Source organism: Typopeltis vanoorti, chromosome 20 (genome assembly GCF_054136105.1).
Source record: "Typopeltis vanoorti isolate ZY-2024b chromosome 20, IOZ_Tvanoo_1.0, whole genome shotgun sequence".
In the NCBI taxonomy this organism is placed as follows: domain Eukaryota; kingdom Metazoa; phylum Arthropoda; class Arachnida; order Uropygi; family Thelyphonidae; genus Typopeltis; species Typopeltis vanoorti.
This window is the reverse complement of record NC_143568.1, coordinates 97,801,076-98,087,258: the sequence shown is the minus strand read 5'-3', so window position 1 is coordinate 98,087,258 and position 286,183 is coordinate 97,801,076. Positions and strand designations below refer to the sequence as shown.

Sequence of the window (286,183 nt, the reverse complement as noted above, 5' to 3'; positions counted from 1 at the left end):
TATTTGTATTTGATTATTTTCATATATACTTGTGATAGCTTTTAGGATATTATTTGGTATTTGTCTTTCTTTTAATATGTTAAATAATATGTATCTTTTAACTTTGTCAAATGCTTTTTCAAAGTCAATAAATGCAATATGTGTTTCTAATTTATATTCTCTTCTTTTCTCTATTATTAATTTTAGACAAAAGGCTGGGTCTATACATGATCGCCCTTTTCTAAATCCATTCTGTACTTCTAGAATAAAGTTTTCGGAATATTTCATTAGTTTGTTATTTAAGATTCTGCTATATATTTTGTAACAGGAATTTAGTATACTGATACCTCTATAGTTTTTAGGGTCATCTCTATTACCTTTATTAAAGACAGGAATCACAATTGCTTTTTTTCCATTCTATTGGGGGGATACCAGTTGAGTAAATTTTATTTAAAAATAATAAGAGTCTTTCTTTGAATCTTGTTCCTGCTTATTTATATAGTTCTGAACCTAGCTTATCTTCTCCAGGTGATTTTCTTTCGCCTAGAAAGTCATGAAGAAATACTTTTTCAGCAGCAATTATTTCAAATAAATAGTAACGAACTATTAGAAGATATTCAGAATGTGACAGCAAAATATAAGGAGGGCATTGCCGTCGAAGCACGCGTTGATAATGAAGCGAGTTATATGATTCCCTAAGCAAAGTTTGCTACGAGGCCATTGGTGTGCATTTTTTGAGGTTAAAGGCGGGCGGAGATTATGCAGCACACGCTGGCGCATGCGCACTAACGGGAATTTGCCTGAAATATAAAGGCGTGGGAGCTCTCAACAGCAAACATCAATTTCCAGATGAAAGTAAAAACCCAATTCATTGGTTTTCATTGGTATTAACTTGTGTACATGTGCACGTGAGGTATCTGAATTCTTGTTCTGTGATTCCTTAAATTGTACATCTTTAGATGTAATGGAAACACTACGACCTCTCCTTGTATACCTATTCAATGCTTATTCTCCTTTGTGCTCTGTGGCTGTCACTTAGGATCACATGTGTGAATTAGATTAACAAGGGGATTGCCTTTGGCTAGAGCCAATTCCCTTATTACAAATATCTGGAGTTACCTCCTCTTTCGGTTCTGGAAAATTTATTTGTTATTGCTGTGCCATCCAGAACCCTTAGATTAGAAAAGCTTCTTAATCAAGGAGTTAACTCTCAGACAGACACACGGTTAATCTTTCTATTAAAATACTTAACAGCTCAAATTAGCTAAATTTCCTGTACCAATTCTAGTTTGCAGTCATGGTCTCCGTTAAACAATTAAATTCCGCTCAGGTTCTAATTAATAAGTGGTGCATTGGATTCATTTATCAGGCAACAATTAGGTAAAAAAGGACAAAGGTTCATTTATTAAAACTTTTTTCACCAAATATACACTTAGCTAAGATAATCACTTTCTTAAGTTACAGAACTTAATATAACAAACTATAATTTATATAGTTGAATCTTGTCATAAGACACTACTCAAATCAATCAATTCTCCCTTTGTCTACAATTCCTTCCAGGCTTTAATTTAATTAATTTCGCGTACGATTATACTGTAACATACTACACATGCTCGACTTTCACAATATTAAACTATGCTCCTGGAGCTGTAACACTTTGCTATTAGACTAAATACTAAAGTCCTGCCTCTTACATAATATGAGCTCTACTAATGAATGGTGCTGTTCACTATTATACAATAATTCTTTCTTCCACAACAAAAGACACTAAGGTTTGTACATTACCGGATCTTTAGGACTTCTTCTGGTCTGTCCCTCAATCTTCAATTCCCTTTACAGCTTACTTATTCTTTATCCTGGCAGTCGTCTCACCTGGACCTGGTTTGGAGTTCGCTATCTTGACTTATCCTCTCCGATGAGGACGAGAAACAGCTCTGCTTAAGTTGGTCCGCGTGGTCTAGCATGACGGTCAGCTTGCGTAGATTTTTTCTGTACGCTGACGAAATGCCCACACCTGGCTTGCTACTTTGCCGCTTATCCCCGTCGAGACATCATTCCGTTGGCTGGGTTCACCCACACGTCTCAGGGAACAATTCGAGCTGGGACCCTAGAGTGACTGCCGCCAATGCTGAACAGGAAAGCACGAGGAAGAACTCGAATCCAAGTGAAAAAGTATTTGAACTTGGGGAGCCAAGTATTTTTATATTGTACCTTTAGCGGCACACCTTTTCACCCGTCACCATTCTTCTGCACGCTGTTCCATTCTCTCGTAGCGTCTTCCGGGAAGCTCGCGCGCGCACCGTGCTCCGTCCATACGTGACTGCCGTAGGCTCAGCTGCTAATCCGAGTGTGTCGCTCGCGTACCTTGAACCCATAATTTTACACGCTAACATTTATTTCACAAATTATTCTTCCTTTGTTAAACATACAAAGATAGGTAATATCCCTTTACATGGAATCATTCAATGTCAAGATACAATATCTTTAAAGCTTTCCAATAATTTACAATTCTGCTTATATACAAGTATATCCTTGTTGGTGTGTTAAAGCTTGTTAAATCCCGAATGAAATATTTCTCAGTGAAATCTCCTCATTTAAGATTTAACACAGCGTATCCCAAACTACACCAATGCAGATCTAAACTTCACCAAGTACACACCTGGCTACATTGTACACTTAAACGCACAGAGTACATAGACCCCCATCCAACTGACATCACCTACTGAGTAGGCTGACCATGTTTCCATGAGTCAAAAACGGGACAGGAGTTATGTAATATTCTGTATTCATGAAAAAGTAAGACGATAAAAATTTTAATTTGGCCAATATGCATGGTGATAAAACGTTGGTTGCTTCTGATTTGGTAGGTGCTGAAGAAAATTTTGGTTCATAAATTTTATTGATCAATGTCGACAAGCTGTCATTTGCGCGAAAACTTTACCAGTATGAAAAGCAACAAGAGCTTCACTTGCTGCAATTTTATCACTTTCTCTGTTACCATCACGTCTCACCATAAACGAGCTAATATTAAAAAAAAAAAAAAAAAAAAAAAAAAACTGAAGTCAGAGTATTTTCAGCATCCTTATGTTTCTGGCTATGTAGATGTTGATGTCGCTTCTGCCTTCATGAGCAACGGAAAAATGGACATTACAATTGGCATCACTAAACGACTTGTCCAGTTTAATAAATTTGAATTCTTTCTGGTGATCGCCATTAAAACTGCAGTTTTGCCTCTTTGACATTGCAAGGATATACAAAGCTTTAAAAAATACGAAATTTAAACCACCGGCATTGAATAATAAAGCCACCGGTTAGCATGCAGACAAAACAAAAACTAACGCTACAGCAGAACGGACGCCGCGTCTGAGACGCGCAATTGTTGCCAACATGTATTTATTATTTTCTCTGAATAAATCATTGCAGATATCGATATTTAGTATCGATACAAATGGTGTCCTTGACATCGATATACGATTATAGTTTATGAATAATAATTTATGATTGACCACTATTAAAAGTATATTTATAGGTATTGTTAAATACGGGACAAAACTGACATTTTTATTAAAACGACGGGGACGGCCGAGAAATATGGGAAAAAAAAAAAAAAAAAACGGTACTGTCCGGTTCAGAACGGTACGTATGGTCAGCCTACTACTGAGGTACGCAAAATCATCCCCAAACTTAAGAATAGGAAACCACTAGGCCCAGATTGGATTTCTAACAAAATCATCAAATGCTTACCACATAAGGCGTAATGCACATTGTTGTTTTATTAATGCAATATTGAGATATCACTGCTTCCCTGCACGATGGAAAGTAGCAGATGTAATCCTAATTCCAAAAGCAGGAAAGCAACATACCTTCTCCAAAACTATCGCCTAATCAGCCTCGCAGAGACTCCGCTTAAAGAATCATGAACAACAAATTCTCAGAATCGTGGAAAATAGCGTAGGTTCAACTGAAAGCAGCGAACAGGGGCGATCTTTCTGGACATTGTCAAAGGATTCGACAACATATGGCATGATGGGCTTCTTTTCAAATCCCTATAGTCTTAAATTTCCACTAGGACTGGTCAAACTTGCCAAATCGTACCTCTGCGATCGCAAACTTCAAATGAAGCTACAGGGAATTAGATCGTCTGTATGTAGCGTCACTGTAGGCTTTTCCCAGGGCTCCCTGCTATCGCTTCTGTTCTTTGCTATCTATGTGGCTGACATTCCACGCATAGTTGCCACCACAGTGGCCCTATACGCAGATGATAGTGCATTAATGGTCCGCTCCTTGTAACTTAGATTGGCAACCGAGAAACTGTAAAATGCAGTCTCAGTACTAGAACAATGGTTCAAAAAATCGCGAAATGATGTTAATGAAGACAAGAACACTGTAGTGCTATTCACAAGAAGACGAGTATCACCGGAGAGCGAAGTTGTCATGGTTTGCACCACTACCATTCCATGGCAACCAGTGGCCAAATACTTAGGGGTTCAACTAGATAATGGGCTCCGCTTTACAACTCATATCGATTATGTCTGCTCACAAGCAAATATGCAATGGGACAACTATATTCGTTACCGACCGTCAGTGACGAAACGAGGGTATGAAGCGCCTGTGGCAAGTGTCTAACGTGCACCCCCAACCCCAAAATGACAAAAATGTTGTACATTTTGCGCCCCAAATCTAGTTGCGCCTGTGGCGGGCGCCTCTTTCACCACGCCCTCGTTACGGCACTATCGATCGTAGCCGGCTAAGCACGGAACTTCAACTCTGTTATACAAGATGCTGATCAGGTCAGTCCCGATATACGGCACATCCGCGTAGAGTCACACAGCGGATTCAAATGTCGTTAGAAAACGACAGATAATCCAGAACAAATGTTTACGTTTAACGCACCATGGTTCGTAAGAAACATAGCTTCACTGAGAAACCGATGTCATTGAGATCAAAACATTCCTACGTAAAAATACTTCAAAATTCTTTGCAAATGCTGCTGTCCACCCTAACTCAATAATCGGCCAAGCGGTAGACTACAGTTAGCATGACCTTGAAAAAGACAGACCTCCGAAAATCATACTGTACAGGTAAGTTAAAAAAAAAAAAAAAACCTCTGTCGAAGCCCAAAATTTTAAAGACGGAAAACCACATCTGCCTCTTCTAGATTTACGTAGTATTTCTATCTCAGAAACAGACTGAACTGATCTAAATAGAACAGTTTTTTTATTTAAATTAAGGGGATATTAATCTCACATTGTTTCAAAACCGAATAAGAAACTCAAAGATCGGAATCAAAGAGTTTCATGCCGAATAGAGTAACTATAAAAGTATCGGCGACTGCTAGCGTAAGCTAAAGTACGTAGTTCAAGTACGTAGTACAAACTAGGGCAACTCGTAGCAAAGGTGGGGAAAGTTCTGATCGCTATTCTTAGTATTTTCAATAACGTAAAACCCATCTCTTAGGAAATGTATGATGTTATACATTATGGTGGGAGGTCACTACCCAGACTGGGTTCGATCTTTATTGAGATTTCATCAGTGAGTAGCTAGACCAAAATAATACTAAGAGTATAGCGAAAAGAACTTATATACTCTGCTATACGAGTTGTCAAAAAGGTGCACCCATAAATTATTTAAAATAAAGAGTCAATAGGCTTCATTTCGGCGATGTAAAACATTATTTAAATTAAGAGGATATTAATCCCACATTGTTTTAAAACCGAATAAGAAACTTAAAGATCGAAATCAAAGAGTTTCATGCGGAATATAGTAATTATAAAATTATCGGCGACTAATGTTTACATCGCCGAAATGAAGCCTATTGGCTTTTTATTTTAAATAAAACAGTTTTTTTATTTTAATAAAGTATGTTTTTTTATACAAATGTAATGTTTTTTTAATAGTGTTGTTACCTTATCAAGGTACACTTGGAATACCCACCATACGCCACTGTCCCAAACAGTCAAACCTGGCGGAGAATATACATAATCAGTCAACAGATATATTGGACTCATAGCCTTAGTTGTTGTTTCTGCAATAATTACAACCAAAACCCAGCTGGAAGGCTTTGGAGATGGAAGAGAAGAACGTACAGCTTATTGAGCCTAACGAGAAACTCTGGGGGGGGGGGGGTAGAATTGTGTTTTTAAGGGAGCACATCGAAAGGATCATCAGGATTTAAAAAACTACTTTCGCTGCTGCCTCCTATCTACTCATTGGTAAAATGTTGTCCACGAGGTAATATTTTATTAATACATGGTAAAATACTAAACAAACTTAGTATATACGAAGAAAATGCATTTTTATCTTTTATCCTACAAACACAATTAAATATTCGTAATCTCGAAACCAACTTTAAAATATCTATGTAGGACTAAAAGAGTTCCAGCTACTCCTTTAAGGGACTGAAAAGGCATTGGGGTTGATTTTTTATTTATGTGTGACACAGTATCATATATAAAAATAAATATTTGACTGTCTCCTACTTCTTCCTTTTACGTATTAGGCCTAGTAGCCTGTTACAGAGCTATCCTTATCCCTTCCAAACCGAACCGGTCCCGTGGATAAGGTGGTACTGTGTAACCCTATGCCTTCTGGCGTGTCGTATATCTGTGTGTGTGTTCACGGGACCGGTTTGCCTGTTCTGAGATCGGCTAACTCATCTTTCGTTGAAAGAGGTCTTTCCGACCAAAGGGCTTCGTCTATACTGGCTGAGCTACGGAAGCTCTTCGCTTATGAGCATCAAATACTGAATAGCTCATCTTTGATTATGGAAAGACTCCATATGTTTGCACCAAAATTATGCTCCCATGGGACACTTTTTTAACAACATAAATTATAAAAGTTAGCAATCGTATTATTTAATAATGCTTTCTTTTTCCAAATGGCCTCAGTGAGTTAGTGTGAAGAATCACTTTTGATAAATCTTATATTTTTCCCCTGTAATAATCGCTTCTCCAACTTGCACTGGTGTTTTGACGTTAATCACTCTTTTAGGTGAATTTCATATATGAAGATCATGAAAATACTATGTAGTCTGTTTATGTTTGACATATAAGAGGAGAACCGAGATACCTGTTTTTTTTCCTTCCATCCTTTCTTTATTTGTTCATTTCATTGAATAATACACCCGCTGTCCAAAAAGAAAGCGAACTTTTCGAAAATAGAAGAAACTAGTGGCGTCACCTGTTGTATCTTTTTGTTGTCGAAAGCGGCAACCTTCATTAGTGTTGTGTCAACTGTTTATGACATTTGTTTCATTAGAAGCCGAGTTAGAGTGCCAAGAGTGACAGTGTGTTTTGACGAACGGTCGGAAAATTAGTTTCAAACAGAGAGCTGCGATTGACTTTCGTGTTAAACTTGGTAAAAGTTTTACCGAAACTCATCAAATGCGTCAAAAAGCATACTGTGATGAATGCTTATCCCGTACTCAAGTTTACGAGTGGTTTAAGCGATTTCAAAGTGGTCGTGAGACGCTTGAGGACGACGAAAAGCCGGACTGTCCAAAAACTGGACTGAGCTAAGTTAACATCCAAAAAGTGCGTGATTTCATCAAAGAAACCCGAAATCGTCGGTGAGATTAATTGAAGATGAATTGGGGATTTGAAAAGCACCTGTGCACAACATTTTAACCGAGAGTTTGGACCTTCGTAAATTGAAATCGCGATTTGTTGCCCATAAGTTGACCGACGACCAAAAAATGTATCGAATTGAATACTGCAAGTATCTCATTAAAACCAACCGCTGGTAAGGACTCAAACTTCCTTGAAACGATCGTTACTGGTGACGGAACGTCATGTTTTGAGTATGAGCCCGAAACAAAGCGCCAGAGTGCTGAGTGGAGACGACCAAAAGAGGGGCATCCGTAAAAGAGTCTCTTGGAGAAGTCAAAAGTAAAGATAATGCTGATTTGTTTCTACGATTCCAAGGGAGTCGTAGATTCCCTTGGAATCGTAAAAGATAAAACTCACCAAACGGTCAATGGTGAGTTTTATCTCGAAGTTTTGAAGCGATTGATAGCGAGAATTCGTCGCGTACGTCATGAATATCGTGACGGCTGACCGTTCGTCAAAACACACTGTCACTCTTGGCACTATAACTCGGCTTCTAATGAAACAAATGTCATAAAAAGTTGTCACAACACTAAGGAAGGTTGCCGCTCTCGACACCAAAAAGATGCAACAAGTGGCGCAATTAGTTTCTTTTATTTTCGAAAAATTCGGTTTCTTTTTGGACAGAGATTGTAGATATCAAGGTGAAAAAAAAAATTTCGATAACTGTAGCCAATATTTTTTTCTCAATGCTGTCCTCAAGATTTACCACGACCAGGAACCTGAACTCAAATCTCCTAGCTATATCCTAGTGGGGTGAGGGCCACCTTGTAAACTTCAATGCCACCAAAACTCAGGTCTGTCTGATCTCTCGCAAGAAAGCTGGCATGTTTTCCTCTTCCTTCAGTAATGCTGAGATATCCAAACACGATCAGATTTCTCTTCTTTAACTGACGAACCTCCGATCTTTCCTGGCATAACCATATTTCAACTATAGCTTCTGCAGCCGCCACAAAAACTTGGTGTACTTTTTCGCACAAGACACGACTTCACACCTTCACAGCTGCTAACTCTATACAAAGCCTAATTCCGCCCATCAATCGAATATTGGTCTCATATTTGGGGTGATGTACCAAAATCCTCTCTAAGATTACTAAAGTCTATTCAAAAGAGGGCATTTCGGCTAATTAATAATCCCTCTCTCACAGATCCACTTCAATCCCTCTCTTCATAGAAACTCCTCTTTTATCCCATCTACTGCTATCCTTTGTAAAAGCCTCCCCTAATCAGACTTCATTCTGACTCCAAACCTGACCTATTCCGACTTCAAAGATTATAATCCCCAGCTCTTCAAGCAAAATGTGAACATATTCCTCTTGTTTACACACGGCACTAGTGTGTGGTCTTGTGGCCTTCCTTGTCTGGACCAGATATATAAAAAAAAATTAAAATAAAGTTAGCATTTTTAGCAAAAATTGTAAATTTATAAGAAAAGAATAATTTTCTTAATAATATAACAGTACTGGAAAATTATAATAAATTTAATCGAAAATTCAGATTGGATTTTTCAAGGAAAATTTTTGGTTGAGATGTTTGAATTTTGGAAATGAAAAATGAGATAAGAAGTAAAATACAACGCACATCATATTAGCGCCACCTGAACAAAAATACTTGTTTCTAATACTACTTTAGAAACAGTAACAATTCAAATGTTAGATTATAACTAAAAGTACCGGGTTTCCCCACTAAAAAGAGCACTACTTTTCTTAGCTGCAGATTAGCACAGGTGCTCTGTTGCTTCCCTGCAAGCTATAAAACCTGTGACTATCGTGTAGAAGTATATATCGTGTAATATATAAAATTCCGAAAAGATGCATTATTTCACTACTTCGAAGAATGCTTTATAACCCGAAAGTATTCAAAGCCATTGCTTCATTGAATGTACGTGGGCTGTTCAATAAGTAATAAGACTAATTTTACTGTGGCGAAACCATTCATCACAATATTAATTTCTGTGGAATAAAGAAATATTGCTGTATGTTTGACATATAAGAGGAGAACCGAGATACCTGTTTTTTTTCCTTCCATCCTTTCTTTATTTGTTCATTTCATTGAATAATACACCCGCTGTCCAAAAAGAAAGCGAACTTTTCGAAAATAGAAGAAACTAGTGGCGTCACCTGTTGTATCTTTTTGTTGTCGAAAGCGGCAACCTTCATTAGTGTTGTGTCAACTGTTTATGACATTTGTTTCATTAGAAGCCGAGTTAGAGTGCCAAGAGTGACAGTGTGTTTTGACGAACGGTCGGAAAATTAGTTTCAAACAGAGAGCTGCGATTGACTTTCGTGTTAAACTTGGTAAAAGTTTTACCGAAACTCATCAAATGCGTCAAAATGCATCAGATGGCGTATACGGGCTGATGTGCCAGAGTGTGACGTGACTAAACGCTCATCGTGGCGCCTACGAGGCGCGACCAGTCTTCGAAATGGAAGCGTCCTTGGAACAGCGTTATGCGATTAAATTTTGTGTGCGTTTGCAAAAATCGGCATCGGACACTTTTAACATGATACGCGAAGCTTTCCACGATGAAGCAATGTCGAGGGCAAGTGCTTTTCGCTGGCATAAAACTTTTAAGGAAGGAAGGCAAAATGTCGAAGATCTTGAACGTGAGGGAAGACCTTCAACGTCCATCACAGAGACAATGATCGACACAGCAGCGATTATCATCAAGCACGTCAAAAGGAAGCGTCCATTGCTGAAGAATGGCTTCTTATTGCACCACGATAATGCAAGGCCACATATTGCTGGTTGTGTAGTGGACGTTTTGCAGAAGAACAACACAGATATCCTACCACACTCTCCATACAGTCCTGATCTCGCACCGTGCGATTTCTGGCTGTTTCCTCAGCTCAAGAAACCACTAAGAGGCCGCCATTTCGAAAGCAACAAAGCATGTGTAAAAGCTGCGGAGGCGGTTTTGAAAGAACTCTCAAAAAACGGACTTTCACATGTGTTTAAGAAGTGGACGCAACGTTGGGACAAATGCATCGCGTCTCACGGTAGTTACTTCGAAAAAGACCATGTAAATAATGACGATTAAAGGAAATCTGTTTTCTTTATAAATATAGTCTTATTACTTATTGAACAGCCTACGTAGATATGCAACCTTGGGCCCTAGAAGGAGGATGAATGCGCACTGGGTATTTTCCATGCTGATATAAGTGAACATACGAAGTCCATATAAACTGCAACACTTGGAATAAAATTGTGGCAATTATCCCTACCGAATGGTGTCCCGCAAATAGTCTGAGCGATGCAAGCATTTAAAAACGCTTTAAAATAAAATATATATATATATATATATTTTTTTTTTTTTAAATTATTTTTTAATTTTTAAAAAATTCCATTCGTCGACTGGAATCGACTCGGGACTTTTTCCATCAATAGATTAAATTGATTTTCGTTCAAGCAATTTCAAACTTGGGTTTCACACTCCGCAATTTAGAAATTAATAATAAAACAATAGTAATATGAAGGGCCTGAGACGAACATTATCAGTTGGAACAAAGGAAATGCTGCTGTAAGAGGGAAAAATGGTGAACTGATAAAAAATAGAGATGCAATAATCAAAAGAATTCAGAAATTTTATACTGAACTCTATGAAGACAAAGACTGGGACATCCAAGAATCATCTATGGATTACTCGCGTGAGGAAGTACATGATCCCCTGAGATCTTACAAGGTGAAGTGGAAATGGCACTGCAGGAAATGAAGAATGGAAAAGCCCCAGGAAAAGATGGAATTATGGTAGACTTCTTAAAACTGGGAGGAAGCCCTGTCATCAAACAGTTGAGTAAACTCTTCAATAAATGCCTAAAACAGAAAAATTCCGAAAAATTGGAACAATTCACTTCTAATATTAATTTTTAAAAAGGGCATTGAGGAAGAAATTAAAAACTACAGACCTATAAGCCTACTCCCCACGATATATAAAGTTTTCACAAAAATTATAAATAATAGAAGAAAATCTAAACTAGAGGGAATGCAATCCTGTGAACAAGCTGGATTTAGGAAGAATTACAATACTTTGGACCATATTCACACATTAAGATAGCTCATTGAAAAATCAATTGAATACGTCTGGCCTATATAAACTATGAAAAAGCATTTGATTCTATTAAAACATCTGCAACACTAAAATCACTTGAAACACAGGAAACTGAGAAACCATATATTGAAACACTGAAACATATTTACAATAATGCAACAACTAAATTATATAAAAACAATGAAAAGTTCCCAATACAAAAAGGCATCCAGCAAGGCGACACCATATCTCCCAAATTATTTACAGCTGCACTAGAAGTCTTTAGTCTTTAGAAGCCTTGATTGGGGAAACAAAAGGAATAAACATAAATGGAGAAAGGCTGTATCATCTGAAATTTGCAGATGACATTGTCCTAATAGCAGATAATCTTGAAGATCTGGAAGAAAGGCTAAATCAGCTAAATGAAGCCTCCAGAGAAATTGGATTAAAAATAAATAGAGAAAAAACAAAACTAATTATGAATAAATACATAAACCATAGAACTATCAAAGTTGAAAACCATGAAATAGAACAAGTGACTTCATATGTATATTTGGGCCAATTATTATCCTTTGAGGAGTGCCAAAGAAAAGAGATTGAACGACTATTTCACCTTGGATGGATGGCTTATGGGAAAATGAGAGAAATAGTCAGAATTGACATCCCCATGAGTCTAAAAAGGAAAGCTTTCGACCAGTGCATACTTCCTGTCCTAACATATGGAGGAGAAACATGGACTTTAACAGAAGCCCTAAACAAAAAGCTGAGAACAACACAACATCGCATGGAAAGAAGTATGCTAAAAACAACATTAAGAAATAGGAAGACAAATATCTGGATAAGATCTCAAACAGGTGTCATGGATATTGTAAAATACATTAAACAGGCTAAGTGGAGATGGGCTGGCCATAATGCCAGATGCAGTGATGGGAGATGGACTAGAAAAACAACAGAGTGGAGACCAGTGGATGGAGCAAGACAAAGAGGAAGACCGAGAAGAAGGTAGAGAGATGAACTGGAACAAATTGCAGAAGTGAGATGGATGGGAGAAGCAGAAAACCGAGTGATCTGGAAAATCATGGGGGAGACCTTCGTCCAGCAGTGGACAGAACCAAAAGGTTGAAGAAGAAGAAGAAGAATTTAGAAATATTGATCGTAGCACCCCCATTTTTTCGCATAATAACAATACCAGTTATGGTATTATTATCACATGACAAAAGCCAGTTTCCAAAATTTCAGATCGAAAGATCTGAAATTTTGAAATTATTTATTTAATTTCAAAATTAGTTATTTATATATTTATATTTCATAAAGGGAGCAAATCGCTCTTTAAGAATAAATACAACACTGGAAAATAAAAACAAATAAAAATGAACCAAATAATTCCTCTACTCCTTTAGTTCCCCAGAGGGCGTAAGTGGCTAAATAAGAACAGTATATAAACAAATAGTAAAAATCTAATAAAATAAAATTTCTGTACTACTTGTATAAGAAACTATAGAAATCGGTGAAACTAGTAGATATAATAAATATTACCCACTGGATTAACATTCCTAAAATGTGTTATAGTTTCTTAAAATTTCTGTACGTTTTCATTCGGAAACGGGAGTAGACAGCACTCATGAAATTGTATCATTTTTTTTTTGTTTTTTTTGACATTGCCAGAAGATGAGTGCATTTTTTTTTTTAAAAAAATTCCCGGTCAGCATAGATTCCTATTATTTCAGTTAGTGTGCATTTAATGACAGACTGCTGCCATCTTTTGTTCGTAATTTTAACTAGTATTATTGGAACAATTACATGTGAATTCTAGGATCGATTTTTCTAGATTGAGGAAATAGTTTTTTTTGGGGGGGGGGTAGAGGGAGGTGTCACTGAAAAGCTTCTGCTATACAGTAGATTTAGTGAATGGGAATACTGTAGACAACTGCCATCATCTCGTATTCCTAATTCTAACTAGTACACTGTATGTTATATGTTGCGTGCATTGAGCCATGTCGTGGAATTAAAACCTCAAAGTTTCATTATATATATATATATATATATAATATATATTTTTGGGGGGGGGGTAGAGGGAGGTGTCACTGAAAAAAAAAAAACTATCAGGCCCAGAATTTCGCAAACGAAAATCAGAAAATGAACGCGATATTCAGAAACAAAAGCATAAATATCTAAAAAATGAAACAGCTAATGTAGTACAAGAGAAAATAAGCGAATGGACCGAAACCAAGAATTCTGAGCTCATGGCAAGTACTTCTAATTGCGATCCCAGTAATGTCGATATTAGAACAATGAGGGCGAAAACGGAACTGATTTAAAATCCTCCTCTTCAAAAAAAAATTAAGTAATGAACTTCAAATGAACATTGATCCAGCAAAATGGAATCCCTCTTTAAGTGATGCCGAAGGACTGATAATCGTAAAGGTCCGCCAGCGAGACCAAAAAGTGATTTCGTTTTTCCGCGCAGTACCGGTAACATTTGCAAGCGGCGAGTGTAGTCTTTCAAAACTGAAGCTTATTTACCTTCTACAATGACCGAAACTCGATTGGAAGGTGTTGCCATGATTTTATGTTCACTTGAACATGAAATCATGGTCATAAATCCCGCTGTAGGCATGGATGTTTGTGAAAGTACTAGTGGTGTTAGTTGGCGGCGGTAGATGGCGTTGGTGTTCGATGATGAAGATTGGTGGAGTAGTGAGACGAAGAGTTGTAGAGTAGATGCCCTCCCTCGATGAGTCTTTGGACTCCCTGGAGGTGTGATGTAATAATAATAATAATAATAATAATAAATTAGACTACACTGGCCTTATTTGTGTTTTTGCGAATATGAAAGCAAGAAAAGTTTTGTTTTAAAAAATAGGTTTACATTTTAAGTGAAAAATATAAATTATTTTATGTTAAGACATGACACGTGTTCTAAAATCTAAAAGAAATTATATTTACCGGGGGGGGGGGGGCTCGTGCATATGCACTGCGGAACTGCAGCACTCCCAATTTTTCTCGATACATAAATATATTTATTCATTTATTTATATTTGCTTGTAATATTTAATTTCATCATCAACAATCCTATATAATTCTCTTATTTTGTATAAAAAATAATAAAAATCCATCTTGTAGCACTTAGGAGGCCGAAGGACGCCAGCAGCACTGTGTTTACTACAGTGTCATATTGCTACGCGCGCAAACATGTGCACGTCATAGTGAGATGCGAGCTATTAGCGTAATGCGGCACTGCCCGTCGCGCAGTTTTACTGTTGTTTATATGCAGTTTGCGCCAGTAGTAGAGTGTTCGTAGTGCTTATCATGTTTACTCCATCTCTTTAAATATTTGGACATTACAATTAAAGACATAACATTTGTTATATTTTACCTTGGGTAAAATAAATGTTAAAGATACCAAGCTATTTTAAAACTGGTTTTACTCCATTCTATAACACAAAAACTATAACATTTGTTATAGTTTTTATTTTAGAATATTATTGGGATTATGATAATGATTTTATTTTTAAGCAATTTTGAAATATACTAAACTGTATAATTTTATCGATAATACACAATATTTTTTTCATGAAACAAAACAAGAAGAATATATATTTTTTTAAAGTAATTTTGAATTATATCAAACTATATAATTTTATCGATAAAAAACAATATTTTTTTCATGTTTAATTTTTTTAAATTAATTTTTACCATAATTGTGATATTTTATCCAAACATACTTATACACTATACTTACAGTATGTATATTTCGAAAGTTGCAGCACCCCCCACGATTTCAAGACACCAGCCGCCACTGATATTTACCATAGCTACGTGTTTGTGATTTAGCAGTTCTTCATTCTACATTACGTGATGAGCATTACTTATATGTAAGTTAATAGTAATGCATTATAAAAACAATATTTTTAGGTTGTGTTGATAGTATTGGTGATATTAATGAATTCTGGAGCAATACAATTATTGATTTTTCAAATAAACTAACTTTTAATAATTGCCACTTTGTTATAATTTAATTAAAATTTACAGTAGGTGTATTCACTCTGCGTTTGACGAGTATACTCGTCTTCGCTTTATTTTTAATTACCCATGCAGAGCACATTTTCAGAACAAAATTCCACCGTTAAAGAGTTCTCTCTCTCTCTCTTTCTTTAAAAAATATAGTGTATGGTCATTTTTCATTAACTAATGAATTTTCATTAGCTAATGTTACTCTTCAGAATTTATGATCAGTCATGTTAAAAATATAAATTGAAGATTTTTTTCATTATTATTTTAAATATACAAAGTTTACGCCCACCTTTTTATTTTTTGTGTGTGAATTTTAAAACGCCAATTTATTTGAATTTGTGAATTTCATTTATTCCTATCATTTCAAACGTTGTTTTGAGATAAAGCTTGTAGGATTTTTAAAACCTTTAGTGTTTTTGTTGTTGTTGTTTTGTTTGTAAAATTATGTATTTCTTTGTCGTACAGCTAAAGCGTAACACATGGAAATATATTATGCTATCTTATTTTGAAAACAACTAGCGCTTAGTCATTCACAGATAGCTGTACCAAATGAATTGTCCAAGATCAGTAATAAGGATACATGAAATTTATGCTCTGAAATTGGTTTTTGATTTCTCAAATTTATGAAGCCCAGCTGTAGAGGGCTATTTATGTGTATTATTATTATTATTTTAATTATTATTATTACAGAATCTCCATGTGATCAAAAGATATCTCCGGAGGATCAAATCAGTGGCATTACTTGGTTAGATATAACCATTAAAATTTCTGTGATAAATAATAATAATAATAATAATAATAATAATAATAATGTCTTAGTAACTTTTGCTTCCATAGCTCCATGCGTTAGGCTGCTGGAAGAAAAGACCATTAAAAGTTCGACTTTAGGCGGCGTTGACTGTCCACCTGTCTTCAAAAGTTAATTAGGGCTAAACTGTGTTGCGTACTTCCTTTGAGAAAAGGCGTTAGCATATTTATTATAATAATAATAAAATAAAATATTATTTCTCACTCTGTGTGTGTGTCTATGCAACTGTGTGGAAATAGAGTTTATTTCTATAGAGCAAAATCGCCTGAAGACAGATATATTACTGTAGTTGCTAAAATAGGGTTGCCAGAATTTGGAAAACCAAATACGGGACATGAGTGACCGATGTCTCGTATTTGGTTTTCCGAATACGGGACAATTGTGGTGAGTTGGTTTTGCAAAATAAATCTGGTAATTGATTTTACACAATAAGTATCAATACTTTTGGAAATGGGACTCGCTATGCGCAATTTGTGTTTCTGAGTGTTAATTGTTGTGTAATATCCGATCCGATTTTACATTCAACTTCCTCGTTATGTTTTCCTTTTGCAATAAAATTTCGTTCTTTCGAATAATCATCGTTAAAAACGCACTTTCGTTCTGGCATTGTTAAGGGCTTAAGGAAGGAAACAAAATTTAATTTATCTTTGTATAATTAATAAAGAAAATTAATTTACATTTAATTATGTATTTTATGTATTAACCAAATATCGCACATTAGAAATATTATTTTTTAATAATTATTAAAATAACATCCACGTACTGTACTAATACCGCACCCACAATGTCAAATAAAAACTGTTTGAAAATAAGTAAATGCAATATACCTGTACAAAATTATAAATAAAATGCTTATATTAAATAAAAAGCGACCAACGAAAGGAGCCGTCACCGCCGTAAAGTAAACAATTAATTTAGTTTCAATTGTCAATTTTTATGGCTTACAAATCAATTTAAGTTGGATTATTCAATATTCGAAAAGAATATTGAAAATTATAATTGCTTAACATAATATTTAGAATTTTATCTTTTCAGTAAAATACGGGACATTAGGCTGTCCCTACAAGTACAATACGAGACAGCAAAATTTGATATAAAATGCGGGACAGTCCGGTACATACTCGACGTCTGGCAAGCCTATACTAAAATAAAGAGCCAAAAGGCTTTTACAATCTTCTAGGATTTGTAAAAACGAAGTTGAAAAGACTAGGAAGTTGACGCTGTCGTACAGAGGCAGAGATTGTTTGCTCACAGCAACTACAGTTTTTCTTTTCTAAAAAAAGAAAAAGAAAATACATGTAAAATAAAAAGAGCGAAACAAACAGGCTCGAAAACGGATGCAATAAAGCTTCGTACCCTTAATTGCTTCAGACGTTAATTCCCAACCCGAACTCGTATTTTGGTGAACATAAAATTAAAAATGAAAGATTAAAAATATAGAAATTGTTTCTTTTCATTTATTTAAACCATGCGCTGTATTTCATTCTTTTATTTATTTAGCCAGAAGAGCACATTCTGATGCCTTTCCATACAGCACACAATGTTTGTGTAGAAGGATGGTGCACTACGAAGTAGGTGTGTTCGTAAAAGTAGAAGCGATTGGCTATTGCTGCTACCCACGCTAAGACACACCTAAATGTGAACTCTAATATCGGCATCGCGGTAGTTTCAATGCGCCATCTATTATAAAGGGGACAGTAGTCGCTTCGTTTAAAAAGCATTACATGCAATGGCTGCTGCTGTTGGTATCTTTTTATCAGTAAGGAAGTGCAGTAGATATGTTGTAAAGTGTAATACCACATACAGATTATCATTAAAAGCGCCACTTACAAATCAGATATTTATTTCAAGATGGAAGTCAACTCCTGCCAGTGTTGTGGCAACAACATCATCAACGGAACCACGAAAAGATGAGGAGGAGCCTTCTCAACGCGACCCTTTAGATTTGACCTTTGAAAATACTAAAGATGCGTATAAAAGTAAAACCACGTGGGAAATAATTCGTGCGTTATGTGTGCTAAAATTAAGTACGTACGATTATCTTGTTGAAAATCATCAGAAGGTAGGTTTCGATAATTAACACAAAAACATTCTTCACTCATGGTTTGATTAAGTTGTGTTTAAATTAAAATTTAATTAAGTTTATTTCATGAATTGGTTTAAATTACTAAGCCATACACTATTTTATAGAACAGTGGTGTACTACGTTTGCTCAACAAAAATTCTTTCATGGCTAATTCATTTTAAAAGGCTATATAAATAACCATCTCACAGTAGCTATTTATTAACATTAAGTCGCTACACATAGGTGTATAGCCGAAGTTTACGGAGGCTTTTCTAGTTAGAGGAAGTATAATACCAAGGTTAGTAGGATAATGTCAATATATGTGATGCTTGGCCCCATGGGCAGGTATTAATGATTCAGTAACTTCTACTCCTTTTATGGTTGTTCTTAGTCAAGAATAAATTTAATCATCTTAAAAATTATTAAACTTGTTTAATCATTATGTAGGTTTGTGATATGAACAGGAGAGGTAAACAAGAGGTTTTAATTGCAAGTTGCATAAACTGTGTTTACTTTTACTTCCAGTATGGTCAGCTTGCCATAAGATAGATGAACCAATCCACCAATCTACCTTATGACAAGATATTGATGTTGTTGAGAGTTTTTCCACTTGGTTATACCATAATTAAAGATACTGTGAAATTATATACTTGGTTTAATCCTTTATCCAAGTGTAAGCAAACAAAGTTTGCACCTGAAGTATTTTCAGGACTGGGACAACTCATGGCAAAGGCAGTATTGACTTCACATCACTTGCCTTAGTATTCCATAATGCAAAGCACATCTCCTTTTGGACATGTATATTGCTATGCATTGTGGGAAGAGTCACTGCCCAGATCGGTTTCAACCTTTATCGAGATCTCATCAGTGGGAGCCAGACCCAGAGGTGATACCAAGGTTGAAGTAATGCAGAAGCCATATTTTTATATGAGTTGTCAAAAGGTGTCACACCTTTATTATTAAAATACTCTGGATTAGAGATAGTTAGTTGTTGAAAGTTTTTACACTTGGTTATACCATAAATTAAAGATACCAAGAAATTATATACCTCGTTTGCTTATACCAAGTGTAAGCAAACGAAGGATTGAAAACAGATAAGGATAAAGGATTAAACTGAGAATATAATTTCTTGGTATCTTTAATTTATGATATAACCAAGTGGAAAAACCTTCAACAACTATCTCTAATCCAGAGTATTTTAATAATAAGATGTGATACCTTTTTGGCAACTCGTGTATAAAAATATAACTTCTGTATTATTTCAACCTTGATATCACCTCTGGGTCTTGCTCCCACTGGTGAGACCTCAATAAAGGTTGAAATTGGTGGGTAGTGACCCTTCACATAATGCATGGCAATATACATGTCCGCAAGGAGATGTGCTTTGCATTATGGGATACCAAGGCAAGTGATGTGAAATCATACCACCTTTACCATGAGTTGTCCCAGTCCACTAATTAACCTAATTGCTCTCTTCCATAATGTATGTTTGCATTCATATAGCAGAGTCAAACTATAGTTCAGTATCCAATGTTGAAAGCCACTCTAGAGCCTCCTATGGCTAACTAATCAGACAACCTATCAACTACAGACAACCTATCAACCATTTGTTGATAGGTTGTCTGTAGCCTTCTAGGAATGATGAAGCCAGGCTGGTGACTGCAAGGGTCTTTCACAAGAGAGCCATTTGTTGGCAAGTTCATAGCCCATTGTTGGTTCCACGTGTCATGATTTCAAATTGCTGGACCAGAAAAGGCTCTGGTTATGTCCCAAAATGGGTACCTTGACTTCACCCAGGTTCTAGGGGAATTTATAAGGGTTGAGTGGAGAGGCAGTAGGAAGTTATTTGTGATTTTCTCCAGTTCTTTTAGTGAAGCCTGCCTGCCTGCCTTTGTATATTTGGTTGGGCTATGTTGAAAAGCACTGTTAGCCATGACAGAGGGGTGAATTTCAGGGTCCTGCTGATCGTGTGCATGGTTATGTTCATTTGGGGCACTTCTTTCGAGCACTTCTTTCCCAGGCTGGTGCACAGTGCGCTGGAGCAGAGTAAACAAAGCCCAGGCCTGATATCCTAAGTAACTCGGCTCTGCAACTCCAGCTAGTTTCACTTAGTCTTGAGATGATGATGTTTCTCATTTTTATTTTGTTTTTTACTTTAGGAATATGATTTTTGTAGGTTAGACTTCTATAATTCATACATTTCAGTGAGCTTTCTAGGATGCTATTCCAAATAAGAGAAAGTATCAGGTAGTTGAATGGATATGTATAGCCAGTAACTATTCAGAAGTGAAATAATGTCTTAACAATAATGAGACCTTCATTTCTTAGATGCTTGAGGATGCAGTATTAGTATTACATTTATGAGAAAGACTGAAGGTTAGAGAAATCTTATCTTTGTTCATAGATCTGGTGTTGTCAGAAGGAAGCTGGGGGAAAAAAAAGTTTTGTTAGAAATAATAGGATTGGGTTTTACTAGTATTGAAATTTAATAAAGTTATCAGAACCCTATTGAATTTGAAGATAAGAATTTAGGATTAATGGTTGCTTAAAGGTCAAAGAAACCACATAACTTTTATTGAACACTGAGGCTTCTTACACAGTGTCTGATCCTTGTGTCAGGGTATGTCCCATTGCAAGGTTTACACTGAATGAATAAGGATGGGCTCAGAAATTGGGATGTGGCTAAAATTTCATTTGATACTGGCTTAAACCACAAACAAAATGATGTGCTGACTTATGTATCACCTAGTTAAAAAAGCATTTACTCCTTTCATCAGGAAACAGTATAAATTCAATTACTAGCAAATATTGACAAGCTTGAAGATGGACTCAACATCATCAATATCAATGGAAAAGAATTTGAAATGACAGAAGCACAAAGCCAATCTAATCGGTGTTACCAAGGTGATAAAGAATAAAACGCTGGTTGTCATAGATTCCACAGCATACACGGCATCTACAGCATACCAATTGTTTACTAGACAGTCCTTTAACTGGCTTAGATTTGACAGAAGAGGACTTTGCTCCTAGTGAGCATCTGCTAAATAAGGTGCTATGCTTGAAAGGAAAGAATAGCTGTAGCATTGAACACTAAACACAAAGATAACATTTTGGAGCAGGCATTGATTCAAACTTATCTCTCTGGATGTGGTTCCCACTGATGAAACCTCAATGAAGAAGAACCAGTCTGGGTAGTGACTCCTCCCATAATGCATAGAAATACATACATCCAAAATGCTATGTATTATGGGATACTGAGGCAAAAAACAGTGTGTTTTTTAAAAACTTTTGTACATATTTTTTTTTCAATATGAAATTATTTTTATTCTGCCGAAAACTAAATGATGATCACTTCCTATGTCAAATTTTTTGTATACTCTTTTATCCTGAACCAGTGTGAAGATATGACTATCCATGATAATGTGAATGTCTTCTCTACAGGCACCACACTCTCAGGCAAGGCATTCCAATCATTTACAACTCTGCATACAAAAAAACCTGCTTCTCGCTCCCTTGTTCAGACCCTGCTTTTACAGCTTCCAGGGATGACCTTGTTGGCCAGCAAAGGTTGGTCAATTGGTAGAGCCTTTGCTGCTGATGGCTCATACAAAAAGTTAAGCAAGTTTGAGCACGGTTAGTAGTTGGAAGGGGTTAATCATTCGATGCTGTTGGCACACTCTCCCTCGATGAGTCTTTGGACTCCCTGGAGGTGTCACATAATAATAATTTCACTGTAGGTTCCTCAATTATCTAACCTTTAACCATATATGCTACTGTGTACTAGAGATTCTCAACTTTTCATTCATGGGATTCACATAAAAAAATAAAATAAAATAAATAATAATAATAATAAAACTCTGCTCACAATGTTACTTTCTTACCAAAAAGAATATATACATTGTCTTTCTAATTTCCTCTTTACTCCATGAAACTGATTATTGCTTCCCAGTTTTGTTTATGGTAATCCCACAAAGTTCAACCTGTACTGTGAATGGCCAGAAAGATGAAGATCAAAAGCAGCCACTAGATATGAAATCTGCAGATTATGCTCTTTGGAAAATTCAATAGAAGGGTGACTGTTCCAAAGTACAGCAGTAGAAGAAATGAACAAAGAGGGAGAAAACTTTTGTGAGGAACTGGAAGAGTGAGTATTCACTCACTCAACAGAATTAGAGAGCTGCCCGGATAAATTGATGCCAGTTCTGATGAATACTTACCATGGAAGTATCCAAAAAATGTAAGCAATAAAAATATCTGTCTGAAATAAGTGTAGTGGTATTCTGTTAGGATGTCTGAAATAACAGATGGTGATAGCATATGTCTCAGCATCCCTACCTGCTGGATCACTACAGTTGGAAATGGAAAGCCAGTTGGAGTTATAAAATGTATGAAAAGATAACTTCACTATTAGTAAGGTTGGATGGAAAAAAATCATTTTACAGAAAATAAATTTAAAAAAAATCTTCAGATTAGAAGAGTGGTAGATATATAAACAGATTTGATATAATGAAGCAAAGAGATTTTTAAACAAAAATAAGATTAGAAAGAGTGGATTCTTAAAAGGGAATGGAGATATTTTAAAGAATTAAAAATAAAATTGATAGAAGAAAAACTAAACAAAATTGGATAGAACATGTAAACCAAATGGCCAATACTCAATATCCTAAACAATTAATAAAATAAACCACATGGTAAGAGAAACCAGGTTGTAAACTTCAGAAGAGGCTATTAGATTAAAAATGAAACTGCAACAGATCATAAAGTTTATATCTGTATTTTGTGTTATGATGATGACCTATGTTCAAATGTTACTTCAAAAAGAAAGTCAATGTGTGATTTGGATGAATAAAGTAGCTGAAAGTTGAGTTTCTCTTATGAAAATAGGTGCAGATTTGGAGATGGTAATGAGCATTTGTTGAAACATGCAGTGTCTGTTTGTGAGTCGATCACAAATGTTGTAGAAGTTTGCTTTGACTTTTGCAGTTATTGTTTAGGATAAGTTAAAATTGAGAAGGAAATAAATGTAATTTCCTTGTTAATTGAAGAATAGCTATTGATGCTTTGAATTAGGGCCAAAGCTGAAATGAGATCAGTCTATTATTGCTGTAAATTGTGTGCATTATTCCAGCCTATATTTTACTGTTTTGCATGATGGAAAAACCCTCCCACCTCCACACAAGATCAGCTAACTATCTTACATTTCAATTAAAAAATCCTTATAAAAATTCTTCCTCCTCTAGACAGGATTCAAATCCAGGTCTTTTCATCCAAGAGCATTGTTGACTAATTGAACTATAGCTCCTGAGTGATAACTAAATACTTAAGGAATTGACAGCATACACTAGAAATATAAATTAAATCAACTTTAATATATACTTTCCGATATTTTGGCAATGTCACGTTGCCATCTTCATGGGAACTTAAAGACACATGCACGCAAATACTACATAACAGCAAATGAGAAACGAAGCGAGGAAGCTACCATTTTCCTAACGTCCTGATGGTGCCCCCTGGTGGGCTATATTAGGTGTTCATGGCCTTTGGGCTGAAGTTCTTCTGATATATGTTTCCCAAATTTGGGGAAGTCTCATGCATCCAAATTTGTTGAGGTTTGGCATGTTCCTAAGGGCTGAGGCTGATTCCATGAATAATCTTTCATATTTGAACTTGCTGTGGTGTATTACTATGGCTTTCTTCCACCTTATTCTGTGGCGAGTATCCAGAGCATGGTCTGCAAGTCCAGAGTGGCTGTTCTGGTGAAATTGGATGTAGTCCTTGTGTTCTGAGAGTCTGATATTTGCTGACCTGCCTGTTTAGCCAAAATAGGACAATTTACAGCTTCAAGGGTCCTGGTATACACCAGGTAGGTCTAGGGGAAGTGGTTGGTCTTTAGTGGAGCGGATAAGGGATGCCAATTTTCTATGTGGTCTGTAACAACAGGTCAAGTCATGTTTTTTTAGGATTTTGTTGATTTTTTCCGAGGTACCTCGGAAGGAAAAAAGCCCCTGAGTGAAATAGTACTTCTGCTCTCCAGCCAGTAGGCCATAAATTCAAATCAACTGCTGGAATGGATGTTTGTGAATATCTTTAAGTGGCACACATACTGGCCACTAAATTATAAACTTTTATTTAATACCATGTTGGATATTTAGCTTGAACTTTTTCAAATTCAAGCTAAATATCAGCACGTCTACCAGTTGTCATAGATTTCACAAGGTGTTGGATGGCATCTACAGCATACCAATTGTTCACCAGACAGTCCTTTAACTGGCTCAGATTTGACAGAAGAGGACTTTGCTCCTGGATCTGTTTTTCTAATCCCATACATTCTCTATGGGGTTCAGATCCTAGCTTTGTGATGGCCAGGGAGGATGGTGGAAGTCACTGTCATGCTTGCTGAATGACTGCTGAACAATTTTTGTGCAGCATACAGTAGCATTGTTGTCCATGAAACAACCATCACCTGCTGGATAAAAAGTCAACATTGCAAAATGGACATGATTGGCAACAATGTTCGGATATTCCTTGGAGGACAACCAATCTTTCAGCAATACCAGGGGACCGGTTCCATACCAACTGAACATGCCCCACACCATGACACCACGTCCAGAACCTTGAGTTGTGTTTACAAGGCAAGCTGGGTTCATTACTTCATGGGCTCCTGCCAAACTCTCTGCCTACCATCAGACCACATAACTTTTTTCCAGTCCTCCACTATCTAGTCATGGTGTTCCTATAAATGAACTTTCCTGTTCTTTGCAGAAATCGATGGTTTCCATATAAGCATCATCTGCCAGTACCTATCCTCTTCAATTCCCTGTGCATAGGTTGGTGAGATATAGGTTGGGAACAACCTTCATTAAATGCTTCGGTCAATTGCTGCACACAGGAAGTTCTGTTTATCTGTACAAGCTTTCTGACACATTCCTGACACATCTTAGGACCATAGTTACACCTCTTAGACAAGTAGTGTGTGTGTTATTTTTCCACTGATTGAACACCCTGGATATCTCACCTTTTGAGAAACCAGTCAGCTCTGCTGTTTTCAAAATTGTGGCTCCAGCCAGACAGGCACACAATAAGTCCTTTATCAAACTCTGAAAGATCCATTGCTTTTTCCATTGTGATCAACACTGTTGACAATTACTGACCAGCAGCATTTTAAATAGCTGCATACAACACATGGTGACATATGACCAAGTATTTTGCATATGCATTGTATGAGTGACTTTTATGTACAACTACATAAAGATTTCTAATTCATGGCCGGTATGCATAGGTAAATTTCTTCATTGGGTGAGACCTCCACCCTGTTTATTGGCAGGCATGAAGTGGCTTGAAATACGCTGTTGCCAAAAGTGTCTGGACAGGAACTGTTTCCTGTCTGGACACTTGAGGTTGGGCCTCTTTTCACTGCTATTACAGCCATTACCTTTGGAATAGGCTCCATTAAGTTCTGGTAATGAATTCAAACTGCTGCTTGAATTCATTTCCATTCCTCCTGTAGTATGGGGAACAGCTGACGACTGTTAGTTGGATGAGTAGGTCTGACATGCAATCTTCACTCCAGCTCATTCCAAAGATGTTCAGTAGGGTTGAAGTTAGGACTTTGGGCTGGCCAGTTTAGTTCTTCCATCGCAGTGTCTTCAAACTATGGAGATTGGGCCCTTGCTTTGTGAGCAGTTGCATTATTGTGATGATAGAAAACAGCCTGTTTCTATTCCCACAGTGTGGGAAGAATGGAGTTGTCCAAAATGTCATGGTAGGCATCTGTACTTAAAGATCCAGACACAGAACCCAATGGGCTCAGTTGAAACCAGGAAAAACAGCCTCCCCCCCCCCAAGACCATTATATTACCTCCTCCAAATTTCACAGTCAATACAAGACATTCCTATAAGCATCGGTCACCAGGTATCTGTCAGGTCCAGACACATCCATTGGATTGCCAGGTCCTGTACTGCAATTCATTGCTCCACAGTCCAATGATGGTGTTGTTTGCACTATTCTAGATGATGCCAAGCATTGGCATGTGTAATCAAGGGGTTGCAAGTCGCAGCATGACCATGAAACCCATGGGCAAACACCTCCCAGCTAATAGTTCTGTCACTGGCTTCCATTCCATGGCTCGTGAAAATCATTTGCAATGGTTGCTAAGGTGGCCGATGATTTACTGTGACAACACGCTTGAGAGTTTGCCAGTCTCAATTTGTCAGTTTCTTGGCACTACCAGTTCAGGGAAGAGGTTTGTTGTTTCCACCATATGATAACCTCACTCACAGTGGACCCCAGTCCACTGTGAGTGAGGTTATCGTCCAGTCATCCTAATGGCAAGGAATATCTACACTGCTAATGCCCACATGCCTATACATAGCAATTCAGGTGTGTGTATGCATCATATAGGCAAGGCAGTGTTGACACTTTTTGGCATAATGTAGTTCTATGTTTGGCCTTTAGAGCAGGTTTTCCAGATCATGTAACCCTTACAGGATGTCCTATAAGTCAAAAGGGATTTAAAATATGAATACTATTTTTGATTATTAATTTTTTCACTTTATTATTTTTTTTTTTCAGGTATTCTAAGGAACATTTGGGAAATTAATCATGGAAAAGTTCACAACCCAACAATGAACAAAAATCATGCAAATTTATTTTGAAAATTAGCATTCAATTATTCTAAATGCAAAGAACATATTGCCACCATATTCCCTCGGAAACAATTATTCATTGCTTGATTGAATATTTCTAGCAAGAGGGTTCTGTAAGTGACTTGCAACGATCTGGGAGATTTCATTCAGCGAGGACAGAAGAAAATATTCATTGTGTGCAAGTATTGAAGAACTAGGAATGTCAACCCAAAGGCATTCGGGCCAGCTGGGTGTGTGTCTTGTACATCACTGCTGCACATTTTAAGTCATTTATGTCTCTTCCCATATGAGATCCACCGGTAAAGTAATTAAAACTGATAGATTATCCGCAATGTCTAAATTTTGAAGTTTGCTTTCAATAATTGGCTAGAGAAGAAAATGACTATCTACCATCTGATTATGTACAATGATGTTCACTTTCACCTTACTGGTTTCATAAGCAAACAAAACTGCAGGATTTGAGGTTTGGAGAATTCAAGGGTTGTTCACCAGCATGAATTGCACCTCCTCAAATGTATGGGTTGGTGCTGTGTGACATCGCAGGGAATCGTCGGGTCCTCCTTTTTAAAAAATGACAGTAATGCAGTGACATTTTTGGCAAGCGAATAATTTCGCAAAAACTGCAATTGATTGGCCGTCACATTCTACAGATCTGTCGGCTCTCAACTTCTTCCTATGGGGTTACTTGAGGGAAAAGGCACGTGTGAACAAGTCTCAGACAATCCAATAGCGAACATTCATGCAGAAATCAGGATGCTGCAGCTAGAAACGTTAACAGCTGTCATGGAACATGCCATAGAAATGGCCCATCTTTGTGAAGCTGAAAACAGAAGGCATTTATATGATGAGCTTTTTCATAACTATATAAAGAAAAATTTCCAGGTTCTGTATTTCATTATAACAAAAAAAAAAAAAAAAAAGGAAACTTACAACTTGTAGATAAAAAGAAAAATGGGTTCTTTGCTAAGGCTATAAACATGAAGCATTTCTTCCCAACTTCTGTACAAATCATTTTTCTATAGTCACATCAAGATTATTTGCTAGCTGATCTAGAATCCTCCTAAAGCATTATTCTTAGGTTTGGTCCTATATTATCTAATGACTCATATGTGTAAAAACTACTCTAAAGCTGCATAATGCTAAAAAAAGAGTGTATCATGTTCAGCTTAACTCTGAAAACTTCATTCACTTTGTATGCTGAAGAAGTGAATAGAAAGAAAATTGGGACTTTGCTCTAAAGTCCAGACCTGGTTTTTAATTACTTAGCTTGCAGTAAGCAGAGTTGTAGAATGAAATGAGCTACTTGTAGTGGTGCCTAGTACCACAGAAGTTTGGCTTCTCCTCTGAAGGTTGTGACCACCACACCTTGACACCCACCTATAATAGTTTACTTCTTGTGCCTTCATGTTCCACTAACTGCTTTCCACAATTTTTGTTGGTAACTTATAAATTTGTATAAAAAAGTATGAATAAATTTTATTCTATTATATCACATAAATAATATTAGTCTCTATAGCTCAGTCAGTATCAACAATACCCTCAAGTTGGAAATACCTGGATTTAAATCCTGCCCAGAGCATGGCGAACCTTTATCAGGATTTTCAGGTAAAGACGTGTTAGCCAGTCCCAGAGATGGCATTGTTTGTTTCTCCTAGAAATTGCACAATATGTCATGAGCTTCTTTCAGGGAGAAGAGCTGGTAACAATATTTAAATTCTGAATATTTATTTATTTATTGTATGGCATGTACACAGGTTAAAAGACAATAAGATAAAATACACATGAATATGGATAAGATACACATATATGATAATATAAATAAAAAGTAAACTCCTACATTCAGCCAAAATACAAACACGAAATTTATGACAAGCATCAGGCAGAAGATTAATCATATTTTAACATTTAGATTTTTAATCCAATTGATTGCCTCTGGGGATAGGCCAAAGATATCCTTAGTCACCTGGATATGCTGTCAGCTCACATTCCTGTACTACATGGCAAATGGTTTGGGTCTCGGCTCCACAGGGACAGTGGGGATTTGGTATCTTACCCCACTTTGAAAGTCTCCACATACACCATGGCCTGTATGAATCCTGTTAGCTGTCATCCATATATCCCTGGGCAGGTCAAATCCAGATAGTTTTTGGAAGATGTTTATGTAATTACGAACTCCAGGTGATACTGCTTGGGACTACAGTACATCCCACCTGCTCACCATACTGTCATTCTGGCTAAGAAGATTACGGGCGGTTTTTATGGCAGATCTTCTGGATTTTAGTCTATTAGATAAAGCATCTAATTCTGAATATAAGAATGATTCATATAGTGTGCATATAATATCATGTGTCTCAGTCGCAACTCTACAGTAGGAGGAAATACTATTAGAGTTCAGAGATGTGAGAATAGATATTAATTAATTAATTAAAAAAGTTATTAACAAGGCTGATTAAAATTAGGATGATGGCATAGGGCTTCACATGATTAAAAAAATAGACTATCAAATTTGAACCTTCTTGTAACATCTTAGTAAAGTTCCAGTGAAATCTGTTTAGTGTCGCTGGCATGAGAAGCAAGGCCTGAACCTTCAGATTCCAAAAATCATATGTGTAATCTTGATGTTCTTCAATTTAACGGTATTAGAACAGCCAGTCTTTTCGAAGTAGCAAACATAGAGGTGACAGTATATCTTTGATAGGTAGTAAGAAAAATGACAACTTCCAGGCTGGTTTGAAGGTGGTATACAAATTATATTTGTGAAGGGTCCTTGCTATTTCTACAGATATTCCTTTAAGGTAGCATATGCTGATCCTTTTAGCATCAGATTGCAATCTGGAAGAGGGATGATAATTATCAAATCTTTTCTGTATCAAGATCTCGCTGCATCTATTAAGTAATAGATAAGTTTTATTATATTTAATTCTTCTAAATAGAAGAGACTCAGAAGAACAAATTGTGCATGCTTGGCGTACAAGGCCTTTGATAATACTTGTTTTTTGTGTAGGTTCTGTATTCTGTCTGTAAAGGATGACTTCCTGTAAATGGAAAATTCAATATTTCCAGCAGAGTTATGGCATATTAAAGTGTCCATAAAGGGGAAATTGTTGTTCGATTCGTGTTCAATAGTTTACTTGATGCTAGTATATAAAGAGTTAATTTTATCCAGAAACTGAAGTAGTTTGGTTTCAGAGAGACCAGATTGCAAAGATATCATCCACTCAACCTGGCTACATTTTGTGGATGATATAGCATAAAAATTTTTCTCAAGTAAGGAAAAGATCTTTACACCATTTAATTGTTTACTTGGGCATTTAAGAATGCAAATATACATTTCAGATTTCTTTAGGCTTGAAGAACATACAGGGTGTTCGGGATAAATTTGACAGTTTCGTAAGGAAAAAGAAAATCTTCTTTGTATCTATTAAATTTAATGAATTGACAAAAAAACATTACAGGCAGAGTTAATTACAATACTATCAACAAGATTTACTCAAAATAACCACCATTAGCATCGATCACAGCTTCAATTCTGCTTCGGAACCTCGAACAAGCTGATGCTACAGTCTCCCTGGGAAGGGCTGCAAAAACTGTTTTAATTTTATCCATTAACTGGGCTTTTGTATTACTGGAAGTGCGATTGGTGTCTTTTTCAACTGCGCCCCATACAAAATAATCCATGGGGTTAAGGTCTGGGGAGTTTGGAGGCCAAACATCTGGACTGGTGAAGTCGTAGAAATTTTCAGACAACCATTTTTGACTTTTCCCAGAGGTGTGGCAAGGGGCCGAATCCTGCTGCCATACATACGGCCTACCATTGGCTACCCTTGTTATCCAGGGCTTGACTACAGTTAGCAACTCCACGAACAAAGCCCGAATTCCAATGCCAGGGTTCTTCAACACCTGTTCCTGCAGATTTGCGAGGAATTCTGCTGTACGAACGCAATCAGATCGTCTGCTAGGGATCTTTCTTCTTGCTACATCCTCATAGTCACCATTGCAAGTCTCTAGTTCATGCCTGATTGTTTTTACTGTATTCAGGGAGCATTGGGCAGCAGTCGTAATATCCTTATTTTGATGGCGGGCACGAATCATCATGATACAAGTTATTCTCTTCCATGATTCAGGTGGGTTCCAGCTATCCATCCTTTCTGACATCTTGTATATGAATGAAGAAGGGTCCAAACTTTTAAATGAAGAGAAGTGTGTGTTAATACATGTAACTTACGGAAAAATATAATTAATTATAAATATGTCAAATTTATCCCGAACACCCTGTATTTGTTTTGGGTTAAATCATTTCAAGAATATTCAATTCCTTATCCTTAGTCAAATATGAAAGGGAAGAAAAAGAAAAACAGAAGGCATAGAATTAATTAATAGTTATTTTCACATGACTGGTGAATTAATTTTTCAGTAATTATCATATTTATAATTAAAATTAGTATTGTTATAAATGAGGATTTTCATTGTAAAAATTTATACATCCATAGGTGTCACTGATATTAAATTTAAGTATCACATACATAGACCCTCCATAGCTCAGTCAGTATAGACCAGTGGATCTTAACCTTTTTAGTGATCAGCACTCCTTTGAATCTAAAAATAAGTTCTTGCATCCCCTTGAAAAATGTGTTTCTATTTCTTTATTTAGGAAATTACATCTATTGCAAGATAATATATTTATTGAAAAATAAACACATACATTTACATATACATACAAAACAATATCTCGGTGTTTAATGGCTATGTTGTTTATTCATAATAATACTTTTGAAGTGAGGCTCCTTTATTGAAAGAGCCATGCGTAAGTTATCACTTGCATTTAAGCGATTTCTGGCTTTTGTTTTTATGTGCAAAAGTGATGAAAATCTCATTTCACACAGGTAGGGTGGCAAATGGTAAAAGTGCCTACAATGCTGCTTTTGCCAGCTGTGGATAAGGTTCTAACTGTGTACACCAGAATTGTTCTAAGTCCAGTTTTTCAAATTCCATTTGAATACGTGCATTGGCTCGTATTTCAATAAGATCGTCTTTTATTAAATAGCTGTCGTCCATCGAATCTGGGTCAAAATTTAGAAACTTCTTTCGCAACCCTGGAAATGCTTTCTCGCACCCCCAGGGGTGCGAGAAAGCATTTCCAGGGTTTTCTCGCACCCCCAGGGGTGCACACACCCCAGGTTAAGAACCACTGGGATAGACGAAGCCCTTTGGTCGGAAAGACCAGGGCTTGATTCCCTGTCAGTGATGTGAGGAACCTTTATCTGGTTTCTTTTGACTAAAGATGTTATTCGGTCTCATACGAAGGTAGGAGTTTTTTTCATCTGGAAACTCGGGTTTTTGTCCCCAAGAACAGGCAAACCGAATCTGTGAACACATGCTTCTACAGACATAGGACACTTCCAGGAATAAGGAGTAACCAACCTATTCTGTAGGACTTCAGTTCTGAATGCCTACACCATAAAAAAAGTGTAGGTCTGCCAATGAGAATAAATTAGGATAAGATAGAATCACATGCATAATGCCACTGTCTTTTGGGTCATTAGAATTTTTAGTAGATACAGAATACTTTTTTCAAATCATTGTGTTGATAATCTTGGCAAATATTCTCTATTCCAGACTTGCAATATTTAATGCATGCTTTTAATTTTGTCATTAAGTGATTTGGACAAAATTCAAAGAATCTTATGCAAATTGAATACAAAAAAAAAGTCTCCTAATCCCATTTCTCTAATTGATCTTGAAGGTTCATGCATCAAACAGTAGCATAAATGTAAAGAGAAGGATTAATAATGCAGATTAGGAATCAGTGAGTTAAAGTAAAGTACCATCTAATTATAACTAAAGGCCTAGCAAGGTTTAGTAGAAGGTTAAAATAAAATCGAGCAATGTTAAGTGATATTACTTCCACAGCATGACCAGCACATATATATATATTCATTTTTCTAAATTAACTGACTTAAACCCGAGATATATATATATATATACAGGGTGTTCGGGATAAATTTGACAGTTTCGTAAGGAAAAAGAAAATCTTCTTTGTATCTATTAAATTTAATGAATTGACAAAAAACATTACAGGCAGCGTTAATTACAATACTATCAACAAGATTTACTCAAAATAACCACCATTAGCATCGATCACAGCTTCAATCCTGCTTCGGAACCTCGAACAAGCTGATGCTACAGTCTCCCTGGGAAGGGCCGCAAAAACTGTTTTAATTTTATCCATTAACTGGGCTTTTGTATTACTGGAAGTGCGATTGGTGTCTTTTTCAACTGCGCCCCATACAAAATAATCCATGGGGTTAAGGTCTGGGGAGTTTGGAGGCCAAACATTTGGACTGGTGAAGTCGTAGAAATTTTCAGACAACCATTTTTGACTTTTCCCAGAGGTGTGGCAAGGGGCCGAATCCTGCTGCCATACATACGGCCTACCATTGGCTACCCTTGTTATCCAGGGCTTGACTACAGTGTTTAGCAACTCCACGTAGCCATCTGAAGTCAACCTGAGGCCCTCTTGGAAAAAATGCGGAGGCATCACATTGCCTTCAGAGGATACACATCCGAAAACCATCACAGTTTGGGGAAATTTAGTCTGCATTACACGAGGAATGTCCTTTGTACTGTATGCAAGCCATCTGTTATTCTGCGTGTTGTGTTTTTGATCCTGGCAAAAGTTTTTCTCATCGGAAAAGAACCAGATTGTTTGTGGTTCCGCAGGATGTTTCACTTTGCTTAGAAGTTTCTTCGCGTTTATCAAACGTTTTTCACGGGCCTTTTCTGTAAGCAGCTGACCTTTGCGGCGCTTGTATGAGTAGTAGCAGAGGTCTTCATTGAGTGCAAGCTTCATAGTAGAGGCTGCAACATTCATTTCACGTGACAAAGCCCGAATTCCAATGCCAGGGATCTTCAACACTTGTTCCTGCAGATTTGCGAGGAATTCTGCTGTACGAACGCAATCAGATCGTCTGCTAGGGATCTTTCTTCTTGCTACATCCTCGTAGTCACCATTGCAAGTCTCTAGTTCATGCCTGATTGTTTTTACTGTATTCAGGGAGCATTGGGCAGCAGTCGAAATATCCTTATTTTGATGGCCGGCACGAATCATCATGATACAAGTTATTCTCTTCCATGATTCAGGTGGGTTCCAGCTATCCATCCTTTCTGACATCTTGTATATGAATGAAGAAGGGTCCAACCTTTTAAATGAAGAGAAGTGTGTGTTAATACATGTAACTTACGGAAAAATATAATTAATTATAAATATGTCAAATTTATCCCGAACACCCTGTATATATATATATATATATATATATATATATATATATATATATATATATATATACACAAATTGTTTTTTTACCTTGAGTATAATATATGTTAAAGATACCAAGCTATTTTAAACCTGACTTGCACTACTTTGTGGGTCACCCAGACCTGCACTACTTGCAGGTGCAAACTTGACTTACTTGTCTGTTTGCTTGCTTGGGAAATGGATTAAAACCAGGTTTAAAATAGCTTGGTATCTTTAACATATATTATACCCAAGGTAAAAAACTTTCTACATCTATCTCTCATCCTGAGATTTTTATTTAATAAGGTCAAAGCACCTTATGGTAACTTGTTTTGGTAAAATACTTATAAGCTCTGTATTACTTAACCTTGGTATTTCTAAGCCTGGCTCCCACTGATGAGACCTCAATAAAGGTCGAAACCGGTCTGGGTAGTGGCCCCCCTTGCCTTTAATGCGTAGCATCATACATCTCCTCAAAGAGATGCGCTTTGCATTAAGGGTAAATATTAAGAATAGTGATCAGAGCTTATTCCACCTTTACCACGAGTTGCCTAAGACTTGCACTACTTTGCGGGTCACCCAGACTTGCACTACTTGCAGGTGCAAATTTGACTTACTTGGAAAATGGATTAAAACCAGGTTTAAAATAGCTTGGTATCTTTAACATATATATATATATTATGGATTTTTCCAGTATGTTTCCAAGAGGTTAATTTCACTTGATTGACCAATGTAAGTTTAAACCATAAGTGCAGGGGGAGCTGATAAACACTAAGAAACACCAACATAGAGGCTTATCCTTCACAGGACAGAATGCAAACTAAAAGTCAAGAATTCCAAGTATCTTGGTGGAGCACTCAGAAATTCCTCATGAGATGGCCACATGGTTAACTTCTCTTTGAGTAGTTAGAGTGACTGTATATATTATTTATGGCTTTGTTGTTGTTAGTTTCAAATCATTAGACAGAAAAATAATATATTGTATTTCTTTTTGTAAGAAAGTGTTCATGGCACAGAGACAAGTCCAATGAACAAAAATCCTTATAATAGTGGCAGACTTCAGACATGGATGATTGTAGGATAGAGGATCAATATGTCGTATGCATCTATTTTCAAAAAAAAAAAGGGGGGGGGGGGAACCCGAGAATTGAAAGTTTCATCTAGTTTGTGAAGAATAAGGTATGAGGTCCAAAAAAGAGATGCTGGTTTTTTCAGTTGCAAGTGTAACCTGTATCTTAGTGTGAATGTTTTTTCCGAATTCTCAGAGGTGTTAATGAACATTATCAAACTGGAGAAATGTCATCCGTGAATCTGTACCACCAATTTAAGGAATGAGGACTACTTGTCACTTCCTTTTCAGTTTATTCATATAGGCTCTTCTGATAACTGAAATAACTATAATTAATTTCAGAATAAGAGTTTATTGATATGAATGGGAAATCTCGTTTTAATTAAATTCAGAGTTTCTTCCCAAGTTATGCCAGTGAAGTTTAGTTTTCAAAATCCAAGGTATTTTTGTTGTATGATTTATTAATAAAACAGTAATCTGGACTAGATGTTATATTAACTCCATTATAATAAATTTAATTTAATCCTTTACCCAAGTGTAGGCAAACAAAGTTTGCACCTTGTTGAGAGGCTTATACGCTGGTTAAACATGATAACTAATATTTAAGGAATTGACAGTGTATACTAGAAATATAAATTAAATAAACTTAAATATATACTTTCCGATATTTCGGCAAACGTTGCCATCTTCTTGGGAACTTACTACAAAGACACGTGCACGCAAGTACTAATAACAGCAAATGAGACTGAAGCTAGGAAGCTAACGTTTTCCTAAAGTCCTGATGGTGCCCCCTGGCGGGCTATATTGGTAGTTCTTGGCCTTTGGGCTGAAGTTCTTCTGATAAAAGTTTCAGACCACTAAAGACCAACCACTTCCCCTAGACCTACTTGGTGTATACCAAGTCCCTTGCAGCTGTAAATTGTCCTACTTTGGCCAAACAGGCAGGACAGCAAATATCAGAATCTCAGAACACAAGGATTACATCTGATTTCACCAGTACAGCCACTCTGGGCTTGCAGACCACGCTCTGGATACTCACCACAGAATAAGATGGAAGAAAGCCACAGTAATACACCGTAGCAAGTTCAAGTATGAAAGACTATTCATGGAATCAGCTTTGGCCCTTAGGAACATGCCAAACCTCAACAAATTTGGATGCATGAGACTGCCCCAAATTTGGGAAACTTTTATCAGAAGAACTTCAGCCCAAAGGCCAAGAACTACCAATATAGCCCGCCAGGGGGCACCATCAGGACTTTAGGAAAACATTAGCTTCCTAGCTTCAGTCTCATTTGCTGTTATTAGTACTTGTGTGCACGTGTCTTTGTAGTAAGTTCCCAAGAAGATGGCAACGTGACGTTTGCCGAAATATCGGAAAGTATATATTAAAATTTATTTAATTTATATTTCTAGTATACGCTGTCAATTCCTTAAATATTAGTTATCAAAGTTTGCACCTGAAGTAGTTCAGGACTGAGGCAACTCATAGTAAAGGTGGACCAAGCTCTCATCACTCCTTGTCTCAGTATCTCCCATAATGCAAAGCAAAGCACATCTCCTTGCGGATATGTATAAAGTTATGCATTAAGGGAAGGGCCACTAGGTTACACTTGCAACTGAAAAAAACAGCATCTCTCATTTGGACCTCATACCTTATTCTTCACAAACTAGATGAAAACTTCAATTCTCAGGGTTCTCCTTCTCTTTTTTTTTTTTTTTTTTTTTTTTTTTTGAAGATGGATGCATACAACATATTCATGCTCTATCCTACAATCATCCATGTCTGAAGTCTGCCACTTCCTGAACTACTTCAGGTGCAAACTTTGTTTGCCTACACTTGGGTAAAGGATTAAACTAAATTTATTATAGTCTACCCAAGTGGAAAATGAACTTCTAACTCCATTATATTTCATCCTATGTTACAAGAACATCAGGGAGATAGGAGAAATTCAGTTAACAACATTCAAAACATCATGTAGCATGTGCTTATTTGCTTATGTAGCAGTCAGTTGAGTAAACAGGAGAATACACTAAGAGTTCAAAGGGAAACAATGATTATCTTTTGTAATTCAAATACAAGGTTATATCACTAATTCATTTTTACAAAAAAGTTAATTGCAATTACAAGGAACAGCCAATTTAGTGTTCACATATAAGATATTCCATCTAAATGGAATATAACACTTCCTTGCTAGCTTCATGTAGTATTAGTTTTGTATTCTGAAATCTAGTTGTTTATGTGAATTCCACATACAAAAGGTTGGAAATTGTATGTTGGTCAAATTGGTAGATTAAAGATTAGATATACCTAACTTGTTCTAGAGATCATCACTTTTTCAACTCCAGTGGGATTTGAATCTACAGCCTATTGGTTGGAGAGCAGTGAACAGTTCACTCAGCAACCAATGTCAGTGTGTTATTTTGAGTTATTAGAATTAAAAACTATGAGAAATATCCATGGAGTAGACTTGGAAGGAGACAACGTGGCAGCCATTATACGTAACTTCTCACTTGCCATTTACATGGAGTGTGCATGCTCGCCGAGGAAATTGATGGGTGATTGGCAGCTGACAAAGGGTGGTATTGGAGCAATGAGGAAAACAAGTGCAGAGAGAGCTAATGGAAGTTTAAGAACGCAGACCCGAGAAATTTTGTTCTTGGGAAGTTTTACGTAATAGTTGGGAGAATTACGAGGTATTATCAAAAAGTTTCGAGACTAGCTCTGTTTATGAGAAATTATTTTATTTATCTATGTTTACACACTATCAATACAGCGCTCCCAGAATTCTTGCCACTTCTGGAATGTGTCCTGGAAGTCTTCTTTTTGAAGTATGTCAAGCTCCTTCTGCGATTCGCGCTGGATCTCTGCAATGGTGTCAAAACGGTGACCTTTGAGCTGGATCTTCATCTTCAGGAAGAAGGCGAAGTCTGCAGGAGCCAAATCTGGTGAGTAGGGTGGGTGCGGAAGTAAGATCACGTTGTTTCTGGTGAGAAACTCGCATGTGAGGAGAGCTCGGTGATGGTGCATTGTCGTTGTGGAGCATCCAGTTTTTTGCGTGCCACAGATCAGGTCACTTTCACCGAATGTCCTCCCTCAGATGCCTTAAAACCTGCAGTAGAACTCGCTATTGATGGTCTGGCCCCTGAGGACAAATTCTCGATGCACAATGCTGCGAATGTCGAAAAAGACGATGAGCATGCACTTGGTTGAGCTGCGGACCTACCTCGCCTTTTTCGGTCATGGAGATGATGGGCTCTTCCACTGTGAAGACTGTTGTTTCGTCTCAGGGTTGTACCCATATACCCAAGTTTTGTCACCAGTAATGATCCTCGACATGAAGGATGGGTCATCCACGGCATGCTGATGGAGTTCTTGGCAGACTTTGACGCGGTGTTCCTTCTGCTTCTGGATCAGCAGCCCGGGGACAAACCTGGCAGCAACACGGTGCATGTTTAAATCACACGTGTGGATTGCCTGGACTGTTCCGTATGACGCACTGACAATGGCAGCAATGTTGTGGCATGTTCTCCGACAATCCTCATGCACAAGTTGCCAAATGGTTTAGACATTTTTGGGGGTTGAGCTTGTTGAAGATCTTCCTGATCTCTCATCGTCTTCCAGTGATTTTCTTCCATTCTTGAAGCATGCGTGCCACTCAAAACACCTTGAACGACTCATTGCAGCATCACCATAAACTTGCCAAATTATGTCAAATGTCTCTCTGTGGCAGATTTGCCCAGTTTTTCATGCATAATTTCACATTTGCTCTTTGTTCCAACTTGCTGTCCATGATGAAATCTCAGATGTGGTAACGCAGGTGGTCCAGAATAGAATCAGTTGCACAGCTCCTGATGTTCATAGGACGATGTCTTTTGGCACACTGACTTATGAAGGTAGGTGCTCCCTGTGACTGTGCGTGCAGCCTTGTGCTACCATCTGTTGACGTGTTACAAACCTAGCCTCGAAACTTTTTGATACCACCTCATATGATAGAAGGTTCCGAAAAGGAATTGTAGAACTGTGAGCCTTTAAACTGGAGGAGTTGAGACTGTCAAGTATTTAGTAAATAAAAGAAGATAATGCAGTCGACCTTCTAATTGAATGTTCGAGGAAACGCTGAATGGAAAGTTTCATCTTCTATCTTAAAGAACACTGGATTACTATGGAAAAGTAATTGTGAAATTTGAAACTGTAAAATGGCTTGACACAAAGAGCTCTACTTAGATCTGTTGTTTATGAAGTAGTAGAAGAAACTTTTTTCCAGTACAAAAATGAGTAAATTGTGCGTCAAATTGGAGATAAGAGTATTTATACTTCAGTGAGACATGAGGAATAATGTATGCTATATAAGGATGATAAGAAAGGATCCCATGGAAAACAAGAAGAAAATTTTTATATTTTCGGAAAGAGCCTAACAAGGAAACTGACTCTGAACGTTTTTGCTGTGAAAACAAGATGTTTAGTCTGGTAAACATGATTAAGTATATATCAAACAATCCAATAATAGGATGAGTCAAAGAACGAATGATTTTTGTATTTTTGGATAAGAAAATCTCTATAGTGTAGATTTATTTTAGAAGGCCTTGGATCCAGTTAATTTTGTAGTTATTTATGTAATTTTATTTAAAGTGTATATGTTATTTTAGTTTCATTAAATGTGTGTGTGTATATGTATATATAATTGGTCTTGAGTCAGTGATTTTCCAGAATTTAAAAGAAATAGTTAAAGGTCATTATGGTCAGCCAATTTGAATTGAATCCTTATGTAAATACTAGAGATGAAATAAAATAAACAATATCTAAACACCTAGACATCATGCTGATGTGTAACTCTCCTAGTACTTGGTTCAGCAGTGTTTACTATTATTATTATTACAGGTATCTCCATGGAGTCAGTAGACTCATTGCGAGAGACCCAAACTAGCAAAACAATATCTATCATATCTCTTCTTGAATTCATTTACAGATGAAGAACTCGCAACTGAGTCTGGCAATGAATTTCACTCATTCACCACCCTCCAGGCGAAAAACCTTGTTCTCACACTCTTATTAACCACACTTTTCTTTAATTTCCAGGGATGACCTCTTGTTCCTCTATCACTATCACACAGCTGAAACGTTGCCCCTGCATCAATCTTATAGAAACCTTTTAGTAATTTAAATGTCTCTATCATATCCCCTCTTCTCTGCCTAGCAATCCACAGGCTCTCAATCTATTAATGTAGGGAGCATTTTTTACATCACTCACCAACCCAGTCACCTTTCCTCTGAACCCTCTCCACAACCTCCTCATCTCCAAGGAATTCAGGCGACCAGTTTATTACTATAAACCCATTTTTGCCAATAGATAGACCCAACAAAATTCTGCTTATCATTCCACTTAGATTGGTTATTAAGACTTAGTCTGTATCATTTGTTCCTCTTCTACAATTTACAACCTGAACATTTCTCAGTCAAATTTGTGATGCAGTTAAATGGTAATAACCTTGACAAATCTGGTATATTTTAAATTCTTAGCCCTACTCCACAGGTTATCACAGAAGGACTCTAAAATTTCTTGATGCTGTTCAGAAGAGAGCAGTTTGGTTCATAGATGATCTTTTTCTCACAGTCTCACTTAATCATGTATCTCACAGGTGCATCATTTCAGCTCTTTTCTACAAGTACTTCCATGGTTGCTGCTCCACTGAACTGGCAACTATCATTTCTCTGCTTTCTATTGGTTTGTTAAAACAAGAACAGCAGCAGCTGCCCAACATCTATTTTTAGTACAACTGCAAGTAAATGGCAACCAGCAGGCTGCGAGTTTGAATCCCACACTGGGCACAAATGTTTTTGATTATCTTTAGGTGGGAAATGAACTTCATTGCCCCACTTATTGGATGCCTGAAGTGGCTTGAAAAAGTTACATGTTGGGTTTTCAGACTGTGTAAAAACATGAATGAATAAAGTAGAAAAAAATTGATAAAAATAGTGGGGAAAAAATCCTTAACCTACCCATGGTACAAATCTATTATAGGTTTATAGAAGCCTTTTGTGAGTGGGAGCCACATAAAAAGTTTGGGAGATACTGATCCTTCATAAACATATTTAATTATGATGATTCAGGAGGAATTTTTTGAGTCATTAGAATAAGCAGCTGACAAAGAAAATGGAAAAAGTGGTCCTTGTTGGAGAACTGAACACTAGTAATTACTACCCCATGTTTCAACATAAAGATCTTCACGTGGAGAGAAGATATAAGAAAAGCCTCATTGACTGTCATTGTTGATAGTGATATTATCATACTAGTTCAGATGCAAGAGTGTACAGAGGATTTGAAATGAGACGTTACCATTTCTTAGTATTAAGTAGGATAAAAATGGATATCGCATTATTATTATTTGACACCTTCAGGGAGTCCAAAGACTCATTGAGAGAAGACACCTGCTCTACAACTCTGTCTCCACCACTCAATCCACCGACTGACCGCAACTACACCAACACCATCTACTGTCGACCACCACTAGTATTTCCAAAGAAATATCACAAACATCTATGCCCAATGCAGGATTCGAACCCACAGCCTTTTGGCTGGAGAGCGGATACGCTGACCACTCAGCCAGCCTGACTGGCAAAAAAACAAAAACTGTTTTACCATAATGGAGGTATTTAAATACCTCCATTATGGTAAAACGGTTTTTGTTAAAACCGCTATCATGTATATAAACAAAATGTTTTACTTTATAATAATATCAGTAGAATGCTTTGCATTTATAGTATCAATATTTTATTATGTGAAGAGCATTGCACCAAAACTTTATTTCAAATAAAATTCATCTATTCATTCTACATTAGATTACTAATATGCAACTTTCTTTTTGCTTGTGATATATAGCTTATGAAAGCAGGTCGTAGGATCTTAGGACCAAGGTTATTTAAATTTCTTATGCGACATACATTTTATGGCCATTTTGTAGCAGGAGAGGATTCTGAAAAAATCAGACCGTCTGTAGAAAGACTACAATCATTTGGTGTGAAGAGTATTCTTGACTATAGTGCAGAAGAAGATCTTAGTGAGGAGCAAGCCAAAGATGCAGAAATGAGGTGTTTGAGATTTTTATTTATTTATTTTACTGGCAAATATTTAAACTGTAAGTTAAATTTTTTAAAGACTGGAATTTCTCAAAAACTGGAAATTTTAAAGAATTCAGTGTTCCTTTTAAAAAAAACATCTGTTGAGTATTAACACCACCATCATGCAGTTTTTTGAAAAGACCAAGCAACTTTTGCTTATGTTGACACATTGTAAAAACAGAGATCAGAGAGCCCACAGAAAGTTGGAGAAAGCAAGACCAATAACCTTGGTAGCATGATCATGCCACCTTCTTGCCACTGATAAATTGTGGCAAGTGGTATCCTCAAACTGAAAATGTCCTTGATACTTGGGCGAAAATCTTATAATAATCAGTTTCATCTTGCAAGTAATGTTTTTAATCTTTTCATAAAATGTCCGCTTATTTCTGTTTATTATGAAATGTAAATTTCTTATCAAAAATAAGTCTGAGAAACTTGGTTTTTGTTAGGGGATAAAAGTTTGTTCAGTGCTGGGCCTGATCATAAGTGTACAGACATTTTTTATTATTATTATCTCTGCTGAAAACGTTCACCCATTACTGAGCATATCTGAAGTTAGATGATCAGTTGCTTGTTACAGTTACCTTTCGATGATCCTCATGTTACAGGAATGATAGAAAATTGTTAAGTCATCAACATAAAGAGCATTGGTCACTTCCTGTGGAATGAAGTTATTTTGTTATCGAGTTAACTTTAACGGCAGTAAGTGTTTACACATAAGCATTTACTGCTGTTAATGAACCTTGGAACACCCTTCTCTTTTGATGATAATGATTATAGTCCACATCCTAGTGTGGTTCCTATATGGACTGGAAAAGCTGGCTAGAGAGAATTTTTAATAAAAAGATCTTTTTTAGTATACTGCATCCAGACTGGATCCCTAAGCTGTTTTCCAAATCAAAACCAGCATCAAAATGCACCTGATAGATGTTTCTAAACAGAAGAAAGTCTGATTACTGATTGATGCTTGTGAAATCCATTGATTAATATAAGACCATTGTTCTTTCTGGATAAAACAGGAAATGGGCATTGGCCATTTTCTACAAGATCTAAGGAACAACCAGTCAAAGCATGTTGATGGAAATTGTTTTCCAATTTTGAATCTTGTCCTGGCTTGGGAAGACACTGACAGTTGCCTTTTGCTGTGAGACTAGAAATTGCTTTGGTAGGAGTTTTCTAGGTGAGAATAGTAGATCTGTGGGACATGTTTTATTGACTCATAATGGATATCATGGATAATCATAATGGATAATCTTTTCCTGGCTTTGGGAAGACACTGGCAGTTGCCTTTTGCTGTGAGACTAGAAATTGCTTTGGTAGGAGTTTTCTAAGTGAGAATAGTAGATGATCTGTGGGAAATGTTTTATTGACTCATAACGGATATCATGAAGTCCTAAGGCACTGCTGTTAGAGAAAGTAAGAGTGCTCATTTCAGTTCCTCTGTAATGAATGGCTGAGTGCACAGCTCTAGCTCATTTGAAGAAAATTATTGAATAAAAATGATCTCTGAATTGAATTGATTGAATAAAAAAAAAAATCTTTACACAGATATTCTTACAATGCTATCACCAAGGGTGTATACAGCTGTTTTGGATTAAATTCCAAATTGAACAACAAGAACAGAAACAATAAACTGCAAGTGAAATTCCAAATTAACAAGCTCTACATGATGAACTTGTTAATTTGGAAGTCAATACTGTAGATGACCTTGATATTAGGGTAAAAATTTTATCATTCTCTTGGCATATGCCAAGGAGAATGTGGTTGCTGTGATGATATACTGGAAATCACAAAGAAGTGATTTCCAGTATATTGCTTCCACATGTTCTTCATCTTGTATAAAAAAAACAAGGATGAGGGATGCAGATTATGAGCTGGTAGACGCATGCTAATCCTTATTTGTTTTCTTTTTTTCTCCACATCCTTGATGTACTCTGACATATCTGTCTCTTCTGACTGACCCGTCTACTCCACATAGCAAATTCCACATGAACAGTGATTGTATGTACTCTTGGATTTTTGAGTGGTGAGTGGGGATTTTGGAGGTCAAAGGAGACTTGAGGTCTTGTTTAATGGGATGAAAGTAGCTTTCATTCCTTGTTGATGTAATACCCTTTGACCTATTAGCTAGTCTGAACATCATCAATCTATTCACTAATGTACCTTGAATAGAACCCATAGGGCTACTACAAGAACTGTTTCTACTGGTCACTGCAAGGTTATTTTAACACTGCATCAACTACATGTTCTTTCATTTCTGGGAAATGAAAGAACACGTAGTTGATGTAAATGATGAGCCATTACTAGGCCTTTCTGAGCAGAAAGGCCTAGCAATGGCTCATCATTTTCTCCACTTTTAGCTAACTGTTTGTGGAATTGTTTGAAAAACAAGTCCTGTGGTATTTTGAATTTGAACACCTAAACTTTGGCTATGATATATGGAAGATGTGTTCATCATGTAGTTTGGCTCTGCAAAACAACTACAACATTCATCTCTGCATTAAGTTTACTATAAAATTAGAAAACTCCTTCTTTTACATACACTCCTGAGGATCTCTAAATAAAATACTTGGCTAGATAAAAAATATATAACTCCATACAAAGTCCTATCACCATCTTCAGCAACTGCAAAAAAAAAAAAAAAAAGAAAGAAAAAACACTATAATAAACCCTTTGAGATAAGACATTTCCAGCAATATGAAGAAGAGAAGCCATGAACTTGAATACTTCTGTCTTATCCTTCCAAAAAGGTTATAATGGAGGGAGGGGGATATTTGAGTACATTCTGCAGAAACCTTCTGGATAAACAAATGGACACAAAAATAATATATGTCCCTCCCTTACATATGGTTTGTCACAGACAAGATAGCAAGCATATTGAACCAGAAAGAAAAGTTGCTTTCTTCTCATTAAACAAGATCTCAGGTCTCTTTCAGTCTCCAAAACCTTTCCATTCACCTCTCAAAAAACCGGATTATGTGGAATGTAGGAGAAAAATAGGTGGGCCAATCGAGAGAGAGAGAGAGAGAGGGATGCATATCAGAGCATATGAAATATGTGGTGGGGGGAAAAACAAATCAGGAGTAGCAGCACATACAACAGGAAGAGAACATGGAATATCAGCAGTGTACAAAAATGGCCTACTTGACTATAATTTCTTTGTCAGAGCATTGAAAGAGTCATTGGAAATGTTTAAAAAAACATCAGTGTAACAAGAAACAAAGTACTATCCTATGTCATGTTTGGTCCTCTTTCATTAAAAACCTGATCCATGTCAATCTTGGACAATCTAATCACAGTGTTAGGCATCATAAAGACACAATGAATTGTGCACACTCACCATTTAGTCTTTATTTCAAATGTTCTGTGTTACTAATTCAGTAAATTTGCTTGATGTTTAACTTAACATGTTCCCCCATCTGCAGAAGTGAAATTCATCCTAAAGATGTTGGTTGAAGAGTGGATGCATTATTCAGTCTTCCAACAAGGCCAGTGATCATCTACCAGGATAGGATAGCAACTCCTCAATGGGTTCACTCATCCAAAGTTCTGCCTTTATGAATAACACTAAAATGCCTTGATGGTGTCCTCCTTGAGTTTTAGATATGTCTCCTGTAGAAAAACCTTCATCAATATTTTGGCAGAATCCAACAGTTCCATTACAAGAATTTATCTGTTCTTTTGGCTTTATAGACTTATCTGATTTTTTAGAGGTTGAGGACTTACCTTTGCTTGGTTTTTGTTTGTCATTTGATTGTGGAAAGCATGGACGGTTCAGAAATGCTTATAACAATTCTATATGTAAAATGAAAAAGAAATGTTAGCAATTTATTTGATACTCTCATTTATTGAACCTCAGTTAATTTCACTTCACTATGATACTTTAAGAATGGGCAGATATCAATAAATATACTATCACCTTCATATGAAAATCTATTCTAACTTTAGATTCATTGTGCACTATACTACATTTGCGATGTTTAATAGTTCATTATTGCAAATAGTTTGCAGCAATCAGTAATGAAACAATTTTTTTCACTACCATATTTTTTTTTTCTTGTTAGCTATTTTGACAATTTGCACACAAATGGCTAACATACTACTGCCATTGGTTAGTCAGAATGTTGAATAAACCTGAAATCCTGCTCAAGAATAAACATTAGTAATTTTCATGCTCCTTTGGATTTCATTAAGTCTTACACAAATGGTAGAAATCAAAAGAAATAGAAACCACCTAAAGACTTTTATTGTAAAAAATTGCGATGTAAATAACTTATGTGAAAAACGTTTTAATGATATAAAATTTTCACCTTAGTATCAAGTACATCTTGAGTACAATGAGTAATGGAACACAGTTAAAATACAAATAACAGAAAAATTTTAAAAAGTCCCATTATAGCTTAAGTAAAACAACCAGTCAGTAAAATTCCCAAATTAATTGTGTGTGCATGCATATATAATAAGAAATTAGGAACTAATACCAACTTCTACAAACTATTTTGGTAGGAAGAATTGATGGCAAAGGAACTAGAGGAAGAAAAAGAATATCATGGTTTGACAACATCAAGACGTGGACAGGAAGGAGCAGTGCACAACTGCTCAGATTAGCACAAGAGCGCAGTTTGTTTGCCAAGATGGTCGCTGACCTTCGATAGAAGATAGCACAATAATAAGAAGAAGGAACTAATAGAGGGTTTGATACAGTAATATTTTTCAAAGAGCAGATAATTGAAGGCCATCACATCTGTTTCTATTCAAACAGTGCAAAAAGGTCTTACCTCTCTATATATAAATCTACACTTGTGTAAGAGTGAGGTTGTCTTTCAAAGAACTCTGCTTAGTAGAGATGGTGTGTTTAGATATGCTAGATTGCTCTGGTTTATTGTACTGGATGTAATTTGTTCTTCATAGCAGACAGTAGTAGACCTATGTGATTGTCTGAAGCAAGACAAGTCACACAAGCAAGACATCTAGTATACACCTAGTGAGTTAAGTGAGGGAAGCTTGTCTTTAGGTGAAGAGAGAAAGGTTGAAATCTTTCTGATATGACAAAAGGAAACGACAGTATTGAGAGGCCTTAAAACTTTAGCATTCCTTATGTGTATTCAAGAATATGTTCAGATATTCCTTTACCACAAGGAAGAGGAATATGAGAAATTTCCTGAGAGTACTGGAGCCTAAAACTGGTAAATGCTTTGGTGATAAGGCTGATTTAATGTAATTCAATTACTAGAGTAATAGGTAGAACATAAAATATGAGCACAATGCAACAAAGTCTTCATAGTTCTGATTTTTGACTTGGATGATAGTGTGGTGCATTGTGCTCATATTTTATTATAAATGCATGCTGATCTAACAATCAGCATGCATTTATCAGTATTTTTTTTGAAATAATGAGAAATGTATACTACCATCATACTGATGGAGAATCAATAAATCTGGAATGGCCACTTGGTTATTTTTCTCTTCCTTCTCTAAAGGGAACTGAATTCTCAAATGAATTGCATTTATTTTTGAGACAGTTTTAAATCTGACAGAGAACCATCTATATAGCAAATCTATCAACATATCTAATGACGCAGGTCTGGTAGAAATCTTCCTAGTGCTCCATAAAGTAGTTGACAGGTATAGGAGAATGAGTATTTCTCATATCTGTACCTTCAATCTGCTAATATAATTTATCTTGAACACGAAAATAGCCAGAATGGATAACAAAGCCAAAGTTCAGGAGGAAATTTTAAGTAAATTAATAGTATCTGTCAAAAGAATGATAGTGAAAAGAGATATTATATCTAAGCTAATCAAAAATATCTGAAGGGCCTGAATGAAGATTACAATTTTGAAGTCCAAAGAGTTCTTAATATGTGAAACAGATTTACAAACTTTAAAAGCTGATGCTTTCTACAAGACAACAGATCTTAAATGAATGTCATGTTTATTGATCTTTGGAAGATCATATAATCTGGGAGGATGAGCATAAAAGATCTTGAGTTTTTTCTTTAATTCTTCACTCCAACTGGAGAGTCTGCTTTTAGTCTGTTCTGATTCTCTTCAAAGCAGAATTATCTCCTTCAAACTTATTATAGTAAAACCAATTTTTCACAATAAAATGTGCTTTAAACAATGCCAGAAACAAACAAAAAATATTCTGATGTGAAAACATGTTATTTACCTCTTTCCTCCTCTGTTTCTAGCTAGTTCATTTAATGTTCACTTGACCTGCTTTATCATTAAAATAACTTAATTATGAAAATAAAAATTTAAGAAATGAAAATAAATCGACTCATTTACACAGCTGCATTACTTTTCAGAGCATGTCTTTCATCAGCTTCAGAAAATGGAAAACAAGGTGAGTATTTAATGGTTTTTGTTTAATGCAGAAGCTATGACATACAAACTTCACTTTTTTTGGATAAAACTAATTTCAAATTTTATATTATATTATAGTACCTTAAACTTCAGAATTTGTCTCAAGTCAACAAGATTGCGGTTGCCAATTGTTAAAAAAAAAAAAAAAAAAAAAAAAAAAAAAAAAATTATATATATATATAAATTGTTAGTATGCAAATTTCATTTGATTTCCTTTTGGCTAATAAGGGATTTAATGCTTTGTTAAATACAGGGTGATCAAAGTATCCCTGTTTAAGGCCTTGTGAAGTGCCACCCAGTGATCCAAACACTAAAACTTTTCTGGACTATGTTGTGTGTCATGCGATAGCAAATATCTGAGAGAAAAGTTCCAAAATTCACCGGGGGGGGGGTGCTATATGGTGCACCGAATGTACATGTAGTAATTTTTCTGTGTGTGGGTGTAAGAAGGAGAAAAGTGTCCCCAGCATAAATAACACTTCCATTATGCATTCATGGGCTGTACTGTGCAGCCCTTCATGATATGTCACAAATTGCATCCTCTGCACAGTGTGTTTAATGGCAGAACATAGCTGGTCAGGACTAATGTTTCACACATCCTGCTTATGCTATCTTTCAGCACTGGAAAGTTTGTGATAAACCCTGTTTGAGAAATCCCCAGAGGATCAGATTAGGTGAATGAAGTGCAGTGGGAAACACATGACTGATCATTCTGGCTTCCATGAAATGTTCTTGAAGAACCTCCTGTATGGATTGATCAATATGGGGAGGGCCCCATCCTGCATGAAAATGACTCAATCCATGCACAAGCACTGCTGTAGCTGTGGCACAACAAAATTGTTTATGACATTGCAGTGCCTCTCAGCAGTAACTGGGCAGATCACAGGACCCAACTGGTGAATGTCCTCAAAGAAGAATAGTCCAGTGATAAGCAAAGCTGTAAACCTGCACCAGACATTAACTTTGGGTCAATGTGAAGGGAATTTTTTGGACTGCATGTGAGTTTTGCATAGCCCATTCCTGGCAATAGTGGCTAGTCACAGCTCCGTTCAGCTGAAAGTGAGCCATATCTCCCTACAAAGTTATCCACGGCCATGCAGTGTCCAACTTCACTCAAGCAAGGAATCTCACTTGACTTTCAAAGTCCTGTGGATGCAACTCCTGTGTCAGAATTATCTTGAATGGATAGAAATGCAAAATCTTCTGTAGAATTTTTCAGACAGTTGTGTAAGTCACATCCACGACAGTAAATGCATTCAAGTCATGGTATGATCTATATGTATGTGTGTGTGGTGGAGGAGGACCTCCTGCTATGAATCATTGACTCCATGGATGTCTGATAATAATAATAATTGGATAACTCATCACATCAAAGTGCATGACTTTACATTTACTAATATTGAACTGATAGCCATTTTCATATGCCCACAGTTCCAGCCTGTTCAAATCATTCTGCAAGTACTAGATGTCAGCTGCATTCCTGATTACTCTGCCTATCTTTGCATCATCAAATAACTGTATGTTACCTGTTAACTCCTTCCCAATATCATTAATATAAAGATTCAATGACAGTGGACTGAAGACTGATCCTTGTGTTACACCACTGGTTACCTTAAATCTTGCAGACTCACATCCCCTATACACCACTTCTTGATGTGTCAGTCAGCCAGCCTGTTATCCACACCAATATTTTATAATCTGATTCTATTCCTCAATTTACTCAACAAGTTTCCATGTTGTATTCTGTCAAAAGCCTTAGCAAAATCTAAAATTATCATGATGTATCCATCCTCTTGTCTAACCCAAGTCATATCTTAATATTTTACTCTTTCTCTGTCTCATTAGGAATATTTGGTCTCTCTCTGTTTTATATGATCATTAAAATAGGAGAAAAACTCTAGTCAAATATGTTCAAGCTGATTACAAGAATATCTTCTAGTTATTGTCATACATTTAATATTAAAAATTCTGAGTTAAAAAGGAAGATTGGTTAAACTTTAATATTCACTTATTACTGGATGAAATCTTTTTTCTGTTAACATGTTGGACGACTGAGTCTTTCGAATGGTTTCAGATACAGTGGGCATGGACTCCATGAGTGTTCTGGAAGCACTTCACAGATCTCCCTTCAAGAACAGCTTGTTTCACTACATCCCAATGGGATTAAGACCTAATGATTGAGGAGAAGCTGATCATTAAGGTAAATTCACTATTCACATTGTAGTAACCATTCCTGGATTATAGTGCAATCATCCTGTTGAGTGTTGATCATATGTTGTAAGTGATGGTTTGTGTGAATTGGTTTACTTAATTTACAGTGAATTCAAGGTAAGACATCACAGTCATTAGGTGCTTGTTTTTGATAAGCACTCTCAATTGTCAGAAAAGTGTCTAGTGTAAGTCTGGAATGACCATGTAAAAATTTCTCACAATCATGAATTATGTTCACTTTGGTATCAGTTTAGAACAGATCATTCACTCTAATAGATATCAGTCAATGCATTATCTCTGGACTATGAAAGAATCACTAAAAGTTTTTGCCTCTTGGCATTTTGTATATAAATGCTGAGTGTATTTTATATATAAATATAGTTAACTCACTCTCCATGACTGATTCCAACATAAAAGGGTGGATATAGAGAAAATGTGTGTGTGTGGGGGGGGAGTTAACAACTGCTGTTTTTTTTTTTTTTTGTTTTTTGAAATGCATGTTTTTATATATAAATTGTGCTATTCTACCTTTACTTACTTATAATTTTGTCTTTATTCATAATTGAATTGTTTTCTTTTAGGAGAATATAAGCAATATAAGCAGTATTCAGAATTTGCAGATAGAAGGAAATATTATGCAAAAGCTAGAACATATTTCTATCTGAGTGAAGCACAGTGTGAACGAAATATGGAAACTTTTTTGAAATGCATTGATGCTGTGGCTGGTAGGTACACTAATCACTAGTTAGTTTGTTTCTAACTTTTCTTTAATTCTTGCTATCTCATCATTTGACATAAGTTACAATTTACAGTTTGTTCTATGTCCATATTGTACTGTCACAAATTTATATATATTTGGTCCTCCCCCTCATTTTTTTTTTGTTTTGTTTCATGCTTGATAAAATAAGTTCACTCTGCCATCAGAAAACCAAGACATTAAATGAACTTTCACTATTTTCTTGAAATTTTATTATAGAAGCAAAAAAAAAATTGTACATTCACTTTTAGGGATTTTAATTAGGGATTTTAATGAAATAATTTTCATAATAAAGAAGTTTGTTGATTATAGTATGCATATATGATTGTGTTATAATAAATAATTATGTTTAATAGGATTTGTGTAAATGCTATGTACCTGAATAAAACTGCCATTGCTACTGCTCTACAATGCCATAGTAAAATAAAACACTTAGTGAAACACTGAGTCAGTGATAATTCCTCAGTAGTGTTAAAAATTACAATTCTTGAACATTTACTTGCAGAATTTTCCTCTCAATGGTCATTTTGTTGGCTTTGTTCTATTTTGAATTGGACCATTATTGGCTCTGCACTTTAGTAGTCTGAGTGTTACATATATGTATATCTATGTATATTTTTTTAACCTTCCTACCGGCTAGGACGTCTATAGACGTCCAAATAAATCTGGATAAGATTCAGCTCACCTGTTTAAAGAACCTGGATAAGAAGTGCAATTTGACTGTCATGTCCATTAGAAGGTGTGATAAACCCTCACGCTGAAGAGAAAGGTTAATCGGATTATCTCCCGTCCGTAGCTGCCTCTCAGTTGCCTATAACAAGAAACGGACTTTCTTGTTCCATGCTGGTGAACTGGATTTTAGTTATATATGATAGACTAAAAATAGAGAAATTATTTATATTTTTGTTTTCTCTTTTTATTGTACAATACAATTTTAATTTCTGGACAAAATAAAGGTCTTGCATAATTTCTTCACTTAACCAATTTAATTTTTTATTTTTTTGCGCTAATTTTTTTCTAATCGCTACTAGACAAAAGATTTTTCTTTGTTCTCGAAGAAATTAATTCACGATAATTATTTGGAATATTCTTTTAAAAAAAGAAAAGAAAACCGGCTCCAGGTTATATTAATTTTATTTTTGTACAAAACCATCGAAATCGAATAATACTTAACAGATTTCCTTTGTGACACGCTTGAGCAACTTTGCTTTATAGAGAATAACATGAAATTCTTTAATCATATTACTAAATTTTTTCTTCATGTTGTATAGTAATCTGTACTTTCACTTTCTTGGTTTCCTTGTATAATTGGTCATTACAAAATGAAATTAACAGTTATGATTTAAATTTATATTTTCTGCATAATTCAGATATTTTATTCTCCAATTTTTAAAGTAAGCGATACATTTGCTTACTTTTATCATTCAAAATATGTATATCAAACATGAAAGTTTATTTCCATATTTTTACAATAGAATTGAACTTTATTTCGCCTCTGATAGTTTAACCCCCCCCCCCCCCCGTTGCATTACTATCACACACCCGAAAACTGTTATGAAACATAGGTACAGTTTTTATTTAATTCGTTATTTTTCTCTAGTAATTGTTCCACATAACTTTAATTTTTCGATACTGAAACTATGTGGTGATTATTATAAATTAGCAAATTATAAATCAGACAATATACATATTTCGTGATTATTATAAATCAGGAAATTATGTGATATTCGGATACAGGTGAAATTAATATTTAAAATCACTGTCATCCTTCAAATGCAATATCAGAATAAAGAAAGTGAAAAACCCGAAGTTTCGAAATACATTTCGAAAGCCCGCTCTCGAAATGCATTGGTCTACAGACTGGATTCTGAACACGCCAATGTTTCGTGATGTTATGACTGAAAAACAATTCAGTCTCATCATGAAGTATTTGCATTTTCAGAATAATGAAGAATACGATCAGGCAACACATCCTTGCCCAGTCCTCAACAAAATTTATGATTTTCTGATGAAAATCCGTCAAAAATGTAGATCACTCTACATTCCTGAGGGAGACTTGAGTATCGATGAAAGCCTTATGCCATTCAAAGGTGGACTGAAATGTAAGCAGTATATTCCCAAAAAGAAAGCGAAGTATGGAGTAAAATTTTTTATGCTTTGCGAATCGAAAAGTGGATATCCTTGGGATTTCAAACCTTATACGGGAAAGCAAACTGTAATCGAGCACGATAAATATTCGGATCTCCCCTTGTCGATGCGTGCAGTAATGCAGTTACTAGACCCTTTACTGGGGTCTAGTAACTACATTACTAGACCCTTTACTGCATTATAATGGATAATTACTATATATGTGTCCTGAACTCGCTGATTTGCTTTTACAGCATCTTACAGATAGTTATGGTACTGTAAATGCAAAAAGGCGAGATATGCCTCCAGATCTGGCTTCAGGAAAGCTATCGAAGGGGGAAATCCGAACTTATCAGCGAGGGAAAGTCTTTGCACTAGGTTGGAAAGACAAAAAAGATGTTTTTCTGCTATCTTCCCTGCACAATCCATCAGCGGAATCCGTGGAGAAGCATGGTTTGAAAAAAGAAAAACCCATTGCTGTGTGTGTGCATACAACGACACTATGGGTTGAGTCGACAGGTGCGATCAGCAGCTATCATTCTACTCTGTAATGAGGAAACAGCATAAAAAATATTACAAAAAAGTGTTTGGACATGTTATTTGAATTTTGAAGTGTTTGGATTTTGTTATTTGGAACAGTTTCCTCCTGTATAAGAAAAAATGTTTGTCTACCATAACATATCTAGAATACAGAATAGAAATTGCGAAAGCATTGCTGCATGCACATGCACCTTCTTCAGCAAGCAGAAAAACAGGAAATCCTGTCAGACATCTGAGGTTGAACGCTGCTAACTCCAACCATTATCCCGAAAATCTACCACCAACGGCTAATAAAAAAAAACCTCCACACAAATATTATGTATGTAATAAAAAAATATCAGAAAGGAAACAAAAATCTGGTGCCCTGAGTGTAAAATTGTTTTGTGTGTTTACCCTTGCTTCAAGGTGTTCCACGCTGTTCAAGAATTTTAAATTCTGAACAGTATGAAATAAAAAATGTTTGTTTTCAAGGCCATCAAAACAGTCCTTTTCAGGACTACAAATATTGATAGAGGGATACCCGAATGCACTGTTTCTTTTTCATCTTGAAGGCTAATTTTTCAGTTCTTTTTTGACACAGAGAAACTGGAAAGAGTATTCCAGGTAAAGTATTTCATCAAAAAAATAATGAAATAAAATCTACCCTATATATATATAAAATGATAAGCTTTTTTATGTCATGTTTATCGAAACGTTTTGAAACTCAGGGGCTACCCTGAGTGTCGAGTCTTCAAAATTCGAGTCATCAGAATTCAGTGGCTGAACCCCCTTTCGAGTTATCACAATTGAAGGAGAACTGGTCTACCATACCGGAACACGGGGGGTTGGGCATAGCCCCCTAGTTAATAAATGAAATATATAAATAATAACGGGAACATTTTCACCTTGCCAACACTCAACATTGATGTGATATGGGTTCCAAATTTCTTGTTTCGGAGATATATATATATTACAAAGTTTTGTAATAAAAATTTCTGCTACAATGAAGTTTGGCAGAATCAACACTATTATTACCACCTTATTTCTGTTTCTCGTGTGGGAGAAAAACGGTAAAATGTCACTCTTATAATTATATGAGATGTTATAATGGCAAAAATAGTAAGAAAAAAGTCATTTGCAGTTTCTCTTCAAAACACAAAGAAAGAACATTGTAAATTCAGCCAGTGGAAAAGAAAATACTGCATATTTTTCTCCTGTTATCTGATTTTTTTTTCTTATAGTTCAAAGAAGAAATCACTGCATATAACATGAAGTCTGCAGGAGGGAAAAAAATCTGGAAATTGGTTACATTATTACGAATAGAGAAATCATGTCAGAAAAATTATTCACGTATGATTCTAATCTCAGCAGACATAACATTTTCTTCTAGATTAGATATCTAAAGTAACTGAACCTTTGCTACTATTTTACACTAAAATGAATGGGTATGTTCCCCAAGTGATTTACGTTTGTAACAGCTGTCTTGCGAACGATTTATGAAATAAATTATCTGAAATATCCGCAGATTGCTTAGGTCTAAATCCCCTCCCCCCAAAAAAAAGAAGATTATGAAACGCATATGCACCTTTTCTTTGAAAATAATTCAAATCCTCTTTTTCAAGATAATTGTATGATTTAATTTCTAATTTTTGATAATAAAAGTGAAACTGATCATTATAAATTAAGCAATTATTTTGGCATAAATAATGTATAAGCATGTAAACGAAATATCAGTATTTCTGTTAGAATATAGGTAATCAACAATCGAAAAGGAAACAAGACATTCTTGACATATTCTGCACTACAGCCTGGGGCACTTTAGTGTTCTCCCCTTTCTTCTCAATAGCACTGAGAGTAATAAGCCTTCAACGTTTCCTCCAGCTAAGAGGATATTACCAAGTACTTAGAAGACGTAGATTATTTCAGAAATAGCTTCCAGCTGCAGAAGTAATATTTAGATTTTTTTAAAGAAAAATAAACAAAAATAATACTACTGAACTTTCTTTTGTGTGGTATGCATATAAACAATTTTGCATGGTGAAAATATAGCATATTATTTCTAAAATTTCACATAATTTCAGCGGGCAGTAGAACAGCTGGTTTTCGATTGCAAATAAATAGAACAGAATTAGAAGTTTCACAATACAATCTGATTGCCGTATATCTTTTGTAAAAATGGTAAAATGAAGTAATTGATTTTGAATGCTGTCTAGAAAAGCTTTCAAACCTGTGAGTTCTAGGAGAGGATAAGGAGTGGGGGAAGCATTAGAAAATCTTCAAAATGAAAAAGAATTTTGAATCATTCCATATATGATATTTTTCCCATTATATTTTCAACATATCTATGAGGATGTGCACTAGATATTATCGTAATATGCATAATACAAATAAATAAATGACAAAGGCGAAGAATCACTGCTAAAATATCATTGGATATAAATTTTTGATACCAAAAAGACACAATCGGAAACACAGTAATGCAATGTAGCATTTTAACATTTTTTTTTATTTTGTCTTTATGAATAACAAAAAATCGTTTCTAAAACTGAAATGTGATGATCCATATAATGCTATTTCGCTAGAAACGAAAGAAAAAGGACATATTTATTTCAATAAATATTGTTTAAAAATATAAATATTTGACATAATATTTTCAAAGCAAACATTTGAAAATTCTGAAATTCAAAAAAAAATTATTCAATTATTATACGTAAAGTGAAAGATCAATCAGTGCAACTCTTCCGGTGCACTGATTTGTAGAATTACCAGTATTTATAAGACGTAGATTATTTCAGAAATAGCTTCCAGCAGCAGAAGAAGTAATATTTAGATTTTTTTAAAAGAAAAACAAACACAAATAATATTAACAGAACTTTGAACTTTCTTTTGTGTGGTATGCATATAAACAATTTTGCATGGTGAAAATATAGCATATTATTTCTAAAATTTCACATAATTTCAGCGGGCAGTAGAACAGCTGGTTTTAGATTGCAAATAAATAGAACAGATTCAGAAGCTTCACGATACAATCTGATTGCCGTATATCTTTTGTCAAAATGGTAAAATTAAGTAATTGATTTTGAATGCTGCCTAGAAAAGCTTTCAAACCTGTATAGAAATTTAGAGTAGTTATGCAATTCAGTTCCAGGAGAGAATAAGGAAGGGGGGGAAGCATTAGAAAATCTTCAAAATGAGCAAAAATGTTGAATCATTCCGTATATGATATTTTTCACATTATATTTTCAACATATCTATGAGGTTATGCACTAGATATTATCGTAATATGCATAATACAAATAAATAAATAAATGACGAAGGGGAAGAATCACTGCTAAAATATCATTGGATATAAATTTTTGATACCAAAAAGACACAATCGGAAACCGAGTAAGGCAATTTAGCATTTTAACATTTTTTTTAATTTTGTCTTATGAATAACAAAAAATCGTTTCTAAATCTGAAATGTGATGATCCATATAATGCTATTTTGCTAGAAACGAAAGAAAAAGGACATATTTATTTCAATAAATATTATTTAAAAATATAAATATTTGACATAATATTTTCAAAGCAAACATTTGAAAATTTTAAAATTCGAAAAAAAATTATTCAATTATTATACGTAAAGTGAAAGAACAATCAGTGCATCTCTTCCGGTGCACTGATTTGTAGAATAAAATACACCAAATTCACTATCACTAAATAGATTCATTGCAAAAGCTGATCAGTGGGCATTTCAGGATTGATTTTTTTTTCGCATATGTGAAATTGGTTTCAGTTTTTGGGAAGAGAGACAATAAATCATTTTAGAGGCAAGAAAGGTCAAATAACTTAGGACAGTAAATGAAATTCTAAGCAACACAATAGACGTAAAGACAGGAGGAGGGGACACAAAGGTCACTCAGCAACAGTTAATCCACTAATGCTATAGAATAGCCGTAACGAGATTAACGGCGGAGGAAGGTAATGGCATGATAAAAGGTAGAATGCCGACGAAGTTTTGATCCATGAAAAAAGCTACGGAGTGTTGGATATTTCATCCACACTGGCCGGTTGGGAGGTTAATAATATGAAGAAAGATTGCATTTTCAACATAATTTTTTTTTCATAATCACTTGATAACTTAGTAATCATATTCACCAACTCTCACTATAGGAAACCTTAGGGATACAGGAATTGTTGCTGGAAGGTTTACTGTAATGAATTTCCTGGATAGCAGCATTATCCTATGAAGTTTTGGTTGTGATATCTTGGTAGTTGTTATTGTTATAGCAACCATACAGAACTTGTTATAATATTGTTTGCTATAGTGAAAGCAGACTGTTATAACCTGAGAAATGGTCACCCTTGACTTCATTATTTACTACTACTGATAGATTATGAACAGTGAAAATTTGGATAGTTGAACAGTGAATGGGTGGTAGCCAATATTGAGGTGAGGGAAATTCGGACTTTCTACTTGGTTGGTATTTGGAGAAAATTTTGAATATACTGATATCATGATATCAGTATATTCAAAAATTTTATAGTTTTTAGATGTTATCTAAAAACTATAAAATGTTTTAGACATTTGAATGAATATCTACAACATTTTATTGGTATGCACAAAACCTTTGAGATAAGAACAGAAATGTACTTAACCTTTGTTTTTCATTATATCTGGGAATAAAATATTTTTTCATGCTAGCTGTATTTTACATGGCATTTTTTAAATATTTTGTACCATTTCAGGTCCTTAAATCATAATTTTAGTTACTTTCCCTTTTGAAGCATGAATATACTTTAGATTACATTATTTTCTGTTTTTAATGAGTATTTTATTTGCATAACAAAACTATGCTAAGTTCTTTAAAATTTTGAACTATTTTCATCTGTACACTGGCTTAAGAAACAATATCTTTAATTATTAACTGATCTTATGTATTTTCAGCAAAAGTTTCATATATGAAACTTTTCTGGTGCTGATATTCAAAATGGCCATCCATTCAAAAATACTTATTCATTACTGTTATACATTAATAAATTATCTACATTAAAGTGTCCTCTTTAAAGCTATTTCAAATATTCTGAAACATTTTATTTCAAGCCCTATGAAATGAGATTTGACATTTTAGCTCACAGTGATGATTCCTAGTTTTTCTTTCCTCCCCTTTATTTAAAGGAGCTACTAAATCAACAGGGTTTGCTGCTATTAAAATGACTGCATTAGGAAGACCACAGCTTCTTGTAGGTATAACTGCTTTATATTTTCTTATAATGAGCAATTTTGCATTGATTTAATTTGCATATGAGAAGTCATTTAATTATTTAAATTTGTATTATTTATTTAAAAGAAGTGCATCAATGTTGAGATTCAAAACTTTAAAATGTTTTTTTGAAATTTATACTGCATTTATAATGAATATCTTGCTCTTGCTATTCTGATTACTAATAGAAAAAATACATTTTTCTCAGCAAATTGAGATACTTTTAACAAAGTCATAACATGTTACAAAACATTTAATTTTCTTGACCAAAAAGCTCTGGAATGACTTTTAATGGGATTATATTGATCAAGTGCATATAATAAACAACTATGTTATACCAACTGTTTCACCAACTAATGCTGTTGGCATCTTCAGGGTACATAACTGATGTAAGGCACTAAAAAAATAAAAAACTATAATCAAATTACAATTTTTCGGTTGATTACAAACTATAATCAACCGATTCCAATTATATTAAACAAAGAACAGAGTGCATACAATACATGCATAGGGTGTGCATGATATCACTTGTTGTTATTTAGGAATGTTCTATAGTTGGCACTATAATTCAGTTCTGGTGAGTTGAGGGATCTAATAAGGGTCTTCCAGATCATGGGCAAGATTAGTCCTTGGTTCCTGTTAAGGTTTTGTATACAGCGGGCAACTGTTGTGGCCTCCTTAAAAATTCAGGAGCGGAAGTCCTCCATGTAAGGAATTGTGCTTCTATCCCATTTTATGGTATGGTTCGTTCTTGAGAAATGAAAAGCTAACCCAGATTTTTCTTCTCTGTTATTATTGACGTCACCTATGTGTTCTTTTTGCCTAATTTCAAGTCTCCTTGAAGTTTGGCCGATGTAATTCAAGCTGCACGGGCAGGGTATGTTATAAACTCCAGCATATTTGGAGAAAGGATGGCTATCTTTTGGAGATCTTAAGAATTGTCTAATTGTTTCTGTAGGTTTAAAGGCCACTCTTATTTTATGTGGTCTAAGGAGTCTAGCAATCTTATTGGAAACTGTCCCTAAGTATGGAATGACAATGGTAAAAATATAACGTATATATCATCTTGTTGTCTTTGTCGGGGTTCAGAGAAAAGTATCTTGTGGACGAGTCTTCAAAGAAATCCATTAATGGTAAGGTTGGTGGATGCCAGGGATAGTTCTTCCTGGAGGTCTTGTTGATCTGTTGTAAGGAGAGGTTCTTCAACATGTGTACAATACTAAGTTTCTGAGAAATGTGGTTGCAGGAAGTGAAATGGAAATAATGTCCTGTATTGGTAGGTTTGCAGTAAACTGAGAGGTTGATACCACCATTCGGAAGCTTCTTAAGTCCAGAAATGATAATTGGTTATCTTTTTACATTGATGGGATTAATATAATCCCATTAAAAGTCATTCCAAGTCATGACATTATTACCATGTCAAAATTTTTCTTTGCTATTTTTTTATTTACTATGTTCAATGCTCTCTTTACTATTTCATTAAACTATCAAGGCTATAAATACTGTTTTAATATGTTTGTTATAACAGATGAACATTAATGATTGCAATAGGCAAACTTTTTCCCTTAGAATTTTATAACATTCAGTTTTGGAGTGATGTTTATTCCTTAGTGAAATCTTATGTTTCAATTTGTTATTATTGGATATGTGATACCAGAAATTTATAATAGAAATAATATTAAGTATAGACTCTGGGGAAAAAACTCCATATGACTCCTCTTAAAACTATTATTATAAATTCGGCTATTATAGCCTGTTTTTGTTTAGGAGTGACGCTTATTTAAATACATTGGCTATCAGTACTCAAGGGGTATATATATATTTAGGGCATTATTGGTAAGTATAGAAGGCAATTAAGGTAGAATAGAAGAGGTGGAAAAAATTTTTGGTACATACCTTTATTGATTCTATGATGTCTTCCACTTCCATGATCTTGCTGGAGGTTGTTTACAAGCAGTGGGGGGGAGGAACGTGGGGGTGTGTTTAGACGTGGGAAAATAAGTTCCTGAGTTAGTCGATCCCTGGCACGGACAAGTAGGTTTTTTCCTCCCAGAAACTTTGGTTTTTGTCCTGTAAACTCAAGAATTGACCGTAAAACCCACGTTATTTCAGACATTAAATACGAGTGTTTGGGTTAGGTCCCACGAGATGGCAGCACTTGTTGAGCTGTCTCTCTTCACCGTGTGCCGCTTAATTAGTGATAGCCTTGGGTCAGCTATCTCTGATTGGATACCAGTGGAGATTAAACTGCCCACTCAGTCTCCAAAAGTTAGATAGGGCTAAACGGCCTTGCCTACTCCCTATATACGGGAATAAAAAAGACGTTAGCTAATTTTTTTTTTTTTTCCAAAAATAAACAGTGTTTTAATTTATTTCCCTATACATAGTTTTGATTTTTGTAGTATTTTTGGCATGCATTGAGAGGGGGCGGAAAACCTCAGGGACTGCTCTGGGCGGCAACAGCTCTAGCTACGCCACTGCGGGGGACAGTCTGTACTTTGAAATTTAAAAGGCAAAATGTAAAGGTAATCCATTTGATATTCCTAGAATCTCTTAATCCATTGTCATAGAAGCAGACATTTATATCCTAAAAGAAAATAGGATGAAAGTTCTTTCATTCTTCTCTTACTGAAATTTTGTAGAAATTGGGCTTAATAGTTTTTGTGGTTGCAGCAATGTTTATAATTGCACCTAGTAAATGTGTTGCATCCTTTTCTTGTTATAAATGATTCTAACTTGGTGATGGCCAAATAATTTGTATTTTAGTTCCACTTTTCTTTCATTTAAATGATGAGGGATTCTTATATAAGATTATAGATATACTAAATAGCAAAGTGAGACATCATACTTGGGAAGGGGGTAATTTAAAAGTAAATGTTGCATTCGAAGCATGTCTTTTCATAAGGAAACTGTTTAAAGCACAACATTTTGAATACAAAAAACATAGAAAATGACCTTTTTGAAAAGATATCGATTTGATTTTTTATGGACTAGATTCAGCCTATTGGCCAGTATCGGGCCATTGTTATTTATAGTTTGCTCTGCATTCTGTATAGATTTTAAGAAAATTCTATAACGGATATGTCATTATTATTGAAGATTAATCTCATGAAGATTGTAAACCTGGGAATTTTTCCTATGTTAACAGGTAGCCTTACCTCAGTACGACATTTTTAAACATATTATTAAAAAAACAAATTGTTACCTTGAACTACATTAATAATTAATATAGTATTACTTATTTATCATCAGTAATGAAATTGACATTTGTTTGTTAGTTAGTGAATAATAAAGGATATATACTATACATTTGTTATGTATTTGCAATTTATAGCACGGAATTAGAATAATTATTATATAAAGAACAGTATGTGTGTGCTTATATACATGAGATGCCATTGGATTGAAATTTGCTTTTGTATATTGTATACCAAGAATTTCAACTTTGGTTTATTGTTGGAAATAAAATATTTTCCATGGGATAATACTGAACCAATTTTATAATTATGCAATTAATAATTGAGTGTATTTGCTACTACTGACTTGCAAATAGAAGTTAAGATTACTCTGTTTTTCTTGTGAATTTATTTTCTTCTCCTCCCCTTATCATTAATATCATATTTTTATTTTGTGAGTAGACTAAGAAAGTAATATTTACATATCCTCATCTAAATTTGAGTTGCCCTATTATAAGGGCTCAAGCGATTCTTCAAAGACTTCATAAACACAAATCAAAAATTAGAGCATCTTTAGTATTATATTGCTTCAGATGCTCTAATTTCTGAAAGTTTCATTTTAGCAATTTTTAACTTTGATCCTATTTATGGCTTTCTCTTGGATACTTTATAGTCTACCATTGTGTTCATCACCCCAGCTGAAATTTTCTAAGCTAATTGCAATCATTCCAAAATACTATTGCATTATTGCTTGTCAAACATGTTTAGCTTGGTCTTCAATCCAATAAATAGTCATATTCTTGCAGTAATCATTCATTTTCATATGTATATAATTATTGTTATTTCACATAATTTTGTTTGATGTATAAGGAATTCTTAACATTCTTAATCAAATGTTTAAATTTAATGGGATAGCATTTGTTAAGAGAGTATCCACCACATTGAGATCATATAAGCTTATTATAATCTGATTGATGTAATTCTTTATGATAAAGGCATGGATGAAAAAAGAGAATTGATTAATTATTAATTTTAAAATGAAATTGATTTTTCATAAATGCATTGAATAATACAGGATAATTGAAAAGCAAATAAACTTGGTATGTACTTAAGAGAACAAGTCTTATAAAACCAATAAGCTTGTCTAGAGTAGGTTTTTGCAAACATCCAGCCTTACCCTATACAAAAAAAAAAAAAAAAAAAAAAAAGCAGTTTTTATTATCTGAGCTACTGAGGAAGGCCTTTGGTTAGCAGGTACAGTTGCCTCTTGCTGTAACAAATTAGCAAAAACGTCCTAACCAAATCCCATAAGTGTCAACATAGAAAATTTTTTCTACTATAATTACATGCATGTAGTAAATCATGTTGTAAAAAGATATGAATACAGTAATTCTTTGTGTGTGTGTGCATGTGTATATATATGTATATATATATTGCTTTTAACTGTAATAAAGCAGCATTTGACTAATCCATCAAACACTGCTGCTTGTGTGCAAAAAAAAAAAAAAAGAAAGAAAAATTACTTCTCAGTGAAAGACTTCAAGAAAGTGACTATAGTCCTAGACCTGTTATGGCTGTACTTCAATATGTATTCAGAAAACTTGAGACAAAGAGGGGTATCTCTTTCATAGCATAGAAGCTAACCAGAGTTGGCACTTTGCTAATTACATCATTCTTCTCAGAAAATTTCACTAAAGCAGGATTTGCTTGCTTACTCAGAGGGGAAAAAAAAAGCTGATGGATTGTCTTGATTTTCCATGTAATATACCACCCTGGATGACGACAACAACAACAAAAAAAAACAGTAAATAGATTACAAAAATTGTTGTTATATACAGAACCATATAGTGGGGAATAAAAACAGAAAAAGGTGTAGAAACAAGATCAGAATAGTAGGAAATGCCTGAAAGAAAATTGAGGAGAGAAAACTCAAGAGGTCTTTACCCAGCAATGGGATGAAACAGGCTGATAACCACATGCACACACTTTTTTATGATAATCTCTATCTTAAAATAGATAGAACTTATAGCATATTTATAGTAGCAGGATGGAATGGCTAAAGGTTAGATAATATAAGAAACCATGCTCTGGAGACAAAATAAAAATTAACCATTTCCAAGTCATTTCAGATCTGCACTAAGTAGAGTGATGATCTACATTGGGAAATAAATTGTCTACCACTTAGACATTTTTACATCCATTCTACAGTAGGAACCTAACTTGTGGCTTGTTGGTTGGAGAACAAATATACTATGCACTCAGCAATTAAGTTAGCAAATATATGCATAATATACATAAGTGCAATAAGAATGCTCAAAATAAGAGACTAGATAAGAACAGAGATCTGCAAGCTTTCCAACTGTCACACAAACTACAGACAAGATTATGCAAAAAACATGCAGGCAGATTATTATGTATGTAGAAATGTTAGAAGTATCAGGAACAGAGTGGTAGAGTTTGTTGCTTTGGTCAGTACGTTGGTACTTCAGATTATATGCACTAGTAAGACTGGCTATCAAAAGCAGACATACCATTGGTATCGAGCGTGATACTATGACTGTAACATTAGTGAGTTTGAAGCCATCTAATGTGAGTTAGAGGTTAACAAGATCAAATACATCGTGGGGTGTTCTTACAGACCTATTGAATCAGTTGCTAGTGATTAAGAAATGCATCACTAAATAAAGACTATGGCTGCGAAAAAAGTAATCATAATAGGGGACTTTAATTATCTGAACATGGATTACCAGCAGTAAAATCTCATGAGAAGAATGAAACTGAATTTATTGAGCTGTTGCGAGACAAATTCCTCATTCACATGTGACAGGAGGAACTCAAGGTCAAAAAGTATTACATTTGATTATAGTGTCAGAGGGAATTTCATTTAAAGCCAAGGCTATTTTGCCTCCATGACAGTGACCATGCAGTGCTCACTTGGGAAGTGGCTAAGTTTATGAATATTCCATTAGGAAAAGGGTACACGATGAACTACAAAACCAGAAATTATGACCAAGTGAGGTGTATGCTGGAATTCTGTGCTATCCTATCAGTTGTTGGATGGGAAGGATATCGACAGTGCATGAACAGCGTTTAAAGAATATTTAAATGATTTAATATCAGAATATATTCCTAGAGTTCAAAGAATAGAGTAGGAGTGAAATGGATGTATAATCTTATCAAGCAAGAGATTCATAAGAAAAGGAAGATGTGGAGGGAATACTGTATGCATAAAGATGATGTCCATTATGAAAATTATAAGCAGCAGGTCAGAACAGTAGAAAGATTTCGCAGGAGTAGAAAGAATGTTCTCCTGTGAAATCTTTCTACTCTTTCCCATATGTTGTACAGAAATCTAAGTCTGAGTATGAAAAACTGGCTCTGCAGGCTAAAGACAATCCCAAAGAATTCTGTCATTATGCTGCAAGTAAAAGAAAGAATGAATTTGAAAGAACAACTCTGGTGAATGCAGATGGTGCGAGGGTGACAGAGGGAGAAGAGGTTATTCAACAAATGAATGCCCATTTTGCTAAAAGCTATCCACCTAGTATATAACGTTGCGCTCACTGCTACCTCTTCACTGAATGAAGAAACTCAGGCGTATCAAGAGACGTATTAGAGCTGTTGCACAAACTGAATAAGAATTCAGCAATAGGGACTTATGGGATATCAGCATAGATGCTAGAAGAGTGTTCATTCTTCAAAAGAATGAACACTTTGAACTGGCTATTTGAATAGCTATTTGAACTGGCTATTCTTTTGATTAGGCTATATAATTTGAGTTTTAGAACAGAGGAAAATTCCACAGGAGTAGAAAGAATGTACAGTAATCCAATTACACAAATTGGTGCAAAGAATGATGTATCGAATTGTCAACCTGTTAGTATCTTTGGAGTGTGGTGAAGATTTTGGAAAAGTTGGTTAGGGTTCGCATTCAGAAACATTGACAGAGAATCTGTACTTTGCAATGAACAGCACAGGCTTACTAAGGGAAGGTCATGTTTTTCTTGCTCACATTCTATAATAATATTACAGTTTAGTTAGACAAGGGGAATGGATAAACCATGATACTTTTGGATTTTGCTAAAGTTTTTGATAGAATACAGTATGGAAGACTATTGCATAAATTGGAGAATATAAGTTTGGATTATAAAATATTAGCGTGGATAAGAGGATGACTGACTGATATCAAAAAGTGGTATATGGGGGATGAGAGTCTTCAATATTCTCGTAACCTCTACAAAGATAGGCTTGCAGGAACTCCTTGGAACCACATTATAGGACCTCCGTGGGTTTGCGTATGCCAGACTTAGTGATTAAAAGAGATGGTGACGTTTGGGTAGTTGATGCCCAGGTGGTGGGAACAGGGCACCCACTAGCCTATAGCCATAATAATAAAGTAAATTATTATAAAAATAACTCGGATCTATTTTTATAATAATTTACTTTATTATTAGTAAGATATGGGTTAGTAAGATACGGGAGGAGCATGGGGCAACTCAGAGGTTTACCAGCGCCCCCATCTCTTTACATGGCGTATGGAGTGCAGATAGTTATAAGGACTTAAAACAGCTTGGGCTTATGCAAAAGGATATAAAAGTTCTTTCCTTGAGGGCCCTACAGGGCACACTGGTGGCATGGCGTTGCCACCAGAGAATGACTACAATGATAACTCGAACAGGCATAGGGTAAAACACTTGTAAAGGCTTAGGCCTATATCAAGTCTGGACGAAATGTTTGGACGTGATGTAAGGGCAGTACTGCCCATAACCAGTACAAAGATTAATAAAAAAAAAAATAATAATAATAATAATAAAAAAAACAGTGTCGGTCCACTGTTATTCAGTCTCTACATTAATGACATTGGGAGGGATTTGACAGGTGATATATAGCTATTTGCTGATGATGCAAAGATAAGCAAGGTAATCCAGAATGCAGCTTATATGCAACACTTGCAGAATAAATAAATGAATAAATTCCGTGTGATGATACAGCATTCCCCCTTTTTATGGGAGTTCACGGTACCATCTAGTCTCCCCAAATTTTATCCGGGCTCCGGAACCGGCATAGGCTGACGAATCAGACCTATGGTTGGGTCAGTATTCCTGACTGTAATCCGTGTGTGTCCTCGGACTGGTTTGCCTGCTTGCAGGATGAAAAGCACCAGATAAACTGGCAGAAAAAAACCTACTGTCCATGCCCAAGACCATCTAACTTGGCTGTGGTTGAGGAAGATCCTTGAGCTCTTCATGTTGTTGATGGAAATCGAACCTAGGACACTCCTTCCCCAGGCATATGGTTGTGAAGCGCAGAGCCACTAGGCTAACAGCACGGACACTTGGAATGATTTGAATAGGCTGGAATTGTGGGCATTAGATAATCGCTGTCAGTTCAATATTAGTAAATGTAAAGTCATGCATTTCGGTCAGATTAGATATTCGATTCACATTATATTGGTGGGATTATATTAGAAGAAACTGATCAGACTAGGGATTTCGAGTTTTGGTAGATAAGAAGTTCGAAGTTCAAGTTGGTATAAGTTTACCAAAACTTATACCAAGGGCCATATAACAAAGATTGCAAATACAACTCAGAGGATAATTGCAATGCTGTAGCAAACTTTGATATATAAAGATAAGGATGTCATTTGCCTCTATATAGGACCACGATAAGACCTTGCTTGAACTCTTGGATGCAGGTTTGGTCTCCTTGTTTCCATGGTGATTCTGATATAGTGAAGAGGGTACAAAATTGTGAAAAATGATATCAGGATTGTGTCATACTGATTATGAATACAGATTAAGAATTTGTAGACTGCAGACACTAACAAACAGGAGAAAGAGGGGTGATATGATTGAGACTTACACAATTCTGAAAGTGTCATATAGGATTTCAGTTGATGGAAGGACTAGAGGACATTCTTGGTAGCTGAGAATGGATGCCATCAAGAAATGGGTGAGATCTATATTTTTCTGCTACAGAGTTGTGTGTGTGTGTGATTGGATTGCCTTACTTTTGAATGTTGTGTGTACAAGTAGCTTGAATGAATTCAAGAACGAATCTGACAGATGGTGTGTGTAGTATGTGGCTTCCTTTGATTATTAATGTATATTGTTGTGTCCCAATTTATGATTTCTACTCTAATCTTACAAATTCCTTTTATCTATATTCTTCTAACTTCTATGCCTGAGATTTTACCAAAACTTATACCAATATCTAAGTTATTGCTCCCTGTAGTACCCCTAATATTTGTATTTATACTGCGCCTTTTGGGATATTTAGTTCAGGATATTACATACATAAACAAGGAGAAAGAACTCGAATATATCTGAAAGTGTAACTATTGCAGTCGTGACACTTAACTCGATTCTCAACTTAAATTTTCTGTGTGACTAAGTACAATATTTTCAAGTGGTTATCAACTGCACCATTTATGTTGTCATAAATAGGAAGAAAGTCAATCTCGAATATATCTTTTAGTATTTAAATATTATTGCAGTCGTGACTCTTAATCTCTTTCCTCAACATTAAATTTTCCCGCGTGATTAGGTACGATGATTTTAAGCGGTGCATTGGATTAGCAACATCAGACAACTCTTTTATCACTGAACAAAAGGTTTATTAAGTTTCTAAACATGTTACAATTCAAATACTAAACTAAAATATTATAGACTAACATTAAATTATTACAAGCAACATGGCTATTTGTGATTATGCCACCATGCACATTAATTCATAAATTCACCTGATGTGAACAAATTAGATCAATTCACACTATCTGATTATTCATACTGAAGTAGATTAACAAATTATTCACTGCTAACACATACTTGTGACATTTCAATTATTTTATACATTACATTAGGCATTCAATTCTTAGGATACATAATTACTTAATTCACACTATTCCGTTATACCATTATTTGCACTAACACACAATTATGTCATTTAAATATCTTGTGCAATATAATAAGACATGCAAAAATACCATAGGACTCTTAATCATTCACAAACCTTTAACACTAGTCAATCTACACATAACACATTCTATCATATACTAAAGTCCTAGTATGACTTCAACAGTTCTGTATTGGAATCACGATACTTTTCACAGACAAATTTCTAGCTAACATAGGTTATGATTTACAGTACCTTTCTTGAGCTTTTCCTACGGGCCTTTATCCCTTTCCAAACAAACCTCTGGTATAACTTCTCGTAACTCTGGAATACTTTAACACTCGTATATTTGCTCTACTATTAGCAACGAGGACATCGATCTCTTTACAGCTTTCTGCTTTGCGTAGTTATCACTAGCGTCGAAACGAAGAAGATCCCTCCTTCTCTAGGACTCTATGGCAATTTTTCCTTTGCTTCCTACTCGGGAAAACAGGATTCGAAATCCCGCTCACTTTCGTTTCCGTGTTGTGACGAGGAGATATCACCCCCTGTTGCCACTCAGGAAAACCCCGTGAACTCCACCGGAACCAAAACCAAACTCCAAGGCCAAAAGCGACTATCCAAAAGGTTTTTTTCTCTTTTCTGTGGGGTTACCAACCCTTTTATAGCTGCTTCCCTAACGGCACCTTTTCTTACTTCCTTTCTCCTCCTCCTACTTGTTTTTTAATCATCGACCAATTAGGGTGGCGTTTTCTCGCCAAACGTCATTTGATCGGCAAGCCCGTTCTCAATGTTTCAATCCGGGGATCGGCCCTAAGCGATAGCTTTGCTTTTCTTGTGCTAGCCTGACTTAATCCCCTTTCAAACTTTTTCTATGAATTCTACTTAATAACTTAATCTCTCACATAACGTATTTTATGACTCGCCCCTTTCTACTTATTTACTTAACTCTCATTTTTAATCGTATTACAATATTAATCTATACTTTCCTTTGTTAGCTACTTATTTAGTTAGAATTCCTTATTTTAAGTCATATTACAATACTAATACATTCCTTCCTTTATCAGCTACTTTAACAACAACCCTTACGTTTTATACATTTTACTGAATGCAAGAAATTTTCCATTAAACAATTCATTTTTTGGTTTTATTTAATGATATTTATTCTTCATGTTACACCATGATAGCTGAGAATACTATATTCCTAAGATATCAGGTGTAACAATATTACATGTATATGTGTAATTATATAGCTTTCCAAATTGTATAGAAATTCCATCTTGGATAAGATTAGTTAGTGTTAGTAGTATACTTCCAAACTCTACTTAAACAGATGTTCAAATTTGAATATACAGCAATACCTTTCATAGGATGGGTTTCTCTGTAGTTTTTAACATCAGGATTGTGACAGTAGTATAGTTCTGTAACAGAAGTATAGTTTATAACAGTAGTATAGTTCTCTACTGCATTACGAACATTCCAAATATACTAAAGATCAGTACCGCTGTAAAAATAATCATGATTTAAAATTATGAATCTTTTTACACTTGTTTCTCAGTTAGTACATTATTAGTGTTTTTCATAACGCATATGATCACCACTTCCAATTTGTCTGTTATTGATATTATTAGTGTCAAAATGAAATGTAAAGCATTTGAAAATTGATGTACTTACTAGATTCTAATAGTTTGTAATAATTTTAGTCTTCTTTATTGTAATTTAAAATTGTTAAGTGTTGAGATATTTGTTGTGTTTGTAAAGACATTCCCTTTACACTAACGAAGACAATGTATCAGCCATAACCATGTAACTTCTTGCCATTTACATGAAGTGTGCATACTCGCTGAGGAGATTGATGGGTGATTGGCAGCTGACAGAGAGAGCATTCAGCACAACAGTAACAAGGAAAACAAGTGAGAGAGAGAGAGAATGTAAATTTGAGAACAGCAACCAGAGAATTTTATTCTTAGGAAGTTTTTTAAGAAAACATGACAGTTGGGAGAATATTAATGGATGATTCCGAAAAGGAATCGTAGCACCTGTGAGTCTTTAAACTTGAAGTTGAGACTGTCAACAAGTGTTTAGTAAATAAAAGAAAATATTGGAGTTGACATTCTAATTCAATGTTCGAGAAAATGCTGAATGAAAAGTTTCGTCTTCTGTCTTAAGGTTCCAGATATTTGTTATTCTACTGGAAAAAGCGATGGAATTAGCACAATCTGAAACTGTCAAGTGACTTAACACGATGAGCTCTACTTAAATATGTTGTTTATGTGAAGTAGTAGAAGAAACGTCTTTCTCTGGTACAAAAATTGGCAATTTATTTGTTAAACTGAACTGCAAGAGGTAAGAATATTTATACTTCAGTGAGACAGGAGGAATAATATTGTACGCTTCATAAGGAAGATAAAAAAAAAAAAAAAAAAAAAAAAAAGAATTCCATGGAAAAAAGGAAGTAAATTTTATATTTTCAGAAAGGGCCTAACAAAGAAACTGACTCTGAACATTTTGTTGTTGTTGTGAAAACAAGGTGTTTAGTATGGTAGATGTGATTAAGTATATGTTAAACAGTCCAGTAATAAAATGAAATAGAATTAGAGAATGAATAATTTTAAATTTTTTGGATAAGAAAATCTGTGAATTGTAGACTTATTTTGAAAGCCTTGGATCAAATTAATCTTGTACTTATTTATATAATTAAATATATATAAACAAACGTGTGGAAAGCCTTGTGTTCGCCATACGTGTTAATTTATTTTTAACGGTATTGATGAGAACACACAGACTTATAAGAAAATAATACTATTTATTAACTTATTTGCTGATATTTCGCTGGTATTATATCTAGCATCTTCAGAGCACAAAATATATGCAAAGCAACGACAATCTTATATAACAGTGGGACTAGTTTAAACAACTGCAATGGACAACACAAAGACTCAAGTCCTAATTAGATGCCATCTATGTTGGGGGGGGGGGGAAGACAGAGAGAAAAAGTAGGTATTAATTAGGCCTTAAGATGATTGTCTCCCTAATTTTTTGGTAAATTTATATAGCCATACTTGTTAAGGTTTGGAGTATGTTTCAAGGCTTCTGTTGGCTCCAAAAACAAGATAAGTCGGAGAGATTGTTTTGGGAATCAACAGAAGCTTTGAAACATACTCCTAACCTCAACAGGTATGGCTGTATAAATTTTACCAAAATTTGGGAGTTAGTCATCTTAAGACCTAATTAATACCTGCTTTCTCTCTCTGTTTTTTTAACAATTGTTTAAACTAGTTCCATTGTTATACCAGATTGTTGTTGTTTTGCATACTGTGACAAACTGTTTTTGTGCTCTGAAGATGCTGGATATAATACCAGCAAAATATCAGAAAATAAGTTAATAAATAGTATTATTTTCTTATCAGTCTGTGTTCTCATCAATACTGTTAAAAATAAATTAACTTAAATGTATATAATGTTTTAGTTTCATTAAATGTATATATTTTTAATTGGTACTCGAGTCAATAATTTTCCAGATTCTAAAAGAAATAGTTGTCATTGTATCAGTTGGAATGAAGAAATTACTTAACACTCAGTATAAAACAATCTCTTTACAGAGAATGGTGCAGCTGACAGATTTTTTTTTTTTTAAATAACTGGAACAGCTGATTGCAGAGATGAATAAAAATAAACACTATAGTGATTTAGCATACTGCAATAACAGCTGTATTGTTGTACACTTTAGTGCAGCAAAGTCATGGTTGCTCTACAATTTTTTTCAAATTACCTAATAAGAAAGCTTTAGAACTTGCAGTGATAAGTAACTAAAACTGACTCTTGAATCTGGAATGTTGAATATCAGGCTAGTTTAAGGGATTGTGGTCTGCAGAGCTTGGTTACCTGCTAAAGAGGAAGAGATATGAGATAATTGAGACATAAGTTAGTGACAGGATCTTATCAGATAGAATACAGGAGAATTATTGCACTAGATAGTATGGTGCCAAAAAAAACAGTACTAAACTTTGACACCCCCTTCAGTATATGCACTACAAGATATGCTGTTCAACTACATGCATGTTAATAGAAAAACACGTGTAGAGGCTATGCCATTACATTTAACTGTAGCAATAGTGTTGACGTTTTATTGTTGAGCATTATTTTTGTTCATATGGAGTTGGTAGGCCAAATAGTCCAAGCTTACAACATGTTTGTGAGCAATTTGTTCATAGTTTCCATAAGTGTGCCTCAAGCAGTAGTGTCATCATTGCCTTAATTGAGAGGTTCCGACATACTGGGAGTGTCTTGCTGCAATGTAAAGAGTGTTCAGGAAGACCATGAACTGGTAACACAAATAAGAATCACAGGTGTGTGTGTTGGGGCAAGTGTTCTCAGTGCCAAACAGCGGTAAAACTTGTGATACGAAGCAGTCACTACACAGAATCCTTAAGGAGCTAGGTGCTTTTCTTACATCATTCAGGCAGGTCAGTGTTTAACAGCAATGAATTACACTGAATGGCAGGAATACTGTGCACATGCTGGCCAGTCTACGAAAATGTGTCCTTCCTCCATAATGTCTGGGTCTTGAACGAAGTGCATTCCCATCTAAGCCGTCATGTAAACAGATGAACCTACAAGATTCTTGGTTTCTCAAGACCTAAATTTGTCCAAGAGAAACCTCTTCACTGTGAGAAGGTCACCACATGGTATGCGGCTTCCAGCCATGATGTAATTGGGTTCTGCTTCATTGAAGAGGGTGATGTAATCATGACTTTGAATAGTGAATGCTACATCAAGATTGTGTTGGTTCCATTCACCCAGGATTTGCATAGAACGAAGTGCATTCCCATCTAAGCCGTCATGTAAACAGATGAACCTACAAGATTCTTGGTTTCTCAAGAATCTTGTAGGTATGGAGGAAGGACACATTTGTCTACGAAAATGTGTCCTTCCTCCATAATGTCTGGGTCTTGAACGAAGTGCATTCCCATCTAAGCCGTCATGTAAACAGATGAACCTACAAGATTCTTGGTTTCTCAAGACCTAAATTTGTCCAAGAGAAACCTCTTCACTGTGAGAAGGTCACCATATGGCATGCGGCTTCCAGCCATGATGTAATTGGGTTCTGCTTCATTGAAGAGGGTGATGTAATCATGACTTTGAATAGTGAATGCTACATCAAGATTGTGTTGGTTCCATTCACCCAGGATTTGCATAGAATGTGTCATGCAAAAAACATTCCATTTCTTGCAGAGGTATTCCAACAGGACAGAACAGCCTGTCATGCATTACGTGGTTCTAGAGTCTATATATCAGAACACTTCCCCGTGAGGCTCATTTTGGAAGGTTTACAGAATTCCCATACCCTTTGCATTCTCCTAATCTCATATCACATGATGCCTTTGTTTGAGATATGTTGAATGGGTATTCCACCATGATCCACCTTCAAACCCTGATGAACTAAGGGATAAAAAATATATGATATGTCTTAACCCTTGTTCCCCAAGATGATTGAGAACCTTCGCATATATGTTTAAGAACATATTGTAAATTTATAACAAACACTTTATCAGTTGAAAACTTTATGGCCATTTATTTTTAAAAATTCAAAATAACAGCTTAATAATAAGATTCATCTACGATAAATTCCTAAAGTTATTGTATATTTCTCCTGCCTCATCTTCTGTACTTTTTGAATATAGAGATAAATATACATAATTAGTGGGTAATGAAATTGATCTCCCACCTAAAAAGTGGAAGATCAATACCCTAAAAAGTGTAAAATTGATCTCCCACCTAAAAAAAAAAAAAAAAAAAAAGCAGTCGCAAACATCCATGCCCATGGTGGGATTTGAACCAGCAGCCTGTTGGTTGTTAACCATTTGTCACTAATCAGGCCAACATTTACTGTTAAAATTCATTTATTCAAATTGAAAAAAAAAGAGACAAAATCCTTTAGTTGACATTGAACATCATAAAAAAAAAATTAAAAAAGAAGTAATATATATTATTTTATAGTCAAGTAGGAAAACATTGTTTGCCTATAACTTTTCAGAAGTTTCTATAATTGTAATGTTGAAGATCTTTATGAAACTTACATCGCGTGGCTAGTAATAAAAAAAAAAAATAAATAAACACTCTTATTCCAGTCATTTTATGTATGTTGTCAGATGAATGCAAAAATTGTTGGGCAAAATAGGCTTGCCTCTTTAGTTTGCAGCAAGAACTTTTTTACATTCTAAGGAGTTTTAACATATGATCAGTATGAAATTTTATTTTGATGGAGACTCAATTTCTTTTTTATTTATTTTTATTTTTATTGTTGCTTTTAGTAGTATATAAAATTAAATGTATTGCATTTTAATTCAACAGTTGCAGCTATCTGAAGTGATTGCTCGTACTAGAAAGTATTTCAAAGAAGTGACTGGTGCCACTGAACACATGGCTGTAGAAAATGTAACACCATCTGCTATAGTAAACAAATTAGAGTACTATAACATAAAAACAGACAGTGAAGAAGTGAGGAAATGGCTTGATAACATGGACTATGACAGAAAGGGGTATGTGAATTAATATTCTGGAAGTTATAAGATATTTAGTACTAGTAATTCTTATTTTATCAATGAAATACTGCTGTATTAAATTGTAAGGTTTATTTTACTCTTTAAAGGTACCTGTGGCATTACTATAAACAATAAATTACACAATAACCACAGTAATTAACTTTAATTGAAAGTACAGATATTTCTTTAAAGTTAATTACTGTAGTTATCGTGTAATTTATTGTTTAAGATTTGTTTTGTTGTCAGCTTGTAGAATCCCACTGCTGGGCAAAGACCTCCCCCATGTTATTCCATTCGGCTTTATTTTGGGCTGTTCTCGACCAGGTTGGTCCTACTGTTAAAGTAAGTTCATCTCTCTATCTGGTGTTCTGTGTACCTCTACTTCTCTTTCCCTCTAGGTATCTAGTAAGTGATGAGTTTATCCCATGTATCATCTTGTTTTCTTATCAAGGGTTCTGCCCATTTCCATTTTAGGGATTTTACTGTTCTTATGACATTATTATTATTATTATTATTATTCAGGCCTCCATGAAGTCATATGACTCATCGTGGGAGGTCCTTCCTAAGAAACACAAAGTCTATCAAGACTCATCGAGGGTAGGTCTCCCCCCCCTGAGAAACACAGTCCATCATACCACTCCTTAAACTCATTGACCATTCTCACTCTCACCACTCCATCAGGCAATTCATTCCATGGTTCAACCACTCTCCATGGAAAGAAACCACTCCTCACCCTCTTGCAAACAATTTCCTTTCGTAACTTCCAGGATGGCCTCTTGTCATCACTCCTTGTTCAACCAAGCAAAAGAACTCCCCATTGTCAACCCTGTAACCACTTCTCAACAGTTTAAAAGTCTCAATCATATCACCTCTCCTTCTTCTATCCACCAAACTCTGCAGTCCACAATCCTTCAGCCGATCCTCATAACTATCATTGTACAGTCCTGAAACCATCTTTGTTATCTGCCTTTGTACCCTTTCCACAGTTAATTTAACCCCTTCAAATCCTGGGGACCAAATCTGAGAACAATAGTCCAAGTGTGGTCTGATCAGAGACTTATACAATGGAATGATAACCCTCTTATCTCTGCAGGTCAGTGTCCTTCTCATAATTGCAGCAATCCTCTGTTTTACCTTTACCACCTTTGCAATATGTCCCCTAAACTTCAGGTTTCTATCAATCATCAACCCCAGATCTCCTGTCTCCCCTATTTCCTCCAGTATAGCTCCTCCTGTAGCGTATGCAGTGTCCCATCGATGTTTCCCAAACTTCAAGACCTTATATTTTGCTGCATTAAACTGACACCCCCCATTCATTTGCCCATCTATCTAGCTTATTCAAAATGTGGCTTGTTTTCTGTCTTATTTCTAGGGCTGATATTTTTTCTATTCTTTTGATGTTTAACATACTTCTTTCCATTGCTCTTTGCCATGTTCTTAGCTTGGTCACTTGTTTAGTTGTTAGTGACCATGTTTGCGATCCATAGGTTAGAACGGGTAGTTTGATCACATTATGAAGTTTGCATTTTAGGCTGATTAGTAGGTCTCCCTTCATCTACTCTTTTAAACTCCAATAGCTCCTTAGCCCAAGCATTGGTGATTCTGCCATCTGTTTCTTTTTCCATCCTGTTTTTAAGTGATGTTATCTGTCCGAAATCTTTAAAATCTTCGTAACTTATTATTCTATTTTCAACAGTTATTGGAATTTCTGTGTGGTTAGTCATTAGTTTAGATTGGCTACAGTTTATGTTTAATCCATATGCTTTACTTTTATTACTTAGATCTGTAATCATTGTTTCCAGTTCTGAGCTGTTTTTGGAGAAGAGTGCTGTGTCATCAGCAAATCTAAGTTTGCTTAAATTTTTGCCCAAGATGTTTAATTCATAATTATCCCAGCTCAGTTCTCTAAATAACATTTTCAACAATGAAGTGAATAGCTTGGGCTATTGGGTCTCCCTGTTTAACTCCTCTTCCTAGGTTGAAGGATGGTCCTGTTATCTCAAGTTAGATTTGTAATTAGTATAAATAAGAGAGCAGCTGTATGATATCATAATAAAAAATTTTGTTTTATGTAATGTATTTCTATTTACTATTTAATAAAGCAGTAAATAAATAAAAAATGAAGCTGTAGGATTTTTTTACCACCCATGAACAGTTATAAATCTATACTATATTAGTACCACGGGTGGACTAAGGATTTTTTTTTTTCATTTTTATGAATTTTTTTTTTTCCCCATAAGCCATAAACTCAGTTCTAGTGACTGAATATGGAACTTTTTTCACTCCAGTTTAGGCTTCCAATATGCAGTGCGTTTTCTCTCACTGTGCTACAATATTCAACTACTACCTAAAGACAGTTATAAACATCCATGCCATGGCAGAATTTGAACCTGCAGTCTGTTGGTTGAAGAGCAGATGCACTAACCAATTGGCCAACCAGGCCAGCAATTTATCTCCAGTTCATTATATCCAGTTTAAAACAAAGGAAAAATCTATTTTTTAAATTTTAATAATTAAAATAGGTCATTGCTGCGCGAGAGGGCTAATCTTAGCCTGCAGGTTGGAAAAAAGTTACTTTCTTTTAGTTATTGAAAGCTACAGCATGTTATGCCTTTTTCTAACTGGTATGTCAGACTATAAAAAAAAAGTAAATTTTTCCAACCTGCAGGCTAAGATTAGCTCTCTCTCACAGCACAACTCCCATCTCTTAAAAAAACACACTTTCTTTTTTCTTTGATCAATTCAAGTTTTTGATTAAAGAAAATTGCTTATCATATATTTTGAGATGTCAATTCGAGATTTTGTTATTGAAAGCTACATGATACACCATTCATGAAAACAAACAGTTTCTCTAAATTCGGAGAATTTCAACTGTTTAAAAAAAAATAAGTAGCATGTTAGGCATTACTGTTCTAGAGAACTTTCTCTTTGAATATGTGTTATTTGTCTGTCATTTTGTTGAAGGACATCACCTACAAAACTTTGTTTATCCATTGTTGAATATTAATAATGTCAGGTTCATTATTAATATCTTTGTATGATTTTACTATTAATGGCATCACAATTTTCCTAATTCTCCTTAAAATCATATCATTGATTTCTGTTCTTAAACGATCTGACCCGCTCTTCAATCATTAAGAAGTAGCGACTTTATAGTGCAGTTATGAGGATTTGCAACATTTGCTCATTTGTTAAAAAAGATGGGTTTGAATTCTGTCAGAGATGCAGTGGACCGTTATAAGATCTTATCTGTTTAAGTTGTTATTCTGTCTCATACAGAGGCTGGAGGGCTTTTCATCCTGCCAGCTAATGGGAGAAACATGAAATTAATAGACTTAATGTACTTTGCATAGTCTTAATTGCTTTGCCCATAATTCTGACTACTTTGATTGGGAAACAAAAAAAAAGGTGTACAGCTACTAATTGCTAATGTTGGATAACATTGTGTTCTTTATTTTATTCATCTTTTTGCAATTATTTACTTTTCTTTTCCTAAGAATGATAAAACTCAACTAGCTAAATAAAACCATTGTAGCTATACATACTCAGACATGAAATTCATGCTAATAGATATTACTCATGTTACTGCTGGTTTAAAAGCTAATAAAAGCATCTATCCAATGAAAGTAGGAGACATTTTATTGTTTCAAGACTATGATGCTGTAGATGATTTTGCATTTATTTTGTACAAATCATAATTTTAGAAATGAAGGCTTGGCTTCAACAGCCATGACTCTTCTAAAGTGGTGAATGATCCTTCCACCATAAAAAAGGAATATGTCCTCAGTTTGAAAATCTTTAATCTGTAATGATCTGTTATCTAGTGAATTACACTTATTATACCATGTGTAATGAGTTTATTTTGTTCTCTTATCTAGTTCTTATATAATATTAAAATGTATAATTGTCTTTAAATGTTTTGAATATATTTAATTTTTTTTTTTTTTATCTAACATTATCTAGTTCTTATATAATATTAAAATGTATAATTGTCTTTAAATGTTTTGAATATATTTAATTTTTTTTTTTAGTTTAATGAACATGTTTTCTTGGTGTGGATTAGTAGATATGAATTATGTAATGTCAGATCTCTTCAAAGTGCCTAATATTCAGGTAAGCTTTTAAATTTTGTAACCAGAATATTTATTTAGATAGTATATACTTGACAAGTAGCGAAATCTTACAACCTGCTGCTTCATTTAGTTATTCTCGTGGAAAGGCTTAGACATTGGTTATACATGTTTACTAAATAGCTTCAGGAAATTACAATGTACAATAGAATATACATTAAAATAAATTTTGATACACTTCCAATATTTCTGCAACGTCACCTTGCCATTTTCACAGGAACTTAGAAACAAGACACGCGCACGCAAGCACAATAAATACACAGTAAATGAGGACGAAGCAAAAAGCTATTCTTTCTCCTAAAAGTCCTGATGGTGCCCCCTAGCGGGCAATGTGTGTATTCTTGGCCATTTGGGCTGAAGGTCTTCTGATGTAGGTTTCCCAAATTTGGGGCAGTCTCATGCAACCAAATTTTTTGAGGTTTGGATTGTTTCTTTGGGCTGGATGCAGGATATCTTTGCTACTTCCATCCTTTCTTTCAGCAGGATGGAAGTAGCAGAGATGAGAATACTTAGGTGGATGTGCAGTGTGACCAGAAAGGATTGTCTGAGAAATGACTGTGAGGGGAACAGTGAAAGTTACAAACTTAGGAGTGAAGATACAGGAGGCAAGGTTGAGATGGTTTGGTCATGTGATGAGGAGGGAGGACAAATATGTGGGAAGAAGGGTCATGCAGATGGATGTGCAAGGAAGGAGGAAGCGTGGGCGGCCAAAGAAGAGATGGAGGGAGCTGGTAGAAGAGGACATGAGGATGAAGAACTTGGATGTGGTGACAGCCCAAGACAGGAGGATGTGGAGGAGACTCATCATCAACAGTGACCCCACTTAAGTGGAAGGGGCTGAGGCTGATTCCATGAATAGCTTTTCATATTTGAATTTACTATGGTGTATGATCGTGGCTTTCTTCCACCGTATTCTATGGTGGGTATCCAGAGCATGGTCTGCAAGACCAGAGCGACTATATTGGTGAAACTGGATGTAGTCCTGTTGTTCTGAAATTCTGATATTAGCTGTCCTGCCTGTTTGGCCAAAGTAGGACAGCTTACAGCTGCAAGGGACCTGGTATATATCAGGTAGGTCTAGGGGAGGAGGTTAGTAGAGCGGATAAGGGATGCCAATTTTCTGTATGGTCTGTAACAAGAAGTCAAGTCATGTTTTTTAGGATTTTCGTAATTTTTTCCGAGGTGCCTTGTTTTTAGGGAATGGTGATGGATTTAGAGTAATCCTTATTGTAAAGGGGGGGGGGGAGTTGTGGTTTATTGGTTTCAATATTTTTTTTTGGGGGGGGTGAGAGCCATTGGCTGAGAAAGTGTTGAGAATGTGGTTTATTATGTTGGAGGTTTAATGGATTTTTTTACAACACTCAAAAAGAATTAAAATAGAATTTAATACTTCCTATATTTCGTCCTAGTCACTAGGACATCTACGGGGATTACAAAAACAATTAATGTAACATGCACACAAAAACTTACAATACTAAGCCCAACCACGTGGGTGACACTAAAGTCCTATCTAGGTAGAGCGCCCTCTAAGGGCAGTAGTAGGTAGCCTGGAATGTAAGGTGGGACCTCTGGTGATGAGTGTTTCCCAAATCTTCGGAAGCTTAATGCAACCGTATTTGTTAAGATTTGGTTGGTTTCTGAGAGCTGCTGCTGCTGCTTCTAAGAAAAGTCTCTCTTTCTTGAATTTGCTGTGGTGGAGCATGGTGGTTTTCTTCCATGATACTCTGTGGGTGGTGTCCAAAACGTGGTCAGCCAAGCCTGAATGGCCATAGTTGTGTTTAACGATGTATGACTTGTGTTCCTCCAGGCTGATGGATGCTGATCTGCCTGTCTGTCCAAAGTACGCATGCTTACAGGAACAGGGTACTTTGTAAACTCCAGGCAGAGAGAGAGGAGGGAGCTGATCTTTCGTAGAACGGATAAGGGTAGCAAGTTTGCAGTAGGGCTTATATGCTGTGTGTAGGTTATACTTTTTTTAGTATCTTGGCTATTTTTTCCGAAGTGCCTCGGATGTAGGGTATGGTGATGGCATTTTTAAAATCTTGTTGACAAGAGGGACGGGGAATGGGGGAGGAATTGATTATTTTTTTGATACTGTGTTCGCTGTAGCCATTGGAGAGGAAAGTTCTGTGTATGTGGTTAAGCTCAGTAGTGAGGGTGGTTCCACTGGAACAAAGATTGTGGACTCTCTTGGTAAGGGTTTTTATGATACCATATTGTTGTGAGGGGTGGTGGTGGGAGAGTTTGTGAATGTATCTGCCTGTGTGTGTGGGTTTTCTGTATACAGTGAAGGCAAGTGTATCATTAGGCAGGCGCGTGACTAAGGTGTCTAGGAAGGGTAAACAATTGTTCTTTTCCTTTTCCATAGTAAACTGGATTCTTGGATGTAGGCTATTGAGATGACCGAGGAAGGAGTCTAACGTGTCTGGGCCATGAGGCCAAATAGAGAACACATCATCTACATATCTTAGCCAGATAGAAGGTTTGAGTGGGGCTGAGTCTATGGCTCATTTTTCAAAATCTTCCATATAGAAATTAGCAAGGGGGGGGGTGAGAGGGGGCAGAACCCATGGCGGTTCCCTCTATCTGCTTGTAGATTTTGTTATTCCAAGAGAAATACCCAGAGTTGATGGCAAAGGAAAAGAGATCTAAGATGTCAGAGGGGAAAACGTTTTCTAAGAGAGATAAAGTGTCAGTTAAGGGAATATTGGTAAACAAAGAGGAAATATCAAAGCTTACTAATATGTCTGTATTATTCAAGGTTAAATTTTCTGTGAGGGCTTTAAAGTGGGTCGAGTTTTTTTATATAGGAAGCTGAATTTCCGGTGAGGGGTTAGTGGCATCTACTATAGGTCTGAGTGGGGAATTGGGTTTGTGGATTTTTGGTAAACCGTATATTCGGGGGGGACGGGAGGGGAAAGGTTTAAGTTTTTTCGTGACGTCAGGGGGCCAGGAGGTTACATTAATTGTTTTTGTAATCCCCGTAGATGTCCTAGTTCCTAGGACGAAATATAGGAAGTATTAAATTCTATTTTAATTCTTTTTGAGTGTTGTAAAAAAATCTATTAAACCTCCAACATAATGTCCTCACAGCACTTAAGCCTCTACACAAGAAGAATGTGGTTTAGTTCTGTGGTTAGGACATTGTCATTTGAACAGATAAGTTTAGCCATGTTGTGTAGTGTCTTAATGACTCCATATTGTTGTGAGGGGGGGTTGTTGTTGATGGATGTATCTGCCTTTGCGGGTGGGTTTTCTATAAACTGAGAAAACCAAGGTTCCATCAGGCTGGCGAGTGACTAGTGTGTCTAAGAAGGGAAGGCAATTGTTTTTTTTCTTCTTCCAGGGTGAACTTGATTCTGGGGTGTTGGTTGTTTAAGTGTGTTAGGAAGGAGAGGAGTGCATCAGAGCCATGTGGCCAAATAGCGAACACATCATCAACATAGCGAAGCCATATGGTTGGTTTTTGTAGGGCAAAGTTTAAGGCTCCAAATGTCTCCATAAAAACATTTGGCCAAGGGTGGGGAGAGTGGTGAACGCATGACTGTCCCCTCTATTTGTTTGTAGAATTTTCCTTGCCAAACAAAATAGCCTGAGTTCATTGTGAATTGAAATAGGGCTGTGATATCGGGAGGAAATTTAGCTTGGATAAGCTCTAAGGATTCTTTGAGTGAGATATTTGTTAATAAGGAGGAGACATCAACACTTTCTCAGCCAATGGCTACCCCCCCCCCCCAAAAAAAAAATCCAAAAAATATTGAAACCAATAAACTACAACCCCTTTCCCATCACAACAAGGATTACTCCAAATCCATCACCATTCCCTATATCTGAGGCACCTCGGAAAAAATTACAAAAATCCTAAAAAAACATGACTTCTTGTTATAGACCATATAGAAAATTTGCATTCCTTATCCGTTCCACTAAAGACCAACCTCCTCCCCTAGACCTACCTAGTGTATACCAGGTCCCTTGCAGCTGTAAGCTGTCCTACTTTGGCCAAACAGGCAGGACAGCTAATATCAGAATTTCAGAACACAAGAACTACATCCTGTTTCACCAATATAGCCGCTCTGGTCTTGCAGACCATGCTCTGGATACCTGCCATAGAATACGGTGGAAGAAAGCCACGATAATACAATGTGGTAAATTCAAATACAAAAGGCTATTCATGGAATCAGCCTCAGCCCTAGGAAACAATCCAAACCTCAATAAATTTGGTTGCATGAGACTGCCCCAAATTTGGGAAACCTACATCAGAAGACCTTCAGCCCAAACGGCCAATAATACCCACATTGCCCGCTAGGGGGCATCATCAGGACTTTTAGGAGAAAGAATAGCTTCCTGCTTCGTCCTCATTTACTGTGCATTGTGCTTGCGTGCACATGTCTTGTTTCTAAGTTCCTGTGAAAATGGCAACATGACGTTGACGAAATATTGGAAGTGTGTTAAAATTTATTTTAATGTATATTCTATTGTACATTGTAATTTCCTTAAGCTATTTAGTAAGCATTCATTTAGTTAGTCTTCCCAACATGCATGTACTCCGTTTATCAAAGCTGAGATATTTACTTTTCCTCTTTCACTCACTCTTTTAGGATGCTTTGTTTCTTACTTCACTGTTAACAGCGTAATGGATGTAGGTCAGCATTTCTTTTGTTATATGAATCTAAACTCCACCAAAAGTTATAAACCCTTTCATACCTTAGTGATTCATACCTTTGATACCAGGTGATGAAATTTATCTGCCACCTAAAAACATTCAGCCTGAAAGATGCCGAGTTACAGGTGTCATGTTTCTACCTTCCATATTATTCATCTTGGTCACAAGGCATCTTCACAGGCCTAAAATTATGCCTATTCATTCACAGATATAAAATCAAGATAACAAATACTGATTAATATACTGTAAGATGATCTGTTGGACTGAGTCATAATAATGTCTCCCAAATGTTTGCCCTTTTTAGACAGTTGTATTTGTTAAGGTTGAAGAAATGTTGGACTATGACAGATTCCAAACACAGTCTCAGGCTCAATCTACGACTATATAATAAAGAAGCCTTGAAAATATTTGTAATTTTATTCATGTGTGCAGATGTTAAGAGTTCTTCCAGTTTGGCCAAACTAGGCCAAACTGGAAGAACTTTTAACAAAAAACAGGAATCACAAAATGTCTTATCAGAAGAGCCAAAACTAATTGTGCTACTTCTAATTTTCTACAGAAGAACTTTCTACTATCCAACGACACATGAAACTCGATGGCTTTTCTGAAAAGAGTACTCAACATCTTCTCAATTCTTATAATCCACCACAAAACAATGAAGATTCAATATGTCGAGTTCCAATTCCTTACATCTCCGGGATTTCAGAATCTATCGCAAGAATTCTGAAGAAATATGAGTTAACAGCTACGTATTCACCTATTAACAAATTATCTTCCCATTTTCCTTCTCCTAAAGACAAATGCTCAACTATATCTCTTCCTGGAGTTTATCAAATTCCTTGCAACTGTGATCTTTCCTATTTTGGACAAACTGGACGTTCTCTTGAAAAAAGAATCCAAGAACATCAATCCTCCATCACAACAAACCTGAAAATTTTGGATTGGCTCAGCACGGGATTGAAACTAACCACAACAGCCTTTGGTCAAAAACGCGCCTCTTACATAGATCCCATTATAAATTTGAACGTTTATTCAAAGAAAGTGTAGAGGCCTTACTCCATCGTCCTAACCTGAATTGGAATGACTGTATATCTATATCAAAAATCTGGGAAAGTCTAATCGGGATAACTCATTAATTCATGTTAATTTTATGTTATTTAATATTATTAATTAATATCTTTATTTCAATCATGTCTGTGCTTAAAAATATTCCCTTTAATACTTAGTGATATAACATCACGTGGCTTGTTCTATTTTTAAATGATCTATTGTTAGTATTCCATCTTGTATTTTTTTTTTTTTTTTTTAAACTGTTCTTGTAGTGCCACTGAAGATGGTCTGCTATTTCCAGACCGAAATATTTGGTTAATTAAATATCTTTCTTGTGTTTACATGCATATATATTATTCAGTCTTTATGTCACAAGTATCCTTAAAACATCAGATTTTAGTCTGAGCTTATTTTGTGGGTGTAGCCTACCCACAGCACATTTGTCTGTAAATGGCTAATGGTTATAATCTAGAATATCTACTTTCCAACCTTGCTTCAGGACTCAAATAAATTCCCACATACAGTACCGTAATGTACTGTAGGTTGACCAACCAACCTCTCGTGTATGAACCCAACCTTAAAAAAAATAAAATAAAAAATTTAGACAGTAGTCTAATTTTAGGCAATAGAAATCAGTTGCTTTAATGGCATTCACAAACAGTAACAAAACAAAAAGAACCACTTTTTGTTTTGAATCTACGGCCTCTCAGTTGGAGAGCAGAGCTACTATCCACTCAGTCAATCATGCTGGCTTTGCCTTTCTTTCTATGTGATCAGTATACACTTAATAATGCTATATATTAATTTTTGGTGTGGATCGCATTTTATGTGATTGTTCTACAATGTCTTCAAATCTTTCCATTATTTCTGATGATTAATTAGTACTTAATTATGTAGTGATTTTCAGGAAATCAGCTTACGTATAAATTAGGAAATGCTTGTATATTTGGCATTGCATTTACAAATGTTTTCTTTACTTTGTCATCAGTAGGATTTCATTTGGTGATGTCATTAGGAGTGATTGTTTATAATGTTCGAAATAACATATAAATTGAATACTCCTGTTTGTGGCAACTTAATCAACCAAGATGTATTCTGTATTGTCTGAAACTAAAACATAAAACATGCATAATGATGATACAACATAATCAATAAAGGCCAGTGGGGGGGGCATCATATCATTAAAGGCCAATTTCAGTGTTTGCCTTGGTTCCCTAGCAAAAGTGCTGTTTCTGTTAACTAGGGAAAACAGTAAATCCCACACAGATGATATGGTTTATACATAAGTTGCAAACTGAAAGAATTAAAGGATGTATAGGAAGAGGTTCAATGCTGAATCAGACTTATTGTAGGGTTATATGTTCTTCAGGTGAGACACTGTTTTCTTAAATCTGTGATATGGTTTCAAGAGTCTTTGGCCATGTTAAATACAATTGATATTTGCTATAGCAAACATACCATAACAAACTTGAAAAGTTCAACCAAGCCCCTCGAGGAGCATAGTGCTCTGTTTATTCACTATCCCCCTATAACTAGCCAATCATGTGGTCCTACAAGTTTACTCTAGTGAGAGTGATCTGTAATAACCTGCTGCAACTAATTTAGATACAAATCAGCAATTAAAAAAAAAAGAAGACAAACTCTCAAAATGGACAGGAGAAGTAGAAAATATAAACTTTATTCTCAATAGCCTATAAAACGTTTTAGCCATTTAGGTACAATTTTTAGTGCACGGCAAATTTGGAAATAGATTATAGCATAACCAAGTCTAGTATGGTAGGAAGACCACTGGATAAATTTAAATGGTACAACAGAGAAATTACTCAAGGTCATGTTAGCAGTATAACATAACAATGTTTAAATCAGTTTTAATATATGAATGAAGTATTAGAAATAATTTATTTGACCACAGACTGGAAATTGAAATTAAAAATGTAGAAAATAATTTGCCATTGTAATATTCAATATAGTGTTAGCAGAGCTAATCTAAGATGCTATTATCACTTAACAGAATGAGAGATAAGATTACCAAACCAAGTATTTGAAGCCAAAATATCAGAATGGATGGGTGTAGTTTGAATTCTTTAAATGATTAAACTCTAATAGAATTTGTCAGTCTTGGCAAATAATAGATTAGTTTGGAAGAAAGTTGATCAGAAAGTAGTCGTTACATATTATATTACTGTCATATTTACTACATACCTCAGTAAACATGCTAGAAAATGATGAATATGAGTTCAGTGTACAGGAACGTGACCATAATGTGTTTGAAACATTGGTTTTTCTCTTCTGCATGTTTTTCTTAGAAATTGCAATATGTTCATATTCGACTGAGGATGGTGAAATAGTTCTATATCTAATATATGCATTCAAGGGTCAAAGCTGTATAACTGAGAGGAGACCTCCACATAGCCTTCAAAGGAATGCAGAGAACCGACCAGGGCTTCTGACTTAATGTCCAATCCTCACCTTCTCGTGGTGCACCCTGTTGGGTATCTACTTTGATACTGAACGAACGAGGATGGGCTGGCAATTTGGGATTTAGCCGACCAAATTGTATTCTTATTGGTTAAACCAAAATAAAAAATGATGGTACAACATGACAAAATTTCATGCCGGCTGGGGCGTCGCCCGGTTAAACAAGGCCCCCTTTGTTTTCGCCAGGGAACCAGGGCGAACAGCGAAAAGTCAGCTACTGGAACAGATCTGAACACAAACCCCAACTCAACATCACCAGAGTTAAAGATCGGTACTATCAACGTAAGAAGCCTGAATGGCAAAGAAATGGAGCTAGCTGAGGAATTAGATAAGTACCAGATCGACATAATAGGGGGTGACTGAAACAAAAAAGACCAAAACTGGTGAGATCTTTCTGAGTAATAAATACAAAATGTTATATTCAGACAATGACAATCAAGGAAAAGAAGGAGTAGCCATGGTATTCAACACAAAATACGAGGCTAATCTTCTTGAATGGCAGTCAGTCTCAAGTAGAGTAATGTGGGCAAATATGAGAATGGGGAACTGGACAATGAGACTTATTTGTGCCTATGGTCCCACAGAAGATTCTACTAAGGTAGAAGTGGAGGAATTTTTTGATGCTTTAGAAAAAGCAACTGACACAATGAAAAAGGAAAAGTTGGCCCTTGTTGGGGATCTAAATAGCAGAGTAGGAAATGATTGTGAGACATACAAAAATATTTTGGGAAAATTTGGTGAAAAGAGCAAAGCTAATGATAATGGCAAATATCTGTTGGATTTCTGCTCAGGACATGGACTGGTTATTACTAACACCGTGTTCCAACATAAAAATGTGCGCAAATTCACATGGAGAGAAGAGGCTAGGAATAAGAAAAGTCTCGTTGACTATGTTATTGTTGATAGTGATGTTTACTCCCTGGTGCAGGACACCAGAGTGTACAGAGGATTTGAAATTGGAAGTGATCACTATTTAGTCTTGAGCAGGATAAAATTGAATTTCATATTGAAAAGAATAACATGTAAGAAAGTTTTAAAGCGAATAAAAGTTGAGCAGCTCTCAGATGTGAACTGTAGACTAAAATACAGAAAGATTATTGAAAAGAAAATGAAAGAGTTTCAGAACAGGAATCAAGCCTTGGAGATTCAGTGGCAAACTCTGAAGAAAACATTGATTGATTCTGCCAGAGAGGCATGTGGTGAGGTTGTGTGTTAAACAGGCAGTGAAGGAAAAGAAGAAAGCATATCAAAAGTTCCTGGCAAATAAATCAGCTTTTACTCTTGCAGAATACAGAGACAAATGTAAGAAAGCTAAACAGTGTGTAAAACTAGCTAAACAAAAGTCATGGGAGGATTTTGGCAAGAATATAGAAAATAAATATCAAGAAGGTGGCAAAATATTCTGGAGGTTGTTGAAGAAGCTCAGGAATGGAGGATAGAGTGCTGTAAAAGGAGTTAGAGATGATAAAGGTGACATAAAAACAGGAGAAAAAGATATCCTTGAAGTATGGAGTAATTACTTTGAAAAACTGCTAAATGAAACAAGCAGTGATGACAGCACAGTGATAAAAAAACACTGACCAGGCATGCAGTCAGGAATACATATCCATACTTGAAGTAGAAAAAGCCATCGAAGGCTTGAAATGTGGAAAGGCAGCAGGAGTAGATGATATTCGACCAGAAATGCTGAAGTATGGTGGTATAAAAGTCTTACAGTGGCTGCACTGCATAGTTCAGAAAGCCTGGACAGAGGGATGAATTCCTGATGATTGGAGTAGAGCTCTCATAGTACCCATATATAAAAAAGGAAATGAAACTGAAATTACAGAGGTATTTCCCTACTGAGTGTTCCTGGCAAGATCTATGCAAGTATACTTGAGAAACGGTTGAGAAGAATTGTGGAAGAAAAGCTTGGTGAAGAACAAGCTGGATTCAGGCCAAATAGAGGCTGTCAGGATCAGATCTTCACTTTACGACAAATAGTCAAGAAAGCCTGGGAATATAACAAAGATCTGTATTTAAGTTTTATCGATTTGGAAAAGGCATATGACAAGGTGCCAAGAGAGAAGCTATTCAATACGCTGCAGTTATATGGTGTCAATGGGGCATTATATCAAGCAATACTTAGTCTTTATTTGAGTTGTAAGTCAGCAGTTAGAAATGAAGGAAGTACAGGAAGATAGTTTAATCTTAAATCTGGTGTGAGACAAGGATGTACATTATCCCCTCTGTTATTCATTATCTATATGGATCACATTATGAAGGAAAGTGGTATTAAACCTGATATCAAAATTGGAGTTGTTAATGTCAGCTCTTTGCTTTATGCGGATGATGTTATATTTCTAAATAAATCCGCTACAAGTCTGCAAAATTCTCTGACTAAATTGAATAGCTGTTGTAATAGATATGGTATGAAGGTCAGCAATAAAAAGACAAAGACAATGAAAATAGGCAGAATCATTGAAAATGTCAACTGTGTTGTGAATGGAGAACCTGTGGAACAAGTAAAACATTTCAGCTACTTAGGCACGATTTTTACTGAAGATGGTAAATTAAATATAGAAATAGACAACAGAATCAGCAAAGCTGGTATGGTGGGAAGTCAATTGAATAAATTCATATGGAGTAAGAGAGAAATTAGTCGGAACACTAAATTAGCTGTATACAAGACAGTGTTCAAACCAGTTTTAACTTTTGGATCTGAGAGCTGGGTCAGAAGTAAAACACTTGACAGATGTCATCAATGGCAATATCATATTAAAAACAAGAATATTAGGAAAGAACTTGACATTGTCAGCATCCAGAAATGCATTAGCAGAGCTAATCTCAGGTGGTATGGTCACTTAAACAGAATGGGCAAGGAAAGATTAACAAAACAAGTGTTCTCTGCCAGGTTGGCAGCAAAACGACCCAGAGGAAGACCAAGATATAGGTGGATTGATACGGTACAAAGTGCCTTAGACGATAGAAATATAAGATCTGTTAATGTTGGAGTCTTGATAAGTAACAGACTGATTTGGAGGAAAATTGTAGATAGGAAGTTAGTAATGATGTAATTTTTTCATGTAGTACTGTCATATCCTGTACACCCCTTGAGGGTACATGGCAGGAATTTGATGATGATGATCTATTTTGATTAGATCTATTTTCTCTTCATATGCCTCAAATTTTAATATCATTTTTTGGCTTCTTTCATCCTCTCAATTCCATTAATTCCTTCCAATACATGAAACATCCAAAAACTTTAACACATTTACTAGTAAAGATATTTATCCCATCATTTTCAAATTTTAAATCATTATAAATTTTATATTTGTCACTTTAGTGTTGGGTTTAAGATTGTCTATTAAAATTTTAAGAATTCTTTAATTTTTTTTTTTCTGCTAGACGAGAACAGTTGAACCTATAATAAAAGCTTTAACATCCGAAGAGGAAGAAATGTTCAAGAACATGATGAGAAGACTTCATAATATTGCTAGGGTGAATTATCAATTTTCATGATTAATATGCTTAATGAGGCAAATGACTATAATCTTTTATCATTTTTTATACCTTTGTATGATAATATCTCTCACTGATTATAAAAATTTTATCTAATATTAAGCTTACAGTAATGCACAGATTTTGATGCCAAATAAGTAGTTTTCTTCCCCCCCCCCCAAAAAAAAAACCTTCTCTCATAAATTTCAATAGTATAACTTGCATAACACAGCAGTACTAATTAAAATTACAGCATAAGATGTCAGCAGTTGTTCACCATATTCTTGTGTTGGCTTCATCAGTTTCACTCAGGCTGGCTGTTAGCAGATTTCTAAAAAGTTAGTGCTAGAAAGTATTGATTGCTTCCTTCAGGGAATGAAAAGATATAAAGAATTTATATATTTTTAAAATTTTTTTTTAATTTTGTAAAATCAAAGATTTCTGTGACTGAAACTATATTCACCAGTTTTAAATGTAAATAACTTCCATATTTTTGTATGAATTTAATGAATTATTAACTGTTCTAAGCCTTGAATTTTTTATATTATTTACATATTAATTGCTACCATCTAGGAAGAAGGCAAAACAATATTAGTCCTGAAGAGCAAACAATACTTCTTCAAGCCATTTGAGGTCTCCCATAGATAGTATGGTAATCTCATGCCAGTGACTGAAATTTATCTACTGCCTAAAGATACTCATAATCATCCATGCCCATGGAATTCAAACCCATACTGTTGGTTGGAGAGTGGGTATGCTATCCACTCAGTAACTTAGAGATACAATGTCTAGCAAAGTAACATCAATGATCTGAGGACCGTCTTTACTTGCCTTTCTTTTTTTCATTAAAATGGCACTGTGAGCTCTAGCTCTTAAGCTACAATTTGGATTTCATCAATGATATTTGAGCCTCATCTTCTTGTTATTCCTTTTCTGACATTTTATGAAAGACCTGTCTGGCTAGGTATAAGGGATATAACATTGGCACCATAGCTCAGTGACTTGCCACAAGTCTTTTGTGGTCTTTATAACAGTAACATACTGATGAAATATTAAATCTGAAAAACTCTTCTAGTATGCTGAACCAACATGATAGCCGTGAATGAATACTATGTTAGTATAAAGGTCAGTGAATGCGAGGCCTTCATTCCCTGCCCCCCCCCCCAAGAGCATATACACTATCTACATAATTTTCCAGACACTTTAGCAATTTACAATTGATACCAGCAGTCAAACCCTAGTATCGAGTATGTCCACCTTTGGCTTTGATAACCTCCTGCACCCTTTGAGGGGAGGCTTTCCATCACTGTGCAGCAGACATCAGGTGGAATTTGTCTCCATTCCTCCATCAAAGCAGCACTGAGTTCAATGACAGATCCAGGACATGCTGCTCTGGACCTCAATCGGCACTCCAATTCGTCCCGCAGTGTTTGATGAGGTTGAGGTCATGACTTTGCGCAGGTGAGAGCAGTTGTTTAACACCTGTCTCCTCATAACAGCTGCAGCTTTGCGGCATGGGGCATTGTCGTCTTGATAGTAACATGGGCCCATTCCATAAAAATTCCACAGTGTAGACAGCACCTGATTATCCAGAATATCAAGGTATACTGAGCTGCCTTCATGGAACCATGGGCAATGACCAGTGAACTCACTCCAAATCAGCTGAATGTACCCCAACTTTACTGTGGGTACAATGCACTGTAGTAACAAGCGTTCACCACACCTACACCCTGCCATCAGACTGGAAACAGGTGAACCTTGATTCATTGCTCCAGAGTACCGTTTTTCACTGGTGAGTTGTCCAGTTCACACGCTTTTTGCACCAGGGCAGACAAGCCGCCTTGTTTGTTTTTGGGATGTTTGGCTTGTGTGCAGCTGCTCTTCAATGGAAACTCAGTAAATGGAGTTCTTTTCACACCATGGTGAGCATTAACAGTGTTAATGCTCACCATGGTGTTACTGGCACTCTGGAACTCATCACGAATGATCTGTGCTAATTGTAGTCGGTTTTTGCATGCCACCCATTTTAACACCCTCCTGTCCTTGTCAGTCATTTTTGGCAGCTGTCCTGAGTGTTTTCTTGCACTAGCAATGCCAGAATGTCTCCATTTGTTGATCACATCGCCAGCTGTTGATTTTGGATGCTCCAGTTGAGCGGCAATGGCACGTATGGACATGCCACCAATGTGACAGCCCACGATGACACCTCTCTCTAAGTCGTTGAGTTCACATCATGTTGCCATACCACCTGTATTCAACTTCTATAATGAAATACCGCTTCCTACTATCTGTACACCATTTTTTTTTATGCTGTTAACAAACCTGGAATGTTCCATAACTTCAAATAACAGGGGTGTCCAGACAATTATTGGTGGATAGTGTAGTTCTAATTCAATCAACTCTCACTATAACAAACTTGTAGGGACCACATCAGTTTCTTTTAGCATAAGATTATATCTTGAGGGTTTGGTTAGGACTTTACAGTAGTTAGTTATAGTGAGCAAGTTTGTTATAGTGTTGCTTGCTGTAGTAAATAAACTGTATCAAACTCATGTTAGAGGTTTAATGGAGAAAATAGCTGAGAAAGGATTAAAAATAATATTTAATTCTTCCAATATTTCATCTCAGTCACTGAGACATTGTCAGGGAGTACAATGTGAGACGTAACACCCGTAAAGGCAACATAAAACTAAGTGAAAGACATGGATAAAAGACTAGAGTCCTAACTAGGCAGGTTGCCCTCTGTGGGTACCTGTTAGCAGCCTAGGATGTAAACTGGGATCTCCAAATATTAGTGTTGCCCATATTTTAAGAAGTTTAATGCAATCATATTTATTCAAATTGAGCTGATTTCTGAGAGCATGTGCAGATTCCAAAAATAGTTTTTCTCTTCTAAATTTACTGTGATGGTGGTCTTTTTCCAATTGATTCTATGGGCCATATCCAAAGCATGGTCTGCAAGGCCTGACAGATGTTGGTTGATCTTTCTGTCTGTCCATAGTAGGTCAACTTGCAGGAACAGTACTCTGTACACTCCAGGAACTGAGAGAGGAAGGATTTGATATTTAATAGAGCAGATGAAGGTAGCTAGTTTCAATTGGGGCTTGAAAGCCATGCAGAGGTTGTCCTTCTTTAAAGATTCTGGCTATTTTTTCTGAAGTGCCTTAGACACCGGGGATGATGATAGCATTACTAAAATCTTTCTGAAGAGAATGTTAAAGATTAGGGGATGGATTGATTATTTTTGATCATGTGGGAAATGTAGCCATTAGATAAGATGCAGTATATATGATTCATTTCTGCTGTGAGAGAGGACTAACTGGACTGTTTTTGCAATCTGCAGCTGTTCTCAGAACTAAGCCTAATTTGAATAAGTATGGTTGCATTAAACTTTCCAAAATATGGGAAATGCTAATACTTTGAGATCCCAGTTTTCATCGTAGACTGCCAACAGATGCCCATAGAGGGCACCTGTTGGCACACACAAAAGCAATGCAAAACTAAGTGAAACACATAGGTGAAAGACTAGTTTTGCATTGCTTTTGTGTGTGTTACATCTCATATTGTACTTCCTGACAATGTCTCGGTGACTAAAACAAAATATCAGTGGTTGCCAACCTCCTATAGGAGATGGCACTCAAAGAAGAAGAAGAATACTTTCTCAGTGCTGTTTCACTTCTTTTAACCTTTAACATAATTTTTCCTAGCACTTAAGCCTTAACACACAGATTGTGTATCATACTCACTCACTGTAATAAACTATGAGAAGTTGGACAAGCCCATAAGCACAGTGCTGTTCTAAAGGAATCCATCAAGCATCTAACAACTCCCATGCTGTGATATGGCAGTTCTGTATAATCAACATACATCGGTCTGGTTCTTGTCATTACTATTCATTAAGTAGTTGGCCTACTCTTGCAGGCTGGTGTTAGCACCATTGTTTTGTGCTAACATCAACAGTACACTTACTATACACAGTGTTCATTTGCTTATAAATTTCTTTGGGACTAACTCTTTGACAATAAGACAATCATCATGCTCTGCTTTGTATGTAAATTAGTTGCAATTTTGAACTAGTTTTGTACTGTTGTCTAATCCTGCTATCATTGCTTTCAGAGCAGCTTCAAAGAATCAGTCAATCAATAAACATTGATTATTTGGTTCAGAAAGGTCAGGGAGGAAAGAGTGGAGGCATTATTTTCATGACTTATGTAGGCTTTTCTGTGGAATTTTTCTTAGTGATTTGTCGTTATACATGCTGACAATAAATTTAATGTAAGTGGTTAATGGTTGGGCGGATTAGTATCGGTTGATGAAGTATATAATTTGGCTAGAAAGCTCTAAACTGTTTAATTCCTGAACATTTACTGTAGTGAGTCAACCATATAAACTTGTCAGGACCACAGGAATAGTCTGCTCTAGTTGGATAGTTTGCTATAGTGAAGTTTCTTAATAGCAGTATTATCTATAGAGATTTGGCCATGATTGTATTAAATTATGTTTACTAAAGTGAGAGTCTACTGTGGCTACAAAATTGCAGAATTTGGTTGCTTTACTTTAGGAAAGGAAAAAAAACAAAAAAATTTAGTTTTGGCATCGGTGCTATTTGAATCAAGTTTTCAGCTGTGAATGTGAAGAGTACCATTCACCATGTGAATGGTACTCTTCTCTAGAATTAAAAGTTCCCTAGGGAAATTTCCTGTCAACTCTTTTATTTTATTCTTTCAAGTAATCCTTTGTCTTTTTCTGGTTCTTTTCCATTTTCTTTCTCCTTGTTGTGGATGTGATGCCTTGAAGAAAGATGATGAAAGAAATTTTGAACCAGGTCTCTGGTCCCAAATTCTGTTACAGAGAATGTTTTTCTTATTTCCAACTGTAAGTTAGACTTGAGGAAATATTAATTTAGTAAAAAGTAATCAGTATCATAATAAACTTCCATTCTTCAAAGAAATTCAAGAAGGTCCCAATACTTAAGTACAATAAGTATTGGGACCTTGATGGTTGTACAAAACCATCAAGGACATTAACAACAACATATTGTACTTAATCTGATGTTAGTATTGCATAAGTTTTGTTTCTTTACATCACATTTCTATCTTTATATTTACATTTTTTCACTTGGTTAGACTATAAATTAAAGATGCCAAGAAATTATATTCGTGGTTTAATCCTTTATCCAAATTTAAGGAAACAAAGTTTGTACGTGAAGTATCTTAATGACTGGGCCACTTGTATGTAGAGGTTAATGACTTCACATCAGTTGCCTTAGTATGAGACACTCGGTTTCGACCTTTACTAAGAAACCTCAGTAAAGGTCGAAACTGGTTTCGGAGTGGCCCTTCCCATAATGCATAGCATTATTATTATTACCACCCAAAACCCTATGTAGTCAGACTCATCTAGGAGGTCCTTTTATCATACACACAGCTCATCATACTGTGCTTTAAACACACTCAAATTCTCTGCAGACACCACACTCTCAGGCAAGGCATTCCAATCATTCACAACTCTACATGAAAAAAAAACCTGCTTCTCACACCCTCTTTATACAGGTTCCAGGGATGACTTCTGGTTCTCCCCTGATCTCCCACTATATCTGTAGAACCTCTCCAGCATTGATCCTATAACAACCCCTTAATAACTTGTAGGTCTCTATCATATCTCTCCTCTTCCTCCTGTCTGCCAGACTTTGCAAGTTGCATCTTCTCAATCTTTCCTCATACTCGACATTTCAGAGGTTCAGTTGCCTCTGAACCCTTTCCAACATCTCTTCATCCTTCTGAAAACCAGGAGACCAAATCTGGGCACAATAGTCCATGTGTGGCCTAATCAAAGCCTTATACAATGGAACAAGAATCTCCCTACTTCTACAAGTCAGTGTCCTCTGCATCATTCCCAGAAGCCTTTGTGTTGTCTTCACAATTTTGGCTATGTGTCCCCTAAATTTCAGATCCTTATCCACTATCACCCTCAGATCTCTTATTTCCTCTACCTCCGACAATATATCCTCACCAAGCATAAATTCTGCCTCCCATTTTTTGTTTTCCAAATTTTAAAACCTTACATTTTGCAACATTGAACTCGCATCCCCATTCCCATGCCCAATCACTCAATTTATTCAAGTCTGCTTGTAAGGCCACAACATCTTCTCTACTCTTCATGGTTCTTATGAAAAAAAAAATAATAATAATAATGAAATAAAAATAAAATTTAAAAAATATTTAAAAATAAAATATAAACGGAATTACATTAAACATTTCTATAAAGTCCTCTCGTATTGAAATTTTCTTTTGTTTGAGCTCATTCTTGTTGCTATACGGATTGCAGATGGGTCCTCCACATTCTTGGAATGATTAACCCATCATTGGATAATGTTTCAACATTTCACAAGCTTCTTTGAATTTTCTTTCAAACCAGGTTTTGGTGCCTTTCCAATGAATTCTGTGGCATGTTTGGAGTGCGTGGTCTTATAGGCCTGTTTTACCATAGTGGAGGTATTTAATGTGCCATTTGTGTTTGTCTTTTCTGATCGGGATGGTGCATTCTGTTTCCCCTATGTAAGGCAGGTTAGAGGTACATTGAATTTTGTAAACTCTTGGATGGGCCAGGTATGGAAGAGGATCTTTGGAAAAGCTAAGTAAATTTCTTAATTTTGTCGGGGTTTGAAGGTAGTCTTAATGTTGTATTTAAGTAGTGTTCTATCTATTTTTTCTGAAATGTCCCTAAGGTATGGCTATTGCATTCATGTAATCCTTTTTGTTTGTAGTGGCATTTTTATGGAGGATCTTGCGAACCGTTTTTTTGTAGTCATTTTTTCCAAATATTTGGTTAATGATTTCAAATTCTTGGTTCAGAGCTTGTTAGTTGGAGCAAATTGTTAATGCTCTGTGTTTGAGGATGCTGATGACTCCTAGTTTTTGTGTTAGATGGTGGTATGAATTTTTATACCTACATAGACCTGTATGTGTAGGTTTGTGGTAGACCATGAAGGAGAGACAACCTGAGGGAAGATGTGTCACAAGTGTGTCTAGAAAAGGAAGAGAGTTGTTGCTTTTGATTTCGATGGTAAAGTGGATACATTTGGGTTGTTTGTTCAGGTGGCTTAGGAATGTATTTAATGTTTCTTGGCTGTGGGGCCAAATGGCAAAAATATCATCAACATATCTGAGTCAGACTTTGGGCTGGCCGAATCTAGAGCTCGTTGCTCAGTCTTCTCTAATGGCCGTACCTTCTTCTTGTAGGTAAAATTATTTTGCCACGTGAAATACCCAGAGCAGAATACGTGGGCAAAGAGGACTGTGATGTCAGGTGGAAATAATCGTGGATTGGGACATTAGTGAAAATGGCAGTTATGTCAAAATTGACTAATAAATCTTTGTCGTTGAGTGTAATGTTTCTGATTTTGTTTATGAAGTGCAGTGCTGTGTATTTTTTAAGTTTGAGGGGTGAGTGACCTACCAACTCCTTGAGTGTGGCCACTAATTTCTTGGCTAAGTGATAATTAGGGCTGTCAATTCCTTCAACTATTAGTCATAGTGGTGTATTTTTGGAAGGTCATAAATTCTGGGAGCACAGGCATAATGCAGTACTGTATTAGTTTTTTGGTTGTTTCTTCTGGCCATGTGATCACCGATTTGACTAATTCTGCTGTTTTCTTTTTTATGCAGTTTGTAGGGTTATAGTTCATCATTTGGTATGTGTTGAGGTCAGATATCAAATGGTTCATTTTTTTCTAAGTACGTTATCCAATTAAGGACAATGGTAGCATTACCTTTATCTAATGCTACCATTGTCCTTGATCAGACAACACACCTAGAAAAAATTAACCATAAATTCAGAATGAATATTTCCTTCTGAAATTCTCTTGTTCTTTCCATAATCCTCCTCATGTTTGCTATGTGGTCTCTCCTTAAGTTGCCTATTCTTGTGGCAATTCTCTATTCACACATGGTTTCAGACTTTTTTGGATCATTTTCAGCATAACTTTTACTTGCATGTGAAATTAAAGCAATGGTTTTATAATTCTCACAATCTCTGGAATTTGATTTTTTTGAAATTGGGATGAATACTGATGTTTTTCAATCTCTAGGCCACTATTTTCTTCCAAATTTCAAAAATTTCACTGTTGACAAATTTCAATCAATATAATCACTACTTCATCTCCAACTGATCTCAATAATTCCACTGATGCTCTAGAAGTTTTTCCTTTTGGTAGCTGTTCCATTGGTGATATCACTTATCATGGGTTCCTCAACAAATTCTTTCCTTTCAAATTCTCCTTCAATATTATTATCTTTCTTGTACAATTCCTCTACATACTCTTTTCATCTTCTTTTTTTCACTGTTTCTTCTTCCGTCAAACATTTTACCAAATTACTTTTTACAACTCTAAACATATCTTGTTCTACCCATAATATTATTTTTTTTTCAGTTTCCCTGCACCTTTTGTTTAGATGTTTTTCCTTATCTTTCTTTGCCTGTCTCTGGAAATCTGCACTTAGTTATCTAACCATTTCTTTGCTTCTCTGAAGTTTTATTTTTCTTCTTTACTCTGCTATTTGAATAGCTTCTTCTGACAGCCATTACAATCTTTCTTGTTTCGTTTTTTGTTTGTTTGTTTCTTTCTTCTCGCAGTTCTTCGAATTCTCTTCCTGTCTTCTCCAAACCTTTTAATTTCTTCTTTAAATGTTTCATTTATATGATTTTAATCAAATCTGATACTGTCCTTTTGTTTCTTCTTAGCCCTTAATTTCAATTTAACTTCAGCTATCAATAATTCATTATCTATTCATTATCCAAAGTTTGTACCAGATAGTGCTTTTGCTGCTTGGATAGTACTTCTGCACCTTCTTCTGGTAACAATATAATCTATCTAATTTCTGTATTCTCCATTAGGCGAAGTCCATGTGTACAATCTTCTTTTATGTTGTTGAAAGGAAGTATATGAAATGAATCAGCTGTTCTCAACACAACTCCAACATCCTTTTTCATTTTTGCTATCTAGTCTCTTGTTCCTCTGTCTCTCCTAAAGCTTGCCTGTTCTTGTGGCATTTCTCTATTCACATATAGCTTCAAACTTTGATGGATCATTTGGAGCATAACTTTACTTTCATGTGAAATTAAAGCAATGGTTCTATAATTCTCACAATCTCCAGGATTCGATTTTTTTTTTTTTTTTTAAATTGGGATGAATGCTGATGTTTTTCAATCCTAGGCCACTATGTTTTCTTCCAAACCTATTGACAAATTTCAGTTAATATATTCACTACTTCATCTCCAGTTACTTTCAATAAGTCCGCTGATACTTCATCAGCTCCATGAGCTTTTCCTTTCGGCAATTGTACAAATCTTCTACATACTTTTTCCATCTTTTTTTTTTTTTTTTTTTTTGCTTCTTCTTCTATCAAACATCTTCCCAAGTTACTTTTTACAACTTCTAATCTAGGGATAAACTTCCCTGTAACTTCATTTATCTTTCTAATCAGGTCTCTTGTTCTACCTGTAATGTTGATTTCTTCAATTTTCTTGCACATTTTGGTTAGATGTGTTTCCTTATCATTCCTAGCTCGTCTCTGGAACTCTGCACTCAGTTGTCTAACCCTTTTTTTTGCTTCTCTAAAGTTTCATTTTCTTCTGTTATTTGAAGTTTCTTTTGATAGTCATTAACAATCTTTCTTTCTTGTTGCTTTACTTAGTCTTCTTTGCTTCATCTATTGCTGTACATTTGTAAATTAAAGATGCCAAGAAATTATATTCTCGGTGTCATCCTTTATCCAGTATAGCTACATTGAACTGTAGCTATACTGAAAAGGACTCCTTTTTAGTCCATAATACTAGTGTCACCTACTTCATCTAGTGGTTGGCTTCTGAGACTACTTTACTGCTTCATTCTAGAATTGAATAAAGCAGCAAAGGAAGTATTCTGTTCTCGGAAGTAAAGAAAGAAATCTGTTCTCGGTTTTCCTCTAGGATACATTCAGCATGTCCTTAAAGGTATCACCTGATTGCATGTAGGAAAAGAGATAAAAAATGATAGAAATGAACAGATCTTAGGACCAAGCATGTCATCAGTCACTGAAATGAAAATTACTGACAGACAAAATTAGTCTGATTTGCTTAGAATGCACAGTGTTAAATTTAGAATAAAGCAGACTAATTTGATCTGTTTTTCAGTCATTTACTGATGATTAGTTCATCTATTATATAAAGTATTTATTTATTTTTGAATGAAAATGAATGCCAAATAAAAAAACTGTATTATATCATGAAATTTTTAGAATGATGTTCAGGGGCAAATGAAAAGCATTTAATTTTTTTTTTTTTTTTTTTTTTTTTTTTTTTTTTTTTACAGATAGCTCGGGAGAAAGATGTCAGAGTGATGATCGATGCTGAACAAACTTATTTTCAACCTGCTATTAGTAGAATTACTATGGAATTAATGCGCAAATACAATAAAAAGAAGGCCATTATTTTCAATACTTACCAGTGTTATTTAAAGGTAGGATTAGTTTTTCTACAGTCTACTTTGACTTGGTTAAATTAAGGCTAGAGAATTTAGTTTTGTATGTTCAGCCTATACATGAGAGGTTGGTTAATCAACCTATAGCACGTTAGTACCACATATGTGTAATTTTGCTTCATGGAGTATTTATCATCATCATCAAATTCATGATATATATATATCTTCCAGAGGTGTACAGGATATGATAATACTACATGAAAAATTACATTATTACTAACTTCCTATCTAGATGTTGAAAGTTTATTTTTCACTTGGTTAGACTATAATAAATTTAGTTTAATCCTTTATCCAAGTGTGAGCAAACGAAGTTTGCGCCTGAAAGTATCTTCAGGACTGGGGTAAGGTGGTACAACACCGGGCACCTCGTTGCAAAGGTGGAGCAAGCTAACATCACTCCTATCTCAGTATCTCCCATAAGGCAAAACACATCTCCTTGCAGATATGTCTAATGTTATGCATTAAGGGAAGGGCCACTACCCAGACTAGTTTCGACCGGGTTTTGCATTATGGGAGATACTGAGATAGGAGTGATGTTAGCTTACTCCACCTTTGCAACGAGTTTCCCGGTGTTGTACCACCTTACCCTAGTCCTGAAGATACTTTCAGGTGCAAACTTTGTTTGCTCACACTTGGATAAAGGATTAAACTAAATTTATTATATTCTAACCAAGTGAAAAATAAACTTTCAGTATCTTTCTCTAAATCCAGAGTAATTTAATAAAAAGGTGGTACACCTTTTGGCAACTCCTATAGGTAGAGATGACCTTGCTAATGCTTCTGCCTAGTATCTCCACTTGGGCCTGGCTCCCACTGAAGAGACCTCAATAAAGATCGAAACTAGTCTGGGTAGTTGCCCTTCCCTTAATGCATAACATTAGACATATCCGCAAGGAGACGTGTTTTGCATTATGGGAGATACTGAGATAGGAGTGATCCGGTGTTGTACCACCTTACCCCAGTCCTGAAGATACTTTCAAGCACAAACTTTGTTTGCTCACAGTTGGATAAAGGATTAAACTAAATTTATTATAGTCTAACCAAGTGAAAAATAAACTTTCAACATCTTTCTCTAAATCCAGAGTAATTTAATAAAAAGGTGGCACACCGTTTGGCAACTCCTATATTCTGCCTGGTATCTCCACTTGGGCCTGGCTCCCACTGAAGATACCTCAATAAAGATCAAAACTAGTCTAGGTAGTTGCCCTTCCCTTAATGCATAACATTAGACATATCCGCAAGGAGATGTGTTTTGCATTATGGGAGATACTGAGATAGGAGTGATGTTAGCTTGCTCCACCTTTGCAACGAGTTGCCCAGTGTTGTACCACCTTACCCCAGTCCTGAAGATACTTTCAGGCACAAACTTTGTTTGCTCACACTTGGATAAAGGATTAAACTAAATTTATTATATTCCTATCTACAATTTTCCTTCAAATCAGTCTGTTACCTGTCAAGACTCCAACATTATCAGATCTTATATTTTTATCATCTAAGGCGTGTTTTACTGTATCAATCCACCTATATCCTTTCTTTTAGGCTTGCACGGTGATCCGAACTCATTTTTGAAAATTATGGAGACAACTACCGTGTTTGAATAAAAACTTTAGTTTAATATAACTAAAATCTACAATTTGATGTTTTGACCTTTATGTCAAGGTCATCTTCTGGAGCATACAAATATACACAAGAAACAAGCTATACTACAATCAAACTGGTTTGTTAAAGACACTGACCAACCGCTACCACAGGCCAACAATTGTGGTAGCGGTTGGTCAGTGTCTTTAACGAACCAGTTTGATTGTAGTATAGCTTGTTTCTTGTGTATATTTGTATGCTCCAGAAGATGACCTTGACATAAAGGTCGAATTGTAGATTTTAGTTATATTAAACTAAAGTTTTTATTCAAACACAGTAGTTGTCCCCATAATTTTCAAAAATGAATCCACCTATATCTTGGTCTTCCTCTGGGTCTTTTTCCTACTAACCTGGTAGAGAACACTCGTTTTGCTTAGTGAAGATGGTTTCTGAGCTTGCAGACCATGCTCTGGATACTTGCCACAGAATACGTTGGAAGAAAGCCACAGTAATACACTGCAGCAAGCTTAAATTTGAAAGACTATTTCCATATTTAATTCATAGAATTAAATATGGAAATAGACAACAGAATCAACAAAGCTGCTATCGTAGGAAATCAACTGAATCAATTTATATGACATAAGAGAGAAATTAGCCAAAACACTAAATTAACTGTATACAAGGCAGTATTCAAGCCTATTTTAATCTGTGGATCTGAGAGTTGGGTCAGAAGTAAAACACTTGTTTCAGGTGACCATACCACCTGAGATTACCTTTGCTAATGCATTCCTGGATGCTGACAATGTCAAGATCTTTCCTAATATCCTCGTTTTTAATATGATATTGCCATTGATGCCATCTCTTCATGCCCCTAATCTTCCTCTCTCATATCTGTGGTCTCTAGTCTTTGGTCAAGTGTTTTACTTCTGACCCAACTCTCAGATCCATAAATTGGCTTGAATATTATCATGTATACAGCTAATTTAATGTTTTTCTTGTAGAAAGGCTTATACGTTGGCTGTACATGATTATTAAATTACTTAAGGAATTCACAGTGTAAACTGGAATATAAATTAAAATAAACTTTAATATATACTTCCTATATTTTGGCAACGTCATGTTGCCATCTTCATGGGAACTTAAGATTAAGACGTGCACACAGGCACTATAACAGCACATGAGGTCGAAGAAAGGAGACTACTGTTTTTCCTAAAGTCCTGATGGTGCCCCCCAGCGGGCTATATTAGTTATTCTTGGCTGATGTTCTCAAGATGTACGTCTCCCAAATTTGGGGCAATCACATGCATCCAAATTTGTTGAGGTTTGGCATGTTTTTTAGGCTGGGGCTGATTCTATGAATAGTCTTTCAAATTTAAACTTGCTGCAGTGTATTACTGTGGCTTTCTTCCAACATATTCTGCGGCGAGTATCCAGACCATGGTCTGCAAGCCCAGAGCGGCTGTACTGGTGAAACTGGATGTAGTCTTTGTGTTCCGAAATTCTGATATTTGCTGTCCTGCATGTTTGGCCAAAATAGGACAGCTTACAGCTGCAAGGGACCTGGTAAACACTAGGTAGGTCTAGGGAAAGTGGTTGGTCTTTTGTGGACCTGGTAAATGCCTACCTGGTGTTTATCAGGTCCCTTACAGCTGTAAGCTGTCCTATTTTGACCAAACAGGCAAGACAGCAAATATCAGAATTTTGGAACACAAGGACTACATCCAGTTTCACCAGTACAGCCACTCTGAGCTTGCAGACCATGCTCTGGATACTTGCCACAGAATACTTTGGAAGAAAGCCACAGTAATACACCACAGCAAGTTTAAATTTGAAAGACTATTCATAGAATCAGCCTCAGCTCTAAAAAAAAACGTGCCAAACCTCAACAAATTTGGATGCATGAGACTGCCCCAAATTTTGGGAGATATACATCTTGAGAACATCAGTCCAACGGCCAAGAATAACTAATATAGCCCACTAGGTAGGAAAAACAGTAGTCTCCTTTCTTCGACCTCATTTGCTGTTATAGTGCCTGCGTGCAACTGTCTTAATCTGAAGTTCCCATGAAGATGGCAACGTGACGTTGCCGAAATATAAGTATATATTAAAGTTTATTTTAATTTATATTCCAGTTTACATTGTGAATTCTTTAAGTAATTTAATAATTTAGTATTTTGCCAAATTTCTCTCTTATTCCATATAAATTTATTCAGTTGATTTCCTACAATACCAGCTTTGTTGATTCTGTTGTCTATTTCCAAATTTAATTCACCATCTTCATTAAAAATCATGCCTAAGTAGCTGAAATGTTTTACTTGTTCTATATGTTCTCCATTCACAATGCAGTTGATATTTTCATTGTTTTTGCCTATTTTCATTGTCTTTGTCTTTTTAATGCTGACCTTCATACCATATCTATTACAACAGTTATTCACTTTAGTCAGAGAATCTTGCAGACTTGTAGCAGATTTATTTAGAAGTATAACATCGTCCGCATAAAGCAAAGAGCTGACATTAACATCTCCAATTTTGATATCAGGTTTAATACCACTTTCCTTCATAATGTGATCCATATAGATAATGAATAACAGAGGGGATAATGCACATCCTTGTCTGACACCAAATTTAACTCCTTCAATTCTAACTGCTGACTTACAACTCAAATAAAGACTAAGTATTGCTTGATATAATGCCCCCATTGACACCATATAACTGTAGTGTTTTGAATAGCTTCTCTCTTGGCACCTTCTTTTCCAGATCTACTAAACTTAAATACAGATCTTTGTTATATTCCCATGATTTCTCAACTGTCTGTCATGAAGTATTTATATTGACTTAATTACCAAAGGGAAAGCACGTTTTGGAGAATTTTAATTATTATTATGAGACCTTCAGGGGGTCAAGGACACATTGAGGGAGACCACATCAACTGTCATATGTTCTCTTAAACTCATTCACACTAGATGGGAGGAGGTGTCATGTAATAATAATATCTTTTACACTCCTTGAGAATACACATCAAGAATTTGATGATGAGGAGGCATTAGTGACTGTTCCAATCCACTTAGATCTTAGTCTTTCACTGGATCTTTTTCCTTTTAATTCTGGCATCAATCAATCAAAGCACCTATTGTGTTAACTTTTCCTTTCCTATTTCTGTTCAAATTGCCATACTCTCTTTTAGATTAGCTGGCCTCACATGTGCTAATGTTATATTTCTTCTTTACTATGATTTTGCCATTGATGGCATTTCACTATGAATTTCTTGAGAGAATTTTGGCCATATTTGAAACAGCTGTATTCTAAGTTTGTTTGAAATCGTTTTATAATTGTAACTTGTGGACTTATTGGCATACATCTAACCCTTTACAACTTCTTTTACTTTAGTCAAGTTGGGGTGAAGATCCTCTGAAAGTTTAAGTCACCTTACCAAATTTGAAATGTACTGTTTTCTAAGTTAATTTTAACAATTTAACTTGTAGAAGCATCTGTGAAAGTTATTAACCTCCCTTTCCATATTTGCTTGATTGGGCCGAAATTCTCATGGTACTTTAGCTAAATAAAAAATAATCATATTCAAAATTTAGTCAAAATTGGTTGAATACAACCTTCAAAGGAAGGCATATTCCCCCTCCCCTTTTTTCTTTTTCATTTTAGTCTAGTTAAGCTGGTTTCATAAGAGACATTGGTTATTTGATCATTTTGTTATGAATGAAGCAACTCTGGCTGTGAGGCCAGGGTGTTATTTCTGTACATTGTTTCTTTTGTTGATTTATCTGTTTTGCAGGACAAAAAAAGCTGAATTTCCAGGAGGCAAAACCCTCTGACCTCTTTATGAGACTGGCCAACATCTTCAGTTGAAAAACCCTTAAAGGTTTTTTGCATCCTAGATGGGATTTTAGCCCAGGTCTTTCTAACCAAGGGATATATTCAATATCAGCTTGAGCTACAAGAGACATTGAGCAATGTAAGAGACAGCCAAATATGGTCTATCAGTAATGAAGCAACTTGGATTTCTGGAGGAGAAAGAGAAGAAACAAATGCTTATTTTGGACGTTTTTCTCTAACTTGAAAGTGCTGGATTTTTTTTCTCCCCCCCCCCCATTCATTGGGTTTAATGATTTAAATTTGACAGGCTGTGTCATTATTTAATATCACTGTGAAGCAAGCATGATGGATAAATAAAATTCAGTTTAAAATCAGAGTTCATCTTGGTCCTAATGATTCTGTAAACAAGAATAGTCATTTAACTAATCACAGTACTTGACCTAGAAGCATTTTCATAACTCTTGTTGTTTTCTTTTACAAGAAATATACATTCAGTATGGTTCAGATATCTTTCTAAACCGTACTGAATTCTGAACTTATGGTTCAGATATCCATTCAGATATCTTTCTAAAAGTATCTTGAAGAAAGATACTTTTAGAAAGATATCTTTACAGCCTTCACCTGAAAGTATACTGATGGTTTAAAAACTGAGTTGATTATAGCTGTGTGATCTGCTTGTTGTTAAAAAGAACAGAAATCATTTGTCATGTGTATGTTCTTGCTAATGAAGTCCAATAATGTGCTTATGCAAGATATGTAAATATTGAATTTGTTTTCTATAAGCAGTGGCAAAGAAATTTTTTTGGCCAAATATAAACTGTTATCACTTATGTTATGTGTGCTCTTGCGATTTTCTGTTGTGTGATTATTTAGTCGCTAAAATAGAACTCGGTTTTTAATATGAATGTGAGCATATATGACTAAATAATTGCAGTGATTAAAAAGATGCAATCATCCTTATTTTTCTAACAATGTGGTCACAAATTAACATGTCATATGAACATGCATGAACCTGAACACACTTGTGATTGTTCAGTCACAGTTCTTGTCATAGTGTCAAACCATTGATTTCTTTAACTATGTCTGAAAATGAATCTAGTATATGACACATCATCAAATCTTGTTTTGAATACAGAAAATTCAATATTAGAATTAGAAAAACGGCCTGCACATTATGATAAAAACTTGAAAGAATACAGTGATCAGAATCTATTTTTCAGTCATTCAGAATATTGTAAAATTCAGCAAATAACAATGACTGTAGTGCGAGTTGCTGTACACACCACCTTATTCATCAGAAACTCGATATTTTCAAGTAATTAAAAATGTTTACAATTTCCTTGCAGGCATTAAAGTGTTTCTGTGTACACCATGTGAAAAATTATCAAAAATAATTTTCAGAGAAATTATCTTTTTCTGTCAGTAAATATATGCCAGTATTCATATTTGCTTTATTATAAAACTATAGCCAAAACACAATAAGATTTTTTTTTTACAGACTGCTTCAAAGTGACATTAAAAACTATGCTGATAGCTTTTCTGTTAATGACCGCTGTTATTTTTTCATGAAATGCAAGAGACTTTATAACCTATAAAATTTAATTTCTAAAAAGAAATCAAGAGTAGATGAAACCTAGGTTTATGACATATGATAGCAAAATAAGTGCAGAAGTTCTCAGTGGAAAAGTCTGCCATAGTGTCCAAAGAAAGGAAGACAGGTATGATTTAAATGCGAAAAATAGGTTGATAACATTCTTTGATTATGAAAGATTACTGTACCATGAATTTGCATGGAGTGGTTATTCAACCTGAGTATCTTGCAACAATTATAAAGTACAGTCTATATAAATTGTTTAGACAAGTAGAAGGCTTGTATTGATGCTGCAAAACTTATGTTTACTGTGGTTAAGTTAAAAGTTAGGAAGAAATAATAATGAACTTAAAGTTGCAAAAGAAGAAACATTAATAGTTGGATTTAAATAACTTTAATGTGGAAATTAACATATGATAAATAAAATTGACTTCAATAAGTACTGGGAGTTTGACAATCTGGAAACCCTGCATTAGAGACCAAACATGGAACACTTTCCAGTCATTTCAAACCCCCTCCCCCCCAATCGTTGTCCGAGTCTTGTAGTATTTACCTAAATGAACTATCATATGTAGCATGACCATTTTATTATATTTGTATGATTAAACAGTTCCATTAGCACATTTGTCATACCCAAAGGGGTAAGGATAATATGAAACAGAAAACTGCATACATTCAACACATTAATTAGTAAAGTGGGTCCTTAGATAAGCTGTTAGATGTTATACAGGACTAAACCAGACCCATTGCAAGTGATTCAGACAGCTTTGTAGTTGGCTTATACATAATCTTGCTGCTGTTGCTAAGACAGACTTAAAGGGAGTTGGAATTGTGGTATGTGCATTCACATTATGCTATTTCACCTGTTTTCGAGAATTCCATTTATTAAGGCCACACAGTAGTCAGATAAGGTGTTGTGACTGGTGTGCTCTCTTTTACGGGATTTGTTTATATACGAGTGAGTTTATTTCATGCTTCCCCATTCCATCCAAACAACTGTTCCTTTAGTACTTTGAAACTCAATATAAGCAGTAATGGAATTGTAGATAGGGGATAGCCCCTGATGAAAGAAAAAAAATTCAATTTTACAGCCATATTGGTATTAATATTTGTGCAGCCATTTACAATGAACTGAGTTCAAACTCCTATCTGTAATGGAAATTTATCCAGTAGTCACCATAGTGATTTCTCAAACTAGTTTATGTATATTATCTTCTGCCACAAAGATACAAAGGTACCAAGTACCAACACATCTGTACCCTAAACATCCCATATCAGAGAATGAAAAACCTGCAAGCTCTTTTTTAATATTTTCTGGATCAAAATTTTTATTTACTGTCATTACCACTCTCTAAACTCTGCTAATCACCCCAAATTTGGACACTCTTATCCCTTCCTAATTGAAACATAATTGGTCATTTCAAACAAAAGTAAAAAATGGATTGCTGATTATTTTAATGAAAAAATGTTATAGAGTTTCCCTATTTAGCATGAATAATTGGAACAAAAGTGCAAACATATAATAGAAAGGTCAGCAATGCAGATGTGAAATCATGAGCTGAGTATTTTTTTTTTTTTTACATATTTGATGTATGTAGACGCTGTATGGTCACTCCCGTACTTCACTAGATTTTGGGAGTGAAGTCTTCTGTTAGAAATAAGTAGTAGGGTTGCAGATTCCCTTTCCACATAGTTTGTAGGACAATCACAAACATCCATGCTCATGGTGGGATTCAAACCTACAACGTTTTGGCCGGCTGGAGAGCGGACATGCTAATCACTCAGCTAACAGGTAGAATTTACAGGAAGATGATTTAATGTTAAATCTGGTGTCAGTCAAGGATGTACATCATCCCTTCTGTTATTCATTATCTATATAGATCACATTATGAAGGAAAGTGGTATTAAACCTGATATCAAAATTGAAGACGTTAATCTCAGCTCTTTGCTTTATGCAGATGATGTTATACTTCTAAATAAATCTGCTACAAGTCTGCAAGATTCCCTGACTAAAATGAATAACTGTTGTAATAGATATGGTATGAAGGTCAACATTAAAAAGACAAAGACAATGAAAATAAGCAGAAACATTGAAAATATCAACTTCATTGTGAATGGAGAACCTATAAAACAAGTAAAACATTTCAGCTACTTAGGCATAATTTTTAGTGAAGATGGTAAATTAAATATGGAAATAGACAACAGAAACAACAAAGCTTGTATTGTAGGAAATCAACTGAATAAATTTATATGGAATAAGAGAGAAATTAGCAAAACACTAAATTAGCTTACAAGACAGTATTCAAGCCAATTTTAATTTATGGATCTGAGAGCTGGGTCAGAAGTAAAACACTTGACCAAAGACTAGAGACCACAGATATGAGAGTCCTGAGAAAGATTAGGGGCATGAACAGATGACATCAGTGCAATATCATATTAAAAATGAGGATATTTGGAAAGAACCTGACATTGTCAGCTTCCAGGAATGCATTAGCAGAAATAATCTCAGGTGGTATGATCTAATATTGGAGTCTTGACAGGTAACAGACTGATTTGGAGGAAAGATTAGCAAAACAAGTGTTCCTACTAGGTTGGTAGGAAAAAGACCCACAGGAAGAGGAAGACCAAGATATAGGTGGATTGATACAGTACAAAGTGCCTTAGAAGACAGAAATATAAGATCTGATATTGTAGTCTTGACAGGTAACAGACTGATTTGGAGGAAAATTGTAGATAGGAAGTTAGTAATTATGTAAATTTTTCATGTAGTACTATCATATCCTGTACACCCCTTGAGGGTACATGGCAGGAATTTGATGATAATGATTATGTTGCACTTACGGTTAAGTAATGTTTTTGATACATATTAATCATAATATTAATATGAAACACAGAATACGTAAAATTTTCCTGAAGAAAAGTTTATGCAGTGAAACTTGGACAAATATTTCAACGATTCAGAGTTGGGGATCCTCCATTGGGTCCAAAGAATTGTCATCTGTGAAAGTGGTGTCATCTGACTATTTTATCACATCTAGTTTTTGTTCCAGTATCATCAATTCTTCTGGCACATTTTGTCTGCACTGCTGATATCACTTGTATACTTAGAGAGCCATTATTAATTCATTAAATTCACTTTATATGAATAAAAATTTATTACAGTATTCTGCTTTCTCATTTATCAGATAAAGATTGAATCCATTATGAAAAAATCTTAGCTTTCTAAGATTTAGCTTGATAATTGTGACCTTTGTTTCAGACGCTGTAACCAAGTTCTTTTTGGTCTGCCTCTTGATCGTCTTCCTTCATTAATTCCATTCAAGGCTATTTTTGGTAATCTCTCAGAGAACATTCTCTGTAGGTGTCCAAAGCATCTTAATTTTTGTCTAAGAATTATGTCTGTGATATCTTCTCCATAGTTTAATTCTTGTTTGACTTGCTCACTTTTTTTTTGTATTCTGACCAGTGAGTTATTTTTCTTTATGCATTTCATTTTGAATTCTGATTTTCTGTATTTCTTTCTGGTTGAGTCTCCATGTCTTGGTTCCATATGCTGCTGCTGGCATGCTAATAATTTTATAGAGTTTTAGTTTGAGGCATTTTTGAAATGCTATTATTTTTTCCTAATTTTGTGTAATTTATTCACATTACAACCATCCTGTGTTAAGTCTGTATTTACCTATATTTACTTTATTATTGTTTCGTCAAGGTTATGAGTAACGAGACTGTCAAGATATGTAAATTGCTTTAGCTGTCCAAGTATACGATTGTCTAAATTTATTGAAAATTTTTCCTCATTTGTTCCTATTTTCATTGTTTTGTTTTGCTTAGATTGATTTTCATTGCAAAAATTTTGCATTCTTCATTTTAAAATTTATTGTCTTATTCCAGTTGTGCTCTAGATTCTTCGAGAATAATAATATTGTCTGTATATTTAATGTGTTTAATATCCATTCCCAATGACTGGAAGGCATCATAATACCAATTCTCAAAAAGGGAAATAAACGAAGGTGTGAAAATTATAGATCCATAATTTAAGGTCTAAATTATAGACCCTAAGTAATAGCTATAAAATCTTCACATGCATTATTCAAAATAGAATCCAGATTTTAATGAATGAGACAATAGAAGATCAAGTAAGATTCAGACATGGAAGGTCTACTATAGACCATATTTTTACAGTTAATAGTCTGTCTGAAAAGTACTGGGCATACAATTTACCTATATACTGCGGTTTTATTGACTTCAAACGAGGTTTATTTCCATTGACAGGAACAAAATGATAAACATCTTAAAATCTATGACATTAGATTCAGAACTATAAACCTTTATTATGAATTATTATAAATATTCCAAAGCAACTGACAAAGTAGGAAAAGGAGTCATGCAGGGTTACAAAATTTATTTATTATATATCTTGAAGAATTAGGCAAATCTATAACCAAAGAACCAGGTCTACAAATAAATGGCATGAATAACAACCACATTATATATGCAGACATTATTATTCTTGCAGAATCTAAAGCACAGTTGGAAAAAACAATTTTAAATGAAAATTAGAATGAAAATCAATTTAAGCAAAACTAAAATAGTGAAAATAGGAAGAGATGAGGAAAAAATTTCAATAAACTTAGAAAATCACATACTTGAACAAGTAAAGCAGTTATCTTGGCAGTCTCATTACTCACAACCTCGACAATACAGAAACAGTAAAATATGGACTTAAAAAAGGATAGGCTAATATGAATAAATTAAACAAAATATGGAAAAATAACTGCATTGCAAAAATGATGTAGGTATAATAAAACCATCAATTATACCTACATCAACATATGGAGCTGAGACTTAGACACTCAATCAGAAAAAAATACAGAAAATCAGAGCATTCGAAATGAAATGTTTAAAAATAAATAAGACTTGCTGATCAGAACACAAAACAAATGAGCAAGCCAAATACGAATTAAACTATAGTGAAGATATCATAGCTATAATTCTTAAACAGCAATTAAGATGGTTTGGACACCACCAGAGAATGTCGTTTCAGAGATTACCAAATATTGTCTTGAATGGAATCATTGGAGGAAGACAATCAAGAGGTAGACCAAAAAGAACTTGGATACGATCTTTGAAGGAAAGGTAACAATTATCAAGCTTCAGAGAGAGATGACAGAAATGTCCAGAGATGGAACCAGATGGCAAAGATTTGCACATAGAGGACTCAACCCATCATCTGATGGATGAGAAAGAAGAAGAATATTCATGCCATTTGTTTGTAGACCCGATTCTTCAGCTATGATTTTGCATATTTCTTAGAGATAGATAGTAAATAAATTTGGTGAGAGTGGGCAACTCTACATGACTCCTTTCTCTACTTCTATTTTTCTATTACAGTATTATCAGTTTAATTAAGCACTAATGACTGAAACTCTTTTGATCACTGTTACAATTAGCAGCACATAGCATGAATTAACTAATATTAATTCACAATTAAATATGCACAATTCATATGAAATACTGTACTAACAAATCAAAGTCCCAGCTGACACACCAATATTAAGTTCATCAATTTAACATGTGCGAATAACAACAAAGGGGCTGATATGTTGGGCAGATCACATAGCCATCTTGAGAAAGATGTCATAACCCTGACTTGCTCAGTTTGTCTGTTACCAGATTTTTCTCAAATGATTGTAATTGTGTATCTTCAAATTGGATGTGCAAATAAAATCAAAATGTCTAATTATTTGGTCATATAACTTCATATAAATTGAACACATAAAGAGTACTTAGTGTACTTTGAAACATTAATGCATTAATAAGTGCAAATCACTTGCTCACTCAGTCTCTTTGGATCCTCCAGTAAGGTCACAACTTTGCTTTACTCCTGTTTGTCTAGCCTCTGATACAATCATCAGTTCAAAACTGCTGTCAGACTAGTGAAACCTTAATCAGAAGCACTAACAAAAGTTATATATATAGACTCCAGTTAGTTTTGCATCTTTTAGTAGTGCAGTACCTACCTAGATTTACATTGAAAGTTACACTTTGATAAGCTTTGTCACTATTATAAAGCAGTTTTTTTTTCTTTTGTGCGTGCTATGTCTGTTTCAGTGTGATATTACATTTTTTTTTTGTTGTCAGTACAATTATACGAATGGATTTAGAATGATGAAATTTAATGAAGTTTTAATTATATTAATTTGATATGGTCTTAAACTGGGAGTATTTGCTTAAATTTTTGATTTAAGCAAGCATTCCCCCACTCATATATTTATTGATACTAAAAAAATGTTGTTCACCAGTTGAATAATTACTTTATAAAATACAGTTCTTCCAATATTCATGTTTTAGGAAGAATAATATGAAAATATACAGCACTATATTTAGATTCACCTTAGCATGTTATTCATTAATATTTATTATTTAAATAATAGCATGCACTACAATGTTAGTATTAAATTATTAATGCTAACTTTGGAGTGCACACTAGTATAAACTTTGTTTAGGTGAAATGAAAATTAACGTTGTACGAGGGTGGTCTGAAATGTTCTCAGCCTCGACCATAGATGGCAACACTATTGACATGATTTTTTTTTTTTCTAAGTTTGTTTTATACAGCTGTATGAAGCAAAAGTGTTGTCTATATCCCTTGAAATGGATAAAATTGAGTATCGTGTGGTTATAAAATTCTTTATAAAAGAAGGTTTAACGCCAAAAGAAATTCATTCAAAATTCATAAAATTTTATGGGCACTCTTCTTCTTCGATTTCGACAATTAAGAAATGGGCTGCCGAGTTTAAACGTGGCCGTACCAGCCTTGAAGATGATCCACATGAAGGACTTCCAAAAAGTGTTGCATATTGTAACACCAGAAATCTTTGATCAAGTGCACGATATGCTACTGGATGACCGGCGAGTCAAAGTGCGTGAAATTGCTGAGACTATAGGCATTTCAAAAGAACGTGTAGGGTATATTTTGCATGAAGAATTGCAAATGAAAAAGCTTTGCATAAGATGGGTGCCCTGCTTGCTCATAGCAGATCAAAAATGCACTCACATGAAAATCTCTGAAGTGCTTGGAATGTTTTAACAATAAAACTGATTTTGTGTGTCGATTTATTACTATGGATGAGACTTGGATTCACCATTATACAACAGAATCCAAACAGCACTCAAAACAGTGGACAGAAGCCGGTTGTTCAGCGCCAAAGAAGACAAAGTCAGTTCCATCAGCAGGAAAGGTCATGGCATCGGTGTTTTGGGATGCTTAAAGGCATTTTTGTTTATCATCTTGAAAAGGGTAAAACAATAACCGGGGAATATTATTCCGATCTTTTCACCAGACTAGATGAAAAAATACATGAGAAAAAACCTGGTTTTCAGAAGAAATAATCATCTTTCATCAGGACAGTGCACCTGCCCACAAAGGTGTTTTGCCAATGTGAAAATTAAGGGATCTGCACTATGAATTGTTGGAACATTCACCCTATTCCCCAGATTTGGCTCCTTCTGACTTCTGTCTCTTCCCAAAACTAAAACTGTTCCTCGCTGGTCAGCGTTTTTCTTCGAATCAAGAGGTGACTGCGGCTGTAGAGGGATATTTTTCAGATCTTACTGAGAACTATTACAGGGATGGGATAATGCTGCCAGAGCATCACTGGAATAAATGTATTAATTAGTCTTAGGGAGATTATGTTGAAAAATAAAAATAATTTTGAAATTATAACTTCGTTTTTTCATTGTTAGGCCGAGAACTTTTTAAACCACCTTCGTATGTAAATTGTCTTATTAATCTTAAAAAATCATAACTTAAGATGCAGATAGCAGCCTTAATGTACTTAGGTTAAACTGAAAGTTAAACATTGATTTATACATCTATATACGTGTGTGTGTGTGTGTGTGTGTGTGTGTGTGTGTGTGTGTGTGTGTGTGTGTGTGTGTGTGTGTTTTATTTATTTATTTTTTTCATTATAATATTTAGGAAGCTTATAACAATGTTACCTTAGATCTTGAGTTAGCAAGGAGGCAAGGCTTTTATTTTGGAGCAAAATTGGTTCGAGGAGCTTATATGGAACAGGTAAAATAATTCTCTGTTTATTTAAAAAGTTTAAAGAAATGTTAGTGCACACTAACCAAATTATAACAAGAGATTTTTAGTCTAATTACTGGTTTCATGTCAGTAGGCTCTTGTGCCATCTCAAATCTTATTTAAATCCTTCCTCTTTTCTTAGAAAGTATTTATTTTCACGTTGATTTTTACATTTCCTTTTGTAGCCTCATGTATTTCATTATCTTGTACAACATTCTTTCCTTATGATCTTTCTGAAATTAGCATTCTTTTCCAGTAAGACTTATTTTCATTCTTTGTTAATTCATGCTCTTTTTTTATATATATCTGACATATTGTTATATGTCATATTGACATATATATCTGACTTATAGTAACAGCATGATTACTAAAAAGGGAAGTTCGTGTCTAAGCAATTTGCTCATATTTTATAATAATGTTATGCCTGAGTTGGATAAAGGGAATGAATATGCTATGATGCTACTAGATTTTGCAAAGGAATTTGTTTAGGATACCACTTGCAAGACTTTGCATAAACTTGGATTGGAATATAAACTATTGGCTAGTGATATATTAGGGGTGTGAATCTGCCAGATTGAAGGTGACCAGTAGTGTGTTTCAGGAATCATTCCTTAGGCCAGTGTTTCCCAGATTTTTCCTACGACGGAACACTTCATAAATCCTGAAATTTTCACAGAACACCTTGGTTATTTTGTAATGTATTAATAATTAATTATGGCATAATCATAAAAAGTATTAGTACACTTTTGTATACAGTGTGACATGTTGACAAATATAAAATTACATTTAAATCACTTATCAATCTCTGGACTAATGAAATCTTGCAGCATATTGTAGTTTCCTCAGGCCAACATTATTAAATTAATTTGTGCTGATTTTCATTGACATATCCCATTCTGATCACTGAAAATTTATAATATTATTTTAAGTACTTACGAATGAATGAATGAATGCAGACTTTTTCTCCTGTGTGCTGGTAGTTTTCCCTTCCTTTTGTACATCCTGGAGATCACTTTGTAGGCTGGAGGTGGATGAATCACTATCTGTTGCATCACACACCTTCAATAAGAGATTTCTTAACACCAAAATTAAACAAAGTCCCTTGTCTCTTATTCATATTAAAATTTAAATCTGTAGGCCTATTACTTTTAAAAAATCATGGCACTACAGTTTCAAAACAAACACTTTCACCATACAATACAAACTTGCAAAGAAAGTATTCAGTAATTCTAGATTTGAAAACCAGAGATACAGACTACCTTGATCTTCAATTTCAGTGGAAAAATTTTCTTTATACTTCCTTGCTGATTGGTCACTAACATTTGTAACACAGATGTTATTTCATTCAGTTTTTAGAACAGAGGATAAGCTGCCCATTGTTGTAATCGGCTTGCAGGCAATTTTTATGACCGGTCATAAATAGTGGTATTCCCTTTCCCGAATTACTTCCATGTTTAAAAATACATGGCTTGGTCACTGACATCATGGAACACTTATTCACTTTCCGCAGAACACTGGTGTTTCGCGGAACACAATTTGGGAAACCCTGTCTTAGGCCATGGTTGTTTAACCTTTATACTAGTAATATTTGGAAGAATCTGACAGGTGATTTTCAGTTGTATGCTGATGATGTAAAGATAAGCAGGGCAATCAGAGATGCTACTGATATACAGGAATTACAGGATGGTTTTGAATATGATGGAAGAGTGGGAAAATGATAATGGCTATCAATTCAATGTTAGTAAAATTATGCACTTCATCATAATGAGATATACAAGATGTTATATTGGTGGGATAATGCTTGGAGTAACTGATAAGGTTAGAGATCTTGGAGTTATGGTGAATAGAATTTTGCCGACCAACCAGGCCGGCAAAGAGATTTGCCTGCCTGATTGGCCGAGTTGTTAGTGTGTCTGCTCTCCAGCCAAATGGCTGCAGGTTCGAATCCCTCCGTGGGCATGGATGTTTGTGATTGTCTGTGAAAATACTGGTGGTGGTAGTGGTGGTTGGCGGTAGATGCTGTTGGTGTAGATGATGAAAGTAGTGGAGATGGAGAGTAGTGGAATAGGTGCCCTCCCAGGAGGTGTCATGTAATAATATGGTGAATAGAAAATTGAAGTTCAAGGGTCATATAGCAAAAATTACAAATACAACTCAGAGGATAATTGTGATGGTGAAATGAACATTGGCATGTAAGGATATGAAAGTCATTTTGCCTCTTTACAAGGCATTGATATTACCATACCTGGGATATAAAGCAGTTGGTGAAAGGTTGCAAAGAAGAGTGACAAAGATGATATTGAAGTTATGGAATGTAGATTATGAGGATCAATTAAGTGTATGTGAACTTCAGACTCTAGTAGACAGGAGAAAGAGGGATGACATGATAGAGGTCTGTAAATGATTGAGAGGACATTATAGGAGATCAGTTGATAAAATTTTTTGTTATATGGAAGTTTGGAAAAGGACAGGGGGGGGGGGGGATTCATGGAAGTTAAGTTTATATGTGGTTGAGAAACAAGTGAAGCTAAATTTTTCTCTCTCACAGAATCGTGAGTGAATGGAATTTGTTGAAGTAGTGAATGCATCTAATGTGAATGAGTTTAAGATAATGTGTGACAGCTGGTGCAGGTAATGTATGGTCTCCCTCACTGAGTCCCTGATTCCCTGGCAGTTTAATAATAATAAATTTTATATCTACCCTACCTCTTGCTCATTTTTTACATAGAACTACATAAGTTAAGTATGATTTACAAGTCTTGTAGTGTTTCTGAAGTGTGCGTGTGGGTCTTCTCCCCATGTATGTATCACACAGGAACATCATATCATACAAATTTTTGTTTTCAAATACTCCACACATATCTAATAGATGAATTCTTTACTAAAGGACTGATCCCATTAAATTTATTCAGTCTACACTATCTGTTCATGGACTCATTTGTATGCTTTTGCAAAAAAGGAAGGGGGGAAAAAATGTGAGGTGAAAAGACCCTAAAATCTGAGATCTAACTTAGCCTTACCTTAAAACAGCCTTTTAAAGTTTTTTTGTATGAGAGATGGCATTTGACTCAAAATAAAGTGTACACAAGTGTCTTTGGTGGTTTTTCCAGGGAGTTATTTTTGCACATTTTACTGTTATCTTTCTAAATCTGTTTCTGTCTTGGTAGACTATTTTCTGGATATTTAAATGCTCTTACTATGAGTTTCATGCTGAAACATCATAGAACAATTACTGTTGTATTAAGGAATTATAAACAGATTCTCTTTCATTACAGAAAATAAATTGTGTCAGCAATATATGCATCATTTTCTCAGATCACTTTGCAGTGGTAGGTGCCATTAATATTTTCTCAAAAACAAGTAGTAATCTTTCAAAGATTTGCACTCACTATTGATGGCATTCATTCTGTTCTGTACTCATAAGTGAGTTTGATCAGTGGTCTGCTTGCTCAGCAGTCCTACAGTATTTTCAACAGATCCCCCCACCCCCAAAAAAATTGTCTGTTTCATGTTATTGCAGACAGTGAATTTCACTTTTGTTATTCTTTTTTTTCTAAATTGAAATAGTTGATAAATATGTAATACTAGTATACTGAATATAGCATGCCAAAATCATCATTAAACATCATGCACCATCACACTTGGCCCCCAGAGGAGCTGACCTCCATGTCTTAGTTTATAATATTAACCTCATTCCCTAGTTTAGAATATTAACCACATTCCCTTTCAGTCTAACCTTGGGACCAGCTCATCTTTCTCACAATATCCTGCTTCAGAATGGATTTCTCCTTTCCCTTAAGACTGACTGACCCATATTCAACTGCTATTCATATGGAACCCTCTTCCACTTCAGTCTTGTCCATGCCAGAAATCAACTAACTCGGGAAGTGGTCGAAGAAAGGCTTAGAAAAAGTTCCTCCATTCAGCAACTAGACTTGAACTCGAGTCTATCTGTGGGCAGCATAGAGCAGAGGGTGCAAACATCACTTTCACTGAGCTACACAAGTCTCTCATGTACATATACAACAGCTCCAAAAAAAAAATCAGCATGAGTAGCTTTCTGAAGTGAACTGTATACTCAAATATATAAATATTATATATTGATTACCTGATTAATACTTGAAAAATTGATTACTTCCCTCAGAGAAGCATGTAGTGAAGTTATCTGCAGGGATAGAAAAATTAGAATTTCGTGGTTTTAAGCAAGTTAGAGGGAGTCATAGAAAAGAAGAAAAATTAGTGAAATTTAGTGCAAATAAGTCAGCATATGTTCTGAGAGAATACAGAGAACAATGTAAAAGTGAAGCAGTTTGTAAAAGTAACTAAACAAGTCATGGAAAGACTGATTATTGTTATTGTTTGGAATTATGGCTGAAAATTGCAAGGTTTTTCCTCCAAGTTTCTAGGTGGAAAAATCCTGCCCCCTCCATGTGAGATGGAAGATATTGGTAAGAATATAGGAAGGTAAATATAAGTAGTGTGACAAAATGTTCTGGAGGCTATTGAAAAACTTAAATGCAAAGGAAAGAGTATTGCAAAAGGAATCTGAAATGATAAACGGCAACATAAAATTGATATTCTAGATGTCTGGAATAATTATCTTGAAATGCTGCTAAATGAAACAAGAAGTGATAGATTCACTTGAATATTTTCAAGTGACTTAAAATAGTCACTTGAAATGACTTAAAATATTCAATAAGATTTTGCAAGTGTACTTAAGAAGAGGCTGTAGCTTAGAAGAAAAAGGCTGAGTATTTCAGGATCAGATTTTCACAAATAGTTGAAAAATGGGAATATAACAAGGATCTATATTTAAGTCTTGTGGATCCAGAAAAGGCATATGACCAGGTGCCCTAGGGAAAGTAGTTGAAAACCCTATAGTCATATGGTGTAAATGGGACATTATATCAAGTATGTATAGTCTATTATTTGCATTTTAAGTCAGCAGTTAGAATTGAAGGAGATAAAGGAAGATAGGTAGATATAAAATCAGGTGTAAGATGAGTGCACACTACCTCCACAGTTATTCATAATCTGTATGGCTCATATGATGGAGAGTGGCATTAAACCAAACCTAATATCATAGTTGGACTTCTTTATTTTCTGCAGATGTTATACTCTTAAATATATCAAGTACAAGTTTGCATAACTGAATTGAATAATTGCTGTAACAAAGTCAGTAATAAAAGCAAGACTGTGAAAATAGGCAGAAACATTGAAAACATCATTGTATCCTGAATGGAAAACCTATAGAAGTAAAATATTTCAACTATTTAGGTACAGTTTTTTTTTTTTTTTTTGTAAAGATGATAAATTAAAAATGGAAATAGCAGAATAAGCAGAGCTAGTATAATATAGTATGGTAGAGAATTAGCTGAATAAATTGATATGGTATAAGAGAGAACTAGCAACATACAAGACAGTATTCAAACCAATTTTAACTTAGGGATTTGAGAGCTAAGTTGTTATTATACAAGTATCTCCATGGAGGTCAGAAGACTTGCACAGAAGATCCATTATTCACATGATACCTCTCCTTGAAACGCATACCCTGACAATGCACTTACAACTATCTGTCAACCTATTCCAGCCATTCACAACCTTCCAACCAGATAATCCTCTGCTTCTTTCCCTTCCTACCATGCACTGAAAGGAGTCTTCAGTGTCAATCCTATAAAATCCCTTTAGTAACTTATATGCTTCTATCATGATCTCTGTTTTTATATCTCAGCTAGTTTTTGAAGCTCACACACATGCACACCTCTACCTTCAATCAGTTCTCATTGGGAAAATTCTGTAGACCTTCTACAATCTTTGTCAATCATCCTTTGATTCTCTCCACTACTACATTTTTAAGCTAAGAATTGATGTCCATACCATCACACAATATCCTTCTGTACTGTAATTTGTTTTTTCCCTTGTTCATCCAAATTTCTCTTCAATTAGACTTCAAGGAGTCATCTGTTTTATAGTATTTAAGTTTCCTTATAAACAGAGACATCCCTCTCCTACCCTAGTCACATTTTATGATTATAATCTCCTTCTTGTATTTATACATCTAGATCAGCAGTTTTCAACTTGTGTTCCTCAGAACCCTAGGGTTCTGCCGATAAAATTTGGAGTTCCGCAATAAAATGAGTTCTTGAGATCTAATTAATAATTTAAAATATGTATGAAAAATTTATTTAAATAAAGTTTCAAAAATTTCAATGAAATGCATTGAGTCAAGTGGTGGATGAATGAATCGAATACTGGCATTTGATTTTCCTACCACTAGTGTAGTCATATCCCCTGATGAAATCATTCCAACTTTAAACAACTTTTTTACAGGAATTGAACTGTGAAATTGAAGAGAAAATTTGTAAAGAAATCATTTGTCATCTAAAATCAGTAAATGTGGCATTAAATGAATCCTTTCCTCTGCTAAAAGATTGGGTTTTCAATCCTTTCAATGTTAAAGAAAAACCAGAGTAATTATCGACTTCAGAATATGAAAATCTCGACCTGACATCAAACAGCCAAATAAAAGTTAAATTTAATGAAGTTTCATTAAACGAGTTTTGGTATTACTTAAAAGAAGAATATCCAAATATATTCAAAAAGGCAATTTTTTTTTATTGCCGTTTAGTACTACAATATTTGTTTGGAGGCAGATTTTTGCTTTACACTGTGAGAAAAACAAAATACAAAATAAGTTGAATGCCACTCCTGATATTGGAATTCAGCTCTCCACAGTTAAACCAAAATTTAAAAGAATATTGAAAGAAAAGAAGTTTAATCCTTCACATTAATTACCAGTTTGAATTAACCTTAATCCATTATTAATCCAGTTTTCTGTTATTAGTCTTTTTTTTTTGTGTATTTTTAATAATTTTTTTTATTTGTTTTATTTATGATCAGTAAAAATTGTCAGAATTCCAAAATTTTTTATCAAGGTGAAAAGAGTTCTGTGATTAAAATAAGTTGGGAACCACTGATCTAGGTCATCATTAAATTAAAATTCAAAATTGGCTCAGTATCTCCAGTTCCCTCTGTATAAAATAGAATTGGGGAAAAAAAGTTTGTTGAAGTGTAATACTGTATTTTATTCCAGGAACGAGTGAGAGCTGAAGAAATTGGCTATGAAGATCCCATTAATCCCACTTATGAAGCCACAAGTGAAATGTATCATAGGACTCTGACTGAAGTTCTCCGTCAGATTGTAGAAAGTGGTACAGATCGAAAAATAGGCATTATGGTTGCTTCTCACAATGAGGATACAGTCCGTTTCACTGTAAAAAGGTTGTTTTTTTTTTCCCCTTCCTCATTATATATGCATGTATGAAAATTATCAGTAAAATAGTAAATAAGTAAATAGGAAAATGAGAACAATAGATTATGAATAAACTAGGAAAATTTATCCATATTTTTTTAACCAGGCAAATTGTAACAACAAACCGTAGTTTTTGAAGTGATAACATTATGACATTGTTGTGACTTGTATAGTAGTCATGAGATCGTTTGTTAAAATAAGTAAAGTGATCATCTGGTATAATGTTAAAAGATAACATGTATTATGTTCTAATTTAGAAGAAATATAATTACTACAGCTGATATGTTGAGATGGGAAATGAAGTATAGCTTAAGCTTAATTCATTTCTGAAATCAGATAAAATGTAAAAAGTGTTAAAAAAAAAGAGGAAATAGAAAAAATGACAGAAAGGCATAATGTTTACAGTAACATGAATAAGAAATTAAATTAAAGAATAATTACTGTGTAATTATTCTTTAATTACACAGTAATTATTTAGCTGTCCTTCCTGAACTGAAAAGTACTTTAAAACAACCTAGTTAAGTGAAAAACTGAAGCATTATCAAATCATTTGGGTATTCTGTTCTTCTAGAAAAAAGTGTGTGTGTTATGGATTCTGTCCCTGCAGGATTGAATTACAACATGTTTAATACCATGGGTGAGCCAAGTGTTAGATAATCTAGGAAACTTGCCTTAAAGACCAGACATTTCTTTTTTCAGGTTACTTCAGTTCTCTAGTACTTAAGATGGTTGTGGTCTTGCTTTAGGCAATGAAAGTCAGCCTCCATTCAGTGACTTTTGCAAACTTTCATGCCCATACTGAATTTGAACAATCAACATCCCTGTTAGTTACAAAGCAGATATGCTATCCATTTGATTACCTAAGCCAGCCAGAATGCGTTCTAATGTCTCAAAGTCAAAAGCATGTGTTTTGCAATTGGTAACTTGACCTGTACAAGCTGTGTACAGAAATAAACTTTGGAAAAATAAGTAATGTTCAAAGGCTTCTTGCATGGAGAGAGGCATAGTGAGATCACTTTGTTAAATTCTGTTTCAGTAGAAGATAGTTAAGTGAATAACAAAATTCCTAAGTACTCTTAGGTGATGCTGCATGGTAGATTTATGTTATTACTAACTTCCTATTGACAATTTTCCTCCAAATGAGTCTTATCTCTCAGAGCTCCAGTGTTATCAGATCTTATGTTTTGTTCATCTAAGACCCTTCTTACATCAGCCCACCTAGATTTTCAGGACTTATGGACTTTTTTCTCTCCCATTCAGTTTAAATGACCACACTACCTTAAATAAGATTTGCTCACACATTCCTGAATGCTAGTTATCTCAAGATTCTTCCTATTATCCTCTTTTTTTATATATGTAATTCTGCCATTGTTGTCATCTGTTTGCTCCTCTCTCATAACTCTCATATCTGTAGTCTAGTTTTTGACAACTATTTTATTTCCAACTCAAAGTTTGAACACTGTCTTGTATATACAGCTAGTCCAGTGTTTTGCATAATTTTTTTCTTATGCATATAAATGTATTCAGTTGATTCCTGATCTTACTAGTTTGCTTATTTTCATGTTTAATTTCACCTCTTCATTAAAAATTGTGCCTAAATATCTGCTGTATTTTATTTATTTTGTAGGTTTTCTGTTCGGGATGCATTTAATAGTTCCCATATCTCTGCCTATTTTCATGGTTTTTCCCACTGATTTTCATGCCAGATTTGTTACAGCAGGCTATTCAGTTTAGTTGAGGAATCCAGAGTCTTGTACTAGATTTATTAAGACTATAAACATTATTTGCATAAAATAAAGTGCTAAGTTTGATATCAGGTTTAATGCCACTTTCCTTCACAATGCAATCCATATAGAATGATAAATGACAGTGGAGATAGTTTGCACCCTTGTCTTACACCTGATTTTACATCAAATCTTCCTGTATCTCCAATTCTAACTGCTGACTTACAACTTAAATATAGACCAGGATGATATGAATATTTCATTTGAAAAATTCATTAAGAATTCTCATTAAATTCTTTGGATTAGGAGTAAGAAATTTAGCTTTCAGCTGCTCTTGGTTAATTGTGAGAAATTTAGTCGGCAGTCATACTGACATATTTTTTTAGTTGACTTAGTATTTTAACTAAGTTCTGAATAAAACTCCTTGCTCATTTCTGCAATATATTTGATCCTGAGTGACAGTGCACAAGACAGTGATCTTCACACCTTTATATTACATGCACTCTTTAGTATATTTGTGAAGAAAATGAGATTTTGGATGATTCTAGTTTCTCCAGAATCAGAACAGCAGTATTAAGCATTTGATTGCAATCTTACACACAGCAGTATTTACTTAGAACAGCAGTATTAAGCATTTGATGGCAATCTCACACACAAGAAGTCGCAGAACTTAAAGTGCACTATGCTGTGTGTAGATGAGAGTTAATGGAAAAGGAATCTACTGATATTCTTCATGAAAAGCTGGAAGTTGTTGGAGAATGCTTTGCAAGAAGATAATTAGGTTGCTCAATTAATAAGTGCTCACTTTGCTAAGATATATCAACCAGGTGTATGTAACATGGTGCATAGTGCTACATTAGATGAAGAGTTAGAGATTCATGAAAATGAGGTTGAAGAGCTGTTGCATAACCTGGATAAGAATTCGTCTATAGGGATAGATAGAGTATCAGCCCGTTTGCTAAAGGAATGTTCAGCCGAATTGGCTATGCCTTTCACATGTTTGTATACCTTAAGTCTCAGCTCAGGAATGATAGTTCCATTGTACAAGGATGGTGTAAAAACTGATGTGTCTAACTACTGACCTATCAGTATCACTGGTGTTGGTAGTGAAGATTTTAGAGAAGTTGGTAAGAACTTGCATACAAAAATGGGTAGATAAAGATGCTATACTCGGTAAGGAACAGCATGGGTTTACTAAGAGGTCATGTTTTAGCAATTTGCTCATATTTTATAACAATATTACAGCCGAGTTGGATAAAGGGAATGGATACACTATGATAATGTTGGATTTTTTCCTAAGACATTTAATAGGTTAGCACACAAAAGGCTGTTGCATAAACTGGGGAATATGGGATTGGAATATAAACTCTTGACTTGGATTAGGGGATGGTTGACAGACAGATATATAGAAATACAGATATATATAATATAGACAGATAGATAGAAAGTAGTATACAGTGGGTGTGAATCTGCCAGATTTAAGGTGACCAGTGGTGTACCTCAGGGTTCAGTCCTTGGGCCATTATTGTTCAGTCTATATATTAATGACATCAGGAAGGATCTAACATCAGATGTGTAGTTGTTTACCGATGATGCAAAGATAGCCAGGGCAATCAGGTGTGCTACTGATATTCATCAATTACAAAATGATTTCAATAGACTGGAAATTTGGGCAAACGAAAATGTCAGTTTAATGTTGGTAAGTGTAAAGTTATGCACTTTGGCATGATTAGAGTTCCAGTGGCATATTATATTAGCAGGGTTGTGCTACAGGAAACTGAAGAGCGAAGAGATCTTGATATATTGGTGGATAGGAATTTAAAGTTCAAAGGTCACATAGCAAAAACTGCAAATACAACTCAGAAGATTTTGAGTGTTGAAGCAAACCTTGACATGTAAGGATAAGGAAGTCATTTTGCCTCTTTATAAGGCTTTTATAAGACCACACTTGCACACAATAATCCAGGTGTGGGCTTTGATAAGACCACACCTGGATTATTGTGTGCAGATTTGGTCTTCCGGGTTCCAAGGGGCTGTGGAAAGGGTGCAAAGAAGAGTTACAAAGATTATATCTGGATTATGGGATTTAGATTATCAGGTCAGATTGTGAGTATGTGGATTGCATAGTCTGGTTAACAGGAGAAAGGTGTGTGATATGATAGAGGTCTATAAACCTTTGAATGGATGTTATAGGATATCAACTGATGAAATTTTTCGTTATATGGAAGGTGGGTAGAGAACACAGGGACATCCATGGAAGTTAAATTTATTTGCAGTCAAGAACGGGGTAAGAGCTAGATTTTTCTCATAGAGCAGTAAGTGAGTGGAATAATATGCCCTTGGGGTAGTGAATGCATCTAGTGTGAATGAATTTAAGGGAAGGTATGATAGCTGGTTTGAGTGATTTATAGCCTCTCTCAATGAGTCCTTGACTCCCTGGAGGTTTCAGATAATAATAATAAAGATCATCCCAAAGGACTAAGATAGTTGGAATGAAAGAGAAGTAAGCTTTGTTTGGGGAATTTGGAACTGTACTTTAAAAGGATGTTAGTCAACTGTTGCTTGTGTTTTTAATACTCTTAATAGAAGGTGGAGAAATGATAGATGTCAATTCAGTGAAGCAGCTCTCGTAGAAATACCGAGAAGGGACATGAGGATGAAATTGACTGAATCAGAAGATAGGTAGATTTAAGATCTTCTCAGTCAGTAGCTAGGTGGTTGAAAAAGTTGCATCTCAAGGAAAAAAAAAGTATAATCTTTTTTTAAAGGCTGAGGCAGTTGATATGTTTGTGAACCTAGAACTCTTATCCTATCTGGTAATTTATGTATTATGAATTATGATTTTGCATGAAGGGGGGAAAAAACATGCATTTTAGTAATATTGAAGGTGACAAGGTTATCCTTGCTCCATCAGAAAATATCACAAAAGTCTGTAAGGTACTGATATAGAAGTTCTTGAAATTTGGGATGTCTAGATACTTATGAGGTTTGTCACATGGAGTAGAAGGAATGGAGTATGCTACCATCAGCAAAACTTTGGATAGGTTATTGGTCAGGGAGAGATCATATATATATATATATATATATATATATATGATGTTAAGAATACCAAGCAATTTCTAAACCTGGTTTTACTCCATTTCCCAAGTAAGCAAACAGACAAATAAGTCAAGTTTGCGCCTGCAAGTGATGCAAGTCTAGCTGATCCTACAGGTAGTGCAAGACCAAGGCAACTCGTGGTAAAGGTGGCATGAGCTCTGATCACTAATCTTTATATTTACCCTTAATGCCAGAACACATCTCCAAGAAGGAGATGCATGATGTTTTGTATTAAAGGTAAGAGGCCACTACCCAGACCGGTTTCGACCTTTATTGAGGTCTCATCAGTGGGAGCTAGGCTAGAAATACCAAGATTTAGTAATACAGAGCTCATAAGTATTTTACCAGAACAAGTTGCCATGAGGTGTTTTAACCTTATTAAATAAAAAAAAATCTCTGGAGGAGATATAAATGTAGAAAGTATTTTACCTTGGGTATAATAAATGTTAAGAATACCAAGCAATTTTTAAACCTGGTTTTACTCCATTTCCCAAGTAAGCAAACAGACAAATAAGTCAAGTTTGCGCCTGCAAGTGATGCAAGTCTAGCTGATCCTACAGGTAGTGCAAGACCAAGGCAACTCGTGGTAAAGGTGGCATGAGCTCTGATCACTAATCTTTATATTTACCCTTAATGCCAGAACATTACTAAATCTTGGTATTTCTAGCCTAGCTCCCACTGATGAGACCTCAATAAAGGTCGAAACCGGTCTGGGTAGTGGCCTCTTGCCTTTAATACAAAACATCATGCATCTCCTTCTTGGAGATGTGTTCTGTCATTAAGGGTAAATATAAAGATTAGTGATCAGAGCTCATGCCACCTTTACCACGAGTTGCCTTGGTCTTGCACTACCTGTAGGATCAGCTAGACTTGCATCACTTGCAGGCGCAAACTGACTTATTTGTCTGTTTGCTTACTTGGGAAATGGAGTAAAACCAGGTTTAAAAATTGCTTGGTATTCTTAACATTTATTATACCCAAGGTAAAATACTTTCTACATATATATATATATATATATTTGATGCAATGGATTTACTGATTAATTGTTACGCTGCCAAAATCCATTATCATGGATTTTGGCAGCGTAACAATTCTCTTACGGTGACTGCTAGGTAGCATACTTTTGATTAAAACAGGTGTGTTAATTTTTTAGTAAAAAGTGTAACAAACAATGTAGCAATTTAATTTTTTTTTGTTGTTTGCTTTTATAAGGCCCCTGTCAAGATGCCAAGGAAAGATCTAATGTTAGCAGATAAAATCGCCTTACTTTACTTGACAAAATAAAAAGCCAACCATCTAACACCTATCATCGTTAGACAGAGATAACCGGCGTTCCAAAATCTACAGTTGCACATTTGTTAGGCCAGCAGGACAAATTATGAGAAGAATGGGCATTATGCGATGGACAACAGGGAAAATCCCAAAAATGGAAGCAAGAAGGCAAGGATCCAGATGTTGAGGCTCTCAATCAGTGGTTCTCTATTGTAACTGCACAAGGCATGCATGTTAATTGTCAAATGTTAAAAACCAAATTAGAAGAATTAGCTAGAAAGCTGGGCCTTGTTAGCTTTAAAGCTACAGATGGTTATCGTGTTGGGAAATCTGACACGAAATTTAAGAAGGCACATAGTGAGAAGGAAAGTGCTGATACTGTGAGCACTGAACAGTGGAAATCAACTAAACTACCTGAATTGCAGCAAAAATTTAGTCCTGATGAAGTTTATGATGCTGACGAAACAGGTCTGTTTTACCATGCCATGCTAGATAGTTTGCTGATCTATAAACTTGCAGCACTGTCAGGTTCAAAAAAAAAAAAACAGTGGATTGCATTACTGTGTTTTGTTGTTGTAACACATCAGGAAGTAACAAATGGAAGCTGTTGGTTATTGGGAAAAACTCCAAGCCTCGATGCTTTGAAGGGTTAGAATGGAACAGTTTGCCAGTTCTGTATTATGCCAACAAGAATGCATGGATGATTTCTGTTATTTTTCAGGAGTGGCTAATGAGTTGGGATGCAGAATTGCAATGGAATTCCAGAAACATTCTTCTGCTTTTGGACAACTGTGTGGCTCGCCCACATAATTCAACTTGAATTTCTTCCTGCTAATGCCACGTCACTGGTTACCATTTTACAGGCAGTACAATTTGTTGCAGATAGTTGGTGAGAAATAAGCAGCAAAACAATTCAAAACTGTTTGCTCATTGTGGTTTTAAGAATTCAGACCAGGAAATGCTTGATATAACTGCAATGAATATCACTATAATGAATATGAAATCATTTTGGAATTGCAACACATCAGAAACCATGAGAGTTTTTATGCATTAATCTTCAGTATTACAATGAAAATGAAGATTGTGAGGTTGCAATTGAACAAATTGCAACAAAACACCTAAAGACACCTGAAAATGAGCAAGCAAGCGACTAACAAGGAAGCCAGGAAATTTATTGCCGAATTACGATGCTACTTTATGCGAAAGAAGACAATGAAGGCAGTGTCCTTTATCTGAATTAGATACCTGAGCTGATTTTGTTCAGTTGCAGTCTACAAAGGTACACATCAGGGTACACTTGATAAATTTCTCCAAAATAACTGTTAGAGAAAATGTGTTTCTTTGATATATATACCTATGTATAATTAACCTCTTTAGCTGACACATGTGTATGTTTATTTTTTTTAAATAAAAACTTGGTTAACAAAGGTATACCGAAAGTTTGTCTATTTGTAAACATTACTTTTTTTGTGATATTTTAGCATTTTGCATAATTGGGGCAGCAGCTTAAATTGGGACAAAGTATTCTAGTACCGATGTGTCCCAATTAACCGGAATTCAATGTGTATATTTATACATATTGATCAGTTTATTATAATATGGAAAACAACAATAAAATAAGGTATCTAGTTAACCAGAAGAACTGTTATCAATACAATGCTATATGCAGATGATCAGATTATATTACAAGACAATGAAGATGACCTTCAAAAATTAGTTTACGAATTAAAAAAAATAAGCCAATAATACCATTTCATAATCTCACAAAAGAAAGCAAAAGTCATGTTGTGTTAGATTAAAAATAGTTATAGAAAATAAAATTAAAAACAGATGACACAGTTTAATTACTTAGGCTGCATAATAACATATCTAAAAGAAAAAGATATAGATAAAAAAATAAAGAAATTTCAGAAAATCTGTATCTATATGTTCACTGGGCATCTACAGATGCCGTATGGTCACTCCAATGATCGGTGATGTGCCACACCAGGCCTCGCAATGTAGTCCTGTTGTTTGCTTTTCTGGAGGCCTCAGCTCTCTGAAGATCAGTCACGCCACGCATTTAAAAGTACATTGAATAAAAAAAACGATGAGAAACTCAACTAAAATTTTACAAAGTAATGGCCACTCCCAGTCTATTATATGGTTCAGAAACATGGACTATTAAAAAGAAAGATGAAAGTAAAATACAAACTGCAGAGATTAGACTTTTAAGAGCAATGAAAGGATGCACAAAATCGGACCATATAAGAAATGAAGACATCAGAATAGAACTAGATATTTATAATGTAAATGAAAAGATCAAAGAAATATAGAGAGAAATGGAAAGAACATCTATTTAAGATGGAAAGATATCGGCTACCAAAAGAAGTGGATGGAAACAGACCAAAGGGAAAGAGAGAGAGGAAGACCAGTGACAAGATAGAAAGACCAGTGAAGCTGGAACAGACAAATGCTTAATCCTTGAAGAGAAGAAGAAGAAAAGAATTCATTACAAGAGAAGAACAGTTATAAAGTAACTGGCAACCATACTGCTAACGTTTGAAGGCATTCTGGATGCCATGGTAATGTTAGGCACAATGTTTGGCATACACAAGATCATGCAGGCATGATCTTGTGTATGCCAAAGCATAACTGACGACTAACAATCAAATAATCAAGGTTACAGCTAAAGTTAGTAGTAAGATGGATCAGATTGAGGACAACTTCTGTTGATTCCATACTTTCCAGCTCATTGTTGTATCTAAAAAAAATTTTCTGATTTGTTCCAAATTACTAGATGAGTGACAGAATCTTCATTGTTAAGTTGAGCAGAATTAAGAATGTGATTAGATAGTGCACTGGGTCTAGTCTTGCTATATGTGATACCTCTTATACACATCTGACCAAAATAGGCATATTGCAGTTACACCAAAGATGGTAAACTCTAGGATACTTTAGGCTGTATTGTTTTGGTTTATGTGTATGTACAGAGTATGGAATGAAGTTTGAATAGAGGAGTAAAAGAAGTGCAGATTTTAAATTTTCTTGAGAATTTTAGCTAACCTTGATGAAAGAGCTGATATATGGTAGAGATATGAAACCTTGCACATCATTACCATCTTCAGTACAGTGAGCAGGTGGATTAAATAGCAGTTTATAAACAGTCGGTTTAGGATAACCATTTTTTGAAAGTTGTAAGAAGGAACTGTTGTTCTTTGGGGATCTCTTCTTCACTGATGAGCATGAGGTTTATGTAATGTTGAAATCATGTCAAGTTTTTGAGGTGGATAATGAGAATGCACATAAAGATATCTGTTGGTATATGTAGGTTTTCTGTAAATCGAGATCTTTAGTTTGTCTGACATATGAGTGACTCTGTCATCCAGGAATGGGAGAGAACTATTGACTTCTAATTCCGAGGTAAATTGCATTCTTGGGTGTTGATTGTTGAGATGGTTCAGGATTTCCTTTAAAGAATCTGATCCATGGCTCCAAATTAAGAAAATATCATCAATAACCTTTTTCATCACCTTGGCTTTAATGGGAAGGAATTGATTGCTTTTTTTCTTCAAATCTTTCTAAATATAAATTTGCTAATATAGGAGATAATGGGTTGCCCATGGCCAAGCTGAAGTTCTGTTAGTAAATAGTATGGGGGGGGTCAAACTAATAAATACCTAGAATAAAAATGATATTAAAGCAATTTATCAATTTAAAAAAGTATATAAGTGTGTAAAACAAGCATAAATTTGAGTTTAAAGAATCATATTTTTAAAAAAAAAAGATTTTGTTTTTGTTTCTCCAAACTTTTCTTTTTGGCATTTGCCCAGAGATGAGTAAAGTGATTCTCTGATGATCATAAATGACTGAATGAGTAGGGGGTGGTCATTTATTAGTTCAGAAGTTTGCAGTTGTGTTCATATTTACTGTTCATGGATTTCTATTACTACTTTAGAAAGAACTGAATTGCAAGCAGTAGGATGATGGTAAAAGATGTCTTGGGAATAGGTTGAATTGGCACTAATTTCGAAGCCACAGGATAATTACCAGAGCAATAAGAGAGTATAAAAAGGCAGTGCAAAACAAGAATTGTTGATTCTGGAGAGTAAAACTTGATGATGCAAGGAAATGACATCACTTGGTATCAGGAAACCTTTTAGTGTCTAGGTTGGATAAGTTTTTCATGTGGTTGAGGGCATTGAATATGGTGAGTTTGGAATGGTTGTAAGATATTTACTGAGCTAATTTGAGGACAAATTAGATATTAATCAAGATAATTGTGACCCCCCCCACACACACACACCAAAAAAAAAAAAAAAAAAAAAAGGAAAAAAAGAAAAGAAAATGGAATGTATTTCTTTGAGTTTAAGAAAGCTCTAGTCTGTGAAGTGTTTCTCAGTATCACAAATAGTCTGGATTGTTGTGATTTTGGAAGTAGTGTGAAAAAATTGTTGGGAAGGTCCTGTACTAGTTGAAGTAATTTATATATTGAATGTTAATATCAGTCTATATATAAATGAAAATGTTCTATAAATTATTAAGGTTATTAAGAGATAATATTATTGAGTTATTAAATGATATTGTTTCCTTTCAGAATGGAAGAGTTAGGTCTGAAACCAGAACACAGGGTAGTATGTTTTGGACAGTTACTAGGGATGTGTGATCAAGTCAGTTTTATCCTAGGTATAGATACAAAGCCTGATTAAATTTATTTTATAGTATTAATTAAACATTTGCAAACTTTTCCTAACCCTAATTAACCTGCTAAGGTTAATTAGAGTTCAGAAAATTAGGGTAAATTATCTCATTGTATGAAAAAAAGATGACAAATTTTTTGTAATTCTTGAAATACTAGAAACATCTTATGTATTTTATAATGAGATGGCGAGAAATTTTTAATTGCTGTTGGTCAAAAAAAACAAACCATTTATGGTTTGCTTTTTTTGTCTTTATTCTTTACTTTTGTATGCTTAGTTACATGGTATAAGGGGGACCGGAAAGTAATCAATTATTTTTAATAGGTCATTTTTAGCCAATTGTTTTTTTCTTAAATAACACATAAATTATTAAATTTGATTTTTATTTAAATATTAGCATTACTTTTCTATTTAAAAAATCTGTTTTTTTTTTTTTAAATTTTAGATTATTTTTTTTAATATGGCGGACTTTAAAGTTGAAGAGCACCATTTACGTCATTGTATGTTGTTTTTGTTTCACCAAGGAAAGAATGCTACCGAGGCTACGAAAATCATTTGCTCAACTTATGGAGACGTATTGAAGGTTAATAAATGTCAGCGATGGTTTAGGATATTTGCAGAAAAAAATTTTGATCTCTCTGATCGTCCTCAATCTGGAAGACCTCTTACTCTAGATGACGATGCTCTTAAGACTCTTGTTGAATCAGATCCAAAACAAACCATACAAGAATTAGCAGAGAAACTTAATTCATCATGGTCAACTGTCCAAGAGCACTTACATAAGAGTGGCAAGGTTCTTAAACAGGGTGTATGGGTACCGCATGAACTGTCAGAAAACAATAAAGCACAGAGACGGGCGATTTGCAATTCATTGTTGACCAGACAACAAAATGACCCCTTTTTGGAACGAGTCATAACTGGTGACGAAAAATGGGTGCTGTATACGAATAATAAATGCAAAAAACAGTGGCTTTCTCCAAATCAAACTCTAATTCCAACACCTAAAGATGGACTTCATCCACAAAAGGTTCTGTTGTGCGTTTGGTGGGATATTCATGGAATTATTCATTACGAACTCATGGAACAAGGTAAGACTATCACAGCAGCCATCTACTGTGAACAATTAGAGCGACTACATCAAGCATTGTTAATCAAACGTCCTGCACTTGTCAATCGAAAAGGGGTAATTTTGCAGAAAGATAATGCAAAACCATATTCTGCAAGAATGACTCAAGAAAAAATTATGCAGCTAGAATGGGAACTTCTACCACATCCTCCATATTCGCCGGATATTGCCCCTAGTGACTATCACTTGTTCAGGTCCTTAGAACACAGCATAAGAAATAAAACCTTCCGTTGCAAGATGATGTCCAAAGGAGATTGATATCATTTTTTGCCTCCAAAGAAAAAACGTTTTTCAAAAAAAGAATTCTGAACTTAGTAGATCGTTGGAATAAGGTTATAATTAACAATGCCGATTATAGAATTGAATTATGTTAATTTGTTCTTTAATAAAATTTATATTAAAAATGTAGTTAAAAAAAATTGATTACTTTCTGATCCCCCTTGTATTAAGGAAATGTAACATTACTGACTAACAATATTATGTCTCAAAACAACATTTTTTTTTATAATTCTCTAAATACTGGGCTTATTCTCAAAAGAAGAATGAGATGATTTTTACAGGTTACTAAGTGATTATTAATTATCAGCAAAATAATAAAATTTGCTGATTTAATTTAAGCTAATGATATAAGAAGTTTGTACAACTCTTTTCTGAAAGATCATTATACAGATTTATCACTGATTTTGACAAGATCATTCTACTGAATATTATTATTATTATTATTATTATTATTACTGACACTTCCAGGGAGTTTAAAGGCTCATTGGGGGAGAGGGCACTCTACTTCGCTAAATACATCTCCACTATTACTTAACTCTCCTACTATGACACTACTACCATCGATGCCATCTACCGCTCATCAACAACGCCAGTATTTTTTGTCTGTACACGGGATGAAAAACTTGAGTTTCCAGGAGTCAAAAATACTGCTATCCTCGTATGAGATCGACTAACTTACCTTCAGTTGAAAAAAGCTCATATAAGGATTCGCCTCGTCACAATGAGAATCAAACCCAGGTCTTTTCCAATCGAAGGGTGCAATGTTCCATTGTTCTTCCAATGGAGGCAAAAGAAGACTGGGATGAATTTTAGTGTTACTAAATGATTGCTAATTAGTTAGCAAAATAATAAAATTTGCTGACTTAAGTTAACTGTATAGAAGTATGTATAACTCTTCTGAAAGATCATTACACAGATTTATCACTGATTTTTTGTTAATACCTTTTTACTGCCATCTACCACCCATCATCACCAACAACAGTATTTTTATCTATTTGCCTACTTTTGAATATTTTTTACTACCTGATTAGCATATTGGTAAATAAAGGTAACCGTCTTTCTCCCTTAAGGAAATCAGATCTTATCACAAATTCTAAATCACCTTAGGAAAATTGCATGTGCCTCTGATTCAATTCATACATAATTTTTCTGTAGCACTGCTGAGAAAATAATATAGACGTATACTCTGTGATATTGTTCTTTTTTTTTTTTTCTGAGTTAATAAACATATCAGTATTATACTTAATGATTTCCTAATTATTAATTAGTGTTTAAGTTGCATTTAACAGCATTTGGATGCTGAGTGAAGGGGCTTTTGCAGAATGCAATTAAGTAGTTTTTTTTTTTTTCATCTTAAATAAATTACCATATATATTTACATTAAAAAAAAATTTTTTTTTTCTCTAACTGCTTCCATAACTTTGCTGAATATAGAAAAAAAATTTTTTTTTTTCTATATTCAGCAAAATATGCAAATATTTATGAAACCATCATCATCATCATCATCAAATTCCTGCCATGTACCTTCAAGGGGTGTACAGGATATGATAGTACTACATGAAAAAATTACATCATTAATAACTTCCTATCTACAATTTTCCTCCAAATCAGTCTGTTACTTGTCAAGACTCCAACATTATCAGATCTTATATTTCTATCGTCTAAGGCACTTTGTACCGTATCAATCCACCTATATCTTGGTCTTCCTCTGGGTCGTTTTCCTGCCAACCTGGCAGAGAACACTTGTTTTGCTAATCTTTCCTCTCCCATTCTATTTAAGTGACCATACCATCTGAGATTAGCTCTGCTAACGCATTCCTGGATGCTGACAATGTCAAGTTCTTTCCTAATATCCTCATTTTTAATATGATATTGCCATTGATGCCATCTGTTCACGCCTCTAATCTTTCTCAGGACTCTCATATCTGCGGTCTCTAGTCTTTGGTCAAGTGTTTTACTTCTGAAACAGCTCTCAGATCCATAAGTTAAAATTGGTTTGAACACAGTCTTGTATACAGCTAATTTAGTGTTCCGACTAATTTCTTTCTTATTCCATATGAATTTATTCAATTGACTTCCCACGATACCAGCTTTGCTGATTCTGTTGTCTATTTCTATATTTAGTTTACCATCTTCAGTAAAAATTGTGCCTAAGTAGCTGAAATGTTTTACTTGTTCCACAGGTTCTCCATTCACAACACAGTTGACATTTTCAATGATTCTGCCTATTTTCATTGTCTTTGTCTTTTTATTGCTGACCTTCATACCATATCTATTACAACAGCTATTCAATTTAGTCAGAGAATCTTGCAGACTTGTAGCGGATTTATTTAGAAGTATAACATCATCTGCATAAAGCAAAGAGCTGACATTAACAACTCCAATTTTGATATCAGGTTTAATACCACATTCCTTCATAATGTGATCCATATAGATAATGAATAACAGAGGGGATAATGTACATCCTTGTCTCACACCAGATTTAACATTAAACCATCTTCCTGTACTTCATTTCTAACTGCTGACTCACAACTCAAATAAAGACTAAGTATTGCTTGATATAATGCCCCATTGACACCATATAACTGCAGCGTATTGAATAGCTTCTCTCTTGGCACCTTGTCATATGCCTTTTCCAAATCGACAAAACTTAAATACAGATCTTTGTTATATTCCCATGCTTTCTCGACTATTTGGCGTAAAGTGAAGATCTGATCCTGACAGCCTCTATTTGGCCTGAATCCAGCTTGTTCTTCACCAAGCTTTTCTTCCACAATTCTTCTCAACCGTTTCTCAAGTATACTTGCATAGATCTTGCCAGGAACACTCAGTAGGGAAATACCTCTGTAATTCTCACATTCAGTTTTATTTCCCTTTTTATATATGGGTACTATGAGAGCTCTACTCCAATCATCGGGAATTCGTCCCTCTGTCCAGGCTTTCTGAACTATGCAGTGCAGCCACTGTAAGACTCTTATACCACCATACTTCAGCATTTCTGGTCGAATATCATCTATTCCTGCTGCCTTTCCACATTTCAAGCCTTTGATGGCTTTTCCTACTTCAAGTATGGATATGTATTCCTGACTGCATGCCTGGTCAGTGTTTTTTATCACTGTGCTGTCATCACTGCTTGTTTCATTTAGCAGTTTTTCAAAGTAATTACTCCATACTTCAAGGATATCTTTTTCTCCTGTTTTCATTTCACCTTTATCATCTCTAATTCCTTTTACAGCACTCTTTCCTCCATTCCTAAGCTTCTTCAACAACCTCCAGAATATTTTGCCACCTTCTTGATATTTATTTTCTATATTCTTGCCAAAGTCCTCCCATGACTTTTGTTTAGCTAGTTTTACACACTGTTTAGCTTTCTTACATTTGTCTCTGTATTCTGTAAGAGTAAAAGCTGACTTATTTGCCAGGAACTTTTGATATGCTTTCTTCTTTTCCTTCACTGCCTCTTTAACTTCCTGTGTCCACCAGGGAGTTCTGATTTTTTTATCTTTGCACACAACCTCACCACATGCCTCTCTGGCAGAATCAATCAATGTTTCCTTCAGAGTTTGCCACTGAATCTCCAAGGTTTGATTCCTGTTCTCAAACTCTTTCATTTTCTTTTCAATAATATTTCTGTATTTTAGTCTACAGTTTACATCTGAGAGCTGCTCAACTTTTATTCGCTTTAAAACTTTCTTACATGTTATTCTTTTCAATATGAAATTCAATTTTATCCTGCTCAAGACTAAATAGTGATCACTTCCCATTTCAAATCCTCTGTACACTCTGGTGTCCTGCACCAGGGAGAAAACATCACTATCAACAATAACATAGTCAATGAGACTTTTCTTATTCCTAGCCTCTTCTCTCCATGTGAATTTGTGCACATTTTTATGTTGGAACATGGTGTTAGTAATAACCAGTCCATGTCCTGAGCAGAAATCCAACAGATATTTGCCATTATTATTAGCTTTGCTCTTTTCTCCAAATTTTCCCAAAATATTTTTGTATGTCTCACAATCATTTCCTACTCTACTATTTAGATCCCCAACAAGGACCAACTTTTCCTTTTTCATTGTGTCAGTTGCTTTTTCTAAAGCCTCAAAAAATTCCTCCACTTCTACCTTAGTAGAACCTTCTGTGGGACCATAGGCACAAATAAGTCTCATTGTCCAGTTCCCCATTCTCATATTTGCCCACATTACTCTACTTGAGACTGACTGCCATTCAAGAAGGTTAGCCTCGTATTTTGTGTTGAATACTATGGCTACTCCTTCTTTTCCTTGATTGTTATTGCCTGAATATAACATTTTGTATTTATTGCTCAGAAAGAGCTCACCAGTTTTGGTCTTTTTTGTTTCAGTCACCCCTATTATGTCGATCTGGTACTTATCTAATTCCTCAGCTAGCTCCATTTCTTTGCCATTCAGGCTTCTTACGTTGATAGTACCGATCTTTAACTCTGGTGATGTTGAGTTGGGGTTTGTTTTCAGATTTGTTCCAGTAGCTGACTTTTCGCTGTTCGCCCTGGTTCCCTGGCGAAAACAAAGGGGGCCTTGTTTAACCGGGCGACGCCCCAGCCGGCATGAAATTTTGTCATGCTGTACCATCATTTTTTATTTTGGTTTAACCAATAAGAATACAATTTGGTCGGCTAAATCCCAAATTGCCAGCCCATCCTCGTTCGTTCAGTATCAAAGTAGATACCCAACAGGGTGCACCACGAGAAGGTGAGGATTGGACATTAGGTCAGAAGCCCTGGTCGGTTCTCCGCATTCCTTTAAAGGCTATGTGGAGGTCTCCTCTCAGTTATACAGCTTTGACCCTTAAGCACCCCTTTATGAAACCAAAATTTTGCATATTCAGCAAAATATGCAAAACATGCAGAATATTTATGAAACCTAAATATTCTGCATGTTGGGATTGTGTCTACAAATTCTGGGTAGGAAAGAAACATGGCTAGCAAATTGAAGTGAATGGTGTTTATTATATGCTAATATTAACCTGATTTCTCGAAATAGTCAGCCCTTACTATAGCAATGTTGCATAGGGATCAAAGCAATACTTCCTTGTAGTCGAAGATTTCCTACTGTGAATTTCTTTTAGAATAACGTTGTTTGAAATTTTAGGTAGAAATTTTATTGTATGAAATTTTAGGTGATACATTATAACAAGTTCACTGTAATGGTGTTTGCTGTGATAAAAGTTGTATATAATTAAGCCATTTGATCATTCCATACATTAACTTTAAAAAAAAAATTCATTTAAATTCCTACTAATTTATATCAACAGATATAAATAGATTTCTTTAATAACATCATTATCTTAGAATTATGTATGTATGTTACCTTAGTGGATATACAGAAGATTTTGATTGTACTACCAGAAAGGTTTACACCATTACTAACTTCCTATCATAGTTTCCTCCAAATCAATCTGTTATCTGTTAGTACTCCAATATTGTCAGATCTATTTCTTTTCTAAGAAACTTCTTAATATGTCAATTCACAATCTTGGTCTTAACCAATGTGTCTCTTTCCTACCATCTTGGCAAAATACATTTCTTTTACTAATCTTTTCTCTGATATTCTGTTTAAGTGACCATACAACGTGATTTTCATAGGAAGAGTTTAAAAAATACTTAAATGATGAAATATCATAATGCATACCTGGAGTTCAAACAATACATACAGTAGGAGTAAAATGGATATATAATCTTATTAAACAAGAGATTTATGTGGAAGGAATACCATGTGCATAAGAGTGATATCAATTATGGAAATTATAAGAAGCGGGCCAGAAGAGTTATAACTGCTATAAGGAAAGCTAAACTTGAGTATGAAAAGAAACTGGCTCTGCAAGCTAAAGACAACCCAGAAGAATTCTATCATTATGCTGCAAGTAAAATAAAGAATGAAAATGAAAGAAGCAGGTGACAGATGCAGAAGAGATTGCTCAGCTAATGAACCTATTTTGCTAAAAGCTAATCAACCAGGTATATGCAACATTGAGCTCACTGTTACCATTTTTCCAGATGAAGAATCTCAGATATATGAAAAGCAGATACTAGAGCTGTTGCACGAAATGAATAAGAATTTGTTAGTGGGGGACTGATGGAATATCAGCACGGAATGCTAAGAGTGTTCACATGAACTGACTATTCCATTGACCAGGCTGTATAATTCGAGTCTTGGAACAGGGAAGATTCCATGCTGGGATTTCCATGTTCTTTTCGCTTTGTGAGTGGAAAGAATATGGAAATCCCATTGTACAAGGGTAGTTCAAAGACTGGTGTCTATCCAACTGTCAACCTATCAGTATATCTGGAGTGGTAATAAAGATTTTCGAAAAGTTAATTACACCTGAGAATTTAAACTTTGCTATGTACAGCATGAGTTTACTAAGGGAAGGTCATATTTGAGCAACTTGCTCCCATTCTATAATAATGTTACCGTTGTATTAGACAGGAAATGGATAATATTATTATTATGTGACACCTCCAGGGAGTCCAAAGACTCATCGAGGGAGGGCACCTACTCCACAACTCTCCTGTTTTGAATACTCCTTACGTTTGTGTACAAACATAACAATCGCTGTGTCTTAGAGGTCGTTCTACCAGTATTAACATTTTCTATTCTAGTTGCTATACCACACCTCTATCTCTCTCTCTGGTCTGACCACTCCCATTTCCCTGATCCTGACTCTTGATTTCCATTCCTACCTGTCTCATCCTCACCTTTTATGCATTCCATCACCTTGTGCTGCTGCAATCACATCTTCAACTTCATATTCATCTTCTTCCTGTCATACAATCCATTTAGTTGTGCTATCCTGTTTCACAAGTGGATTCTGATCATTCACTACATTAACTTCTTGATTCTGTGCCTTCTCAGAAAACAATAGCCTTTCTAAATGTCCAACACCAAGCCCATTCAAATGCAATCCATCAACTTTAAACCATTCCAACTTTTCTTCAAATTCACTCCATAGATTTACGAACTGAATTCCCTTTGCCTCATACAACTCGGCCATCTTACTATTCATTATTTATGTTCTCCTTCTCAGTTCATTATTGTCATATCTGGGCAACATGCTAATGACTTTTCCAACAACACTATTATCCTTTACCTGCTGCTACAAATTCCTCGAGTCTCTATCGACATTATTTTTTCCCCAACTAAGTCATTTGTGCCTGTGACTAATACTAATTTTGATGCCCCTCCTTCCTTTTCTGCAACACATCAGTTATTTGCTTCATTGTTTCACCAGAAAAGCATGTTTTGTGCACTTTATTAATCATCACACCTCTAATGATCAAGTCCCCATACAATGATATACCACTATCCTTTGACTCTTTCTTCATAATACTAACTTCCTCCTCATTCTCATTGGCCAATCTCTTCTTTAGATGTTCAGTATTCTCTTTCAGATGTTTCATTTCACTTTTCATTTTCACTAACTCTTGACTGAACTCTACTACAAGTCCTGACTCCCATTTCTAATCTCTCTAATCTATCAAGACACTTTTCACATATGTTAATGCTTTCCTTTGTTTTGTTTTTATTAAAAGACCACGTAAGATCACAGTAATAACTTTTAATTAATAAATGTACCTTTATTAATTAAAAGTTATTACTGTGGTCTTACGTGTTCTTTTAATAATTTGTTTTGTTTACCCAAACAGTCCAGAAATCTTTCACATTTTTTGGTGCATACATCCACTGTGAAAAATCCAAGGCAGAACTTGATCTTAGTTTCGAAACTTTCCACGTCACCAATATGTGCTTCTTTAGGGATGCCATTTTTAGAGGCAGAAGCAGTAAGAACACAAATTGAAAAATGCAATATAAACAACAAAAAATTCAAACAACATTACTGAAGGACATTGTATCCAGGCTGAAAAAAATGCAGTACAGTTTGCAATAAAAAGCTGTTATATTCGCACACTAATTAAAAAACACTTTTTTAGCAGAGCTCAAACCTACAGCTACATTTATTCGTGACACTAGTGCTAATCCAATAATTAATAATAATAAAAAAATTAAAATAATTAAAATTTAAATATTAATTTTGATTGTAGTTTTTATTTTATTTTTAATTTTAATAATGTTAAATATTAAAAGATTGAAATATTAAAATAATATTAAAATTGTTGAATATTAATATTAAAATTTTATTTCATCTATAAATTCCAATCTAACGGTGTCCCTTTACTAATTTACCACTACTTCAGGTCTTTTGCTAATGATATAAGTTTGGAGAACTTATACATAGTGCTGCTGAAATATACTAGAAATGGCATCACAAAGCTTGTAGTGGAGATCATTCAGAGTAATCTTATCAAAAGCATTGTGACAAGTAGGTTGTGACATTGCTTTTTATAAGATTGCTCTGTTAATAATTTATATACATTCTTCATTAATGTGCATGAATTAAAAAAATAATAATAATAATAAAAAAAATAAAATAAATAACTAAGTTACTAAATAAGATTTGGTGAAATGCTGTTAATTAACTGAATGTCAATTCTTTGTCATTATTAGGCACCTAATTTAGTGATTCTGTTATTTTTAGGTCAGTCTGGTTATTCTGTATATAAATATGTTCCTTATGGACCTGTTGAAGAGGTCATCCCTTATCTTTCAAGAAGAGCATTGGAAAATCATGGTCTTTTAAAGAAGGTAGATAGAGAATGTGCTTTATTAAGCAAAGAACTGAAGCGACGAATCGTAACAGGACAAATCTTCCACACACCAAAGGGAAACTATAAACCAGTGTGACATTTAATACAGTAGCCAGTTATGTACATATGTACTTAGATATATGTGGAAATTTTGAGTATAGACCTATGGGTTAGTAAATTTATTTGCTCAGCTTTGCTTACTGATTTGGAAGGTTGGATCAACTTTTATTTTAGAAGAAACTGTAGTAATGCTGATTTTAATGATTTGTGTTTCTGTAAATAGATTGCTGCTTGTTTTATTTAATATATATATATAAATCTATATTTTTAAAAAAAGTTGTGAACTGTTAGTGTTCTTTAGCATTGAAAGTTTGATCAGGGATATTATTGCTTTGGGGTATGGCCCAAGATTAGAAAAGTGTGAGGACAATGATGTTTTTTTATCAACACTATCTCAGATAGGGTAACCAATTATGTGAAAATTCTTAGTAGTCAGTTATACAGATATCTACGTTTTTACTGAATATTATGCAGAGAAAATCTCATTTTGTTAAAAAAATGTAAAAAACATGATAGTATGTACATTACTTAGTACTGTTTTATCTCATTTCCTGTACAACTGTAAATTAAGAACTTGAATGTAGTTAAATAAAAATGTAGAAATTGATGAACCTAAGTTACTGTTAATAATACCAAATTTTAAAAAATTATACATTAATGAAAATAGTTAAAACATTCATATAATACTGCCATCGTTTTTTAAAATACTTTATCACCAGGTAAGAAAATAGCTAGTAAGTAAGGGACATAATGAGAGTTTTAAATTTAACTGAATTTAGAAATCCCCATAGAACAGATAAGTTTTTTGCAAAGGATTATATTGATTTTGAAATATAGTGTATTTGGAATTAGCACATGTATTTTTTAATTATATTAAAAAATAATTAAAAGTACTGTTATAAATTTGTTGGAAAGTAAATATTTGTCATTAGTAAATAGTTTTTGGTTAAAATATAAGCCTTTACCCTTACGTTAAAACATTACCCTTTTTTTGCTGATATATTTTGGAATGAACTAAACTTAATTTATTTTTTAACTTATTGTTTTAAGTTATAATTCCCAGAAGGAATGGGAATTTATTGTATTTAAATATATATGATGTCTGGATTATATTTTGTAGATATTCAGAGAATGTATATTCAGTCACTGGCATGTTTTTAATGCTTTTGTTTTTCATGAAGATTATGCTTTTTTTTTTTTTTTTTGCAAGAACTGTGTTCATGGTTGGTACAAGAGTAGTGAAGATATGTGTTCTTAAAAATGGGGGGGGGGGATAAAATTGCTCAAAGGCGTCAGTAGCATTAAAGTAGTTTCATACAAGCTAGGCATCTTAATACTATGAATATTTGAAGCAGTAAGCGAGGCTAAAAATTCCGTTCCATAACCTGGGAGAAGGACCTCCCATGATAAGTCTTTTGACTCCATGGAGGCCTGAATAATAATGATAATAATTTGACTATCAAGCTTAAATTAACAACAAAAAAAAAAGCATAACCATAATAAATTTTAAATATTCTATGCTGATGATCACAAGTCAAAAATTATTTTAAATGGAGAAAATAAGCTTAATATATAATTTTATACATCATCTGTATCTGTTTATAAGGAATATCAGCATAATTTTTTGTATTATACAATGTAATTCATACATGTGATTATACATTATCTGAATGCTTAGGTGAATATGGTCATTGAAATAATGACTACATTCTCCTGATTTTATGATTTAAAAAAAAAAAAGATTATGGGAAGAAGAGATTCCCCCCCCCCCCTAAGTGGCTATGGTTGAAAAGGCAAATAGAAATGTATGTTTTTGGAGGAAGAAAATGACTGAGGATATCACATACGCTTTTAACCATTTGTATTTTTGTAATATTCATTCATTTGGATTTGTTTATGAATGATATTTAGCTGCATGCTCTAATTTTATTATTGTTGTTACTAGTCATATTTATTGATCTCTCAGGTATTATATAATGTTTGTGATAAATGGCTGAGTAGGTAGCCAATATTACTTAAGTCAACATTCCATTTACCAGATTGTATTTTTGTTGTATATTTTTATATTTTAATTTGAGTAGCACTTAAGAACATCTTTAAAAATGTATTGATGTTCAGCTTTTGATATAACTGTAGGTATCTTATATCATGAAAAATTTGATGCAATGAATTTAATTACTATAGTGAAGTTTTATAGATATTGCTTATTATGTAATTTCCTTTCAAAGTCTTTCAAGGCACTTTTTACCCCCCCCCCCCACTCAGAGTTTTAGAATTTTATAACTTATTATTAGAGACCTCCAGGCAATCATTGAGGTAGGCCATGCATCTCCCACCAGCTGTCATGCCTTCTCTTAAACTCACTCACACACTAGATGTATTCACAACTTTAACAAGCAAGCTATTATATTCACTGCTCTGTGAGAAAAAATTCTATTTATCACCACTTAAGTGCACATAAATTAAACTTTCACAGATGCCTCTTGTCCTCTCTCCACCTTCCTTCCATATAATAAAAAAAATTTGATCACCCAGTATCTCATAATAACCCTTTCAGAAGTTTAGAGGTCCCTATTATAAATTAAAGATACCAAGAAATTTTATACTTGGTTTAATTCTTTATCCGAGTATAAGCAAATAAAGTTTGCACCTGAAGTATTTTCAGGACTGGGACAACTCATATATAGAAGTTAATGACTTCATATCACTTGCTTTAGTATCCCATAGTGCAAAGCACATATCCTTATAGACATGTATAATGCTATGCATATAAGGATATGTGCTTTGCATTGTGGGATACTAAGGCAAGTGATGTGAAGTCATTAGCTTCTATATACGAGTTGCCCTAGTCCTGAAAATACTTCAGGCACCAACTTTGTTTGTTTACCCTTGGATAAAGGATTAAACAAAGTATATAATTTCTTGGTATTTCTAATTTATAGTATCACCAAGTGGAAAAACTTCCAACAAAGGTCCCTATTATATCATTCCTCCTCCTGCTTACTGTTGTCTGCAGTCCACATACACTCAGTCTGTTCTCATACTCTGCGTTCCCTGATCTTCTTTACACTCTCTCTACAGTTTTTTTTTCTTTTTTTTTCATTCCTTTGGAACCCAGGAAACCAAATTTACATAGTCCAGGTAGAGTTGTAAAATCATGCTTACACATCCGTGTTCACTTCAGCATTGAAATTTTCCTTGTAATATTTGCAATCTTTGCTGTGCAACTTTTGAATTTTAACTTCTTAACCATAACTGTTAAGATCCTTGGCCTCATTTCCCTAAAGCACAATCCCATCAGTAACATGCCATTGGAAATTTCATCACATCAAAGTGCATAATGCTTTACGCATTTGTCCACATTGCTGCATATCAGTAGTATACCTGACTGCCTTGTCTTTGCATCATCAGCAAACAATTGAACATCTCCAGTCAGGTCCTTCCTGATATCATTAATGTATAGATTGAACAACAATGGGCAAATTTGTCAACCCCCCCCATATACAAATCTTTGATACAAGTCAGTCGTTTCTATTCCAATCCTGTATATCTGAATTATGCAACAGCCTTTCATCTGATATCCTGTCAAATGTCTTAGCAAAGCCCAATGGTATCATAGTGTATCATTCCATTTATCCAACTCAGCCATAATATTATTATAAAATATGAGTAAATTATTTAGACATGTAATTCCTATTGTAAACACATGCAGTTCCTTGCAAAGTATATGGAGATCAAGACTGCAACATTAGGCACTAATATCAAGTATTTTGATCTGGATATAACAGATCATCTTCAATGAAGATGATCTGTTATATTCAAATCTGTTATTGTGCCTTTAAAGTAAATTCAATTTCAAATGATATCGGCTGTATGATAATGAAATACGCTATCGTAAATTGCAAGATGTGATTTTTTAAAAAAAATCTACTGCCTGTAACTAATAAGACTATTAAATTTCAAATAGAGAAAGCTCATCCTTATGGTTTTGTTTGGGCGGGGGGGGGGGTTCTATAATGCTTCATTACTCTTTGAACAAGTGGTGCTCAAATTTAAATTGGCAGTATGTATTAGATAAGTTCTACAAACTGTGCTAGTCTAGACTTCTCAGGTTTATTATAAATGATATGAAATTTGCTTTTCTGTAGTCTTTTCTCAGTAGAATATCTTTGTCCAAGCTGTTTTGGAACAGAATATTTAGTCTAAACTTCATCTACTGCTACTATACCATTGCTGCTTCAAATTTAAGCATTTATTCAAAGCAAGTGCTGAAGCACTACTATATTGCCCAAAACTGTAATGACTGTCTTGATCTGAAATTTGGAGAGTCTTGTTCTTATTAGTTTCAAGAAGCAGTAGATTTTTTTTAAATTATATCTAACAATTTATTGTACTATGTTGTTACACTAGCACACAGCTCATTGTTTAAAGAGAGCCTGTTTGCATTCAGTAAAGTTCTTCAATGTACATTGATTGACAATAATGAATTCCAAATGATATAGCAGTGCTTCAGAACTCACTTGAAATAACTTCTACTTTGTTTGAATTGTCTTTTCTTTGTACAAAACTTTATATTCAAACTGAAATACTTGATATAAGAAAATGTTATTAACTTCTTGTCTGTGTTTAAGTATTTGAGTTCTTACTAGCTTTTCTAAAATCTTCACCACCACTTCAGAGTTACTGATAGGTTAGGATTTAGAATCAGTTTTTGCACCACTCTTATACAATGGTAGTATCGTAGTCCCATTCCTGTGGAATGTTTTTTTTGCACTAAGACTCAAATTAGACAACCAGGTCAAAGGTCTTACTAGTTCAACTGAACATTTCTTTAGCATATGTGAGTATATCTTGTCTGTCCCTGTTGCGAAATTTTTTGTCCAGGCTAACAGCTTTAGAATCTGTTTCTGACACAAAGGCTTTTCTACATTCAGATTGCCTTTAATATGTTACTGCAATTGAAATTGTCAACCCCCCCTACATATACCAATCTTTGATATTACAAGTCATTAGTATCATACATGTGTTGCTGCACACACAATTTCTTTTCATAATCTGACTTAGCTTTCCATTAATACTCATAACTTTTCTAGCCTGAACTTGACATATTTCATAACTCCTCTCATCCTTATTCTCATGATATCCCTCCACACTGTCTTCTTATGGATATCTTGTTAATAAAGTTGTGCATCCATTTCACCACAACCCTATTTGTTTTTTTTTTAACTCTTAGGGACACATTCAAATACTGCATGTTTTAAGCATCAAATCAAAGTTTTCCATTCACTGCTGATGTCCTTCTCATTCAGTAACTGATACCACGAGACTAATCATATTTTCCTCCTGAGTTTTTCAGATTTGAAATTCAGCATGTATCCTTTCCTAATTGGAACATCCATATACTTAGCTACTTCCCAGGTTGGTATATATGATCACTGCTACCAACATCTTTAACTGAGACTACTTCTATTGCTAAAATCAAGTCTAAGTTCAATCTTGAGTTTCTTCTTTTATATGCTGCTTGAGAAAGTTACCTCACAACAGTTCAGTAAATTCTCTTTCTTTCTTATTGATCCATCCAGGTAAATTTGGAAATGCATTTCATTATTCTCAGAAATTGAACCACAGGGTTTATAACATCCCACTGTTTAATTTGATGAAGTGATAACTATGTGAAATCCATAAAATAAGACCACATATCTAGTGCTCTTGTGACTAAGAGAAAGATACCACTCATACATGTAGTTGTTTTAGAATTTTCAAGTATTCAATCATTCATACTGATGATGATGATTTAAGAAACTTAAATGCAACTATTTATATCTAATTTTTTGCCTTTAAACTTCTTTCCTGTGAAGATATGTTCTTATTCCACTTTATGTTTCATCATATTAATCTCCATTTTGCTCTGGTCAGCCTCAAACTTACTGATCTATGGAAGATTATTACCTGTTACTGCTTTCATGAGGTTTTACCCTAACTGGACCCATCTAATATTACTAGTAGCCCCCACCCACTACACACACACACACACACACACACACACACAAACACACACTCTTCTTATTTCACCCTTTACACTCAATTCCAGTTACCTATATCTGACTCTAAGAGCCAGGTTTTACTAATGCCAATAATCTTAGGCCACAATGTGTTCACCAAGGCAACAAACTCAAACTCAACCCCTTCTGTTTCTGAATTCCATTCATCATATCGTTAATTTTAATGAAATATTATTATTACGGGTATCTCCATGGAGTCAGTAGACTCATCGCGGGAGACCCAAACTATCAAAACAATATTCTGTTCTTGAATTCATTTACAGACGAACTCGCAACTGAATCAGGCAATGCATTTCACTCATTCACCACCCTCCAGGCGAAAAACCTCGTTCTCACACCCTTGTCAACCACACTTTTCCTTAATTTCCAGGGATGACCTCTTGTTCTTCCATCACTATCACACAGCTGAAATATTTCCCCTGCATCAATCTTATAAAAACCTTTTAGTAATTTAAATGTTTCTATCATATCCCCCTCTTCTCTGCCTATCAACCAACCTCTGCAATTCACAAACTCTCAATCTGTCAATGTAGGGAGCATTTATTTACATCACTCTCCTCTCAACCCTCTCCACAACCTCCTCAAATAATCCATTTGAATCATTATTCTTCGTCTATATTATTCATTCTATTATGAATCCATGAGTAAAAAGCCAATGACATTTAAACATTGGCACTTATAGCCGTAAATATAATAGTTTGTTAAGAGGAGTAACATGGGAGTTTTCCCAGAAATAATATCCATATTATGAATCCTTTCAGCAATTCCCATAATACTACTAGCTAGCACTAGGGTAGGAATGTTTAGTTTAGTTTATAAATAACCTGTATAAAATAATGTCTCTTATGGGGTTTTTCAGGTGAGTTAAATTATTACAAGATAATTGTAATAATTATCTTGTAATATCTTGTAATTACTGGAAAACTTATTCTTACCTACATGAAACACTTTAGTTTTATCTCAGTGCTATGCTAACTTGATTATTCACACCATTTCTCACTGCACTGTTTCATGCAGACTGAAAATTATTAAAATTTTTTAGTCTGTATGAAATATTTAAGGTATAGGAATAAATCCTATTTACAAGATGCTGGATTAAGGAATATTTTTAATTAAAGGAATTCTTTAATATTCAATGATCTAGGATTTCAAAATGATCTAGGATTTCAAAATACAGTAGTTACAGAATGTTTTACTCTCATGATCCGAAACTAACATTGGGTATCTTTATTTAAATGAGCAATTGAGTAAAGCCTGTAGATTTCGGTGGTTTTTCATCAGTAATAGAATTGATGACATCAATATTTTTTTTTTTCAACCCCTTAGATTAGAGGCCAGAGTTCCTTGGAATCTGGAGAGATTAAATTGCAGCCGATTCTCATAAAACAAATACCATTAAAACAAATTTGCTCACTATAACAAACTACTGAAAATTCTCAACCAAAAAAATTCCACAGGTATAAATAATTCTATGCTACACATAATTCTGATATTCTTTAACAGATATTACTGCTTGATATAATTAAAAACTATCATAATGGTGCTATAGATTCTTTTTTTAGAGCAGTTATGGACACTTTGTATTCATAATTGAATGAAGTAGAAAATACTTTGTACTATATCTGTTTAGTTATTGTTCTATAAGCATAGAACTCATTAAGATATCTTTGCAGTTATTTTTCAGTGAGCAATAAGAAATGCTTGTCAAATGGCATTTATCTGAGACTTATGTTTATGAAATAAGTGATAGAAAAAAATGAGACTTAACTTTTAACTAATATTGACATTTTGAAAGTAGATATAAATTATAGGTTATAGATAGTGAAACTTGCCTGCAAAAGATGTACGGATTTATAAAGTTTATTTTAATTATTTTTTTTAAAAACAAATGATATATTATTAAAGAAACTTATTAAAAAATAAGTTATGCATACAAGTGGTGCTAGCCAAAAGTTCCCAAACATTTTTTAATGACAGTTTTACTCACAAATTTGTTGTACTGAGATATCAGGGGGTTGGTAGTACAAGCTAATGTACCAAGAGTTGGTACTGTTTTTTCCAAATCACTTCAGGCCTTCAGTAAAGAGTGAGTCTGACACAGTACCAACATGAAACATGGATGCTTCAGCAGGATATAAATCTACAGCCAATAGGTAGAGATTCCATCCACTCAGACTGGTTAAAAAAGTGTGATTAACTTAATTAACTTAATTACTTGTTGTTCCTTACAAAGTATTTCATTTGCAAATTAATACACAGTCCAGCATGTTTTACCTCCACTAGTAGCTTTCCTTAGATATTGCATTCCTTCAGTCCACTCCTGAGATCTCAGAAACATCTCAATCTCCATTCTTTGTACTTGGGGGGGTCTAGGGAAGTCAGATCCTGGGGGGGGGGTACACGATCTGCATTCCCATGTGCTGTGGGTGGTGGTGTGAACCCACAGGAATGTTGATCTCAGTAAAATAAACAAAATGGTTGTACAACATGTGGTGAGACCATCACTCATTCTGCACATGTCACTTTTTCAGTGAATATGTTCCCATAAATGCCTGACAGTTTAGTCTGCATAAAAGAATTCCTTGAAGCACAACAATTAAACAGTTGTTCTGGATATTTGATTTGATTTTCTCTGATGAATTTTTCCAGATAGCTGTTTGTTGTTCCAAACAAACAACAACAGTTTTTAAAGATCTGAAGCAGTTTGGCAGAATTTGAAACTTGATGCAAATACTTTCATAGAACACAAAAATAGCAGGTAAATTGCTTTTAAAATACATAATAACACCACAAGCTATTATGGTAATATTCAACAGACTATAATATGCTAATGATAACTCATTATCATTAATATTTGACCTCCATGGAGTCAGACTCATTGTGGGAAGTACACACTATTCGCAATTACCTAGCCATAGTATGTAATACTGCCAGCCATACTTGTATTGACTTTAATATTAATGTCTAATAATATAGAGAGGGCATATATGGAAACGTTTGGATAGTACCTTGAATTTCTTTTGATTGATAGTTAAGATTGTTATTTGTTACAATTGAAAGTGTCATGAAAAATGTTATTGTTCAGTGATTTGATAAAGGTTTAGATAGAAAACTGAATTAATTACAGATGAATTAGATAAAATAGTAATGAAGCAAGTTTAATAAAAATTAGAAAAATAGTTTAAATTTATAAAACCTTTTCCACGTATGATTCCATTTGTAATAGTTTTTTTATTATTACTTTTTTTTTTACTTTAATCTGCAAATTTGCTGATGGAAAATACAATTTCTTCAAAATATATGCTAATATATACCCAAGAAATCATACTTCTGTGTATATGGAATGATTTTTTAACTTGTTAGTGGAGAGCGTTACAGTATACCAGAGGAGTGGGCATTTCTTATAGATATCTACTTGGACTGGTATATATATTTGCATTTCATTATACATGTAACAATCTTAACATGTTTGTAATTGAGGTATGTATTTTTTATTGTTTTTTTTTAGTAACTCTATAAAGTTGTAATATTGTAAATGTAATATATTAGTCAAATGTGTATTTATTTAGTTTATATTAAAACTTCTTTATAAATGGCATTCATTATGCTTCTTGTTAGGGTGAATATAAACCTATTCTGTTATTCAGTCTGGCACCAGACAGATGTAGCTGTCAATGGAAAAGGTATTATTCCTTTAATTATGTATCTACCACATCAAAATTTGTAAATTATCTGGAAAAGCTACTTGGAAATTTGCTACAATGTGTTTCAAGTTAAGATATTTATTTACAAATTATAAGTTATTTATGGTGACTGGTGAAAACTTAGCTTTCAGAATAAACTGAAAATGTGAATAAAACAAGCATTTGCATTTGTAACTTACTGCAACAAGTATTAGAACAAATAAGAGAATGTATGATACGTAACCGACATTACTGTAGAAAACTACTGAAACTTCCTCACTGAAGTACCAGACACAATGTTATACTAAAGAAAATTCGCTATAGTAGCAAACTATTCCTGTATGATTTTTTCATAGTAAGCTGATTGTATATGCTTCCCTTTCTATTTCTACTTTACCATGTTTTGCTTGATGCTAGACTGACACTTCAGACTGATATTATATACAGTTCCTCCTTTGTAATGGTGGCTAATGTTATTTTGGAACTGATCAACAATTTCTCACTTTGAATATTTCATTATTAAGGTGGGAGGGGGTGTATAATTTTGTCTTTTGGTTTATATATAAGTCCCCATAGTTCAACTTTCAATAAGAATAATATCCTACTAAATCTAATTCCTTGTAACACATTCCAAGTATTTTATCTAGAACAGTATGTTATCCATCTTTTATATATATATATATAAGTGGGTGGTCTGAAAAGTTCTCGGCCTAATAATGAAAAACAAATTTATAATTTCAAAATTATTTTAATTTTTCAACATAATCTCCCTTATGACTAATACATTTATTCCATCAATATTCCAGCACCATTAACTCTTCCTTTTAGTGGTTCTCAGTAAGATCTGCAAAATGCCCCTCTACAGCTGCAATCACCTCTTGATTCGAAGAAAATGCTGACCAGCAAAGAAGATTTTTAGTTTTGGGAAGAGACAGAAGTTAGAGGGAGCCAAATCTGGGGAATAGGGTGGATGTTCCAACAATTCATAGTGCAGATCCCTTAATTTTCCCATTGCCAAAACACCTTTGTGGGCAGGTGCATTGTCCTGATGAAAGATGATTTTTTTTCTTCTGCAAACTGGGTCTTTTCTCATGAATTTTTTCTTCTAGTCCAGTTAAAATATCGAATAATATTCCCTGGTTATTGTTTTACCCATTTCAAGATAATTAATAAACAAAATGCTTTTAGCATCCCAAAACACCAATGCTGTGACCTTGTCTTCTTTGGTGCTGAACAACCAGATTCTGTCCACTGTTTTAACTGCTGTTTGGATTCTGGTGTGTACTGGGGAATCCCAGTATCGTCCATAGTAACAAATCAGTGCACAAAATCAGTTTTATTCTTGTTAAAATGCTCCAAGCACTGTTCAGAGATTTTCATGCAAGTGCATTTTTGATCAGTGTGGCATCCATCTTGCACAAAGCTTTTTCATTTGCAATTCTTCATGCAAAATATATCCTACACGTTTTTGTGTAATGCCTATAGTCTCAGCAGTTTCATGCACTTTGATTCACTGGTCATCCAGTACCATATCATACACTGATCAATGATTTTTGGTGGTGTTACACTTTTTTGGACGTCCTTCATGTGGATCATCTTCAAGGCTGGTAAGGATGCGTTTAAACTCAGCAGCCCATTTCTTAATTATCAAAAATGAAGGAGAAGAGTGCCCATAAACCTTCTTTTACAAAGAATTTTATAACCACATGATACTCAATTTTATCCATTTCAAGGGATACAGACGACACTTTGGCTTCTTACAGCTGTATAAAAAAAAAAAAATACTTGATAGAATGACTTGCAATTTCACATGGATACTTATGTCAGATGTACAAACTTAAGAAAAAAAAAAATCTTGTCAATAGTGTTGGCATGTATGATCGAGGCCGATAACTTTTCAGACCACCCACATATATATATATATATATATAATATAAAAGATGACCATTTATCAACCATGTTTTTTCACTAAAATTAACTGTTATGTTTAAATAGCATTTCTGCTTTTAAAGGTACGTGAAAGCATAGTAAAAAAAAACAGCTTTGGCACTATAACAAATAAGTTGATACTATGTACAAATAATTCTTCTATTTCTATGTTATGTGCTTGATATTTTTTTATCCTTATACATCAGTAAAATGGCATTTTCACATAGTGTAAAGACAAACAAAAAAGGTTATTTCTTATATATGCATAATTACTTTTTTATTTTTTAGATGAAATATAATTTTGTAATACCTTATCCTACTTATCAAAAGTCAGATGCTTTGAAATGACTATTTCAAAGCATCTGACTATCATATTACTACTTACAAGTTGCTTGCTAGACAGCATTACTTGGATTTAAGTGAACGAAATGGCTTTTATTACATGAAAATTGCAAAAATAGTCCATACTCAAAAAGAAAAAAATATTTTAGTATCAATTAATGGGAACTCTAGGCTACAGTTGAAGTATTAGTGTAATTTTCATTAGATGACCTAATAATTTAAATTTTGAGTCATTTTGTTTCATTATGAAATTTAATTGAAATACACTTAATGAATTAAGCATCAGCAAACATACAAAATAACACACTAGAGCTATAGAAAACAAACAAACAACGATGTAAATACAAGTGGTTGTAAAACTTGGCATAGGCACATTCTTTCAAGCTTCAATAATATTTGAGGGTCTCTCCCAAAGCAAGTAATCCTTATTGAGTATCAGTTTTCATTAGATTATTTAGTCTTTCAAAATGGAAGTTGCTTCTACATAACGATTTTTTTTTTCTGGTTAATCCTACAGCTTACATAGGATTAATTGGAAGATAAACCAAGATATTGCACAGGAGCAAGCCAGCATTAGAAATATAGCACTTTTATTTGCCGACTTTAAAGTTCTGGGACACTGTTCTTAAAAATGTGCAAAGAGAGACTGCATCCAGTTTCCTTTTCTTATTTGTATTGGTGCTTCAAAGATGCAGTTAGTTGCTAACTAATTGCATCAGCAATTTCCTATTCAATAATATATTTTACTTTTGGGGGGGGGGGGAGAAGAAGAGTGGTCTTGCTGCTGCTGATTTAATCCATTGTGTTCCTGTTTGGATAGCAGTCGATTTGATTTTTAAAAAGATCCTTTGTTGGTTTAACTTTTTATTTATATCAAGGAACCTTTTCTTTGTTAGTTGAGATGCATTTACTTGCACGCTGCTATTTAAAATCTTTCATTCTATAGTGTGTATGAGAAGATTTTGTTCACTATAAATTTCATTGAATCTGTAAGTTAGAGGTGCAAGTCAAAATAGTTACATATTATCTGTGATGTAAAAAGAAATATAATGCCTTTTATAAGTAGGCATTTATATTTGTTAATGAAGATATGAAAGTTTTGATAAAAACATTTAATTGCTATTTACTGAAAAGCAAGAGAGAATGTAATCTCATGTAATCAAGAATAGAAACTGTATTTAAATTTAAACATACTGTTTATTTCTAGTCTCTTGTTATGCACTATACATAATCATATGTTTCAGGGACAAATGAGAGAAGCTGTTTCACAGATTTGCAGTGTTTTAATGCTGTTATCTAAGTCAGTTTGATAACACTAATAAGTAAATCATAAAAAAAAAAAAGAACAGAAAGCTGTTTATAGGATTTTTTGTAAACTGCTCTTGCTGTGTTAAAAATGTTCAGAGAGCAAGAAGCTGTGATGAATTGTTTATTATGTTGTAAAAAGATGTATGTAAAATTATATTTAGTGTAAAATAGAAAAAAGGTTGTCTGTTTCATTGTGATTTCCCCATTAATTCTGTACAAATCAGAGAAAAAAAATGAAATTTTGTAAAGCTAATGTTTCAGCTAAAGTATAAGCCAGTTACAGTTTTAATATAATGCTTATTAAAACAGTACTCTATCTGAAGTGAAGAAATCAGTGTAGATGATAAGATTCTTTATTCAGCTTACCAAATAGATTGAAGTTGGTGTTATTTAGAGCCTTGCTCGAGCTGAACATAACACACAAAAAATGTAATCTGTCAGCCATGAGCTAAATAAAGCTAGTCTTCAGTTTTCTGTTTTCTTTTTCTAAATTGAATGCAACTCTACATGTCACTTTCAGAATGTTCTAAAAAGGTTCATAGGATACTTTAATATGCAACATATTTTAAGGTTAAATGTGATCACTAGTTTTCTTGTATAAGTTTTGCTGTTTTTACTATGATTCTAATTTTTCATTGTTTAAGTGTTGATACACCCGTAGATGGAAGAAGAAGCAGTGGGAAAAAAAAAGATGGAAAGAGTATGTACAAGAAAGATAATATTAAAGGAGAATTTGTTAAAGAACACCATGATAATGAAAAATGAAGTGTTATCAACAATGGAATAGCTGCCAAAAGAAAAGCTCCTGGAGCTGATGAATTGTCAGTGGAATTATTGAGAGCAGCTGAGGATAAAGTAGTGAATAAATATATTGACTGAAATTTGTCAACAGATTTGGAAGAAAATATACTGGCATGGGAGATTGGAAAACATCAGTATTCATCCCAATTCCAAAAAAATTTTAATCTCAGAGATGGTGAGAATTATAGAACCATTGCTTTAATTTCGCATGCAAATAAAGTTGATCCAACTTGAAAGTGATCCAACAAAGGCTGAAGCCATATGTTAATAGAGAAATGCCACAAGAACAGGCAGGCTTTAGGAGAGGTAGAGTCTATACTGACTGAGCCTCCGTAGCTCATTCGGTATAGACGAGGCCCTTTGGTCAGAAAGACCAGGGTTTGATTCCTATCAGTGACGTGAGGAACCTTTATCTGGTCTCTTTCAATGAAAGGTGAGTGAGCAGGTCTTATACGGAGGTAGGATTTTATTTCATCTGGAAACTCAGGTTTTGCATCCCCCAGAACAGGCAAACTGGCCCTGTGAACACACAGCTACAGACAGAGGACACACTGGGAGGCATAGAGCTACCACCCTTATCCTCAAGTTACGGTTGTGAAGTCCAAGAATACTTGTGAAGGTTGTGGGCCTGTTAGAACAACTGATAGGATAGAATAGAGGAACTAGAGACCAAATAGCAAACATGAGATGGATTATGAAAAGAACAAGAGAATTTCAGAAGAAAGTATTCATCTGTTACCTATAAGAAAGCTTTTGATAGTGTGGATCACAACAGACTCTGGGTTGTAACGAGATCAATACCTGAGCATTTAATTCTCTTGATAAAGAGAGCTGTATGACAACCAAGAAACTTCAGTAAAAACATTCTTTGGAGAAATGGTGTTCGAGTGGAAAAAGGAGTGCAGCAGGGTTGTATACTGTTGCCCTATCTTTTTAATATTTATAGTGAATATATTATGAGAATGGCTTAGATAAACACCCAGCTGGAATTAAGATTAGCGGCAGAAAAATAAATAATTTAAGAAATGCAAATGATACAATCCTCCTAGCAGAAACGAAGGAAGATCTGGAGTGATTGATTCTATTGGTTAAGAGGAATAGTAACAAAACTGGACTTAATTTAAACATCAGTAAAACTAAAGTAATAGTTTCTGACAATTTACATGAATTTATAATAGAGAGAGAGAAAAGAGATCATTGAAAGTTATGATTTACTAGGTCTGGAATCAGAAAAGATAATAAATGTGAAGATTAAATTAAAAGGATAATCATGGTGGAAAACAGTTATGTTAAACCTGACAAAAAATTATGAAAGATAGAGGTGTGGGTAAGGTCATGAAAGCTAGAATTGTCAAAGCAATGGTATTTCTAGTAATGGTGTATGGAAGTGAAAGCTGGATTATTAAGAAGAAAGAAAGTGAATTGATTCATTTGAATTTAGAGGAGACTATCAAGAATTCTATGGGCTGCAAGAATGATCAATGAGAAAGTTTTAGAGAGTTTAAGGAGAGAATGCTTCTTAGAGGCAACAATTGTTGAATAAGTCATTCAACCTGAAATATATATAAGATTTTACAAAAATAGCTTTAGAATTAAACCACCTTTGCTGCCAAACTGAGTTACTGGAGTGAAAGTTTAATTTGATAACATTGAATTATCTTGTTCTTCCCAGGAATTAATATGAACATTATGTACATTCCAGCATGGCTGGTTAGTAATTTTTTCCGAAACTAACAAAATATTTATTTTGTATAGTTAGAGAATTGTTCATCATGCTGAATGGTCTTTTACTTGTGCATATCACGTTTTACTTCAGAAAGAAAAAAAAAACATTCGACTGAAATGTAACATGAAAGGTAATACTTAATTGCAATATAATTACATTTAAAATATTGCAAAACTTTTTCAGATGTTATAAAACTGACATCAGAAAAAGTTTGGTTATTATTAACCAAAAGTCGTGTTTATTATAAAATTCATCCCTTTAAAATTTTTTTTTTATACATATTGTTCCTCATAAAGTCTTAACTGCAAGTCAGTGGCAGAACAATGCACATATATGAACCAACACATATGCAACAAGCTTTCAGTGGGCCTATACTGGCTTTCATCAAAAACCTTAATTTTTTACTGACACCTTGGACCCATGTACTGAGGGTTTTTGCAGTATGATAATGACACTGCTGTTATAAATTTAAAGGGATTCAAGAAAGATGCCCTTCCACTGATTCATATATGTTTTCCATTATTGCCTTTAGCTTATATTCATGTTAATTTATACATATCTATCCACCTTTATATTTCATATGTTATCGCTTCAGGAGGTGGTAGCTCTATAGCTGTGTGTGCACCCAAGTGATCTTCCCATCCGTGATTTCATTTCCTTCCAGAGAAGATCTTGTTCTTTGCGAGTTCCGCTAAGGGTAGAGAAATTTTCTGCAGCTCGACGTGACAAATATGGAAGAGCTTCTTCCAGTGGACCATATGGAATACACTTATACACGGAGTAATGTGCATTTGCTGAGGGAAGAGAAAAAAATAATAATTTGATGTGAAACATGTATTAATAAGTCTACACTAAATATTAACTGACAAGTTAAATTATCATTGTTTAGATATACCATCAAGGCCTGAGACCCACTGGAATCCACAAAGTGCTTATCTTACTTGTTCTTAGACATTTAGTGAATGACACTACAGCTGCCCTCAGACAATCCATTCACAAACAAATCACCAGTTTTATTTTATTTTTTTAAACAAGATATATAAGTACCTATAGATTTGCTTTGTTAGTATGCACAAAAGTCATTCTGGGACATTGGTGTTAGTTGTATTTTATTGAAATTTGGAATCATTGCAAAAATATTTTAAGCAGCCTCAATTTTTGTTTCAATCAGGCTATTTGTAAGAGCACTAAAGGTCAGTGTGTTATAACAAAACTACAGTTATTGTTCTAAATTGGCTGGCATCTACTAACATTTTGGATTTATGATGCACATAGAAATGTCATTCGAGATGGTTTCAGCTGAATCATTGTTAACAAAAATATTTATTCTAGATGATATTAATAATTATGCACTAATTATTAAGGAATGGAATTTAATGAAATGTCAAATTATTTCAGACTATTTGTAGTGGAAAAGTTCAAAATGGTATGTCTAAAATACTGAGATAATGTTTGACATTTTGTAAATGATTTTTACAAAAGTACCACTACTTGATAAAGCTTCTTTGAATAATGTTTGTCACAACCATGAATTCTCAAAACAAATATCAAAAATTCAACACTGAACAATTTCAAACTGCTCTGTATGTAAACAAGAGCCCTACAGTGGCAACCTGTACCATAGCAATTTTCACTAGGAAAATGACTTGAAATGATAATTCCACCCTGACTATGGAACTTAATCAATTTAGTATCTTTTAACATTTGTCATTTCAAGTGACCATAAAATGGAAAAATTAGATGAAAACAATTGTGTACAGCCAAAAATTGCTCTCAAGTTCAGTTGTGATGATCACTGCTATCACTTTACAAAAATGTTTGTGACATGCACTTTTGTGATTTGCAATTATTTCCTTGTTGATTTAAACCTACATCATATAATGATATTAGTGACTATAAAATAAAAGGATTGTGAGATTGAAAAAAAAGTGAGATCTGATTACTTATATATATATATATATATATATATATAAAAGCTCATACAAAAGAACTACAAACTACAAGAAATTCATGAGGATCTGAGAGTGATAGATATCAAATTGAAGTTCACAGTCCATTGTGCTGCTTTACTTTTTCCAATATGTGGTCTGTGAACTTCAATTTGATATCTATCACTCTCAGATCCTCATGAATTTCTTGTAGGTTTGTAGTTCTTTTGTATGAGCTTTTTGATCATATTGGGACTAGAAAATGACAGAAAATGGATTACGAACTTTGGTAAGTGGAAAAGAAGGATATGATAGAAACAAATTACTAATCATTTGGAAAAAAATTTGAAAGAATTGAAAAAAATTTTTCATACACGGCAGGAAAATCAGTAAGTTTCGTTATCAGATATGTGAGAACTAGATTTTTTTGCTTGCCACATAGTGAAAGAAGAATAGCTACGGCTGCCTGTGGAAGTTAGCAAGTTTCATATGAGTGACATTCTGTGAATCCTCTCTTAATGAGTGCTATGAATATGTAAGTATCTAATTGGTAACAAAATAGTAAACTAATGTCAAGGTTTTAATTTTTAACTGCATTATAACAATTTCCAGAACTACACAATGCTGCTATGTTAAGCAAGCAAAATAGTCCCATATCAAAAGTAATATAGCCCTAAATGAAACAGCTATTATTTGGGGCGAGATGGCATATTGGTCCATGTATTATGAGAACATGCAAGGGAATTATAAGCTCCTCCAAAGAATTATAATTAATTTAAGCCTCAGTGCTGGGAAAGTGTCAGTGGAGTAGAAAGAGAGCAAAATATCCCACTGCATAAAGAAGGCTCCAAGTCATAAGCAGCAAATAATTACTGGAGAAATTGGTGGAAAACAGAATTCGGGACTGGGTGGATATGAATATGATACTATAAGGGACGTGGCTTTATGAAGAGTAGGTCTTGTATAGTTTGCTTACTTATTTCTCACTAAATTTTTACAAAATATTTAGCAACAATGAAGTTGGATAAGGGAAATGGCTACTCAGTGATACTGCTAGACTATTTTGCATTGCATAAATTGGAGTGAATCTGGTGATTTGGATTAGAGGGTGGCTGATGGATAGATATCAAAGTGATCTATAGTTGAGTCAAGGAAAAGGCAGGTGAATAGTAGTGTACTACAGGGCTCAGCTCTTTGTCATCTGTTTAATTTGTACATCAATAACAGGAAATGATTTGATGGGAAATATTCAGTTCTTTGCTGATGATTCAAAAATGGGAAGAATAATGGTAAATGAACATGATGTAGAGATCCTGCAGGAAGACTTGAATAGACTAGTAGTATGGGCAAAAGTAAATGGTTGCCAGTTTAATGTGTCCAAGTGTAAGATGGTGTACTTTGGGCTATGCATTAATAGAACCAAACTGCAGGAAACAGATTGGGCCAGGGACTTGGGAATGATTGTGGACAGTAAGTCTAAGCTTATAGGGCATATTGCAAATGTATCCAAAATAGCACATCGGATTACATGGTTAAACACACCAACAAAGAAGAATAGAGAAGCTATTGTTCCCTTGTATAAGGCTTTAATAAAGCCACATCTGGACACTTGGATTCTGTGAAGGATGAAATGGTGGAGCAGAATCAGAGGTGAGTGACAAAGATTGTGGTAGTTCTATGAAATGCTCCTTAAGAGAATAGATTGGTCTGTGGGATTCAAAAACTAGCTGATAGGCAAAAAAAGAGACACATGATAGAAGCATATAGTTATTAAAGGGATTTTAGAAGATTGATACTGAACATTTCTTTCAGTACATGGCAGGAAGAAATCCATGGTATAGTGTGTAAATAATGGCTCTTCTAACTCTATGGAGATACTTGTATAATAATAATGTAACAAGCTTTCAGAGAAAAATACCCATTCTAACAACAATAACAGAACAAAGTTCTTTTCTTTCCAAGCTGCTCCAACAAAATGAGGATGTATTGTTTTTAGATTAGTAATCTCGTATACAAATTATAGTGTGTTTTCCACAATGAAGAGTTCAGCTGTTACTTATTAAATATAAGGAACTGGACCAGAGATTACTAAATAGCAGAACTATAGTCGCATCTGGATTACCAGAGAGTCCATTGGCGATTTAAATCAAACTCATAATTCACACTAAAAGATGTGTACTATAAACTTGCACTACTATCAGTTTGTTGGGAGTAAGTTTTTACACACATCTATGCCTAATATGATATTCAAACTTGAAGCCTTTGTGCAGACAAGCAGTATCAGTAAAAATGGATGCTTTGTGCATCTGCAATGACTGTGACAATTTAAAACTCAATATCATTATATATATTTGCACAGCAACCGATTAATGCCCAAGATAAGTTTGTGTAAAGAAGGCTCCAGTTTCAGATTAGTTTTTTGGGATAATTAATTGTAAATAAGTGCATGTTTATGAGTAAGATTGCTGGAAAAGTTGTGCACTTGTATTTCTAGTGTATGGGCTTGTTAGTTTAAGTTTGTTTATGAAATCGTTAAACTTAGTATTGTATTGTAACCGCCGAAGGAAAGATGGTGGTAGCTTTGTCTTTGCAGGAATTTAATTTTGATTTCAGTCATTTTATGAAATGTGAGGTGTACTATATGTATTCATTCGATTATGCAAACAAATTATGGATATTTTAAGGCAGATGGAAGGAAGGAGGTGTGCGCAAAGTGTGATCTGAATGAGGACTTGGTGAGTGGTAACTGAAAGTGTTAATAGCAAGAATGCATTGAATGCATCTGAAAGAAAATAAGGGAGAGTGTAAAAGAATGGTAAAAAAGTTTTGAAAAAGCAAACGAGATCTAGTGAACTTAACAATCGATGGTAAGAAAGACAAATGTGATATGAATGTAGTGGAAGTAGCATCTACCTTGTCCGTACAAGGTAGAGATGCAATAGGTAAATAATGCTCGGTAGTTTTGAGGCAGTATGGTGTGAGATAGAGGTAGAAAAACAGAGTGCAATTAAAGGTATGATGGCGAGCGGCATTAACAGCAAACAAGTATGTATGCCTAGAATAAAATTGAGTGAGTGAAAGCAAAAATGTGACACAAGATTTGAAAGCTGAGTTGATTAAGATGAGGCAAGAGATGAAACAGATGCAGAGTGAAATTAAGAGAATTCAAGATATGCATGAAAGATTGAAAATGATGAAAACGAATGATATCACTGAAATTATTCGAGGAGAAATGAATGAGAAGATGCACAAGGTTTGTTTTTCAGAAGGTAAAATGACAGGGAAACAGAGTGTGAGAAAGGTAGATGCTCCAAGAGGATGTGAATGCATGAGTAAACAAATAAGGGAGGATGACCTGGGATCAAGGGAAAACAGCTGGATTTGAAGAAGGTTCTAAGATGAATAAGGAGAAAAAGAAATGGCTCGAATTAAGTATGGAGAAGTCATATCTAATAAGTGGAATCAGTGAAGCTTGCTATAGATCCAGGAATGAGCTGCTGTGTTTCTAAACAAATGCTAGAAGTGTAAAAAACAAGGCAAATGAAATGGTTGCATTGATTCCATTCACCAAAGAATTGTTGGAATAAGTGAGACGTGGTTGGATGACATCCTGATAGGAATAGAGATGGAACGGTATGACGTGTTTCATGAAGATAGAAAGGGTAAAAAGTGGGGGGAGGGGTGCTATTGGTGATAGAGAAAGAGTTATGTCCATACAAGGTAAAAATGCAAACGGGAAATAGTGCTCGGTGGTTTTGAGGCAGTATGGTGTGAGATAGAGGTGAATAGAATGAAATACTTAGATGTTGTTATAGACCTGGTAATGCAAATGGTAGTGACTCTGAAATGTATAATCAAATTAGCCAAGTAATTGAAACTGGTAATAATAATAACTACACATAAGTGTCCTGAGGAAAATTAGTCAATCTAAATAACCTATGAGGTCACCAGCATTTTGGTCTTGAAAATTCTGTTGTTTAGATGTTTATGCTGTATAAAGCTTTACTTTCTTGCATCAGATTTAATAATATGAATAAAATGTGCTAAAAATAAAATAAAATTGATAAAATGTTAAGTTTCTTGATAAGAACTTTTTTCTTTTTTTCTTTTTTTTTAATTCAGAAAGGTACCTCAATTAGTTTACTTAAATAAGCGTATGTGAACTCAGTCATTTAAAGCAAGTTTTAGTTTGTGAAAGAGCTTCCGTATTGATGATGCCTTTGATCAGAAAACCCTAGGTTCAAATTCTGTCTAGAATATGAAGAACCATTAGGAGGGCTTTCAAATGTAGTTAAGTTAACAAGACTCTACAGACATGGTAAGGTTTTTCATCCCATAAAACAGATATCCCAGCCAGCACTTATAATTAACAGATATAATGGCCTTGGCTGTTTCAATTGTAATTCCAAAAACAACACAGTCCAGGTTTTGAATTATTCTAAAAATCTTAGTGACGTGTCGAGAGACTACACATTCCTTTCACTTCTGGCAAGGTTTTCTCATTTTTTATATTTCTTTCCAGCTGAAAGTTGGTCATTATCTCATTAAATGTCTTCTTCCCAACTATTCTTGCTCGTGATGATCTGTTACCTAGGTGTTGACTTCTAAATCAGTAAATGCCCTTTATGTAAGAACAACACAAATGACAGCAGTGCTACTTCTATGTATTTCCAATACAATCATTCTCCAAAAGTAGCAATTTCATTCTATAGGTAATAGCAGTTGCCTATAGGATAAAATAAGCATATAGAAATATTTTCAATTATAATCTGATATAAATATAATATAATCTTCAACTTTGAGAAAAATTAAATCACATCATTTGGCATTTTGCAACCAACCTTTGGACTTTTAAAAGAGCATGTGCAAAAACATTAATAAATGCAAGAAACTGACCCACTCAAACTTTTGTCACCACTCCCAGTAACATAACAGCTTAGAGTTCTGTTTAGCCCCACTGTGTATTCTTTTTTCAGCATGTCAAAGAATTGCCATAAATAACCTGAGGCATGAGGCAAGCATACGAGGTGTGGCTATTAAATAACGAGATTGATTACAAAAATGTGTTTATTATTACAATTGTACAACTTAATTGTTATCCCCTTCAACATACTCCCCTCCCTCTATCTATACACCATTGCACATGAAGTTTCCATTGTTGGAAGCAGTGCTGCAAGTCATCAGGTATTATCTGTTTCAGTAGCACTGCTGTTTTCTCCTTTACCTCATCCACTGAAAGAAAATGTCAAAATTTACAAAGTTGAAATCTGCATTGAAGAGCAGATTTCAACTTTGTAAAAAGGTAAAGTTGCATGGAGCTAAGTCCAGCGATCTTCTTATCAGCCAGATACTACTTTACAGACGGTGCACTGTGGGCTAAAGCGTTGTCCTGATTGAGAATCCAAGTGCAATTCTTCCACAGATTGGGTCTCTTGTTCCTCACTCGTTCTCTCAGCTTGGCCAGAACTTCAAGGTAATAATGTTGGTTAACTGTGTGACTCTCTGGTACACATTCAACCATTACCGCAGCACTGATATATAAAATCAGCATTGCCTTTAGTTTTGACTTGCTCATTCTTGCCTTTTTTATTCTTGGTGACAGAGTTCCAGTGAATCGATTGTCTCTTTGTTTCTGGATAGTACTGTAAAATCCACGCCTTGTCACATGTGATGATCTTCTCCTGCAACTCTGGCTCTGCTGTCAGCCGTTCCATGATGACATTATTCCGGCAAGGCGACTACACACTAAAAGAAACGACTTCATACGTGTTTCTTTTATAACTGCTTACAGACTAACTCCGAGCGACAGCAAATGATGCTTATCTCAACTGCTTCTAGAACCTTCAAGTTCATTCATGGCGCAAGCACATCCCACTGCTACAAGTACACCGTCTCTCATTATTTAATAGCACACCTTGTATGTTTGCTTGCTTTTAATATATGCATTTGTCTAAATTTTATATTTTTTTATGAGGATGGCATTTCTATACAGTTCCAGTATACTTACCCAAAGGCAAGGTTATCTGATCACACATGCCATATAACTGGCCAAAATATACACCTCCATTTTGCTTATCTATGTTCAATGCTTTCATTCTAGATTAAAGAAAACGATAATAATAATTAGTAGTTCTGCTGAAGTTTTATCTGCTATAATTAATCTAGTACAGATTATAAAAGGGGTCAAACTATTCTGAACATATTAAAGCAACTGATATAACCACAAGAAAGAACATACTAATAGCAGAGTTATGAATGTTACTTATGTTCTTATATCCTTTATGTTCTTTCTTGTGGTTATATTAGTTGCTTTAATATCATTTTGTTCTAGGTGTTTATCAGAACTTTCCAGACTCCTCCCCCATATATACAAGTGACCAGCCTTTGTTAACCGATACTTATATAAAGTATCCATAGTACAAGGCATGAATTAGTTTCAACATGTCACTGACTAATTTATAAATTTGGTAACTAGATAGACAATCATAATCTCTCATCATGGAAAATGCAAAACTACAGTAGGATCTTTGCTAAATTTCTCCTTAACTCATGCACATTATTGCACACAGTGCTATAATGCATTTAGTAGGTCTGAAGCCACACATTCTTTAAGTGGAAGAATGGTGGCAAGCTCAGCAGAATGCTATTCATGAAGATACCTATAGAAGAGACAAGGGTTCGGGAGAATGGATAAAAGCATATCAATTTTTTGTGTGGTCTGAAGGTGCCATCAGATTTTTGCTTTCCAATTCAAAATTTTTGCTTAAAATTTAACTATGATATTGACCAGTCAAATGCATTATGATGTTTTGTGAGTCAGGGATTTATGTGGGCAAATGGAGAATGGATTGTGTACATAGCATAGCCAAATGGTGAGTCTGTGTGGAACAGAGTTTAGATCTTTCCTCTTTAAATGTCTTCATAATGAAGTTGGCCAAGGGAGGAGAAAACAAGGAACCCCTAACTGCACTCTCTGTTTTGTAGTATTTCTCTTGCCAAACAAAACAGCCTGAGTTCATGATGAACTAAAACTAGGCTAAGATACTGGGAGGAAATTAAGTTTGGATTAGGTCAAAGATGTCTTGAAGTGGAATGTTGGTGAACAAAGAGGAGACATCAAACTGACAATAAGCTTTTCTCTACTGGAATTAAAGCGAGTAAAATCCTTTGTGTGTGAAGAGTGTTGCCAGTATTCTAAGAAAGCCATTTTGCCAGTGTTATTTCTTAGAAGGCAAAATGGCTAATTTGTAGATGGGGAATCAATGCCATTTTATTTTTGGATTTTTAAACCTGTATATCCATAGAAGGATCTCAAATTATATGGTTTTAATTTATTTGACTTCTACAGGCCAAGAGGCGATTTTTTTTTTTGAAGTCACAACCCCGACCAATAGGCGATAACACAAACACTTCTAAAGCAGAAGCACCTAACCTACCTGACATAGCATCCACTTCCTCCATGTGTTCAGACGACGACCAAGCATAGTCGAAACGGACAGCACCACGTCAATCCCCTTTTCCCACAACCCCTCTAAAAATCACTCGCTGTTTTCAACCCCTTTCCCATCTTATATAAAAAAACGCTCTGTCCATCCATAATAATATAATATATATATGTATATATATATATATATTATACAAAAAAAAATGGGTTTTTTCCATTTTCTATTTTAATTCTCCCAAATTGCCTACCCCACCCACCCACACACACACAGTAGTTTGCACATCGCAGAAAGAAGAAAAGCCACAATAGCCAGAAAAAGTTGTGTAAATTTCTCTTCCTTTATGCTACATATATTTATTGGTAAATATACATCTACAATGCCCTAAGAATCCGTGAGTAAAAAGCCCATGACATATAAACAGGGGCACTCCTAAACAGAAGCAGACAAAATAGCTGTAAATATAATAGTTTGTTAAGAGGAGTAACCTGGGTGTTTTCCCAGAAATAATATCCATGATTTTTTTTATTTTTTTTTTCAGAAGTGAGTGAAGAGTTATCTCAAGTATGCTTATTGTAGTCCAATAGCCAGCATGTGGACCAATTCTTTAACTGAGTGGTTAGCTTCTGTAATCAGAGGTGATTTAAGATTGTTGTAATATTACCCCTATCTGCTAGCATAACAGTTTTTTTTGTCATTCTTTAATTGCAAGTGATATCTTCAATTTTCTGAAGAGGTTGCTTGTTTGGAAGCAGGATGAAGACATTGGCTACATTGAGCCTAATATTACTATCAACATAATGTAAAAAAAAAACATTTGTTAATTAAATAAACTAAAAAATTCTCAGACTACTCATGGCATAATAAGACTCCTGAGGCTAGAGCTGATCATATAGTCAATGTTTTACTACAAATAGCAAAATAAGTAAAACACCACATACAGTTCAGCTCACCTTTTGATATAACAGAACTTAATATAGCTGTAAAAAATAATAAAATAAAATAAAGACAGCGCAGCTGCAGGACTGGATGACTTGCATAAGTGAACAAATATTAAATTTTGACCCAAATACCAAAAACCTGATTTAATGTCTATATATAACAATTGTCTTGAAACACTTTCATTGCTAGGAAGAAAGCCAGAATTCAGCCCTTCTAAAACCAGGCAAATTGCCAACAGATTCAAAAAAACTACAGGCCGGTTTCTTTACTCTCTATACAACGTATAAAAGGATGATCCTCAACAGACTTAGCCCTTGCTTTGAAAAATATTAGTACCAGAACAGTCTTGCACATCATGGATCTCACAGTATACTGATGACAGATTTTTTTCGATCATGCTTGGAAAATAAATGTTCTTTGAAACTTTCAGAGGCAAAAAAAAAAAAAAAACACTACTGCCAGAAGCCATGCTTAAACACCATGAGCCTAAATACAAAGAAAATTTTTCGTTTACCAATCCAGTCATACCTAGATAAGCCTATTTCACCTCAACAATTGCAAGGTTGACAGAAGATTAAATATTACATGGAACAATACAGTCCTAACACATCAAAAACTAAGTATATCTAGGTGTCACTCTTGAACAAACCCTGACATTTAAAAAAAAAAACAGGGAAAACAAGAACTAAAATTAGTACAAGAAACAAAAACTTATCTCATTAAAGTAGAGTGCATCTGCTGATACCTTAAGAACCGTAGCTCCTTCCTTATTTTTTGTACTTGCAGAGTATGCATGCCCAGTATGGATAAATTCATGTTAAACCTCCTAAGTTCATACAATATTAACACGAGTTGCAGACAAATCACAAGCTGCTTAAAATCAGCAAAGGTGACTTAATTTCTACTAGCTGTTAGAAGAACTATTCTTACAACAGCTGAATGATCGTAGACATCCAATGTATGAAGAAAATTCAGCTACACAGCATCACATCTCACCTCACACCATAGCCTTTTGCCTTTTACAGAACTATTTAGTAAAGCAACAGCAACCACCAAATTAGAACTGACAAAAATCACTTGATAACAATAAAACATGAAATAAACTACAGCTGCCACTGTCAGAAAGCTACTATCTAGCAAGATGAGCCTGAACAGGTTACACATCAAGATTAGGAAATTTAAACACAGCCTCAAAAAAAAAAAAAAAAAAAAAAAAAAAAAAAAAAAAAAAAGGAGTTAAATGAAATCTATGGATAAATTCATGGAAAAATGAAAAAATTCAGATCTTTGCAAGTATGGTGAAAGAGAAACCATGGAACAACTTTTGATATATCCACAAGTGAATCAACTTTGCATAAGAAGAGATTTGGCTAATGTGCACAGATGTTGCTGCTTTCTAGTATGCAAAGTTCTAGATTGACATATAAATTTGAACACCCATGTTCTTTCCTATGTCTTAACTTATAATACTGTCTTTTTACTGTATCTTGCAAACTGTACTTCCCATGATTTGAGTAATTTAGCTGCTGAATTTTGTGTTGCTCCAATGGACATGAAATAAATAAATTCCAAAAAATCTAGGGTATTCAAGTGGACCTCCTTCACACTGTTTGAAAATCAAATGCAAAAGGTGGTTTAGGAAAAGTAATTTTAAGCATAGGTTTAACAGTTTTGTTAAAGCTGTTTGAATTCCCCATATTAAGAACAAAACACTGTCTAAATGCAAAATGACAATCTTAATTTTACTCTTAGACAATAATCTTAAATGAGAACTGCCTGTATACCAAATATTCAACAAAGTCAGTGTAAACAGCTTCACTATAACAAATTACCAAAAAACGTCCTAGTGAAACTAACAAAAAGTCATGCCTAATACTATTCTAAAGAAAATTCACTTTAGCAAAATGTAATAGCCATTTATAAGGATATTTAAATATCTTGACATGATTACATAAGCAAAGTGGATATTGTTTTAAAGCCGAATGTAGAAACTATGAAAGCTTCGTAAGATGACCAGAGAGTTTCTGGAAATACATTCCTCGGCATCTCCGAGGAATGTATTCCCACAAATGATTTATACTATAAATTAAAGATACCAAGAAATTATATACTTGGTTTAATCCTTTACCATGAGTTGGTAAAGAATTCGATTATGAAATCAGCTGTGGAGCCACACCACACGGTTACTTTTGGAGAATGCAGTGATACTTACTGGATCGCTTGAGGATCTTCAGATGCCCATAATTTGCATAATCCATTTTACATGCATTTACTGCTTTTGGCTCTGCCAGTGCCAAAATTTCCCCTATCGGCGATTTTTGGTACTAAATCATTTTTTTGCAGAATTCATCTCCCCATGCCTTCGAAAGTCTCAAAATGTGGTCTCATTCTGTGTATTAGTTTTAGCTACAGATACCAAAGAGGGAAAGTCAATTTATGGCCACCCTGTATATTTCACTGGCATCAGTTTGAGAGGAAAAAAAAAACAGATTTAGCTTTTTTATCTCAAGATGGTAGCTGACTACATAGTAACTAGTGATCTATGGCTCAACATACAACTGCAAGTACTCTGTTGTCATGATAAGGCATATACACTGTTCATATAAAAATATATCCTGTTGGGATACTTTTTTTTAACATCTAACAGCTTTTCTATAGCAGCAAACTAGTGCACCATAGCAATTTTCAAATTGCAAAGCCTAACCAGAAATTTTAGGGAATAGTGTTCTAAGCAGGGATTTTTTTCCCCTCCAAAAATTAAAAAAAAATCAGATCACTAATCAAAAAAATCAGAGGCTCCTAGTCTCAGTTGCCTAGGAGATTAGAAGTCTCATAGATCCTTTTATTAACCACTCAAAATGCGAAGTTGCCTCTAAATTATTTCATGTAGTAGGACAAAAAAGTGCTCAATGTTCCCTGGTATTGTATATGTAAACAATGTATATATAAACAATGATATTACTTAAAGAAGAAAAAGTATATAAGCTTACTTGTTATAATTTTCATTGGTTGACATGTAATTTTCACATATTGGATCATGATAATCAAAATCAATAGCTCTTCTTCTTTCCTGGTTCATGTAAGCTCCACGAACAATTTTAGCAGCAAAGCATACTCTAAACTTATCTGTTATGGACATTTCAAATTTAATGTTTTCAGGAGTTTGCTGGGAAAAAAAAATCATTAAGTTGAAGAAATTACCATATCTTACATAAGGCACTAATTTGTGTGACAAACTTCAATTTTTAAAAGAAAGTTATTAAAAATTTTTCAAATATTTATTATCAATATATCTGAATCGCACTGAGAATATGAGCAAATATAAGGAACAAAGAGGATAAGAAGCATGTGAATGAGTGCGAAGAACAAAAAAGGAAGAGAAGTTTGTCGTAATGATGTTTGCTATAGTGAGAGTTAACTGTATTTTGACAGTTGAACAGAATTAAGATTTCATTATTACTGTTTTCCATCGAGTTTCTTCCAAACTGGTCTATTACTTGAGGAACCAGTATGATCAATTCTTAGCACTCTTCAATACATCAATCCATCTACATCTTGTCTTCCTCTAGGTCTTTTGTCCTGCTATTTTTGCTTCACATTCAAGCTTTGGTAATCTAATTCTTCATTTTATTAAATGCTAAGTTCCTTTCATATGTCTTATTTTTTGTAATATACAGTTCTACAATGATGCCATGCATTCACTCTCCTAATTTTTCTTATCTCATATTTGAGTTTTCAAGCTCAGGCTTTATTTCTAACAATTGTTTTTGTTCCATATACATTTATACACCAGCTTTATGTATGTTCTTTTTTCATAGTCCATTAACATACTCCAACATTAGCCCATTCCAACCAGATGCCCCTTCACATGGTGCATACTGAAAAACAAATGAGGCAGTATAACCATAGTATCTGAATTGGAGGATATGTCACTCCTAATGCTGGTTTAGAGGCCAAGATGGCAGTCCCACCAAGGCATGCCTCATTTTGTTTGTTAACAAATAAGAGAATATCATGCTTAAACTTTAAAAAAAAAATTATTGGACTACTTTTGTTGATAAAGACCCAGATGACAGATACCACAAACAAAAAGAGCTGATGGAGAACTAAAGAAGGCATTAAATGATTCTTCAATAATAACAGAAATAAAAAATTAAAAAATAAATTAAGAGTAATAAAAGAATCATAATATATATATACATACATATTTTTATAAATAATTGAATAACTAGAACCAAGAGATTTAAGTAAAAAGGTTTTAATATAAAAACACGACTAGTTTCGGCTTGTTAGCCTTCATCAGGTGACATTATAAAAGAAAGAAAAAACACTAAAACACTGAAGCTTAAATAAACTATGAACATCATAGAGTCTCTATACATAACTGACATTAAATCGTTGTGGTTGTATTTAAAGCTGTTCTTTCGTTAGTTGTATTGTTGGGAAAGTGCGTGCTAGTAGCATCTCGTGAACGTGAGTACATGATTACAGCTGAATAACAATCTGGGAGGTTGTTGCTCAAGTTATTATTTAGATGAACAGATTGAAGAGATTTCTCTAGATTCCACGATTTTTCTCTCTAGTTAATCATTGCAATGGAAGATGTTAGTAGATTTTCTGCTGGGAAAAGTCATATCCTTTTCCCAGCAGACTTTGTGACTTTGGTTTTCATCATTAGGATTAGCCGAGAAAATACAATATCAGAATCTTGTTCACTCCACTTCCAAAGATCCGTTTCTTAATAAGCCACCCAAAACCTTGTCATCATCAACTCAAATACCCTGGTGTATATAAAATATCGTGCGATTGTGATATTCTTTATTTTGGGCAGACAGACAAATCTGTCAAATTGCATATGGAAGAACACGAGGGACATTACTTACAAGAGACAGTGAGCCAGTGCATTATCAAGTCATATCCTTTTCTCAGCTAATCCTAATGATGGAAACCAAAGTCACAAAGTCAGCCGGGAAAAATCTAACATCTTCCATTGCAATGATGGACTAGAGAGAAAAATCATGGAATCTAGAGAAATCATCTTCAATCCTGTTCATCTAAATAATAACTTGAGCTACAACCTCCCAGATAGTCATTCAGCTGTAATCATGTACTGGTATTCATGCAAGCACGCACTTTCCCAACAATGCAACAAATGAAAGAACAGCTTTAAATACAACTACAACGTTTTAATGTTAATTATGTATAGAGACTTTCTATGATGTTCTTAGTTTATTTAAGCTTCAGTGTTTTAGTGTTTTTCTTTTTTCTTTCTTTTATAATGTTACCTGATGAAGGCTGTTACAAGCCGAAACTAGTATTGCTTTTAATATTAAAACCTTTTTACTTAAATCTCGGTTCTAGTCATTCAATTCTTTATAAAAATATGTATGTTAACCGAGTTAATGATCATTCTTTCATATATATATAACACTATATATGTAATAAATTTTTTAACTTGGGGATATTGTATATTAGGATAACCAAGTTATTTTATAAACTTGGTTATTTTAACTCCTAATCCCAAGTATGCAAACAATTAAGTTTGTGCCTGAAACAAAGTTCAAGTCTAATGATGGTACACCAGGGCAATTCATTGTAAAGGTGGGTAAAGTTCTGATCACTATTCTTAGTATTTTCCCATAATGTAAAGCACATCTTACTGGATGTATACTGCAATGCATTATGGGTGGGGTCACTACCCAGACCGGTTTCAACCTTTTTTGAGGTCTCCTCAGTGAGTAGCTAGACCCTAAATACCAAGGTTACCATTGACGTTGCTGACAGGATGGGTGAAGCACAAGTGCTTTTCATATTCCCCTTTATCTGTAATGAGAGTTATTTGGGAATGGGAGATTTGCGAGCAATTAAGCTCGCCCTCTGAGGGCAGTAGTGTTAGCTATAATCAGTTGAGAGAAGAATAGCCTTTGGTCTTTTGTGTTTGTAGTAATCAGTCTCATTGTAATTGACAGCTTGCACAATTAGTGGGTTTGAATGTGAACTTGACTTCACGAAGAATTTTTCTGCAAGATCACGAAGAAGAGAGGAGATGTATGGAGTGCCGGTTTCTCGGTGAATTTGTGATTTTCTGATGAACCACGGTGCATCCAGGATCATCCTAAGGCATTTGTTTTGGATTCTCTGTAATTTTGAAATGTTTGATCTTGAAGTGTGACTCCATGCTGGTGAGGCGTAGGTAATGTACCAAGGTTATAGTAATAAGAAGGTGTTTATTAACAACAAGGTGTTTTTATTTTTAATAAAAATCTCTGGAGGAGATATAGATGTAATAAATTTTTTTAACTTGGGGATATTGTATATTAGGATAACCAAGTTATTTTATAAAATAACCAGGTAAAAAATAAACTTATTTTTTAAACTAAGTTAAAATAACCAAGTTGATAAAATAACTTGGTTATCCTAATATACAATATCCCCAAGTTAAAAAAAATTATTACATCTATATCTCCTCCAGAGATTTTTATTAAAAATAAAAACACCTTGTGGTAACTTCTATAGGTAAAGTTGATAAGGCTCTGTATTACTATAACCTTGGTATTTAGGGTCTAGCAACTCACTGAGGAGACCTCAAAAAAGGTTGAAACCGGTCTGGGTAGTGACCCCACCCATAATGCATTGCAGTATACATCTTCTAGTGAGATGTGCTTTACATTATGGGAAAATACTAAGAATAGTGATCAGAGCTTTACCAACCTTTACAATGAGTTGCCCTGGTGTTGTACCATCATTAGACTTGAGCTTTGTTTCAGGTGCAAACTTAATTGTTTGCATACTTGGGATTAGAAGTTAAGATAACCAAGTTTATAAAATAACTTGGTTATCCTAATAAACACTATATATATATATATATATATATATATATATATATATATATATATATATATATATATAGTGTTTGAAGAGAAGATTAATAAGGATAAAGAAAGATTTTGAAGAAAATATACAAAGTTATCACTACTGGATGAAGAATCATTACACTCAACTCTCACTATAAGCCAACACTGCCATAACAAACCACTGAAAATTTCTGATGATAGCTTTGTACATACAATGCTACAACAAAAGAAATTCAGACCTTCTCTCACTAACTATAAATCCCATCCATAGGATTGCTGAAAAATTTTATATCTTCGTTTCTTCTATTCATTTGGCAAACCCTGCAGTGATCAAATATCCCAAGCTTCTACAACCAATGTATAAACACTGATCCCCATGCCATTCTTGAAGGGGATAATGACAACCTTATCACCTTCAATGCTAATAACACATAGGTCTATTCTTATTTCTTACACAATAAACCACATCTCACCTTCCAATCAATAATAACCAGTTACTCATATAAGATCTAATATAATAAATTTTGTTTAATCCTTTACCCAAGTGTGAGCAAACAAATTTTTTTGTGTCTGAAAATATCTTCAGGACAGGGATAAGGTAGTACAACACCAGGCAACTCAGAGCAAAGGTGGGCCAAGCTAACATCACTCCTATCTCAGTATCTCCCATAATGCAAAACACATCTTGCAGATATGTATAATGTTATGCATTAAGGCAAGGGCCGCTACCCAGACCAGTTTTGACCTTTATTGAGGTCTCGTCAGTTGGAGCCAGGCCCAGAAGTGGAGATACCAAGGCAGAAGCAATGGAAGGTCATCTTTATCTATAGGAGTTGCCAAAAGGTGTGCCACCTTATTATTAAATTACTCTGGATTTAGAGAAAGATGTTGAAAGTTTATTTTTCACTTGGTTAGACTATAATAAATTTAGTTTAATCCTTTACCCAAGTGTGAGCAAACAAAGTTTGCACCTGAAAATATCTTCAGGACAGGGGTAAGGAGTATTTCTCTAAATCCAGAGTAATTTAATAATAAGGTGGCACACCTTTTGGCAACTCCTGTAGATAAAGATGACCTCTCCATTGCTTCTGCCTTGGTATCTCCACTTCTGGGCCTGGCTCCCACTGACGAGACCTCAATAAAGGTCAAAACCAGTCTGGGTAGTGGCCCTTCCCTTAATGCATAACATTATACATATCTGCAAGGAGATGTGTTTTGCATTATGGGAGATACTGAGATAGGAGTGATGTTAGCTTGGCCCACCTTTGCTCTGAGTTTCCCAGTGTTGTACTACCTTACCCCTGTCCTGAAGATATTTTCAGGCACAAAAAATTTGTTTGCTCACACTTGGGTAAAGGATTAAACTAAATTATTATAGTCTAACCAAGTGAAAAATAAACTTTCAATATATAAGATCTAAGATTTCTCTTTTTGGTTGCTAATATTTACTATTTTTTCCTCGATAAACATTACATCCTTAGCCTTCAAAAAACTTGATCTTCTTTTCTTCTTCTCATTACTTCTCAGGTGTTAGGTTGCTAACTCTGTACAACTCCCAAATCCACAGAATATTATTCTTGCATTTGGACTATAACATGAACAGCAGCTGCTCAACTTGCAGTCTGATTACAAACCTCATCCGTGCTTCTCTTTCCCACTTTTTATTCCAAGTAGCTCTATCTTCTGGAAAATAGCCTTTCTCATCAAGGTTACAGGTTCTAAAGCCTCTTGAGACTGATATATGCATATTAAAAATAAGAGAACAAATATAAAAAGCAATCGCAAAAACAAAGATGAAAGCTTGAGTAAGAAGCTCATTTTTTAAACAGTGGGTGAGTATGATTACAGGATAGTGTTGGTAATACAGAGAGACAATGAAGAAATTTAAGGCACCATATGACAGGTATAGCAACAGCTAGGGTGTATCATCTGCATGAATCATGTGACTTTTCTGAGGTGTGATAACGATCACAATAACTTAAAAAAAATTAAATAATATCAATATTGTTATGATTTGATTAGGTTGAGAGTAACAACATATGTAATAAAAAAAAATCCACTGAAATTAAATTAGCAAAAACAATAATGAAAAAAATCTCTTAAAATCTACAAGGATTTTTAAAACAGCAAAAATTAACATAATAACCACAGTAAAAAATTTAATGAAAGTGCAAATCAGTGTGTGGAAAAAAAAACAAGAAAATCAAAAAACGAATACAAGGTATGCACAACAACTGGTTCACTAATTAAAAATGGTTGCTGTATGTTAGAAATCAATATTAAAAATAAATATTATTAAAACTTTTTGATAATTATATAAGATGAGAATGTTCCAGACTTTTGGGAAAGAGAGATAATCATTCCAATTCAGGTTATGCTGATGGAAAACCTGAATCGGAATAAGTATCACTCTCACTGAAAGTTTGGGAGATTCTCATTTGCTGTTAAATATCAAAAATAGTTTTAATAATATTTAAAATAAAGAGCGAATAGGCTTCATTTCGGCGATGTAAACATTATTTAAATTAGGGGGATATTAAATCTTACATTGTTTCAAAACCGAATAAGAAACTCAAAGATCAAAATCAAAGAGTTTCATGCCGAATATAGTAACTATAAAAGTATCGACGACTACTAATGTAAGCTAAAGCACGTAGCCCAAAGTACACAGTATACAAACTAGGACAACTCGTAGCAAAGGTGGGAAAAGTTCTGATTGCTATTCTTAGTATTTCTCATAATGTAAAACCCATCTCCTAGGAGATGGGTGATGTTATACATTATGGTGGGAGGTCACTACCCAGACTGGTTTCGATCTTTAATGAGATCTTATCAGTGAGTAGCTACACCAAAATAATACCAAGGGTATAGCGAAAAGAACTTATATACTCTGCTATACGAGTTGTCAAAAAGGTACACCCATAAATTATTTAAAATAAAGAGCCAATAGGCTTCATTTCAGCGATGTAAATATTATTTAAATTAAGGGTCTAGCTACTCATTGATGAGATCTCAATAAAGATCAAAACCGGTCTGGGTAGTGACCTCCCACCATAATGTATAACATCATACATCTCCTAGGATGTGGGTTTTACATTATGAAAAATACTAAGAATAGCGATCAAAACTTTCCCCACCTTTGCTGCGAGTTGCCCTTGTTTGTACTATGGACTAGTGCTTTAGCTTACGCTAGTAGTCGCCGATACTTTTATAGTTACTATATTCAGCATGAAACTCTTTGATTCCGATCTTTGAGTTTCTCATTCAGTTTTGAAACAATGTGGGATTTAATATCCCCTTAATTTAAATAATAGTTTTAATATTATTAATTTGTAATATTACTTTCTAGTGCACAGCAACCATTTTAATTGGTAAATCGAGGGTTGTAGGTGTCTTGTATTCCTGTTCTTTGATTTGCTTGTTGTTTTCACCCACTGATGATGTGCTGTTATTTTCAGTACAAAATATTTGTACTTTCATTAAACTTCATTACTGTGGTATTCACGTTAATTTTTGTTGTTTTATAGTTATGCCACAGGTACCTTTAAAAGTACCTGATTAGACAAGGATTCTTAGTTCATACCTTTAAATAACACTGATATGTGTTATATATTAAAGGTATGGTTTGGTTAAACACACCCATCATGGAGAGAGCAAGAAGACTGATTCCAGGATTCACATATGTATATTCTGCATCCACCAGCAGCTTTACACCACTATTTAGAGCAGCCTGATAAGAAACAAAAATATTGGATTTGTTGCCTTTCTTTTGTTGTAATATTTCATCTAGAACAGGAATCTCCAAATTACAAGAGTGTCGAATGGATAATTTTTGAGTAGGACAGAAAGTAGCTGAGTTTGTAAAACATACTTAATGAGAACTACATCACTAAATCTTTATTTTCTCAAAGAAAAAATTCAATGTTTACATGGCAAACATTGAAACGTATGCAAAAAAATACATAAGTTTATTATTAGTTTTCCATTTTACATATGGAAAAATTTAAAAAGCTTTAAGGATCATAATTTGGAGGTCCCTAATCTAGGCTATTCAAAACTAAGAAAGCTACTGGAGACTAATTTTTTTCAAAAGCACAGTATTACATACATGCATATATTACTCTTGATATAATTAATAAAAAGGCAACCAAACCCTTGGTACTCACATCCTTTGGCTCTTAGCTTCAGGTTACCTGAAATAGATGGTGATTGTTAAGGCAAAATTTAATAAAGTACTTCCTCAGACAGGAAGATAAAAGAATACACTGAAACCAACTATGTTCCTCAAATGTAATACAGACAAAAAATTAAATTTAATTAAAATAACTTTTATAATTATAAATCTAAAAAAAAAAAAATTAAAAGGTTTAAGTTTAGATAAATCTATATTTTTGAATAAGGCTATTACTTCTTAATTTTAAAAATGTTTATTACTTAAAAATCTTTATTATTGACTTTGTACAAATTATTTCTTTCAACTTAAAATTTTATTATTTCTAGTTTATTTTTATTTATTTATTATATACTATTTATTATTATTATTTCTAGTTTTGCAAATAAAAATAGCTAAGTGCTACCATCTAACAAGGCATATATTGTTAATTATTACTATCCTAAGTATCTTTCTTTAAGTAACTTTAAAAATAAAAGTAAAAACTAGAAAATGAAATAAACAGAGAAATTGCAGAAATGGATAACTGATGAAATTGGCAGACATTAAATATGTTTGAAAAATAGGCAGAAAATAACAAAATCTGAGGGTTGTGAATTTATTTTCTTGTTAGATATAAGAAAATAATGGTCATAAATATAAAATAAACAGCACAGAAGCACATTCTCAAAAATTGTGGGTTTTCTAAAGGCCTTGTTAAATATTTAGATAAATATCCAAATATGATGTATCTGATAATCTGACATCGCTTGTGGTTGCCTGACAACAAGTCCTCTGGAGGCTGAATTTCTGGTACATTTTTAATGAATGTGTCTACTGTTGTTGAAATAAACTTTTATTTGAAAAACATAGGACAGGTGCAAAAAAAGATAGATCTACCTTAACTGTGTAAAATTAATTAAATACGACAGTTTCCCAGTTTGATAGGTCTTGAAAACTTGACTCTTTTTCTCGAAATTCCAAATTTTTTTTTTTTCTCTGTTAATACTATCAATGAGCCCCATCACAGCCCAATTTTTGAACACAAAATTAAAGTATATATTTTCTAAGGAAAAAGATTTCAGTAAGTTAAAAGATCAGAAAAATAAAATAAAAGGAATTACAAAGAAAATATGGTAGAAGCCAGTGGTGCCCATGAAGTTTTAAGTGGGGGTGCTGCCTATACAAAATAATTTAAAAAAAATTCTTTCTTTCCTAATTAGTAACCAATTTATTAATAAATAACTCTGTAGATTTATTTATTAATAAATTGGTTACTGATTAGGAAAAAAAATTTTTTTTTTTAATTATTTTGTATAGGCAGCACCCCCACTTAAAAACTTCACAGGCTGCCACTGGTCAATACAGAATTACAAAATTGTAATCAAACAATAACAGAAAATTCTGAAAAGCACCACCTTAATAGCTAATGTAAGACAAGTAAAATAATATTTCTTAACTAGAAAAAAATAAAATAATAAATAAATATATAAAGTTAGGAAAGATTAGCAGATTTAAAAAGTACAGAGCCATTCTATTAAGGATTCTTGTCTTGTTAGTCCAGTGAACTCTATACTCTGAAGGAAGGAAGGAAGGAAGTTAATGTTATAAGGGATAAAAATGGTGCACTGCCAACTGAAGAGGATAAAATTGTTCAAAGAGATGGAAAGAGCATTTTGATGAAATTTTACATGCAGAAAACAATATAACTGATATAAGAAGTTCAGTAATGGAAGATGCTCCTATAAGTATAAATTTAAATATTGCAAACATTGGAACATTAGAACCAATATCTAAAAATGAAATAATAAACATAATAGAGAAGATGAAAAATGGCATGTGGCAATGATAATTCAATAACAAAAATGCTTAAGACAACTACAAAAATTTCCTGATAAACTGCAAGTGATCATTAATAATAATGTGCTGTAGACTGAAAAGATACCCAGACAATGGAAAGAATCAATATCAATAATAACCATAATTCCAAAGAAAGATCTCACTAATTAAAGGGGAAATTACTCTACTGTCATTACCCACAAAAGTGTAAAATTTTGATAAGCAGGATTAAAAGTGCAATAGAAAAGATATGAGCCAGTTGGCTTTAGAACAGGTGGGACTACTGTACACAGATATGATGTACCTAATATCACTGGACAAAGTATAGAATTTATAATCTCATTATACCTACATTTTACAGAATATGGCAAAGCATTTGATAGTACTGACAGTATGGATAATTATTAGAAGATATGGAGTTCCTGATGAATATTATTATTATTCAAGCCTCCATGGAGTCAAGAAACTTATTGTGGGAGGTCCTTCCTAGGAAACACAAAGTCTATCATACCACTCTTTGAACTCAATGACTGTTCTTGCTCTCACCACTCTATCAGGCAATGCATTCCACTGTTCAACCACTCCTCATCCTCTTGCTCACAGCCTCCTTTTGCAAACTCCAGGGATGGCTTGTTGTCATAGCTCCTTCCCACTGTTCCACCAAGTGAAAAAACTCCCCAGTGTCCACCCTGTAACTGCCTCTCAACAGTTTGAAAGTCTCAATCATATCACCTCTCCTTCTTCTATCCACCAAACTCTGCAGTCCACATTCCTTCAGCCGATCCATCCTCATAACTAACATTGTATACAGTCCTGAAACCATCTTTGTTATCTGCCTCTTTCCACAGTTAATTTATCCCTTATTAAAGAGACCAAATTTGTCTCTTTTATCTCTGCAGGTCAGCGTCCTTCTCATTATTGCAGCGATCCTCTAGGTTACCATTCACCACCTTTGCAATATGTTCTCTGAATTTCAGTTTTCTATCAATCATCATCCCCAGATCTCGTCTCCTCTACTTCATCCAGTACAGCTCCTCCAATCGAGTATGCAGCTTCCCATCGATGTATCCCAAACTTCAAGACTTTACATTTTGCTGCATTAAACTGCCCCCCCCCCCATTCATTTGCCCATCTGTCTAGTTTATTCAAATCCTCTTGCAGGGCTGCCACATCTGCACTATTACTAATAACCCTTCCCAGCTTCGCATCATCTGCAAAAAACTAAATATACCCTTACAATCCATTAACAATGTCATTGATATACAGGTTAAACAATACATGTCCCAGTACTGAGCCCTGTGGAACCCCACTTGTAACCTTTTGCTTCTGTGATATTGCCCCGCCATACATAACTCTCTGATACCTATCAGACAGCCATTCCTGAATCCAGTTGACTAACCCGACATCTAAACCCATGTGCAACTTAAATATCAGCTTATCATGTGGCACCCTGTCAAATGCCTTTGCAAAATCCAAAAAAATGGGAGTATATGCCTTTTCTTCATCAACTGCTCTTGTCACTTTATTATAGAAGGTAATCATATTACTAAAGCAAGAGCACCCCTTAACAAATTCATCTCGATTCTCACAGATAACATTACCCTCATCTGCCTAACACTGTATATAGGCCCTCACTAATTTCTCCAAGACTTTAACAACTATTGATGATACACAAACTGGCCTATAATTACACACTTCCAATCTGCTACTGCCCTTATGCAATGGCACTATCTTACCTTCCTTCCTACCTACCTACCATTCCTTGGGTACCTTTCCCACAGCCAGAATTTCACTGAAAAGCCAGGTCAACGGAGCTGTCAATTCTTTAGCACATTCTCTCAATACCCGTGGAATACCATCCAGTCCCACAGCTTTACTGACATCCAGAGTACTCAGTATTTGGAGCATACTCTCATCTTGCACCTCTAAACCCCGAACCTGCCCTATCCCTCTAGTATTAAAACCTACTTCTCCAGGATGAAATACTCCAATAAAGTGTTCATAGAACAACTCCACTATGTCCTCTGCATCAGTCACTTTATTCCCATTTTTATCCCACAATGTTAATCTTCCACAATCATTTCTCCTCCTACTGGCCACATAGCTAAAAAATTCCTTAGGATTTTCTTTGGATCTTAGTGCCAATCTCTTCTCATATTCCAGTTTTGCCTTCCTCACCATACTAGTCACTCTCCTGGCCTGAGCCTTATATTCTTCATGCATCTGCTCTCCACCCCTCTCCTTATATCTCTTCCATCATCTCTTTTTCACCTGCAATTCCTGTTTGATATTGTTTGTCATCCACTTTTCACCAAATTGTGTCTGCTTCTTTACTCATGGAATACAGCTTACTATTGCTGCTAACAAATATTCCTTCACAATTTCCCGAGCACTAACGATATCCTGGCCTTCCAATTCCGCCCTCCATAGAACTGCTCCAAGTTGATATCTAAGACTATTATAATCACCTGCCTTATATTTCTGCATGTGTTCCCTTTTTTTTGATACTCTTGCAAGTCTGTTCATCTTCCAAGTCAAAACCACATGGTCACTCTCTCCAACCGAGGGGAGAGATGTCATCTCAGTTATTATCAGCTCTTCTGATGTTATGACCAAATCCAAAACTTTTGAACCTCTTGTTCCCTCTAGTACATGTTGCCCAAGACATCTGTTTCTTAAAAATTCTAGAAATTCTATTCCCTTATTATTTCTACATGCATTTTCCTCTTCCCAGCTTATACTGCTGTAGTTAAAATCTCCCACAACAATCATTCTTCTTGCATTAGCCAAGCTCAACTGCCTAAGAAATGTATAAAGTAAATAAAAGTTGTGCAATTGCACAGCAAACAACATAAGAATCATTTAAAATAAGAACTGGTGTAAGACAGGATTGCATAATGCTGTACTACTTGTTAACATAGCCAATGACTGGATTATGAGAAAAGTTACACCTAAGGAGAGGTATAAAATGGAATCCTTTAATAACAGTTGGTGGATTGAGATTGTGCAAACAACAGTTCTAATATCATCAAAACACTGATATACAATCAGAAAGGAGCTAATTGGTACTAAAGGTGGAAATGATATAAACACTTTATATAAGTATTATGTATTATATAAGCAAAAAAGTACAGCTAGTGAAATAAAAAGATGCAGATGAGAATGGATTGGTCATGGGAGAGATTTCAAACTAGCTTTGCCATGGATCCTGGAGGGAAAAGGGTAAGGCCTACACTAACTTGACAGAAAAAGAAAGAAGAACAGTGCTGGTTGGGAGAGCCAGACAGCAGCAAAATTAGTTACACAAGATAGGGGTAACTGGGAAAAATGGATCTCAGCCTTATGTGCTTATTTACTTTACCACTACAGAGGAATTAAGTAAATAATCCATTGGTAACTAAAGAATGGCAGAACAGAAGGGAAAAAATTATCTACATAATAAACAGTTCTCATAATATCAAATGCATTCTCACTTGAATGTGTTTGTTTGCAGAAGTCTGGAGAAATTATATGAGAGATTTAGGAAAGCTAGACCATAATAGGAGGGATGGTGAGAATCTGTGTGTAAGAACAATTAAATTATGGAACTATGATAATGGAATGGATGTGTTCGATTATGTGATTATAATAAAAGGGTGAATGTATGCTCAGCTGATTTTAACTTATCAAGTATGTGCAAGGATGTCTGCTCTGCATAAGTAAAGTATCAGATCTGCAAGCTGTTCAACTAGGTTATGTAGACTATAGAGGTGGGTATACAAAAAAAAAAAAAAAAAAGCCTGGAGATGACTTATTATGTCTCTACACAAAGGCCAATAGCATCAGGAACAATTTTTAGGAAGGGATAGACAAGATAGTAGAGGAGAGGTGTGCTGCTAATGAAAATCCCTCGTATGTGAATGGAATGACTTGCTTTTAGAGCTGGTGAGTACAGGTAGTGTTGAATAAATTCAAGAAATGACAACTAGGGTGTGTGATGTAGCTTCCCTCTGACAAGTCCCTGGCTTGCTGGAGGTCTCTTGTAATAAAAATAAGAAGGAGAAGCCATGCTTAATGCCTCTTTTGTTTTTATTATGTGACTTAACTGGATAGCATTAACACACTGCTGTCACTTTTGAAAAACCATACTTTAAATTAGCAAACATGAGTGTTTTCCAATGTGAAGAGGTTAATGACAAGTTTATCATGAAGTAAATTACTACTATTTGCACAACAATATACACCTTCAAATGCACTTTGTGTTGTACCCAAGTGATATGCACTTTGTGTTGTACCGGCGGAACCAAGTGTAAATCACTTGGTTCCGCCGATAGTTTTTTCGGCATTGAAACTCTATGGATGTTGATGGATTTCGACCCGAGTTTCGTACCCGGCTATAAAATAAAACGGGATTTACCATTTCCCTGTCAATTAACAAATTCACCAGTAAAATAACCTTTCGGCTTATTATCTTTGCACTTTGTGTTTGTTTATAATTACAGCTGAAGCAACTATGGTTATAAAGCCAGTGTATTATATCTTAACTGCATGCCTTTTTTTGGCTAGTTTGCCTGTTTTGTGGGAAGTAAAACTCCCTGACGGCTTTGTATAAAACTGACTAGCTTGCTTTAAAGCCCTTATAAAAGGTTCTTTTCATCCTAGATAGGATTCAAACCCAGGTCTTTCCATCATCATTAATGATACTAAGGTCCTAAAATGCATAACATTCTGTAAATTTATTTAATGTACTCTTCAATGGCTGTAGTTTTATATAGCTAAAACATGTAAAACATTTCTGAAACTGGCATGAAAAAGTCATCTGGCACTTAACATTAAGCAATATCAGGACACAGAACTTGATGCTGAATTATAATCACTGATAACAACTGAATATGACTGTTTTTGCTTTTAAATGACAAACGTTTCATAATAAAAAGATTATGTATATTTGTATATAAGTTATACTTTTTATAAGATAACTGATTTTTATGCATCAAATAAATTTTAGGATTCAACAATGAACAGTTGGCAGATTAATGATCTCAGTTTTCCTATCTTTCTGAGGTGTGCAGAGTAAGCAGCAATATATTTTTGTAACATGGATACAAAAAAGGAGTAATTTATTTGCACTGTTTTATTTTTTTTACTGTCTAAATTTCTTCATGAATAAGAGAATTAAAAATAAATGTATTATGTTTGGACTTTTTTCATTAAAATATTTTATGTAATTATTTTTAATAACGCAAAGAAATATTAGACCACCACAACATAGTCTACAAATTTCTCTGCCAAGAAGACTGTGATATCACCTACACAGGTTCTACCATCAGATCTTTAAGGGCAAGACTACAAGAACACTTCCATGACTGCAATCCCTATTCCAGAACATTTAAACACTAAAAAACGCAACATCAAAAAGAAAAGGTATGTGCGAATTTTCTTCTATTATGCTACATATATTTGTCTCTAAAAATACATCTGCAATGCCCTAAGAATTCTTGAGTAAAAAGCCAATGACATTAAAAAAAGGGACTCTCCTAAACAGAAGCAAGCAAGCAAAATAGCTGTAAAAATAAACATTTTTAATTCCTTTTTTTTTTCCTTTGTTAAAAAATAAACCATCATCTTAGGGATATCAGTTTGTGCAAAGGAAGGCAATGCCTCTGACAAGGCTGTTTATCTTAAGTCTCAGCTCTGATCAAGTCCCAAAGGACTGGAAGGAGGGCAAAATCATTCCTTTGCATAAAGGAGACTCTAAGACAGCAGTAACAAATTACAGACAAATCGGCATCTCAGGAGTAGCGGCAAAAGTATTGGAAAAGCTGATCATTGACAATTCAGGAATGGGTAGATAAGATATGATACTCTATGGGGATAACCTAGCTTTATGAACAGTTTGTCATGGCTTAGTAATTTACTAACTTTTTATATGAGTGACAGCTGAGTTGGATAGCCAGCCTGGTTGGCATATCTACTCACCAACCAAAAGGCTGTGGGTTCGAATCCTGCCATGGGCATGGATGTATGCGATTGTCTGTAAAAATACTAGTGGTGGCAGGCAGTAGATGGTGCTGGTGCGGATGATGATGATAGTTGCAGTTCATTATAGTTGTTGAATTAAGCGGTCGAGACGGAGAGCTGTAGAGTAGGTACCCTCCCTCGATGAGTCTTTGGACTCCCTGGAGGTGTAATGTAATAATAATAAGAAGAAGAATGATTACACAATGATACAGCTGGATTTTGTAAAAGCATGTGACAGCATATCATGAAACTCTGTTACACAAACTGGAACAAATGAGAATGGATATGAAACTAATGAAATAGATAAAGGGTTGCTGATGGGTAGATACAAGTAACATATGGAGTAACAGAATCCAGATGAAAGCAGGTGACTAGTGGAATGCCACAAGGCTCTGTGATTGGATCTGTTTAATTTGTACAAAAATAATATAAGAAATAATTTGAAGGGAAATATTCAGTTGTTTGCTGATGATGCAAAATTGGGTGGGGTAATAATTAATCAAGGCAATGTAGAGAGCTTGCAGGATGGTTTAACCCTTTGATCAGTGAGTTAAAAAAATATATCATCTTCTACAGCATATCAATGCATGAAAATAATTAGGAAAGTTGCTAAGAAGTTTCAGTGCCTCTCTGTAAAAACTGACATAAATTTACAGCTTTACTACAATTACAATTTGAACATATACATACGTCAATACTTTTTTTTGGTACAGAAGCATGGTGACATACATATACACTGCTTTACTGCTCAAAGGGTTAAAAAGGCAATATGGACAAAAGATAACAGATGTCAGTTTAATGGAAAAGTATAAAGATAGGCATTTTGGGATAAAAAGATTACATACAGTGTACCACGCTGATGTAATTCTACTCTAGGAAGTTGATGAAGCTAGGGATTTGGGGATTCTAGTAGATGGAGTTGAAGTTTAGAGGGCATACTGCTAAAGTTGTCCATATAGCACGTAGAATTACTTGGTTATCGAAGAACACATTAACAAGCAGAAATAAGGAAGTTATCTTTCCTTTTATGTAACCCTTATGTATCATGTATCATTTATATACAAATTAAATGGTAGTGATCCAATCACAGAGCCTTGAGAAGGTGACTAGCATGCAGCTAGGATTATTCAGGTCTGGTTACTTGGATTTCCTGGAAATGAGGAAATAGTGAAGAGGCGAGTAGCTTGCAGAATGCTCCCTATGAGGATATTTGGGGTTTGTGGGTTGATAAGTGAAAAGAGGGGATATGATAGAAACATAAAGTTACTTAATAAAATTGATGCAGAGAAAATATTTCATCACTTGGCCAGAGGGGGAAGAACAAGTTATCCCTGGAAATTGAGTAAGAGTGTGGTCAGAAATGGTGCAAGAACTAGATTTTTTTACTTTTTTTTTTTTTTGCTTGGAGAATGGTGAATGAGTGGAATCAGTTGCCAGAGTCAGATGCGAGTGCTTTGTCTGTCAGTGGGTTCAAGAAAAAGTACGACAGGTACTGTGTGGATAGTTTGGTCTCCCACAATTAGTCTTCAGACTCCATGGAGGTGCTTATGCAATAATAACAATAGTAATAATTGTCAGTGTTGATTAGCTCCCTTATATAATTAGATTTAGTTATTATTTGATATCTCCAAGGAGTTACAAAACTTTCCAAATCATGTATCAACCAAGAATTCTTATAAACAAATATGCCTTCTTATAATGGTTGCATTAATTACTATGTTATATTTGACAGCAGCTAAATATTATAAAGAAAAAAAAATGAATGCTCATATATAATACACAATTTTTTTTTTTAAATCAACAAAATCTACTGAAACACCAACCTGTCCTATCCTCTTTAGTCTAGTTACACCACACTGTAAACCCCTTAGTTCTTCATCTGATAGCAAACCAGAGAATACTTCTTCCTGAAATTATAATAAATTACATTAATTCAGTTTACAATATGAAACAGTGTTATGAAAACATACACATGCCAGTTAGAAAGTATAATATCTTAATTTTTTTTGTATGTCAAATAAGTTAGTACCTTAAGAAAGCAGGAAGTATTTATAACGGTATCTCTAGGGATTCCAAGAACTTAATGAAAAGGTCCACTCAGCTCACACATAGCCCCTTTAAACATATTCACAAATGATGCACTCACCACTTCTACTGGTAACTCATTTACTGCTCTTGATATGCATTAAATACCCTCACACTTCTAAATGCACCCTTACTCAATTTCCAAGGAATTTATCGACTCCGTTAAACTAAGAGTGTAGTCAGAGTGTGGTTTTTTGGTTGGTTGCAAACAAAGTATTTCAGTCAATTCTCACTAGCTTTTTCATGCTAATTAGGCTTAACTAGTATCCCATACTTTGGTGTCACAGTATCTCGAGAGAAGTTGTTTTATTTTTTTCTTTCATGTCATCAGAGAGTGATAAATTTTTCAACACTGGGCAAAACAAGGAAGCTAGTAAATTAATACCACTAGCTTGCATAAAAATAAAAGTCTACTATGCTGGTAGATGGGTTTCACTGCTCAGTAGAACACTGCCATGTTGTGCACTGGAAGTCTGACATGGCTAAAAATCATGTTTAAATTCCTGATCAAAGAGATGGTTTACATTTTTTCTGCATGCCATACAAGTGATGTTTTCAGAGTCAAGTTACATTAAAAGGCTGTAGTTTACATTCTTGGACATCCTTCTTATGTGCATAGCCTCCGATAATTTATCAACCAGTGTTTATTGAAAATCTACCTTTACTGACAGATCCTTCCTAATTTACGCTCATGCATAGACCTACAATTTTTACTGTGCAGGCATTCGGAACCAAAATCCAATGGAATAAGCTGGTTACTCCTTATTCCTTGAGGTATCCTATGACTGTAGTCAGTGTTTTCAGGGGGCTGGTTTGCCTGCTTTCAGGATGAAAAACCCCAATTAAACTGGGGGGGGGGGCTGTCCACGCCCAAGACTGGCTAACTTGGTTATGACTGAGGAAGATCCTTGAGCTCCTCACGTCATCGATGGGAATCGAACTTAGGACACTCCTTCCCAGGCATATGACTGCAAAGCGCATAGCAACTAGGCTAACCTAGTGGCTATATCAGGCCTTTGGACTGCTGGCTATGGAGAGAGGCTGAAAAAAATGTAGACTGCAGAATTTTGTGGATAGGAGGAAAAGAGGTGATATGATAGAGACATTGAAGTTAGTGAGAGGATTTTATCAGATTAATCCAGATGAGTTTATATAAAAAGAGTAGAAGGTGAGAGGAGAGAAATCAGAGGTCATCCCTAGAAGTTATGTAAGAGTGTGGTGAAGAGGAGTGTGAGGATGTTTTTTTTTACATGGAGACTAGTCAGTGAATGGAATGCATTACCAGAATGTGTTGTTAATGCAAAAAGTGTTAAGGATTTTAAGATTCGATATGATAAATATGTTGTCACTTGAATGAACCTCCCATGATGAGCCTGCCGACTCCATGGAGGATGTAATAATAATAATAATTATTATTTTAAACTTCTGAAGTTTGCAAATTTGGAATTTCCAAAACTTTGAAATTCTTACTTAGAAATTCCAAACTTTGAAGTTTGGAATTTCTAAGTAAAACATGAAATAAAACTGTTTTGTTTGACAAAGTATATATAATTTAACTTAAAGAACTGTTAGTGATTATAAAAAGTCAATCATTACTTACCTCTATTTCATTTCCAGCCATTCCTTGAATTGCAGCTTCTATTAATGATTCTCTGGTGTGACTTTCATTATACACTTTACTCAACAGGGCCTGCAGAATATTAGGTGAAACAAAATAATTTTTATATTGTACATACATGCCAATATATATTATTCTTGTTTTATGAAATATAACATTCCAGTGTAAGATGTAGATAATTCACATGAAACAACATAATGTCACCACTTCTCAGCAGAAATTATTAATAAATGGGATAGTATCCAGGATTAAATTAATGGAAGGACTCTTTATGATGGATTTTAAAGGGAAGTAAGTTTCCAGAGGTACATATATAATGGTATATCTGGAATATCATGATGAAAGAAGCCTTTTTTATCAGTATATTCTTTTAATAACACAAGCATTATTTCTCTAATGGAGATACACATGGATACTGTGCGATGGCATTACTCTGACCTTCTATTGTTAAGTTTTATCATCATCAGAATCCTGACACATACCCTCGGGAGTTGTGCAGGATATCATGATAGTACTACATGAAAAAGATACGTGATTACCGACTTTCTGTTGACAATTTTCCTCCATAATCTGTTATCAAGACTTCAGTATTATCAGATCTTATATTTTTGTTTTCTAAGGAGTTTTTACTATATCAGTTGATCTACATTGTGGTTTTCCTGAGATTAGCTCTGCAAAGACATTCCTGAATGCTATGTCAGATTATTTCATAATATCCTCATTTTTAATGTGATACTGCCACTGATGCCATCTGTTGACTCCACGAATCTTTCTCAGAACTCTCATATCTATTGTCTCTAGTCTTTAATCATGTATTTTATTTCTAACCCAGCTCTCAAATCCATAAGTTAAAATGGTTTGAACACTCTGGTATATAGCTAGGTTTTCACTAATTTCTCTCTTATTCCATATAATTTTAATCAGTTGGCTTCCTACCATGCCAGCTTTGTAGGTTTTCTGTAGGTTCTCCATTCAGGATGCAGTTGATGTTTTCAGTGCTTCTTCGTGTTTTCATTCATTGTCTTTGTCTTCTTTTTTTTTTATTATTGCTGATTTTTCATATCAGATTTATTACAATAGTTATTTAGTTCAATCAGGGAATCCTGCAGACTTTTATTGGATTTATTTAGAAATGTAACATCATCTGCATAAAGTAAAGAGCTGAGATTAACATCTCCAATTTTGTTATCTGGTTTAATGCCACCTTTCTTTATAATGTGATCCATATAGATGATGAATAACAGTGGAGACAATGTACACCCTTGTCTCACAACATCAAACCATAACTTCATCATCAATTTCCTGATATATATATCCCCAAGGGATGTTTAGGTAAAACCATAACTTACAACTCAAAGTATTGCCTTATATGAGTTCCATTTACACCATATAACTGTATTGTTTTTAACATTTTTCTCTTGGCGCCTTGTCTTATACCTTTTTCAGATTTCATCATCATGATATCCTGCACAACTCCCGAGGGTATGTGTCAGGATTCTGATGATGATAAAAATTAACAATAGAAGGTCAGAGTAATGAACCCAATAGCAATGCCATCGCACAGTATACATGTGTATCTCCATTAGAGAAATAATGCTTGTGTTATTAAAAGAATATACTGGTAAAAAAGGCTTCTTTTATCATGATTTTTTTTTCCATTATGAGGGGCCCTTTCATGGACAGAATGATGATTTAAAAAAATAAATAAAAAAACTTAAGACATTTCAAGAACAAACTCCCTGTGCATCTCATTTGGAGGGGGTAAAAGATGCCCCACCAGTATCATTCTATCACATACGCTTCTGTTCTTATATAATGCCTGCATTTTGGCATAAAGATGCTTCCTCTCTTTCTGCTTGAATCAAACAGTTGATGCATGATGATATTAACTGAAAAGGAGGATGTTACCTAAAAATTCCATCTCCAAATAATGTGCTTCAGCTTAGTTATAACAGATACTTCCTTTATAGTATATTAGTATTTGTACCATGGGTGGGCTAAGGAGTAGATAATCTTGAAATTCTGTGTTCAAGCATGGAATGTTTTCAATTCAAGCCACTTCTCTAATGAGAAGGATGAATTTAACCATCTGGTGTGAAAATACATCTACCATCTAAAGCAGGGGTTGCCAAACTTCTTTGATCATCGACCCCTTCAAGAGTTTCTTGACTTTTTATCGACCCCCCTCTATTTTACTATTACGTAATTATAACAGGACAGGCAAAAAAGACGCTTATGTGAGTTTTTCGATTGTTTATTTTATAATTACAGTGTTTATTGTATGTATTATATAGTATATATTATTATATTACTATTACTATTACTACTACTATCACTAGTAATATCACTGGTATTACTAGTGATATTAATATACTGGTATTAATATCACTGGTATTACTACCATTCCTGCTCAACTCTTCAACATAGAGAAGTTTAGTTCGTGAATAAATAACAATTGAATTATAATATGTATGTTGATGAATTTTAGAACATTAATGCTCACTTGTATGACGATGCACAAAAAATAAGACTGGGATCGAATATGTGTAAGTATAAGTAAATCAGAACCACACACGTGTTGCAATCTCGCTCCTGCCGCGCCGGCCGGGTAGGAACCACGACATCCATTTATTGGTAAATACGTCATTTTGGCCTACTTGATTGGCCTCCGTAACTATTTTCATGACACTGCTCCATCTTACAGGTCCTATTCATGTCACTTTTCCCACGATTCTCTCTTAATTGCATCATTGTCATTCAGGGCGGAAATAATCCAAGTTAACCGAATTAAATATTACCCGTACAATGATGTCTTATATTTTTCTATCGACCCCTGAGCCTGAATCGACCCCTAACAATGTTATATCGACCACTTTGGTGACCACTGATCTAAAAGTATCACAAACATCCATGCCTGCAGTGAGATTTGAGCTCACAACCTGTTGGATGGAGAGAGCAGGTGTGCTATTCATTTAGCCAAAAAAGTTAGCAAAAATCCATAACAGAACAAGGATGTAATCTACAGGTGTAAGTTAAAAAGTTTCTGAAAGAATCTGTAAAACTGATAATGAAGGTTGCTAACTTAATCTGTAATAACTTAGTTAAAATGAACATGATCTAGCCAACTCTTATGTGAGGTTGTGAACTAATGGCTCAATTTGGTTAGGCCATACTTCGTGTTGTTACTAAAAATATGCAGGTGCATACAATAGACATAACAGATATTATGTTTCTATAATATGTAATGGTGTGCTAGGCACACACTGAGTTTTGTGTGCACTTTAAATATGTAAATGAAGTATTAACAGAACTGGTCAGCTGAGTAAATATAATTTATTAACTTTTTATATGTAGTTTATTTCCATAAAAAATAAGAGCAGTCTTGGTTAACCATGTTTCTCAGCTGTTCAAATGCTTTTCTTCTCTTAAAACTACTTCTGCAATTCTGATTTGCAGAAATGCAAAATTTCTGGATTTTTAGTTCCAAGTTTATCAACATGCAGTTAATATATAAATAAATAAATAATAAATGAATAAATGGTTAATACACAAAGTTAATTAACTCACAATTAAGTCAGCGGATAATAATCCTGTTAATTTAAGCTGCAGCATAGGTACTTCTGTTCCTAAAGTAGTAGTCATGTTTAAACAGTCAATAATCTTCTTACAGTTCTTCTCATAAACATATTCATGTCTAAAATAGAACAATAACAACAAAAAAGTTAAGTTTTGTGCTCACTGCATACTATCACCAGCAAAACTTAATGTTATAATTCAATTATAGAAATATGATATATCATATAAATTTGATATATGATATATCATATATCAAATTTATATGATATATCATATATATCATATAAAGGCAGATATCTGCTTCTGTAAAACAAGTTTTGATTTTTGGTTAATTAATTTGTTGTAAATGGCTCTCTTAATAGCTATATTATAGTGAGGAAATAAAACAAAGCAATTTATGCAAGAATCTACTATATTGCATTACAGATACTGTTCGCTAAAAGTGGTATCCATTATGATGAATATAGGAGTGAAATGACAAAAAAAGTATTGCAAATAATGACAACACTGAATGGGGAGTGACAACACGAGAGATAACTGGGATCAGGACTGTGAAGTAGAGGCTAACAGTATGAAATATACTGAGTATGCTATAGGCCAGAAATGAATGATAATGAAATATATAGACAAATTATCTTGATGGATATAAGGCAGTTAACTGTTACAAGTGATTTTAATTATAGTAACACAGACTGGATAAAAAAATAAAATAAAATTCATAGTTTCTAAGAAACAATCTTTGAAGCATGCTGATGGGATTAAAAGTCAGATGGTATTAGATCTAATTATAGCATCAGAGGATGCATCCATAAATGAGGTTATGGAATAAATGACCAGCTTGTAAAACAGCTGGTGTGAGAGAGTCCATGTAGTTCTAGCCTAAAAAGGAGTCTTAGTCAATAAGAGTTATACATCAAACTACAATGCAGTGAATTATGACAGACTTAAGAAACAGCTGAAAGTAGCAATGTATGCCAAATATTGAAAGAGAAAAAAGCAAGCAGTGCATGGAAATAGAAGTGTTAAGTGCAAACAGAATCAACTGAATGCTCAGTTAAAAGAATAAATTTTAGAACAGTTAAATGGATGGGTAATTTCATTAACAAGAGTCCACCCCCCAACAACAACAACAAAAAAAAGTTGTAGCAAATGGATATGAAGCTGGTGGCATGAATCCGAGTGATGATGGCAGGAGGGGGGGGATGTCAAATACCAGAGAGTAGTATATAGCAGAGTAAAATCCAGGAGAATAGGAGGACTAGTGGAGTGTCTTAAGGTGCTCTAATGTGGTCACTAATGTTTATTTTGTACATTAATGATATAGAGAATGATTTAAGAAGGGTGGGAGTATTCAGTTTGCTGATGTAAAACTGTGAATGGCAATAGTTAATAGAGGTGATGTAGACATTCTGTAGAATGATTTAAATAAGTTGGCAGTGCAGGCACTATACATTTCAAGATGAAAAGATTACATAGTGTGTATTACACTGATGGTACTGGATTGGAGGAAATTGATGAGGCTCGGGATTTCACCTGAAATCCTGAGCCTCATCAGTGGACAGAGAGTTAAAGTTCAGAAGATATTGCAAAAATTATCAAGGCTCAAAGGATTACTTAGATGTTGGAGAACATACTGACAAGCAGAGACAGGAAGGTTACTATCTCCATTTATAAATAGAGATAATGAGTCTTGACTACTACTTGACTACTACTGTGCACAGATCTGATTTCTTGGGGATGAAATATTGGTGGAGAAGATCCAGAGAAGAGTGACCAAGATGATGGAAGGTCTGTGGAATGTTCCATATGAGGACAGATTGAAAATGTGTAGATTGCAAAGTTTGGTAAGTAGGCAAAAAAGAGAGGACATGATAGAAACTTATAAGTCACTAAAGGGGGGAGGGGGGGTTCTATAAGATTGATACAAAATAAATATTTCAATACATGACAAATATGGAGAGAACTAGGGATCACCTGTAGAAGTTATGTAAGAATGTGGTTAGTAGGGATGTGAGGACTAGATTTTTTGCTTGAAGAGTGGTGAATGACTGGAATGGATTGTCAGAGATGGTTATGAGTGCTCTGACAGCGAATGAATTTAAGGAAAAATGTATGATAAGTATTGTGTGAAAAATGGTTAGTGAGAGTCCAATAATGAGTCTTCTGACTCCATGGATGTGAGTGTAATAATAATAATAATAAATTTTTCTTGTGGTGATATAAGATTGCATTAATGATTTATTTTTTGTTAGCACTGCAATATGATTATCTTTCTTTCTTCCTCCCTCCCATTCCATAAATTTATATATTTGCTAGAGAACATAAGAACTAGTGCAATTCTTTCTTTAACATGAACCACCATTCCATACTATTGTTGGACTACTGATTTGGCCTACAACTGACATTACAAGTTCATCCCTAAAGTCAGTACCATCGACAGGGTGTAGCATAGAGGTAACCTGCCTCACGGTGTGGCTGAACAAGGGTGACCGTTCAGCCATATTGCAGTAGGTGCCATCACTACACTTACAATTCCTGTTAGCGTGGCAAGTGCAGAAAGAATTTTTTCCAAGCTTAAACTGATTAAAAGTTATTTGAGAACAGCAATAATCCAAGAAAGATTGTTGGTCTAGCAAATATATTGATATAGGCAGACACAGCTTATAATTTAAATATAGAAGCAATTATAAACACTTTTATTGTCCAATATCTCTGTAGAGCAAACATTTAATTAATATTATTATGTAATCATTTTGCATTAATCTTTCTCTTGTAATAAAAACAAAATAGCAATTGGAGATTTTCTTATATTTTTGTCTTATAATCCATCAGGGGCGATGTTTAATTGGGTGATAAATATCTAAAGTATTCATAATTAGACAGACTATGCAAGCCAGTCAAGTTTTTCTGCATCATTTTTCTCAAGCTATAATAAGATTTATGACATGACATGGTGCAATGTTTTATCAAAAGAACATGGATCTGTTACATAAAACTGCTACTATGTAGGAAGCACTGTATTACCAAGAAGTGTTGCATATCTAGAATTTATTCTTCCAAGAGATACAACAAAAAGGTCTGAATCACCAAAAGAAACAGTTTCGGACCACCACAACCTCCGCCACCAAACTTCAGTAATAATGCACTTGGGCATAAGGAATTTTTATGTATCTAATACACCCACACTCATCCACAGCTGGAAAAGTGTGGGATGATTATAGCTCCAAACTCTACAGGGCATTACAGAATGGTCATGGTGTTCTTTACATTAATGTATTAACCACTGCAATGAACAGAAGTATCTGTGCTGTTAATTGACATAGCTGCTGATTGGTCTATGGGCAGATGACATTGCATAGAAGCCAAAATAGTGTATTTTTTGAAGCCTTGGATGATGGGTTCCATGTCAGACTGCCAAGATTTTCAGACTCAGCAGTATCACCTTTTGATGTTAGCTTACTGAATCTTCTTATGAATTTCTTGGCCGAGGTGGTATCCTTATATTGCCATCAGCTGATAATGTTCGCTAATTAATTCTGAGAGATTCAGCTTTTACCAGTATTACAAAATAGACTAGGCAACTGATATGGAATGCTATGATAATTATTACTATTATTATTATTCAGGCCTCCATGGAGTCAAAAGACTCATCGTGGGAGGTCCTTCCTAAGAAACAAAGTCTATCATGACTCATCGAAGGGAGGTACCCCCCTAAGAAACACAAAGTCTATCATACCACTCCTTGAACTCATTGACCATTCTTGCTCTCACCACTCCATCAGGCAATGCATTCCATGGTTCAACCACCCTCCATGCAAAGAAACCACTCCTCACCCTCTTGTTCACAATTTCCTTTCGTAACTTCCAGGGATGGCCTCTTGTAATCACTCCTTCCTGCTGTTCAACCAAGTGAAAGAACTCACCAGTGTCAACCCTGTAACCACCTCTCAACAGTTTAAAAGTCTCAATCATATCACCTCTCCTTCTTCTATCCAACAAACTCTGCAGTCCACATTCCCTCAGCCAATCCTCATAACTATCATTGTACAGTCCTGAAACCATCTTTGTTATCTGCCTTTGTACCCTTTCCACAGTTAATTTATCCCCTTCAAATCCTGGGGACCAAATCTGAGAACAATAGTCCAAGTGTGGTCTGATCAGGGTCTTATACAACGGAATGATAACTGTTTTATCTCTGCAGGTCAGTGTCCTTCTCATTATTGCAGCAATCCTCTGTGTTACCTTCGCAATATGTCCCCTAAATTTCAGGTTTCTATCAATCATCAACCCCAGATCTCTTGTCTCCCCTACTTCCTCCAGTATAGCTCCTCCCATAGCATATGCAGTGTCCCATCGATGTTTCCCAAACCTCAAGACCTTACATTTTGCTGCAATAAACCGACACCCCCATTCATTTGCCCATCTATCTAGCTTATTCAAATCCTCTTGCAGGGCTGCCACATCTGCACTATTACTAATAATCCTTCCCAGCTTCGCATCATCAATCCACCAACAATGTCATTGATATAAAGGTTAAACAATATAGGTCCCAGTACTGAGCCCTGTGGGACCCCACTTGTAACCCTCTGCTTCCTTGAAGCTGCCCTACCATACACAACTCTCTGATACCTATCGGACAGCCAATCCTGAATCCAGTTGAACCAATCTGACATCCAGACCCATGTGCTGCAACTTAAATATCAGCTTATCATGTGGTACCCTGTCAAATGCCTTTGCTAAGTCTAAGAAAATTGCAGTATATGCCTTTCCCTCATCTAATGCTCTTGTAACTTTATCATAAAAGCCTAGCATATTGCAAAAACAAGAGTGCTCCTTCACAAATCCATGTTGACTCTCACAGATAACATTACTCTCATCTGCCCAATGCTGTATACGGTCCTTCACTACTTTCTCCAAGATCTTACTAACTATTGATGACACACAAACTGGTCTATAATTAGACACTTCCAGTCTGCTACCGCCCTTATGCAATGGCACTATCTTACCTTTCTTCCATTCCATGTGCACCTTTCCAGCAGCCAGACTTTCATTGAAAAGCCAGGTCAAAGGCACTGTCAGTTCCCTAGCACATTCTCTCAAAACTCGTGGTGAAATACCATCCAGTCCCACAGCTTTACTGACATCCAGAGTATTCAGTATTTGAAACACACTCTCCTCCTGTACCTCAAAACCTTGAACTTGCACTATCCCTCCAGCATTAAAACTGATTCCTCCAGGATGAAATACTCCAATAAAGTGTTCATTGAACAATTCTACTATGTCCTCTGCATCAGTCACTCTATTCCCATTTATCCCACAATATCGTTCTTCCATAGTCATTTCTCCTCCTACTGGCCACATATCTAAAAAAATTCCCTAGGATTTTCTTTGGATCTTAGGGCTAATCTCCTCTCATATTCCAGTTTCGTCTTCCTTACCATACTAGTCACTCTTCTGGCCTGTGTCTTATACTCTTCATGCATCTTCTCTTCTCCTGTCTCCTTATATCTCTTCCACAGCCTCATTTTCACATGCAATTCCTGTTTAATATTGTTTGTCATCCACTTTACTCCAAATTGTGTCTTCTTGTTCACTCGTGGTATACAACTTACCATTGCTGCTAACAAATATTCTTTCATAATTTCCCATGCACTAATGATATCCCGGCCTTCCAATTCCTCTCTCCATGAAACTTACCCAAGTTGACGTCTTAGACTGTTATAATCACCTGCCTTATAATTCCACATACGTTCCCATCTCTTTGATACTCCTGCATGTCTATTCATTTTCCAAGTCAAAACCATATGGTCACATATGCTTTCAAAATCATTAGTGTCACTGCCTTCCAAAGTCTCCACTCTTAGAGGACATAGGTCGTCACTTATCATAAGCACTACTCCACCACCACGCTTTCCCTTCCTATCCTGCTGAAAAATACTGTACCCAGCGACTTCTATTCCAGTTATTATATCCTCTTCTGTCAACCACATCTCAGTGATCCCAATAATTTTTGGCCAGGCTGATGCTATCTGTGCCACCGATTCCTCTCCCTTATCCCGGATACTCCTGGCATTAGTATATAGCATATAAATGCCGTTGTTTCTATACCCAGCATTATCCCCTCTAGACTCCACTGGCACTCAATGTCACTGGCATTAGTATATAGCATATAAATGCTGTTGTTTCTATACCCAGCATTATCCCCTCTAGACTCCACTGGGCTTGGTGTTACCTGATGTCGTCCCCCCTTCTCCCAAGTACCCATTCCCACAAGAGGCCACCCCTGCTATCATCCTCCCTGAGACACACTGATTCGTTCAGAACAGTAATCTCTCCAGATGCCTACGTCCTTCCTCATTCAAATGGTCTCTTGCATACAATTCCTCTCTGCCTTTCATAATGCCTTTCAATGTCACTAAGTTTTCCTCCATTGACAGTACACAGTTGACTCTAGGAATTTGATTTATTGAGCAATATAAGCCACATTCGATAACAGAAATATACATATTGGTATTATAACCACAGTAATATATTAATTTATTTATATCAAGTTCATTTTGTAGACTGCTTCCTAAGAATAGCGAAACAATCTGCATCAGGTTGCTCCATTCCAAACTGAAAGATGTCCCAATGTTCATTTCGATGTTGTACATATTTATTATGTATATATTTGTTTGTCCACTATATAAATTTGCACCATTCGAGCTATAATCAAATTTTGCATGAGTTTATATGCTTGATTATAAAAAGACCTAGCTGAGATATATATAGCCTGGTAATCTTGCTAGTGCATGTGTATGTAAACACACAGGTGGTGTGATGGGTGAAGCAAAAGATGACACAAACTCATGACTCAACTTAAAAGTTCAGGTCATTTTTCACTTTACCTATTGCACTACCCCTGTTTTATGTTGTGTGCATTACACTACACACACAACATAAACAGACTTTCTCTTGTGTAACTCTGTTTAGGTCTTTTTCTAGTCAAATATGAAGATCATGCAAAATTTGGTTGTAGGCTCAGTGGTGCAAACTTGTGCAGTAGACAAACAACCAATCACTTACACAACACTACACAACATTGAAATAAATATTGCGATCTCTCTCTCTCTCTTCTCTCCCCCCCCGTGCATCAGCTTATAAAAATTTTAGTTGTAATCTCACAAACCACTTGGCTCTGGCACTATTAATATTTTAGATATTTGCAGGCCAGTTTCTACATTTTGCGGGGCCCCTGAAAGTTAGTAACTTTTATGGAAATTTTAAATGGAAGGATATCTTGCTAATTAATTATTTAAATCAAATATGAAAAATATTTATGCACATAAATAAACAAGAATGCTCTTTAGCATCAATTTAAGTAAAGGGAAAAAATTAGTTAAAAAATAAATGTGTTTGTATGTACATGATATATTATTTTATTATGTAAATACACCATTATCTTATAAATACGCCAGAACAATGATTTATTTAATAATATACATAATAATATAAAAACATATCCATTTTTACTATAAAGAATGAAATATATGCATAACAACGTATAAGATTTAAAAGAAATCTTAATATATTAAATTTTATTTAACCTAATGCGCTTATCAATAAAATCATTTATAGCACTATCAAAATTCAAATTTTTTGCAATTTCATGCTCTATAGATATTATTGCCAGAGATGACAAACGTTCTTGAGACATAGAAGATCGCAAATAGGTTTTTATTAATTTTAATTTGGAAAATGACCTTTCTGCTGATGTAACTGGACTGGTCAATAATATTTTAAATGTCGTAGTAATATTTGGATAAATATCCGACAAATTATTTGCAATTATGAATTTTAAAATATTAATGGGTGCATCTTCTGGAACAATATTTCTAAAAATAATTAATTCATTGTAAAATTCAGATTCATAAATATCTGTATTTAATTTTTGATACAGCTGTTGCAGCAAAATTTTAATTCATTTTCTCTCATTTTTCTTATTAATTTCATATCATAAAGAAATCCAAATAATTTTTCGTGAATTTCATACAATTCAAATATTTTTTTTTTGACAGATTGTACAGTAGTATCTAAAATTACAAAAAAAGAAATTTATCCTAAAATTATCTTTCTTATCCCCTATGTGTGATTCATCAGGCTTTCATAATCAAAAAATACTTTTCTTCGACGTACTGGACTTTCTTTAAATTTAATTTCTATTTCTAATAGATTTGACAGTTCTTTAGCAATCTCAAAACAGCTATCAAATCCTGATATTCTCTGCTCTTCAAAGTACTACACTAACTCTTTATTATGCTTAGTTGCTACATCTATGGGAATTTTTACATTTTGTAATACTTTACTTACTAATTTAACTTTTGACAAAAGCTCATACCAAATTACAAGGCTTAGTATAAACTCAAATGCTGTTGGCACCCTCGATGAGTCTTTGGACTCCCTGGAGGTGTCAAATAATAATAATAATATAATAATAATATTTGTTCATATATTAAAACCACTTCTACTTTGATAGTATTATCTGATGCAGTTTTAGATAATTCTTTTAGTGCATTTAAAAATTCTGGAATTTGAAAACGTACAGCTGTAACATTCTTTTCTAAATTCCCACTTTGTATCACATAACGGTTTTGGAGTTAACTGTTTAACAAATGTCTTTAATATGTCCCAGCGTGAAGTTGAGGCAGCAAATAATGTATATATTTTTTGTATAACATTAAAAAAAATTATAACTATAATTGATGATTTTGTGACATCCCCTAAAATCAAATTTAAATAATGACAGGCACAAGGAGTATAAAATGCCATTTCGTTTTCATTTAAAATACATAACATCATTGGTCAGAAGGGTGAAGCAAGATGCTTTTATTCCCCGTTATCTGATAGGGAGGATGAATTGAAGGAAAAATTTATGAGCTGAGAGCTCGCCCTGGGGGAGCACGGAGATTAGTCATTGTTGCAAGTATTTAGGATGGCTTTTGGCCTCTTGTATTTGAAGAGTTCAGCTTCATCATAGTTTGCTGCCTGTTTAACTAGATCGTTGGGGTGTGTAGAGGTCTTTGAGAAGAATTTTTCTGCTGTAGTTAGTAGGAAGGAGTAGATATAAGGGATGTTTGTATCTCTAAGCAGTTGTACGTTCCTTACAAACCACGGTGCATCCAATATCATGCGCAAACACCTATTTTGCACTCTCTGTAGCCCTGAGGATGTTGGTGTTGGATGTGTGGCTCCAGGGTGGAGATGCATATGTCACCATGGGCGGATCATCAGCAGGCAGAGGAGCACTTTGATTCTGGTATTTAGTTTGCTTTTTCTATTTATTAGAGGGTAAAGTTGTGCAATGGTTTTAGATGCCTTCATGCATAAGGCTTTGATGTGTGGGTCGAACGTTAATCTTTTGTCCAGAATTACTCCAAGATATTTTGTTTCTGTTTGCCAGGGGATTTTGGTGTTGAATACATAAAGGTCCCCCATGGGAGTTACCTTGTTTTCTGGTGAAAAGTATCGCTACACTCTTTTGGGGATTCACTTGTAATCTCCATTTGGAGAACCATTGTTCTAATTGTAGCAGGTTTTCTTGCAGTTTTTTAGTGACAAGATGTGGTCATATAGATCTGGCAAGTACTGCTATGTCATTTAAAATGTAAGCACGGACTCCCTTATATACTCCTTTCGTATTTGCTCTGTTTTCATACCCTTGCTCTCTACAATCTGACAACTTAAGATTTAATTTATTCAAAAGTGATTTTATATTTTCATATATACCTTTACCAGTAGTGTCGTTAGTTGTTAAAAATCAAAAGTGTTCACGAATTTCAATATCTGCTTTAAATATATGTAAAAATCTAAATATTAATGAAATTATTGAATAGTACTTTGCCTGTCGTATCATATTTACAATGTTTTGTTGAATTTTGGTTCCCATATCAACAATTAATTCATTTTGCACAATGGGTGATAGATTTGAATTTTGTTTCTTACCTATAATTTTTTAGGACACAAATTACATTCGATTTGTGTCCATGAATACATGCATTTCATGTGCACTGGATTTCGTTCGTGCGACTTTAATCTTTCACTTGCATGTCGCCAGTCAGAAAAGCCATTATTAGATAAAAAAAAAATCGAGGAGTACGTCAGGGTTGCCTTCTCTCACCGATTTTATTTAATATATACATAGATAAAATCATAAAAGAATGGAAGATAACTAAACCGTAATAGCAGATTAGCTATTCTTCTTTTTGCCGATGACCAAATAATCCTTGGAAATAATGAAGATGAATTACAAAAATCATTATGCAGTGTAAATAATCTGATAAACACATATGGTATGGAAATATCAACAGACAAAATAAAAGTCATGGCCTTCAAAGGTGCTATTCCAATAAGAAGCAAAATAGTAATAAACAACAAAATAATAGAGCAATTAAATACATTCAAATATTTAGGTTGCACAATGTCATATGAAAATGAAGCTGATATAGAACCAAAGATATCAAACTTTTTAAAAGTAACAGGCATTATAAATAAAATTTTTAAACCCAATTATGTACAAAAACACACACGAATAAGAATCTACAGTACAGTTGCTAAACCAACCTTACTTTATGGCAGTGAGATATGGACAATAAAAAAAGCAGATGAAAGAAGAATTGAATCATCCAAAATGAAATTTCTGGGCAGAACTGAAGGAGTCACACTAATGGACAAAATAAAAAGCAGCAAAATCAGAAAAAAACTTGGAATTACAACCTCCCTAAATGAAATAGTGATTTGCTATAGAGAAAAATGGAAAGAACACATACTAAGAATGAATAGAAGCAGAATACCTAAACAAATTCTAAATTACCACCCAAAAGGTACTCGATGCAGAGAAAGGCCCTTAAAAAGATGGCGTTGAGTCCGGAACAGGCCATTTGTCCTATAAGCCTGGAAAGGAAGAAGAAGAAGACCTATTTTTTTTTTTCTGAACATCGCATTAAATGATCTTTTAAAAGTGGATCAACTTCTGCAATTAATTCTATGATTCCTAAAAAATTACCATTATGGGCTGTGTACAAAGTATCAAAATTACCTCTAAAAGCTACATTATGTTTGGATAAATAAAGAATTGCTGCTACTATTCGTCTTAAAACATTTCTTAACCGTTCTGCTTCAAATTTTATGACATTTTGATTTGCCTGATCAATTGCATTGTGATTTTTTAAATTACATTCCATTTGTGTCCATGAATACATGCATTTCATGTGCACTGGATTTCGTTCGTGCGACTTTAATCTTTCACTTACATGTCGCCAGTCAGAAAAGCCATTATTAGATAAAAAATTATCATCAGAAGAAAATAATTTGCAACAAAAACAAAAAATAGGTTTTGCAGAGTTTGAATATACAAGCCATCTTCTGTTTTGCTTCTCTCCGTTTGCAATTGTCCTAACATAGTGAGCTGTGGAAAAACACCTCTTGTTGTCATCTTTTGGAAAATCATTTTCAGTCGGAGTTCACGGTGGACCACGTACAATTTGTGTTAGTGTTGCGTTGTTCAAAATTTTGGGCCATGTTGCTGGATCATCAATAGTAAATAGTTCACCTTCCTCTGGTGTCTCAGTTTTAGGATCTTCAATACTCATTGTTTGACCAAACATTTCATGTTCTCCGCTTCCTTTGAGTATTTCAGAACTCTCATTATTAATTAATGTTGAAGCCGAAGAACTGTTTGTAGTTATTTCAGAACTCCCATTATCAACTGATATATCTGAACAAATATATGAGTTCAACTTCATAAATTTAAACAGTGAATTTCTTTGAAGTTCCTCAGCCGCTTCTTTTTCTTGTTTTCGCTTTGGTTTTCCATGCCCACTTGGGTATTTTCTTCCATAATAATCTCTCTCATTTTATTTAATTATAAAATAAGTTAATAAATTAAAACAAAATTACTTACCTGATAAATAAAATATATCTAAAATAGATAATATTAGAAAATAAATAAATCTAATATAGATTGAAAACTGCTATTGAAAAAAAAATTCTGATGTCGGATAACCTAAAACCAGTTTACAAAATATACTTTTTTTAAGATGTTTTGCAAGTAATGTCACATACAAAAATTGCCATGACAGTACGTGTATATACTTACTTGTTCATAAAATCATAAACTAAAATTAACACTCCTTAAAATTATTAAAAACCGGCCATGAGATACTGGGCGAGCAGTAACGCGGTGCAGTGCCAACGAAAGAACGACGCACCGTTATCAGTATACTTTTAATGTATTTTCATGAAAAATTCGATCTTTATTTTACCAAGAAAATACATAAAAACTGTGCGGTGGCACAAGGCCCTGCGCCACCGCACAGTTCGCACACCCATGAATACGGCTCTGGATATTTGTTTATTAAGAGTATTAAAGGAAAATAACAACCAAACTAAAAGCAGAAATAACAACAAAATGAGACTTATTGATCACTGGTTATCATGAAGAAATAATTTCCTTTTTTTAATAACCTGGAGTCTTTAAATAGACTAAAAATAATCTGCAAGATGGGTTGTCCAATATGAAATAAATAAATAAATAAATTGCAGAATCACACCTGAATTCAAGGAAAGAACAGGTTTATTGAACAAGACAATTATAGTGGATAACCTAGATAAAACTGGAAGGTGACTTAATATATACAAAAGTAGTACATATCAGGAAAACAGGGTTAAATTTCTGACACTGTTAGAACGCAACTTCAAATTATAACTAGTTATGAAACATATAATATGAGAAATAAAACACAAAAGTAAAGACAAACTCGAATTGCTAAAGTTCCGTAAACCAAAATTAAAAATTACTTAAGGCGAATGAGATGTACTTCTTGCCATAGCTACACACTAGACAAACAGGGTCTATTGAAAGGAGTATAAACTCACATCCACCAACATACAGTACAATGTACATGTGTTTATATTTCGCTGAGAATTTAACTTTTGTAAAACAAATAATAATAATAAAACTAGCCACCAATTTCAACACCGGAAACGGAACTGATTTCTTCACATCGATAATGAAACAGCTGTCAGCTGATTCCTTCACCGAAATTGGTGGATGTGGTTTTTTTCTTTTACCTAATCATAACAAAACAACAACAACAAAAAAAAACCTTACTTTTTCACTTGTGATAAAAATTTTCGAAAACAGTTAAAACTTGAACTATTTATATTAATAAAGCATTTCATGTGTAATAAGAAAAAACCAGTCGTAACACATCCTCTATATCCCAATCATTCTTCAGAAAAATTGAAAGATACCGATGTTTTTATATCTAAATTCATAATTAAGAAAAAAAAAAAAAACTCTTCAGAATTGAGCATTATGGATAAGAAGAGAAAAGTTAATTAAAATTGAGAGCTAAGCTTTTTCAGAAAATTTAGCTTTATTAATTTTATTTCAAAATTAACTGTATAGTAAAAACGTTTATTAAAAGCGCAATTAATTCTATTATTAATTAATTATATAAAAACAACAATAGTATTTCTAATTCAGGTGGGAAATTTTTATCCTCCTCGAAAACGCAACTTTTCGATAAAAATTAGTTTAACTAAATTGACGACATTAAAGAAAGATTTTTTTTTTTAATTCCATGTTTATTAATTAGAGAAACCAAGACATTTGGATTGCAGGTATTTATTTCTTTTTAACTATCAGAAACTAGAAATTCGCAAAAGTCCTATTTTTGCTCTGGAAAGAGCAGTTTCCGCAAGGCTGTGAGGGAATGTAGTACATCTGAAACTTGTAGCTGAGGCAGCACCTTACCGCCCACCTCTTTCGTTCATGGCAACGTAATGTTGCCATGGAAACATGGAAGCAAATAACAATTACGAAACGATGTGACAAGTATTGTTTAAAGAGATATTTGTGTCACAAGAGTTTTCTTCAATTAACACCAAAAAAAAAAAAAAAAAAGGGATAAGTAATTCTATTTATTTAAGGCTATATATTTCAGCCTGAATATTACATCATCAGTGGCGACAACAGTTAATTACAAAATACAACCCGAACAATAGATGATTTGAAAAGGTAAGAGCCGCGTTCTGTCAATGACCTTAACATATACATTTTCATGGAAAATGTATATGTTAAGGTCATTGGCAGAACCATGACACGTTACTCTTCTTAACAGATTGCCCTGATAATATACAAAATCGATAGTAGATGGCCTCCTATCCTAATTATTATCTGTTATCTTTCTAAATGGAAATGCAACCTATCATCTTTCAAATGTCTTCATAAAAATTCAGAAATATCCCAGTTTAGGCTTCTTTATTCATAAAAGTTACTACTATATTATAACTACTTAAACAATTAGATTTCTAAATGGTTGTTTTTCGAGTATCTCGTCTGCGCTGAAATCGAATAAATAACTCGCAGTGCGGTAACATAGAAAGCTTTTTGTGTGTATCAGGACTAACTTTAATTCTAATCTAGTAATAACCTGTACACAGCATTTGTACACGGCTTGTCGATGCTGTCCAAGAAGACAGCATCGGCAAGCCGTGTACAAATACTGTATATAAGCCAGGTTATTACTAGATTTGCATAATTTACTCGAGTTTGAAGTGCTCCAATTAAGTGGTCACATTCTAATGCTTGTAAATTAAACAAAAGGAAATTGTCGAAACAATTTCCTTTTGCTTAATTTTGCTGCCGCAGATGGTCTGATTGAAATCAAAACTAGCTCCACGAAATTTAAATAAATACCAATCATGAAGCATTATTAATGAGTCTCGATCATCTTGTCAATAAATAAAATGATTCGAAAATAAATGTCTAACGCCTTTATTTGCAAAAGGACTAGGCGGAGTCTAGTCCTTAATAAACTTTTGAAAATGGTTACAACCCGACTCCGCCCATAACTAACCAAATGCTGAGCTCAAGGTTGTTGATGATTTCAAAGCGAGGGCAGGATGACAACTGGCATCATCTCATGATCCTAAACCATAACACTCGTACTGGTGTCTGAAAATGTGGAAATAATGTGAGTTCTACATTCAATTTTTCTGACATTCTGGTTATATAACCGTCTTTCAGGAAGGAGAAAAAATCCTAACTTGCCTCTGGAAAAGAAGCTGGGGAAAAACTTGAGAGTTCCTCTATTCGGCGATTAAAATCGAATTTATAACGATCTCTCTTTTGATGTACTAGCATGGTGGTACCAGAAAATGCTACCGCAATCTCTCTCTCTCACACACACACACTGTATTGAAGCTCTGCTCCTTTATTCTCCTGCAAATGGTGAATGGTGAACGCTACATATCCAACCATCTCCATCCATATCTGCAGGAGGTCTACCCCGACCATGGTGCCATCTTTCAACAGGACAATGCACCTTATCATCGGGCCTCGTATGACTAATGAGTGGTTGGAGGAACACAACAACGAATTCGCCACATTTCCTCCTCCCCCCCATGTTCCCCCCTGACTGTAACCCAATTGAACATGTGTGGGATATGCTAGAATGGGATGCGAGAACTGCTGATCCTCCACCACGGAATGGGTGTGAACTGGTTGCTGTAACGGACATGGGTCGAGTTACGCATGGAGGTTCCACAACCGGATGTTCGATACCTTGTGGAATCTGTTCCTAGGCATCTGCAGGCTGTGATTACACAGAGAGGTGGACCAACGCGTTATTCGGTGGGTATTCCTAAAACAAAGCAAACGCAGTGCATTACAGAAATGCGTCTATTATTATTTTTTATGATTCCCTAAGATTTTAGAGCCCCTAATTACCATGTCCTTTGATAGACCTGAATTCATATCAGTTCTGGGGACAGAGTTCTCCAAGTAATGAATCACCATGTCTCATAAGAGAGTTAAAATGTTATCCCACAAATCAGACAAACCAACCAGAGAACACGTGCACAATTAACAACAACAATAATAATAATATATTGATTTCATCGCCTTGGTTGTTTTAACCATAATTTGAAACAGTCCATCCAATCCGACCATCTATTTAAGGTATATGTGAGATACCTAGTCTAAATCATTCTAATCCTAACTTTTTTGGATGATCAATGGCTAATCAGATTCCATCCTTAACCTGTTATTGATAGTTGATCCAAGATTATCGATGATCCAAAAGGCACCCAAGAAAGAATACAGCATATAACTACTGCCACCAGTGTTCCCCAAGCATAACGCTATTACTGCTGCGGAATTAAAAACTCGAGTCTACAGGAGGGAAAACTTTATTTGTCAGTGCCAAAGATAAATGATTTCGGGAAAAGGTTGAAAAAAAAAAAAAAAAGGCCAATAAGTTCCTCTAGTTGGAATCAATACATAAAGTAAGAATATTAGTTTTGAATGCAGTTTCCCGCATTTATGGTCACTTATATCCTAATTTAATGGAGACTAATCAGGTATACGTAGAGCCCTAACAATTATCGAATTATTAATGAAAGTAGCAATCACGAACATAATAGTTTAAGCATTTTTTTTTCTCATCAGTACTGTCGCAAGAATCCCCCCCCCCCTCTTTCCTTCCCTAAAACTTCTGCTTTCTTAAAAGCAGTGGCGTAGCTAGAGATGTTGCAGCCCGGGGCGGTCCCCGAGTTTGTCGCCCCTCTCAATACACACAAAAAATACTACAAAAATTAAAAACGACGCATAAGGAAATAAATAAAAACACTATGTTTATTTTTGAGGTAAAACTTTAATTTCAACATTCTAAAATGTTATTTTTCTTGCTTTTCTGTTAGCAGAATCGTCGATGACATTGGCGAAGTCTATTTCATAGTAATGCAGGTAATTCTTAATCAAATTTTATTTAGAAAAACTCCTCTCACAACAAGCAACACTTACAGAAATGTGAGGAAAATTCCCAGTAGTATTGCAATATTTGGAACTGAGTTCTCGAGTCTGCACTTTATAATTAACTGCAAAAGTTCAAAAAGGTTCAAAATGTCACCAGGGGAGGACTGCCCCACTCCTAGCTACGCCACTGCTTAAAAGCTATATCTTAATCATGCTCTCCCTGCTTAGAGTTTGTACGATATTTGTGTTACAAAATTGTTCCGTAAGTGAAGACAGTTTAGTAAACTGCGATTTTTTTTTATAGTAAATATAGTAAATAAACGAAGGATGACATGACTGATTCACACCAAAGCGTAGAAAGGCTTGTTATGCACTTTCATTTTCACACAGTTTTAAGTTTAAATTTTATTATTATTATTATTATTATTATTCCTGATACCTCCAAGGAGTCCGAAGACTCATCGCGGGAGGACACCTACAACTGTCTCTACACCTAACCTCTACTACGAATCATCTCCATCAACGCCATCTACCGCCCACCTCCAACACCACCACAACTAGTAATTTTTGTCTGTAAATTGCGTGTGTTCTGAAGGGCCGATTTGTATGTATGCGGGATGAAAAACCCGAGTTTCCGGGAGGAAAAACCCTGCTACCTCCGTATGAGATCGGCTAACTCACCTTCGATTGAAATCAACCAGATAAAGATTCCTCCCGTCGCGACGAGAATCGAACTTAGGCCTATTCCAATCGAAGGGCGCAATGTACCGTCGTTCTTCCAATTGCGCTACGGAGGCGCGTTATTTTAGATTGTAAAATTTACATTGTAACATAATTATTTGAAAAGAAAACGCATTTCTGATAACTGGCACGGAACTTTTTTACGCATTTAATTTCAGCGTTACATTCTATAAATGTGTACACATACACATTATTTGTACACATTTTCTTTTTAAGCGGAGAAAATGTTATATATACTGTGAATACTAATATTCTCAATTTTAACTGATATTGCAAGTGAAGCCACATCATATTTGATCAATTTTAACAACTAGTACAATGGCTAAACAAAAATAATACATTTATTTAGCTTACTGCAAACTAATTCTTCACAACCTAACCACTGTCAAAATTATAATTATTAGACCTCCACGGAGTCAAGGACTCATAATTTCTACTAACTAACGCTCAATGTTAAAAATACTTTACGCATTCACCTTCACCTAGCTACTTCTTCTGCCTTAAGACAGCCAGCTCCACCTATACAAAATACCGACATTTCTTGATATAACGGATATCAAAATATGATGACATGAGTTTAATTCGTTTAGTGTGCCACAAACAATGAAATAATTTAAGATGTATTTTGCTAACTCAGCGCCCAAAATACACAACAGCATTGATTCAAAAATGAAATTAGAAAGTAATCTCGATTGAAGGTTATGCTAAGAAAACATATCCAGATAATAACTAATTTAGAAGCATTCAGGTCATAGCTCAGGGTAATGAAAGACCTTAAATTTAGGTGCTGTACTGAATACTGAATACCAAACTGACAGACTACCTTGAAACTTGGCTAAGTATACTGTATCCTTTTGGCATTAAATAGAAAAACAAACAACTTTACTGTCGTTGTTAATTATATTATATATTATACCATATTGTGTTATTTTGTTTTGTATTCTGATTTACATTGCCGTATTTGTATTGTGCTTTATCTTGTATATCTTGTATTGGATCTTATATAAAAATGTTGAACGACCCGTCTAGCTGTACGGCATGTTCTCTCTCTCTCGACCCAACAAGTTGTGGGTTCGAATTCCACTGCAAGTATCGATGTTGGTGACGTTTTGAGGCGGGACATGAATTTCATCGCTCTGTATGATATTATTTGCTTACTGGAGACCTAAAGTGACTGGAAAAAGTTCCATGTTTGGTCTCTGGAGCAAGATTTCTGAATTATCAAATTCTTCGCCAACTCACAGCACTAATATTAATGTACTAGATTTTTACAAACTTTTCATGGGTAGTTTCTTATAATGGTGAGAAAAAAAAATCTTAATATATCGTAACTACTGAAAAGGTAGGACGTTTGCTGAAATTCAAAAGCTCGAATCTCACACTTAACGAGTAGAACCTTTATGATAACGCTTTTCAACTGAAGGTGAGATAGCTGACCTCATAAGTAGATATTTTACCCTCTTCTAGAAAGTCGGGTTTTTCATTTTGCAAAACAGGTAAACTAATCGAAGGATATAGAAATAACACATAAACTTTACTGACCTGTTCCACTTGCTATTTTTGATCATGGTGATAAACATCTACTTGATAATTTAATATCAATAATAAGGGATAATTTAATATCAGTAGGTGATATGATTAATCAACAATTTATTTTTACCAAAAAATCCTTCCACAACGCTCTTTATTTGCTTTTTGGGGAGGATGTGTTTGGATAAAATATCAAAATTATGGTAAAAATTAAAAAAAAAAATTAAACATGAAAAAATATTGTTAATTATCGATAAAATTATACAATTTGGTATAATTCAAAATTACTTAAAAATAAAATATATTCTTCTTGTTTTGTTTCATTAAAAATTATCGATAAAATTATACAGTTTAGTATAATTCAAAATTACTTAAAATTTTTGAGGTCATAATTATCAATAACCCCTATAATGTTCTAAAATAAAAACGATAACAAATGTTGTCTTTAATTGTAATGTCCAAATATTTAAAGAGACGGAGTAAACACGACAAGCACTACGAACACTCTACTACTGGCGCAAACTGCATATAAACAATAGTGGAAATGCGCGACGGACAGTGCCGCATTCCGATAATAGATCGCATCTCACTATGACGTGTTATGCTTGCGTGCGTAGCAATATGACACTGTGGTAAACACAGTGCTGCTACAAGATGGATTTTATTCTTTTTTATACAAAATAAGAGAATTGTATTGGATTGTTAATGATAAAATTGAATATTACAAGCAAATATCAATAAATCAATAAATATATTTATATATCGAGAAAAATTAGGCTATACACCCCCAATTTCGAGCCACCCCTGCATGTGTGGGCAGGTGGTTAAGGAAAGGGAGTTTATTAAGTTGGGGTTGCATTCGTTGGGAAAAACATTATGGAGAAGGCTATTTCAAAGAAAAATATTCAGATGGAATGAATGAAGATGATGAGAAACTGGTTCGATTAGTTTGGAGCTGACATGCGTACAAATAGTAACCAGTGGCTGCTCAAGTTCTTACATCAAATTTCAGGAAATCAGAGGAACAGTAGTGACCTGTTCACTGAGGAAGTAGCCATGAAATTACCTTAAAAATAATATAAAATAAGGTATAATGGAAAAACATAGCGCATCTGAGAAAGTGACTGAAGGGGCAGTATGTGAGTGTAGGGTCACCTATTAGGTGGATTGACCTCTTCTGTACACAATCAATCATTGTTAGGGAGGTTTTCGAAGTACTAAATTGGAGGGATGATCTATAAAGATTTGACATAAGGTGGTGGACATTTGCTGAGACAGAAATAACTGAAAATTAATGGGGAGTGTATGAAAATAAATAGAATTTTTTTGGAGACTGTGAATGTAATATGTTTATGTCAGGAAGTTGGTCCAAGAAGGGGAACTGATCTTGACTGGAAATCTAAACATTATCTAAAGTAAAAGGTGGTGAAGTAGGATCTTTTTACCAGTAATCAGGTAAAACTGTGTTTGATGGCATTGAAATTCCCTACATTATCCTCTCTCCATTAACATATTAGTTATAGAAGACCTTTTAAGGTCTTCTATAACGAATCAATTGAGTACTGCAAGGTTTCTCAAATGAAGAAAAGGATTTGACAGTATACTTTCATCAGCAAAACTATAAATAGGATTTGAAGTTTGAGATAAAGGATCATTAATGTATACGAAGAGCATGTACAAGAATACAAAACTATGGAGTTGATCCAATATTGATAGAGAAACATGATACGTGCAATAAATCCACCATGACATACAGTGAACGAACTGATAGGAAGATGGAATCCAATTACAAAGTGCAGGAGGCAGACCATAAGATGGTTTGTTGAGAAAGCCTCAATGCCATACACACATTCAGATCAACAGTAATCACAAAAGTTTCTCCCATACTTTTCATCTGTATATATCCAAATAAGTAGCCGTGCTGGGGAACAATGTTAACGGAATTCATTGGTGATCACTGACTAATTGATGGGTCTCCAAGCACTTAAATGTTTTGCTACTAACTGGAAGGCAACCTCCTTCCACCTTTCATCAGTAACACGATCTGTGTGAGCTCAATGGTCGATTCTGCAGACGTGTGAGGTTAAAAACCAAAGTGTCTTGGAGAAAAATTTATGTATGCCAAAAGCCAAGAAGTTCAAGTTGGTGAACACTCGTAAAATAAAAGCTGTGTCTTTCTTTTCAGACAGCTTCATTACAGTTACAAGATTCACAAGCACTGACATATTCTTACATTCATATCAACATTAAATCTTTTAAATTATCTTTTGAAACTTAACTCGCATTCTCTTTACCTTTAGAATCTTTTGTTTGACTTTGCCTCTCTGAGGAAAAAAAAAAAATTAGTGCTACAGATTATATAACTTTATAATATTCGTTTTCGATTAGGACTACCACAGAGGAACCCTGAACCGCGGCTGTAAGATAATTGCAAGGTTTGAAAACAAATTGAGTTAACTGGGTTATTAAATTATCAATTTTACTTCTTTAAGCTTGAACGAAGAAAGTAGAACTCAGAAATCCCCAAACCAGAGAAGGTTGAATATTGTTTTAGTGGAAGTAAAAAATTTAATATAAGTGTGTTTATATCAAACAAAATCTTGATGAAATAAATATATTTAAAAAAAAAATAAAAACAGAAATAGTTACAATTTTCTAGAACTTAATTGATAATAAATTCGTATTTATATTATAAAAACATAAACAACTTTGAAATGTCATCTGGAAAAATTCTAAATATATCTATAAGAAATTAACATTAACAGACTTGTATTTCAAAATTACTGGCTGCCCCTGTACCGTGCTTTTTACGGCATTACTTTGATCTGCAGCTGAGCGGTTCAAACCGGTCAACAGCGGTTCATGTTAAAATGCTCGAGACAAGCTGTTTAAGAAAGCAATACTGAGGGGTTATTTTTGAACATCCCTCCATTATTCGAGCTTCTAGTGATTTCCCCATGGGCGCGTGATTCGTTTAAAAGCCTGTTTTGCCGTCTTACTTTTGATCGCATCAGTAAGCAGTGAATTGCTGTTTACTCTGAGGGTCTCTTGTCAAACTTGTTATAGATTGGAAGCAAGAATAAGGGTTTAGTTGAATGAACATCAGATTAAAAAATAAATGACGGTAAAACACAGTGACATGGTTAGAGGAGTGGGTCCAGCCATTTTTTTAAACGATAGACAAATTTATTTCATTTTTAAGCATTTGTTATATAAATATGTTATATAAATATAATTAATATTAGCTTAGTCGACGTCCACATACGCACACATCGCAGGCATTATTAATAAATTAATGACTTACTTTATACTAATGCGAATTTTGAAATATCGGAAGAAAAAAAAATTATCATACCCTCCTTCTCCAACATCCTCTTCCATGTTGAGCGCTAGCAAAGGCCTGATTCCATTTGTTTGAAGTCGTTGAATTGACGTGCCTATTTCTTGGGGTGTTTCGCCTCCCACAAATTGTTTGTAGATAGTTGGTTTAAACAGAGCACGAAGGAACCAGCGACCAATGTATCGCTCACAAAACTTCATTATCTGGAAGAAATACAAAATGTATAATATCAGGTTTACTTTACATACGTATAGCTTTTTTTTTTTTTTTTTGTAAATATTTAAAAATTAAGCTGAAACAAAATTACTAGCATCGATTTATTAATGATTAATTAGAAAATTATTAGCATAATTACAAGCAATATTTAAATGTATTATTTACAACTACTGGATCGGGAAAAAAAATCGCAAATAATTTGGAGCAAAGCAGCAAAAAAAGTACCAAATTTACAGATACAATAAAAAAGTTTTCAGTCTGATAGTGTTTGTCCCTGTTTTTAAATTGAAATTCAGAATTATCATTTTACTTTCAAAAAAAAAAATAATAATAATAATAACAACAACAACACGGAACTCTATAATAATTCTGACTGAGAGTCTGACGCTCAGTTAAATATTTTAACACGAGAGGGAGCATGCATTTACCAAACAAGTATATGCTTCGTTTGCAAACGTGGCAGAAGATAAACGGTAATAATCTCTTAATTTTAACAGGACTGCTGCTCGTTATTATATATACGATAGACCTAATAGTTCAGAATATTCACCTGTAGACTGTTAACCACCAACGGCTCGAATCCACACATCCTTAAAACAGTTAACGCACGGAAAACTTCCCATGTGGATTTTCCCCTGAAGGCTTCATAATGATCTTCAAAGTTTAATATATCATATATTGATGAATTTCCTAGATCATTCATATCCAAGCCAGGATATAGAACATTTGCATAAAGCGATGTTGTCCGTTGTTGTTCCAGATGTGTTTTTGTCAGCAGTGAGAATTTAGTCGAACTAGTGTGCTGCAACCGATGGGTCTGACCTACTACGGCTACCGACTGTCGCTCCAGCGATATGCCTCGTGCGCTGTTACGTAGAAGGAAAGTTATCACAAACGTACGCATGGTGAAATAGTATGGAGGTATGATTGCGCTGGTGCTTTAATTGAAGGATACATATTCTCCACATCTCCTTCTTATATAGGAAACTCATGGCAGCTTTCATTTCCATATGATTACCTTAAGAACCGGATCTAACCAGCTAACTGTCGGAATTCTGTAAGCTTTTCCCTCCTTACCCTTGTTTACTACCAATTGTTGCAAATTGCGCTGACACACCTCGGCTGCATCAACCAATAAGGGATCCTAAAAATCTCGAGCGACATTTGCGCGCCAAACATGTGGCGTTTTGCCCTGACTGAAGTGAAATTTGAGATCTGGATCAGAAGCGAATATGGCTTTCTAGACCAGAAAGGATAGCTTGAATAAAATCCTGTACGCACTTTTAAAAGAGAATGCTGAAGTTGTCCATTTCACTCTAAAATAAGCTTAACAGAATTAATGAAAGATCTGAATTAAGCAAGGAAAATGATTTTTCGTTTGATGGTAGATCAAATAAAAAAGATGATTTTCTACTTAATATTAGATTTCTAAACCGAAATGTGTTTTCATTTAATTTAAATGAAATAATGGCTGTGGGGAAACTAGCAAAACATAGAATGGCATTCTTTATCATAAATAATGAAGCATGCAGCAAAACCGAATAGTATTATTTTTTTGTAAAAGATAACAGGAGAATTTGGATTATTTTTTAATTAAGTTTTATTATTATTAAATGAAAATTGCATCTTTTTTTTTTTTACTAGCAAAGTTTCAGAGTTTATTACCGTTAATTTTTTTAACTGATATTAAGGTACACCACTTGAACTTCACTCACCTTTTTTTTTTTTTATAATTATATTGTTCAGAGTTACATAAGTTGTATAATATTACATGTTGTGGTTTACTTTTTTTTTTTTTCAAGTTTGAAAAGGTGTGATTATACAACAGTATTTACATATATGCAATCAAAATATTATATTTCCTAATTCTCACAAACATATAGTATAAACTCATGATTTACATTTTTTTTTATTATTACATTGCATACATTTGTTAGTTATTACATACATTTGATTACATATATACATACATTACATATATTGGTTTACATGTGATACGTACATTACATACATTTGGTTACATATGATATATCTTGGATGAGAAGTAAATTCTTTGCTTTCATCCTTTGCTTATATGTAAGCTTATCTGAGGATGACACCAGTTGGTAATTATTTATTGTTTTTTTGCTGTGTTGGGAAGCTACGAAATCTATGATTGAGAAATTCGTGCGCACGCACACACACATACATACAATAACTTGGAATGTATTGATGCGTCGCTGAACTGGAAGCCTGAACGATTATATTGTGTTTCATTAAGTTTATATATGGTATTTTGGGGTGCGTGTTTCTTGTTCGTCCTTAGAGCTCTTTTCAGGCTATTGTAGTTTATAAGGTTTCTGTATTCAAAAGGTAATTTGTTTATCATGTCTGGGATGTAGAAGTTTCGTGTGGCCTTTCCGTAGTGATTATTGTATTTATATGTGATATAATTAGTTGTCTGAGGTCTTGTTATGCGATATGTGTTTCTGATTGTCCTGTAGTTGACATCAAAATAATGTTTTAGCAAGGGTGCATAATGACATAAATGTTTTGCTGTCAGTATTTTGTGTTCTGACATTGCAGTGTATATAAAGTCGTAGGCGTGTGGGAACTATGTCTTTTAACCTGTAGAGTTTGCCAGTTATTGTTCGGAGTTTGTTATGTAGATGGTTTATTTATGTGGCTATTCCAGTTCATATCTGCATCGAAGTAAATTCCAAGGTATCGTATTGTTTCAATATGAGCGATTATAGTGGTTTCGCTGTTCTGTGTGTTTTTTATGTTGGAGAGTGGATGTTGGATGGTTATATATTTGTTATCAACTGGTCGAGTCAGTGGGTTTCTGAATATCATTAATTTTGTCTTATATCAGTTTAGGTGTATGAAGTTATTCGTGAGCCAGTCGGTGATCAGATTTATGTCATGTTGCATATTTGTTTGGGCTATGTTTGTGTTGTTATGGATGGATATTATCGCTGTATCGTCTGCGTGTTGGAATATTAATCTGCTACCCCTTTGAGGGGTAGCAGATTAATATGTAAATGTTGAATTGTAAATTGCGTATGTAAACGTTGAAAAGAGTTGGGGAGAGTACAGCTCCCTGTGGCACTCCACAGGTTACTGGTAGCTCTCTACTTCGGTTTGACCTGGTACGTGTGATATGCTTTCTATTTTGGAGGTAGTTTGTAAACCACCTGTGCAGAGGCCCGTCTATTCCAATATGCCTCAGCTTTTCTAACAAGATTTGATATGTGAGTGTATCAAATAGGTACCAGTTAGGTCAATAAAGACTACCATGGCAATTTTGTTTTTTCTAAGGCGGTATTAATTACTATTATTTAAATTAAGGGGATATTTAATCCCACATTGTTTTAAAACCGAATAAGAAACTCAAAGATTGGAATCAGAGAGTTTCATGCCGAATATAGTAAACTATAACAGAATCGGCGATTACTAGCGTGAGTTAATGCAAGTAGTCCTAGTACGTAGTACAATCTCGTACAAATATCGTAGTACAATTTATATCGCCGAAATGAAGCCTATTGGCTCTTTATATTTTAGTAACTTAATGGGTGCACCTTTTTGACAACTCATATAGCAGAGTATATAAGTTCTTTTCGCTATACCCTTTGGTATTAATTTGGTCTAGCTACTCACCGATGAAGCTTCAATAAAGGCTGAAACCGGTCTGGGTAGTGACCTCCCACCATAATGTAATAACAGCATACATTTCCTAGGAAATGTGTTTTTACATTAAGAAAATACCAAGAATAACGCTCAGAACTTTACCACCTTTGCTGCGAGTTGCCCGGTATTGTACTACGTACTAGGACTACTTGCATTAGCTCACGCTAGTAATCGCCGATACTTTTATAGTTTACTATATTCGGCATGAAACTCTCTGATTCCAATCTTTGAGTTTCTTATTCGGTTTTAAAACAATGTGGGATTTAATATCCCCTTAATTTAAATAATGTTTATATCGCCGAAATGAAGCCTATTGGCTCTTTATATTTTAGTAAGGTATTAATTACGTTTGTAAAGTCTTCCAAGAGAGATGTTGTTCCCTTATTTTTCTGAAAACCATATTGTGTTTAGGGGATAATATGAAAAGTCTCTGTATATGCTGCGAGTTTCTTCAGCACGATCCGCTCCATAATTTGATTCATAATTGGTAATATTGCTATGGGCCTGTAATTGCTGATTAAATTTCTATTTCCATGTTTGTATATGGGTGTGATTATGACGGTCTTTAGCATACTTGGTATCTGTTGTTAGATTAGTAGTTTTATAATGTTAAATAGTAATGTCTATTGTTATTTCTTCAGTTTAATCTTATTTTACATTAATTTACTGTTTCTTGAATCTATCCTTTCGCTTACTTAAAACCTTATACAATCAAAAACCTACCGGCTGCTCTATTGTTATGTCGCTGCTTTCTCTATATTATGTCTTGTTCTACCTCTATAATATAATAACTCTCCTTCTAATCTACTGTCGTGCCCCTAAAATATTAATTCAGATTTATTTCCTCTTCGGACATTGGCAAAATTTATATTTTGCTGCGCCAGCCAATGTCCTATAATAGAAGAGACTCTTGTTCAGGGAAATAATTCAAAAGGATACACACAATATTTTATCTCACGCTAGCGCTGTGCAGATTCAGTTAGCAGTCGTAGACCGAATCTCACTTAAGCAATTATATCTAAATTCCTTCCCGCCAAAAAAAGGTTCAATTTCATAAGTGGTGGTTTGAATTCGTAATCAGGCATAACTCAGGTATAAGGTACAAAGCATGTTTATTGGAAAAACATAAAACATTTACAGCTATGTAAGTTAAAATACTCAATGGATTAAAATTCACTCTAAGTTAAGGGTTATACTAAATCACAATGAATCAGAGCAAGTTAAATCCTTCAATTATGAAAGGATAAGATTAGGTTTAAGCATAATATTACTACTATATAATTCCTTTCACAAGTTACTCACAGAATTCTTATTGAACACTTTCATTAATACTCTGTCAATGATTATCTTAATTCTAAATTTCATTTATAGCCATTCACAAATTACTGCCTATTTAACAACTCCTCTTTGTTCCACAAGGGCTTAATTAATTCAGTCAAATTCTCGCTAAAAGTTCTCTACTAGTGTCCTTTAGTTACAATGCACACAAATTTCTTGTTCTTCTAAACGAATTTTAACATAGAACGAAAACTCTTACATTACCGGATCTTTTCAGATTTCATGCCGCCATCTCGTGTAGGTCTGGATTACCGTACTGCATATTCTTCGGCCGTCTATGCGCCTGGCGATGTACTACGCTTTTTCTTCTAATCGTTTCCGACTGTTGCGTGCTGTCTACCGCTCTGCAGGAAACTTTCTCCAATGGGACATTCTGCTAAGGCTCGATTCCACATAGGCCGTCATATCACGATCAACTCTGCTTGAAAATCTTCAAGCATTCTCAAGAAAAGAACCTGCCGTCCGTCATTACCGTAGTCGACCCACCGCTCTCTCTCACGAATCCTCCGACCAACTCCCCCTAAAACTCGAATCCGACAACCGAAGATCAAAAGGTCAAAAAGCCCCCTAAAACGGCGTGCTTCATCTTTTATATCCACCTACTCAGGCGCCCTCTATTCAATGCGGTTTTCACCCACGAACCCCATCGTTTATGCCCCTTGGATGATCCTACACTCTCCCTAACCTGTCAGGTTACATTATTCTAGGTAGGCGCTCTGACGTCATTTTTCCGCGTAGGTATAGCCTCCATCGCTACGCCCGACTCGTACAGATTATACGCGATTAATCCGGATTACTACTTATAACTTTCTCAGAATATCGCAATTACTAGGCAGCTTACATGGGAATTACAAATAACCTAACAATAACTCTCACTATATCACACACATGGACTATACATTATTACAAAACATAAAACAACACTTTATAATTATTAGCTGATGTGCAGATATCTCCTTAATAAGTAGAAACTATCATGTTAAATCCTGAATAAAGAATTTACTTGTAAAGCTCTCCATTCAGGATCTAACACTGTCCTGTTTTAAATATTTTGTTTATTAATTTTAGTAGGATAGGACCTAAGATAGTTGCATGTTTCTTGATATCCTTAGGTCTTATACCATCAATTTCCTTGGCCTTTGTTTGGTTTGGTTTGATTTGATGTATTGCAGAGAGAGTTCTGCTTCTTTTATCGTTGGGAACCATAATGTATGTTTTGATTGTGGTCCAAGTGGAGGATCACGTATTGTGATTGGGGGAATATTTCTGTGCAGTTCTTGGATGGAGTCTGCAAAGTATTGGTTAAAGTCATTTGCTAGTTGTTGGATAGGTTTTGCGTCTTTCATGAAGCTGTGTTTTATGGTTTCGGAGGCGGTGGTGTTGGGAGCACAGTCCAGCATCTCATTGATCAAGTGCCAGGTTTGTTTCATGTTGTTTTGTGCAGAGGTTAATTTGTCTCTGTAGTAGTTTCTTTTTGCATTTCTGATTTGTGTTGTAAGGCGATTCCTTGTTATCCTAATCGCTTTAATTCTTTCCATAGAGTGTCCTTTCTGTGTATTTCTAGGATTGCATTTTGTGTTATCCAAGGATTTTGGGTTGTTTTTGAGCGAATTCTGATTTTCTTTGCAACTTTCTTATATATTTCCTCCAGTGTCAGTCTAATGTTACTGTATAAGATATCTGCTGAATTGGATGCCATGTGTTCCCAGTTGGTTTTTCTTATTTCGTGGTTGACTACTTCTTCGTCTATTATTGTTTTGTGTTGCTTTTCTTCTGTGGGGCGTTGCATGGATATTGTCTTAGTGTGCAGGTTTAGAGCCGTGAAGTAATGATCTGCTACTTTGCATTTTACGACTGATGCAGTGTAACTGTTTGGTGGTGCTCGGACATTTATGTGATCTAGGCAGGAAGCATTAATTAATTAATAATAATAATAATAATTAACTGTACTGGGGAGTATGTTTACTTTTTTGGTTGTTAACAACTGTTTCCTCATATAATCACTGACAGATAGAAATATTCACTGTCTGTCGGTGCAGGGCATCAGTGGCGCACTCAGGATTTAATCTTGGAGTGGGTCGAGTACCCATGATTTAATCTTTGGGGGGGGGGCGAGTTGAGTAGACGATTTGAGAATGCACACTACGCATTGCATACGACCTATTTGCGTTCACAACGGCCATGATTCCCGAGAGCCAGAGGGTATTCCCACATTATGTGACTGCTAATTCATAAGTAGTATAGAAATAGAAGACAGGACACAACATAAATTTTTAAAAAAAAATTAATTAGGAAAAGATTTTTTGGAAATTTTTCTAGTCATTTTTTCCATTTTCATTTCGGGGGAGGCAGGGCTCCTTGGCCCCTTCCCTGGGTGCGCCAATGCATGGCATGCTACTAAGTAGATATCGAAAGAACTTTTGACACAGTGAGCCATGAATACATGTTTGAAGTAATAAAAGAAATAGGGTTTAGATTTTGGAGTAAACTTCAAGAATTGGTTAAAAATATTTTATGAAAATTCAGAAAGCCATGTAATCTTAAATAAAAACTCTCTGCACCTATCCAAATCAACTGTTTCGTAAGACAAGGTGACCCTCTCTCTCTATGGCCCTCTTTGTATTAGCACTTGAACCACTAATTAGGGCAATAAACACAAATCGGCAAATTCAAGGAACAGATATTTATGGAGAAAGCGGAGCAAAATTGCTAGCTTATGCCGATGATATAACACTCACTCTAGAAAATGAAAAATCCATGGAGGAAAATTGGAGTGCAAAGGCCTCAGCTCTTAGGATGCAAGTTGCAAAGTCTTGCTATTTGGTTATCGGCTTCTGGAAAAAGGAACCTAAAATACCGGCGGGAATATTGAAAGAAACTACTTGCCAGTATTAGGAATAAAAATTGGGGGCCCAGAGACATATGTAGATCAATGGAAAGATTTACATGAAGCCATATTTTAAAAAAAAAATGTAATATGCAAAATAGACCCTTTTCTGTGAGAGATAAAGCTAGGATTTGCAATATGTACTTAGCCTCTCGACTGTGGTACAAAATACATAATATTCTATATCACGGACAATGGGCAGATAATTTTAATAGGCGCTTTGCGACATACAATGGAGTTTACAATATGAATCAATGCGCCGTACAACGCTCTTCCACGAAAGCCGTGGAATCGAAGGCCGATGCTTGCTCGTCTAGTCAAAGCTACCTTGGCTTGCTCGGTTGTAGGAGCTTCCAAGTCCTTGCTGCAGCACTGTGATTTCATGCGCACGCATAGCAATTTCACGTCGTCTCACTCTGTTGCTTCAACACGGGCCATACGCAGTCAACGTACTCTGGTCTGTGAGCTTCAGCCAGCCTTTACAAGCGTGCGTGTTGCTTGGGAAAATTAAGTTACAACCAACTTTTTATGACGATGTTATTGACCAGTTCATAAAGAAGAAACGTAGGGTAGAATTTGTATTCAAGTAGCTAAATTGAAAAAGATAGAATATCATTTTGTAAAATAAATTTGTATTTGTTATATTTAAATGTTGTATTTGTATGATTAAATGTACATAAATTTCTAAATGTATAGTTTTAAATGGTCTGTAATTCATTATTCCGCTAATCAGACTTCAATCACACCTCTCACTCCCTGAATGATAACAAGTCAAGCGTGAATTTCAAGACCAGCATTCGCCCCTGACATACAGGTGTAACGATATGTATGACAGAACAGGCGGTGAAAATATCCAAAATTCCATAGATACCTCCAAGATGTCATGAGGAACTCTATCCTTTTGAAAAAGATGAACGCTGAGGGATGGGGTCCTTAGGAATTCATTTCGCGTCAAATTAACCAAGGCTATCTTTTAGATAGATGAACAGAAAGAACCTGTTCTTTCTGTTCATCTATCAAAAAAAAAAAAAAAAAAAAAAAAAAAAAAAAATATATATATATATATATATATATATATATATATATATATATATATATATATATATATATATTCTTTTTTTGTGTGTGTAATACCTTAAGGAGGTTAAAGCATATGTAAATATGATGTATCTATTTATGATGCATTTATTTTTACTACTATGTATTTATTTGTTATTGGTTAATAAAATATCTCTACGCACATGTACATATAATTCAAGTTTTTCCTCCCGGAAACTCGCCTTTTTCATTCCTCATACAGGCCAATCGGCCATGAGAGCACACGCAGTTTATAGATTAAAAAATACTATTGTTGTTGGTAGTGGGCGGTAGATGGCGTTGTATAGTCGGAGAATTAAGTAGTAGGGAAGACGTTGAGATGCGTGTAGTGGAGTAGAGTGCCCTCCCGCGATGAGTCCTTGGAGGTGTCACGTGTTTTTTTTTGTTTTTTTTAATAAACGTCATGCATTTGTTTTCTTTTCTTGCAAAAATATTGTTCAAAATGAAGTAAAAGAATTCACAACTTCATCACAAGGTCCACCATATGATAACCTGACTTAAAGTTTATGTATCCCTACGAATCATTTTGTGCAGATGACGCTGAGTTTGATTTTGCCACAGGCGTAAGATTTCACAACTAAACACGACGTAATGCGAATATTATGTTCTGTAAAATCATAGCACGTCTTTCCATCCTCATTCATATTTATGGTGGGAAGTTTTTATAACCTTGAATTTCAAAGATGCCATAAATTTAAGGTCAGCTTATTATTATGTGTGCAGTATTTGTATTGCTGTATTGTATTGCTGTAGATGCTAGAATTCAATAAAGTCCTTCATATTAATTATAAATTGAAAGTTATTTCAGTTTGATCAAATGAAAATCTTTATTAACTTTATCTCATTTTAGTTAATGCAAAACACATACTTTATTTCTGAGGTACATCGGTTGCCAGGCAACACGTAGTATGCATTTTGCAGATTGCAGTTACATAGCACGCATTTTCCATGTTATTAATTTTGCTTTTATAGGTGAGATTACAAGTCAGAATAATTTTTAATATTCTAATTGTGTTACAAGACCGAAGATACCGATCTCGCAACGACTAATCCATGAAATTTAGAAAAGTCTCGTGCATATAGAATCTAATCCCAATACCAACTACAAAGGGGAAAAATATAATAAAATTATATTTGATAAAATTTAAACAATAGCATTCTGGCCAGATTTTTGTACGCCTGTAATGATGAAAAGGCATTTTTTATAACCAGTGATGCTCTTAGACCCGTGCCAAAGGGGCAATTCCCCAGGCCCCGCGCTTTATTTATGGCTAGACTAGGTTCAGCATTATTATATTATAAAAAAGTAAGATAAGTATTTATTCTTTTTTCGTTTAATCATTTGTTAAATAATAACAATAAAAAAAAATCGTTTTCGATATGTCAAAAAATGAACAGAAAAAAAAAAGTTATAAAATAAACGCCATTACATACTCTAGGAAGCGTGTGTGTTGTGGGGGGGGGGGGGTAACAGAAGAGCCTTTAATACGGAACTTCTGATACACTCAACCCCTCTTGACATTTGCAGTCTGGTTCGTCTGTCTACTTCTCTTCGACCTTTGAAGGCCACATATTTAGATAATGAACCCAAGACATTTTATTCACATAGCAACAACCAATTCTCTTCCCACGGGCAAAGTGAAAAATATCAAACCTATAGGGAAAAAAAAAATAAATAAAATAAAACTCTTCAGAATATCAGAACTGCTGAAGAAAACGACAATCCCACAGAGAAAAAAAATTAATTATATATATATATATATATATATATATATTTGAAAAAAAATAGATTTAATGACTCCAAGACCGAGATAACATATAAAGATTTTAATGATAAATACTACTAGTTTCGGCATATAGCAGCCTTCTTCAGGTATTTATAAAGGAAAGGAATACTAATAAAAATTGAAATATTTAAACAAACTGGAAATTACAGGTACAAATTGCCTCACATAATCGATACATAAAAACGTTGTATTTTTTCAAGTTGTTCCAACTGGCGTGCCATTGTTTGTTGCAATTGTGCGTGCAGGTTCACGTGAACGCCAATATTGAATAACTACAGCGTGGCTATCTGGGATGTTATAACTTAAATTATTGTTTAAGTGGACCGGGTTCAGTAGGATTTCCCTTGATTCTACGATTTTCCTTTCAAACTCATCTTCACAGCGAAAAATATTTTCTGATCTATTCCAGCATACAGAGTGGCTTTGTTGGTCATCATTAGGATTATTTGAAAAAAGAACATGACTGGATAACGCAGTTGCATGAGATCTTTTGTAAGAGATGTCTCTCTTATGCTCTTCTATGCGTTGTTCAACAGATTTGTTAGTTTGACCAAAGTATGGGATATTGCAATCACACCACGATTTATATGCTCCAGGGTACTTAGGTTGTGATGAGTAGGTTTTGGATGGCTGATTAGAGAGCGGATTTTTGGAACACAGGGCACACAGCTCACAGATTTTCTTCGTCATCTAAACATCCAACATCCTAATATAAAATTTACTGCTGATATAGAAAATAATAACTCTTTACCTTTCTTGGATGTTATGCTTACACGATGCTCTGAAAGATTAAAAATCTCTATGTACAGAAAACCTACGCATACCAATAGATATCTGTATAATCTTTCTCATCATTTTCCACCACAAAAACTTGGAATTATATCTACCTTTGGACACAGAGCACGTTCTCTCTTAAATGTGGGGGGGGGGGGGGGTGGGGGGGGGGGGGGGTGGGGGGGGGGGGGGGTGGGGGGGGGGGGGGGTGGGGGGGGGGGGGGGTGGGGGGGGGGGGGGGTGGGGGGGGGGGGGGGTGGGGGGGGGGGGGGGTGGGGGGGGGGGGGGGTGGGGGGGGGGGGGGGTGGGGGGGGGGGGGGGTGGGGGGGGGGGGGGGTGGGGGGGGGGGGGGGTGGGGGGGGGGGGGGGTGGGGGGGGGGGGGGGTGGGGGGGGGGGGGGGTGGGGGGGGGGGGGGGTGGGGGGGGGGGGGGGTGGGGGGGGGGGGGGGTGGGGGGGGGGGGGGGTGGGGGGGGGGGGGGGTGGGGGGGGGGGGGGGTGGGGGGGGGGGGGGGTGGGGGGGGGGGGGGGTGGGGGGGGGGGGGGGTGGGGGGGGGGGGGGGTGGGGGGGGGGGGGGGTGGGGGGGGGGGGGGGTGGGGGGGGGGGGGGGTGGGGGGGGGGGGGGGTGGGGGGGGGGGGGGGTGGGATAATTTCAAGCCAGTTGGGGGACCCTGGCGGTAAAATTTACGGGGCCCCTCAAAGAATGTGTTTATTATTATTATTATTATTATTATTATTACGTGGCACCTCCAGGGAGTCCAAAGCCTCATCGAGGGAGGGCACCTACTCTACAATTTAATCCTCCACACAACGAACTGCAACTACCGCCATCATCTTTATTTATGTATATTTATATCATGTTTATATATGCATATGCTAATAAAGAGAACTAAGACTTCACTATAACAAAAAATTAAACATTTTTACTTTTATTTCAAAACACTGCAATAAAATGTTCTTTATAATATCATCAGGCATCAATAAAAGATATAAATTATATAAAAATTAAAATTATAACACGCTAATAAAATATTTTAAGAAAAAGAAAGAAAGAAATATATTTAAGTTAGAATAAAAAGTTAAATCATTTTTTCCTTCATTTTTATCTTACAAATTAATCAGTTATTTTCGAAGGGACGATTGGTAGAGCTTCTGCTACTAATGGCTCACGTAAAAAGCTAAGCAAGTTTGAGCGCGGTTAGTAGTTGGAAGGAGTTCAATCGTTCGATGCTGTTGGCGCATCCCTCGATGAGTCTTTGGACTCCCTGGAGGTGTCAAATAACAATAATATACAATAGCGCCATACGGTTACCCTTTCTTTTGACATCGAATTTCTTAGGTAGTTTTTTTTACCCTTTTTAAGACAGAAAGATCTTTCTTCCGATGAATTGGAAATGGGAATAGTCAAAAAATTTCCACATTTGGAAAAGTTGAGGCTCAAGTCACCCCCCCCCCCCCCCCTTGATCCGCCTCTGCTTCAAGCTCGTTATCAGTGATGGCTGCCTGCTGTTTTTCAAAAATTTAGTTAGGCCTAAAGTAGCTCCGTCGACTCCCTTTGGAAATAAGCAGCATTTGTTTAATTTTAACAACATATTTCAATAATTAAATCTGTTCAAAACAAACTGTCAGTAAACTTCTTTTCTGATTCACACACGGTGTTTATGTATTATATATATATATATATATTTTTTTTTTTTTAATCTTTTGTCTGTACATGTGCTGTTAAAAGTGAAAAGCTATGTAAATGAAGGTCGTTACGAAAGAATCTACAACTCTTCACTGTGTCAACTAGTAGATTCTTGCATAACTAGTAGGTCGTTACGCAAGAATCTACTAGTTGATATAGTGAAGAGCTCGTTTATTGGATAATAAACTTTACATTGTTATGTAAAATGACTGCAGCTAACAAGATTGTAATTTCGAAAATATTGCGCAACTTTATTATTTAAAGTGATCTCATAAGAATGTTGAAAATAGAGTAAGATTTCCGAAAACCAGTCTTATAATCTCTATATCATTAATAAATAAAAAAAATAAAACAACATGTTCCTATATAATACGCCTTTGAAAGTTCCTTATGTACATCACCATTATTTATTTCCCGATTCTACCGGCTATAGTTTTTTTTTTAAATTATTTTTAACCAATATAAATACTATACATTAAAAATACCCTTGGAAATTAGGACTAAATGGCCTCGCCTACTCCCTTCAGAGTATAAAAAGGTGCTGGTGAATTTTATTTTATTTTATTTATTTATTATTATTTGAATGAAAATGTGATTACTTCCGTAACTATACGCAATTCTTCATCCTGTAAAAATAATTATGTAAAAATGTGAGTTATCAAGAACGATTATTATTATTTTTAGCCAATATAACTGCTATACAAAAAAAAAAAAAAAAAAAAAAAAAAAAAAAAAAAACCCTAACTCTTAGACATGTGAATTCACTTTTTTTAAAATTTTATTATTTTAAAAAAATAATTTGCTTTCGTGAAACTTAATTAAAAATCATGTAAAACCAAGAGTGATCAATAATGGTTATTTTTGCTATAATTGTACAGCGCATATTTGTAAATAAACAGTTCAACATTTAGTTGTCTTGCACATAACTGCTCTTGTTATTGACCTCACGAACTCTCTTGAATTATAACGTAAAATGCCAGATGTTTATAGTATGACTGAGACATGCATTGCGCTTTTATCTGATCTTCTGTTTCTTAGAGTTTGTATACTGCAAGAAAGAGCCAATAGAGTTTCATTGCGTCATTTTCTTCTTAAAATTTTCAGATGTTATTGCCTCATAATTGTGCAAGCTGAGGACCACATAAGTGCATTTTTTCCATAAGTTTTGTCTCATGACAATAGATCACTAAACTTTGCCTGTTTTAAGCAGGCGCCACTCGAGTAAAAACTACAAGCGAAAGCGACATCTACTGAGCTATCATTGCTTACTAATATTAACTAAATCTGAAATAAATCTGAAATATAGCGCTTTTCTCAAGAAATAAATGCCACTATATTTCTGCAAAGTCTCTTCAGGCAACAAACGCTCTAAATAAATAAATAATCTGCACATACCGACTATACATAATAAAATCTAGAATAATAATAATAAAAAAGTCATAATCAGCTTAGAACTGCTATTTTTTGCGTCAACTGCTTATAAACAAAAGTTCCATTTTTTTATCGATACAATCACTCCCCCCCCCCCCAGACACACAAAAATTGTTTAAATACATATTTGGATAATTTGATTTCTTAACTAGAAAACTCTGGAGTTTCTACAATCACTCATCATCTAACTGGTAAGTCAGCAGACAAGAATTGCAAAACTTAGTTGACGTAAAAACCACAAGGTTGGTTAACACGCCAAATAGTTTAGATAAGATTACATGGATTCGGATGCGCGGAGTATAGACTATACTTCTAGATATTAAAGGAATGTTCCTCCTTGCCATACATTAAACAAAAAATTAATTAAATTTTAATTAAAATATGGAGAATCTCTCTCTGCCAATGAAAATATTTTGTTAATAATAAATAGATAAATATATACTGTATTGAAATTGGTTGTTGGGGACCTTCAACTGTAAATAAGGTAATAATTACATCCAGGGCCGTCGCCAGATTAGATCGCGCTCTGAGGCAAATCGTCCCTGATGGATTATAAGACAAAAATATAAGAAAATCTCCAATTGTTATTTCGTTTTTATTACAAGATTAACATTAATGCAAAAACGGTTACATAATAATATTAATTAAATGTTTGCTCTACGGGATATCGCACAATAAAACTGTTTATTTATAAGTTCCAAATTTAAATTATAAGCTATGTCGCCTCTATCGATATATTTGCTGGCCCAACCAATCTTTCTTGGGTCATTGCTGTTCGCAAATAATTTTCATCAGTTTAAGCTTGGAAAAACTTCTTTCCGTACTTACTGCGCTAACAGGAATTGTTAGCGTAGCGACGGTGCCTACCGCAATAGAACTAGCGCCCCTTATTAAGCCACGCCGTGAGGCAGGCTGCATCTATGCTACACCCTGTCGACGGTACTGATTACATCACACAGATATGACTATCTTAGGCATTGAACACGTAAACAGAATAGAGACTATTTCTTTGTTTGTAAGTTGTTTCCTAAGATTATGTTGTTTTTGTAATTCACGGTAGCACACTTTTATGCAACTTTAAGAGTGGAGAAACTACTATCACTAAAGGACTTTCTCATAATTCGTAAACACTTAGAATTTAAGGGGAATCTGAGTGGCGCTGACATCACCGATAATCAGCGTAGTAACAAATATGCTGTTCTTTGAATTTCTACACCTTTTTAAATATTTTGTTTGGCAAGTAATAGTACTAACTAGTTATTGATAGTCCATTTTTTTGTTGTTGCTTTGTTTAATTCGCGCATGCGTTTTAAAGACCTTCACGAGTAGAAATTTCTGGTCCGAAACTAATCCGTTGGGATATATGAACAAAGTCTCGATTTTCGGCACTCCAGTAGAAAAGCATGGAGCCTTCTAAGACAACTAGGTAGTGGCACCCTGACTGCCGGGAACAATCAGTTATTTTTCCTAACCAATATGCATCACATATTGTCAACACATCAAGATATACCACAAAGGACAAATAACACACTCTTCAAATAAAAAGAGAACTTACATATTTGAAAAATAACAGATCATCAGACCTTTATATTCACGACCTTTCACTCTTGAAGATATTACACTGCTCTAATGGATATGAAACCAGGCAAGGCTCCAGGTTTCGACGGAATTCATCCTGATTTCCCGTTGAAGACAGGACAAAAAGCTCGATAGTGGTTGGCTTGCCTTTTCTCTTACATCCTCCAGACTGGTAGACTTCTGAAAGAGTTTAAGAGGACAAAAATTATCCCCATCTTAAAACCAGGAAAAACCAACAACAAACCAGAAAACTATCGACCAATCGCCCTGCTTAGCACCTGTTATAAGCTTCTAGAAAGGCTCATCCTCAATAGAATTGCCACTAAGATAATAGAACAAGTCCCAGTGGAACAGGCCTGATTCAGATATAAACAAAGCTGCTGTGATCAGGTTCTTTCACTCACCACACACATAGAGGCAGACTACCAACAATGCCTGAAAACAGCTGTAGCTTTTGTATATCTTACCACAGCTTATGATACAGTCTGGAGGCATGGCAATCTGCAAGTTGCTCCATGCAGAACAATAGCAAAACTAATCGATAACATGCTAAGCAACCACCTGTTCCAAGTGTGTATGGACGAGAACAAACGTAAACAAGGAACAATGGATTACCACACCGGTCTGTTCTGGCTCCAGGGCCGATCCGAGAGTATCTGATGCCCCTATACATTATACATTCTCTCTCTCTCTCTCTCTCTCTCTCTCTCTCTATATATATATATATATATATATATATATATATATTGTCATACTCACACAAGCACAGGTACACCTAAACATGTGGATATTTACTTAGCGCTCCTAGACGACTGCCTAGGTTCACCTAATGATAAAACCGACCCTGTCTGGCTCCCCTTCTTTTTAACTTTTACATCGCAGATTTGCCTAATATCGCCTCCAAGAAGTTTTGCTACGCTGATGACATTGCTCTAGACACATCCATTTTAATGCAATGGAAGATACACTAACAAACGACCTTGCAGTCCTAGATGAATACTTCAGTAAATGGAGATTACGCCCAAATCCTAGCAAAATAGAAGTTTCATGCTTCCACCTGAACAATAACCAGGCTAACAAAGAACTTATGGGCAACTTCAACCACAAACTGCTATGCTACAACAGATTCCCGAAATATCTGGGCGTCACTCTGGATAGAACACTATCTTTTAAACCACATCTCATTAACACAGCATCCAAGCTAAAAACAAGAAACAATATACTGCAAAACCTATGTGGAACAACTTGGAGTGCTTCAGCAACAACACTTCGCTGCACTGCTCTTAGCCTCGTTTACTCTACAGCTGAATACTGCTCACCCGTATGGCTGAACAGCACCCATGTGTATTTGGTTGATGCTAAGTTTAACACCCCTATGCGCCTTATTTCTGGAACTGTAAAATCAACCCCAACCTACTGCCTCCCAGTGCTAAGCAACATCCCACCTCCACACACCAACTTTCTTCTACATGAATACAGCAAAATCATGGAAATCCAAAATCTTCCAATCCACGAAGACATCCCATCCCTAGAAATAAATAGGCTAAAGTCAAGGCATCCTCCAATCTTAACAGCAAAAAATCTTGCACAGACAAGTTTCAAGATGAAGGAGAAGTGGAAAGCGTCCTAGTGTAATACTTCAACAGGGGTCTTCCAAGAATTAGTGGACCCAACACGGATGCCTTCGGGTTTTGACCTATTTCGGAAAACTTGGTATATCCGCACCAATCATGGCAGATGTGCAGACCACCTTTACAAATGGGGCACGATTGCCTCACCCATTCACAGACGCACCTCACAGGTGCGACTGTGAATCACCCCGCCAGACATTTAATCACATTACAGCAGAATGTGTCCAACGTGCATACAGTAGAAACCTGTTAGACTTCTTCCATGCTACACCAAGTGAAGTTGACTGGATAATTAACCTGGACATACAGAATTGTAATCAATTCTTGAGTGTCTCTTTTATGACTATATTGTGTCTTATTATTGTACATATATATATATATATATATATATATATATATATATATATATTAAGAATTAATGTAATGTAACTTTTAATGTGTGAAAGTCCATACGCTAAATAAATAACTAATAAACAAAGTCCTACTGGAATGTGAGTTTTACAACCCGAGCCCAATCAAATTATTCCCATATTTTTAATCAAAAATATGGGAATAATGTGGCAATTTTTGTTTCAAACAAAAATTAATCTATAATGTCACTATTGAAAATTCCACCCTCATCAGACTTCAGAAAATTATTATTATTATTATATAAGAGCACTTCTATGGAATCCACAGACTCATCGCTGGAGGTCCGCCGACATCAGTACCTTCATAACATCTGTCATATTCGGCTTCGAATGCATTTATCAAAAGTGTACTCGCAATCATACTCATTCACAACTCTTCATGCAAAAAAAAATCTAGTTTTATGCTCTTGCTAACTACACTGTTACTTAATTTTCAGGGATGATCCCTAAGGGATCTGCAATCCACAAATCTTCAATACCTCTCATGTGGAGCATCCCGTTGACTTGCCACCATCTTGGTCACATGTTTCTGGTCCTCTCCACTACTTCATTCCCAAGAAAGTCAAGTGCACACAGTAGTCCATTATCTTTATTCACAGATATTAGCATTTTTTTTTTTTTTTATCTTCATCATTCATGAATGATTTACAAAGGACTTCTAATATCCGCAATTGCTCTTCAGTTACTACAATTAGGCCTCGCTAAAAAGATTATAAATGACGCAATTTTTTTTATATTAATAAATAATAATATTATCTTTTTTGTTCATGTCTAATCATTACAAAAGCGCGCAAATGCATAATTTATGTCAGAATTAATAGTCAATAAAATTTTTATATTCTTTTATTGGTATTGTATACTGATTTTCTAATTCATGTTGTATTCAGTTGTATTGCGAACTAAACCTCACTATTTTTTGATATTAGATTTCATTCATCGTAGAAGTAGTGTTAATGGATGTAGTTTTATTTGTATTTTATTGTGCAATACTGTTTAAATCACGGTTGTATTAATATTAGAATGATGTGATCTATTTTTGTTTAGGATTTCAAGTTATTCAAATCTAAAGCAAAAATAAAACCCGAAACGAATTTAATATATAATGCGCAGTTTATTTATCGATTTTGTTTCTTATTTGAAATGTTATGATTAACTTATATTAATGCGGGACAAAAGAAGTTGAAGTCCTTGTAACACTGGGAATTCATTGCGTAATTTGTCGAAGGTCAACCCTTTTGTTTATTCCTGGAATAGAGAAGGAGGAAATGGAGGTTTCATGGTTTTTTTTTTTTTTTTTCAATTCTACAAATGGGGGGGATATGAATTCTCTTCAAGTATCAGTCAAAGAGGAAATCGGAATATTTATTTCATCCTTTCTTCCCTAGTATTAGATTCTTCGTTACCGGCCCCACTGCACAGACAACTCAAAGGAGGGGGGGGGGAGTGAATTGATTTCGAATTTAAAAAAATATCAGCTAACTCCTTTTATTCCCCTGTAGGGAGTAAGATAGGTCGGTTTAGCCTTATCTAACTTTTGAAGACTAAGGGGACAGTTCGGTCTCCACCGATGATATGCGGCTGACAAGTGCCGCCATCTAGTGGTCCCTAATCCTAACACTATGTTTCACTGTCTGACATTAGTGTTGGTTCTACAGTCGATTGACTTGAGTTTCTTGGAGGAAAAACCCACTTTCTGTGCCAGAGATCGACTGACTCGGGAACCGGTCGAAAAAAAACTTCGTAAAAGTTCCTGTAGTCGATGACTAGAATTGAACTTACGACGCCCTTTCTTCGGGTAGTCTAGCGCTATAGACGGCACACGACACTTCCACCGAGATGCACTTAAAATTTCCATAAAATCTTCGCAATTTTAGTTTGTTTAATTCGAATCCAGAAGCCATGCGTAGCGCGTCTAGAGCATGGTAAAGCTTGTGTTGATGTTTATTCCTAGAACGAAGAAAACAGCATAACGGTGAGAACACAGTAATACAATTTCCATTCAGGAGGTTAACGAAGTCTATCAGATCAGGCCAAATTTGAACAATGTAGTAACTGGTATTCTTTCAAACTACACACACACACACACACACACACACACACACACACACACACACACACACACACACACTATGACCACCTGCCTAGTAGCATTTTGGGCTCCAAGCTGAGATAATTGCTTTACATCCCTCTTGATATTGAGTCCGCTAGACCATGGAAGGTTCATGAGGTGTTTTAAAACAATTAGACAAAATAACGTCCAGGTCAGAGAACTGGCGTCGACCAGTAGAGATGCATTCTACATCGACGCCAGTTCTACACCGACACAAATGTTCGGAAGGATTCAAATTAGGATTAGTATGCTTTTTTTGGGGGAGGGGGGCACCAGAATACTTTGATACTCGCTTTGAACCATGTCTGGCTGATGCGAGCTGTATGACATGTTTTGATTACGAATTTGCAGTCACGGTGAGTTCAGTGCAGATGAAAGAATCCAATGATGTCCATGCACATCATTAGGGCTGCTCGATGCGGTATCCTGGTGGATAGCTGGTTGCATGATTGGCCGGAAACAAGATGGATGATCAGAAATATATATGTAGGAAGATTGATTTACTCGGTTGACATACATTTTTTTATTTAAAAAAAAAATAATCGAATGACTAGAAACCGAGAAAAATGAAAACAAAGTTTAATAGCACAACTAGTTTCTGCTTGTATCAGCCTTCTTCAGGTGCACATTAAAAAAAGAAATAACCAGTAAAACATAGAGGAAATAATTGTAAACATCACCGAAAGTTAGTGTATATATATATTCAATGTTGAAGTTTGCGCATTCAAAACTGTTCTCTCTTTGGCTTCATTGTCGCGAACGGCAGTATTTGATCGTAGCACAATGACAGTCTGATAGGTTGTAACAGGTTGTTGTTGAGATGTAGGGGGTTGAGAATGATTTCTTTTGATTCTATTATCTTTCTTTCTAATTCATCGTGACAATGGAAAATGTTATTAGACTTGTCCCATAGGACTAAGGATTTCTTCATTAGAATCGGCCGAGAACAGAACATGACTAGACAAAGCACTGGCTCGCGTTCTCCTGTAACTAACGTCTCTCTTATGTTCTTAAATGCGTAACTCGATCGAGTTCTCTGTTTGGCCAAAGTATGGTATATTACAGTTGCACAAAATCTGGTCAACACACCGGGATATTTAAGGTTGTGATATTTAGGTTTCGGACGACTCAGTAAGGAGTGGATTTTCGAAAGAGAAGTAAATAAAGTTCTTACGTTGTATTTCCTAAGAACCTTAGCCAATTTGGGTGAGACAGCGCTTATGTATGGTATAGAAATATTACCTTTCACCCTATTAGTCTCATTATTGCGAGCGGGTGGATTTAATAGGAATCTGTCAAATTTTTTTGTGAATAACCATTTAGTTGAAAAGTAGACCTGAGTTCTTTAAGTTCTATCTCATCACCAAGTAGAGAGCGAGCATGATGTCCTAGTGTAGAAATGATTTCAAACTTTTGAGGAAGATGATGATGGGATTGACCGTGGATATATCTGTTGGTGTGGGTAGCTTTTCTGTAAATCGAGATTTTTAATTTCCCTGAGGAACGAGTCAGTTTGATGTCCAAAAAAGAAAAAGAACCATTAGCTTCAAATTCAGCCATAAATTTTATGTTTGGATGTTGATTATTTAGATGTTCTAGGAAGTTCAGGAGAGATTCACAGCCATGGCTCCAAATCAGGTAATTGCCATCAATATATCCTTTCCAAATCCTTGGTTTTAAAGGATAAGAAGAAATGGCTTTAACTTCCAGATCTTCTAAATAGATGTTTGCAAGTACAAGTGACAACAGATTACCCATTCTAAGGACATAATTTTGTTTATAGATGGTGTCTTGAAACTTAAAGTATCCTGAGTAGATGCAATGAGTAAGGCCATGATATTTTTAGATAATTTATCTTTGAGTAGTACAAGAACTTCGTCCGTAGGAACATTGGTAAACAAGGAGACTATATCAAACTAGCCATGATTTCATCTTCCTTAATAATATCTTTTATACATGAAACAAAATCTGCGGAGTTTTTAATAAAATATGATTTATCGGGAAAACATTTGAGAAATTTAGCCAAATGTTTTGAAAGGTTATATGTTGGAGAATCAATTCCTTCTACGATAGGTCGAAGTGGGATATTTTCCTTATGAATTTTAGGTATTATTAGATATTATATGTCCATATAATCGTGGAATAAGCGGATGAAGAGAAAGGCGTATGTTTCTAGGTAGTTCTCAGTAGATTGTTGGTCGGGTTGTGGAGTTCATGGGTGGGATCTCTCTCTCGACTGTCACTCCGTAACAATTCCATCATCTTGTTATGATATTCATCAATGTTAAGAGCAACTGTGGCGTTGCCTTTATCTGCGGGAAGAATAATTATATTTTTGTTTTGTAACTTCTTAATAGCATGTCGTTCCGAAGAAGAGATATTGTCAGTGGGGTTTGGCGTTCATGATGAAAATGGATTCAATGCGGAGTAGGTCTGCCTCTTTAGTAGAAAGAAAGGAGGTAGCTTTTTCGATCTTTGTAAGTAATAATTCTTTAGGAATAGATCTGGGAGATAAAACAAAATTTAGGCCTTTACTGAGGACACTTTTTGCTGCATCGAAAAGATCATAACTTGATTTGTTAATAACAACTTTGTCGGATGGAAGTGTGGTTTCGGAGAAGTTGAATTTCTTTGTATTTGTTTAAGGGCTTCGAAATTTCTAATAAGTTTCAATTTATTGTTATTCTGAATTCTGGCGGCTTGAGATTTACTTCTCACTTTAAGAAGATTCCAGGTGTCACTATCTAGAGATTGTTAATTTTTTTTGAGATAACGTGTTTTTTTTACTAAATGAAAAAGCCAGAGTGCGTTTAGTATCAAATATCCTCTCGGAGAGAAGATCTAACTTTGCTCTATGGTAAATCCTTCTAGTCCGTTCCGTTTCAATGTTTTCTTTAAAGGAGATAAACTTAGGAAATACGGCATGGAATTTACAGCGCTTGAGAAATACTAACCTGTTGATATTCAGGCCTATCCTCTTCAAGGTTTTCTTTAAATCCCTAATATTATTGTGAGTTGCCTCGTCATAAGGAATAAAGATGTAGGAAGATTGATATACTTTTTTTTTTTCATGGCAAGAGTGTGCATTGGGCAACCAATACACAATGTATTATGAGTCTATTTTTGAGGTAAACATTGAAACCAGTTGGCAAATGGAAATGAAAGGGAAATGGTCCCAGTCAAGCATTGAGAGATGGGTGGTATCAGTAGAACAGTCTGTAGATCCAGATGTGAGCTGTTGTGTTTGTCTACAAATGCTAGAAGTATAAGAAACAAGGCAGATGAAATGATTGCATTAATTGGGTCTGTTCACCCAAAGATTGTCGGAATAAGTGAGACATGGTTGGAAGAGGATGGCATCCTGACAGGAATACAGATGGAAGGGTATAATGTGTTTAAGATGCAAGAGGGAAATAGTGCCAGTGGTTTTGAGGCAGTATGGTGTGACATAGAGGTGAATGGAATCAAATACTTGGTTGGATGTTGTTATAGACCAGAAAATGTGGGTGGTGGTGATAATGAAATGCATAATCAAATTAGCCAAGAAAATAAGAAAAGGGTGATCATTATGGGTGATTTTAATTATGGCAATATACACTGGAATGAAGAGATAGCAACTGGAAGTAAAGAAAATGAGTTTCTTCAGTTTTTGAGAGATAACTACCTCAGACAGTATGTAACAGAGGGCACACGAGGATTGAGTGTCTTGGATTTGGTCATCTCATCAGAGGATGTAATTATAAATGAGCTGTCAAATCATCCACCAATTGGTGAGATCGACCATGAGGTGATTACCTGGGTGGTTGAAGGCAGTGTGAGGACCTCTGTGAGAAAAGGGTATATGCAGAACTACAAGGGGAGGTGATTATGAAGAGCTCAGGAGACAGCTTGTGGGTGTAACATGGAATGAGGAGTTAGCTGGAAAAGAGATCAGTGCAGCTTGGAGGATTTTCAAAAACTATCTAGTAGATGCAATGTCTAAATATATTCCAAGGGTGAGAAGGTTAAATAAAGTAGGTGTGAGATGGATGAATAAAGAGATTAAGCATGCGATACAGAGAAAGAGGGCATTGTGAAGGCAGCATAAGTGAAGTGAAAATAACCAATTTCATGAGGTCTATAAAGACCAGTCAAGGAGGGTGACTTGGTTGGTGAAGGTAGCTAAAGAGAGGTATGAACAGCAGTTAGCTAATGAAGCCTAAAAGAATCCTAAGGAGTTCTTTTCGATATGCAGCCAGCAAAAGAAAGAATGATTATGGAAGGATGACATTGATTGGAAAAAATGGCATAAAAGACAGCTGTTGCAGAATGTGTGGTGGAGATACATAATGAGCAGTTCATACAGGTCTTTCAATCTTGTGAATGTGACTTCATGGAGAGATTGAGAGCAGTAGATGATGGAGAGGAGAGACTGACTATAAGTGAGCAAGAGGTGTATGGGGAGCTGAGTAAACTAGATGCTAATAAAGCTGTGGAACTTGATAATATATTGCCACGTATTATTACTATTACTATTATTACGGGCAACTCCAGGGAGTCATTAGACTCATCGAGGGAGGCCCCAAATCATATTCATCACAACTATTTGACATTCATACAGTATCTATCATACCTCGCCTTAAACTCATTCACTGTCACAGCATCCACCACAGACTCAGGGAGTGCATTCCACTCATTCACTACTCTAAAAGTAAAGAACCCAGCTCTAACACCTTTACTAACCACACTTTTGCCCAGTTTCCATGGATGTCCCCTAGTCCTCCCACAACCAGCCCTGTTCTCAAAAATATCTTCTGAATTAATTTTATAGAAACCCTTCAGTAATTTGAATGTCTCAATCATATCTCCCCTCCTCCGCCAATCAACCAATTTTTGCAACCCACAAATCCTCAACCTGTTCTCATACGGTTCATTCCACCGACCTGCTATAATCTTGGTCACTCGCCTCTGGATCCTCTCCACCTCCTCCCCATCAAGAAGAAACCTAGGTGACCAAATCTGAGCACAGTAGTCTAGATGGGGTCTTATCATGGCTCAATACAGAGGAACAATAACCTGCTTGTCAACGTATTCTTCAGCAACCAAGTGATTTGATGAGCTGTTTTGGTCACTTTTGCAATGTGTCCACTAAATTTCAATTCCTTATCTACCAACACTCCTAAATCTCGTGCCTCATCAATTTCCTGGAGCACAGTTCCACCAATGCAGTAAACTGCTGCCAATCTTTTCACCCCAAAATGCATAACCTTACATTTTGCCACATTAAACTGACATCCATTCTCCTTAGCCCAGACCTCCAATCTATCCAAATCATCCTGCAAAATTTTGACGTCATCTGCATTCACTATTGCCCTACCCAACTTCGCATCATCTGCAAACAAATGAACTGTTCCTCTCAGATCATTTCCTATATCATTTATGAACAAATTAAACAGCAGTGGTCCAAGAACAGATCCTTGTGGCACACCACTAGTCACAGGCCGTCGTGTGTATTCTGAAGGAATGTGCCAGGGAGTTGACACCTATCTTGGCATATTTTTCTAATACGAGTCTTGCACTCGGTCAAGTCCTTAAAGAGTGGAAGGAGGGCAAGATTGTGCCACTTTATAAAGGAGGTGATCGAACTCAGGCATCAAACCATAGGCCTATCTGTGTGTCAGGTGTTGTGGTTAAGTTGTTGAAGCTTGTGAGAACTAAGATCCAGAGTTGGGTTGACAACAATGGTATCATCTTTGATGGATGGCATGGATTTGCTAAAGGTAGGTCATGTTTTAGTAATCTACTTATTTATTACAATAAAATGACTGCTCCCTTGGACAGAGGAGAAGGATACATAGTGATATACTTGGATTTCGCAAAGGCTTTTGATAAAGTACCTCACGAAAAATTGATAGTCAAACTGGAGCGGATGGGGGTTGGATATTAGATTGGTGCATTGTATTGAATATTGGCTGTCTGATAGGTATCAACAAGTTGTGTATGGGGAAAGCAATGTCAAGGAAAAGGAAAGTCACTAGCGGAGTGCCTCATGGATCGTTTTAGGGCTATTACTGTTTAACTTGTATGTTAATGATATAGGTGAAGATTTAGGTGGAGATATTCAGTTGTTTGAAGATGACGCAAAGTTGGGATGAACCATGAAGAGTAGTGAGGATGTTGTGACCTTGCAGGAAGACTTGAATAAATTGAGTGATTGGGCATGGAAATGAGGATGTGATTTAATGTTGCAAAATGTAAGGTTTTAAAATTTGGAAAACAAAGATGGGATGCAGAATTTGTGCTTGGTGAGATACAGGGTGTTCGGGATAAATTTGACAGTTTCGTAAGGAAAAAGAAAATCTTCTTTGTATCTATTAAATTTAATGAATTGACAAAAAAACATTACAGGCAGAGTTAATTACAATACTATCAACAAGATTTACTCAAAATAACCACCATTAGCATCGATCACAGCTTCAATTCTGCTTCGGAACCTCGAACAAGCTGATGCTACAGTCTCCCTGGGAAGGGCCGCAAAAACTGTTTTAATTTTATCCATTAACTGGGCTTTTGTATTACTGGAAGTGCGATTGGTGTCTTTTTCAACTGCGCCCCATACAAAATAATCCATAGGGTTTTAAGGTCTGGGGAGTTTGGAGGCCAAACATTTGGACTGGTGAAGTCGTAGAAATTTTCAGACAACCATTTTTGACTTTTCCCAGAGGTGTGGCAAGGGGCCGAATCCTGCTGCCATACATACGGCCTACCATTGGCTACCCTTGTTATCCAGGGCTTGACTACAGTTAGCAACTCCACGAACAAAGCCCGAATTCCAATGCCAGGGTTCTTCAACACCTGTTCCTGCAGATTTGCGAGGAATTCTGCTGTACGAACGCAATCAGATCGTCTGCTAGGGATCTTTCTTCTTGCTACATCCTCGTAGTCACCATTGCAAGTCTCTAGTTCATGCCTGATTGTTTTTACTGTATTCAGGGAGCATTGGGCAGCAGTCGTAATATCCTTATTTTGATGGCGGGCACGAATCATCATGATACAAGTTATTCTCTTCCATGATTCAGGTGGGTTCCAGCTATCCATCCTTTCTGACATCTTGTATATGAATGAAGAAGGGTCCAAACTTTTAAATGAAGAGAAGTGTGTGTTAATACATGTAACTTACGGAAAAATATAATTAATTATAAATATGTCAAATTTATCCCGAACACCCTGTACATTGTTGGAGGTGGAAGAAATAAGAGATCTGGGAGTGACAGAGGATAAGGATCTGAAATTTAGGGGACACATAGCCAAAATTGTGAAGACAACACAATGGCTTCTGGGAATGATGCGGAGGACACTAACATGTAAAAGTAGGGAGATTCTTGTTCCGTGGTATAAGGTTTTGATTAGGTCACACATCGACTATTGTACCCAGATTTGGTCACCTGGTTTTCAGAAGGATGAAGAGATGTTGGAAAGGTCCAAAAGCGACTGACTAAGGTAGTTTCTCACCTCTGGAATGTCTAGTATGAGGAAAGATTGAGGATATGCAATTCGCAGAGTCTGGTGGACAGGAGGAAGAGGGGAGATATGATAAAGACCTACAAGTTGGTAAGGGGTTTTTATAGGATCAATGCTGGAGAAGTTCTACAGAAAATAGTGGGCATAATAAATTTAGTTTAATCCTTTATCCAAGTGTGAGCAAACAAAGTTTGCTCACACTTGGATAAAGGATTAAACTAAATTTATTATACTCTAACCAAGTGAAAAATAAACTTTCAACATCAAGAAAATAGTGGGAGATCAGGGGAGAACCAGAGGTCATCCCTGGAAACTGTATAAAGAAGGTGTGAGTAGGGGAGTGAGAGGCAGGTTTTTTTTTCATGCAGAGTTGTAAATGATTGGAATGCCTTGCCTGAGAGAGTGGTGTCTGCAGGAAGTTTGAATGTGTTCAAAGCACAGTATGATATGTTGTGTGTGTGATAAAAATACTCCCAGATGAGTCTTTGACTCCATGAGGTCTTGGGTAATAATAATAATAATAATAATAAATTATTGATATTTTTATAAGAAAAGTATGTTTCAATGTTCTGCATTGTTATGAAATTTAAATTTAAAAAAATCAAGTAACGTCTTTTATTCTTGTATAGGGAGTAAGCAAGGCCATTTTAGCCCTATCCTATCTGATTTTTGGAGACTGAGGGGGACAGCTCAATCTTCACTGCTAGCAATTATAAATAGCTGTCCCAGGCCCAAGACTATTACTAATTATACATGGCACCTGTGAAGAAAGGTAATTGACAAGTGCTGCCATCTCATGGTTCCTAATTGCAACACTATGTTTACTGTCTGAAAATAGTGTGGAGTTCTACAGTTGGTTTTCTTGAGTTTATGGGACGAAAAACCAGAGTTCCCAGGAGGAAAAAAAAAACAGGCTTGCTCATGCCCGAGATCAATTAACTTGGGAACTGATCAAATAAAGGCTTCGTAAAAAGTTCCTCTAGTCAGTGACTAGAATTGAACCTATGACACTCTGGAGGAAAGAGTGCTGTAAAAGAAGTTAGAGATTATAAAGGTGACATGAAAACAAGAGAAAAATATATCCTTGAAGTATGGAGTGATTACTTTGAAAAACTGCTAAATGAAACAAGCAGTGATGCACAGTGGTAAAAAACACTGACCAGCCATGCAGTCAGGAATACATATCCATACTTGAAGTAGAAAAAGCCATCAAAGGCTTGAAACGTGGAACGGTAGCAGGAGTAGATGATATTCGACCAGAAATGCTGAAGTATGGTGGTATAAAAGTCTTACAGTGGCTGCACTGCATAGTTCAGAAAGCCTGGACAGAGGGACGAATTCCCAATGATTGGAGTAGAGCTTTCATAGTACCCATATATAAAAAGGGAAATAAAACTGAATGTGAGAATTACATAGGTATTTCCCTACTGAGTGTTCCTGGCAAGATCTATGCAAGTATACATGAGAAATGGTTGAGAAGAATTGTGGAAGAAAAGCTGGATTCAGGCCAAATAGAGGCTGTCAGGATCAGATCTTCACTTTACGACAAATAGTCGAGAAAACATGGGAATATAACAAAGATCTGTATTAAAGTTTTGTCGATTTGGAAAAGGAATATGACAAGGTGCGAAGAGAGAAGCTATTCAATACACTACAGTTATATCATGTCAAATAAAGCAATACTTAGTCTTTATTTGAGTTGTAAGTGAGCAGTTAGAATTGAAGGAAGTACAGGAAGATGGTTTAATGTTAAATCTGGTATGAGACAAGGATGTACATTATCCCCTCTGTTATTCATTATCTATATGGATCACATTATGAAGGAAACTGGTATTAAACATGATATGAAAATTGGAGATGTTAATGTCAGTTCTTTGCTTTATGTGGATGATGTTATTATTATTATTATTATTATTATTGTTCCGGGAAACTCCAAGGAGTCGACAGACTCATCGAGGGAGGCCCTACCATCATGTCTGGAACAACTATTCAACATTCACACAGTATCTATCATATTTTGCCTTGAACTCATTCACCGTCATAGCACCCACAACAGACTCTGGAAGCTTATTCCACTCATACACCACTCTCCAAGTAAAAAACCTAGCTCTAACGCCCTTGTCAACCATGCTCTTGCCCAGCTTCCATGCATGGCCCCTAGTCCTCCCACCACCAGTCATATTTTCAAAAATATCTTCTGAATCAATCTTATAAAAACCCTTCAGTAATTTGAATGTCTCAATCATATCACCCCTCCTTCGCCTATCGTCCAATTTCTGCAACCCACAAATCCTCAACCTATTCTCGTAAGGTTCATTCCACAGACCTGCTATCATCTTGGTCACTCGTCTCTGGACCCTCTCCACTTCCTCCCCATCACAAAGAAACCCTGGTGCCCATAACTGGGCACAGAAGTCCAGATGGGGTCTTATCAAGGCTCGATACAGAGGAACAACAACTTGCTTCTCTCTGCATGTCAAAGTATTTTTCATAAGCCAAGTGATTTGGTGAGCTGTTTTAGTTACTTTTGCAATGTGCCCCCTAAACTTCAACTCCCTATCCACCAGCACTCCCAAATCCCCTGGCCTCATCAATCTCCTGGAGTACGGTTCCACCTATGCGATATACTGCTGCTATTCTTTTCACTCCAAAGTGCATATCCTTACACTTTGCCACATTAAACTGACATCCATTTTTCCTAGCCCAGTCCTCCAAACTATCCAAATCATCCTGTGCGCTCACAATTGCTCTACCCAACTTTGCATCATCAGCAAACAAGTGAACACTTCCTCTCAAATCCTTTCCAATATCATTGATGAACAAATTGAAAAGCAGTGGTCCAAGAACAGAGCCCTGCGGCACTCCACTAGTCACAAGACGTCTTTTTGACTCCACTCCTGAATAAACCACTCTCTGGTATTTCTCCTTCAACCACCCTCCTATCCATCTTACCAACCCTATATCTATCCCCATCTGCTCCAGTTTACTGATTAGGGTTCCATGTGGTATCCTGTCAAAAGCCTTGGCAAGGGCCAGTAGTATCACTGTAAACCCATTACCCCTATCCAGTTCAGCTGTCACTGTGTTATAAAACGTGAGCAAGTTACTGAGGCATGATCTACCCTTCACAAAACCATGTTGTCCCCCATACAATATCCCATTTTCATCTATCCAATCCTGTATTCTTTTCTTGACTAATTTCTCTAAGACCTTGACAATGATTCCTGATATGCTAATCGGTCGGTAATTTACAACAGCGGTCTTGGAACCACCTTTATGCAGTGGAACTATTTTCCCCTCCTTCCAACCGCTCGGGACTAACCCAGACCCGAGACTCAAATTAAACAAAATGGTCAAGAGTACTGACAATTCATTAGCTGCTTCTCGTACTACACGAGCTGGTATACCATCCAACCCCACAGATGTATTGACATTGAGGTTATGCAATAGACTACTCACCTCCACTTCATTCACCACATTTCCCGTATAATCAACTGGTTTATTCGTTTCTGCAATGTCACCACCTGGATGATATATTCTTGCAAAGTGCTCACTCAGTAACTCAGCTATCTCAACTGATTCAGTTACCTCCCTACCATTGGCATTCTTTAAAATCATTCTGCCATGTACATTTTTCCTTTTACTTGCTACATATATAAAAAACTGTTTAGGATTCTCTTTAGCCTGCATGGCCAATGTTCTTTCGTAATCCTTTTTTGCTTTTCTTACCACACTCGTCACCCTTCTGGCCTGTGCTTTATACCATTCATGTGCCTGCCGGTCACCTTTCTCCTTAAATTCCCTCCATAGTTGTTTCTTTTTTTGCACTCAAGCTTAATGGTGTTATTCATCCATTTAACCCCTACTTGATTTATTATTCGGACTCTAGGTATACAGTCAGCCATTGCTTCATGCAAGCACTTCTTAACCACCTCCCATGCACTATCAACTTCTAGTCCTTGCAGTTGTACATGCCATGGCACTGAGCCAATCAAACTCCTAAGCTTGTCATACTTTTCAGCCCGATAATTCCACATGTACCCTGTCTTAATTGAAAATTCTACACCTTTAGCCACCTCCCAAGTCAAGACCCTATGATCACTCTCACCGATTGGTAGCAATGTGGTCATATTTGTTACAGCCAAATCCTCAGATGTAATTACTAGGTCAAGCACTCTCTGACCCCTAGTATTTTCCATTACATGCTGTCACAGATAGTTATCCCTTAATAACCGCATAAAATCCAATTCCTTCCTCCCATGTGTCCTCTCCTCACTCCAATCAATGCGACCATAGTTGAAATCTCCCATAATAATCACCCTCCTTCCACTCATTTCTTCTATTTGCTTGTGCATACTGTCACCACCATCTTTTCCATCACCTAGTCTACAGCAGCACCCAATTGTATATTTAGTTCTGCTAGCCACAATCTCACACCAAATGGCCTCAAATGTGTTCTTTTCTCTATCCTGCAATTCAACTTCTATTCTCCTTGGCTGTAGCTCATCAGCTATCATCAACAATACTCCTCCCCCCATTTTATTCTCTCTGTCATTCCTGAACACACTATACCCATCACATTCAATCCCACTAGCTATATCATCTACAGTCAGCCATGTTTCACTAATACCAATAACCTGTGGTCTGGAAGTGCCAACCATGGCCAAAAACTCTTCCTTCTTGTTCCTAATACTCCTAGTATTAGTGTACATGAATTTAAGACCCCCATTAGCCCCAACCCTACCTTGATGCCTTATATTAACTATCCCACTCTGGTTTGTTGTCCTTATTTGCTCTAGCATATTATATTCATTCTTACATTCAACTGCCACCCTAAGGACTGTATATCTACTCCCCCCCTTAACGAATCTAGTTTCCCTGAATTTGCACATCCACTACATTCAGCAACACTTTCTCAAGTCTTCTTGCACCATAACCATTCAAATGCAAGCCATCCATCTTATATAGATCCTTTCGCCCATCAAACTCACTCCACACGTCCACAAATTCCACACCACTCATCATACATAACCCACGCATAAAGTCATTCGCAATTATGGCCCTCCTTTTAAACATTTCACTGTCATACCGTGGCAAAAGACTAATCATTCTAACTCTCTCATTCTTTTCTTTTGCTACCTCAAACAATTCATTCAGGTCTTCTATCATTTCCATTTTATCTCCTTTCAAATCATTCGTACCTGCCACAACAATCATTTCTTTCCTTTTGCTCTCTAATCCTTTCCTTTTGCTCTCTAATAGACTCAGTTACATCCTTTATGGTCGCACCAGGTTGGTACAATTTTGTCAAATCCTCTACTAACACACCTCATACTAATGAGTCTCCATACAGCACTCTATCCTTCATTTTGTTCATGTTCACATTCATATGCCTATACTAACACACCTCATTCTAACGAGTCTCCATACAGCACTCTATCCTTCATTTTGTTCATGTTCACATTCATATGCCTAATTTTCCTGTCATCTTTTATTATTGGTTGGTTCATTCAGTCGACTTTTGTTCATGCACTCTAGCTGCTGTTTTGCCCTTTCTATTGCACCATTCAACAATGTGATCTCATTCAATGCATCTATCTCATCTTTTTTATTCTCTGAGAAACCATTAATACTATCGTTCACACTTTCTACATTCACACTCTCATAATTCTCATGTACAACCTTGCCGTTTCTTGTCATATTGCTATTTTCTTCATTCTGAAGGTTGACAAAAATATCACACTCACGATCCGAAATACACTTCAATTCCTCATTCTCCCTACATTTTCTACACACATTCAATCCTTTATTATCATCTATCCACACTCCGACTGCACTCCATAAAGCGTACATTTCACAGCTAGTACACTGACTCATTTCTTTTATACTACTGTTCTTTGATAACGATGGCGAACCATCATTACTGGCCGCCATTTTCCTTCGTATAGGTGCCATAATTATTGCAACGTGTTTTATCAAATAATAAGTTATACACACCAAAAACACACAAACAGACGCACTAAAATACGCAAGGCAAACAAAACTACTTAATATTAACTAATTTTATCAACGATAACTGAAAATAATACTTATCTTATCAGGAGCTTGCACGAACACTACACAATGTTATACTTCTAAATAAATCCGCTACAAGTCTGCAAGATTCTCTAACTAAATTGAATAACTGTTGAAATAGATATGGTATGAAGCTCGGCAGTAAAAAGACAAAGACAATGAAAATAGGAAGAATCATTGAAAATGTCAACTGTGTTGTGAATGGACAACCTGTGGAACAAGTAAAACATTTCAGCTACTTAGGCATGATTTTTAGAACCAGCTTTGCTGATTCTGTTGTCTATAGAAATAGACAACAGAATCAGCAAAGCTGGTATGGTGGGAAGTCATATGGATAAATTCATATGGAATAAGAGAGAAATTAGTCAGAACACTAAATTAGCTGTATACAAGACAGTGTTCAAACCAGTTTTAACTTATGGATCTGAGAGCTGGGTCAGAAATAAAACACTTGACCAAAGACTAGAGACCGTATGTATGAGAGTCCTGAGAAAGATTATAGGTGTGAACAGATGGCATCAATGGCAATATCATATTAAAAACAAGGATATTAGGAAAGAACTTGACATTGTCAGCATCCAGGAATGCGTTAGCAGAGCTAATCTCAGGTGGTGGTCACTTAAACAGAATGGGTGAAGAAAGATTAGCAAAACAAGTGTTCTCTGTCAGGTTGGCAGCAAAATGACCGAGAAGAAGACCAAGATATAGGTGGATTGATACGGTACGAAGTGACTTAGACGACAGAAATATAAGATCTGATAATGCTGGAGTCTTGACAAGAAACAGACTGATTTGGAGGAAAATTGTAGATAGGAAGTTAGTAATGATGTAATTTTTTTCATGTAGTACTATCATATCCTGTACACTCCTTTAGGGTACATGGCAGGAATTTGATGATGATTATGATGACATTCTTCAGGTGATCTAGCATCGTAGACACCAGAATGCCGTGTAGCTTCCAGTGAGCTACACAAGCATATCAAGTGAAATGATAAAGCAAGGTCTACCTTGCACACCATGATGACCTTCATCAGAATCCTATGTCCATCAACCCAATCCTGTATTCTATTGTTGACCAACCTCTTCAGTACTACCTTGATTATAACTGAGATATATGAGGTGGGGGGGGGCAGAATTTCTTATAAACACCTAGAGCAAAACTGATATTAAATCAACTGATATAACCACAAGAAAGAACATAGGATATAAGAATACAAGAACATAGGTTACCTTCATTACTCTGCCACTAATATGGTCTTTCTTGAGGTTTATTAGTTGTTTTAATATCATTTTTGTTCTAGGTGTTTATCAGAACTTTTTGTGGAGTAGTACTATTTTCTCTTCTTTCCACCGCTCAGGAACGTCCCCACTGAAAGACTTTCATTTAATAACAATAGCTGTTTTTCATTCCTCAAAAATGCATGGTGATGCAATATATTCCCACAGCCTTATTACCATCAAACTATACAACATCTTATGCACCTCTGATTCTTTCACAGCCACCTCCCCTAATATTTATACTGATAAAACACTATTAAATAACTCTACTACCATTATTTTACCTCTTGATTACCATATAGTAAAATTTCCTCAAATTATCTTTGCCTCACTGGCCAATCTCCTCTCATACTGCACTTTGTTTACCATGTTTGCGCCTTTAGCGGCCTGTCATTGCCAAGTAACTTGGCTTCGTAGAAACTTAATGTTATGAAAGAGCAGTTAATCTCACCTGTGTAATTGTCAATTGTGTATATTCTCAGGCTAGTTTTCACAAACTCACCTTCAGTTGGAAATAGGATTTGAACTCAGGTCTTTTCAATAAAAGGTTATCAATATATTGACTTAGCTTGGTCAGTAACAATGATCTCCTTATTTACAGATTCACACCTTTATATTTCTTTTTCTGTTCTTATTTTTTATAGTAGTAGAATTTTATTGTTCAGTGAATGATCACTAAACTACTTAATGCAGATCTGAAGTGGCTTGAAAAAAAATTCTATATTTCTCTCTGGATTATTTAACCTATCAAAGATAAATAATCTAAGGATCTCGTATATTTTTCGTATTATATTATATATTATTCGTATTGTATTATAAAAAAATTGAGGAATCAGTGAGACTTGGCTGGCAAAGTATGATATGGGGATGGAATGTAAGGGATATATTATTTTCAGGAAGGAATAGGTTCTAAAAATAACAAGGATTCTAACAAAAAAAAAATAATAAAAGTTCCTGAGGCATTAAATGCAGAAAGCAGTGCTTTTAGAATGTCCAGTGTGAAACTCAGGCCAGCAAGACAAAATATATGTTTGGGCACTATAAGCTAGGGGTAATTAGGAGGATATGGTTGGTATGCATAAACAAATTAACACAATGAGTACAGCATGTATAATTATTATGGAAAACCTCAACCCATGGGGGACACAGGAGGAAAGGTTAGATGAGGGTAGAAAATGGAATTTCCTACCTTCCATTCCTACAGCTTCTAAGAGATAATTACTTGAAATAGTATGTGATAGAGTGGACTCAGGGTTTGAGAGCACTGGATCTTGTGAGAGAATCCGAGAATTTGTCAATAATCAATAGCAACATGTTGCCTTCAGCTGGGATGAGTGATCATGCATTTGGAATATGAGAGGTTGTCATATGTGGAATTTTGAAACTTAGGAGAAGCTTGAAACGGTTTCATGGCATAAGAATCTGGAAGGCAATGGCATGGGAGATGGTCAAAGAGTGTTTGAATGAAGTGGTATTAGACTGTATACCTAGAGTCAGGAGGCAGGAGGATAAATCAGGTGGTTGGATGGATGAGTAGCATCATCAAATCACTAAACAGAAGTTGCAAAAAAAAGTATGGAGGGTATAATAAATTCATCAGTAGTTAAAAACACTGATATTACAAAATCAGATAATGAAAGGAAATTAGCTGAGCAAGCCAAAGGAAATTGCAGAGATATTTTGCTATGCAGCAAGTATTGCTGATGATAGAGAGGTGACAGAACCAGACTACACGGTTGAGCTAATTCTGAAGGATATACCATCCAGAGTGGAGATACTGAATGACATCAAAGAATACTATATGGAGAAGTCCATAAGAATGTGGACAAAAATGGTGTGCTGCAAAGCTCTGTCATGTTATATAATTCTTATATCATGTACATATCATAAACATACATGATATAGGAAAAGATCTGATGGAAAATATTTTGATGAAGCAAATCAGGGCAGAGAAATAGTAAAGGTGATGTATTGATTCTGCATGATGACTTATATAGGCTGACCATATGAAGTAAAGAATAATAGTTGCCTACCACTTGGTTAGACTATAATAAATTTAGTTTAATCCTTTATCCAAGTGTAAGCAAACGAAGTTTGCGCCTGAAGTATCTTTAGGACTGAGGCAACTTGTGGTAAAGGTGGACTAAGTTCTCATCACTTGTCTTAGTATCTCCCATAATGCAAAGCATATCTCTTTGCAGACATGTATAATGTCTGCAAAGAGATGGCCCTTCCCATCCAATGCATAGCATTGGATGGGAAGGGCCACTACCCATGCCGGTTTCGACCTTTATAGAGGTCTCATCAGTGGGAGCCAGACCCAGAGGTGATACTAAGACAAGTGACGATACTAACAGTTGTCCCAGTCCAGAAAATACTTCAGGTGCAAACTTTGTTTGCTTACACTTGGATAAAGGATTAAACCAACTATATAATTTCTTGGTATCTTTAATTTATAGTCTAATCAAGTGGAAAATAAACCTCAACATCTTTCTCTAATCCAGAGTAATTTAATAATAAGGTGAGACACCTTTTGGCAACTCGTATAGGTAAGTATGACTTCTCCATTAGTTCCACCTTAGTATCACCACCTCTGGGTCTGGCTCCCACTGACGAGACCTCAATAAAGGTCGAAACCAGTTAGAAGCTTGGGTGATGAATGCCAATGCTGTAGCCCATGAAGTTTTAACTGAGGCTTGGCTGTTGCTGGTCCTGGGTGTGAGTGTGTGTGTGTGGGGGGGGGGATAATGAATGGCAATGCTGTAGCCCATGAAGTTAAGCATGGCTGTTGCTGTTATCCCTCAGATGACATATGAGCGGCTCTGCTTGGTGGTGGGGTGAGCTTGTCACCGGGGTGAGCCAACGCTGAGAGTTCTTCTCAGTGGCAGGGTGAGCCTGTTACTGAGGGGAACAACGCTGAGTTTTTTTGAGTTTGACCTGTACTTGAACATTCAAAAAAGGTTGAAACCAGTCTGGGTAGTGGCCCTTCCCTTAATGCATAGCATTATACATGTCTGCAAGGAAATGTGTTTTACATTATGGGAGATACTAAGACAAGTGATGACAGCTTAGTCCACCTTTACCATGAGTTGCCTCAGTCCTGAAGATACTTCAGTTGCAAATTTTGTTTGCTTACATTTGGATAAAGGGTTAAAATAAATTTATTATAATCTAACCAAGTGGAAAATAAACTTCCAACATCTTTCTCTAATCCAGAGTAATTTAATAATAAGGTGAGACACCTTTTTGGCAACACGTATAGGTAAATATGACCTCTCTATTACTTCTACCTTAGTATCACTACCTCTGGGTCTGGTTACCACTGATGAGACCTCAATAAAGTCGAATCGGTCTGGGTAGTGGCCCTTCCCTTAATACATAGCATTATACATGTCTGCAAGGGGATGTGCTTTGCATTATGGGAGATGCTAAGACAAGTGATGAGAACTTAGTCTACCTTTACCACAAGTTGCCTCAGTCCTGAAGATACTTCAGGTGCAAACTTTGTTTGCTTACACCTGGTTAAAGGATTAAACTAAATTTATTATAATAATAGTAGCCAGTTTAATGTGACAGAGTGTACTGTTATGCATTTTGGGATGAAACAATTTCATGCTCTGTACTATACTGATGGAATAGAAATGCAGGAAATTTATGAGGCTAGGGATTTTGGGGTAATGGAAGAAAGGGAAGTTGAAGGTCAGAGGACATATTGCAAAAGTGGCTAAAACAACTTATTGGATTAACTGGTTGTTTAAAAAGTTTGATATGACTACATCTAAACCACATGCACGGATCTGGTTTGCTTTGTCTCTTGGAGATGAGAAAATAGAGACAATTCAGAATTAAGTATCCAAGATATGATCAAGTAACCAAGTATGACAAATCTATAGAATGTTCCCTATGAGGACACACTGAATGTTTCTGGGTTACAAAAATTGAGTGATAAGTGGATATGATAGAAACATAACAGGGGATATGATAGAAACATAACAGGGGATATGAGAGAAACATATAACTAGCTAAAAGGGTTTATAGGATTGATGCAGAAGGAATTTTTATCTAATGGCAAAGAGCAATGGTCCTGCATGAGAAATAGATGTTTGCTTGGAGAGTGAAATAGTTATCAACATTAGTTTTTATCAGTGAATGAATTCAAGAAACATGATCAATATTGAGTAATGGCTAGCATGGCTCTCCTGTGATGAGTCAGACTATGTAGAAGTCAGAGTAGTAATACTGCTTCCAATATTTTAATCATTAAAAAAAAAAAGATAATCAGTTGTATCTGATTTGCAGCATTGCATAATTTGATGCCAAAACGTAAAGGCAAATATACAGTATACAGCATTGCATTAAATATGTTCAATATCTGTTGAAAGTTGTTCCACAAATAGTCTTTTGTGGGCAACTTTCACAAGTATGTTTACAATTTCTGGAATAAAAGAGAAGTGACACATCATTTGTCACTTGCTGAATTTATATGTTGATCTTACAAAATTTGAAGAGGAATATTTGGTTGTTTGCAGATAATGCAAAATTCAGAAGGATAACAGTAGAGAATTCTAATATGTTATTCAGGATTTAAATAAGCTGGTTTATTGGAGGGGACATAGATGAATAGAGAATGTATATTTTATGATGTCAGGCTACACCTGAACAGATCTATATAACTTGAATATCTAAGAAATAAGGAAATGGCAAAAACAATCCAGAGGCAGATGACCGACTATATATCAGGATTTGATATATAGAATGTTGGATATAAGGAGAGACTAGGGAAATGTGATGTGTAGATCTTATAGAATCTGCACATTAAGATACTGAGAGATGGGTGATGGAAGAACAAGAGGCTATCTCGAAAAGGGTACTATAAGGGAGGAAAGAGTGAATAGTGGTATGTGACTGGAAGTGTTGCTAGAGGAACAATTGCACTGACATTGAAAGGATTGAAATGGGATAAACAGGTACTGTACACAAAATAAAAGTACTTCATGTGATAAATAAATCTAAATCCCATTGCCTAAAAAAATAAAATAAATTTAGTGATTTTATATATCGAAGCACTAATAAAACTGGCATTCATTTGTGTCTTTGGTCCCACAGAAGGATCTCCTAAGGAAAAAGTAGAGGAATCTTCCGAGTTACTAGAGTAGGCAGCTGACATAATGATAATGGAAAAAAGTGTTGCTTGTTGGGGATCAAACCAGCCATAAGAAATGTATTGGGAAAATTTGGAGAAAAGGGCAAGGCTAATAACTCAGACTCTATTTAGTTTCAAGTAGGATAAAACTATAAAGCTGAATAGCACATTGAAAATAACAATATGTAAGAAAGTTTTTAAAAGAATTAAAGTTGAGTAGCTTTTACAGGTAAATTGTAGACTTAACTACAAACATTATGGAAGAAAGAATGAAACAGTTCAAACACAGGAATCAAATCCTGGAGTCTCGTTAGCAAACTCTGAAGAAAACATTGATTGATTCAGCTAGCAAGGATAGAAAAATAAGAACGCTATGGTGGACACCAGAAGATAAAAAAGCTGTCTTGGAAAAGAAGAAAGGATACCAAAATTTGGTAGCAAATAAGTTGGCAGATACCCTAAAAGAATACAGAGAAAAATGTAACAAAGCTAAACTATAGCAAAAGTAGCTAAACAAAAGTAAGGAAGACTTTTGAAAGAATATAGAAAATAAATATCAAGAAGTTGGCAAAATATTCTGGAGGCTATTGAAAATGCTCAGAAATGGAGGAAAGAATACTATAAACGAATAACAGATGATAAAGGTGAAATAAAAACTGACGATAAGGACATCCTAGATGTCTGTAGTAATTACTTTGAAAGGCTGTAAATAGAACAAGCAGTTTAAAAGCTGTAATCAAAAATTGTCAAGACAAATGCTCCCATATGGGGATATAAACATTTTGCAATAGCTACACTACATAATTCCGAGAGCCTGGTCAAAGGTCAAATTCCAGATGATTTGATTAGAGCTCTCATAGTATCCATCTGAAAAAAAATGAAATAAAGCTGAATGTGAGAATTATGGAGGAATTTCTCCACTCAGTGTTCCAGGTAAGATTTATGCAAACATACTTGAAAAGAGTCTGAGAAAAATTGTGAGAAAAAAACTAGAACAAGCTGGATTCAGGTCAAATACAGGTTGTTAGCATCTGATTTTCACTTTACAATAGTTGATTTTAACTTTTGAGGATCTGGAAAAGGCATATGACAAGGTGCCCAGAGAAAAGCTTTTCAAAACACTGCATTTATATGAGGAAAAAAACAAACATTATAGAGAGCAATACACAGTCTCTATTTAAGTTGTCAGGCAGCTGTCAGAATTGAAGGAAATACAAGAAGATGGTTTAATGTAAAATAGTGGTGGCCAATCTTTTTTCATGTATAGGAAAATATCAAAAATAGTGTCAAAGAGCATGTCAGAGATGTGTGTCGAAAGTGCCATGGCATGATACTATCCTCAGGATATGAATGTAACTGGTATGTTACACTTCTACTGCAAGACAGAAAGAAAAACCTGGGAATCTAGGGAGATCATTTGAAGTCTGCTCTTGAATATAAATCCTACTATTAATATATCTGATTGCTCACAAGCTATGATCCACCTACTATGTGAACAGAAGCATGTATCTGTTGATAACTATAAGCACATGCACAGAACTATTTTGAATGACAAGAATCTTGCATTATACCATATTTGTTGGCACTGCATTATTTCTTACTCTCTCTAAACTATCTTTGTTTTTACATTTTATATTTTTTTCACCTGAATTTCTTTGTAATAAGGATGATGCTTCAGTCACCTAAAAATATTTCCTATCTGTATGCTGGCAAATTTACATTCTTGTGTGCTTTGGCTTACTGGAAACTTGAAGCAGTTTTAAAAAAAAAACAAAAGAAAACTGTCTCTAGAGTAGGAGTTCATACTTTATCTGATCCTGGAGCAACTCTTAGTATTTATATACTATAGAGGTATTTAAGGGTCAAAGAGGAAACCTCCACATAGCTTTGAAAAACAAAAGAAAACTGTCTCTAGAGTAGGATTTCATACTTTATCTGATCCTGGAGCAGATAAAAGAGTCAAAGAGGAAACCTCCACATAGCTTTTAAAGAATGCAGAGAACCAATCAGGGCTTCTGAACTAATGTCCATCCATTCCTCACCTTCTTGTGATGCACCCTGTTAGGTATCTACCTAGATATAGAACAAACGTGGATGGGCTAGCAATTTGAGATTTACCCGACCAAAGTGTATTCTTATTGGCTTAAACCACAATATAAAATGATGGTACAACACGACAGAATTTCATGCTTGCTGGGACGTCATCTGGTTAAAGAAGGCACACATTATTTTTGTCAGCGAAAAGTCAGCTACTGGAACAAATCTGAAAACACACCCCAACAAAACATCAACAGCGTTAAAGATCGGTATAAGAAGCCTGAATGGCAAAGAAATGGAGCTAGCTGAGGAATTGGATAAGTAAAAGCTCGACATAATAGGGGTGACTGAAACAAAAAAGACAAAAACTGGCGAGATCTTTCTGAGCAATAAATACAAAATGTTATATTCAGGCAATGACAATCAAGGAAAAGAAGGAGTAGCCATAGTATTCAACACAAAATATGAGGCTAATCTTCTTGAATGGCAGGCAGTCTCAAGCAGAGGGTTGAGACTGCCTGCCATTTTTGGCCCCACAGAAGGTTCTACTAAGGTAGAAGTGGAGGAATTTTTTGATGCTTTAGAGAAAGCAATGACACAATGAAAAAGGAAAAGTTGGTTCTTGTTGGGGATCTAAATAGCAGAGTAGGAAATGATTGTCAGACTTGGGAAAATTTGGAGAAAAGAGCAAAGATAATAATAATGGCAAATACCTGTTGGATTTCTGCTCAGGACATAGCTTGGTTATTACTAACACAATGTTCCAACATAAAAATGTGCTCAAATTCACATGGAGAGAAGGGACAAGGAATAAGACATGTCTCATTGACTATGTTATTGTTGATAGTGATTGGTGCAGGACACTAGAGAGTACAGAGGATTTGAAATTGGAAATGATCACTGTTTAGTCTTGAGCAGGATAAAATTGAATTTCATACTGAAAAGAAGACCATGTAAGAAAGTTTTAAAGCCAATAACAGTTGAGAAGCTCTCAGATGTGAACTGTAGACTAAAATATACAAACATTATTCAAGAAAAACAGAAAGAGTTTGAGAACAGGAACCAAACCTTGGAGACTCAGTGGCAAGCCTTGAAAACGACAGTGATTGATTCAGTCAGAGAAGTGTGTGGTGAGATTGCAAGAATAGAAAAATCAGAACTCCATGGTGGATACAGGAAGTTAGAGAGACAGTGAAGGAAAAGAAGAAAGCATATCAAAAGTTCCTAGCAAATAAGTCAGCTTGTGCTCTTACAGAATACAGAGACAAATGTAAGAAAGCTAAATACTGTGTAAAACTAGCTAAGCAAAAGTCATGGGAAGACTTTGGTAAGAACATAGAAAATAAATATCAGGAAGGCGGCAAGATATTCTAGAGGCTGTTGAAAAAGCTCAGAAATGGAGGAAAAAGTGCTGTAAAAGGAATTAAAGCTGATAAAAGTGACATGAAAACTGGAGAAAAACATATTCTTGATGTATGGAGTAATTTTTGGTGCTAGTGAATGTGGCGTGTTGAGATATGCTAGAAAATGTGTCTTTAAATTATAGTGTGGCTTTTTGTATCAAATTGTGCTGCGGTTGTGCTTTCGGATACAAGTGTCCTTCAGTGGTGTTATTGTTTGAAACTTTGTTGTATATATTGTGTTTTCACTGCTGTTTGTTTCACTACTTCAGCGTCTTAAGATGACGTCCAACAAGAGACGTACGTCAGCAGCTCAGAGGACTTACAAAAGTCTGGCTCTGCCTTGGATTTTTCATAACGGATGCGTTGCGAAAACTGCTATATGTATGCACCAAAGAACACGAAGGATCTGTGACCTGTTTGACTAAATGAGAAGAATGAAAACGTTGATGTATGTGAGAAGGGTCGGGATAGACTGGAGCGTTTAGGAATGGAAGCAGATGGCTGGACTGTAGCAGAAGAGCTTCAGCAGGAGTTCGTAAAAATGACCTTCATCTTCTGCAAGAGGAATTGAAATGCTCAGTAAGGAGCTTCTGGAAATTAAAACTGAGTTAAATGTGTTGAAAGAGAAATTAGGACTATGAAAATTACTTTATCTGAAGTAATAGAACAGGATTAAGTATGGGAGAGTCTTTGGTGATTGAAGTAATAAATAGTATGGGAGTGACTGGGAGTCAACAGAATGAAAGCACAAGAGGTCTAGAAGAAACGAGATGTCATGAAAGTGAGGAGTAAGTAAAAGAGCATTGAGGGAAAGTAATGAAACTGGGAGAGAGTCATGCTGAATAGTGTAGAAAATGAGGCCGTGAGTGACGCTTGTTTGGATTTGAATGAAGTTATGAGTGGTACAATATATGGTGATTCTATGATTAAGGGTATGGAGAGCAGTATGCCTAAGGAGTGCTTGGCTGGTGGAACAATAGAGAGAGTGGCATGATGCAGAAAAGATGATAGTTATGGTGGGTACAAATGACCTGAGTGGTAGTATTAATTGGTTAGCAAAAAATTTAAGAACATTGTTAGATATTGTGAAGAAGAAAAGTGTTAAAGGGAGGATAGTGTGTGTGCTGCCTCATTTTGACAATTATGAGTTAAGTAGACGAGCGATGATAATGAATATGCTTGCAAGAATGTGCAAAAAAAGAGGTCTGGAATTTGTTGATGTCTGGAGTGTGTTTGAAAGCAAAAGACAGCTTTATGCAAGAGATGGGTTGCATCTGAAAATGGAAGGTCATAAGCGATTGACAAAGTTACTGTTTTCTGAACAAGTTGAAGTAATTTGGCAGGGAAACTAAAATTGAAAAGGTTGAGTGTAAGAGGGAGAAACTTATGCAGTGATTGTATATTTGTTGATCCTTATACGTGGAATAAATTGCAGAATAGAGTGGATAAACATTGGCAAAGGACTACTGAAATTAGTGACATGTATATCAATTCTAAAGCTGGTACAAGAACTAAAGGGAATCTGCAATTTTTGAATACTAATGCAAGAAGCATTCAAAATAAGAGGGAAGAATTTTTGGCATTAGTCAGTGCAATCTCACCAAAAGTTGTAGGCATTAGTGAACTCGGCTTTCAGCAGAAGATGTGGTTACTGGAATTGAATGCGATGGGTACAGTATTTTCAGGTAAGATAGAACGGGGTGGGGAGGAGTACTGCTGATGATAGCTAATGAGTTGCAGCCAAAGAAAGTAATATATCAAGAGGATAGACATGTGAATGATAGTTCATTTGAGGCAGTCTGGTGTGAAATAGTGACCAATGCAACCAAATATACCGTTGGTTGCTGCTATAGGCCGGGGGATACAGGGAGTGATATTGAATTCGTGCATCAGCAAATTAGTGGAATGAGTGCAGGGTTAGTGATTATTATGGGAGATTTTAATTATGGTGATATCAATTGGAAGGAGGCAATATCACATATCAAAAAGGGAATGGAATTCATACATCTTCTAAGAGATAATTACTTCAAAGAGCACATAACTGAAGGGACACATGGCATGAGAGTGCTGGACCTGGTCATCAGTTCAGAGGACATATGCATAAGTAAGGTGTCCTCGTTACCTCCAATTGGTGAGAACGATCATATATGGAACTACAGGTTAGGTAATTATAACAAGCTTCGGAGTGAGCTTACAGCCATCCCATGGCAGAACATATTGCAGGGAAAAGATGTTAGCAGTGCATGGGGTAAAATCAGCAGGTATCTGAGGAAGGCAATGTCAGAATGCATCCCAATGGTCAGGAACACAAACAAGGTGTTAGATGGATGCGTAGTAGTATCAAGCTTGATCTGCAAAAAAAGAAAATGTTATGGAGAATTTACAAGGAAAAAGGCGATCAGTAAACCCATGAGCAGTACAAGGCTCAAGCTAGGAAGGTTACCAGCATAGTAAGAAAAGATTATGAGAAGACGTTAGCCAAGGAGATCAAGGGTAATCCCAAAGTGTTCTTCTGCTATTTGGCAAGTAAAAGAAAGAATGACTTCGGAAGGATAACTTTAGTGGGTGCTGATGGTATTGAGGTGACCAATTCAGATGCAATAGTAGAGTTGCTGCGTGATCACTTTTCAAAAGTCTATCACCCAAGTGAGGATATCTCTGTACCTGTAGCAATAATTAATGTGAGAATTGAAGTTAATAAATCAGAGGTACTTAGTATATTGCAGAATTTAAATGCAAACACTGCTGTAGGTTTACATGGAATATCAGCTCGGGTGTTGCGTGAATGTGCAAAGGAATTGTCAAAGCCTCTCACTTGGTTATTTAACTTAAGTTTGAACTCTGGTATGGTCCCTAGTGAGTGGAAGGAAGGCAAAAAGTTCCTTTGTGCATAAAGGTGGCTCTAAAACTGCAATAGTAATTAGAGACCAATCACCATCTCGGGAGTGGTAGTAAAAGTATTGGAAAAGTTGGTTAAAGACAGAATGGGTGGATCAGAATATGATACTCTATAGGGGCCAACACGGTTTTGTTAAAGGTTGATCCTGTATTAGCAATTTATTAACTTTTTATAATAAAATGACATCTGAGTTAAAGGAAATGGCTATACAGTGGTACTTCTGGATTTTGCTAAGGCTTTTGACAGGATACCCCATGGAATACTGGTGCACAAATTGGAGCAGATGGGGATGGATACTAAACTGGTGTTATGGATAAGATAATGGCTTATGGAGCGATACCAGAAAGTAGTGTATGAAGGAGCAGAGTCCAAGATGAAGCAGGTGACCAGTGGTGTGCCTCAGGGCTCTGTGCTTGAGCCGTTACTGCTTAATTTGTACATAAATGATATAGGAAATGGCTTAAAGGGAGATATTCAGTTATTTGCTGATGATGCAAAGTTGGGTAGTGCAATAAAAAACCAAGCTGATGTTGAGAGTTTGCAGGATGATTTAAATAAGCTGGCAAAATGGGCAAAAGATAATGGATGTCAGTTTATCCCAAAATGCAAAGTTATGCATTTTGGGATTAAAAGATTACCAGCTGTGTACTACATTAATGGAACAGTACTCCAAAATTGATGAGGCGAGGGCCTTGGGGGTGCTGGTGGATAGTGAGATGAAGTTCAGAGGACACATTGCTAAGGCATCCAAGATTGCACATAGGATTACTTGGACATTGAAGAACACACTAACATCCAGAGATAGATAAATCATGGGAATATAACAAAGATCTGTATTTAAGTTTTATAGATCTGGATAAAGCATATAACAAGGTGCCAAGAGAGAAGCTATTCAAAACGCTACAGTTGTATGGTGTCAGTGGGGCATTATATCAAGCAATACATAGTTTTTATTTGAGTTGTAGGTCAGAAGTTAGAATTGAAGTACAGGAAGATGGTTTAATGTTAAATCTGGTGTCAGACATGGATGTACATTATCCTCTCTGTTATTCATTATCTATATGGATCACTTATGAAGGAAAGTGGTATTAAACCTGATATCAAAATTGGAGATATTAATGTCAACTCTTTGCTTTACGTGGATGATGTTATACTTTTAAACAAATCCCCTACAAGTCTGCAAGATTCTCTGATTAAATGGAATAACTGTTGTAATAGATATAGTATGAAGGTCAGCAATAACGAGACAAAGACAATGAAAATATGCAAAAGCATTGAAAATTCAAAATATCAACTGTATTTTGAATGGAGAACCTATAGAACAAGTAAAACATTTCAGCTACTTAGGCACAATTTTTAGTGAAGATGGTAAATTAAACGTAGAAATGGACAACAGAATCAACAAAGCTGGTATGGTAGGAAGTCAACTGAATAAATTTCTATGGAATAAGAGAGAAATCGTCAAAATGCACTAAATTAGTTGTATACAAGACAGTGCTTAAACCAATTTTAACTTATGGATCTGAGTGCTGGGTCAGAAGTAAAATACTTGACCGAAGACTAGAGACTGCAGATATGAGAGTCCTGAGAAAGATTAGGGGCATGAACAGATGGCATCAATGGCAATATTGTGTTAAAAATGTGGATATTAGGAATGAACTTGACGTTGTTAGCATCCGGGAATGTTTTAGCAGAGCTAATCTCAGGTGGTATGGTAACTTAAACAAAATAGGGGATGAAAGATTAGCAAAACAAGTGTTCTCTGCTAGGTTGGCAGGAAAAAGGCCCAGAGGAAGACTAAGATGTAGGTGGATTGATAGAGTAAAGAGTGCCTTAGAAGATAGAAATATAAGATCTGATAATGTTGGGTTCTTGACAGGTAACAGATTGATTTGGAGGAAAATTGTTGATAGGATGTTAGTAATGATGTAAGTTTTTCATGTCATATATATATATATACAGGGTGTTCGGGATAAATTTGACAGTTTCGTAAGGAAAAAGAAAATCTTCTTTGTATCTATTAAATTTAATGAATTGACAAAAAAACATTACAGGCAGAGTTAATTACAATACTATCAACAAGATTTACTCAAAATAACCACCATTAGCATCGATCACAGCTTCAATTCTGCTTCGGAACCTCGAACAAGCTGATGCTACAGTCTCCCTGGGAAGGGCCGCAAAAACTGTTTTAATTTTATCCATTAACTGGGCTTTTGTATTACTGGAAGTGCGATTGGTGTCTTTTTCAACTGCGCCCCATACAAAATAATCCATAGGGTTTTAAGGTCTGGGGAGTTTGGAGGCCAAACATTTGGACTGGTGAAGTCGTAGAAATTTTCAGACAACCATTTTTGACTTTTCCCAGAGGTGTGGCAAGGGGCCGAATCCTGCTGCCATACATACGGCCTACCATTGGCTACCCTTGTTATCCAGGGCTTGACTACAGTTAGCAACTCCACGAACAAAGCCCGAATTCCAATGCCAGGGTTCTTCAACACCTGTTCCTGCAGATTTGCGAGGAATTCTGCTGTACGAACGCAATCAGATCGTCTGCTAGGGATCTTTCTTCTTGCTACATCCTCGTAGTCACCATTGCAAGTCTCTAGTTCATGCCTGATTGTTTTTACTGTATTCAGGGAGCATTGGGCAGCAGTCGTAATATCCTTATTTTGATGGCGGGCACGAATCATCATGATACAAGTTATTCTCTTCCATGATTCAGGTGGGTTCCAGCTATCCATCCTTTCTGACATCTTGTATATGAATGAAGAAGGGTCCAAACTTTTAAATGAAGAGAAGTGTGTGTTAATACATGTAACTTACGGAAAAATATAATTAATTATAAATATGTCAAATTTATCCCGAACACCCTGTACACACATATATATATATATATATATACACACACACACTGCTTGGAAAGAAGTCAATGGATGCCATAGTGTGAGGAACAAACAGGTATAACACCCACCTTAATAAGATACAGGAGCCTTTTCGCTGAAGTGACTGAAGCAATCTTACAGGGCATAATTTTCACAAACATATAATAGTGATCAATGGGAATTTTGAATCATTCTTCTGTACGAATGTAATGAAGCCAGGACTGTTGTGAAGCAGGCATATCTTTCCCTCACCCGACACTCCAGTTCATCCCACAGATGTTCAACAGAATTGAGATCAGGACTCTGTGGAGGCCAGTCAGGTGTGGTGACCATGTCCACAAACGATGCAGTTACAGCAGCAGCCTTATAACATGGAACACTGAAAGAGCCAATGGTCAGTTCTGTAGGAACGCCACAAAGTAGGAAGCATTGCATTGTCCATAATGTTCAGATACCTTTGTGCATTCAATGTTCAAGCCACCACAAAAGAGATTTGAGACCAAGCCAGGACCATTTTATCACACCACCATCCCCAAATTTCATAGCTGGGATTACACACTCTGGTGAGTGATGTCCACTGGGCATCTGCTGCACCCATGCCCATCCACTTGCTCAGTAGAGGGTGTAACTTTCCAAGCTTCCATGTCCCACTGTACATATTCTTTGCACAATGCCACATGTTGGTTCAGGTAATGTGGAGCTAGCATATTATGGTCCTGCCATGGAAACCCATGTTGTGAGCCTCAGTTCTGAAAGTTTTTGTGCAGATTCATGTTCCAGTCAATGCCTGGAACTCTGCATTCAATGTGTCGGCTGACAAATGGTGGTTTTTACATATTATCCTTCATAGCACCCTACGGTAATGTTTGGTGAGTGTGTGGGTCGTCCGATTTGGCCCAATTTGTCAAACATATAAGCCTGTAATGTAGCATCCTATCACAATGCCTCCTTCAAACTCCATCAGTTCCCTTATTGTAGCTATTTCACCTGGAGACGGCTGCACTCATTTGAAAGCATCACATTCATCCAATTTATACTAGCTACAAACACGTGACTCGTTACATGGCACAATGCACCTTGCCCATGGTGGCATCCATTGACTTCTTTCCAAGTAGTGTGTGTGTGTATTATAAAATAAAATTTACTTATCTTCTGCTATTGAAAACGAATAAGTTTCTGCTGCAGATTTTGTAATTATTTTAAATAATTATGAAACTAGTGAAAAAAACTTACATATCTCCATTTGGAAAATAATGGATTTTCAAATGCCACAGTAAAATGAAAAAAATGCTCATTTAGACATAGTATCACAATAAAGTAATTAGTTACAAACAAATATAATAAGAAGGTGGACAATATAGATTCGTTATAAAGAAACTTAAAAGTTCAGATGTCTCTTTTTCACTTCTGAAAAATATTCGCAGTTACTTCAAAAATCTATCTGGACACTAATCAATCATAAATTATGTTGCAGTGCATGGTCAGCATTTTTTCCCTTAATATTTTATTTCCAGATTTTCCTGGATTTGATTTGCTACAATAAATGAAACTGAATTATCAACTACTGACATTAATGCTCATGTGACTATCATAGAAATTGTACCAGCTGTCATAGTTAAGCAATTGAAAGTTCAAAGTCTGCAAGCGTTTCTTTATTAATACATTAACACCCATAATAAACACTCTACATATTTTGATTTGTTAGAATCTAAACAAAGAATAAACACATATTACTGATAACTGAGAAACGATTAAAGGTCAGCTGAAGGAGTGTGATGTAAGGGAAGAAACTGATCTTTACAGATTATGAAGGGACAACGCACAGAGAGTGGTCTCTGAACAAATATGGGATGAAGGAAAAAAGAAATAAAGATATTGTCTAATGCAAAACTCCTTTGCATATAATATCATTGAGAAAAAAAAATGTAGTTTTTAATTTATCATCATCAAATTCCTGCCATGTACCCTCAAGAGGTGTACAGGATAGTACTACATGAAAACAATTATATCATTACTAACTTCCTATCTACAATTTTCCTCCAAATCTATCTGTTACTTGTCAAGACTCCAACATTATCAGATCTTATATTTCTATCGTCTAAGGCACTTTGTACCGTATCAATCCACCTATATGTTGGTCTTCCTCTGGTTCGCTTTCCTGCCAACCTGACAGAGAACACTTGTTTTGCTAATCTTTCCTCACTCATTCTGTTTAAGTGACACCATACCACCTGAGATTAGCTCTGCTAATGCATTCCTGGATGCCGAATGTCAAGTTCTTTCCTAATATCCTCATTTTTAATATGATATTGCCATTGATGCCATCTGTTCACTCCTCTAATCTTTCTCAGGACTCTGATATCTGTGGTCTCTAGTCTTTGGTCAAGTGTTTTACTTCTGACCCAGCTCTCAGATCCATAAGTTAAAACTGGTTTGAACACTGTCTTGTATACAGCTAATTTAGTATTCTGACTAATTTCTCTCTTATTCCATATGAATTTATTCAATTGACTTCCTACCATACCAGCTTTGTTGATTCTGTTGTCTATTTCCATATTTAATTTACCATCTTCAGTAAAAATCGTGCCTAAGTAGTTGAAATGTTTTACTTGTTCCACAGGTTCTCCATTCACAACACAGTTGACATTTTCAATGATTCTGCCTATTTTCATTGTCTTTGTCTTTTTATTGCTGCCCTTCATACCATATCTATTACAACAGTTCAATTTAATCAGAAAATCTTGCAGACTTGTAGTGGATTTATTTAGAAGTATAACATCATCCGCATAAAGCAAAGAGCTGACATTAACATCTCCAATTTTGAAATCATGTTTAATACTAGTTTCCTTCATAATGTGATCCATATAAATAATGAATAACAGAGGGGATAATGTACATCCTTGTCTCACACCAGATTTAACATTAAACCATCTTCCTGTACTTCCTTCAATTCTAACTGCTGACTTACAGAATAGCTGCTGTAATTAAGTCAGAAGCCCTGGTCGGTTCTCCACATTCCTTTAAAGGCTATGTGGAGGTCTCCTCTCAGTTATACAGCTTTGACCCTTAAGCACTGCATTATCTTATTCCTGTAACTAATTCTTTCCTCTTTCACAGATTCTAATTGCAGTTTTTCAAAAGTTAATAGTTTATGCATATTGTTGTGTTTGCATGCACACAAAATGTATTTAAGTTTGACAGTATTCATTTACATGCATATGTGACTCTCAAAAGACTCTGTTCACAAACAAATACTTGATTACCTATGTATTTGGGGGAAGTGAAGTCAAAGAATTCCTAGTGGAAAGCAGTACGACTATCTGAAACCAGCCAACTCGCACAAGAAAAGTCTCCTAATTTTTTTTTCCCTGGAAATAGCACAACTTAAGCATTAATACATATATAGCATTCATGTTAGTAGGTTACCAAGTTAATGGGAATGCTACCAAGGAATGGCTTGCAATGCTCATGACAGTTCAATAGGATGTAAGACACCTGCAATTTTTCAGTATAAGAGAAGATGTTACATTGCATATAGTCATGTTACAAAATTCAATCATACAAAAAAGATGGTAGCTTACATGATTTTAGAACAATGTAGAATACTTAAATGAGCTTTATTATGTCTCCATAATTTTGCTTTTTTTATTAAATTGACAATACAGAATTGTAAAAAAGTAAAAAAAAGTGCATTCTGTGTCCAAATTTCATGCTTCTAATCTCTTTACAGATCATGAAGGCTAGTAATTCTTAGCAAAAGGTCTAGTGAGGAGACAGTTTATTTTATAGGTAGCCGAGGGGGGGGTAGGAAGAAAAAAAGAAAAATATGAATTATTTTATGACCTATAATGGTTAACTCTGCAATAACAGATTAAAAAAAAAAACAAGGATTAAACCTATCCTCACCCAATTATACTCACTTCACATTTGATGTTCTCTTGAAGGCTGAACCATGTGATGCACTGACAGGCATGTGACTTTTGATAAGTTTGACAGTAGGTACTGCACATATTGGCTGAGGAAAAAAAAAAAGAAAAAAAAGGTAGTGAAAATATATTATATTGAAGTTTCATTTAATGCAACCACATACCATAAAACCCAGTCTGTGTCCCCCTCCCCCCTGTTGTAATTGTTACACAACTTTGAATTTATTTTAAAACTAACTAAACATGATCCTTTTCACGCCACTTCAGGTCATCATTAAGCAGAGTGATGGTCTTACATCAGGCAACAAAAATCTTCTACCATCTAAAAATTAAAAAAAAATTCATTGGTGGGATATGACTCACCAATCTCTTAGTTGATAAATGGGCATATTATCTAGTACACAGGCTATCAAAATAAGTTTCCGAGATGAGAATTAATGTGGTCATGAGTTTAAAGCATTAAAGGTGTACGAGGCACTTTTTGGAAAAATTTTGATTACTTTTTCTTTAAACTTTTATATTTTGTTGCCGTACTATCGTAGATAACTGCAGGTCTATTCTATAATTCATTTTTCAGTAACTAAAAAATCTAAAGAAAATTTTAAACAAAATGTCTCTCCTGGTATGTATTGACTGACTTTTGTAGGACTGCTTCCAGTTGACAGCATGTTTCAATTGCATGGTTTGAACTGTTTGCATTAAAAGTTTAAATTCAAAGAAAATATGTGGTTGGGTCCTGTATTATATTTCATTTGTTTCATTAAACTTCGAAGTTCATTCTACTACTTTCTACTGTATGTATGTTGGATTTGTATAACTCAAAATTATTTAATAATTTTAAAAAATGTTTCACATGTTTGTATGAAGTATTATAACGTCTCCCAAATTGCTTTTAGCTAAGATAGGATACACTGGTGTTACTAAAATTATAAAAGAGTATATGGGTATTGAATGTTTGGGAAATACTGCCCTTGCCTGTTATTATTAACTAAATGGATTCCCTAGTGATGGTCTTGCCTTATGTAAGACCACTCTGCTTAAAGAAGATTTGAAGTTGCTTGAAAAGGGTCGGTGTGATCTATTCAGCCCATGCAACAATTACAAGCATATTTCAGTTTTATGAATTATGTACATAATACTGAAAGATGAGAACATTTAATAAGTGCTTATGACTGCTGCCAAATGAAGCTGCAATTTGCTGAACCCATTTCAAGATCCTGTACATATTCCTGTATCTATGCACTTCCCCCAGTAACTTTTTTCACTGAAGTTGGAAACTGATCTTTATGAAATAAAGATCAGTTCACCCAAAGATTGTCGGAATAAGTGAGACATGGTTGGAAGAGGACGACATCCTGACAGGAATAGAGATGGAAGGGTATGTGTTTCATGAGGATACAAAGGGTAAAAGGGGAGGGGGAGTGCTATTGATGATAGAGAAAGAGTTATGTCCATACAAAGTAGAGATGCAAGACGGAAATAGTGCCAGTGGTTTTGAGGCAGTATGGTGTGAGACAGAGGTGAATTGAATCAAATACTTGGTTGGATGTTGTTATAGACCAGGAAATGTGGGTGGTGGTGATAATGAAATGAATAATCAAATTAGCCAAACAAATAGTGATTTTAATTATGGCAATATAGACTAGAATGATGAAATACCAACTAGAAGTAAAGAAAATGAGTTTGTTGAGTTTTTGAGAGATAACTACCTCAGACAGTATGTAACAGAGGGCACGCAAGGACTGAGGATCTGGGATTTGGTCATCTCATCAGAGGATGTAATTATAAATGAAGTGTCAAATCATCCACCAATTCGTAAGAGTGACCATGAGGTGATTATCTGGGTGGTTGCGAGCAGTGTGAGGACCTCTGTGAGAAAAGGGTATATTTGGAATTACAAGGTGGGGGGGTTGATTATGAAGAGCTCAGGAGACAGCTTGTGGGTGTAACATGGAATGAGAAGTTAGCTGGAAAAGAGATCAATGCAGCTTGGGAGATTTTAAAAAACTATCTAGTAGATGCAATGCCTAAATATATTCCAAGGGTGAGAATGTTAAATAAAGTAGGTGTGAGATGGATGAATAAAGAGATTAAGCATGCAATACAGAGAAAGAGGGCATTGTGGAGGCAGCATAAGTGAAGTGGAAATAACCAATTGGTTATTTCCACTTCACTTATGCTGCCTCCACAATTACATGAGGTCTACAAAGACCAGTCAAGGAGGGTGACTTGGTTGGTGAGGGTAGCTAAAGAGAGGTATGAACAGCAGTTAGCTAATGAAGCCAAAAAGAATCCTAAGGAGTTCTTTCGATATGTAGCCAGCAAAAGAAAGAATGATTATGGAAGGATGACATTGATTGGAGAAAATGGTATAAAGACAGCTGTTGCAGAATGTGTGGTGGAGATACTTTATAAGCAGTCCATATAGGTCTTTCAATCTTGTGAATGTGACTTCATGGAGAGATTGAGAGCAGTAGATGATGGGGAGGAGAGACTGACTGTAAATGAGCAAGAGGTGTATGGGGAGTTGAGTAAACTAGATGTTGATAATCTAGTGTGTCTCACTAGATTATAACAGATTATTATTATCAAGTCCCACAGATAATAATAATCTGTGTGACTTGATAATATATCGCCATGTATTCTGAAGGAATGTGCCAGGAAGTTGACACCTGTATTGGCATAGTTTTTTATTACGAGTCTTGCACTCGGTCGAGACCCTAAGGAGTGGAAGGAGGGCAAGATTGTGCCACTTCATAAAGTGATCGAACTCAAGCTTTAAACTACAGGCCTCTCTGTGTGTCATGTTGTGGTTAAGTTGTTGGAGAAGCTTGTGAGAACTAAGATCCAGAGTTGGTTAGACAACAATGGTATAACCTTTGATGGACAGCATGGATTTGCTAAAGGAAGGTCATGTTTTAGTAATCTACTTACTTATTACAATAAAATGACTGCTCCCTTGGACAGAGGAGGAGGATACACAGTGATATACTTGGATTTCGCAAAGGCTTTTGATAAAGTACTTCATGAAAAATTGATAGTCAAAGTGGAGCAGATGGGGGTTGGATATTAGATTGGTGCATTGTATTCAATATTGGCTGTCTGATAGGTATTAACAAGTTGTGTATAGGGAAAGCAATGTCAAGGAAAAGGAAAGTCACTAGTGCAGTGACTCATAGATCTGTTTTAGGGCCATTACTGTTTAACTTGTATGTTAATGATATAGGTGAACATTTGGATGGAGATATTCAGTTGTTTGCAGATGATGCAAAGTTGGATGAACCATGAAGAGTAGTGAGAATGTTGTGACCTTGCAGGAAGACTTGAATAGATTGAGTGATTGGGCACAGAAATGGGGATGAGAGTTCAATGTTGCAAAATGTAAGGTTTTAAAATTTGGAAAACAAAGATGGGATGCAGAATTTATGCTTGGTGAGGATACATTGTTGGAGGTGGAAGAAATAAGAGATCTGGGAGTGATAGTGGATAAGGATCTGAAATTTAGGGGACACATAGCCAAAATTGTGAAGACAACACAAAGGCTTCTGGGAATGATGCAGAGGACACTGACATGTAGAAGTAGGGAGATTCTTGTTCCGTGGTATAATGCTTTGATTAGGCCACACATGGACTATTGTACCCAGATTTGGTCACCTGGTTTTCAGAAGGATGAAGAGATGTTGGAAAGGGTCCAAAAGCGACTGACTAAGGTATTTTCTCACCTCTGGAATGTCAAGTATGAGGAAAGATTGAGGTTATGCAATTTGCAGAGTCTGGTGGACAGGAGGAAGAGGGGAAATATGATAAAGACCTACAAGTTGGTAAGGGGTTTTTATAGGATCAATGCTGGAGAAGCTCTACAGAAATTAGTGAAAGATTGTGAGAGAACCATAGGTCATCCCTGGGAACTGTATAAAGAAGGTGTGAGTAGGGGAGTGAGAGGCAGGTTTTTTTCATGCAGAGTTGTAAATGATTGGAATGTCTTGCCTGCGAGTGGTGTCTGCAGGGAGTTTTAATGTGTTCAAAGCACAGTATGATGAGCTGTGTGTGTGTGTGTGTGTGTGATAAAAGGTCCTTCCAGATGAGTCTTTGACTCCATGAAGTCTTGGGTAATAATAATAATAATAATAAATTATTTGTATATTATGATTCCAGAGACCACGTTAAGATAATGCTGCATTTCATGAATCTTTCCCTTCAAGAAAACTAACATGGGAACTGGATAAGCTTGTGAAGTGAGCAGACCTTCATTGTTTTGCTGCTATATTTTGGAGGGGAGGGTGCAAATGAAAATTATGGATAAATAATACCTTAGTATTCCTTGTCCCTTTGGTTGCTTGGATAAAATGTACATGTATTTTACAATATTTTTCATCGATTCTGTTATGGTTCTTGAATACAATTTTACAATTACATATATAGGTAATCATTATGAGGTGTGACCTACGTTTAGTATCAAGTAAGAGGTGACCAACTGCTTAGTATTAAGTACATACGATTTATATATCAACGAATATACTAATTAAAAGTAATGAAACATTTTATTGTCGTATGTTATTTACATTAGACTATTGGCAGGATCTGCATACATTAATTGATGAAGAATGTAGCCTTGATGTCTCGAATGAATGCTTCAAATCTGTTTGTTGGGTTAAGTCCTCCCCACCAAGTTTCAATGAGGTGCCTTGGCAGAAGGTCAGGGGTTATCCCATGCATTATTCGCAACATCTTCAGTTTCAGATCTCCGCACAGCCTTTTGATTAGCTGGGTGTTTGCTCCAGTTATTAGATCAACGAAGTTCTCACTATGGTTTACAGTTTGGTGTACATAGCCATGAGTTTCTAAGCCTGTGTAAGCCAACCATTTTGTCAGAATGGAGGGTGGTTCCAAGTGCAACCTCTGCCGTGATAATGGAGTGAAGAGTCTGTCTATCTTGATGCTCTACCACAAAGAATCGACACTCGGCAATCTGATCAGAATGTTTCTGGACCAGCCCCAAAACCCATGGCCCTTCCATCTTTCTGCCATAATTTCTCGGCACTTCCTGAAGGAGAGCTTTCTCGTAACTGCCAACATCTTCCACATGTGCAGTTTCACAGTCCCCAAGAAGCAATTTAGATCCATCCATCTGTATAACAGTGCCAGGTCCTTCCATTTTGTCTCTCTTCTCCCAAAGTTGAAAGGAGACATCATGGCGGTGGTTAAACCAGTCTACTACCGCTTGGTGGCAGTGACCAGTAAGTTCTTCCACTTGTGCAATAGACAGGTTGTTACACCACAGAAATGCAACCTCCAAAATACTCCATACAGAAAAGTTGCTGTGAGCTCGGCAATGGCTGAGAAGAAGTTGTTGAAATGACGAAGTGATTGTGTTGATTGGCACCCTTTCCTCTTGAACTTGAATCCAGGATAGCTGGTGACAGTCCCATCTCGCTTTCTCTTCTTTCAAATGACCATCTTTGTCTCTCCTCCACATCCCAATCTTGTACACCGAGGCATAGGAGTTTCATCTTGAAAAACGCCCTGTTCTTGAAGCCAGATTACTGCACTTTCCTCACTGTTGATGATTGAGTAAAATACTCGGCTTCGCATCTTGACATTTACTATCCCTAGAGCAGATCCTCGAGTAGCTCGCCCTTATATATATATATATATATATATATATATATATACAGCCAATTCTATCTCCTCTCACGATGTGACATTTACTATCATTAGAATAGATCCTAGAGTAGCTCGCCTTTATATATATATATATATACAGCCGCCAAGTCTATCCCCTCTCACGATGTGTCCTCTCTTCTGGTAGGTCACACTTCATACGTGACGTGCATTGACAGATCACATGCCATGCAGTATGTCACAAGTAATATTTGATACTATGGGGTAGGTTACACGTCATATGGTTACCTATATATATATTATTATTAACTAATAAATTTAATTAATTTATCCATTAATAAAATTATTAATATATAAATATATATACTCATGTTTATGCAAATTCAGCTTCTGCAGTCTCAATATATTTACCTTAATGACCAAGATATAAAATAATAGGTAGTAATACAAAGAATTCAAAACAGTCTACCAATAGAATATCCTTAGGTCTTTAAAATCAGAGCAAATTTAGTTTCTGTCTCTCTGTTACTCCCTCCTCCCCTTATTTATAACCTTATCTTATCTGTTGTAATTGCAATTCTACTATATTTGAATTTGGTTATCTAAATTATGCTATATTATAATGCAGAAGTTATAGATAAGTATAAAATCTCTTACTGCTTCAAACTTCTAAAAATGTAATATAATTTTCAAGAAAAATCCATAGATGTTTATACAGAGGTTAGGAAAGACTGATTTCGGTGCAGTTCTTTGCTGCAACAGTTGGCACTACAATATACAGTATGTAGTCTAGCTCAGTGGTTCAGACTTTTTCACTGAAAGGTGCCCTAAAATCATTAACCATATTTCACAGACCCAAAAATTATACAACTGTTGAAAAATCTGCAAAAACTCATTTTTTTGGCCTTCCAACATATTTTAACTGCATTGAGGCACATAAGTTGTACTTATGTGACTAAAGTGTGAAGTTATATCAGCAGAGAAATCTAGAATTTCCAAAATCCATGGTCTGTGTATACTGACATTATTCAAGGCAGCTCTCTAAGTTAGTACTACTACTACTAAACTGTTGACTCTCTTTAACTATAAAAATATAAAATGAGAAATGCATTACAATACTGTAACAGCTTAATTCTCTTTATCAGCCAGTCACAATGAAAATCAATTTCTGGCCAGTTAACTGAAATGCATGATTACAAAAATACTGCACGAGGAGTCAAATGACATACTAAATCTGTTCAAGACCTGGTAAGCTGAAGTTCTAGTCATTTGAAATCTAAATAAAAAGCACTTACTGTATTTTCAAGTCATATTTTAGAATGTTTCATTTCAGCCTATCTAGCAGTTCTGTTGAAAAAAATCCCTGTCCTGCAAACACTTTGGTATTGTATTCTACATATAAAATCCTGCTTTGGATATGCATGAATTTTAAAGCTTGGCTTTAAAAAAAAAAAAAAATTGCAGAAATTATTTGAAGAAATATAAATTGTAGTGAGCAATATATTTTCAACAGTTTTTATCAACATATTTCCTTAGGGAATCATGATGACTTATCATCTTAACTGGCCTAGTTAGCAAGCTGGATAATAGGTGCAAATTGATATCCCATTGTAGGCAATGATATTTGTAAATATCTTTAGGTGATAAATGTAAATGAATTCATCATCTAGTATGAGACCACCACTCTACTTACTGGAGGTCTTAAATAACATAAAAAAGTTCCATGTTTGGTCTCTAGAGAAGGATTTCCTAATTATATAATTCTTACTCTTCCCATGGCACTAATGTATTATAAATATTTACAACCCCAATTAAAAAAAAAAGTAATGTTATTTTTATCCTTTGAACAAGATGGAGATTTATAATAGACTACAAAAAAGAATGATAAAAATACTTTTATGTAACTACATACATTTGCATGCTACTAAATCGCTATATTTTTCCTTTCCTAATGGAGTTCTTTTAATTAAAAAAAATAATTAAGGAAGAAGCATTCACTTTCAACAACTACAAATATTTCGATTAAAGGGAATATGATTGTAGTTTCATGTTGAACACTATCAGGCTACAAAGATACACTGAAAGATAACAATGTATCAGCAAAAAAAAAAGTTCAAAAACAAATGCTTACAGATGACCACTTTGTCTCATAAAGCTGAAACAATGCTCCTTGCATTCTTGGGATAAAAGAAAACACTAGGCTGAGTATATTTTTATATTATTATTCTTATTTGACACCTCCAGGGAGTCCAAGAACCCATCGAGGGAGGGCACTAGGTCTACAACTCCGTCTCCACCATTCAATCACAACTGATCACAACTACACCAATGCCTACCACCACTGGTATTTTCACAGACAATCACAAACATCCATGCCCACGGCGGGATTCGAACCTATAGCCCTTTGGCTGGAGAGTGAATACGCTATCCACTCGGCCAACCAGGCTCGTAAATATTGAGAATGTTATTATTATTATTTTTGTTATGAAATTTTGCTATACTTCAGAATTTTAAATTTAAGATATCTTTATTAACAATAGCCCTCTTTATTACAAATAAAAGAAAAAAAAGCAGCCAATAATTAAAAGTGCAAAAATCAAACATATCATTTATTATTTATGTCTCATAATTGTATATAATATATACATGATGTACAAAAGTTTTATATACCAAATTGGCATTGACAATATCTGCATATTTCAAGTGCAAATTAATTTAGAACAATTAGTTTGAACTGTGAAAATGGCCTTTTTCTTATTAATACTTTAATGTGTGTATGTGTGTATATATATATATACACACATACACACACACACACACACATATATATATATATATATATATATATACACACACACACACACAAATATATGTATATAAAATTAACACATGCACACACACACACACATATGTTTAGCACAAATATATGTATATAAAATTAACATATATGTATAAAAATCTTTCTCTTTTGGGAGGACAGAGACTCCAAAATGGATGGATCCATGGTTTAATAGATTATTTGTGAATCACTTGTCTTGGAAAGAGATCTAACTTCTAGTCACATCTGTTATGGGAGGTATTCTTAAATGGAGGTAGAACAGTATTCTCTCCTGGCAACTCAAGTCGCATTCATAAAAATAACGAACTGTAAGAAAAAACTTGACAACTCTCCACCTTAATATCAGGTTTAAGGGCAATGAGCTCTCCACAACTTTATAGGGCTTAAAGAAAACAGCAGAAACAAAACTTTTGAAAGTGAAGTTTCAATCACCATTTTCCATGGGTAGTAAATAATGTCCACAAAGTTTAAAGGTAATTTCTGTATTAAAAATACTATTAATAGTTACGGGCAGTTTGTTATTTATTATTATTATTATTATTTTAACAGTGTCTCCATGGAGTCAAAAGACTCATCGCGGGAGACCCGACATTGACACACTAACCATTATTTACACAAAACCTATCATACCTCTCCTTAAATTCATTCACAGTTGAAGCATTCACAACCAGTTCTGGCAAAGCATTCCACCCATTCACAACCCTCCAAGTAAAAAATCTAGTCCTAACACCCTTGTTAACCACACTCTTACACAATCTCCAGGGATGGCCCCTCGTTCTCTCACATCCTGCATTGGTCTTAAGAATATCATCAGTATCAATCCTGTAAAATCCCTTTAACAATTTAAATACCTCTATAATATCTCCTCTCCTACGTCTATCAGTTAGTTTTTGGAGCCCACAGATCATCAATCTATCTTCATAGGGAACATCCCACAGACCTGCAACAATCTTTGTAACCCGCCTCTGAATCCTCTCTACCACTTCCGCATCACCAAGAAATCCTGGCGACCAGATCTGTGCACAATAGTCCAAATGCTTTTTGGATTGGTGTGTTATTTATTTTTGTTAACTATCTCTGTCCAGTGACGTATCCTAATTTTTTAAGATCCTTAGTTACAATATTGAAACACACATTAACAAAACCTTGAGATCGTACTCGGGTAACACCTCGCCCTTCTCCTTGTGCAACTACTCGAGAATCGATGTATTCTGGACGACGACCTATCAGCCAACTGGTAAACTTCTGCAACAACGACGATGACTCTGGAACAAACATAGGAATCCTACGATGATGCTGACCAGCTGATACAGGGATATGTACAGAACCATATCCTCTAACGACATCGTTCCCGAAGGTGTCAAGTCCGTATACGCTAATGACTAGCTGAGGCCATCCGAACGGATTAGTACTTTTAAATGTAATATCAAGTGGAAAGTTCCACACAAAAAGTTGCCGCTCATCTTTACTCTTTTTAGTCATCTGTGATATGCCTTCCTCTATTCCAGAAGTAACAATCCAATCTTGACCATAAACAAAGCAGTATTTACAGTAAATATCATCAAACTCAGGAAATTCAGCGCTTTCTATCTGACCTGCTACCATTATAAGAAAAACACTAACCGAATCAATTTCCGTGCTCATTTTCAATAATACATGACAAGAACGTAGTGTTAACACAATCCTCCAGCAGAAATCATTTACATATGAATAAAAATAAATTTAGTATACAATGAAACGGTGCACGACATACACATTACTTTCCAAACCACTCTAGAGGGCAGCATATTATAGTTATGCTCATTCTGTGAAATTCTGGAAAATTATGGTAAATGATATATTTTCTTGGAAAAATGATGGGCCAGCAAAAGAAATGTATGATAGGTTCGATTCCATTTACTGGTTAGAGGAATCTTATGTAAGTTTTTTTTATATTTTTTGTCGTTGTTTTCAGCACAGTCTTTGGAGCAGAAGACAGCATTTTATTTCTTCGAAAAAAAAAAAAAATTGTTGAGTTGTGGAAATGGTCAAGGGGTGTCTGAAGAAATATATATATATATATATATATATATGGCGAGACCGTTTACCCTTTCGAAGTCACCAGCTTGGTAAGGAAGACAATATCAGATTATGAGAAAAAAATCGGCTGAGCTAGCCAAATGAAATTATTTTGCTGTGAGAAAAAACGAAACGAAAAGATACAGAATAACTTTAGCAAATACGGGTATCGACAGTGGCGCACCCAGAGAGGGGGGAGACAAGGGGCCCGGACACCCCCAAAGAAAAGGAAAAAACACTAGAAAAATTTCCAAAAATCTTTTCCTAATTAAAATTCATTTTTTTTATTTATGTTGTGTGCTACTTATGAATTAGCGATCACTGCAGATGCTCAGTTATAGGTCGTATGCGATGTGTAGTGTGTATTCGCAAAACGTCTACTCAACTCGGTCCCCCCCAAAAGTTAAATCCTGAGCGCTCGGCCCCCTCCAAGATTAAATCCTGAGTGCGCCACTGGTTAGCGAGGTATTATAAGCAGACAAAATAGATGAGTTACCGAGTGACCACTTTACAAAGGGGTCTATTAACCAAGTGACGATATACTCTGGCAGATGTGATAGGAAGTGATTTAAAAATAGCGTTCGATGAATCAGAAGTAATTATGATATTGCAGAGTCTCAATGTAAATTCCAGAAAGTGCAAAAAAAAAGAAAAGAAAAAAGAAATTGATATTGCTTCCGACCAGGCTGTTCTGGTAAAGTGTCTCAGCTTTGGTAAAACTCCACTAGAATGAAAAGAACAAAACAATTCTATCTCATAAAAAAGGCACCAAGATTAAACTAGCAAATAGACCAGCCATATCGCCAGCAGTGAAGGTATTGGAAGAGCTGATCAATAACAGACATGTATTTGTAAAGAATAGGTCATGCTTTATTACTTTACTCATTTTTTTTTTATAATAGAGTAACTGCTGAATTAAATAAAGGGAATGTTGGATTTTACAAAAGCATTTAATTGGATAATACATGAAACTCTTAAACAAATAGGTGTGGATATGAAGCTAAAGGTACATTAGATATTGTATGGATAGTGTGGGTCTCCCACAATGACTCTTCTGATTCCATAGAGGTGACCTTACAACATTAAGGCAAGGCATTATCAAATA

At 35.2% G+C, this 286,183-nt stretch overlaps 3 protein-coding genes across 4 annotated transcripts; 1 reads left to right on the top strand and 2 right to left on the bottom strand.

The window, feature by feature from the left end:
• The first annotated feature begins 18,161 nt into the window (after positions 1 to 18,161).
• Positions 18,162 to 146,614, top strand: LOC150095699 (proline dehydrogenase 1, mitochondrial-like). Its single transcript, XM_090409944.1, has 13 exons — positions 18,162 to 18,494; positions 42,385 to 42,593; positions 48,935 to 48,972; positions 51,785 to 51,928; positions 59,768 to 59,832; positions 76,277 to 76,464; positions 80,499 to 80,580; positions 92,176 to 92,268; positions 102,620 to 102,766; positions 117,766 to 117,861; positions 124,967 to 125,154; positions 135,857 to 135,945; positions 145,936 to 146,614. Exons 1-13 carry the CDS (start codon positions 18,162 to 18,164, stop codon positions 146,139 to 146,141), a joined length of 1,878 nt encoding a protein of 625 aa, XP_090266070.1. The 3' UTR covers positions 146,142 to 146,614.
• A 9,274-nt stretch (positions 146,615 to 155,888) lies between these two features.
• Positions 155,889 to 284,759, bottom strand: LOC150095698 (hydroxyproline dehydrogenase-like). Of its 2 annotated transcripts, XM_090410573.1 has the most exons (10): positions 284,644 to 284,759; positions 274,554 to 274,648; positions 220,814 to 221,001; positions 198,381 to 198,507; positions 194,796 to 194,885; positions 192,934 to 193,017; positions 182,705 to 182,851; positions 175,258 to 175,433; positions 169,891 to 169,979; positions 155,889 to 162,749 (listed from the first exon to the last, which is right to left on the bottom strand). In XM_090410573.1, exons 2-10 carry the CDS (start codon positions 274,641 to 274,643, stop codon positions 162,547 to 162,549), a joined length of 1,194 nt encoding a protein of 397 aa, XP_090266699.1. In that variant the 5' UTR covers positions 274,644 to 274,648; positions 284,644 to 284,759; the 3' UTR covers positions 155,889 to 162,546. The 2 variants fall into 2 exon arrangements, with proteins under 2 accessions (XP_090266699.1, XP_090266698.1); XM_090410572.1 differs by lacking the exons at positions 274,554 to 274,648; positions 284,644 to 284,759 and adding an exon at positions 221,565 to 222,416.
• Positions 283,044 to 284,777, bottom strand: B9d1 (B9 domain-containing protein 1). The gene has a single exon (XM_090410575.1). The coding sequence runs from the start codon at positions 284,662 to 284,664 to the stop codon at positions 284,092 to 284,094; it is 573 nt and encodes a 190-aa protein (XP_090266701.1). The 5' UTR covers positions 284,665 to 284,777; the 3' UTR covers positions 283,044 to 284,091.
• Positions 284,778 to 286,183: the final 1,406 nt, after the last annotated feature.

Coding starts and splice junctions, on each gene's coding strand:
- LOC150095699 (XM_090409944.1), top strand. CDS start 18,162: ATGGCTGCTGCTGTTGGTATCTTTTTATCAGTAAGGAAGTGCAGTAGA. Junction 51,929..59,767: donor ATGCATTGATGCTGTGGCTG/GTAGGTACACTA, acceptor CTTTATTTAAAG/GAGCTACTAAATCAACAGGG. Junction 117,862..124,966: donor GAGGAGCTTATATGGAACAG/GTAAAATAATTC, acceptor ATTTTATTCCAG/GAACGAGTGAGAGCTGAAGA.
- LOC150095698 (XM_090410572.1), bottom strand. CDS start 221,918: ATGCGTACGTTTGTGATAACTTTCCTTCTACGTAACAGCGCACGAGGC. Junction 193,018..194,795: donor TGGCTGGAAATGAAATAGAG/GTAAGTAATGAT, acceptor TTATAATTTCAG/GAAGAAGTATTCTCTGGTTT. Junction 182,852..192,933: donor GACTAAAGAGGATAGGACAG/GTTGGTGTTTCA, acceptor GTTTCTTATCAG/GCTGCTCTAAATAGTGGTGT.
- B9d1 (XM_090410575.1), bottom strand. CDS start 284,664: ATGAGCACGGAAATTGATTCGGTTAGTGTTTTTCTTATAATGGTAGCA.